Genomic DNA, 216,762 nt, shown 5'->3' with positions numbered 1-216,762 from the left:
AGGAGGGGGGGGGGTGGGGGGGGGAGGAGGGGGGGGGTGGGGGGGGGGGAGGAGGGGGGGGGTGGGGGGGGGGGAGGAGGGGGGGGGGGTGGGGGGGGGAGGAGGGGGGGGGTGGGGGGGGGGAGGAGGGGGGGGGTGGGGGGGGGGGGGGTGGGGTGGGGGGGGGGGGGGTGGGGGGGGGGAGGAGGGGGGGGTGGGGGGGGGGTGGGGGGGGGGGAGGAGGGGGGGGGAGGAGGGGGGGGGAGGAGGGGGGGGGAGGAGGGGGGGGGTGGGGGGGGAGGAGGGGGGGGGGGAGGAGGGGGTGGGGGGGGTGGGGGGGGAGGAGGGGGGTGGGGGTGGGTGGGGGGGAGGAGGGGGGTGGGGGTGGGTGGGGGGGGAGGAGGGGGGTGGGGGTGGGTGGGGGGGGAGGAGGGGGGTGGGGGTGGGTGGGGGGGGAGGAGGGGGGTGGGGGTGGGTGGGGGGGAGGAGGGGGGTGGGGGTGGGTGGGGGGGGAGGAGGGGGGGTGGAGTGGGGGGGGAGGAGGGGGGGTGGAGTGGGGGGGGAGGAGGGGGGGAGGGGGGTGGAGGGTGGGGGGGGGAGGAGGGGGGTGGGGGGGGGTGGGGGGGGGGAGGAGGGGGGTGGGGGGGGGTGGAGGGGTTGGAGGGGGGTGGGGGGGGGTGGAGGGGTTGGAGGGGGGTGGGGGGGGGTGGAGGGGTTGGAGGGGGGGTGGGGGGGAGGAGGGGGGGTGGGTGGGGGGGGTGGAGGGGTTGGAGGGGGGGTGGGGGGGAGGGGAGGGGGGTGGGGGGGAGGGGGGGGGGTGGGTGGGGGGGGAGGAGGGGGGGGGGTGGGGGGGGAGGAGGGGGGGGGGGTGGGGGGGGGGGTGGGTGGGGGGGGAGGAGGGGGGGGGGGGTGGGGGGGGGGGTGGGTGGGGGGGGAGGAGGGGGGGGGTGGGTGGGGGGGGAGGAGGGGGGGGGAGGAGGGGGGGGTGGGTGGGGGGGGAGGAGGGGGGGGTGGGTGGGGGGGGAGGAGGGGGGGGGTGGGTGGGGGGGGAGGAGGGGGGGGGTGGGGGGGGAGGAGGGGGGGGGTGGGGTGGGGGGGGAGGAGGGGGGGGTGGGTGGGGGGGAGGAGGGGGGGGGGAGGGGGGGGTAGGAGGGGGGTAGGTGGGGGCGTGGGGGGGGAGGAGGGGGTGGGGGGGGGGGAGGAGGGGGGTGGGTGGGGGGGAGGGGGGGGGGGGAGGGGGGGGTAGGTGGGGGCGTGGGGGGGGAGGAGGGGGTGGGAGGAGGGGGGGGGGAGGGGGGGGGGGAGGGGGGGGGGTGGGGGGGGTGGAGGGGGGGTGGGGGGGGGTTGGAGGGGGGGTGGGGGGGAGGAGGGGGGGTGGGGGGGGGTTGGAGGGGGGGTGGGGGGGAGGAGGGGGGGGTGGGGGGGGTTGGAGGGGGGGTGGGGGGGAGGAGGGGGGGGTGGGTGAGGGGGTGGTGGGGGGGGTGGGTGAGGGGGGAGGAGGGGGGGTGGGTGGGAGGAGGGGGGGGTGGGGGGGAGGAGGGGGTGGGTGAGGGGGGAGGAGGGGGGTGTGGGGGAGGAGGGGGTGGGTGAGGGGGGAGGGAGGGGGGTGTGGGGGAGGAGGGGGTGGGTGAGGGGGGAGGAGGGGGTGGGTGAGGGGGGAGGAGGGGGGGAGGGGGGGTGGGGGAGGGGGAGGTGGGGGGGGGAAGGAGGGGTGTGGGTGGGGGAGGTGGGGGGGGGAGGAGGGATGGTGGGTGGGTGGGGGGGGAGGTGGGGGGGGAGGAGGGGGGGGTGGGTGGGGGGGGGAGGGTGGGGGGGGAGGAGGGGGGGGGTGGGTGGGGGGGGAGGGGGGGGTAGGAGGGGGGTAGGTGGGGGCGTGGGGGGGGAGGAGGGGGGGGTTGGGGGGGGGGGAGGAGGGGGGGGGGGGGGAGGAGGGGGGGGGGGGGGGAGGAGGGGGGGGTGGGGGGGGGGAGGGGGGGGTAGGAGGGGGGGGTGGGTGGGAGGGGGGGTAGGAGGGGGGGGTGGGTGGAGGGGGGGGGTAGGAGGGGGGGGAGGGGGGGGGTAGGAGGGGGGGGTGGGTGGGGGGTGGGTGGGGGGGGAGTGGAGGGGGGGGTGGGTGGGGGGGGAGGGGGGGAGGAGGGGGGGGTGGGTGGGGGGGGGAGGAGGGGAGGGGGGGGGGATGTGACAGAGGGGGAGTGACGGAAGACTTGCGGCTGGCTGACAAGTTTATTGCTACCCCTGAAAGGTGAAGGCAAACTTATGCTGACATTGTTGGTTTAGGTGAATCAGCCAGAAGTCATTGCTGATGTTGAATACAGTGACATACCCAGCGTCTGGGACCCGCCTGACCATGTTCTCGGAGCTGGCTGCTGTGATCGGGGTGGCTTTGTTCAGCTCCTGGTAATCGACACGGAGCCTCCAGGATCCATCCGGTTTTCTCACTGGCCAAATGGGGGAATGATTGAGGTGACAGGGCAAGACTCTCTGCTGTAATAAACTATTCATTACCTTGGCCACCTCCCCCTAGGTGTGTTTGGGGAAGCCGTACTGTTTTTGGGATTTTGGGTTGGGGCTTTCTATAACTACTTCCCCTGTTATCTGGCCACAGTCATGTTTATAATCTTGTGATGGCTATTGTGTGCTCCGCAATGATTCCCTGTACCCACTGGTCAACAGTCATTCCTGCGGGCTCTATCCATAACTCTGTAACTGTACCTATCCTGTCGGTATAACTCCCTGTGGCTGCCATTGTTGGTGCCTCATGCGTTTGATTTATTATTGTCACACGTATTAGTATATTGGGCGGCACGGTAGCACAGTGGTTAGCACTGCTACTTCACAGCTCTAGGGACCTGGGTTCGATTCCTGGCTTGGGTCACTGTCTGTGTGGAGTTTGCACATTCTCCTCGTGTCTGCGTGGGTTTCCTCCGGGTGCTCCGGTTTCCTCCCACAGTCCAAAGATGTGCGGGTTAGGTTGATTGGCCATGCTTAAATTGCCCCTTAGTGTCCTGAGATGCGTAGATTAGAGGGATTAGCGGGTAAAATATGTAGGGAAATGGGGGTAGGGCCTGGGTGGGATTGTGGTCGGTGCAGACTCGATGGGCCAAATGGCCTCTTTCTGTACTGTAGGATTTCTATGATTTCTATATACAGTGAAAAGTATTGTTTCTTGCGCGCTATACAGACAAAGCATACCGTTCATAGAGAAGGAAAGGAGAGAGTGCAGAATGTGGTGTTACAGTCATAGCTAGGGTGTAGAGAAAGATCAACTTAATGATGGTAGCTGTGTCTGGGCTATCAGCCCAGGAATTCATCAGGTCAAAGGAGAGATTATATCTCCACGTCAAATCAGAGCCCAGGATATGCTCTGCTTCTGGGTGGAGGTTCACTGGGTGATAATACACTCTGTCCCCTATCCTAAACTCAAATGGGTCTGTCTCCAATCCCTCCTGCAAGTAAAGCTGCTCAAAGCAATTGCTTTCCTTCTGTGCCCTGATGCACTGATTTTTCTGGACGTGTTCAGGGATAGGCAGGAGCCCCCCCCCATGTCCTACAGGAATTCAATGAGGTGGTCTCCCACCCTGCCATCCATTAGGGGGTCTTCCCACACTGTCCCACCTGCTGCTACACACCGAAATCAGTGAGGCCTGATGCTGTCCTCGGAGCTGTGTCCAGCTGGCGGTACAGGGAGAACACAGTAAGAGTTTTAACAACACCAGGTTAAAGTCCAACACGTTTATTTGGTAGCAAATGCCATTAGTTTTCGGAGCGCTGCTCCTTCGTCAGATGGAGTGGAAATGTGCTCTCAAACAGGGCACAGAGACACATAATCAAGTTACAGAATACTGATTAGAATGCGAATCTCTACAGCCAACCAGGTCTTAAAGATACAGACAATGTGAGTGGAGGGAGCATTAAGCACAGGTTAAAGAGATGTGTATTGTCTCCAGACAGGACAGCCAGTGAAATTTTGTAAGTCCAGGAGACAAGCTGTGGGGGTTACTGATAGTGTGACATAAACCCAACATCCTGGTTGAGGCTGGCCTCATGTGTGCGGAACTTGGCTATCAGTTTCTGCTCAGCGACTCTGCGCTGTCGTGTGTCGTGAAGGCCGCCTTGGAGAACGCTTACCCGAAGATCAGAGGCCGAATGCCCGTGACTGCTGAAGTGCTCCCCACAGGAAGAGAACAGTCTTGCCTGGTGATTGTCGAGCGGTGTTCATTCATCCGTTGTCGTAGCGTCTGCATGGTTTCCCCAATGTACCATGCCTCGGGACACCCTTTCCTGCAGCGTATCAGGTAGACAACGTTGGCCGAGTTGCAAGAGTATGTACCGTGTACCTGGTGGATGGTGTTCTCATGTGAGATGATGGCATCTGTGTCGATGATCCGGCACGTCTTGCAGAGGTTGCTGTGGCGGGGTTGTGTGGTGTCGTGGTCACTGTTCTCCTGAAGGCTGGGTAGTTTGCTGCGGACAATGGTCTGTTTCAGGTTGTGCGGTTGTTTGAAGACAAGAAGTGGGGGTGTGGGGATGGCCTTGGCGAGATGTTCGTTTTCATCAATGACATGTTGAAGGCTCCGGAGGAGATGTTGTAGCTTCTCCGCTCCGGGGAAGTACTGGACGACGAAGGGTACTCTGTCCACCGTGTCCCGTGTTTGTCTTCTGAGGAGGTCGGTGCGGTTTTTCGCTGTGGCGCGTCGGAACTATCGATCAATGAGTCGAGCGCCATATCCTGTTCTTATGAGGGCATCTTTCAGCGTCTGGAGGTGTCTGTTGCGATCCTCCTCATCCGAGCAGATCCTGTGTATACGGAGGGCTTGTCCGTAGGGGATGGCTTCTTTAACGTGTTTAGGGTGGAAGCTGGAGAAGTGGAGCATCGTGAGGTTATCTGTGGGCTTGCGGTACAGTGAGGTGCTGAGGTGACCGTCCTTAATGGAGATGCGTGTGTCCAAGAATGTAACCGATTCCGGAGAATAGTCCATGGTGAGTCTGACGGTGGGATGGAACTTCTTGATGTCATCATGTAGTTTTTTCAGTGATCGTTCACCATGACTCCAAAGGAAGAAAATGTCATCAATGTATCTAGTGTGTAGCATCGGTTGAAGGTCCTGTGTGGTGAAGAAGTCTTGTTCGAACCTGTGCATGAAGATGTTGGCATATTGAGGTGCGAATTTGGTCCCCATAGCTGTTCCGTGTGTCTGGATGAAGAACCGGTTGTTGAAGGTGAAGACGTTGTGGTCCAGGATGAAGCGGATGAGTTGTAAAATTGCATCTGGAGATTGGCAGTTGTCGGCATTGAGCACTGAGGCAGTTGCAGCAATGCCATCATCGTGGGGGATGCTGGTGTAGAGTGCCGAGACATCCATTGTGACAAGGAGTGCTCTTGGTTCAACTGCTCCATGTGTGCTGAGTTTCTGTAGGATGTCCGTAATGTCGCGACAGAAGCTTCTTTGTACAATGGGTTTCAGGATGCCCTCGACATAGCCAGAGAGGTTCTCGCACAGGGTCTCACTGCCCGATACGATGGGACGGCCGGGTGTGTTTGCTTTGTGTATCTTCGGGAGGCAGTAGGGATCTCCAACGCGGGGAGTACGTGGGATGAGAGCACGGAGGGTGCTCTGAAGGTCCGGATCAAAGGTCTTGATCAGAGTGTTGAGTTGACGGGTGTGTTCTTTGGTCGGATCTGCGGGTAACTGTCTGTAGTGTTACTCGTTGTTCAGTTGTCGGTACACTTCTTTGCAGTAATCCGTTCTGTTCAGTATGACGATGGCCCCTCTGTCTGCTGGTTTGATGACAATGTTGCGGTTGGTCTTGAGAGCGTGGATGGCGTTGCGTTGTGCTTGAGTGATGTTCAGTGCTGTCTTGTGAGTGCAGCTGATGAATTTGGTGTTGACGCACCTCCTGATACTGTCGAGTGCTCTCCCTTCCCCTGTCTGCATTTGTTTAACTCCTCCAGCAGCTCTTCCCTATAATCCACAGCTACCAGGATTGCTGCTTTCATCTCCTGCAGGTTCCCTTCCCAACGTCCTGGGGTTCAGATGAGGCAGAATTTATCCGCGGGGCTCAAACACATTAACATTCATTTTATTTCTTCCACATCATCCAGCCCCTGTTGGACCCTTTGTTACATAGAAACTTAGAAACTAGAAGCAGGAGTAGGCCATTCGGCCCTTCGAGCCTGCTCCGCCATTCATTTTGATCATGGCTGATCATCGAATTCAATATCCTGATTCCCCCACTCCCCCCATATCCCTTCATCCCTTTAGCCTCAAGAGCTATGGCTAATTTCTTCTTGAAATCACACAACTCTTTGGCCTCAACTGCACCCTGTGGTGGAGTTGATGGGTATTCGCAGAGAATACATGGGGGGGTTCGTGGTGGGCTCCAACGTGGGGATCTTTTTCACTATCTCAGCCAATTGTGCTACCATGAACAGGGTTGTATAGGTAATAGGAAACCAAAAGAGAAAATGCTGGAAAATCTCAGCAGGTCTGGCAGCATCTGTAAGGAGAGAAAAGAGCTGACGTTTCGAGTCCAGATAACCCTTTGTTAAAGCTGCTAAAGGGGTAAGACATGACAGGAGAGCTCCAAGCCATGGTTTCCTCCTCTTGTTCCATGTGGCAGGCTGTTCCAGTCCCCTGGGTCAGCATGTGTGCAGGAAGTGTCTCCAGCTACAGCTCCTGGAAGCTCGAGTTTCAGAGCTGGAGCGGCAGCTGGAGACACTGTGGAGCATTCGCGAGTCAGAGAGTATCGTGGATAGCACGCATAGAGAGGTGGTCACACCACAGGCTCAGACTCCGTAGGCAGGAAGGGAGTGGGTGACCATCCGACAGAGCAAGAGAGAGAGGCAGGTAGTGCAGGAATCTCCCGTGGCCATTCCCCTGCAAAACAGATATACCGCTTTGGATACTGTTGAGGGGAATGATCTCTCAGGGGAAAGCAGCAGCAGCCAAACTCGTTGCACCATTGTTGGTTCTGCTGCAGAGGGGAGGGGTAAAAAGTGTGCCAGTGCAATAGTTATAGGGGATTCAATTGTAAGGGGAATAGATAGGGGTTTCTGTGGCCACAAACAAGACTCCAGGATGGTATGTTGCCTGCCTGGTGCTCGGGTCAAGGATGTCTCGGAGCAGCTGTAGGACATTCTGAAGGGGGAGGCTGAACAGCCAGTGGTCGTGGTACATATCGGTACAAATGACATAGGTAAAAAAAGGGATGAGGTCCTAAAAGCAGAATACAGAGAGCTAGGAAGAAAGTTAAGAAATCGGACCTCAAAGGTAGTGATCTCAGGATTACTACCGGTGCCATGTGCTAGTCAGAGTAGAAATGAGAGGATATATCGGATAAATACATGGCTGAAGAGATGGTATCAGGGGGAGGGTTTCAGATTCCTGGGGCATTGGGACCGGGCACTTCAGCGGTCACGGGCATTCAGCCTCTGATATTCGGGTAAGCGTTCTCCAAGGCGGCCTTCGCGACACACGACGGCGCAGAGTCGCTGAGCAGAAACTGATAGCCAAGTTCCGCACACACGAGGACGGCCTCAACCGGGATATTGGGTTCATGTCACACTATCTGTAACCCCCACAGTTGCCTGGACCTGCCGAGTTTCACTGGCTGTCTTGTCTGGAGACAATACACATCTTTTTAGCCTGTCTTGATGCTCTCTCCACTCACATTGTTTTGTTTCTTAAAGACTTGATTAGTTGTAAGTATTCGCATTCCAACCATTATTCATGTAAATTGAGTCTGTGTCTTTATATGCCCTGTTTGTGAACAGAATTCCCACTCACCTGAAGAAGGGGCTTGGAGCTCCGAAAGCTTGTGTGGCTTTTGCTACCAAATAAACCTGTTGGACTTTAACCTGGTGTTGTTAAACTTCTTACTGTGTTTACCCCAGTCCAACGCCAGCATCTCCACATCATTTAAACAAATATGCCAGGGAGATGGGAACCTATGTAAGAAGTCTGAGAAGGAGGGAGCAACGACAAAATGTGGGGAGAATGTTCCAACTACATCAAAAATCAGGAAAAAAGTTAAAAGGAAGGAGAACTCAGGAGATGTTATTAATGAAAGTGTTAGAATTCCAAAAGAAGGTACAAAAACTAGCATAAGGGCACTTTATCTGAATGCTTGTAGCATTCCATAGAACCATAGAAAATTACAGCTCAGAAACAGGCCTTTTGGCCCTTCTTGTCTGTGCCGAACCATTTTTTGCCTAGTCCCACTGACCTGCACTTGGACCATATCCCTCCACACCCCTCTCATCCATGAACCCGTCCAAGTTTTTCTTAAATGTTAAAAGTGACCCCCGCATTTACCACTTTATCCGGCAGCTCATTCCACACTCCCACCACTCTCTGCGTGAAGAAGCCCCCCCTAATATTCCCTTTAAACTTTTCTCCTTTCACCCTTAACCCATGCCCTCTGGTTTTTTTTCTCCCCTAGCCTCAGCGGAAAAAGCCTGCTTGCATTCACTCTATCAATACCCATCAAAATCTTATACACCTCTATCAAATCTCCCCTCAATCTTCTACGCTCCAGGGAATATAGTCCCAACCTATTCAGTGCAGTTAAACACATGGATGCAGGGATGGTATAGGAGGGAGGGTTTCAGCTATGTGGATAATTGGAACACTTTCTGGGGAAGGTGGGACCTGTACCAACAGGATGGGGTGCACCTGAACCAGAGGGGCACCAATATCCTGGGAGGGAAATTTGCTACGGCTCTTCGGGGGGGTTTAAACTAATTTGTCAGGGGGATGGGAAAAGGAGTTGTAGTCCGGAGGTCAGTGAGTGTAGTGAGGTACTGGGAAGGGTATCATGGTGAAAGGTGGGTACCAGCAGACAAGAAGGTGGGTTGAAGTGTGTCTACTTCAATGCAAGGAGCATCCGAAATAAGGTAGGTGAACTTGGGGCGTGGATTGGCACTTGGGACTACGATGTTGTGGCCATTACGGAGACATGGGTAGAACAAGGACAGGAATGGTTGTTGGAAGTTCCGGGGTATAGATGTTTCAGTAAGTGTAGGGTAGCTGGTAAAAGTGGTGGAGGAGTGGCACTGTTAATCAAGGAGAGTGTAACGGCTGCAGAAAGGCATTTCGAAGGGGATCTGCCTACAGAGGTAATATGGGCTGAGGTTAGGAATAGAAAAGGAGCGGTCACATTGTTAGGAGTTTACTATAGGCCCCCAAATAGTAATAGAGATGTGGAGCAAGAAATTGCTAAGCAGATTATGGATAGGTGTGGAGGTCACAGGGTAGTTGTCATGGGGGACTTTAACCTTCCAAATATTAATTGGAACCTTTATAGGTCGAATAGTTCGGATGGGGCAGTTTTTGTGCAGTGTGTGCAGGAGGGGTTCCTGACACAATATGTGGATAAGCCAACAAGAGGTGGGGCCACATTGGATTTGGTAATGGGAAATGAACCGGGCCAAGTGTTGGATTTGGTTGTGGGAGAACACTTTGGAGATAGTGACCACAATTCGGTGTCTTTTGTTATTGCAGTGGAGAGGGAGAGGGCCATGCGGCAGGGCATTGTTTACAAATTGGGGGAGAGGTAATTATGATGCAATCAGGCGGGAATTAGGAATCATTGGATGGGAACAAAAATTGTCAGGCAAAGGCACTAATGATAAGTGGAACTTTTTCAAGGAACAAATGCTGCGTGTCCTTGATAGGTATGTCCCTGCCAGGCAGAGAGGAAATGGCCGAGTGAGGGTACCATGGTTCACAAAAGAGGTGGAATGCCTTGTCAAGAGAAAGAAGGAAGCATATGTAAGGTTGAGAAAACAAGGTTCAGTTGGCTCGATGGAGGGTTACAAGTTAGCAAGAAATGAGCTAAAAAAGGGGCTTAGGAGAGCTAGGAGGGGGCATGAGAAGTCCTTGGCGGGTCGGATCAAGGAAAACCCCAAGGCTTTTTACTCTTATGTGAGGAATAAAAGAATGACCAGGGTGAGGCTGGGGCCGGTCAAGGACAGCAGTGGGAATTTGTGCATGGAGATAGGAGAGGTGATGAATGAATACTTTTCTTCGGTGTTCACCAAGGAGAGGGGCCATGTTTTTGAGGAAGAGAGGGTGTCACAGGCTGATAGGCTGGAGGAAGTAGATGTTCGGAGGGAAGATGTACTAGCAATTTTGAATAAACTGAAAGTTGATAAGTCCCCTGGGCCTGATGAAATATATCCTAGGATTCTTTGGGAGGCAAGGGATGAGATAGCAGAGCCTATGGCATTGATCTTTACGTCCTCACTGTCCACGGGGGTGGTGCCAGAGGACTGGAGAGTGGCGAATGTGGTTCCTCTGTTTAAGAAAGGGAATAGAAATGACCCTGGTAATTATAGACCGGTTAGTCTTTCTTCGGTGGTCGGTAAGGTGATGGAAAAGGTCCTCAGGGATAGGATTTACGACCATTTAGAAAGATGCGGATTAATCCGGGATAGTCAGCACGGATTTGTGAAGGGTAAGTCTTGCCTCACAAATTTGATAGAATTTTTTGAGGAGGTAACTAAGTATGTCGATGAAGGTAGTGCAGTTGATGTCATATACATGGATTTTATTAAGGCGTTTGATAAAGTCCCCCACGGTCGGCTTATGAAGAAAGTAAGGATGTGTGGGATAGAGGGAAGTTTGGCCGATTGGGTAGGTAACTGGCTATCTAACAGAAGACGGAGGGTGGTGGTGGATGGAAAATTTTCGGACTGGAAACCGGTTACCAGCGGAGTGCCACAGGGATCAGTGCTTGGTCCTCTGCTATTTGTCATTTTTATAAATGACTTGGAGGAGGGGGCTGAAGGGTGGATCAGTAAATTTGCTGATGACACCAAGATTGGTGGAGTAGTGGATGAGGTGGAGGGCTGTTGTAGGCTGCAAAGAGATACAGATAGGATGCAGAGCTGGGCTGAAAAATGGCAAATGGAGTTTAACCCTGACAAATGCGAGGTGATTCATTTTGGTAGGACAAATTTAAATGTGGATTACAGGGTCAAAGGTAGGGTTCTGAAGAATGTGGAGGAACAGAGAGATCTTGGGGTTCATATCCATAGATCTCTGAAGGTTGCCACTCAAGTGGATAGAGCCGTGAAGAAGGCCTATAGTGTGTTGGCGTTCATTAACAGGGGGTTTGAGTTTAAGAGCCGTGGGGTTATGCTGCAACTGTACAGGACCTTGGTGAGACCACATTTGGAATATTGTGTGCAGTTCTGGTCACCTCACTATAAGAAGGATGTGGAGACACTGGAAAGAGTGCAAAGGAGATTTACCAGGATGCTGCCTGGTTTGGAGGGTAGGTCTTATGAGGAAAGGTTGAGGGAACTTGGGCTTTTCTCTTTGGAGCGGAGGAGGTTGAGAGGAGACTTGATAGAGGTTTATAAGATGATGAGGGGGATAGATAGAGTGAACGTTCAAAGACTATTTCCTCGGGTGAATGGAGCAGTAACTAGGGAGCATAACTATAGGGTTCATGATGGGGGATATAGGAAGGATGTCCGAGGTAGGTTTTTTACTCAGAGAGTGGTTGGGGTGTGGAATGGACTGCCTGCAGGGATAGTGGAGTCAGAAACTTTAGGAACATTTAAGAAGCTATTGGATAGGCACATGGAGTACTTCGGGATGATAGGGAGGAAATAGCTTGTTCTGGGTTTCAGACAAAGCTCGGCACAACATCGTGGGCCGAAGGGCCTGTTCTGTGCTGTACTGTTCTATGTTCTATGTTCTATTCAATCTCTCTCTGTAACTCAGCTTCTCAAGTCCTGGCAACATCCTTGTGAACCTTCTCAACACAAGGTAAATGAGTTGACGGTGAGGGCAGGAGTAGGATGCTTGGGTGGATGAACACGTGGCTGAGGAACTGGTGCAGGGGGCAGGGTTTCCAATTCTTGGATCATTGGGACCTCTTCTGGGGCAGGTGGGACCTGTACAAGAGAGACGGGTTACCTCTAAACTACAAGGGGACCAATATACTTGCAGGGAAATTTGCTAGTGTTATTGGGGAGCGTTTAAACTAGATTTGCAGGGGGATGGGAACCAGAGTGCCAGAACAGATAGTGGAGCAGGGGTAAAAAGACAGGTTAGTTCAAGCAAAATCACAAATGGAAGGGTTGACTGTGGTGGAAATAATCTTTTGAGGTGTGTCTATTTCAATGCCAGGAGTATTGTGGGGAAGGCAGATGAGCTGAGGGCGTGGATCGACACATGGAATCATTACATTATAGCCATTAGTGAAACTTGGCTACAGGAGGGGCAGGACTGGCAGCTCAATGTTCCAGGGTTCCGATGTTTCAGGCGGGATAGAGGCAGAGGGATAAAAGGTGGGGGGGTGGCATTGTTGGTCAGGGAAAATGTTACAGCGGTACTCAGGCAGGATAGTTAGGGAGCTTGTCTACAGAGGCCCTATGGGTGGAGCTGAGAAACAGGAAAGGTATGACCACATTAATGGGGTTGTATTATAGACCACCCAATAGTCAGCGAGAATTGGAGGAGCAAATCAGCGGAGAGATAGCTGACAACTGCAAGAAACACAAAGTTGTGATAGTAGGGGATTTTAATTTTCCACATATAGATTGGGACTCGCATACTGTTAAAGGTTTAGACGGGGTAGAGTTTGTAAAATGTGTTCAGGAGAATTTTCTACATCAGTATATAGAGGTGCCAACTAGAGAGGGTGTGATATTGGGTCTCCTATTGGGAAATGAGTTAGGGCAGGTGATGGATGTGAGTGTGAGGGAACACTTTGGATCCAGTGATTATAATGCCATTAGTTTCAACCTGATCATGGATAAGGATAGATCTGGTCCTCGGGTTGAAGTTCTGAACTGGAAAAAGACCAAATTTGATGAAATGAGAAGGGATCTGGGAAGTGTGGATTGGCACAGGCTGTTCTCTGGTAAGGATGTAAATGGAAAGTGGGAGGCCTTCAAAGGAGAAATTTTGAGAGTGCAGAGTTTGTATGTTCCTGTCAGGATTAAAGGCAAAATAAATAGGAATAAGGAACCTTGGTTCTCGAGGGAGATTGTAACACTGATTAAGAGGAAGAGAGAGTTGTATGAAATGTACAGGCAGCAAGGAACAGATCAGATGCTCGAGGAGTATAAAAAGTGCAAGAAGCTACTTAAGAGGGAAATCAGGAGGGCTAAAAGATTGCTTTGGCAGACAGAGTGAAGGAAAATCCAAAGAGCTTCTATAGGTATGTTAGGAGCAAAAGGATAGTGAGGGATAAAATTGGTCTTCTTGAAGACCAGAGTGGTAGACTGTGTATGGAACCAAAAGAGATGGGGGAGATACTAAATGGTTTTTTTGCATCCGTATTTACTGAGGAAACGGGCATGGAGTCTACGGAAATAGGGCAAACAGGTAGGGAGGTCATGGAACCTTTACAGATTAAAGGGGAGGAGGTGCTCGCTGTCTTGAGGCAAATCAGAGTGGATAAATCCCCAGGACCAGACAGGGTATTCCCACGGACCTTGAGGGAAGCTAGTGTTGAACTTGCAGGGGCCCTGGCAGACATATTTAAAATGTCAGTATTCACGGGGGAGGTGCCGGATGATTGGAGGGTGGCTCATGTTGTTCCGTTGTTTAAAAAAGGTTCCAAAAGAAATCCGGGAAATTATAGGCCAGTATGTTTGACGTCGGTGGTGGGCAAGTTATTGGAAGGTGTGATAAGGGATAGGATCTACAAATATTTGGATAGACAGGGACTTATTAGGGAGAGTCAACATGGCTTTGTGCGTGGTAGGTCATGTTTGACCAATCTATTAGAGTTTTTCGAGGAGGTTACCAGGAAAGTGGATGAAGGGAAGGCGGTGGATGTTGTCTACCTGGATTTCAGCAAGGCCTTTGACAAGGTCCCTCATGGGAGGTTAGTTAGGAAGGTTCAGTCGCTAGGTATACATGGGGAGGTAGTAAATTGGATTAGACACTGGCTCAATGGAAGAAGCCAGATAGTGGTTGTGGAGGATTGCTTCTCTGAGTGGAGGCCAGTGACTAGTGGTGTGCCGCAGGGATCGGTGTTGGGTCCATTGTTGTTTGTCATCTATGTCAATGATCTGGATGATAATGTGATAAATTGGATCAGCAAGTTTGCTGACGATACAAAGATTGGAGGTGCAGTGGACAGTGAGGAAGGTTTTCAAAGCTTGCAGAGGGATTTGGACCAACTAGAAAAATGGGCTGAAAAATGGCAAATGGAATTTAACGCAGACAAGTGTGAGATATTGAACATTGGAAGGACAAACCAAAGTAGAACGTACAGGGTAAATGGTAGGACTCTGAAGAGTGCAGTTGAACAGAGGGATCTGGGAATACAGGTACAGAATTCCCTAAAGGTGACGTCACAGGTGGATAGGGTCGTAAAGAGTGCCTTTGGTACATTGGCCTTTATAAATCCGAGTATCGAATATAAAAGTTGGAGTGTTATGGTAAGGTTATATAAGGCATTGGTGAGGCTGAATTTGGAGTATTGTGTACAGTTTTGGTCACCTAGTTACAGGAAGGATGTAAATAAGGTTGAAAGAGTGCAGAGAAGGTTCACAAGGATGTTGCCGGGACTTGAGAAGCTGAGTTACAGAGAGAGATTGAATAGGTTGGGACTTTATTCCCTGGAGCGTAGAAGATTGAGGGGAGATTTGGTTTTTTTGCATCCGTATTTACTGAGGAAACGGGCATGGAGTCTACGGAAATAGGGCAAACAGGTAGGGAGGTCATGGAACCTTTACAGATTAAAGGGGAGGAGGTGCTCGCTGTCTTGAGGCAAATCAGAGTGGATAAATCCCCAGGACCAGACAGGGTATTCCCACGGACCTTGAGGGAAGCTAGTGTTGAACTTGCAGGGGCCCTGGCAGACATATTTAAAATGTCAGTATTCACGGGGGAGGTGCCGGATGATTGGAGGGTGGCTCATGTTGTTCCGTTGTTTAAAAAAGGTTCCAAAAGAAATCCGGGAAATTATAGGCCAGTAAGTTTGACCTGTACCTGTATTCCCAAATGGGTATAGATAGAGTGAATGCAAGCAGGCTTTTTCCGCTGAGGCTAGGGGAGAAAAAAAACCAGAGGGCATGGGTTAAGGGTGAAAGGAGAAAAGTTTAAAGGGAATATTAGGGGGGGCTTCTTCACGCAGAGAGTGGTGGGAGTGTGGAATGAGCTGCTGGATAAAGTGGTAAATGCGGGGGTCACTTTTAACATTTAAGAAAAACTTGGACGGGTTCATGGATGAGAGGGGTGTGGAGGGATATGGTCCAAGTGCAGGTCAGTGGGACTAGGCAAAAAATGGTTCGGCACAGACAAGAAGGGCCAAAAGGCCTGTTTCTGAGCTGTAATTTTCTATGGTTCTGTGGCACAAATCATTGCGAACGAGTATGATTTGGTGGCCATTACAGAGACATGGTTGCAGGATGATCACGACTGGGAGTTAAATATCCAGGGGTATCAGACTGTTCTGAGTGACCGACAGTAAGGTAAGGGAGGTGGTGTAGCTCTGATATTTAAGGATGGTATCAGGGCAGTAGTGAAAGATGATATAGGCTCTGTGGAAAAAAAGGTTGAATTCATTTGGGTGGAAATTAGAAATAGTAAGAAGAAAAGGTCACTGATAGGTGTAGTCTATAGGCCACCAAATAATGACATCATGATGGGGTGAGAAATAAACAAAGAAATAACTGATGCATGTAAAAATGGTACAGCAATTATCATGGGGGATTTTAATCTACATATCAATTGGTCAAACCAGATCGGTCAAGGCAGCCGTGAGGAGGAGTTTATAGAATGTACCCGTGATAGCTTCCTTGAACAGTATGTAATGGAACCTACAAGGGAGCAAGCTATCCTAGATCTGGTCCTGTGTAATGAGACGGGAATAATTAATGATCTTATAGTTAGGGATCTTCTTGGAAGAAGCGATCACAGTATGGTTGAATTTAAAATACAGATGGAGCGTGAGAAGGTAAAATCCAATACCAGTGTCTTGTGCTTAAACAAAGGAGACTATAAAGGGATGAGGGAGGAGTTGACTAAGGTAGACTGAGAGGAAAAACTTTATGGTGGGACAATTGAGGAACAGTGGAGGACTTTCAAAGTGATCTTTCACAGTGCTCAGCAAAAGTATATACCAGTGATAAGGAAGAACTGTAGAAAAAGAGATAATCAGCCATGGATCTCTAAGGAAATAAAGGAGGGAATCAAATTGAAAGAAAATGCATACAAAGTGGCAAAGATTGGTGGGAACTAGAGGATTCAGAAATCTTTAATGGTCAGCAGAAAGCCACGGAAAAAGCTATAAAGAAAGGTAAGATGGATTATGAGAGTAAACTAGCTCAGAATATAAAAACAGGTAGCAAAAGTTTCTACAAATATATAAAACGAAAAAGAGTGGCGAAAGTAAACATTGGTCCTTTAGAGGATGAGAAGGGGGATGTAATAACTGGAAATGAGAAAATGGCTGAGGCATTGAACAGATATTTTGTATCGGTCTTCACAGTGGAAGACACAAATAACATGCCAAAAATTGATGACAGGAAGGCTATGGCAGGTGAGGACCTAGAAACTATCATTATTACGAAAGAGGTAGTGTTGGGCAAGTTAATGGGGCTAAAGGTAAACAAGTCTCCTGGTCCTGATGGAGTGTATCCCTGGGTACTAAAAGAGATGGCGGGAGAAATAGCAAACGCACTAGTGGTAATTTACCAAAATTCGCTGGACTCTTGGGTGGTTCCCGCAGATTGAAAAACAGCAAATGTGACCCCACTGTTTAGAAAAGGAGGTAGACAAAAGGCAGATAACTATAGGCCGGTTAGCTTAACTTCTGTTGTAGGGAAAATGCTTGAATCTATCATCAAGGAAGAAATAGCGAGACATCTGGATATAAATTGTCCCATTGGTAAGACACAGCATGGGTTCATGAAGGGAAGGTCATGTTTGACTAATTTGGTAGAATTCTTTGCGAACATTACATGTGCAGTGGACAATGGGGAACCTGTGGATGTGTATCTGGACTTCCGGAAGGCATTTGACAAGGTGCCGCACCAAAGACTGCTACATAAGATAAAGGTGCACGATGTTACAGGTAATGTATTAGCATGGATAAAGGATTGGTTAACGAACAGAAAGCAAAGAGTAGGGGTAAATGGGTGTTTTTCTGGTTGGCGATCAGTGACTAGTGGTGTGCCTCAGAGATCAGTGTTGGGACCGCAATTGTTTATGATTTACATAGATGATTTGGAGTTGGGGAACCAAGTGTTGTGTGTCAAAATTCACAGATGACACTAAGATGAGTGGCAGAGCAAAGTGTGCAGAGGACTCTGAAAGTCTGTGAATGGATATAGATAGTCTAAGTGAGTGGGCGAGGGTCTGGCAGATGGAGTACAATGTTGGTAAATGTGAGGTCATCCATTTTGGTAGGAATAACAGCAAAATGGACTATTATTTAAATGGTAAAAAATTGCAGCATGCTGCTGTGCAGAGGGACCTGGGTGTTCTTGTGCAAGAATCACAAGGAGTTGGTTTGCAGGTGCAGCAGGTAATTAAGAAGACAAATGGAATTTTGCCCTTCATTGCTAGAAGTTTAAAAACAGGGAGGTTATGTTGCAGCTGTAGAAGGTGCTGGTGAGGCCACACCTGGAGCACTGTAGAGTTTTGGTCTCCTTACTTGAGAAAGGATATACTGGCGCTGGAGGGGGTGCAAAAGAGATTCACTAGGTTGATTCTGGAGTTGAGAAGGTTGGCTTATGAGGAGAGACTGAGTAGGCTGGGGCTATACTCATTGGAATTCAGAAGAATGAGATCTTATAGAAACATATAAGTTTATGAAGGGAATAGATAAGATAGAAGCAGGGAAGTTGTTTCCACTAGCGGGTGAAACTAGAACTAGGGGGCATGGCCTCAAAATAAGGGGAAGCAGATTTAAGACTGAGTTGAGGAGGAACTTCTTCACACAAAGGGTTGTGAATCTGTGGAATTCCCTGCCCAGTGAAGCAGTTGAGGCTTCCTCATTGAATGTTTTTAAGGCAAGGATAGATACACTTTTGAACAGTAAAGGAATTAAGCGTGATGGTGAGCGGATAAGGAGCTGAGTCCACAGAAAGATCAGCCATGATCTTATTGAATAGCAGAGCAGGCTCGAGGGGCCAGATGGCCTACTCCTGCTCCTAGTTCTTATGTTCTTATGTTCATCTCCTTACAGATGCTACCAGACCTGCTGAGATTTTCCAGCATTTTCTCTTTTGGTTTCAGATTCCAGCATCCGCAGCAATTTGCTTTTATCCATTGTATAGGTGATAGGATTGGCACTACTGTGGCCTTCCTGATGGCTGGTGGTCAGAGGATTCATCGGTCAGGGGAAGGTTCTGGGGGGTGCTGGGAGTTTGGGTTCCTCTGGAAAGGGAGGTGGGGGTCTCCAGTTATCACCGCGCTTGGCATGGTTACGGGCTTTCTCCTCCAAATGTTCCCAATCTATCCCATACTCTCTGTCTACTTCTGCCTCAAATGTTCATACCATCCCTTTCCATATTGAATTTCTCATTTCTGGGCTTTGTTTGCTTTGCCGGCCTGGGGCAGGACTCTGACCGCAGCTGGTAAATGGTACATTGTTCCATTAGCTCGTCCACACACTCCACTTCCCTGATACTCCTTTCCACACTGACTGACACTGGCCCATGTGCTTGCACATTCGCTTGACTCCTCTGCTCCTGCTCTAGTGTTTTCATTCTTTCTCTTTCCTGCTTTATGTTTTCTAACTCTTTCCTCAACTTTGTATTTTCTTCTTTGAATTTTAAATTCTCCACTTCCTTTCCAGGGAGCTACTCCATACCGCTGGCCATCGCTCGAGCCTCGCTGAGCTTGGCAGGGAAATGCACAAGAGGAATGCGTGTGCCCTCAAGGCTGTCCTCAGTGTTTACCAAACTCGCTGACTGTCCGTAGTTTATTCACCTTGTTTTACAGACACCTGGTTTATGGCCAGTTGCTGGTCGGATACCTCCACTCTCATTCACCCACCTGAATCCTGGCATCAGACGGGGGTGATTGCCCTCTGAATTCAGGCTCAGATGTTGGAGAATACGAGGCCAACTTCAGAGTAATGTTTGGTAATTTCTAATCGAAGCCCATTCAGAGACGCCAAATGATGGATGGAAATTTAGACATTGTGACCAGATCGCACTAAAACTCATTTACCCAGGCACCATTATTAACCAGATGTTCTGATTCAATTAATGTTTTTGAATCTGTTCATGAAAGTGTTAATCTTTGTAAAAGCGTGCTCTGCGTTTAAGGGCTGTGTTTACATGTCCAGGGAAGCGGCAGTGCATTTACAGCCAATGTAACAGGCAGCGTGTATTAGTGAAGTGTCAGCATTTTATCACCAAACTCTGCTGCGAATGTAGTTAATACAAATCAATCTACAAAGCTTCTTCCTCTGAGTAACTGGGCAGTGAGTCCAATAAAACCTGTCCCACAAAGAAACACAGACCATAGAAATCTTATTTTATAAAATAGAATCAGAAAGAACAATTATTTATTGAGTCGGTCCACTCAAATTAGCCATATACACGCACCCTAATGACACACCCTGTGTACACACACCCTCATGTCGCATCCTCTGTACACGCACCCTAATGTCGCACCCTCTGTACACACACCCTAATGTCACACCCTCTGTACACGCACCCTAATGTCACACCCTCTGTACACGCACCCTAATGTCGCACCCCCTGTACACGCACCCTAATGTCGCACCCTCTGTACACACACCCTAATGTCACACCCTCTGTACACGCACCCTAATGTCACACCCTCTGTACACGCACCCTAATGTCACACCCTCTGTACACACACCCTAATGTCACACCCTTTGTACACACACCCTAATGTCACACCCTCTGTACACGCACCCTAATGTCGCACCCTCTGTACACACACCCTAATGTCACACCCTCTGTACACGCACCCTAATGTCGCACCCTCTGTACACACACCCTAATGTCACACCCTTTGTACACACACCCTAATGTCACACCCTCTGTACACGCACCCTAATGTCGCACCCTCTGTACACACACCCTAATGTCACACCCTCTGTACACGCACCCTAATGTCACACCCTCTGTACACACACCCTAATGTCACACCCTCTGTACACGCACCCTAATGTCGCACCCTAATGTCGCACCCTCTGTACACACACCCTAATGTCACACCCCCTGTACACGCACCCTAATGTCACACCCTCTGTACACGCACCCTAATGTCACACCCTCTGTACGCGCACCCTAATGTCACACCCTCTGTACACACACCCTAATGTCACACCCTCTGTACACGCACCCTAATGTCACACCCTCTGTACACGCACCCTAATGTCACACCCTCTGTACACACACCCTAATGTCACACGCTCTGTACACACACCCTAATGTCACACCCTCTGTACACACACCCTAATGTCGCACCCTAATGTTACACCCTCTGTACACACACCCTAATGTCACACCCTCTGTACATACACCCTAATGTCACACCCTCTGTACACGCACCCTAATGTCACACCCTCTGTACACACACCCTAATGTTACACCCTCTGTACACACACCCTAATGTCACACCCTCTGTACACGCACCCTCATGTCACACCCTCTGTACACACACCCTAATGTCATACCCTCTGTACACATCCTAATGTCACACCCTCTGTACACATCCTAATGTCACACCCTCTGTACACGCACCCTCATGTCACACCCTCTGTACACACACCCTAATGTCATACCCTCTGTACACATCCTAATGTCACACCCTCTGTACACACACCCTAATGTCACACCCTCTGTACACACACCCTCATGTCACACCCTCATGTCACACCCCCTGTACTTCACCCTAATGTTGCACCCTCTGTACACGTCCTAATGTCACACTCTCTGTACACGCACCCTCATGTCACACCCTCATGTCACACCCCCTGTACTTCACCCTAATGTTGCACCCTCTGTACACGTCCTAATGTCACACCCTCTGTACACGCACCCTAATGTCACACCCTCTGTACACGCACCCTAATGTCACACCCTCTGTACACGCACCCTAATGTCACACCCTCTGTACACGCACCCTAATGTCACACCCTCTGTACACACACCCTAATGTCACACCCTCTGTACACACACCCTAATGTCACACCCTCTGTACACACACCCTAATGTCACACCCTCTGTACACACACCCTAATGTCACACCCTCTGTACACACACCCTAATGTCGCACCCTAATGTCGCACCCTCTGTACACACACCCTAATGTCATACCCTCTGTACACATCCTAATGTCACACCCTCTGTACACACACCCTAATGTCACACCCTCTGTACACACACCCTCATGTCACACCCTCATGTCACACCCCCTGTACTTCACCCTAATGTTGCACCCTCTGTACACGTCCTAATGTCACACCCTCTGTACACGCACCCTAATGTCACACCCTCTGTACACGCACCCTAATGTCACACCCTCTGTACACGCACCCTAATGTCACACCCTCTGTACACGCACCCTAATGTCACACCCTCTGTACACACACCCTAATGTCACACCCTCTGTACACACACCCTAATGTCACACCCTCTGTACACACACCCTAATGTCACACCCCCTGTACACGCACCCTAATGTCACACCCTCTGTACACGCACCCTAATGTCACACCCTCTGTACACACACCCTAATGTCACACCCTCTGTACACACACCCTAATGTCACACCCTCTGTACACGCACCCTAATGTCACACCCTCTGTACACACACCCTAATGTCACACCCTCTGTACACGCACCCTAATGTCACACCCTCTGTACACACACCCTAATGTCACACCCTCTGTACACGTACCCTAATGTCACACCCTCTGTACACGCACCCTAATGTCACACCCTCTGTACACGCACCCTAATGTTACACCCTCTGTACACACACCCTAATGTCACACCCTCTGTACACACACCCTAATGTTACACCCTCTGTACACACACCCTAATGTCACACCCTCTGTACACACACACTAATGTTACACCCTCTGTACACACACCCTAATGTTACACCCTCTGTACACACACCCTAATGTTACACCCTCTGTACACGCACCCTAATGTCACACCCTCTGTACACACACCCTAATGTCACACCCTCTGTACACGCACCCTAATGTCACACCCTCTGTACACACACCCTAATGTTACACCCTCTGTACACACACCCTAATGTCACACCCTCTGTACACACACCCTAATGTTACACCCTCTGTACACACACCCTAATGTCACACCCTCTGTACACGCACCCTAATGTCACACCCTCTGTACACACACCCTAATGTCACACCCTCTGTACACACACCCTAATGTCACACCCTCTGTACACACACCCTAATGTCACACCCTCTGTACACGCACCCTCATGTCACACCCTCTGTACACACACCCTAATGTCATACCCTCTGTACACATCCTAATGTCACACCCTCTGTACACATCCTAATGTCACACCCTCTGTACACGCACCCTCATGTCACACCCTCATGTCACACCCCCTGTACTTCACCCTAATGTTGCACCCTCTGTACACACACCCTAATGTCACACCCTCTGTACACACACCCTAATGTTACACCCTCTGTACACACACCCTAATGTCACACCCTCTGTACACGCACCCTAATGTTACACCCTCTGTACACACACCCTAATGTTACACCCTCTGTACACACACCCTAATGTCACACCCTCTGTACACACACCCTAATGTCACACCCTCTGTACACGCACCCTAATGTCACACCCTCTGTACACACACCCTCATGTCACACCCTCTGTACACACACCCTAATGTCATACCCTCTGTACACACACCCTAATGTCACACCCTCTGTACACACACCCTAATGTCGCACCCTCTGTACACGCACCCTCATGTCACACCCTCTGTACACACACCCTAATGTCATACCCTCTGTACACATCCTAATGTCACACCCTCTGTACACATCCTAATGTCACACCCTCTGTACACGCACCCTCATGTCACACCCCCTGTACTTCACCCTAATGTTGCACCCTCTGTACACGTCCTAATGTCACACCCTCTGGACACGCACCCTCATGTCACACCCTCATGTCACACCCCCTGTACTTCACCCTAATGTTGCACCCTCTGTACACGTCCTAATGTCACACCCTCTGTACACGTCCTAATGTCACACCCTCTGTACACGTCCTAATGTCACACCCTCTGTACACACACCCTAATGTCACACCCTCTGTACACACCCTAATGTCGCACCCTCTGTACACACACCCTAATGTCACACCCTCTGTACACACATCCTAATGTCACACCCTCTGTACATGCACCCTAATGTCACACCCTCTGTACATGCACCCTAATGTCACACCCTCTGTACACACACCCTAATGTCGCACCCTCTGTACACACACCCTAATGTCGCACCCTCTGTACACACACCCTAAGGTCGCACCCTGTGTACACACACCCTAATGTCACACCCCATGTGCACACACCCTAATGTCACACCCCATGTGCACACACCCTAATGTCGCACCCCCTGTACATGTCCTAATGTCACACCCTCTGTACACAAACACAAATGTCTCACACCCTGTACACACATCCTCATGTCACACCCTCATGTCACACCCTCATGTCACACCCTCATGTCACACCCTCATGTCACACCCTCATGTCACACCCTCATGTCACACCCTCTGTACACACACCCTCATGTCACACCCCCTGTACACACACCCTAATGTTGCACCCTCTGTACACATCCTAATGTCACACCCTCTGTATACGTCCTAATGTCGCACCCTCTGTACACACACCCTAATGTCGCACCCTCTGTACACATCCTAATGTCACACCCTCTGTACACACACCCTAATGTCACATCCTCTGTACACACACCCTAATGTCACACCCTCTGTACACACACCCTAATGTCACACCCTCTGTACACACACCCTAATGTCACACCCTCTGTACACACACCCTAATGTCACACCCTCTGTACACACACCCTAATGTCACACCCTCTGTACACACACCCTAATGTCATACCCTCTGTACACACACCCTAATGTCGCACCCTCTGTACACGCACCCTAATGTCACACCCTGTGTACACACACCCTAATGTCACACCCTGTGTACACACATCCTAATGTCACACCCTCTGTACACAAACACAAATGTCTCACACCCTGTACACACACCCTCGTGCCACACCCTCGTGCCACACCCTCGTGCCACACCCTCGTGCCACACCCTCGTGCCACACCCTCGTGCCACACCCTCATGCCACACCCTCATGCCACACCCTCATGCCACACCCTCATGCCACACCCTCTGTACACGTCCTAATGTCGCACCCTCTGTACACATCCTAATGTCGCACCTTCTGTACACACACCCTCATGCCACACCCTCTGTACACATCCTAATGTCGCACCCTCTGTACACATCCTAATGTCGCACCCTCTGTACACACACCCTAATGTCACACCCTCTGTACACACACCCTAATGTCACACCCTCTGTACACACGCCCTAATGTCACACCCTCTGTACACACACCCTAATGTCACACTCTCTGTACACAAATACTAATGTCACACCCACTGTACACACACCCTAATGTCACACTCTCTGTATACACACACACTAATGTTAATATAATCTAGCTTCCGGAGTTTTGTGATATTCCGGTGCAGTTTTATACTCTGGTGTTTTCTGGATCCCTGGCTGTTGTCCTGTTTGGGAATACCGGCTCTCAGTGCACAGACACCTGAGAATCAAAAGGCCCTCGAATGGAATGGGCCACCCTCTGGTTCAGTGGGATCGGGAAGTTCCCAGCGTCAAAATTCCCAACTTTAATCTCCGGTTTTCCCGAGCTCACTGATTTCTGCCGGGTTATAATAATTGGCCTTGGGAATTTCACCCCAGTGGGGAATAGCAGCTTTGTCAAACCCCAACATCAGCAAAGCTCTGGATTCCCAGCAATGTTGAGTCAACATGAACCATCCAACTCAGCTGACACGCTGCTGCAGCCTGGTCTGGTTCGGGACAGGATTCTTTGTTCCCAGCTCACTCTGTACATTACCCTCAACAACCACAGCAGCCGGGGAAATTTCTCAACTTCATCTTGATAAATAATCTGGATTCTGCACACACAGCTGAGCAGATATTGAAATGTCCATTGGAGGGAACCACACGTAGCAGCACAGAACATGGGCAGGAAAACGACCTCCAACAGATTCCAGCATCTTGGAAAGATCCTGAGCAGATGGCCACGTGTCGTCGTCACTCAATAATGTGGAGAGACTGGGGATTCCTCAGGATTGAATCAGTCGGCATTATATCAGCTGGGAGAGAGGGAGAGGAACGTTAGGATGCACCAACAGATCTCCCGTGGCATTGCTCACATCGTTGCACACTTGTTGGGGTTGGGGGGGTGGGCGGGGGAGGGGAAGATGCCCGTTACCATTGATAACATCTGGACAGGTGTCCATGATGCACAATGAAGTGTTTAGTTGATAGGTTGTTGAAAATTAATTTAAGGGATGGACTTGCATTTCTATAGAGCCTTTCACAAGCTCAGGACATTCAAAAATACTTTACAACCATGGAAGTGACTATGAAGCATAGTCACTGTTGCAATGTCAGGAATAGGGCATCCAATTTGTACACAGCAAGATCCCACAAACAAAAATGTGATGATAACCAGTCAGTGTGATTTTGATTTCGGAATAAATACCGGCCATGACATTGTAGAAATAATCCCGCATTTCTATGAAGCTTCCCCAAAGCAGATAAAGAATCACAGAATATCTAACACACATAAGCAGCCCATTCAGCCAAAATCTACTGAATTCATCCCAGTTCATACAAGGCTGGTTGAAATCCCTCACTATTACTGCCCCTTTGCTTCTATAAATCTCAGCAATTTGCCGACATACTTTTCTAACTCCCTCTCAATCTAACTCCCTCTCAATGTTTAGGGATCAATAATAAACTCCCAGCAATGTGATTGGCCTTTGTTAGCCATAGAGCCAGCCTCTTTGACACTCCTTTGTGAAGATCATCCCTCCTCATAGTTGTGTTTCTTTAACTAATACTGTAATGTGAAGTTATTAATATATTTTATGTTTGAGGAGGACTGCTTTAAGATTTGGTGTTTTATAGCAGTCGGTTTGTCTGGAAGGAATGCAGTGGATACTGAAAAGCAAGATAAATACTCAGTTTAGCCATGTAAGTGTTTATTTAGCAGAAGGCTTAATGGGGTTATTTTTGATTAAAGTAATGGAAGGTGAGTTAGGTATATAGGGGCAGAATCATGTGATATTAGCTTAATGGGAGGAGCTAGGCTTGGAACAGAAAAGCAGTTTCATTTTTAGAATAGCTTGCCGTTGAGTTGCTGACTGCAGCTGGTTGAAGGCAGAAGACTGGAGGCTCTCTCTCTCTCTCTCTCTCCCTCGCTCTTTCTCTGCAGGAGTCTCTGAAAGTTCCAAGACTGTTACCCAAGGCAGAGCAAGTATATCTGTGTTTGGTAACTATTTTTAAAAGTGGGGTTTAAGCCTATAAGTCATCAGGTGGCACAGCGGTTAGCACTGCTGCCTCACAGCACCAGGGACCCGGGTTTGATTCCCCGCTTGGGTCATAGAGTGATAGAGGTTTATAGCATGGAAACAGGCCCTTTGGCCCAACTTGTCCATGCCGCCCTTTTTTTAAAAAACCCATAAACTAATCCCAATTGCCTGCATTTGGCCCATATCCCTCGATACCCATCGTACCCATGTAACTAAGTGTTTTTTAAAAGACAAAATTATACCCGCCTCTACTACTACCTCTGTGTCGCTGTCTGTGTGGAGTTTGCACATTCTCACTGTGTCTGCGTGGGTTTCCTCCGGATGGTCCGATTTCCTCTCTCAGTCCAAAGATGTGTGGGTTAGGTGGATTGGCGATGGGAAACTGCCCTTAGTGTCAGGGTAAGTGTCAGTGCTAGGGTAAATGCATGGGGTGATGGGGATAGGGCCTGGATGGGATTGTGGTCACTGCAGACTTGATGGGCCGAATGTCCTCTTTCTGCATTGTAGGATTCTATGATTCTAACCAATTTCCACATTTTCCCAGCGAATGATGTCAGAGGGGAGTGTGGTGGGGGGGGTGCTCCTGATTGGCTGAACCTTACCTTGTGCTCTGGGAGCTGGGTGCTGATTGGGGGGGGGGGGGGGAGTGTGTGGGGGGTTGGGGGGGGTGTGGGTGGGGGGGGGGGAGTGTGTGGGGGGTGTGGGGGGGGTTGGGGGGGGTGTGGGGGGGGGTTGGGGGGGGTGTGGGTGGGGGGTTGGGGGGTTGTGGGTGGGGGGTTGGGGGGGGTGTGGGTGGGGGGTTGGGGGGGGTGTGGGTGGGGGGTTGGGGGGGGTGTGGGTGGGGGGTTGGGGGGGGTGTGGGTGGGGTGTTGGGGGGGTGTGGGTGGGGGGTTGGGGGGGGAGTGTGTGGGGGGTGGGGGGTTGGGGGGGTGTGGGTGGGGGGTTGGGGGGGGAGTGTGTGGGGGGTGGGGGGTTGGGGGGGTGTGGGTGGGGGGTGGGGGGAGTGTGTGGGGGGTTGGTGGGGGGTGGGGTTGGGGGGGGTGTGGGTGGGGGTTGGGGGGAGTGTGTGGGGGGTGGGGGGTTGGGGGGGAATGTGTGGGGGGTGGGGTTGGGGGGGTGTGGGGTGGTTGGGGGGGAGTGTGTGGGGGGTGGGGGGTTGGGGGGTGTGGGTGGGGGGTTGGGGGGGAGTGTGTGGGGGGTTGGTGGGGGGTGGGGTTGGGGGGGTGTGGGTGGGGGGTTGGGGGGGAGTGTGTGGGGGGTGGGGGGTTGGGGGGGAATGTGTGGGGGGTGGGGTTGGGTGGGTGTGGGGTGGTGGGGGGGAGTGTGTGGGGGGTGGGGTGGGGGGGGGTGTGGGTGGGGGGTTGGGGGGAGTGTGTGGGGGGTGGGGGGTTGGGGGGGTGTGGGTGGTTGGGGGGGAGGTGGTGGGGGGGTGGGGTTGGGGGGGTGTGGGTGGGGGGTTGGGGGGGAGTGTGTGGGGGGTGGGGGGTTGGGGGGGAATGTGTGGGGGGTGGGGTTGGGGGGGTGGGGGTGGTTGGGGGAGTGTGTGGGGGTGGGGTGGGGGTGTGGGGTGGGTGGGGTGGTTGGGGGGGGGGCTCTGTGGGAAAGGGGCAGTGAGGCGGGGGAGGCAGAGAAAGAAGCGGGAATGTGAACGTGCTCCTGATTGGCTGAACCTTACCTTGTGCTCCGGGAGCTGGGTGCTGATTGGCCCAGCAGGCTGGTGTTGGTGACAGGAGATGGTTCCCCGGGTGAAGAGGACGGTGTCTCCGGGCAGCAGGCGGCTCCCACAGGTGGCACAGCTAAAGCACTGGGGCAGACAGACAGCTACAGGTTAGAGCGGGGAGGGGGCTCCATGCCCCCCACACAACACACATCACTCCCGCCACAGTCACTATCACAGCAACTGAGGCGAATAAACTCAAACAAGCTGCATTTATATAGCACCTTTAATACAGGACAATGTGCTCCCTGTGACGACCCCTGGGCCGCGATTGCACCGAACTGGGACTCGGTGCCCATGTCAGCAGGAAATCCAGGTTTCCCGCTGGGTTTGGCAACATCTGCCAGCTGGGATTATCCCACCGGATAATTTATTCATAGTGAGACAACCCGCCGGCCTGCCCCGCTGCTCCGGGACCAGGCTGCCAATTTGAGTGAGTTGTTGCTTATTCACCTGGTGTGACAGATTGGAGATATTCTACCAATAAAGCAATAAAATTCAAGTTGATACTGTTATAACTGCTTTATGTGCATTGCATACCATGTCACATTTTATTACAAATACTTTCTTTTGACCGCAAACTGTTAACAGTGCACTTTGTTCTGCAAATTTGGTAGATATCCAGAAGATTCACATTTAGCACAATGGTTAGCGTTACTGCCTCAGTGTCAGGGACCTGAATTCAATTCTAGCTTGGGTCACTGTCTGTGTAGAGTTTTGCACATTCTCCCATGTCTGCGTGGATTTCCTCTGGATGCTCCGATTTCCTCCCACAATCCAAACAATGTGCTAACTAGGTGCATTGGCCATGCTAAATTCTTCCTCAGTGTATCTGAACAGGTGCTGGGGTGTGGTGACTAGGGGATTTTCATAGTAAACTTCTTCACAGTGTTAATGTCAGCCTACTTGTGACTAACAAATAAACTACTTTATTTACCAGTTGCTAACTTAATATTGAGACTATTTGCAACTTGCTCCATGCAACTCATGTACTTGCAACTCGGGTAGGGCCTGGGTGGGATTGTGGTCGGTGCAGACTCGATGGGCCGAATGGCCTCTTTCTGTACTGTAGGGTTTCTATGATTACTTTCTATGATTTAAGATGGCGACCCCTCACCAAAGAGGGACACCCTCCCCCACCACACCCACAAACAACAGCTAACCCCCATGCACCACGCAAGCATGAGGATGACGTGACACCCCGCCCCCCCCCCCCCACCAGACACCCCCCTTCCTCCTCACTCCCCCACTCAGCCCCCCCCTCCCCCCAAGACCCGCACTCAGGCCCTCTTTCCCCTCAGATCCTCACCCACTTCAGGCCACACGCCATGGCAGTGCCAACTGTGCACTGCCCCCTGGCACTGACACCCTCACCTGGCACCTTGGGCCCTGAGGGGGCTCAAGGGAATAGATCCAGTGGCCATTTGCCCCTCTGCTACTGCCAGGCTGCAGAGGAAGGTTCCCTCAAGGGTTCTCTGGGTTGGTGGGCTGGGGGCAAGGGGTTGACCTTGCCACTCTCCACCAGGCTGGGGGGTGACATGGCTGGATTGCCCCCTCTAGCCCTGGCATGGATCCCAGTCTGCCCAGCTGTGCACTCCGTCCCACTGTATGCACCCAGCTTTGATTTGAAGTTGCTGAGGCTTCCCAGCACAGAATTGAGAGATTGCATAGGCTGAGGTTGTTCTTTATGGAGGAGAGGAGACTGAGGGAAGACCTCATTGAAGGGTGTCTAGACAGAGAGAATCAGAAGACCCTATTCTCCTCGAGTGAGGGGTCCATAAGGAGAGGCCATAGATTTAGGCTAAGAGATGGAAAGTGAGAAAGGGATTTAAGGGGAATTTTATTCACCTGGAGGGTGACGGGGGTCTGGAACGCACTACCTGAAAAGGTGGTAGAGGCAGGAGCCCTCATAACGGTGAAAATACCTGGATAAGTACAGGGCTATGGACTGAGTGCTGGAAAGTGGGCTTAGGCTCGATTGCTACTTGTCGGCTCGCACAGACATGATGGGCTGAATAGTCTCCTTCCATTCTGGAATTTTTATGGTTCCATGAATCTTATTTCTTAAAAAAAGGGTTTTAACTAACTTTCCGGAGTTAGCAGAGACAGGGTTGCTGATGTATTTGACATGGTGAAATGGATTTACCAAAGGGTTTGGATTAGGGCTGCAAAGGTAAAGCTAATGAGATGAGGGTGAGTGAGGGTATGAAGCAATACAGGGGATGCCCCAGGGGTCTGCGCTCTGAGAGAGGCGTAAACGCACTCTCAGTAAGCTTTGCGCACCTGAATGGGAGACAGTCTGAGTGAGGCAGCCAGAGTGGGATTGCAACTTGATCATTTGGAGCAGAGTGGGAGGAGGTGCTTTTTTTCCCTTTTTGTTTTGTTTTCTTTCTTCTGGCTTTGTAACTGTTAATCTGCAGGGAGAGATCCAGAGAGCATCCTGGGAAGGTGAGTGATATAAAGACTTACCTCGGGTATCTGCAGCGATAAGTGAAGGTAAGAGTTTAATAAATTTTCTTCAGTAATTTAATTGGTGATAGCAAAGTCGGTCAGTGGGGTTAAGTGCTGCACTTGTGAGTTGTGGGAGATCCGTGACGCTTCCAGCAACTCGGACGCCTACATCTGCAGGAAGAGCACCCAATTGCAGCTCCTTACACACCACATGGATAGGTTGGAGCAGCAGTTGGATGCACTTAGGAGCATGACGGTGGCGGAAAGTGTCATAGGTGTTTTAGTGATGTGGCGACACCCATGGTGCAGGCAGATAGATGGGTGACTGCTAGAAGGGCCAGACAGTCAGTGAAGGAATCGCCTGTGGTCGTCCCCCTCTCTAACAGGTATACCTTTTTGGATACTGTTGGGGGAGATGACCTATCAGGGGACAATAGCAGCAGCAGCAGCCAGAGCAGTGGCACCATGGCTGGCTCTGCTGTTAAGCAGGGAGGGACAAAGAGGACTAGAGCAATAGTTATAGGGGACTATATAGTTATAGTTATAGGAGTGCAGTTAGGCACTTCTGTAGACGTGAAAGAGACTCCAGGATGGTATGTTGCCTCCCTGGTGCCAGGGTCCAGGATGTCTCTGAACAGGCAGAAAGCATTCTGAAGGGAGAAGGTGAACAACCAGAGGTCATGGTACATATTGGTAGCAATGACATAGGTAGGAAGAGTGATGAGGTCCTGCAGCAGCAGTTAAGCAAGTTAGAAGATTAAAAAGCAGGACCTCTAGGATTGTAATCTCAGGATTACTCCCTGTGCCACATGCCAGTGAGGCTAGAAATAGGAAGATAGTACGCTCAGCACGTGGCTTAACAGCTGGTGTAGGAGGAAGTGTTTCAGGTATCTGGACCATTGGGGTTTCTTCCGGGGCAGGTGGGACCTGTACAAGAAGGACGGGTTGCATCTAAACTGGAAGGGCATAAATAATCCGGCTGGGAGATTTGCTAGTGTCACACGGGAGGATTTAAACTAGTTTGGCAGGGGGATGGGAACCAAAGCAAAGGTAAATTAATTGAAGGGGAACTAGAGAGTAGGACCAGTAAGACTCCGAGAAAGAGCAGGCAGGATGTAGTTGCTAATCAAAGAGGATTTGGTGGACTGAAGTGCATTTGTTTCAATGTGAGAAATGTAACAGATAAGACAGAGGAATTTAGAACTTGGATTAGTACTTGGAACTATGATGTTGTTGCCATTACACGGACTTGGTTAAGGGAAGGACAGGATTGGTTGCTTGACATTCCAGGGTACAGATATTTCAGCCAGGATAGAGGGGGATGTAAAAGGGGTGGGGGAGTTGCATTACTGGTTAAGGAGAATATCACAGCTGTACTGCGGGAGGACACCTCGGAGGGCTCATACAGCGAGGCAATATGGGTAGAGCTCAGTGTAGTCATAATATTGGGGGTTTACTATAGGCCACCCAACTGCCTGCGGGAGATAGAGGAACAGATATGGAGGCAGATTTTGGCGAGGTGTAAAAGTAACAGGGTTGTTGTGGTGGGTGATTTTAACTTCCCCTATATTGACTGGGACTCACTTAATGCTAGGGGTGTGGATGGAGCAGAGTTTGTAAGCAGCACCCAAGAGGGCTTCTTGAAACAGTAGATAGTCCAACTAGAGAAGGGGCCATACTGGACCTGGTATTGGGGAATGAGCCCGGCCAAGTGGCCGATGTTTCAGTCGAGGAGCAGTTCGGGAACAGTGATCACAATTCAGTAAGCTTTAAAGGTACCGATGGATAAAGATAAGTGCAGTCCTCAGGTGAAGGTGCTAAATTGGGGGAAGGCTAATTACAACAATATTAAGCAGGAACTGAAGAATGTAGATTGGGGGGTAGATGTTTGAGAGCAAATCAACATCTGGCATGAGGGAGACATTCAAGTGCAAGTTGATAGGAATTCAGGACTGGCACATTCCTGTAAGAGTGAAGGATAAGTATGGCAAGTTTCGGGAACTTTGGATAATGAGAGATATGGTGAACCTAGTCTCTCACCAACTTTTACAGATGCACCATACAAAGCATTCTTTCTGGTTGTATCACAGCTTGGTATGGCTTCTGCTCTGCCCAAGACCACAAGGAACTACAAATGATCGTGAATGTAGCCCAATCCATCACGCAAACCAGCCTCCCATCCATTGATTCTCTCTACACTTGCCGCTGCCTTGGAAAAGCAGCCAGCATAATTAAGGACCCCACACATCCCGGACAATCTCTCTTCCACCTTCTTCCTTCGGGAAAAAGATAAAAAAGTCTGAGGTCACATACCAACCGACTCAAGAACAGCTTCTTCCCTGCTGCTGTCAGACTTTTGAGTGGACTTACCTTGCATTAAGTTGATCTTTCTCTACACCTCGCTATGACTGTAATACTACATTCTGCACTCTCTCGTTTCCTTCTCTATGAACGGTATGTTTTGTCTGTATAGCGCGCAAGAAACAATACTTTTCACTGTATGTTAATACATGTGACAATAATAAATCAAATCAAATCAAAAAGAAATCAAAAATTAAGCATTTGTCAAAGCTAGGAGGCTGGGAACAAACGAAGCAAGTGCGGAATACAAGGAAAGTAGAAAGAAACTTAAGCAAGGAGTCAGGAGGGCTAAAAGGGGTCACGAACAGTCATTGGCCAGCAGGATTAATCCCAAGGTTTTTATACATATATAAAGAGCAAGAGGGCAGCCAGGGAGAGGGTTGGCCCACTCAGGGAGAGGGTTGGCCCACTCAAGGACAGGGGAGGGAATCTATGTTTGGAGCCAGAGGAAATGGGCGAGGTATTAAATGAGTACTTTGTGTCAGTTTTCACCAAAGAGAAGGACTTGGTGGATGATGAGTCGGGGGAAGGGTGTGTAGATAGTTTGGGTCATGTTGAGATCAAAAAGAAGGAGGTATTGGGGTTCTTGAGAAACATTAAGGTAGACAAGTCCCCAGGGCCTGATGGGATATACCTCAGAATACTGAGGGAGGCAAGGGAGGAAATTGCTGGGGCCTTGAGAGAAATCTTTGTATCCTCACTGGCTACAGGGGAGGTCCCAGAGGATTGGAGAATAGCCAATGTTGCTCCTTTGTTTAAGAAGGGTAGCAAGAATAATCCAGGTAATTACAGGCCGGTGAGCCTTACGTCAGTGGTAGGGAAATTATTGGAGAGGATTCTTCAAGACAGGATTTACTCCCATTTGGAAATAAGTGGACGTATTAGCGAGAGGCAACATGGTTTTGTGAAGGTAGAGGTCGTGTCTCACTAACTTGATCGGGTTTTTCGAGGAAGTGACGAAGATGATTGATGAGGATAGGGCAGTGGATGTTGTCTACATGGACTTCAGTAAGACCTTTGACAAGGTCCCTCATGGCAGACTGGTGCAGAAGGTGATGTGGCACAGGATCAGAGGTGAGCTGGCAAGATGGATACAGAACTGGCTCGGTCAAAGAAGACAGAGGGTAGCAGTGGAAGGATGTGTTTCTGAATGGAGGGCTGTGACTAGTGGCATTCCTCAGGGATCAGTGCTGAGACGTTTGCTGTTGTAATATATATAAATGATTTGGAGGAAAATGTAACTGGTTTGATTTGTAAGTTTGTGGACGGCACAGAGGTTGGTGGAATTGCAGATAGCGATGAAGACGAGGATACAGCAGAATATAGATCGGTTGGAGACTTGGGCGGAGAGATGGCAGATGGAGTTTAATCTGGACAAGTGTGAGGTAATGCATTTTGGAAGGTCTAATACAGATAGGAAATATACAGTAAATGCTATCAATACCCTTAAGAGTACTGATAGGCAGAGGGATCTGGTTGTACAGGTATACAGCTATGAGGGTATACAGGTCATTGAAAATGGTCATGCAGGTGGAGAAGGTAGTCAAGAGGGCATGTGGCATGCTTGCCTTCATCGGCCAGGGCATTGAGTTTAAAAATTGGCAAATCATGTTGCAGCTTTAAAGAACCTTAGTTAGGCCGCACTTGGAATATAGTGTTCAATTCTGGTCCCCACACTACCAGAAGGATATGGAGGCTTTGGAGAGGGTACAGAAAAGATTTACCAGGATGTTGCCTGGTATGGAGGGCATTAGCTATGAGGAGAGGTTGGAGAAACTTGGTTTGTTCTCACTGGAACGACGGAGGTTGAGGGGCAACCTGATAGAAGTCTACAAGATTATGAGAGGCATGGACAGAGTAGATAGCTTTTTCCCAGGGTGGAAGAGTCGATTACTAGGGGATATAGGTTTAAGGTGCGAGGGGTTTAAAGGAGATGTACGAGGCAAGTTTTTGCACAGGGGGTGGTGGGTGCCTGGAACACGCTGCCGGGGGGAGGTAGTGGAAGCAGATATGATAGTGAGTTTTAAGGGGCGTCTGGACAAATACATGAATAGGATGGGAATAGAGGAATGTGGTCCCCGGGAGCGTAGGGGGTTTTAGTTAAGTCAGGCAGCATGGTCGGTGCAGGCTTGGAGGGCCGAAGGGCCTCTTCCTGTGCTGTAGTTTTCTTTGTTCTTTGCTCGGACCCCCACAATCCTCGATCTATAGCACTGACCCCAGAACAATTTCCAAACACCGAGAACTGCAAAGAGAATAAAGATAAACTTCAGAAGAACACAACAGACAGTTAGGAATGAGTGGAAATGGGACGATGAAATGCCGAGGAGAATGAAGGAAGAATGTGGTGAGAATTGGGTAAAGGGGTCAATGTTACAGAGCAGAGAATGTGCCGGAATCACTGGAGATGGCGGGACCAGTGAGGGTGCAGGGTGAGGGAGCTAGAGACATAGCGGAAGATGTACCAGAGTAAACTGTGTGAGGGTCAGTGGGTGTGAGGGTCAGTGGGTGTGAGGGTCAGTGGGTGTGAGGGTCAGTGTGTGGGTGTTGCTGACAGGTATCCGTTTGGACTGGGTGCTGGGCTGAGCTGATTGGTGTCTCTGGATCGGATGGGGTAGGAACGGAAAGAGAGCGGCCTGACCTCCAGGTGATAAACGCTGCTCCGAGCTCTCATCACCAGCTCTGTTGATGCGATGGATCGACCACAGGCCCGACACGTCCCACCGTTACCGAACAACCTGCAACAAAATAGGGAGCATGAGATAGGGAGAGGGGGATGGAGAGAGAGGGAGAAGAGGGACACTGAAGTAGGGGGAAAAGAGAAGGTGGAATAGGGGGTAGGGAGGGAAGAGGGAGGGCGGCATTGTTTCACAGTGGTTAGCACTGCCGCCTCACAGCACCAGGGACCTGGTTCGATTCCCGGCTCAGGTCAATGTCTGTGGAGTTTGCACGTTCTCCCCGTGTTTGCGTGGGTTTCCTCCGAGTGCTCTGGCTTCCTCCCACAGTCCAAAAGATGTGCTGGTTAGGTTGATTGGCCATCCTAAATTGAACCTAGTGTCCCGGGATGCATAGGTTAGAGGGATTAGCGGGGTAAATATGAGGGTTTATGGGGATAGGGGATGGGTGGGATTGTGGTTGCTGCAGACTTAACTATAGGTTAGCTTAACTTTCGTAGTAGGGAAAATGCTTGAATCTATCAAAGAACAAAGAACAATACAGCACAGGAACAGGCCCTTCGGCCCTCCAAGCCCGCGCCGCTCCCCGGTCCAGGATTGAATCCTGAATCCAGGATCCCCGCCCAATTTTCCAGCCTATCTACATACTAATATACTATCCACCGAGCTGTCCCTCACAGCTACGATGCTTTGTTCATCACAGCCTATTAACTCACCCCCACCGCCCCATTCCAGACCATGTGATCTCCAGGGAGAGGCGAAAACCCAGAGTGAAAACCCCAGGGCCAATATGGGGAAAAGAAATCTGGGAAATTCCTCTCCGACCCCCTGAGGCTATCGAAACGAGTCCAGGAGATCACACTGGCCCTGATCGGAAAATGCTTCCCAACCCTATTCATTTCCACTTCCACGAACACCATATGAATTCCCTGCCCCCGAGACAGGTTCCCAAGGGAAGAAATAGCGAGACATCTGGATATAAATTGTTCCATTGGTAAGACGCAGCATGGGTTCATGAAGGGCAGGTCATGTTCGACTAACGTGGTGGAATTCTTTGAGAACATTACATGTGCAGTGGACAATAGGGAACCTGTGGATGTGGTGTATCTGGATTTCCAGAAGGCATTTGACAAGGTGCCGCACCAAAGACTGCTACATAAGATAAAGGTGCATGGTGTTACGGATAATGTATTAGCATGGATAGAGGATTGGTTAACGAACAGAAAGCAAAGAGTGGGGGTAAATGGGTGTTTTTCTGGTTGGCGATCAGTGACTAGTGGTGTGCCTCAGGGATCAGTGTTGGAACCGCAATTGTTTATGATTTACATAGATGATTTGGAGTTGGGGACCAAGTGTAGTGTGTCAAAATTCACAGATGACACTAAGATGAGTGGCAGAGCAAAGTGTGCAGAGGACGCTGAAAGTCTGCAAAGGGATATAGATAGTCTAAGTGAGTGGGCGAGAGTCTGGCAGATGGAGTACAATGTTGGTAAATGCGAGGTCATCCATTTTGGTAGGAATAACAGCAAAATGGACTATTATCTAAATGGTAAAAAATTGCAGCATGCTGCTGTGCAGAGGGACCTGGGTGTTCTTGTGCAGGAATCTCAAGGAGTTGGTTTGCAGGTGCAGCAGGTAATTAAGAAGGCAAATGAATTTTGTCCTTCGTTGCTAGAGGGATGGAGTTTAAAAACAGCAAGGTTATGTTGCAGCTATATAAGGTGCTGGTGATGCTACACCTGGAGTACTGTGTACAGTTTTGGTCTCCTTACTTGAGATAGGATATACTGGCACTGGAGGGGTGCAGAGGAGATTCACTCGGTTGATTCTGGAGTTGAGAGGGTTGGATTATGAGGAGAAACTGAGTAGGCTGGGGCTATACTTATTGGAATTCAGAAGAATGAGGGGGGATCTTATGGAAACATATAAGATGATGAAGGGAATAGATAAGATAGAAGCAGGGAAGTTGTTTCCACTGGCGGGTGAAACTAGAACTAGGGAGCATAGCCTCAAAATAAGGGGAAGCAGATTTCAGACTGAGTTGAGCAATAACTTCTTCACACAAAGGGTTGTGCATCTGTGGAATTCCCTGCCCAGTGAAGCAGTTGAGGCTACCTCACTGAATGTTTTAAGACAAGGATAGATACATTTTTGAACAGTAAAGAAATTAAGGGTTATGGCGAGTGGGCGGGTAAGTGGAGCTGAGTCCACGAAAAGATCAACCATGATATTGAATGGCGGAGCAGGCTCGAGGGGCCAGATGGCCTACTCCTGCTCCTAGTTCTTATGTTCCAGACTTGATGGGCCAAATGGCCTCCTTCTGCACTGTAGGGATTCTAAGGTTTCTAAGAGGGGAGGGGGGAAAGAAATGTAGAGAAAAGGTGAGAGAGAGAAAGTTGGGAGGAGAAGTGACGGTGAGAGAAAGGGAGAGAGAGAAAGGAGATGTGGAAAAATAGATGGAACTAGAGAGAGAAAAGTAAATGAGAGGAACAATGGAGAGAGAGTAGGGAGCTGTGACATCACACATTCATCAGCCAATGGAAAATGGCAATGCTGCTCAGTGAATCAGTGTAAATTGTCCTAGTTGCCTCGTACAGGAAATCAGTACAACTTCAGCAGCAGCAGCAGCAGCAGCAGCAGCAGCAGCCCGCCCCACTGAAACACACTTGGGCTGTCCACCTGTCCTCACCACATTGTGAGCCCCATGACCACGACAAATAAAACTGACACTGATTCTCCATCGGAGTCACAGCTGGGACGTTGGACTTCATAATCATAATGGGGCGGCACGGTAGCACAGTGGTTAGCACTGCTGCTTCACAGCTCCAGGGTCCCGGGTTCGATTCCCGGCTCGGGTCACTGTCTGTGTGGAGTTTGCACATTCTCCTCGAGTCTGCGTGGGTTTCCTCCGGGTGCTCCGGTTTCCTCCCACAGTTCAAAGATGTGCGGGTTAGGTTGATTGGCCATGCTAAAATTGCCCTTAGTGTCCTGAGATGCGTAGGTTAGAGGGATTAGTGGGTAAATATGTAGGGATATGGGGGTAGGGCCTGGGTGGGATTGTGGTCGGTGCAGACTCGATGGGCCGAATGGCCTCTTTCTGCACTGTAGGGTTTCTATGATTTCTATGATTTTATAATCGGCCTGTAAACACACACATCCTACTCAGAACACAGCAAAATATACATTTAACCTAGTTGCTATTGGAGGGTCACTGAGGGAGTGCAGCACTGTCAGAGAGTCAGTACTGAAGGAGTGCTGCACTGTCAGAGGGTCAGTACTGAGGGAGTGCCACGCTGTCAGAGGGTCAGTCAGGGAGTGCCGCACTGTCAGAAGGTCAGAATTGAGGGAATGCCGCACTGTCAGAGGGTTAGTAGTGAGGGAGTGCTGCACTGTCAGAGCGTCAGTACTGAGGGAGTGCTGCACTGTCAGAGCGTCAGTACTGAGGGAGTGCCGCACTGTCAGAGGGTCAGTACTGAGGGAGTGCCGAGTCGTCAGAGGGTCGGTACTGAGGGAGTGCTGCACTGTTGAAGGTGCCATATTTTAGCTAGCAGTTATACCAATGAATAATTAATCTCATTAAATATTCCCAGTTCACAAAGTAATGACCCTGCCGTTGTTCTCATGGTTATTCTGCTATATTCCTCGGCCACTGGGCATGCCTTGCAGATGGCCAAGGGCTTGAGGATGGTGCATCAGAGTTGGAGAATGAAAGCTCCTTTGCCAAGATAAGGACAGAGTGTATGTTATATTATTGCAGAATGGATAGGGAAACAAAGATGACTCCACACTGTCACCAAATCTACACAATGTGCACTTGTGGATTGGAATTGTGGCTCTCTTTCTGTGTCAGAAAGCTGTGGATTCAAGTTGTTGTGATCACCTTAGAGACTGATTGATAACTTTTAGAAAGATATTTGAATTTCCAGTGACAAGATTTTGACTTTGATTGTAACAAACAAACTAAAAGAAATGTTGACTAAACGTTACTTAATAGAAACTTGTACTCTAAACTACAAATATATCTCTGATCAGTGTTTTAATATTATCAATAACACCACAATGCGTTTGCTTTACTCCACAGAGCTGCACTCTTTTCAGGAAAGTCATTCCCAGCTTCCAATTTATTTATTTATTAGTGTCACAAGTAGGCTTACATTAACATTGCAATGAAGTTACTGTGAAAATCCCCTTAGTCGCCACACTCCGGTGCCTGTTTGGGTCCACTGAGGGAGAATTTAGCATGGCCAATGTGCCTAACCAGCATGTCTTTCAGACTGTGGGAGAAAACCGGAGCACCCGGAGGAAACCCACGCAGACACAGGGAGAATGTGCAAACTCCACACAAACAGTGACCCAAGCTGGGATTCGAACCTGGGTCTCTGGCGCCTTGAGGCAGCAGTGCTAACCACTGTGCCAATGTGCCAAGCTTATGGAAACATAAAGGCAAAGTACCGCAGCTGCTGGAAATCTGAAATAAAGCAGCGGTGCTAGAAATACTTGGCAGGTCAGGCAGCACCTGCAGAAAGAGAAACTTGGTTAGAGTCATTTTCAATTCAATGTTATTTCTAACACTTTCCGTTTTCACCCCAGCTTCCAGTGGGTTGACTTCATCCTGTTTCACTAAATCATAACATCTAGTGTCCATCAAAAACCCTTTCGCTCAGTTTTCTGAAAATCACAAACTGACCTCCAGCATGGCTCACCCCGATTATTCTTCCTCCTGGCCACACCACGATAAATCTCTCTGAGTTCTTAAATTCCACATCCTAACCACTGGCTGTCTGAATCTGTCTCCACCACACTCTCAGACAGTACACCCCAGATCCTAACTACTCGCTGTGTGAATCTGTCTCCACCGCACCCTCAGACAGTACATTCCAGATCCTAACCACTCACTGTGTTTTAAGATAGCTATGGAGAATGGTAGGTCTGGCCCGAAAGTTAAAATTCTAAATTGGGACAAGGCCAATTTTGATGGCATCAGACAAGAACTTTCAAAAGTTGATTGGGGGAGCCTGTTGGCAGGCAAAGGGAGGCTTTCAAAATTGTGTTAACCAGGGTTCAGAGTAGGAACATTCCTTTTAGAGTGAAGGACAAGGCTGGTAGAAGTAGGATACCCTGGATGACTCGGGATAGTGAGGCCCTGGTCAAAAAGAAGAAGAGGCCTATGACATGCATAGGCAGCTGGGATCAAGTGGATCCCTTGAAGAGTATAGAGGGTGTAGGAGTAGAGTTAAGAGAGAAATAAGGAGGGCAAAAAGGGGACACAAGATTGCTTTGGCAGATAAGGCAAAAAAGAATCCAAAGAGTTTCTACAAATAAATAAAGGGCAAAAGAGTAACTAGGGATAGAATAGGGCCTCTTAGGGATCAACAAGGTCATCTATGTGCGGATCCACAAGAGATGGTTGAGATCCCAAATGAATATTTCTCATCAGTATTTACTGTTAAGAAAGGCATGGATGTTAGGAAAGTTAGGGAAATAAATAGTGATGTCTTGAGGAGTGTACATATTACAGAGAAGGAGGTGCTGGAAGTCTTAAAGCGCATCAAGGTAGATAAATCCCTGGGACCTGATGAAGTGTATCCCAGGACATTGTGGGAGACTAGGAAGGAAATTATGGGTCCCCTAGCAGAGATATTTGAATCATCAACAGCCATAGGTGAGGTGCCTGAAGACTGGAGGGTGGCACATGTTGTGCCTTTGTTTAAGAAGGGCTGCAGGGAAAAGCCTGGGAACAACAGGCTGGTGAGCCTAATGTCTGTAGTGGGTAAGTTATCAGAAGGTATTCTGAGGGATAGGATCTACAGGCATTTAGAGAGGCAAGGACTGATTAGGGACAGTCAGCATGGCTTTGAGAGTGGAAAATCATGTGTCACAAATTTGATTGAGGTTTTTGAAGGTAACCAAGAAAGTGGATGCGGGAAGTGCAGTCGATGTTGCCTACATGGACTTTAGCAAGGCCTTTGACAAGGTTACTGCATATTAAGTTGTTGCACAAGGTTAAATCTCAGGGAATCCAGAGTGAGGTAGCCAATTAGATACAAAATTGGTTTGACAACGGAAGACAGAGGATGGTTGCAGAGGGTTGTTTTTCAAACTGGAGACCTGTGACCAGCGGTGTGCCTCAGGGATCGGTACTGGGTCCACTGTTATTTGTCATTTATATTAATGATTCGGATCGGAATTTAGGAAGCATAGTTAGTAAGGTTGCAGATGACACCAAGATTGGTGGCATAGAGGACAGTGAAGAAGGTTATCTAGGATTGCAATGGGATCTTGATCAATTGGGCCAGTGGGCTGACAAATGGCAGATGGAGTTTAATTTAGATAAATGTGAGGTGATGCATTTTGGTAGATCGAACCAGAACAGGACTTACTCAGTTAATGGTAGGGCATTGGGGAGAGTTACAGAACGAAGAGATCTCGGGGTACAGGGTTTATTTCTCCTTGAAAGTGGAGTCACAGGTGGACAGGGTGGTGAAGAAGGCATTCAGCATGCTTGGTTCGTTGGTCAGAACATTGAATACAGGAGTTGAAACGTCCTGTTGAAGTTGTACAAGACATTGGTATGGCCACACTTGGAATACTGTGTGCAATTCTGGTCACATTATAGAAAGGATATTATTAAACTAGAAAGAGTGCAGAAAAGATTTACTAGGATGCTACCTGGACCTGACGGTTTGAGTTATGAGGAGAGGCTGGACAGACTGGGACTTTTTCCCTATAGTGTAGGAATCTTAGGGATGATCTTATGTAGAGGTCTCTAGAATAATGAGGGGCATCGATAAGGTAGATAGTAAATATCTTTTCCCAAAGGTAGGGGAGTCTAAAACTAGAGGGCATAGATTTAAGGTGAGAGGCGAGAGCTACAAAAGGCTAAAGAGGGGCAATTTTTTCACAGAGAGGGTAGTGAGTGTCTGGAACAAGCTGCCTGAGATAATAGTAGAGACGGGTACAATTTTGTTTTTTAAAAAGCGTTTACAAAGTTACATGGGTAAGATGGGTATAGAGGGATACGGGCCAAACATGGGCAGTTGGGACTAGCTTAGTGGTAAAAGCTGGGCAGCATGGACAAGTTGAGTCGAAGGGCCTGTTTCCATGCTGTAAAGAGCGATGACTCTATACCTCTAAGTATTATCTAATGTCCTCTTGAATGCCTTGATTGAACCTGCCTCCACCACACTTCCAGGCAGAACATTTCAGAACCGAACCACTCGCTGGACAAAAGAGATTTTTCTCACATCACATTTCCTTCTTTTTCAAATCACCTTAAACCTGTGCCCTTTCGTTCTTGATGCTTTTACAAGGAGGAACAGTTTCTCTCTATCTACTCTGTCCAACTCCCTCATGATTTTGAACATCTCTACCAAATCTCCTCTTAGGCTTCTCTCCAAGGAGAACAGTCCCAACCTCTCCAATCCATCCTCATAACTGAAGCTTCTCATCCCTGGAACCATTCTTGTAAACCTCTTCCATATTCTTTCCAATGTGTTCACACCCTTCCTAAGGTGTGGCGCCCAGAACTATACACAATACTCTAGCTGAGGTCTAACTGGCATCCTGTATAAGTTGAGCTTAACCTCCTTGCTGTTGTATTCTATGCCCCTATTCATAAAGCTCAGAATGCTATATATTATTAATTGCTTTGTCCACCTGTCCTCCCACCTTCAATGATCTATGCACAGGTACACCCAGGTCTATCTGCTCCTACACCCCTTTTAGAATTGTACCTCTTATGTTAGTTATATAAGACCCTCGTCAGACCCCACTTGGAGTACTGTGCTCAGTTCCGGTCGCCTCACTATAGGAAGGATGTGGAAAAGATTGAAAGGGTGCAGAGGAGATTTACAAGGATGTTGCCTGGATTGAGTGGCATGCCTTATGAGGATAAGCTGAGGGAGCTCGGTCTTTTCTCCTTGGAGAGACGAAGGATGAGAGGAGACCTAATAGAGGTGTATAAGATGTTGAGAGGCATAGATAGGGTGGACTCTCAGAGGCTTTTTCCCAGGGTGGAAATGTCTGCTACGAGAGGACACAGGTTTAAGGTGCTGGGGGGTAGGTACAGGGGAGATGTTAGGGGTAAGTTTTTCGCACAGAGGGTGGTAGGCGAGTGGAATCAGCTGCCGTCAGTGGTGGTGGAGGCGAACTCAATAGGGTCTTTTAAGAGACTCCTGGATGAGTACATGGAGCTTAATAGGATGGGGGGTTATAGGTAGGTCTAGAAGGTAGGGATGTGTTCGGCACAACTTGTGGGCCAAAGGGCCTGTTTGTGCTGTAGTTTTTCTATGTTTCTATGTTATATTGTCTCTCATGTTCTTTTTGTCAAAATGCATCAGCACACTTCTCATTGAACTTCATCTTCCACCTATCTGCCCACTGCACCATCTTGTCTATGTCCTTCTAAAGTTCTACACTGGCCTCTTCACAGTTTCAAACTTTGTACTATACACAATCTTTGAAACTGTCCTCTGCACACCAAGTTCTAGATTATTAATATATATCAGGAAAAGCAAGGGTGCTAATACTGACCCCAGGGAACACCACTACAAACCTTCACCGGTCTGACAAACATCCATTGACCATTACTGTCTGCTTTCTATTATTAAGTAAGAAGCCTCACAACACCAGGTTAAAGTCCAACAGGTTTATTTGGTAGCAAAAGCCACTAGCTTTCGGAGCGCTGCCCCTTCGTCAGGTAAGTGGGAGTTCTGTTCAGAAACAGAGCATATAAAGACACAAACTCAATTTACAAAATAATGGTTGGAATGCGAGTCTTTACAGGTAATCAAGTCTTAAAGGTACAGACAATGTGAGTGGAGAAAGGGTTAAGCCCAGGTTAAAGAGATGTGTATTGTCTCCAGCCGGGACAGTTAGTGAGATTTTGCAAGCCCAGGCAAGTCATGGGGGTTACAGATAGTGTGACATGAACCCAAGATCCTGGTTGAGGCCGTCCTCCTGTGTGCGGAACTTGGCTATCAGTTTCTGCTCAGCGATTCTGTGTTGTTGTGTGTTGTGAAGACCGCTTTGGAGAACGCTTACCTGAAGACCAGAGGCTGAATGCCCGTGACTGAACCATAGAACCATAGAAAATTACAGCTCAGAAACAGGCCTTTTGGCCCTTCTTGTCTGTTCCGAACCATTGTTTGCCGAGTCCCACTGACCTGCACTTGGACCATATCCCTCCACACCCCTCTCATCCATGAACCCGTCCAAGTTTTTCTTAAATGTTAAAAGTGACCCCCGCATTTACCACTTTATCCGGCAGCACATTCCACACTCCCACCACTCTCTGCGTGAAGAAGCCCCCCCTAATATTCCCTTTAAACTTTTCTCCTTTCACCCTTAACCCATGCCCTCTGGTTTTTTTCTCCCCTAGCCTCCGCGGAAAATGCCTGCTTGCATTCACTCTATACCCATCAAAATCTTATACACCTCTATCAAATCTCCCCTCAATCTTCTACGCTCCAGGGAATAAAGTCCCAACCTATTCAATCTCTCTCTGTAACTCAGCTTCTCAAGTCCCGGCAACATCCTTGTGAACCTTCTCTGCACTCTTTCAACCTTATTTACATCCTTCCTGTAACTAGGTGACCAAAACTGTACACAATACTCCAAATTCAGCCTCACCAATGCTTTATATCACCTTACCATAACACTCCAACTTTTATACTCGATACTCTGATTTATAAAGGCCAATGTTCCAAAGGCACTCTTTACGACCCTATCTTTACGACTGCTGAAGTGTTCCCCAACAGGCAGAGAACAGTCTTGTCTGGTCATTATCGAGTGGTGTTCATTCATCCGTTGTCGTAGCGTCTGCATGGTCTCCCCAATGTACCATGCCTCGGGACATCCTTTCCTGCAGCGTATCAGGTAGATAGCGTGCACCTGGTGGATGGTGTTCTCACGTGAGATGATGGCATCTGTGTCGATGATCCGGCACGTCTTGCAGAGGTTGCTGTGGCAGGGTTGTGTGGTGTCGTGGTCACTGTTCTCCTGAAGGCTGGGTAGTTTGCTACGGATAATGGTCTGTTTGAGGTTGGGCGGTTGTTTGAAGGCAAGAAGTGGGGGTGTGGGGATGGCCTTGGTGAGATGTTCGTCTTCATCAATGACATGTTGAAGGCTCTGGAGAAGATGTCGTAGCTTCTCCATTCCAGGGAAGTACTGGACGACGAAGGGTACTCTGTCCGCCGTGTCCCGTGTTTGTCTTCTAAGGTGGTTCAATGCGGTTTTTCGCTGTGGTGCATCGGGACTGTCGATCGATGAGTCGAGCGCCATATCCTGTTCTTATGAGGGCATCTTTCAGCGTCTGGAGGTGTCTGTTGCGATCCTCCTCATCTGAGCAGATCCTGTGTATACGGAGGGCTTGTCCGTAGGGGATGGCTTCTTTAATGTGTTTAGGGTGGAAGCTGGAAAAGTGGAGCATCGTGAGGTTATCCGTGGACTTGTGGTACAGTGAAGTGCTGAGGTGACCGTCCTTGATGGAGATGCGTGTGTCCAAGAATGCAACCGATTCCGGAGAGTAATCCATGGTGAGTCTGATGGTGGGATGGAACTTGTTGATGTTATCGTTGTTTCAGTGATTGATCCTATTATTAAGCCAATTTTGTATCCATGTAGTTACTGTTGCTTTTATTCCGTGAACTATTTTTCACAAATCTGTTGTGTGGCACTGTATTGAATGCCTTCTGAAAGTCCAAGTACACCACATCAACAGCATCACCCTTATCGACCATTTCTGTTACCTCCTCAAAAAACTCCAGCAAGTTTGTTAAACATGATTTCCCTTTTAGACATCTATGCTGACTCTTCCTAATCAACTCACATTTGTTCATGTGACCACTAATTCTACCCTGAATAATTGTTTCTAGAAACTTCCCCACCACTGAAGTTCAACTGACTAGTCTGTAATTGCTGGGCCATCCTTACAACCTTTTTGAATAACATTTGCAATGTTATTCAAAAAGTCCTCTGGCACCTCCCCAGACTCTAGAGAAGCTGGACGATTATGGCCAGCGGCCCTGCAATTTCCATTCTCACTTCCTTCAATATCCCTGGATGAATCTCATCCTCTTCCAGTGTCTCGTCAACTTTCAGCACTGACAGTCTATTCAACATTCCCTCCTTATTGATTTGGAACCTTTCAAGTGACAGATGTGTGGTACACAGGTCGGCGACTCCTGGAGGAAGAGCACACCCTGGCCCCTGGATGAAGCATCTGTTGCTATGGTGATGGGCGGGGCTGGGTTGTAATGGGCCAGAATGTCAGTGGAGAGCAGCTTGGATGCGAGTGAAAGTTTACTCTTGGTGTCAATCCCAGCACCAAGCTTGCTCTTGTTTACACAGGTGCCTCAAGAGTTTTGTCATCTGTTCCAAATTCCCAGGAATCGCTGAAGGTCTGGAATTGAGGATGGGGACTGGTTTTTTGGGGGTTTGCCGTGATACCTCGATTGCTGATGATGTAGCCCCAGAATTGAAGTGATGCTTTGGAAACCTCTCAGTTGTCATTCAGCGTCAGCCCTGCTTCCTGCAGGCTCTCTGACTGCTGAGAATCTCTCGTCATCTTCATCCACCACCGCAACGCCAACCAATATATCATCCAGCTGGGGAGTGACCCCCTCAAGGCCCCGGGAAATGGCCAGCATCAATATTTCAGGCCGATGAGATTCTACACGGCAGGCAGAGCGTGCTGAAGGGGTAATGAATGTGGGCAGCAGCCTGGACTCTTGTCTAGAGGAAGTTACCAAAAGCCCCTGTTTGTGTCCAGTTTTGACAATGTCGTGCTCACCGAGAGTTTGGTCAGGATTTTGTCCATTCTGGATGTGGTTTGTATTTTTCTGGCTCCAGCTTGAATGAGCTGTGTCAGTTTGACACAGACGTGGATGGAGCTGGTTGGTTTTCGGACTGGGACCATCCCGCAGCACCGTGCGGTTAGTGTGTGCCGGGGGGAGGGGGGGACCATCCCGCAGCACCGTGCGGTTAGTGTGTGCCGGGGGGAGGGGGGGGGACAGTCCTGCAGCACCGTGCGGTTAGTGTGTGACTGGGGGGAGGGGGGGGGGGACCATCCCGCAGCACCGTGCGGTTAGTGTGTGACTGGGGGGAGGGGGGGGGGGACCATCCCGCAGCACCGTGCGGTTAGTGTGTGACTGGGGGGAGGGGGGACAGTCACGCAGCACCGTGCGGTTAGTGTGTGACTGGGGGGAGGGGGGACAGTCCTGCAGCACCGTGCGGTTAGTGTGTGCCGGGGGGGAGGGGGGACTGTCAGGCAGCACCGTGCGGTTAGTGTGTGACTGGGGGGAGGGGGGACAGTCACGCAGCACCGTGCGGTTAGTGTGTGACTGGGGGGAGGGGGGACAGTCCTGCAGCACCGTGCGGTTAGTGTGTGCCGGGGGGGAGGGGGGACTGTCCTGCAGCACCGTGCGGTTAGTGTGTGCCGGGGGGGAGGGGGGACTGTCAGGCAGCACCGTGCGGTTAGTGTGTGACTGGGGGGGACAGTCACGCAGCACTGTGGGTTAGTGTGTGCCGGGGGGACAGTCACGCAGCACCGTGCGGTTAGTGTGTGACTGGGGGGAGGGGGGACAGTCACGCAGCACCGTGCGGTTAGTGTGTGACTGGGGGGAGGGGGGACAGTCACGCAGCACCGTGCGGTTAGTGTGTGACTGGGAGGGGGGGACTGTCAGGCAGCACCGTGCGGTTAGTGTGTGACTGGGAGGGGGGGACTGTCAGGCAGCACCGTGCGGTTAGTGTGTGACTGGGAGGGGGGGACTGTCAGGCAGCACCGTGCGGTTAGTGTGTGACTGGGAGGGGGGGCGGATGAATCCCATGTTCCTCATCTGGTGTGGCTGCTGCTGCACCTGTGTCTAGAGTGCGTGTGGGATTTTGCTTGGTGTGAATCGACAAACTGGTTTAGCATCCTCTCTCAGTGTGATCCAGTGTGAATAGACAAACTGGTTTAGCATCCTCTCTCAGTGTGATCCAGTGTGAATAGACAAACTGAGCATCCTCTCTCAGTGTGATCCAGTGTGAATAGACAAACTGGTTTAGCATCCTCTCTCAGTGTGATCCAGTGTGAATAGACAAACTGGTTTAGCATCCTCTCTCAGTGTGATCCAGTGTGAATAGACAAACTGAGCATCCTCTCTCAGTGTGATCCAGTGTGAATAGACAAACTGGTTTAGCATCCTCTCTCAGTGTGATCCAGTGTGAATAGACAAACTGAGCATCCTCTCTCAGTGTGATCCAGTGTGAATAGACAAACTGGTTTAGCATCCTCTCTCAGTGTGATCCAGTGTGAATAGACAAACTGAGCATCCTCTCTCAGTGTGATCCAGTGTGAATAGACAAACTGAGCATCCTCTCTCAGTGTGATCCAGAATATCTCTCTCAGTCGCCCCAGTCCAGTGAAGAGTTTTGGGAACTCAGATTTGTACTTGGAGCTAGGCTGTTGCTGATTAATCTGGTCAATATTCTGTAACAGGTTCGGTTCCGCTCAGGCTTTGTGTTTACTGATGGACAATCCTGGCTGAGAGTCACAAAGAGGCTCTTCCGGATTGTTTTATTCTTGTTTCTCAGTGCCAGCTGCAAGGTGCCTTTCACTGGGAGTTTCACCCTCCTGCTCCACTGAGGGGGTGTCAGCCAATGGATCACCAGTCATGGGTCTGTGTCTGACAGGGCGGTTACTCTGGCTCCTGCGTCTAATTTAAAATTTGTTAAATGGCCACATTCCAGATTGAGAAACTAAGATCTTTTCCTCAGCCAAGGAGCATGGCTGTGTGTCGGCCAGGCTTGCAGTCTCCACCTGCTGGATAATCTTTGGGTTTTAATGTGTTTCACAGTCTTGCCCTGCACAGTTAGCCACAGTGCCCAATCCCGTTGCACTGTGACATTGGGCTGAAATTGCAGGACATTGATCTCTCCTGTGCCCCACAGTGCTGGCAGGGTCACCCTGCTCGCCAGTCCGCCTATTGCTTTCCTGGGTGCAGACTCTTCCTGTATCTTTTCTTCTAGAAACTGATAGCCAAGTTCCGCACACATGAGGACGGCCTAAACCGGGATGTTGGATTTATGTCACATTATCAGTAACCCCCACAGCTTGCCTCCTGGGCTTGCAGAATCTCACTAGCTGTTCTGTCTGGAGACAATACACATCTCTTTAACCTGTGTTTAATGCTCCATCCACCCACATTGTCTGTACCTTTAAGACCTGGCTGGCTGTAGGGATTCGCATTCTAATCAGTATTCTGTAACTTGATTTTTGTGTCTCTGTGCACTGTTTGAGAGCAGATTTCCACTCCATCTGACGAAGGAGCAGCACTCCGAAAGCTAATAATATTTGCTACCAAATAAACCTGTTGGACTTTAACCTGGTGTTGTGAGACTTCTTACTGTGTTCACCCCAGTCCAACGCCGGCATCTCCACATCTTTGCTTCTATACAGACTGGGCTGTGTATTGGCCTCTGCTCCACAGTTCATTCTCTCCCCAAAGTGGTTCAGTGCTGCTCTCAGCGTTCCAACTGTCTAACTATCTGCACTGCCTCTCCCAGGGTTAGCTCTTCTTTTGTTTTCAGAAGGTCAGAGAGTGCATTGTCTATTACTCCTCCCACTATTCTGTCTCTGAGTTCCAGTTTTAAATCTCCATACTCGCAACCCCTGCCACCCTAGTATAGATCATTAATGAATCGGCAAGTTCTCCTGGCTGCTGAGCAAGCTCGTTACATTTCGCTCTTCAATTATTTTATTGCTTCTTGGATTTAAATAAATGTCAAATAATTCTAGTACCTCTTAATGATTCATTAGTTCACCTTCATGCAATAATGTCGTCTGCTATTAGACTTACTGAGTAAAGAAACGTGTTCACCTGCTATTCTTCTGACTTCATAGAACCATAGAATCCTATAGTGCAAAAGGAGACCGTTCGGCTCATCGAGTCTGCACCAACCACATCCCACCCAGGCCCTATTCCCATAACCCCATGCAATTACCCTAGCTAGTCCCCCTGAGACTAAGAGGCAATTGAGCATGGCCAATTAACCTAATCCACACATCTTGGAAGTGTGGGAGGAAACCCACGCAGACACAAGGAGAAAGTGCAAACTCCGCACAGATAGTCGCCCAAGGCCAGAATTGAACCCAGATCCCTGGTGTTGTGAGGCAGCAGCGCTAATCACCGTGCCACCCAGTCTGAAATAAAAACAGAAAATGCTGGAAAAGCTCAGTAGCTCTGGCAGCATCTGTGGAGGGAGAAATAGAGTTAATGTTTAAGCTTTGGAGAAGAATCATACAGACTCAAAGTTCCACATTAACCCTGTGTGTGCCAGACTCTCGTACTACAGCTGTTAATCTAACTGCTCAAATATATCACGGAATACTATTTCTTTCAAAGTAATCACATTTTTTAAAAAGGAATTCTGTTCTGAGATGTTGCCCAATCAGTTTTAGTTTATTTATCAGTGTCATAAGTAGGTTTACATTAACACTGCAATGAAGTTACTGTGACAATCCCTGCGGAAATCAGCTGGTTCCAGGAGATTTGTGTTGGCAATATGCAAATGAGTTTGTGTGGAAACTCTCAAAGCAGCGATTTGTGTCAAAGCCCAAACTCTTGCACTGGAATGAGTGGGTTTGTTACTTCAAACTGAACCTCCACCTTCTAAGAGGTTAGACTGAGTCCCTGACCTGAAGGTTTAAACTGAGCTGGAAAGATGAAGAAAGGTCCAGGTTCAATTTGCAGCCTCTGGTGTTTGCTGATCCCAGCAGGGGGTCTGGATAGGGGTCTACAGTTAGCCTCAGTGATCGTTGGTAAACTCTGGGGGAATTAATCCGAGTATCAGATCCCTCCTGCCCCCCTGTCAGAGCTGAGTGTAGTCAGATGTTGAGTGAGAACAGAATCCAAATCCTCCACACACTTGAAGACTGGTACCGTCATAGAATCTTATCTGGATGGGCATGTGAACAGGCGGGGTATAGATGGATACAGGCAGCTGGTCTAGATAGGACAACATGATCGACGCAGCTGTTCTTTGTTCTTTGTAATCCCTACAATATAGCAAGAGACCATTTAGCCCATCAACTCTCCAAAAGAGCATCCCATCCAGGCCCAACCCCCTGCCCTGTAACCCCACGTATCTACCTCCTCCCCTCAATTACACACATCTTGGGACACTAAGGGCCAATTTAGCATGGCTAATCCACCCAACCTTCATGTCTTTGGAGTGTGGGAGGAAACTGGAGCACCCGGAGGAAACCCACGCAGACACGGGGAGAATGTGCAAACTCCACACAGACAGTGACCCAAGCCGGGAATCGAACCCGGGTCCCTGGTGCTGTGAGGCAGCACTTCTAGCCACCGTGCCGCCCCCAATTTGTGCACAGTAAGATCCCACAAATAATGAGATAAATGACCAGATCATCTGCCCTCGTGATGTTTATCTGCTGATTGAGGTATAAATATCAGTCAGGGCATAGGAACTGCCCCACTCTCGTTCAAAATAGTCTATCTTTTACATCACTCCGAGAGATTATACAGGCCTCAATTTAACATCGCATGGGAAAAGACCATGCAGCACTCCCTCAGTACGGCACTGCGAGTGTCAGCCTGGGTTATGGGCTCTGACGTGGGAGTTGAACCCAGAACCTCCTGACTCAGAGGGACAGTGGGAGTGACTGATGAAGGTGGAGGAATGGGGGAGAGAGGCTGCTATACTCGACCCTCTGCAGGGCGCTGACCAACATGGAGACGGGACAGACTGGCGCTGTACCTGATGTAGTCATTTCTGCAAAGGATCATTCCACTTCTGGTGTAGCAGGAGGTGCCAACCTCTGCCAGCTGCACCTGGCAACAGGAACATTTGAGACACGGCGTGTGCCAATAGCGCTCCATTGAGTAGAGCAGGAAACGCTCCAGAATCTTCAGGCCACATCCTGCACAAATCCTGTGGACTGAGCTACTCCCATCCGAGGGAGATCCCACTGATCCAAAACTCCGGCTCTTCACCATGGCCCTCGACGCAGAGTGAGGATTCAGATAGGCTGAGAGAGAGAGAGAGAGAAAGAGTGTGAGGATTTGGATAGAGAGAGACAGTGGGAGAGAGAGAGAGAGATACAGAGTGAGGATTTGGATAGACTGAGTGAGAGAGAGAGACTGGGAGAGAGAGAGAGACTGAGAGAGAGAGAGAAACAGAGTGAGGATTCGGATAGACAGAGAGAGGGAGAGAGAGAGATACAGAGTAAGGATTTGGATAGACTGAGAGTGGGAGAGAGAGAGAGATACAGAGTAAGGATTTGGATAGACTGAGAGTGGGAAAGAGAGATACAGAGTGAGGATTCGGATAGAGAGAGAGAGATACAGAGTGAGGATTCAGATAGACAGATGAGGAGAGAGTGGGAGAGAGAGAGACAGAGTGAGGATTTGGATAGACTGAGGGAGAATGGGGTTGATCTTATCAGCTCCTCACACCAGTCGATCGGGGCAGAGGCAAAAAACTGGGTTCAAGCCCAGGTTTTTGCCGCGGGTGACGTCACCGGCTCTGGTCTGCCAGTGAAATCAATATTTAAAACCTAATTTAAATATTATTAGTGAGTCCCGGACACTATCGCTCGGGCTTAATTACCTCAAACCCTTAGCGGTGGAGGTCCTCACCAGTGGAGGCCTGACGTGATGGCCTTGCCGGGGGGAATGGAAGCCATTGAAGCTCCCTGGTTGGTCAGGAGCAGGGGCGGGCAGTGGCTCTTGGGCAGAGCCAGCCTGGCATCCTGGCAGTGCCAAGGGAGTGAGGCCTGAGGGGGCAGTGCCATGATGGGGGGGAGGCAGGGGGGGGGGGGGGGGGGGGCTCCATAGGAGGGGGAGGGAAAGGGGAATTTTGCATTGGGGTGGGGCCAATTGGCCAGGATGGTGATCGGGGAGGAGGAGGGGTGATTTCCAGGGCGGCGATTGACCAGTGCAGTAATTGGGAGTGGACAGGAGCAAATGGCTGGGGCAGTGATCAGGGGGGCGGTGGAAAGGAGGGTTGGCGATCATCCGGGGTGGAGGGGGGGTTGACGTCCGGGGGGGGGATTTGGAGAGAGTAATGTCCAGGGGGGTGTGGGGGTGGGGGGACAGTGACAGGAGATCTCTATGTACACAATGCACTGGGAGATCAGGGCGCCTGTGCAATGGCGCCACTAGTGCATAACAGCCGGCTTCCTGGCATGAATAGGCTCCGCCTCCTCCCCGCACTGCTGAGAATCACATCAGGGCTCAGTTTTTCAACTAAGTGACATATGACCGTTCAGCATTTGGAATTTTTGGGAAGATTGCCCCCAATAATTCAAAGTCAATAGAATCGTCATATTGATTGGAGGAGAAAAAGTCAGTACAACCAAACTGAACTCATCTTTAATAGACGTAAAACACACATATACACACACACACACTCCCTCACACACACACTCCCTCATACACACGCACACTCCCTCACACACACACTCCCTCATACACACACACACTCCCTCACACACACACTCTCTCATACACACACACACACACTCCCTCACACACACACACACACACTCCCTCACACACACACACACTCCCTCACACACACTCCCTCACACACACACACACTCCCTCACACACACACACACACACACACACACCCACACACACACACACACACACACTCCCTCACACACACTCCCTCACACACACACTCCCTCACACACACACACACACACACCCTCACACACACACACACCCTCACACACACACACTCCCTCACACACACACTCCCTCACACAAACACACACTCCCTCACACACACAAACACACACTCCCTCACACACACACACACTCCCTCATACACACACACACTCCCTCACACACACACACACACACTCCCTCACACACACACACACTCCCTCACACACACTCCCTCACACACACACACACTCCCTCACACACACACACACCCTCACACACACACACACACACTCCCTCACACACACACACACACTCCCTCACACACACACACACACACACCCTCACACACACACACACCCTCACACACACACACTCCCTCACACACACACTCCCTCACACACACAAACACACACTCCCTCACACACACAAACACACACTCCCTCACACACACAAACACACACTCCCTCACACACACACACTCTCCCTCACACAAACACTCTCCCCCTCACACATTCACACTCTCCCTCGCACACACGCACTCCCTCGCACACACGCACACTCCCTCGCACACACGCACACTCCCTCGCACACACGCACACTCCCTCGCACACACGCACACTCCCTCGCACACGCACACTCCCTCGCACACACGCATGCTCCTTCACACACACACTCCCTCATACACACACACACTCCCTCATACACACACACACTCCCTCACACACACACACACACTCCCTCATATACACACACGTGCTCCCTCACGCGCACACACGCGCACACACGCGCCCCCTCGCGCGGCGCTCTCTCCCGCACGCACGCGCCGTGCTCTCTCCCGCACGCACACACACACTCCCTCACGCACACACGCTCCTTCACACGCATACACGTGCCCCTCACGCGCCCCTTCGCGCCGCGCTCTCTCCAGCACGCACGCGCATGAGCTCTCTCCGTCACGCACACACGCTCCCTCGTGCACACACGCGCCCCCTCACGCGCGCTCTCTCACACGCACGCGCCGCGCTCTCTCCCGCACGCACGCGCCGCGCTCTCTCCCTCACGCACACACACGCTCCCTCACGCGCACATGCTCCTTCACGCGCGCACACGCGCCCTCCGCGCGCACACGCCCCCTCGCACGCGCACACACCCCCTCGCACGCGCACACGCCCCCTCGCGTGCGCACACGCCCCCTCGCGCCCGCACATGCCCCCTCGCGTGCGCACACCCCCTCGCGTGCGCACAGACCCCCTTGCGCGTGCACACGCCCCCTCACGCGCACACACCCCCTCGCGCGCACACACCCCCTCACGCGCACACACCCCCTCGCGCACACACACCCCCTCGCGCGCACACACCCCCTCGCGTGCACACACCCCCTCGCGTGCGCACCCCCTCTCCCTCACACACGCGTGTACACTCTCCTCCTTACACACACACTCTCCCCCTCACACACGCACGCACATCTCTCTCCCTCACACACGCACGCAAACACACACGCACACTCCCCCTCACACACACACGCACGCACTCTCCCCCTCACACACACTCCCCCTCACACACACACGCACGCACTCTCCCCCTCACACACACGCACGCACTCTCCCCCTCACACACACGCACTCTCCCCCTCACACACACTCCCCCTCACACACACGCACGCACTCTCCCCCTAACACACGCACGCACACTCCCCCTCACACTCCCTCACACACGCACACTGGCTCACACACACACACTCCCTCACACACACACCCTCACACACACACCCTCACACACACACACTCCCTCACACACACACACACTCCCTCACACACACACACTCCCTCACACACACACACATTCCCTCACACACACACACACACCCTCACACACACACACACCCTCACATACACACACTCCCTCACACACGCACACTGGCTCACACACACACACTCCCTCACACACACACACACTCCCTCACACACACACACACCCTCACACACACACACTCCCTCACACACACACACACTCCCTCACACACACACACTCCCTCACACACACACACACACACTCCCTCACACACACACACTCCCTGACACACACACACCCTCACACACACCCTCACACACACCCTCACACACACACACTCCCTCACACACGCACACTGGCTCACACACACACACTCCCTCACACACACACACACTCCCTCACACACACACACACACCCTCACACACACACACACTCCCTCACACACACACACTCCCTCACACACACACACACTCCCTCACACACACACACACCCTCACACACACACACTCCCTCACACACACACACACTCCCTCACACACACACACTCCCTCACACACACACACACACTCCCTCACACACACACACTCCCTGACACACACACACCCTCACACACACCCTCACACACACCCTCACACACACACACTCCCTCACACACACACACACTCCCTCACACACACACACACACCCTCACACACACACACTCCCTCACACACGCACACTGGCTCACACACACACACTCCCTCACACACACACACTCCCTCACACACACACACACACCCTCACACACACACACTCCCACACACACACACACTCCCACACACACACACACACACTCTCTCTCACACACACACACTCCCTCACACACACACACTCCCTCACACACACACACACTCTCCCTCACACACTCTCCCTCACACACACACACACACACTCCCTCACACACACACACACTCTCCCTCACACACTCTCCCTCACACACACACACACACACTCCCTCACACACACACACACTCCCACACACACACACACTCTCTCACACACACACACTCCCTCACACACACACACTCCCTCACACACACACACTCTCCCTCACACACTCTCCCTCACACACTCTCCCTCACACACACACACACACTCCCTCACACACTCTCCCTCACACACTCTCCCTCACACACACACACACTCTCCCTCACACACTCTCCCTCACACACACACACACACTCCCTCACACACACACACTCACACTCTCCCTCACACGCACACACTCACACACTTTCCCTCACACACACTCTCCCCCTGACACACTCACACTCTCCCTTGCACACACACGCAGGCTCCCTCACACACACACGCACGCACACACACACTCTCCCTCACACACACACGCTCCCTCACACACACAACACACACACTCCCTCACACATACAACACACACTACCTCACACATACAACACACACTACCTCACACATACAACACACACTACCTCACACACACACGCTCCCTCACACACATAACACACACACTCCCTCACATATACAACACACACTACCTCACACACACACACTCCCTCACACATACAACACACACACTACCTCACACACAAACTCTCCGCGCACGCAAGCGTTCCTCTCCACGCACGCGCTCTCCCCCTCACGCACGCACTCTGCCCCGCATGCATGCACGCACGCGGTCTCCCCCGCACGCTCCCGCTGCGCTCTTTCCCGCACGCACGAACCACGCTCTCTCCTGCACGCACGCGCACGAGCTCTCTCCCTCACGTACACACACGCTCCCTCGCGCCACACTCTCCCGCACGCACGCGCCGCGCTCTCTCCCGCACGCACGCGCACGAGCTCTCTCCCTCACGCACACGCGCCCCCTCGCGCCGCGCTCTCTCCCGCACACATGCGCACATGCTCCCTCATGCGCACACACGCGCGCACGTGCACCCCTTCGCACCGCGCTCTGTCCCACACGCACGCGCCCTCTCCCGCACGCGCACGCACGAGCTCTCTCCCTCATGCACACTCACGCTCCCTCACGCGCACGCACACCCCTTCGCACCACGCTCTCTCCCGCACGCACACGCCGCACTCTCTCCCGCATGCGCACGCACAAGCTCTCTCCCTCATGCACACACATGCTCCCTCACGCACACACACGCTCCCTCACGCGCGCGCCCCCTCGCGCCGCGCTCTCTCCCGCACGCACGAGCTCTCTCCCTCACGCACACACGCTCCCTCACGCGCCCCCCCGCGCCGCGCTCTCTCCCGCACGCACGCACCGCGCTCTCTCCCGCACGCACACGCACGCTCCCTCACGCGCACATGCGCCCTCACGCACGCACGCACACTCCCCCTCATGCACGCACACTCCCCCTCACACACGCACGCACACTCCCCCTCACACACGCACGCACACTCCCCCTCACACACGCACGCACACTCCCCCTCACATACGCACGCACACTCCCCCTCACACACTCCCCCTCTCGCACACTCCCCCTCTTGCATACTCCCCCTCTCGCACACTCCCCCTCTCGCACACTCCCCCTCTCGCACACTCCCCCTCTCGCACACTCCCCCTCTCGCACACTCCCCCTCTCGCACACTCCCCCTCACACACTCCCCCTCTCACACACTCCCCCTCTCACACACTCCCCCTCACAAAGTCCCCCCTCACACTCCCCCTCTCACACACGCACACTCCCTCGCCCCGTCCTCTATCCTCCTTCCCCCTCCAATCCCTTCCTCCATCCCTCTCCAATCCCTCCATCCTATCACGTCCCCATCATATTCCTCTCTCATCCTCTCTCTTGCTCCCCTCCTCCATTCCCTCTTCCCCTCCACCTTCTTTCTCTCTCTCTCCCCATTCTCTCCTCTCTCACTCTCCTCCTTTCCTCTCTCATCCCCTCTCCCCTCCTTTTCCCCTCTGCTGTCTCTCACCTCCCTGCCTCTGTCACACTCCTTCTTTCCCCTCTTACTTGCTGCAATTGCTGGTTTAGCTGCTTTGCCTGACTTGCTGCTGGAAGTTGCAGTGTGAGTTCAGAGGCTGTCTCAGGCTCTGTGAGAATCTGTGTCTCGGTCTCTGTATCTCTCAGGCTCAGTGTCTGTGTCTCTGGGTATCGGTGTTTTTGTCTCTGTGTCTCAGGCTGTGTGAGACTCCGGCTCCGTGTCTCTGGGTATCTGAGACTCTGGCTCTGTTTCTCTGTCTCCGTCTCGGTGTCTGTGTCTCTGGGTACCTGTGAGACTCCAGCTCTGTGTCTCTGTATCTCCGGCTCTGTGTCTCTGTATCTCCGGCTCTGTGTCTCTGTATCTCCGGCTCTGTGTCTCTGTATCTCCGGCTCTGTGTCTCTGTATCTCCGGCTCTGTGAGACTCCGGCTCTGTGTCTCTGTATCTCCGGCTCTGTATCTCTGTATCTCAGTCTCTGTGAGACTCCAACTCTGGGTATCTGTGAGACTCCGGCTCTGTGTCTCTGTATCTCAGTCTCTGTGAGATTCCGGCTCTGTGTCTCTGTATCTCTGTATCTCAGTCTCTGTGAGATTCCGGCTCTGTGTCTCTGTGTCTCTGTATCTCAGTCTCTGTGAGATTCCAGCTCTGTGTCTCTGTATCTCTGTATCTCAGTCTCTGTGAGACTCCAACTCTGGGTATCTGTGAGACTCCGGCTCTGTGTCTCTGTATCTCTGTATCTCAGTCTCTGTGAGATTCCGGCTCTGTGTCTCTGTATCTCCGGCTCTGTGTCTCTGTGTCTCCGGCTCTGTGTCTCTGTATCTCTGTATCTCAGTCTCTGTGAGACTCCAACTCTGGGTATCTGTGTCTCTGTATCTCCGGCTCTGTGTCTCTGTATCTCTGTATCTCAGTCTCTGTGAGACTCCGGCTCTGTGTCTCTGTGTCTCTGTATCCCAGTCTCTGTGAGATTCCGGCTCTGTGTCTCTGTGTCTCTGTATCTCAGTCTCTGTGAGATTCCGGCTCTGTGTCTCTGTGTCTCTGTATCTCAGTCTCTGTGAGATTCCGGCTCTGTGTCTCTGTATCTCCGGCTCTGTGTCTCTGTATCTCCGGCTCTGTGTCTCTGTGAGATCCCGCCTCTGTGTCTCTGTGTCTCTGTATCTCAGTCTCTGTGAGATTCCGGCTCTGTGTCTCTGTATCTCTGTCTCTGTGAGATCCCGGCTCTGTGTCTCTGTGTCTCTGTATCCCAGTCTCTGTGAGACTCCGGCTCTGTGTCTCTGTATCTCTGTCTCTGTGAGACTCCGGCTCTGTGTCTCTGTATCTCTGTCTCTGTGAGGCTCCGGCTCTGTGTCTCTGTGAGATCCCGGCTCTGTGTCTCTGTGTCTCTGTATCTCAGTCTCTGTGAGATTCCGGCTCTGTGTCTCTGTGTCTCTGTATCTCTGTCTCTGTGAGATCCCGGCTCTGTGTCTCTGTGTCTCTGTATCCCAGTCTCTGTGAGATTCCGGCTCTGTGTCTCTGTATCCCAGTCTCTGTGAGATTCCGGCTCTGTGTCTCTGTGTCTCTGTGTCTCTGTATCTCAGTCTCTGTGAGATTCCGGCTCTGTGTCTCTGTATCCCAGTCTCTGTGAGATTCCGGCTCTGTGTCTCTGTCTCTGTGAGATCCCGGCTCTGTGTCTCTGTATCCCAATCTCTGTGAGATCCCGGCTCTGTGTCTCTGTATCCCAGTCTCTGTGAGATTCCGGCTCTGTGTCTCTGTGTCTCTGTATCTCAGTCTCTGTGAGATTCCGGCTCTGTGTCTCTGTATCCCAGTCTCTGTGAGATTCCGGCTCTGTGTCTCTGTATCTCAGTCTCTGTGAGATTCCGGCTCTGTGTCTCTGTATCCCAGTCTCTGTGAGATTCCGGCTCTGTGTCTCTGTATCCCAGTCTCTGTGAGATTCCGGCTCTGTGTCTCTGTATCCCAGTCTCTGTGAGATTCCGGCTCTGTGTCTCTGTATCTCAGTCTCTGTGAGATTCCGGCTCTGTGTCTCTGTATCCCAGTCTCTGTGAGATTCCGGCTCTGTGTCTCTGTCTCTGTGAGATTCCGGCTCTGTGTCTCTGTATCCCAGTCTCTGTGAGATTCCGGCTCTGTGTCTCTGTCTCTGTGAGATTCCGGCTCTGTGTCTCTGTATCCCAGTCTCTGTGAGATTCCGGCTCTGTGTCTCTGTGTCTCTGTCTCTGTGAGATTCCGGCTCTGTGTCTCTGTGTCTCTGTATCCCAGTCTCTGTGAGATTCCGGCTCTGTGTCTCTGTATCTCAGTCTCTGTGAGATTCCGGCTCTGTGTCTCTGTATCTCAGTCTCTGTGAGATTCCGGCTCTGTGTCTCTGTATCTCAGTCTCTGTGAGATTCCGGCTCTGTGTCTCTGTATCCCAGTCTCTGTGAGATTCCGGCTCTGTGTCTCTGTATCTCAGTCTCTGTGAGATTCCGGCTCTGTGTCTCTGTATCCCAGTCTCTGTGAGATTCCGGCTCTGTGTCTCTGTATCTCAGTCTCTGTGAGATTCCGGCTCTGTGTCTCTGTATCTCAGTCTCTGTGAGATTCCGGCTCTGTGTCTCTGGATCTCAGTCTCTGTGAGATTCCGGCTCTGTGTCTCTGTATCTCAGTCTCTGTGAGATTCCGGTTCTGTGTCTCTGTATCCCAGTCTCTGTGAGATTCCGGCTCTGTGTCTCTGTATCTCAGTCTCTGTGAGATTCCGGCTCTGTGTCTCTGTATCTCAGTCTCTGTGAGATTCCGGCTCTGTGTTTCTGTATCTCAGTCTCTGTGAGATTCCGGCTCTGTGTCTCTGGATCTCAGTCTCTGTGAGATTCCGGCTCTGTGTCTCTGTATCTCAGTCTCTGTGAGATTCCGGCTCTGTGTCTCTGTATCCCAGTCTCTGTGAGATTCCGGCTCTGTGTCTCTGTGTCTCTGTATCCCAGTCTCTGTGAGATTCCGGCTCTGTGTCTCTGTGTCTCTGTATCTGTGAGATTCCGGCTCTGTGTCTGTGCTCTCAAGATTTTGCAGTTGGCTGGTTTCTTCCAGCAGCCACTCAGAGCTCTCTGAGCCAATCAGCAGAGTCTGGGGGAGGATTGAATTCCCACTGAGCTCCTGAGAACCAGTGAATCCACCGAATAATCACAGGACTGGACCCGGGGCTGGAGCTGCACTCCGTCTGACAGTCTGAGACAGGTTAGTTTGCAGAAACAAAGTCCCACGTTGTCAGTGGGACGCTCCTGTCAGTCAGGGGAAAGGAGGTATCAAGGTTTCTCAGGGAAGGTCAGCACGGTGTGACTCAGCAGATGCAGAGGAGCAGAGAGAGTTACAGTGGCAAGATCAGAGTGAGTCTCAGAGAGTGGAGTGTGTTAGGGAAGAAATAAGACATTGTGATTGGAATAACCCAGCTCCCACACATCACCAAAGCCCTTTCAGACATTCACAATGTCAATGGAACCATTCAGTGACTGGCAGCAACCTCCCTCAAAATAGAAAACAGCCACACCCTCCCACCCTCTCCCCGTATCCCCCAATCCCACCCTCTCCCCGTATCCCTCAATCCCACCCTCTTCCCCCTATCCCTCAATCCCCCCCTCTCCCCCCCTCTCCCCTCTCCCCCCTATCCCCCCCTCTCCCCCCCTCCCCCCCTCTCCCCCCCTCTCCCCCCCTCTCCCCCTATCCCTCAATCCCACCCTCTCCCCGTATCTCTCAATCCCACCCTCTCCCGCAATCCCTCAATCCCACCCTCTCCCCCAATCCCACCCTCTCCCCGTATCTCTCAATCCCACCCTCTCCCGCTATCCCTCAATCCCACTCTCTCCCGCTATCCCTCAATCCCCCCCTCTCCCTCCCTCTCCCTCCCCCTCTATCCCCCCCTCTCCCTCTATCCCCCCCTCTCCCTCTATCCCCCCCTCTCCCGCTATCCCTCTATCCCACCCTCTCCCGCTATCCCTCTATCCCACCCTCTCCCGCTATCCCTCTATCCCACCCTCTCCCGCTATCCCTCTATCCCACCCTCTCCCGCTATCCCTCTATCCCACCCTCTCCCGCTATCCCTCAATCCCACCCTCCCTCAATCCCACCCTCCCTCAATCCCACCCTCTCCCGCTATCCCTCAATCCCAATCTTGATGTCTCTTTTTGATTTTGAAAAAACCCTGACAGTTTCATCCGGGCCCGATGTGTAGGAATGTGGGAACTGAATCCTCTTCATAGAAATCCTACAGTGCAGCAGGCGGCCCCCATTCGGCCCATCAAGGCTGTTGAGGCTAAGATTTGTGGTGGGATTGGTTTGATTGGATAAACAGAGAGGAACTCTGCCCAACTTCTGATTCCCTGCCAGAGGACAGAGTGTTCAAAGTAAGGCTTGGCCATTATAGTGTGTTGTCTTTTTATCATATTGTAAAGGCACCAATCACTCGTAATCAATTCATTTATTAAGACTAAGCACGTGAATAGATAAGCCTGGATATAAAGCTTGAAGATATCAGAGCTACAGCGTTGTACAGGTTGTCTGCTGAAAGCAAAAAGACAACTAAAACTAGTTTGCATGATGCATTTCCTTTCTAGTGCTGCAATCCCTTAAAAGAAAATTCAAACAGTGTAGGATCAGAAAGCAGTTTCTTCATAGCCAGAATAGTGCAAACATAATTCTCTCCTCTAAACATCTGTAACTTATCAGCATTGACATTGTCAAACATGACAATAGCAATCACAGGACATGGAACCAAATAGTTCAAGTGCAAATCAGTCCAGATGAAGATCCTGCTCCTGTTCACCAACCCCACATCACCCAGGATTCATTCAGGTGGAGCCCTGGCCAGAGATTTTTGCACAATAATAAGTCTCACAACACTAGGTTAAAGTCCAACAGGTTTATTTGTTAGCACTAGCTTTCAGAGCGCTGCCCCTTCATCAGGTGAGTGGGAGCCGTGTTCACAAACAGGGCATGTATAGACACAAACTTAATTTACAAGATAATGGTTGGAATGCAGGTAATCAAGTCTTAAAGGTACAGACAATGTGAGTGGAGAGAGGGTTAAGCACAGGTTAAAGAGATGTGTATTGTCTCCAGCCAGGACAGTTAGTGAGATTTTGCAAGCCCAGGCAACCTCTGCTAGACGTGCCAGATCATCGACACAGATGCCATCATCTCACGTGATAACACCATCCACCAGGTACACTGTACATACTCTTGCAACTCAGCCAACATTGTCTACCCAATATGCTGCAGGAAAGGATGTCCCGAGGCATGGTACATTGGGGGAGACCATGCAGACGCTACGACAATGGATGAATGAACACTGCTCGACAATCACCAGCAGGAGTGTTCTCTTCCTGTTGGGGAACATTTCAGCGGTCATGGGCATTCGGCCTCTGATCTTCGGGTAAGTGTTCTCCAAGGCGGCCTTCACAACACACAACAGCGCAGAGTCGCTGAGCAGAAACTGATAGCCAAGTTCCGCACACATGAGGACGGCCTCAACCGGGATCTTGGGTTCATGTCACACTATCTGTAACCCCCACGACTTGCCTGGGCTTGCAAAATCTCACTAACTGTCCTGGCTGGAGACAATACACATCTCTTTAACCTGTGCTTAACCCTCTCTCCACTCACATTGTCTGTATCTGTAAAGATTTGATTACCTGTAAAGACTCGCATTCCAACCATTATCTTGTAAATTGAGTCTGTATCAATGTATGCCCTGTTTGTGAACACAACTCCTCACTCACCTGATGAAGGGGCAGCGCTCCAAAAGCTTGTGCTGCCAAATAAACCTGTTGGACTTCAACCTGGTGTTGAGAGACTTCTTACTGTGCTGACCCCAGCCCAACGCCGGCATCAGAGATTTTTGCCCAGTCCCTGGAGAAACCCGAACACAACACTCAGCTCCACTCGAAAGCACCCTGGTCCCATCACCTAGCACTGACTGCAGGATCTCCCACAAACTCAGTCCTAATTACTGGGTGTTGGACAAGCTCCATGCAGGCTGTGGTTCAATCCATCTCCCTGAACAGCAGAATATTGACTCTGACCTTGCTTAAGTTTGGAGATCAGTGCCAAAGGGTCATTCCCACTTTAATACGGATAGGAAAGCATCCTGTGAACTAGCAGAGACTGCAGTTACCAATCAGATTGCCCTGAATAATTAAACTGATCACTTTAATGAGCTTAATTAAGTTAATTTGACCACAGGACAAGGCCATATGGTGAAGAGAAACTAATTAGAACAAAAATAAAGGAGCTTTTAATTAACTCGGTCCCTAGACATCAGTTTTCCTGAACCTATCTGAGCTGATAATTAAAACTTCCCACAACACAGGCAACAATTTAATTAAATTTGCCAGAGAGTCGGTAACATTGGATTTTACTCATGGCTTCTGACCAAGAAACAAATACCTTGAATGAAATGAGGCCGTCTCTCATTCCCTCTCTCATTCCCTCTCACTCTCTCCTCTCTCATTCCTGTGATCAGATGACCCATGACCTCTAGGATTGTTACAGAAATATTGAGATTTCTTTCGTGAGCATAGATAAAAACCTGAAATGTGGAAGCCAAGTTTAAAGCTAGCCGGGTAGCTTACTGCAGATGTGAAATCTGAAACCAAACAGAAAATGCTGGAAAATCTCAGCAAGGACCTGCTACGATTTTCCAGCATTTTCTGTGTTTAAACATAGCCGGACTCTGCAATTGTTTTCGTTAGGGCAGAGAAGGCTGAGGGGGGACATGATTGTGGTGTATAACATTATGAGGGATATGGACAGGGTGAGTAGGAAGCTGCTGTTCCCCTTGGTTGAGGGATCAATCATGAGCGGGCATAGTTTTAGGCTGAGGGGCAGGAGGTTCAGAGGGGATTTGAGAAATTTGTTCTTCACTCAGAGGGTGGTGGGAATCTGGAATGCACTGCCTGGGAAAGTAGTCATAGCCAGAAACCTTACAACCTTTAAAAAGTATTTGGATGAGCTCTTGAAACATCAGAGCATTCAAGGATATGGGATAAGTGCTAGAAAATGGGATCAGCACGAGATTAGTGGTAGATACTGTCAGTGCAGACTCGATGGGCCGAAGGGCTTTTTCTGCATTATACAACCCTCTCTCAATCCTGCTCACTCTCTCATTCCTATTCCCTCTCTCATTGTCACGAACCATGTTAATGATATAGAAACACAGGAGTTAGGAGCAGAAATCAGCAAATACAGCCCTTCAAGCCTGCTCCGTCATTCAATCAGATCATGGCTGATCTCTCCCTGGTCTCAAATCCACCTCCCCACCTGTTCCCCAAATCCCTCTTTCTCTTTTTTATTAGAAATATATTTATCTCCCTCTTGAAACCATTCAACGATTCAGACCCCACTGCGCTACGGGGCAACGCATTCCACAAATTCACCACCCTCTGCGAGAAGTAGTTCCTCCTCATCTCAGTTTTAAATCTACCGCCTCCCAACCTATACCCGTGACCTCTTGTTCGAGATTGCCCCATAAAAGGAAACATTTGGTCTACATTTACTTTATCAATCCATTTTTAAATTGTACATACCTCGATCTAATCCGCTCTCATCCTTCTAAACTCCAGCGAGTATCAGCCCAAACTCTTTACTCTCTCCTCAGGAATAGAATATAAAGATAAGGAAGTATTGTTGCAGCTATACAAGGCATTGGTGAAGCTGCACCTGGAATATTGTGCACAGTTTTGGTCCCCTTATTTCAGGAAAGATGTAGCGGCATTGGAAGCAATTCAGAGGAACATAGAACATAGAAAGCCACAGCACAAACAGGCCCTTCGGCCCACAAGTTGCGCTGATCATATCCCTACCTCTAGGCCTATCTATAGCCCTCAATCCCATTAAATCCCATGTACTCATCCAGAAGTCTCTTAAAAGACCCCAACGAGTTTGCCTCCACCACCACCGACGTCAGCCGATTCCACTCACCCACCACCCTCTGAGTGAAAAACTTACCCCTGACATCTCCTCTGTACCTACCCCCCAGCACCTTAAACCTGTGTCCTCTCGTAGCAACCATTTCAGCCCTTGGAAATAGCCTCTGAGAGTCTACCCTATCCAGACCTCTCAACATCTTGTAAACCTCTATCAGGTCACCTCTCATCCTTCGTCTCTCCAGGGAGAAGAGACCAAGCTCCCTCAACCTATCCTCATAAGGCATGCCCCCCAATCCAGGCAACATCCTTGTAAATCTCCTCTGCACCCTTTCAATGGCTTCAACATCTTTCCTGTAATGAGGTGACCAGAACTGCGCGCAGTACTCCAAGTGGGGTCTAACCAGGGTCCTATAAAGCTGCAGCATTATCTCCCGACTCCTAAACTCAATCCCTCGATTAATGAAGGCTAGTACGCCGTACGCCTTCTTGACCGCATCCTCCACCTGCGAGGCCGATTTAAGAGTCCTATGGACCCGGACCCCAAGGTCCTTCTGATCCTCTACACTGCTAAGAATGGTACCCTTCATATTATACTGCTGCTTCATCCCATTGGATCTGCCAAAATGGATCACTACACACTTATCCGGGTTGAAGTCCATCTGCCACTTCTCCGCCCAGTCTTGCATTCTATCTATGTCTCGCTGCAACTTCTGACATCCCTCCAAACTATCCACAACACCACCTACCTTGGTGTCGTCAGCAAACTTACCAACCCATCCCTCCACTTCCTCATCCAGGTCATTTATGAAAATGACAAACAGCAAGGGTCCCAGAACAGATCCCTGGGGCACTCCACTGGTCACTGACCTCCATGCAGAGAAAGACCCCTCCACAGCCACTCTCTGCCTTCTGCAGGCAAGCCAGTTCTGGATCCACAAGGCAACAGCCCCTTGGATCCCATGCCCTCTCACTTTCTCAAGAAGTCTTGCATGGGGGACCTTATCGAACGCCTTGCTGAAGTCCATATAGACCACATCCACCGCTCTTCCTTCGTCAATGTGTTTGGTCACATTTTCAAAGAACTCAACCAGGCTTGTAAGGCACGACCTGCCCTTGACAAAGCCGTGCTGACTACTTTTGATCATACTAAACTTCTCTAGATGATCATAAATCCTGTCTCTCAGGATCCTCTCCATCAACTTACCAACCACTGAGGTTAGACTCACCGGTCGGTAATTTCCCGGGCTGTCCCTGTTCCCTTTCTTGAATATAGGGACCACATCTGCAATCCTCCAATCCTCCGGAACCTCTCCCGTCTCCATCGACGATGCAAAGATCATCGCCAAAGGCTCCGCAATCTCCTCCCTCGCCTCCCACAGTAACCTGGGGTACATCCCATCCGGTCCCGGCGACTTACCAACCTTGACGCCATTCAATAGTTCCAACACATCCTCTTTCTTTATGTCCACATGCTCGATCCTTTCTGTCCACCGCAAACCAGCAGTACAACCACCCAGATCCCTTTCCACCGTGAATACCGAGGTAAAGTATTCATTAAGCACCTCCGCCATTTCTAACGGTTCCGCACAAACTTTTCCCCCTTCACCTTTTAAGGGTCCTATGCCTTCACATCTCATCCTTTTACTCTTGACATATTTGTAGAAAGCCTTGGGATTCTCCTTAATCTCACCCGCCAAGGTCTTCTCATGACCCCTTCTCGCTCTCCTAATTTCCTTCTTAAGCTCCTTCCTACATCCCGTATACTCCTCTAAATCCTTAACACCTCCTAGCTCTCTGAACCTTCTGTACGCCTCTCTTTTCTTATTCACCAGGTTCATCACAACCTTCGTGCACCACGGTTCCCGTACCCTACCAACACCCCCCTGTCTCATCGGAACGTTGTCATGCAGAGCTCCAGACAAACATTCCTTGAAAATCCTCCACTTTCCTTCGGTACTTTTCCCCAAGAATGCCTCCTTCCAATTTACCCGTCTAATTTCCTCCCTGATGACACTGCATTTCCCTTTACTCCAGAGAAACACTTTCCTAGCCTGCCTGATCCTATCTCTTTCCAATGCTATCGTGAAGGAGATAGAATTATGATCGCTATCCCCAAGATGCTCACCCACCGAGAGATCCTCCACCTGTCCAGGTTCATTAGCCAGCACCAGATCAAGTACAGCCTCTCCTCTAGTAGGCTTATCCACATACTGTGTCAGGAAACTCTCCTGGACACACCTAACAAACTCCTCTCCATCCAAACCCCTAGCCCTAGGGATATTCCAATCTATGTTTGGGAAATTAAAATCTCCCATCACGACAACTCTGTTATTCCTACATCTCTCCAGAATCTGTTTCCCCATCTGCTCCTCAACATCTCTGTTACTATTGGGCGGCCTATAGAAAACACCCAGCAAAGTTACCGACCCCTTCCTGTTCCTAACCTCCACCCACAGAGACTCCGTAGTCAATCCCTCCACGGCGTCCACCTTCTCTACAGCCGTGACACTATCCCTGATCAACAATGCCACTCCCCCCCCTCTCTTGCCTCCCTCCCTGTCCTTCCTGAAACATCTAAAACCCGGCACCTGAAGCACCCAGTCCTGTCCCTGAGACATCCAAGTCTCCGTAATGGCCACCACATCACAATTCGAAGCAGCAATCCACGCTCTAAGCTCATCCACTTTATTCACTACACTCCTGGCATTAAAATAGACACATCTCAGACCTTCAGCCTGAGCACTTCCCTTCTCCATCACTCGTCTAACCTCCCTCTTACCCTGTCTACATTCCTTATCCTTGTCACTAGATTGATTCCAGAGCTGAGGGGTTTGTCAAATGAAGAGAGATTGAACAGTTTAGTTTAGGTCTATTCTCTGGAATTTAGAAGATTGAGGGGAGATCAAATTGAGATATACAAGATGATAAAAGATATGGATAAAGTAGACGTGGAGCAGATGCTTCCTCTTGTGGGGCATTCAAGGACGAGAGTTCATAGTCTTAGGACAAGGGGTGGCAAATTTGAAACCGAGTTGAGGAGAAACTATTTCTCTCAAAGGGTTGTGAATCTGTGGAATTCACTGCCCCAAAGTGCGGTGGATGCTGGGACAGGGAGTAAATTTAAGGAGGAGTTAGACAGATTTTTAATTGGTTGAAGGATTATGGGGAGAAGGCAGGAAAATGGGGATGAGAAGCATATCAGCCATGATCGGATGGCAGAGCGGACCCGATGGACCGAATGGCCTAATTCTGCTCCTATATCTCATGAACTCATACATCAACCCTTTCATCCCTGGAATCAATCTGGTGAACCTTCTCTGAACTGCCTCCAATGGCGCCACATCCTTCCTCAAATAAAGAGACCCAAACTGGACACACTACTCCAGATGTGATCTCACCAACACCCTATACAATTGCAACAACACTTCTCTACTTTTATACTACAGGCTATTTGCAATAAATGCCAACATCCCATATTTTTTATTACATGCTGTACCTGCAGACCGACTTTGTGAATCAGGAACGTAGACACCCAGGTCCCTCTGCCCAGACCCATTTTGACTCTACTTTCCATTTAGGTAATAATTTGCCTTTCTATTTTTTCTGCCAAAATGTATAACCTCAAACTTACCCACATTAAACTCTATCTGCCAAATTTTGGCCCATACTCCTAGCTTATCTCTATCCATCTGTAAAATCTTTATAGCGTCATAGAGGTTTACAGCATGGAAACAGGCCCTTTGGCCCAACTTGTCCAGGCCGCCCTTTTTTTTAAACCCCTAAGCTAGTCCCAATTGCCCGCATTTGGCCCATACCCATCTATACCCATCTTACCCATGTAACTGTCTAAACGCTTTTTAAAAGACAAAATTGTACCCGCCTCTACTACTACCTCTGGCAGCTTGTTCCAGACACTCAACATCTTCTGTGTGAAAATATTGCCCCTCTGGACACTTTTGTATCTCTCCCCTCTCACCTTAAACCTATGCCCTCTAGTTTTAGACTCCCTTACTAGTTTTAGACTCCCTTGGGGCGGCACGGTAGCACAGTGGTTAGCACTGTTACTTCACAGCTCCAGGGACCTGGGTTCGATTCCCGGCTTGGGTCACTGTCTGTGTGGCGTTTGCACATTTTCCTCGTGTCTGCGTGGGTTTCCTCCGGGTGCTCCGGTTTCCTCCCACAGTCCAAAGATGTGCAGGTTAGGTTGATTGGCCATGCTAAAATTGCCCCTTAGTGTCCTGAGATGCGTAGGTTAGAGGGATTCGTGGGTAAAATATGTAGGGATATGGGGATGGGGCCTGGGTGGGATTGTGGTCGGTGCAGACTCGATAGGCCGAATGGCCTTTTTCTCTACTGTGGGGTTTCTATGATTCTTACCTTTAGAACCATAGAACCATAGAAAATTACAGCTCAGAAACAGGCCTTTTGGCCCTTCTTGTCTGTGCCGAACCATTTTTGCCTAGTCCCACTGACCTGCACTTGGACCATATCCCTCCACACCACTCTCATCCATGAACCCGTCCAAGTTTTTCTTAAATGTTAATTTACCACTTTATCCGGCAGCTCATTCCACACTCCCACCACTCTGCGTGAAGAAGCCCCCCCTAATATTCCCTTTAAACTTTTCTCCTTTCACCCTTAACCCATGCCCTCTGGTTTTTTTCTCCCCTAGCCTCAGCGGAAAAAGCCTTTGGGAAAAGATATTGACTATCTAGCTGATTTATGCCCCTCATTATTTTATAGACCTCTATAAGATCACCCCTAAGCCTCCTAGAGAAAAAAAGTCCCAGTCTATCCAGCCTCCTTATAACTCAAACCATCAAGTCCCGGTGGAATCCCAGTAAATCTCTTCTGCACTCTTTCTAGTTTAATAATATCCTTTCTATAATAGGGTGACCAGAACTGTACACAGTGTGCCAAATGTGGCCTTACCAATGTCTTGTACAACTTCAACAAGACATCCCAACTCCTGTATTCAATGTTCTGACCGATGAAACCAAGCATTGCGAATGCCTTCTTCACCACTCTGTCCACCTGTGATTCCACTTTCAAGAAGCTATGAACCTGTACCTCTAGATCTCTTTGTTCTGTAACTCTCCCCAACGTCCTACCATTAACTGAATAAGTCTTGCCCTGGTTCAATCTACCAAAATGCATCACCTCGCATTTAACTAAATTAAACTCCATCTGCCCACTGGCCCAATTGACCAAGATCCCATTGCAATCCGAGATAACCTTCTTCACTGTCCACTATGCCACCAATCTTGGTGTCATCTGCAAACTTACTAACCATGCCTCCTATATTCTCATCCAAATCATTAATATAAATGACAAATAACAGCAGACCCAGCACCGATCCCTGAGGCACACCACTGGTCACAGGCCTCCAGCTTGAAAAACAACCCTCGACAACCACCCTCTATCTTCTGTCAAGAAGCCAATTTTGTATCCATTTAGCAACCTCACCCTGGATCCCGTGAAATTTAACATTATGCAACAACCTAGCATTCGGTACCTTGTCAAAGGCCTTGCTAAAGTCCATGTAGAGAACATCAACTGCACTGCCCTCATCTACCTTCTTGGTTACCCCTTCAAAAAACTCAATCAAATTTGTGAGATATGATTTTCCACTCACAAAGCCCTGCTGACTGTTCCTAATCAGTCCTTGCGTCTCTAAATGCCTGTAGATCCTGTCTCTCAAAATACTCTCTTCACTTATATCCTCTTCACTGCCTGCTTTCTCATCTATTTTAGTTTCATCTGCAAATTTTGCTGTGTTACACTCTGTCCCTGCTTGCAGATCATTTATATAGTTTGTAAACAGTTGAGGTCTGAGGACTGACCCCTGCGGCACCTCGCTAGTTACATTTCGCCAGCCAGAGAAGGACCCATTTATCCTGACCTTCTGCTTTCTGTCAGTTAGCCAATCCTCAAACCAATCCAGTATTCTACCCCCCAATCCCCTGCGATCTCACTTTCTGGATCAGTCTTTTATGCGGCACCATGTCAAATGCCTTCTGGAAGTCTAGATATACCACATCGACAAGTTCCCCACTATCCACCTTGCTGGTTATGTCCTCAAAGAACTCAAGCATATTTGTCAAGCATGACTTTCCCTTCATAAAACCGTGCTGACAATGGTGAATTGAGCTTTGCTTTTCCAAACACTCATTCATCTCCTCCTGAATAACTGATTCCAGCAACTTCCCCACCGCAGAGGTCAAGCTAACCAGCCTATAGTTTCCTACTTTTTGCTTCTCTCCTTTTTGAATAGGGGCGTCACATTAACGTGTTTCCAATCCACTGGGACCGTACTAGAATCCCAGGAATTTTGAAATATCACAACCAATGCATCCACTATCTCTGCTGCCACTTCCTTTAATATAGCTAGAGTGCAGGTCATCAGGTCCTGGAGACTTATCTGCCTTTAATCGCATTAGTTTATTCAATACCTTCTCCCTCGTGGTGGTTATTGCACCAAGTTCCTCTGCATTAACGACAGTTTTTGGAAAATCTTCACTATTCTCTACCATGAAGACAGAGGCAAAATATTGGTTTAGCGCCTCTGCCATCTCTGTGTTCCTCATTAATACCTCACCAGTATTGTCCTCTAAAGGGTCATCATTTATTTTAGCTGCAAGAGCTTCTTAATGTGACACATCAGTTCACGGTGGTGTTCGTTATTGTTTTTTAAATGGTGTGTGGAGTCACGTGAAACTGCCCATGAGAATAATTAGCCCAGTCACAGTGTACCAATTACTAAAGGCTATTTATTAAATGATACACACAAACAGTACTATAACTTTATAAGACATATAAACAGCACAGTAATACACACAGCTTTATCTCAAAATTATCCCTTGTTCCAAACTATATCCCCGATACCTGAACTCAGTAAGACTTTCCCGTTCCCCAAACAACATCCACATTAAACAAATCTATAAGTTAAATCCGGATTATAGTTAGCACACAATGCCAGGAGGATGATCCAGAATGGGAAACATCTTTGCCTGATTCAGTGAAGATAGGTAAACTGCCTTTACGAAGGTTTCTACATCAACTTAGCTGAAAGACTTTAAAAGGAGCTCTGATATTAGCTGGCTTGCTGTTAGATATTATCCTGGCCTTCCTGTGATATATTCAACTGGTTTCCCTGCTTCTGCGGGAGTTGACAACTATACTTCTGGCTCTCTTTGATTCTGTTCACCGTATATCGGGCCGTCTGTCTCTCCTACATCCCTGACTCTCGAACATCAGCATCTGTGTGCCTCCTCTGATCTCAGTCATCTCGTTAAACTGCTTCCTGATGACAGGGCCATTTCCATTTGATTTTATCTAAATCCTCACTAGATATAGGGGTGGTACCGGAGGACTGGAGAAATGCAAATGCAGTTCCATTGTTTAACAAGGAAATGCCAAACAATTATAGGTCAGTTGGTCTTACATCGTTTGTGTAGAATTAGTAGAATCAATCTTGAGAGATAGGATTAACTGTCACATAGAAAGACATGGCCTAGTCAGCATGGATTTGCTAAAGGAAGGCCTTGCATCACAAACTTGATTGAATTCTTTGAGGAAGTGACAAGGAGGATCGATGAGGGTAGTGCAGTAGATGTTGTGTACATGGATTTTAGCAAGGTGTTTGACAAGGTCCCACTTGGCAAATTGGCCAAAACGTTTGGCCTATGGAATACAGGGTAACGTGGCAAACTGAATAAAAAGTTGACTTGGTAACAGGAAGCAAAGGGTAATGGCTGATGGATGTCCTTGCGAATGGAAAGCTGTTTCAGGTGATGCTCCATAGGGATCAGTGTTGGGACCCTTGCTGTGTGTATTATATATTAATGATTTGGACTTGAATGTAGAGGGCACGATTGGGAATTTTGCAGATGACACAAAGATTGGCCGGGTAGTGGATAGTGTCAAGGATAGCTATCATCTCCAAAAGCATATTGATGGGTTGGTGGAGTGTGCGACAGAGAGGCAGATGAATTTTAACACAGGGAAGTGTGAAGTAATCCATTTGGCGGGGGGGTCAAACAGTTATAGGGAATACACAATAAATGAGAGGGGTGGATGAAGTGAGAGATCTTGGCGTACAACAGAAAGCTACACATGACCAAGCTTTCCAATCAAGTCAAGAAGTACAGCAAGGAGATAGTCATCGACTTCAGGAAGCGTAGTGGAGGACATATGCCTGTCTACATCAATGGGGACAAAGTAGAAATGGTCGAGAGCTTCATGTTTCTAGGTGTGCAGATCACCAACAACCTGTCCTGCTCCCTCCATGCCAACACTATAGTTAAGAAAGCCCACCAGGCTCAAGAGGCTAAGGAAATTCAGCATGTCCGCTATGACTCTCACAGCTTTTATAGATGCACCAGAGAAAGCATTCTTTCTGGTTGTATCACAGCTTGGTATGGCTCCTGCTCTGCCCAAGACCACAAGGAATTACAAAAGGTCGTGAATGTAGCCCAATCCATCACGCAAACCAGCCTCCCGTCCATTGACTCTGTCTGCACTTCCCGCTGCCTCGGCAAAGCAGCCAGCATAATTAAGGACACCACGCACTCTGGACATTCTCTCTTCCACCTTCTTCCATCGGGAAAAAGATATAGAAGTCTGAGGTCACGTACCAACTGACTCAAGAACAGCTTCTTCCCTGCTGCCATCAGACTTTTGAATGGACCTACCTCGCATTAAGTTGATCTTTCTCAACACCCTAGATATGACTGTAACACTATATTCTGCACTCTCCCCTTTCCTTCTCTGGAACGGTATGCTTTGTCTGCATAGCACGCAAGAAAGAATACTTTTCTCTGTATATCAATACACATGACAATAATAAATCAAATCAAATCACTTACTCTTTTTAGATGAAGTTCTCGGAGAATTTCTGGAATGAATGTTGTTTCAGTGTCACTGAGGTTTTGTCAGAGTGTCTCAGAAAGTCTCCTGGTATTTTCATAGGTCCCTCCAGCAATGGTGAGTATCGCTTTAAGTGGTCAGTACTATATCTCCTTAAGTTGTGTGTATCCCTTTAAGTAGCTTTTCAACCTGAAGGCAGTAGCTGCTGGCTGTTTGGATACCGTGTTTAATGAAGCATTAGCCACCACGATGAGATGCAGCCTCTTATATGAGCAGGAGTGGGTATTTGAAGCAGCAATCAGCTGTTTCCCGAGTCTCTGGGTGGCTGCTGCCTCTCTCAGCCCCTTCTCCCAGTCAGCACCGGGTGGCTAAACTGATGTTTCCATTTAGATCCTGCCCTGGTCGCCTCAGATACTCTCAGTGCTTCTCTCCACACCATGCCCACCTCCATCTCAAACTATTCCCACCTCCCCCTTGTGTTTATCCCAGGCTCACATCCCATTTCCGCAACCTTTGTTCAATCCAATCTTGGGATACGGGTGCTGATGACAAGGCCAACATTCCCAGCTATCCTTGAGAAAGTGGAAGGATGTGTCATCTTCTTGTTAGGGAGGGAGTTCCAGGACTTTGACCCGGCGACAGTGAAGGAACGGCGATATATTTCCAAATCAGGATGGTGAGTGGCTTGGAGGGTCACCTCCAGGTAGTGGTGTTCCCAGGTATCTGCTTCTCTTGTCCTTCTAGATGGTAACGATCGTGGGTTTGGAAGGTGCTGCCAAAGGAACCTTGGGTGAGTTGCTGCAGTGCATCTTGTAGATGGTACACATGGCTGCCACTTTGTGTCAGTGAGGAGGGAGTGGATGTTTAAGGCGGTGGATGGGCTGTTGTGTCCTGGATGGTGTCAAGATTCTTGAGTGTTGTTGGAGCTGCACCCATCCAGGCAAGTGGAGAGTATTCCCTTACACACCTAACTTGTGCCTTGTAGATGGTGGATAGGCTTTGGGATATTAGGAGGTGAGTTACTCGCAGGTCTGAGGCAGTATTCCTCACCTCTGACCTGCTCTTGTAGCCAGAGTATTTAGTCCAGTTCAGTTTCTGGTCAATGGTAACCCCCAGTTTGTTGACGGTGGGGGATTTAGTGATGGTAAATTGAGCGTCAGTTGCGGGTTATTGCTGGGTAAGTGCTGCTTGATAGTGCAGTTGATGATACCTTCCATCACTTCACTGATGATCGAGATGAGACTGATGGGACGAGAATTGGCAGGGCTGGATTTGTCCTGTTTCTTGTGTACAGGTCATAGCTAAACATTTTTTAAAAATTGGTTAGATACCATTGTTGTAGCTATATCCAAACATCTTGGCTTGAGACACATCTGTTTCTGAAACACAGTCATTCCAACATTATAGCCTTTGGCCTACCCTGTATTTCCTGCTAACTGTGGAGTGAATGAGATGGTCTGGGTGTGGACCTGCTGATCCTGTAAGGAGCACAGCTGGCTGAGGATGGTGTGTGTGCTTCAGGCTTGGCTTTCCTGTGCAGGGCTCTGTCACGGCTGATGGCATCTTACTGTTCTCATCTCTCACCTCCTTCCCTTCTGGCAATGTCCAGTGTCACCTTTTTGTCTTACGATCCCTGCCTCTCACACCCTCATTTTCTTGCCAGCTCTACTTCTCCACATCATCTTCCAGAAACCTCGCTGTATCCATTGATGAAGAATCCACTTGTGAACACAAATTGCTGACGTGAAGCTTTGTAACAATTTAAACTCGTTTCTCTGAGGATATTTTTTGATGTTGATACTAGTACGAGAGCAAACACATTTCTGTATTTCAAAAGCTTTGGAAATTTGAGAGTAAAGAAATGTTATGGTTCATTGATATTATTATATTTAAATTCTGATTTTGTAATGAAGTTTAACTCGGTCGAGCTACCTGTAATGTTGATTAGGACATTAGCACGGAACCAGAAAAACTCATTAACAGAGTGGTGAATATTTAAAATCTTCCATCAGAGCAACAATTCAATTGGACTGGAACTCACTTCAGATAGTAAATTATAACATCGCCCTGGTTTCAAACAGTAAGCACGCTGGCAGGTTGAGCCAAACAGGCAATGTGATAAAAACACTGGTCACAAAAAGCCCTCTGGCTCTCACAATGAGGGAAGGTTTTCAATCCAAATTGTTCATCTCCATTGGCCACTGTGATGCACTATCAATCGAGCCGAGACTAGTTGTGAGCAAGACAGATAGGCTTTTATTAGCAAGAACTTGGAGCCATCCCTGTCGGTGATCGGGTCTGAACTGAGAGCAAGGGGGAGGAGCCACCGCCTTTATACCCAGACCAGGGGGAGGAGACTTGGGTGGAACCGACAGGGATGTGCCACATATACAGGTACTGAGAAATACTAACTACGGTGGTTAACCACTACAGATAACAGATAACAGTGGTTTACCACACACTGAGTGAGCCAATCTCCAACAAAGAGGTGGGGGTCAGAGGTTTAACAGTTGTGTTTGTGTCATTGTGGTAATGAAGGAGTGTGCGACAGATTATGGAGCAGGGTTAACGAGAGAGGAGCCTGCTGAGATCTGTGATACTGATTGGCAAAATGAGCAGGGCCCACGGCCAGGGCAATGTTTCCACAACTTTCAGATGCACCATAGAAAGCATTCTTTCTGGTTGTATCACAGCTTGGTCTGGCTATTGCTCTGCCCAAGACTGCAAGAAACTACAAAGGGTCGTGAATGTAGCCCAATCCATCAGGCAAACCAGCCTCCCATCCATTGACTTTGTCCACACTTCCCGCTGCCTCAGCAAAGCAGCAGCATAATTAAGGACCCCACGCACCCGGGACATTCTCTCTTCCACTTTCTTCCATCGGGAAAAACGTACAAAAGTCTGAGGTCACATACCAACTGACTCAAGAACAGCTTCTTCCCTGCTGCTGTCAGACGTTTGAATGGACTTACCTTGCATTCAGTTGATCTTTCTCTACACCCTAGTTATGACTGTAACACTACATTCTGCACTCTCTGGTTTCCTTCTCTATGAATGGTAAGCTTTGTCTGTATAGTGCACAGGAAACAATACTTTTCACTAAATGCTAATACATCTGACAATAAATCAAATCAAATTTGGTGAGACCAGCTGGGCCGATATTTATTGTCCATCGGTGATGAGGTTGCAGTATGAAACTGGAGCCAGGTGTTTGCCCAGAGAAGCTGGAATGCAGGCTCTAAACTTCCAGGATTTAAGGAAAAAGCACATGCCAGTGTAATGGTTACTCTTGTCAGGGAAATCTGCAGTGATATTCTTACTGTTAATCCCCAATTCCTAAATAATGCTGTGCTGATCGATACCAATCGATTGTGGCACCGACTGGAATCTCTTTGCGGGTAACATCCCCTCTGGTAAATAGATTTTCTTTGCAGGAAAAACAGGTGAAAACAAACAGGCAGCTCCAGGATATCTCTGCAGGAGTCCCTCAGGGTAGTGTCCTAGACCAACCATCTTCAGCTGCTTCATCAATGACCTTCCCTCCGTCATAAGGTCAGAAGTGGGGATATTCGCCAACGATTGCAAAATGTTCAGCATCATTCGCGACTCCTCAGATACTGAAGCAGTCCATGTTCAAATGCAGCAAGACTTGGGCAATATCCAGGCTTGGGCTGACAAGTAGCAAGTAACATTTGTGCCACACAAGTGCCAGGCAATGACTGCCTCCAACAAGAGAGAATCTAACCATCTCCCCTTGACATTCAATGGCATTACCATTGCTGCATCCCCAACTATCGCCATCCTGGTGGTTACCACAGACCAGACACTGAACTAGACTAGCCATATAAATACAGTGGCTACCAGAGCAGGTCAAGACTGGGAATCCTATGGTGAGTAGCTCACCTCCTGACTCCCCAAAGCCTGTCCACCATCTACAAGGCACAAGTCAGGGGTGTGATGGAAATCTCTCCACTTGCCTGGATGAGCGCAGCTCCAACAACACTCAAGAAGCTCAATACCATCCAGAACAAAGCAGCCCGCTTGATTGGCACCAAGGCCACAAACATTCACTCCTACCACCACCGATGCACAGGAGCAGTAGTGTGTACCATCTACATGATGCACTGCAGCAACTCACCAAGGTTCCTTTGACAGTACCTTCCAAATCCATGACCACTTCCATCTAGAAGGACAAGAGCAATAGATATATGGGAACACGACCAGCTGGAGGTTCCCCTTCAAGTCATACCATCCTGATTTTGAAATATATCGCCGTTCCTTCATTGTCACTGGGTCAAAATCCTGGAGCCCCCTCCCTAACAGCACTGTGGGTGTACCTACACTATATGAACTGCAGCGGTTCAAGAAGGCAGCCCATTAGAATGCAACCGGTGGCAACTTTGTATCGGATGTAATGTGACCAATGGTAACAAGCTGTAAGGGTCAGCTGACCCAGTAAACCATGGAACCAATTACAGAATTATGTGATGGTCCGCTGATCAGCTGACTCACTACAAATAAGAACTTGTTGGGAATTGTGGGATTGGCCCAGAGCAAGGCCCCAAGTTTGGAGTAATGAAGTTTCTTTATTAAACCCTTCCTTTGATTTATAAGTTGGAGTAAGTTTTGTTATATGTTTATTGTCTGCATTTGAAGAGTTCCTTCTGAAGGAAACAACCACCACCTTCCTGAGGGCAACTAGGGATGGAAAATAAACACTGGCCTTGCCAACGACACCCACATCCCATTATCAATTAAAAATACAATTGCAGCTGGTAAGGAGGAATAGGCTGTATTGCAGAGTGGTATGGGGTGGGGGTGGCGGGGGGGGGGGGGGGGAGGGGATGTGCAGGATGTTGCACAGAGGGGTAAAGGAGAGACAGACAGCATCACAAAGTGAACCAGCCAGGATGAGCCGCAGCATCTTACAGTCTGGCTGGAATTTTACCGACTCGCCCGCTCCGATTCTGGGGCGGGCGAGGCTCGCAGAACGGCGTTCTCCATTGGCCCTGGGCGGACAAGGTGGTAAAATTCCAGACAGATTGTCTGCATCGCAGTGTGATTGATGAGGGGGAGGGGGTAATGGCTGCTCCAGAGTGGCACGGAGCAGAGGGCAGAGGGAATCTGTAGTGACTGCCAAGGGGAGAGAGATAAGCTACATTGCAGAGTGGTACAGGAGAAACAGAGTTGTAACATAAAGCGATACAGGCAAGATAAACTGCACTGTGGAGTTGTACAGGAGAGAGGTGATACAGGAGGACTCATAGAATAGATCATAGAAACCCTACAGTGCAGAAGGAGGCCATTCGGCCCATCGAGTCTGCACCGACCACAATCCCACCCAGGCCCTACTCCCACATATTTTACCCGCTAATCCCTCTAACCTACGCATCCCAGGACTCTAAGGGGCAATTTTTTTTTTAACCTGGCCAATCGACCTAACCCGCACATCTTGGACTGTGGGAGGAAACCGGAGCACCCGGAGGAAACCCACGCAGACACGAGGAGAATGTGCAAACTCCACACAGACAGTGAACCGAGCCGGGAATCGAACCCGGGACCCTGGAGCTGTGAAGCAGCAGTGCTAACCACTGTGCTACCGTGCCGCCCACTCGACTGCACTGTTTATGGAGGAGGAGGTGGGATCTGACCAGTGATACAGAGATGTATTATCCACACTTTCCTAAACCTCCTTTAGCACACAACCTCCGAATCCAGTTGCCAGCAGCAATAAGGCCTTCGCAGTTTCAAAAAGATCAACATTAAAAACTCCACTATTTCGCTCCGTTATTCCATTTCTGACAGAAACCCATGGAAAAGTTTGGCCCCAAGCTGTCGCCATGGGAAACGGCCAACCTCTGTCGGAACGCCCGAGTTTGGAGACCTTTTCCCGACCAATCATCAATCACTCAGAGAAACACTTACTGTATAATTATAAAGGGACTCATTAGTCATATGGCTTCAGACTTTGGCTAATGATCCCAGCAGGATTCCCACTGAGAACGACATGTTCTAATGAAGATGCTGAACTCCTGGCTGTACATTCCCACCATGCTCCACACGTCCAATCTGTTCCCCATCATTATCACTGTGTAACACACAGCTCCCACTGGGCAAGCTACCGTCAGGCAGAATACTGACAGAGTTTACACTCAAACACATCACTTTCAACACAAATACCTCGCAAGGAAATAAAACAAACCCCTTTCTAATACCACTCTTAGACAGACTGTAAGAGAATGGACATTGCCCAGATAGTGCTGGGGAACACTCCCAGGTCAGGCAGTATGTGTGGGGGGAGCCAAGGCAACTTTTCAAACCAATAACCCTTTATCACCTCTTCAAAAACCATCAAAAACTGCCTTCTTAACAAGAAGAGAGGGACACCCCACTGAGGGAGTTATCAGAGAGCTGGGAATGGGGGAGGGAGCCGGGAATGGGGGAGGGAGTCGGAAATGAGGGAGGGAGCTGGGAATGGGGGAGGGAGTCGGAAATGAGGGAGGGAGCTGGGAATGGGGGAGGGAGCCGGGAATGGGGGAGGGAGCCGGGAATGGGGGAGGGAGTCGGGAATGGGGGAGGGAGCCGGGAATGGGGGAGGGAGTCGGAAATGAGGGAGGGAGCTGGGAATGGGGGAGGGAGCCGGGAATGGGGAAGGGAGCCGGGAATGGGGGAGGAAGCCGGGAATGGGGGAGGGAGGCGGAAATGAGGAAGGGAGGTGGGAATGGGGGAGGGAGCCGGGAATGGCGAGGGAGCCGGGAATGGCGGAGGGAACTGAGAATGGGGGAGGGAGCTGGGAATGTGGGAGGAGGCCAGGAATGCGGGAAGGAACCGGGAATGTGGGAGGGAACTGGGAATGGGGGAGGGAACTGGGAATGGAGGAGGGAGCCAGGAATGGGGGAGGGGTACTGGGAATGTGGGAGGTAACTGGGAATGGGGGAGGGAGCTGGGAATGCAGGGGGGAACTGGGAATGGGGAGGGAGCTGGGAATGGGGAGAGAGCAGGGAATGTGGGAGAGAGCTGGGGATGGGGAAGGGAGCTGGGAATGCAAGAGGGAACTGGGAATGGGGAGGGAGCCGGGAATGAGGGAAGGAGCCGGGAATGGGGGAGGGAGTCGGGAATGGGGGAGGGAGCTGGGAATGGAGAGAGAGCTGGGAATGAAGAAGGGAGCTGGGAATGGGGAAGGAAGCTAGGAATGGGGGAGGGAGCTGGGAATGAGGGAGGGAGCTGGGAATGAGGGAGGGAGCTGGTGAAAACACCTCACTCTCACTTTTATCCATATCCTATTGAACAGTCTTTCAGTTGGGAGCAGCAAGGTTGTAGGAAAGTGAGGAACATCTCCCATTCCCAGAGATTTCTCTCTCCCAAGACTTGTGTTCTTTTGTCAGATAGCTCCAAGAAAAATAGGGTGGTAATAGTAGGGGATTTTAACTTACCCAACATTGACTTGGACAGCCATAGTATTGGAGGCTTGGATGGAGAGAAATTTGTTGAGTGTATTCAGGAGGAATTTCTCATTCAGTATGTGGATGGCCCGACTAGAGAGGGGACAAAACATGACCTCCTCTTGGGAAATAAGGAAGGAAATAAGAAGTGTTAGTGAGGGATCACTTTGGGACCAGTGACCATAATTCCATTAGTTTTAGGATAGCTATGGAGAATGATAGGTCTGGCCCAAAAGTTAAAATTCTACATTGGGGCAAGGCAGGAACTTTCAACAGTTAACTGGGGGAGTCTGTGGGAAGGCAAAGGGGCGTCTGGTAAGTGGGAGGCTTTCAAAAGTGTGTTAACTAGGGTTCAGGGTAAACACATTCCTCTTAGAGTGAAGGGCAAGGCTGGTAGAAGTAGGGAACCCTGGATGACTCGGATATTGAGGCCCTGGTCAAGAAGAAGAAGAAGGAACATGACATGCATAGGCAGCTGAGATCAAGTGCATCCCTTGAAGAGTATAGGGGGTGTAGGAGTAGAGTTAAGAGAGATATCAGGAGGGCAAAAAGGGGACACGAGATTGTTTTGACAGATAAGGCAAAGAAAAATCCAAAGAGCTTCTACAAATACATAAAGGGCAAAAGAGTAACTAGGGAGAGAGTAGGACCTCTTAAGGATCAACAAGGTCATCTATGTGCGGATCCACAAGAGATGGGTGAGATACTAAATGAATATTTCTCATCAGTATTTACTGTTGAGAAAAGCATGGATGTTAGGGAACTTGGGGAAATAAACAGTGATGGCTTGAGGAGTGTACATATTACAGAGAAGGTGGTGCTGGAAGTCTTAAGTGCATCAAGGTAGATAAATCCCCAAGACCTGATGAAGTGTATCCCAGGACACTGTGGGAAGCTAGGGAGGAAATTGTGGGTCCTCTAGCCGAGATATTTGAATCATTGATAGTCACAGGTGAGGTGCCTGAAGATTGGAGAGTGGCAAATGTTGTGCCTTTGTTTAAGAAGGGCTGCAGGGAAAAGCCTGGGAACTACAGGCCAATGAGCCTCACATCTGTAGTGGGTAAGTTGTTGGAAGGTATTTTGAGAGACAGGATTTACAGGTATTTAGAGACACAGGGACTGATTAGGGACAGTCAGCATGGCTTTGTGAGTGGAAAATCATGTCTCACAAATTTGATTGAGTTTTTTGAAGGGGTAACCAAGATGAGGGCAGTGCAGTTGATATTGTCTACATGGACTTTAGCAAGGCCTTTGACAAGGTACCACATGGTAGGTTGTTGCATAAGACTAAATCTCACGGGATCCAGGGTGAGGTAGCCAAATGGATACAAAATTGGCTTGATGACAGAAGACAGGGTGGTTGTTGAGGGTTTTTCAAACTGAAAGCCTGTGACCAGCGGTGTGCCTCAGGGATTGGTGCTGGGTCCACTGTTATTTGTCATTTACATTAATGATTTGGATGAGAATATAGGAGGCATGGTTAGTAAGTTTGCAGATGACACCAAGATTGGTGGCATAGTGGACATTGAAGAAGGTTATCTAGGATTGCAACGGGATCTTGATCAATTGAGCCAATGGGCTGACGAATGGCAGATGGAGTTTAATTTAGACAGATGCAAGGTGATGTATTTTGGTCGATCGAACCAGGGCAGGATTTATTCAGTTAATGGTAAAGCATTGGGGAGAATTATAGAACAAAGAGATCTGGGGGTACGGTTCATGGCTCCTTGAAAGTGGAGTCACAGATGGACAGAGTGGTGAAGAGGGCATTCAGCATACTTGATTTCATTGGTCAGAACAATGAATACAGGAGTTGGGATATCTTGTTGAAGTTGTACAAGACATTGGTAAGGTCACACTTGGAATACTGTGTACAGTCCTGGTCACCCTATTATAGAAAGGATATTAATAAACTAGAAAGAGTGCAGAAAAGATTTACTAGGATACTACCGGGACTTGATGGTTTGAGTTATAAAGGAGAGGCTGGATAGACTGGGAATTTTTTTCTCTGGAGCGTAGGAGGCCCAGGGGTGATCAGCTAGATAGTCAATATCTTTTCCCAAAGGTAGGGGAGTCTAAAACTAGAGGGCATAGGTTTAAGGTGAGAGGGGAGAGATACAAAAGAGTTCAGAGGGGCAATTTTTTCACACAGAGGGTGGTGAGTGCCTGGAACAAGTGTCTGCCAAAGGTAGTAGTACAGACGGGTACAATTTTGCCTTTTAAAAAACATTTAGACTGTTACATGGGTAAGATGGGTATAGAGGGATATGGGCCAAATGTGGGCAATTGGGACGAGCTTAGTGGTTAAAAAAAAGGGACGGCATGGACAAGTTGGGCCGAAGGGCCTGTTTCCATGCTGTAAACCTCTATGACCTCTCGTGCCCATCTAGACTGGGCACTGGTACCCCAGGCCTGGGTGTGAATGCTTCAAACCTCGCCTCAGTCTCCATTCAAATCGTTGCAAGAAGCATATCAGAAGGTTTTTTTGTAATTTCTGTTAAATGGCTGCTGTGGTTGTTGGTCAAGGTATCATATTCCCAAAAATTCCTGAGCTCCAGGCCTCCCAGCTATGGGTGATCTTCCACGAAAGGCCATTTCCTAGCAAGTCACAGAATCATACAGCACAGAAACAGGCCCTTCGGCCCACCATGTCAATACCGACCATCAAATACCGATCTGTACTAATCCTATATACCTGCACTTGGACCATGGCCTGCTATGCCTCAGTGATTTAAGTGCTTGTTCAAATACATCTTAGATGTTGTGAGAGTAGCTGCCTCCACCATCCTTTCAGGCAGCACATTCCATATTTCCACCACACTCTGGGTGAAAAATGTTTCCTCAGATCCTCTCTAACCACTTACTCCTCATCTTAAACCTATGCCCTCTGGTCTTAGACACCTCTGCCATGGGGAAAGATTCAAACAATTTACCCTATTGTGGTGAACCATCGTTGGTTCCCACTGGATAGTACTGAGCCAGGGTCTGGCCAGTACTACAAGGATGTACATATGTTACTGTTGGGTTGTGCTACTTGTTGCTGTTGGGGTTAGGGTGGGGTTGTTACACCTTTGTACTGTAGTGTTGTGGTACATCCCAGTCGGGCTCCGCCTCCTGGGAGAGGTATAAAAGTCCCTGCTCTGGCTGGGACCCCTCAGTCTGGGATCGTGTATATAATTATTGGCTGCTTCATTACAGTAAATAAAAGCCTTTATTTCCCGAGCATCGAGCCTCGTGTTTGATAACGCGCATCAATTTTATTTACTGTTGTTAAACTCTCGTCGAAAAAAAAAGAGAGTATGGAGCAGATCCTGAAGCCGGAACGCCTTACATTAGATCCACGTGCGGTGGGCGCCTCTAACACCTTCGACCACTGGCTGAAGTGCTTCGAAGACTACCCGGCAGCCTCCGCAGCGGTCACCACAGATGATGACAGACTCCGGGTCCTCCATGCGAGGGTAAGCGACACTGTCTACCTCGCGATCCGTGCGGCCACCGATTATACAAAGGCCCTCGAGCTTCTGAAGAAGCGTTATATCAAACCGCCCAATGAAATACACGCTCGTTACCTCTTAGCCACTCGACGACGGCAGTCTGGCGAAACGATGGAGGAATACGCGAACGAGCTCCTACAGCTAGCTAGGGGCTGTAACTGCAAAGCTGTGTCGGCTGAGCAGAGCATGAATGACCTCGCCCGAGATGCGTTTGTGGCGGGAGTTGGATCGTCGTACATTCGACTTAAACTATTGGAGAAAGGTAACCTTGACCTTACCCAGGCAATCGAGCTAGCAGAGATGCTGGAGACGGCCTCCAAAAGATTAGTATTGTATCTGGAAGACCACGTGGAGACAACGTGGCAGGAGCAGTCGCCTATCCCTCCTCGTCCCTCGGGTTCGAAATGCTGCGTAATGGCGCGCTCACACTCGGGCCAGACGACGGCAGCAGCTCCGGGCGGCCCGCGGTGTTACTTCTGTGGGGGAGCGAAGCATGCTCGGCAACGGTGTCCCGCTAAGGCTGTGTTGTGCTCCGCCTGCGGTAAGAAAGGGCACTATTCGAAAGTGTGCCGATCTAAATCTAGGAACGGCAGTGCGGCCTGCGATTCTTCAGAGCTCGGCTCTTCGTCATCGAAATCATCGAGGGGTTCGTCCACGTGCGAGGCCAGGATGACGCCATTACCGTCGACGGAGTCGGAGGTGTGTGACCACCAGGGGTCGCTGAGTTTGGCGCCATCACCCACGTGCGACTTATGGGAGCGGCCATGTTGGTCGGCACCGACCGCAAACGACCAGCAGGGGTCCTCCTCGTCGATTTCAGCTGCCTGCAGTGGCGCTCAGGAACCAACGGTGGCGTCGATCATCCTGGACCAGGCCAAGCCTCATAGACTTGACAAATCTATGATGAATATCCAGGTAAATGACCACGTGATTTATTGTCTGTTTGACAGCGGGAGCACTGAGAGCTTTATCCACCCAGACACTGTGAAGGGGTGTGGACTCCGGATTCAACCTGCCAAACAGACAATCTCTATGGCATCGAGGTCCCGGTCTGTCACCGTGCTAGGGAGTTGCGTGGTAACTTTGACGGTGCAAGGCACAGTTTATGAGCGTTTCAAGCTCCTAGTGTTGCCGTACCTTTGCGCGCCAATACTTCTCGGACTAAACTTCATGGTCCACTTGAGGAGTGTAACCCTACAGTACGGTGGGCCACTCCCTTCACTGGCAGTGGGAGAACAGCAGCAGCCTCCAAATTGCCCAACGCGCCCCGCCTGTAGCCTCTCGATGCTGAAGATCACCACACCCTCCCTGTTCCAGAATCTTGTGCCAGGCTGCAAGCCCATCGCGACTAAAAGTAGGCGTTACAGCGCTGAGGATCAGATCTTCATTAGATCTGAGGTTCAGCGGCTCCTCAAAGAAAGGATCATACAACCCAGCGCTAGTCCGTGGAGGGCGCAGGTCGTGGTGGTCAAGAGCGGGAACAAACCCCGGATGGTCATTGACTATAGTCAGACCATTAATCGATATACGCAGCTGGATGCGTATCCTCTCCCGCGCATATCTGATATGGTCAATCAGATTGCGCAGTACCGGGTGTTCTCCACCATAGACCTCAAGTCTGCCTACCACCAACTCCCCATTCGCCCAGAAGACCGACAATACACGGCTTTTGAGGCGGATGATCGCTTGTATCACTTTCTCAGGGTTCCCTTTGGTGTCACCAATGGGGTCTCGGTCTTCCAGCGTGCTATGGACTGAATGGTGGACCAGAACGGGCTGCGGGCTACCTTCCCGTACCTGGATAATGTCACCATCTGCGGCCATGACCAGCAGGACCACAACACGAATCTCCTGAATTTCCTACGCACTGCATCTCGCCTGAACTTGACCTACAACAGGGAGAAGTGTGTGTTTCGTACGCGCCGTTTAGCCATCCTAGGATACGTGGTGGAAAACGGGGTCATTGGCCCTGATCCAGACCGTATGCGCCCCCTTTCTGAACTTCCCTTGCCTGCTAGTGCAAAAGCACTGAGAAGATGCTTAGGCTTCTTCTCTTATTATGCACAGTGGGTTCCCAACTACGCGGACAAAGCCCGTCCGCTCATTAAGTCCACGACTTTTCCCCTAACGCCAGAGGCCCGGTTGGCCTTCGATAAATTAAAAGCCGACATCGCGAAAGCCACGATGCACGCTGTTGACGAGTCCATCCCCTTTCAGGTGGAGAGCGATGCATCTGATTTCGCCCTGGCCGCCACACTTAACCAGGCGGGCAGGCCCGTCGCATTTTTTTCCCGCACCCTCCAAGGCCCCGAAATCCGGCATTCAGTGGTGGAAAAGGAGGCCCAGGCCATTGTGGAGGCCGTCAGGCACTGGCGCCATTACTTGGCGGGAAAACGGTTCACCCTGATCACGGACCAGCGGTCCGTGGCGTTCATGTTTAATAACACGCAGAGGGGCAAGATCAAGAATGACAAGATCTTGCGGTGGAGAATTGAACTCTCCACCTGTAACTACGACATCATGTACCGTCCAGGGAAACTCAATGAGCCCTCGGATGCCCTCTCGCGTGGAACATGCGCCAGTATACAGGAGGACCGTTTGCAGGCTCTCCATAATGACCTATGCCATCCTGGGGTCACTCGGCTCTACCACTTTATAAAAGCCCGCAACCTGCCCTACTCGGTGGAGGACGTCAGGTCCGTAACAAGAAGCTGTCGGGTTTGCGCGGAATGCAAACCGCACTTTTACCGACCTGACCGGGCACATTTAGTCAAGGCCACTCGTCCCTTCGAAAGACTGAGTGTCGATTTTAAGGGCCCCCTTCACTCAACAGATCGGAATGTGTACTTCCTCAATATCATTGACGAGTACTCTAGGTTCCCTTTTGTTGTTCCCTGCTCTGATACATCCGCTGCCACGGTTATCAAGGCATTCCGTGATCTCTTTACCCTGTTCGGGTACCCCAGCTACATCCATAGCGACAGGGACTCGTCGTTCATGAGCGATGACTTGAGGCAATTCCTGCTCTCATACGGGATTGCCTCTAGTAGGACCACAAGCTACAACCCTAGGGGTAACGGACAGGTGGAACGTGAGAATGCTACAGTCTGGAAGGCTGTCTTACTGGCGTTGAAGTCAAAAAGTCTTCCAGTCTCCCGTTGGCAAGAGGTGCTCCCTGATGCGCTCCATTCTATTCGCTCCCTTCTGTGTACGGCAATCAATGCTACCCCCCATGAGAGGATGTTCTCATTCCCTCGGAAGTCTTCCTCGGAGACCTCATTACCGTCTTGGTTGACGTACTCAGGACCCGTCCTCCTGCGGCGACATGTAAGGGCCCGCAAGTCCTACCCGTTGGTCGAACAGGTCCATCTCCTCCACGCCAACCCTCAGTATGCCTATGTGGCATACCCTGACGGGCGAGAGGACACGGTCTCGATCTGAGACCTGGCGCCAGCAGGGGACGTAGCAACTCCTGTCGCTCCCATACCCCCTGTTACAAACCCCTTAACTCTTGTTTCTCCCCCGGACACGGCGCGGGCAGCATCGGGACCATTGCTTAACCCTTTTACTCCCGTGTACAGCTTGCCTGAGTCCAGAGGATGGTCGCCACTGCAGGGTGTGTCAGGACCCCATGGACTACCGTCACCTCAGGGTCAACCGGCCTGTGAGTCCGTGGAAGAACAGCTGGACGCCGCCTTGGGGAGAACGCCACCGCAAGTGCCTACTCCGGTGTCACTGCCGGTATTGAGGAGGTCACAACGACAGTGCGGTCCCCCTGACCGTCTGAACTTATAGACTGATGACACTTTATTCTGTTTTTTGTACCCCGCCGGTCTTTGTTCTCAAAGGAGGGGTGAATGTGGTGAACCATCGTTGGTTCCCACTGGATAGTACTGAGCCAGGGTCTGGCCAGTACTACAAGGATGTACATATGTTACTGTTGGGTTGTGCTACTTGTTGCTGTTGGGGTTAGGGTGGGTTTGTTACACCTTTGTACTATAGTGTTGTGGTAGATCCCAGTCGGGCTCCGCCTCCTGGGAGAGGTATAAAAGTCCCTGCTCTGGCTGGGACCCCTCAGTCTGGGATCGTGTATATAATTATTGGCTGCTTCATTACAGTAAATGAAAGCCTTTATTTCCCGAGCATCTAGCCTCGGGTTTGATAACGCGCATCACCTATCTATGCCTGTCATAATTTTGTATACCTCTATTGAATCTCCCCTCAGCCTCCTCTGCTCCAGGGAAAACAAACCCAGCCTCTCTAGTCTCTCCTCGTAGCTGAAACTTTCCATCCCAGGCAACATCCTGGTGAATCTTCTCTGCACCCTCTCCAGTGCAATCACATCCTTCCGATAGTGTGACGACCAGAACTGCACACAATACTCCATCTAACCAATGTTTTGTAAACTTGTACCAAGACTTCCTTGCTCCTTTATCCTATGCCCCGGCTAATGAAGGCAAACATTCCGTGTGCCTTCTTCACACCCCTATCTACCTGTGCTGCCACCTTCAGGGACTTGTACACCAAGGTCCCTTTACTCCTCAATACTCTATAGGGACCTACAATTCATGGTGCATATCCTACCCTCATTAAACCTCCCAAAATGCATCACCTCACACTTATCAGGATAAATCTTATCCATCTGCCATTGCTCTGCCCAATTTACCAGCTGATCAGTGTCAGTCTGCAGCCTCAGTTATCCTCCTCACTATCAACAACACCACCAAGTCTAGTGTTGAGGGAGCTGCTTGGGGGTCAGGGGCTGGAAGCATGCAGGGTGCTGGGGGTGGGGGGGTCTGGGGGTGATTTGGGGAAGATGCTGGATGGGGTTAAACACTCACCCTTGCTGCCCGGATGAGGTTATTTATATTCTTACGGCACTGCTTGCCGGTTCTCCTGGCCAGTGCCGTGGGCACTCACGGATACAGCCACTGCCTCCCAGGCTATTTTTCCGTTTCTTCCCCTGGGATGACGTCCTGCTGGGTGGGGGGAAAGAGGGTGTCCTGCCTTGCCCCCGCCGCCTCCAGCAATCTGGCCAGGTCAGATTCCAGAAATCTGGGAGCTGCCTTTCTTGATTCCCTTTCTTCCTGCACTGCCTGCCTGTCTGTCCATCCTTGGGGTTTTTATGGAGCTGCCCCTTGTTAGGGCAGACCAGCTACAGGAGGTTTTAGAGAGCATTCCAGCAAGTTAAATGCAGTTTGCTTGTTATCATTGAGGGGAAGGCAAGTGAGTCCTTGCAAGTGTTGGGGGGGAGGGGGGTGAATTTGTGCCTCTATGATGTTTGGGGGCAGGGGAGAGGGAGAGAGGGTCGTGTCAGACAACTGTTGGGGCCAGGGGGTGATGGGGGCCATGTGCAAGTGGGTCCAGACTAGGGGGTTTGGGGGGATAAGGGGGTCAGTAATGTTGGGGGGGGGCCCAAGTCCGTCGGGGCCAGGGGGAGCCTGTGTCTGGCCCAGGAGGGATCTGGCAGGGGAACTGCTTTATTTTAGTTTTTTTCTGCACATGCGAATTGTGAGGTTCCGATCGAAGTTGCAGGTTTTTGGGTGCGTTAAGCCCCGCCCACTGTCTTCTGTAGTGAGAAACAGACTCGCCCACAATTTTGGAGACAGAGTGCATAAGATTGGGCCTGAAAACACACTCAAAAAAACATATCTGGAACACTCCCAGTTTCATGCCCACCTGACACTTAGAAAACATCTCATTAAATCCCGCCCTGGTCTGAATCAGAAAGGACACCAGCTTCTGCTGTGTGGTCCAGTGTCTTCCATGATGGTGATTCTAGCATCGGAATCAGATATTGCTTGGACAGGAAGCTGCTCGATCTGAGACCAGTCCAGACAAAGGACCAGGTCTCCAAGTGCCCACTTTGCCATTTCCCTGTTTCCTGATGTCTGTGGCCTATCTCGTTCAGAGCTGGAGCTGCAATGTTGCTGGACTTGTTCTCCAATGCGTGGAGTTCATTTGGCCTCAAATTCAGCACAAAGGAAAGTTCTCCAGGAAAGCCCCATCTTGAGGCTAAAGTTACAGTCCATGGGCAGAACCTGTTCGCAGTGGAAAAGTTCACTCCTCTCTGCGCTCTCTCTCTCTCTCTCACTCTCTCTCGATCTCTGTCTCTCTCTCTCTCTCTCTTGATCTCTGTCTCTCTCTCTCGCTCTTTCTCTCGCTCTCTCTTTCTCTCGCTCTCTCTCTCGCTCTCTCTTTCTCTCGCTCTCTCTCTTGCGCTCTCTCTCGATTTCTGTCACTCTCTCTCTCGCTCTCTCTCACTCTCTCTCTCGATCTCTGTCTCTCTCTCGCTCTCTCTCTCTTTTTTCTCTCTCGTTTGCGCTCTCTCACTCTCGCTCTCTCTTGCTCTCTCTCCCCCTCTCTTGCACTCGCTCTCTCTCTCTCTCGCTCTCGCTCTCTCTTTTTTCTCTCTTGTTTGCGCTCTCTCTTTCTCGCTCTCTCTCTTGCCCTCTCTCTCCCTCTCTCGCTCTCTCTCTCTCTCACTCTCTCTCTCGATCTGTCTCTCTCTCTCACTCTCTCTCTCTCTCTGACTCTCTCTCGCTCTCTCTCTCTCTCAATCTCTCTCTCTCGCTCTCTGTCTCTCGCTGTCTCTCTCTCGATCTCTCTATCTCTCTCTCAATCTCTCTCTCTCTCTCTCGCTCTCTGTCTCTCGCTATCTCTCTCTCGATCTCTCTCTCTCTCACTCTCTGTCTCTCTTACTGTTTCTCTCTCGATCTCTCTCTCTCTCTCTCGAGCTGTCCATGTTGAAGACAGGACACATGCCAGAATTGCCAAAACCCGCGTGGCCTTTGGTTGACTGAGAATGAAGAGGAGTCTGTGTGCCGGATACTTGACCCTGCTGACTGCTGTGTAACATCATGCCAGTATCCGAGCGAAAACACCAGCAGTGGAAATCCAGAGCCACCCATTTGTCTGAAACTCAGTTGTCTGCGATATCCTGCCTTATTTGCAGCAGATTCTTCTGGACGCACGGGCCCTATTTTACCATTTTGATTCTAAGTGCTGGGCGGACTTGAAACTGGGAGTGTTTCAGATCCATCTTTCAGACCTGTTCTGAGGGGCCCCCATACGCACTCTGCCTGAAAAATATCAGCGATTCCAAATCGCACTTCACAAGCCTGTGGGCGGGGCTTAACACGTCCAAAATCCTGCAGTTTCGATTGGAGTCCCCAACTGCACATGCGCAAAAAAAGATAGAAAAACGCTCCACTGCCACATCCCTCCCGGGCCGGATAACGCCTCCCCTTGGCCACCACAGACATTGCCCCACCCCCACAACATTAATAACCCCCTTATCCCCCCATCTCCTGCCACCCAGACCAATCGCGAGCCCCTCCCCCTGTCCCCCCCACCGATCTCAGGCAGAGAGATTCACCCTACAGATATCAGGCAGGGTGATCCCCTCCCCCCCCACTCCGGACCCTCCTGCACTAGGCCCCCATCTCCTCCTGACTCCGATGGCTGTGTGACACCTCCCTCTCTCTCCCCTGTCCCCAATCATTGAGGCACGGATCTACCCCCGTCCCCCTCCACTTCCCATTCAGTACACCGACAAGTGCTCACTTGCCTTCCCCTCAATGCTAACAAGCAAACTGCTTGGAACTTGCTGGAATGCTCTGCCAAACTGCCTGCAGCTGATCTGCCCTAACGAGGGGCAGCTCCATAAAAACCCCAAGCATGGACAGGCAGGCAGGGATTCCTGCACAAAATGTGTGTATGACCAGCCCCCCGATTTTCTGAGGGTGACCTGGGGAGGCTGCTGGGTGTGGAAGAGGCGAGGCGGGACACCCTCTTCCTCCCAGGAGGACGCAGACCCAGGGGGGTTGAGGACAATGTGACCTGGGAGGCAGTTGCCGCCTCAGTCACTGCCAGGGCACTGGGCCCCCGAACTGGGAAGCAGTGCTGCAAGAAAGTCAATGACCTCATCCGGGCAGCAAGGGTGAGTGCTGAACCCCATCTTGCATCTTCCCCCAAATCTCCCCTAGATCCTCCCATCCCCAGCACTCTTCATGTTTCCAGCCCCTGACCCCAAAGCACCTCCTTCCTATCGGCCCCCAAGAGACCCACTGCGCTTGCCCTCTAAGGGCCGCCACCTGATACTCTGCAGGAGTCACGCCATTATTTCTTTCATGGCTCCTTCGAGAACATAGAACATAGAACAGTACAGCACAGAACAGGCCCTTCGGCCCACGTTGTTGTGCCGAGCTTTGTCTGAAACCCAGATCAAGCTATTTCCTCCCTATCATCCCGAAGTGCTCCATGTGCCTATCCAATAGCTTCTTAAATGTTCCTAAAGTTTCTGACTCCACTATCACTGCAGGCAGTCCATTCCACACCCCAACCACTCTCTGAGTAAAAAACCTACCTCGGACATCCTTCCTATATCTCCCACCATGAACCCGATAGTTATTCCCCCTAGTTACCACTCCATTCACCCGAGGAAATAGTCTTTGAACGTTCACTCTATCTATCCCCCTCATCATCTTATAAACCTCTATCAAGTCTCCTCTCAACCTCCTCCGCTCCAAAGAGAAAAGCCCAAGTTCCCTCAACCTTTCCTCATAAGACCTACCCTCCAAATCAGGCAGCATCCTGGTAAATCTCCTTTGCACTCTTTCCAGTGTCTCCACATCCTTCTTATAGTGAGGTGACCAGAACTGCACACAATATTCCAAATGTGATCTCACCAAGGTCCTGTACAGTTGCAGCATAACCCCACGGCTCTTAAACTCAAACCCCCTGTTAATGAACGCCAACACACTATAGGCCTTCTTCACGGCTCTATCCACTTGAGTGGCAACCTTCAGAGATCTATGGATATGAACCCCAAGATCTCTCTGTTCCTCCACATTCTTCAGAACCCTACCTTTGACCCTGTAATCCACATTTAAATTTGTCCTACCAAAATGAATCACCTCGCATTTGTCAGGGTTAAACTCCATTTGCCATTTTTCAGCCCAGCTCTGCATCCTATCTGTATCTCTTTGCAGCCTACAACAGCCCGCCACCTCATCCACTACTCCACCAATCTTGGTGTCATCAGCAAATTTACTGATCCACCCTTCAGCCCCCTCCTCCAAGTCATTTATAAAAATGACAAATAGCAGAGGACCAAGCACTGATCCCTGTGGCACTCCGCTGGTAACCGGTTTCCAGTCCGAAAATTTTCCATCCACCACCACCCTCTGTCTTCTGTTAGATAGCCAGTTACCTATCCAATCGGCCAAACTTCCCTCTATCCCACACATCCTTACTTTCTTCATAAGCCGACCATGGGGGACTTTATCAAACGCCTTAATAAAATCCATGTATATGACATCAACTGCACTACCTTCATCTACATACTTAGTTACCTCCTCAAAAAATTCTATCAAATTTGTGAGGCAAGACTTGCCCTTCACAAATCTGTGCTGACTATCCCGGATTAAGCTGCATCTTTCTAAATGGTCGTAAATCCTATCCCTGAGGACCTTTTCCATCAACTTACCGACCACCGAAGTAAGACTAACCGGCCAATAATTACCAGGGTCATTTCTATTCCCTTTCTTAAACAGAGGAACCACATTCGCCACTCTCCAGTCCTCTGGCACCACCCCTGTGGACAGTGAGGACGCAAAGATCAATGCCAAAGGCTCTGCTATCTCATCCCTTGCCTCCCAAAGACTCCTAGGATATATTTCATCAAGCCCAGGGGACTTATCAACTTTCAGTTTATTCAAAATTGCTAGTACATCTTCCCTCCGGACATCTACTTCCTCCACCCTATCAGCCTGTGACACCCTCTCTTCCTCAAAAACATGGCCCCTCTCCTTGGTGAACACCGAAGAAAAGTATTCATTCATCACCTCTCCTATCTCTTCTGACTCCATGCACAAATTCCCACTGCCGTCCTTGACCGGCCCTAACCTCACCCTGGTCATTCTTTTATTCCTCACATAAGAGTAAAAAGCCTTGGGGTTTTCCTTGATCCGACCCGCCAAGGACTTCTCATGCCCCCTCCTAGCTCTCCTAAGCCCCTTTTTCAGCTCATTTCTTGCTAACTTGTAACCCTCCATCGAGCCAACTGAACCTTGTTTTCTCAACCTAACATACGCTTCCTTCTTCCTCTTGACAAGACATTCTACCTCTTTTGTGAACCATGGTTCCCTCACTCGGCCATTTCCTCTCTGCCTGGCAGGGACATACCTATCAAGGACACGCAGTATTTGTTCCTTGAAAAAGTTCCACTTTTCATTAGTGCCTTTCCCTGACAATTTTTGTTCCCATCCTATGCTTCCTAATTCCCGCCTGATTGCATCATAATTACCTCTCCCCCAATTGTAAACCTTGCCCTGCCGTACGGCCCTCTCCCTCTCCATTGCAATCACAAAAGACACCGAATTGTGGTCACTATCTCCAAAGTGCTCTCCCACAACCAAATCCAACACTTGGCCCGGTTCATTTCCCATTACCAATCCAATGTGGCCCTACCTCTTGTCGGCTTATCCACATATTGTGTCAGGAACCCCTCCTGCACACACTGCACAAAAACTGCCCCATCCGAACTGTTCGACCTATAAAGGCTCCAATCAATATTTGGAAAGTTAAAGTCCCCCATGACAACTACCCTGTGACCCCCACACCTCCACACCTATCCATAATCTGCTTAGCAATTTCTTGCTCCACATCTCTATTACTATTTGGCGGCCTATCGTAAACTCCTAACAACGTGACCGCTCCTTTCCTATTCCTAACCTCAGCCCATATTACCTCTGTAGGCAGATCCCCTTCGAAATGCCTTTCTGCAGCCGTTACACTCTCCTTGATTAACAGTGCCACTCCTCCACCTCTTTTACCAGCTACCCTACACTTACTGAAACATCTATACCCCGGAACTTCCAACAACCATTCCTGTCCTTGTTCTACCCATGTCTCCGTAATGGCCACAACATCGTAGTCCCAAGTGCCAATCCACGCCCCAAGTTCACCTACCTTATTTCGGATGCTCCTTGCATTGAAGTAGACACACCTCAACCCACCTTCTTGTCTGCTGGTACCCACCTTTGACCATGATACCCTTCCCACTACCTCACTACACTCACTGACCTCCGGACTACAACTCCTTTTCCCATCCCCCTGATAAATTAGTTTAAACCCCCCCCGAAGAGCTGTAGCAAATTTCCCTCCCAGGATATTGGTGCCCCTCTGGTTCAGGTGCACCCCGTCCTGTTGGTACAGGTCCCACCTTCCCCAGAAAGTGTTCCAATTATCCACATAGCTGAAACCCTCCCTCCTACACCATCCCTGCATCCATGTGTTTAACTGCACTCTCTCCCTGTTCCTCAACTCGCTATCCCGTGGCACCGGCAACATACCAGAGATGACAACCTGTTTTGTCCTGGCTCTCAGCTTCCACCCTAGCTCCCTGAATTCCTGTTTTAAATCCCCGTCCCCTCTCTTACCTATGTCTTTGGTGCCGACGTGCACCACGACTTGTGACTGTTCCCCCTCCCCCTTTAGAATCCTGAAGACACGGTCGGAGATGTCACGGACCCTGGCATCCGGGCGGCAACATACCATCCGTGAGTCTCTCTTGTTGCCACAGAACCTTCTATCTATCCCTCTAACAAACGAGTCCCCAATAACTATAGCTCTACCGCTCTCCCCCTTTCCCTTCTGAGCCACAGGGACGGACTCAGCGCTGGCGATCTGGTCACTGCGGCTTACCACTGGTAGGTCGCCCCCCTCACCTGTATCCAAAGTGGAATACTTGTTGCTAAGGGGAACGACCACAGGGGATCCCCACACCGACTGCTTCCTCCCAGCCCCTCTCACTGTCACCCATCTATTTTCATTCCCTGGAGCAACTATATCCCTGAAGCTTGTGTCTATGGCCCTCTCTGCCTCCCTGATGACCCTAAGCTCATCCAACTCCAGCTCCAGCTCCCTAACGCGGTCTTGGAGGAGCTGCAGATGGGTGCACCTCCCACAGGTGTAATCAGCAGGGACACTGACGGTGTCCCTCACCTCAAACATTCTGCAGGAGGTACATTGCACTGCCTTCACTTCCATCCCCTCCATATAACTTACTGCTGCAAAGAAAAAGAATTGCTCCAATGGAACACTGAACCCTTTTTCCCCTTCCTCAGAGTGCACTGGGAAAGAAGTTTAAAAAGCAGGAACACAGAGCGGCGACAGATGAAACCCAAAACTTCTGTCTCAGTAAGAAGTCTCACAACACCAGGTTAAAGTCCAACAGGTTTATTTGGTAGCACAAGCAACAAGCTTTTGGAGCGCTGCCCCTTCATCAGGTGAGTGGGAGTTCTGTTCACAAACAGGGCATATAAAGACACAAATTCAATTTACAAAATAATGGTTGGAATGCGGGTCTTTACAGGTAACCAAGTCTTAAAGGTACAGACAATGTGAGTGGAGAGAGGGTTAAGCACAGGTTAGAGAGATGTGTATTGTCTCCAGACAGGACAGTTAGTGAGATTTTGCAAGCCCTAGCAAGTCGTGGGGGTTACAGATAGTGTGACATGAACCCAAGATCTCGGTTGAGGCCGTCCTCATGTGTGCGGAACTTGGCTATCAGTCTCTGCTCAGCGACTCTGCATTGTCGTGTGTCGCGAAGGCCGCCTTGGAGAACACTTACCCGAAGATCAGAGGCCGAATGCCCATGACCACTGAAGTGTTCCCCAACAGGAAGAGAACACTCTTGCCTGGTGATTGTCGAGCGGTGTTCATTCATCCGTTGTCTTAGCGTTTGCATGGTTTCCCCAATGTACCATGCCTCCGGACATCCTTTCCTGCAGCGTATCAGGTAGACAATGTTGGCCGAGTTGCAAGTGTATGTACCGTGTCCCTGGTGGATGATGTTCTCACGTGAGATGTTGGCATCCATCATCACGTGAATCCATCATCATCCATCATCATCCATGATCTCACGTGAGAACACCATCCACCAGGTACACGGTACATACACTTGCAACTCAGCCAATGTTGTCTACCTGATAGGCTGCAGGAAAGGATGTCCCGAGGCATGGTACATTGGGGAGACCATGCAGACGCTACGACAACGGATGAATGAACATCGCTCGACAATCACCAGGCAAGAGTGCTCTCTTCCTGTTGGGGAACACGTCAGCAGTCACGGGCATTCGCCCCCTGATCTTCGGGTAAGCGTTCTCCAAGGCGGCCTTCACGACACATGACAACGCAGAATCGCTGAGCAGAGACTGATAGCCAAGTTCTGCACACATGAGGACGGCCTCAACCGGGATCTTGGGTTCATGTCACACCATCTGTAACCCCCACGACTTGCCTGGGCTTGCAAAATCTCACTAACTGTCCTGTCTGGAGACAATACACATCTCTTTAACCTGTGCTTGGCCCTCTCTCCACTCACATTGTCTGTACCTTTAAGACTTGATTACCTGTAAAGACTCGCATTCCAACCATTATTTTGTAAATTGAGTTTATGTCTTTATATGCCCTGTTTGTGAACAGAACTCCCACTCACCTGATGAGGGGGCAGCGCTCTGAAAGCTTGTGGCTTGTGCTACCAAATAAACCTGTTGGACTTTAACCTGGTGTTGTGAGACTTCTTACTGTGCTTACCCCAGTCCAACGCCGGCATCTCCACATCCTTCTGTCTCCACAGGAGAAGACCAACCATAATACCCGAGAGAGGGCAAAAAGAGGGAGTGGTGAGCCAGACCTTCAGGTCCTCACCCCCTTTGAGGAGCAGGCACTGGAGCTGTCCAGCGAAGGGGAGATGCAGGCTGTCAGCGACAGCATGGTCGGACTGCCGTCCAGACGTGAGCACCTGTCAATCCTCCACTCAATTTGAGGCAACTACCCGGGGGCATGAGTTTTGGGTGCGAGGGGCAAGGTTTAAAGGAGATGTGCGAGGCATGTTTATTTGTACTGGTGGGTGCTTGGAACTCGTTGCCAGGAGAGGTTGCAGAGGCAGATACAAGGGTGACCTTTAAGGGGCATCTTTACAGCTACATGAACGGGATGGGAATTGAGGCATATAAGAACATAAGAAATAGGAGCAGGAGTTGGCCATCTAGCCCCTCAAGCCTGCCCCGCCATTCAATAAGATCATGGCTGATCTGAAGTGGATCAGTTCCACTTACCCGCCTGATCCCTATAACCCCCAATTCCCCTACCGATCAGGAATCCATCTAACCGTGATTTAAGCATATTCAACGAGGTAGCCTCCACCACTTCAGTGGGCAGAGAATTCCAGAGATTCACCACCCTCTGAGAGAAGTTCCTCCTCAACTCTGTCCTAAACTGATCCCCCTTTATTTTGAGGCTGTGCCCTCTAGTTCTAGCTTCCTTTCTAAGTGGAAAGAATCTCTCCACCTCTACCCTATCCAGCCCCTTCATTATCTTATAGCTCTCTATAAGATCCCCCCCTCAGCCTTGTAAATTCCAACGAGTACAAACCCAATCTGCTCAGTCTCTCCTCATAATCAACACCCCTCATCTCTGGTATCAACCTGGTGAACCTTCTCAGCACTCTCTCCAAGGCCAATATATCCTTCCGCAAATAAGGGGACCAATACTGAACACAGTATTCCAGCTGCGGCCTCACCAATGCCCTGTACAGATGCAGCAAGACATCTCTGCTTTTATATTCTATCCCCCTTGCGATATAGGCCAACATCCCATTTGCCTTCTTGATCACCTGTTGCACCTGCAGACTGGGTTTTTGCGTCTCATGCACAAGGACCCCCAGGTCCCTTTGCACAGTAGCATGTTGTAATTTTTTTCCATTTAGATAATAATCCAATTTGCTATTATTTCCTCCAAAGTGAATAACCTCGCATTTGTCAACGTTATACTCCATCTGCCAGATCCTCGCCCACTCACTCAGCCTGTCCAAATCTCTCTGCAGACCTTCTACGCCCTCCACATGATTCACTCTTCCACTTATCTTTGTGTCGTCTGCAAACTTTGTTACCCTACACTCAGTCCCCTCCTCCAGATTGTCTATATAAATGGTAAATAGTTGAGGCCCCAGTACCGATCCCTGCGGCACGCCACTAGTTACCATCCACCAACCAGAAAAGCACCCATTTATTCCGACTCTCTGCTTCCTGTCAGATAGCCAATCCCCAATCCACGCTAACACCCTACCCCCAACTCCGTGTGACCCAATCTTTTTCAGCAACCTTTTTTGAGGCACCTTATCAAACGCCTTTTGGAAATCCAAAAACACCGCATCCACCGGTTCCCCTCCGTCAACCGCACTAGTCACATCTTCATAAAAATCCAACAAATCCGTCAAGCACGACTTTCCCCTCATGAATCCATGCTGCGTCTGCTTAATCGAACCATTCTTATCCAGATGGCCTGCTATTTCTTCTTTAATGATGGATTCCAGCATTTTCCCAACTACAGACGTTAAGCTAACCGGCCTGTAGTTACCCGCCTTTTGTCTATTTCCTTTTTTAAACAGAGGCGTAACATTAGCTGTTTTCCGATCCGCCGGCACAACCCCAGAATCCAACGAATTTTGATAAATAACCACTAACGCATCCGCTATTACCTCTGACATTTCTTTCAGTACCCTGGGATGCATTCCATCCGGGCCCGGGGACTTGTCCACCTTCAGTCCCGTTAGTCTACCAAGCACTGCCTCCCTGGTAACATTAATTGTATTGAGTACCTCTCGTCCTACCAACCCTCTATCGTTAATATTCGGTAAACGATTTGTGTCTTCCACCGTGAAGACCGACACAAAAAACTTATTTAAAGTTTCAGCCATTTCCTCATTTCCCACTATTAAATCCCCCCTCTCGTCCTCCAACGGTCCAACATTCACTCTAGCCACTCTATTCCTTTTTATATATTTGTAAAAGCTTTTACTATCATTTTTTATGTTTAGAGCTAGCCTAGCTTCATAACCTATCTTTCCTTTATTGCTTTCTTAGTCGTTCTTTGTTGTTTCTTAAAGTTTTCCCAATCTTCCGATTCTCCACTATTTTTGGCCACTTTGTACACATCGGTCTTTAATTTAATACTCTCCTTAATTTCCTTCGTTATCCACGGCTGGTTATCCCTTTTCTTACAGTCCTTCTTTATCACCGGAATATATTGTTGCTGAGTACTGAAAAGGATCTCCTTAAAAATCCTCCACTGTTCCTCAGCTGTCTTACCTACCAGTCTGCTCTCCCAGTCCACCTTAGCCAATTCAGCCCTCATCCTATCGTACTTCCCTCTGTTCAAACAGAGGACACTGGTATGGGACCCTACTTTCTCCTCTTCCATTTGTACCAGAAATTCGACCATATTGTGATCACTTGAACCAAGAGGGTCCTTCACAAGAACATCCTTAATTCTACCTACCTCGTTACACATTATCAGATCTAAGATAACTCGTTCCCTCGTCGGTTCTGTAACATACTGTTCAAGGTAACTATCCCGACAGCATTCTAAGAACTCTTCCGCCATCCCACCCCTTCCAACTTGAGTCAGCCAATCAATATGCAGGTTGAAGTCCCCCATGATTATTGCCGTTCCGTTTTTGCACGTATCCATTATTTGCTTGTTTATAGCCCTCCCCACCTCAACATTATTATTTGGGGGCCTATAGACCACGCCTACTAGTGTCTTTCTCCCCCTACTATTCCTTATCTCTACCCATAACGATTCCACGTTTTGTTCCTTAGAGCCTATGTCATCCCTCACTACTACCCTGATATTATCTTTTATTAACAGAGCTACCGCACCACCTTTCCCTTCCTGTCTATTCTTCCTAAATGCCTGATACCCCTGGATATTCATCTCCCAGTCCTGGTCTCCCTGCAGCCACGTTTCTGTAATGGCCACTAGATCATACATACCCATTTGTGCTGATTTGAACCATCAACTCATTAACTTTGTTCCGAATGCTTCGTGCATATGGTCCCTGTAAGGGTAGGAGGTTACAAATCAGATGTGTAGCCTGGTCGCTGCAGGCTTGGAGGGCCGAAGGGCCTGTCCTGTGATGTAATCTTCTTTGTGCTTTGTTCTGTGTTCAATGGAAAAATGTGAATCACATGTTTTGCATCCTGGATTCCTCTCCCTTCCCTGCACTTAACCTTGTGTCCTGTGTCACAGGGACAGATCCGGACGCCCCGGGATCCCCTGGACACGAGGGCCCCACTGCAGCTCCCGTCCATACTGGTCCAGACAGCTCAGACGAGTCCTCGGAGGATATGAGTGAAGGGACATCCGAGGTTCGCACCGTTTTGGCGTCAGTTTCCACCTCGCAGTTCACCATCCCAGATACTGACATGTCGATGGGTCCAGTTAGTGGTGAGGCTTCTGGGTCACTCTTGGTGAGCACAACACATCTGATAATGTACATCGGGTGAAGGAGGGAACGTCCGAGGCCTCTGGCATGCGGGGGCCTGCCGGAGGCGAGGACTCAGCTGGCCCCAGACCACATGCTGGGCCTCTGAGATCACTTTTCCCTCAGCTGCTGGAAATGCAGCAACAGAGCCAGAGAATGCAGGAGGGGCTGACGGCCACACTGGACCAACTGTGAGGCTGTTGGGAGGAATCCCAAAGCTTTCAGGCAGACCAGCTAAAGCCCGTCTTGCGTGGTTCCCAGGCCAACACTGCAAGGGTGGCGTCTGCAGTGGAAAGCCAGGGGCAGGAAATCCTCACCATGAGTGGCAGGCTCCAAGTGATGGCCGAGTCACAGCAGGCCACAGCGGAGTCCCACAGGGCCATGGTCGAGTCACAGCAGGCCACAGCGGAGTCCCACAGGGCCATGGCCGAGTCACAGCAGGTCACAGCTGAGTCCCACAGGGCCATGGCTGAGTCACAGCAGGCCACAGCTGAGTCCCACAGGGCCATGGCTGAGTCACAGCAGGCCACAGCTGAGTCCCACAGGGCCATGGTCGAGTCACAGCAGGCCACAGCGGAGTCCCACAGGGCCATGGTCGAGTCACAGCGGGTCACAGCTGAGGGACTGAATAGGCTTCTCAAGAATCTGTGACCCATGGCTGAGAGGCTCGAGAAATTGCAGGAGACCCAGCGGGACAGCGCTGAGACACAGCGGGCTATGGCAGCAGCCCTTGAGAACGTGGCCCAGTCGCAGAGGGTCATGGCTGAGGGGCTGCAGAGTGTGGCCCAGTCTCAGAGGACACTTGCTGCGGCAATTGACAGGTGGCCCCCGACTCAAGTGACCAGCCCAGGGGACTTGGCCACCATGGGTAGGACGCAGGTGGTCCTCCAGGACTGGCAGAGCCAGGTGGCGCCAGAGCTTCTGGAACTCAATGCAGAAGCATCGCCATCCCATGGAGTGACCCAGGGGCCCACAGGAATCCCAAGGGAGGAGGAAGGGCTCAATCCCATGCCGGGGCCTTCCAGCCAGGAAACTGTGGCTGTGGCTACATCTTCTGACTCCCCCCTTCCTGACACCGGGGCACCTCAGGGGCAGCGAGATGAAGAGGGTGTCATGGAAATGTCCCAGACATCTGGAAGCCGCCCAGGACCCTCAAGATCCAGGCCCTTCAGAGGACGATTGCCAAGCGCATCACAGGCAACGGGGCGAGGTAGGCAGCTGGTCCCCTCCACCTCCGATGTACATTCTGGGAGACACTGAGACGTAGTGCTGGGCCACGTAAGGTTAGGAAGCTGTAGTTGCACTAACATGGCACGAGTGAAGGGCTGCACTAGTTAGAAAGAATATCTAAGCATCTTAACGTTTTCTGTTCACATGTTCTTATGTTAGAACTTATTATTTAAACACCTTTATTGTCATCATTAATAGTTTTTTCACCACCTGCCTGTGACTAATCTATCTCAGATTTGTCTGGAACAGGAATCTTCATAGCGAGTCGTCATCACCCTTCTGCCTGCCACAGAAACTCGCTAACGCAGTGTACCCAGGTTCACCGCTCTGGTGTGCCAATGTTGCAGGACATAGAAGGAATTTGGGGGAGGGGGGTTAATGGAACCCACAGACACAAATCCCCAGTGACTGAGCCGCCTGGTGATCAGGGCCTCCCCAGCCACCCTCTAATGCCTCATTCAAGCTACCAGCCCTCCAGCGCCTGGGTGGTGTTCCTCGGCGTGCTCTTCCTCTTCTTCCTCCTCATCCTCCTTGTTGTGCTGGCCAACCTCCTCCCCAGTGACGCCCGGCTGGTCGGCCTCCATGTCCTCCTCCTCCTCCAATATGTCACCTCTCTGCTGTGCCAGGTTGTGCGAGGCACAGCACACCATCCCAATGCGGAAGAGATCAGGGGACTGGATTGTAGGGCCAGAGCAGTCCAGACACCGGAATCTCATTTTGAGGAGCCCAATGCACCTTTCCACTATCGTACAAGTGGCTACATGGGCCTCATTATAACGGGTCTCTACCTCTGTCACAGGTCTCAGCACAGGCATCATCAGCCATGTCCGAAGCGGGTAACACATATCACCCACGAGCCACCCCCGCAGCCTGGGCTCCTCCTCAAATGCCTCCGGGATATCCGAGCTCCTGACGATGAAGCTGTCGTGCCGCTGCCCCTGGGTGTCTCACGCAGACGTGTATAATGTTCATATTGTGGTCCCACACCAGTTGGACATTCAGGGAGTGGAACCTGTTTCTGTTGATGAATCTTCGTGGATTCTGCAGCAGGGCTTTGAGGGCGACATGGGTGCAGTCGATGGCCCCCTGTACATTAGGCATCCCCGTAATGGCCGCGAACCCTGCAGCCCGGGCTTTCTGATGGGCCTGGTCCAGGTTAAATTTGATGTACTGCCCAGCCCGGGCATACAGGACTTCCGTGACCTGCTTGACACAGGTGTGACACCTGACTGGGAAATGATACATACATCACCGCTCGGGGTCTGGAAGGAGCCAGTCGCATAAAAGTTCAGAGCAGCCGTCAATTTGACAGCCACCGAGAGTGCGTGCCTCCCCCGCTCCCCCCGCCCCCCCTCCGCCCCCTCCCCCCGCCCCAAGGTTCCAGGTCCTGCAACTGGTGGCACAGGTGTTGCACTGTCTCCTTTCGGAGGGGGAACCGTCGGCGGCACACGGTGTCCCACATCTGTTCAAATGACACTCGTGTACAGGACTGCTGGGGTCTCTGCTCCCCGGGAGGAATGGAGAGGAACATATGTAGAGGTTATGGAACGCTGCTTGCTCCTAGCACATCAACATTCACAGCCATCACCGCCACCCCCCCTCACCCCCACTGCCCCACCAGTTCCCCCAGCCACTTACTCCGTACATTCACATCCACCCCAATTCCCCCAGCCACATACTCCCCACAATCACAGCCCCCCCAATTCCCCCAGCCACATGCTGCCCATAATCACAGCCTCCCAATTCCCCGCCACATGCTCCCCACAATCACAGCCCCCCCAATTCCCCCAGCCACATGCTCCCCACAATCACAGCCCCCCAATTCCCCAGCCACATGCTCCCCACAATCACAGCCCCCCCAATTCCCCCAGCCACATGCTCCCCACAATCACAACCCCCCAATTCCCCAGCCACATGCTCCCCACAATCACAGCCTCCCCAATTTCTCCAGCCACATGCTCCCCACAATCACAGCCCCCCCAATTCCCCCAGCCACATGCTCCCCACAATCACAGCCCCCCAATTCCCCAGCCACATGTTCCACACAATCACAGCCCCCCCCCAATTTCCCCAGCCACATACTCCCCATAATCACAACCTCCCAATTTTCCCTGCCACGTGCTCCCCACAATCACAGCCCCCCCAGTTCCCCCAGCCACATGCTCCTCATAATCACAGCCTCCTCAATTTCTCCAACCACATGCTCCCCACAATCACAGCCCCCCCATTCTGCCAGCCACATGCTCCTCACAATCACAGCCCCCCAATTCCCCCAGCCACATGCTCCCCACAATCACAGCCCCCCCAATTCCCCCAGCCACATGCTCCCCACAATCACAGCCCCCCAATTCCCCCAGCCACATGCTCCCCACAATCACAGCCCCCCAATTCCCCAGCTACATGTTCCCCACAATCACAGCCCCCCCAATTCCCCCAGCCACATGCTCCCCACAATCACAGCCCCCAATTCCCCCAGCCACATGCTCCCCACAATCACAGCCCCCCCGATTCCCCCAGCCACATGCTCCCCATAATCACAGCCTCCCAATTCCCCGCCACATGCTCCCCACAATCACAGCCCCCCCAATTCCCCCAGCCACATGCTCCCCACAATCACAGCCCCCCAATTCCCCCAGCCACATGCTCCCCACAATCACAGCCCCCCAATTCCCCAGCCACATGTTCCCCACAATCACAGCCCCCCCAATTTCCCCAGCCACATGCTCCCCACAATCACAGCCTCCCCAATTTCTCCAGCCACATGCTCCCCACAATCACAGCCCCCCCAATTCCCCCAGCCACATGCTCCCCACAATCACAGCCCCCCAACTCCCCCAGCCACATGCTCTCCAGAATCACAGCTCCTTGAAAAGTTCTGAAGCTGCAGCAGTGCAATTTGCAAGAGCTTTGTGCAAATCCTTCAGCTGTAGGGTGCTGGGTGCACGAGGACCCATCAGCTTCCACAAGACCCGAGGTCAGTGCTGAGACCCCTGTCCCTGCTGCAAATCGGACATCGGACACCCTGCTGAGCAACAGGCCCCCACCCCCACTAACACACTCGTAGAGCCCCCACCGACCCGAGAAAGAAAATGGCCACAGCGAAAGGACCCCCGTAAGCAGCAGAGAGCCGTCGGACACTAGGCACCTACCTCCTCACTAATCCTCACTGATGGAGCCCCCGAATCAGACTTATATGGAGCATGTCTGTTTTGCGCCGATTCTGGATTGGTGAACGTGGAGGTAAAGGGGGAAGTGCCAGTAAGGTTAGACGTGCAGCCCATAAATTCAATTTAAATGCATGCAAATGTCACGCCCGTTTCGGGTGCGGTCCTGATCACGTCCATTTTTGGGCCTTAGGAAAGGGGGAACCGACGCGGATCGCGCTACTCGCCTCGCGCTCAACTTTAGTAAGTTTTCGCACCTGAAAGCGGGCACACCTCAATGGTCAAATCGGGCCCAGAGTGGCCTCAACACTCACCTAGATATCCACGGAATTCCTGCCAAACTGCCCAGCTGTGGAACATGATCACCTCCATCTCTGAGGTCAAACAAGAAGACTTTCCAATCAAATTAACAAATGTGTGCTGTAGCATTTCAAATTTAGTACCAAACATTTCCCAACCAGCTGACTTCTGCCGATAGCCTTTCAAATGAAATTAGATGGAATTGCAACGGGCCATTCGGCCCTCCAGCTCAGTACTATTTCTGTTTCACAGGAAGCTTCTCTCACCCACTTTATCTCACCAATCAGCAACCTTCTCACATCCATGCCTGAAATACATGGAGACAATTCACCTCCCCCACTCGCTGTGGGAGTGAGTCCCACATTCTCCACACTCCCTGTGGGAGCGAGTCCCACATTCACCCCACTCCCTGCGGGAGCGAGTCCCACATTCTCCACACTCCCTGTGGGAGCGAGTCCCACATTCTCCCCACTCCCTGCGGGAGCGAGTCCCACATTCTCCCCACTCGCTGTGGGAGTGAGTCCCACATTCTCCACACTCCCTGTGGGAGCGAGTCCCACATTCTCCCCACTCCCTGCGGGAGCGAGTCCCACATTCTCCCCACTCCCTGTGGGAGTGAGTCCCACATTCTCCCCACTCCCTGTGGGAGTGAGTCCACGTTCTCCCCACTCCTTGTGGGACCGAGTCCCACATTCTCCCTACTCCCTGTGGGAGTGAGTCCCACATTCTCCCCACTCCCTGTGGGAGTGAGTCCACGTTCTCCCCACTCCTTGTGGGAGCGAGTCCCACATTCTCCCCACTCCCTGTGGGACCGAGTCCCACATTCTCCCCACTCCCTGTGGGAGTGAGTCCCACGTTCTCCCCATTTCCTGTGGAAGTGAATTCCACATTCTCCCCACTCCCTGTGGGAGCGAGTCCCACATTCTCCCCACTCCCTGTGGGAGTGAGTCCCACATTCTCCCCACTCGCTGTGGGAGTGAGTCCCACATTCTCCCCACTCCCTGTGGGAGCGAGTCCCACATTCTCCCCACTCGCTGTGGGAGTGAGTCCCACATTCTCCCCACACCCTGTGGGAGTGAGTCCCACATTCTCCCCACACCCTGTGGGAGTGAGTCCCACATTCTCCCCACTCCCTGTGGGAGCGAGTCCCACATTCTCCCCACTCGCTGTGGGAGTGAGTCCCACATTCTCCCCACTCCCTGTGGGAGCGAGTCCCACATTCTCCCCACTCCCTGTGGGAGCGAGTCCCACATTCTCCCCACTCCCAGTGGGAGCGAGTCCCACATTCTCCCCACTCCCTGTGGGAGCGAGTCCCACATTCTCCCCACTCCCTGTGGGAGCGAGTCCCACATTCTCCCCACTCCCAGTGGGAGCGAGTCCCACATTCTTCCCACTCTCTGTGGGAGCGAGTCCCACATTCTCCCCACTCCCTGTGGGAGTGAGTCCCACATTCTCCCCACTCCCAGTGGGAGCGAGTCCCACATTCTCCCCACTCCTTGTGGGAGTGAGTCCCACATTCTCCCCACTCCCTGTGGGAGCGAGTCCCACATTCTTCCCACTCCCTGTGGGAGCGAGTCCAACATTCTTCCCACTCTCTGTGGGAGTGAGTCCCACGTTCTCCCCATTTCCTGTGGGAGCGAGCTCCACATTCTCCCCGGTCCCAGTGGGAGGGAGTCCCACATTCTCCCCACTCCCTGTGGGAGCAAGTCCCACATTGGGAGCGGGTTCCACATTCTCCCCACTCCTATTCTCTCCACTCCATATGGGAGCGAGTTCCACATTTTCCCCACTCCCTGTGGGAGTGAGTCCCACATTCTCCCCACTCCCTGTGGGAGCGAGTCCCACATTCTCCCCATTCCCTGTAGGAGCGAGTCCCACATTCTCCCCACTCCCTGTGGGAGTGAGTCCCACATTGTCCCTACTCTCTGTGGGAGCGAGTCCCACATTCTCCCCACTCCCAATGGGGGTGAGTCCTGCATTCTTCCCACTCCCTGTGGGAGCTAGTCCCACATTCTCCCCACTCCCTGTGGGAATGAGTCCACGGGTGGGGAGCGGGTGGGGGGGCGGGTGGGGGGCGGACCATGGAAAGGTCCATTGACCTCGGGCAGGATTTCCCGGTTTGGGGCGAGCCAGGCCGGAAATCCCACCACGATGTTTGGGCTCAACTGCTTTCTGTGGCATCAAATTCCACAGGCTAACCACTCTCCGGGTGAAGGAATGTCTCCTCATCTCAATCCTATGACTCACTTCTGAAATCAGCCTGATTCTCTTGCTTGCCCTTCTCCCAGTTTGGCGTTTCTCTGTTTGCAATGAGGGGCAGGGGCACCTCTGTCAATACAGCTGTGGTCGGATTGGAGGACACTGTGGATCTTTCCACCTCTGCAAACTTCCTGGCCCGAAGCCTCTTATTATCTGCACTCATGTCTCTCCATTAAGGAGGGCCATAAAGTAATGATTCGACTGCCAGGGAGACATTTGGTTCATCAATCAAGCCCCACATTTAATGATATCCTGCTGACAGTTTAATGTGTTTTGGCACAGATTTCCGGGAGCTGTCAAGGAATTCACAGGAGCCAGTGCCAGTGAGCATATGGCTGTCTGTCTCTGCCTGAGAGGTGGCCTCCATGCTGAGTACACTGGGCCTTGTCGTGGCCCTAGTCTCTCTCTGCTCCTCTGAGCCCTGCCAGCACTGAATGGAGATCTCCCCTCAGTGAACAGAGACTGGTTCAAGGGGAATGGAAAGACACACAATGAGATTCAGTTCATCACTCTAGTTCCAATCATCGCAAATCAATCCTTTTTGTTTCATTCCAGAAATAGGGAAGAATGAATGTAAGGAGAATGGCCCAATTATCCTAAAATGGAATAATATTGGAGAATAATGAGAACGATTGTGTAAAGGGCAGAGAGGAAAAGGAATTCCTGAGAGGACTTTCCTGACCAGTGTGTTTCCTGCCCAATGGGAAAGCATTGCTGGATCTCGTTCTGGGGAATGAAACGGAGCGGGTTTCAGAGAGGGAGCATTTAGGAAACAGTGATCACAAAATCATCAGAATTGTTACAGAAAAGGATAAGGAAAAATCTAACCTGAAAATACTTCACTCGAGGAGGGGCTGGGTGGATTGGAACCAAAGGTTCGCAGGTAAAACAATAAATCAACAATGAGAGATCTTCAAATAACAATCACATTCTGAAAAGGGGAAAAAGATCCAAAGCTGGAGCTCCCTGGATGACTAAAGATACAGACAGTAAAATGGGAGAGATAATAGTTTACGCTCATTGTCAGCCTCACAGTCTGGGAACCAAGCTGAATACAACAAGTGCAGAGGAGAATGGAGATCAGGAATAAGAGGTGCAACAAGACCGCAGAACAATACGTCAGCGGGTAACACAAGGAATAGGAGCAGAGTAGACCATTCGGCCCATTGAGCCTACTCTGCCATTCAATACAATCCTGGCTGATTTTAGGGTTCAATTCCACTTTCCTGCCCAATCCTCATATTCCTTCATTCCCAGAGAGACCAAAACTCTGTCCATCCCGAGAAACAAGATGGCACCAGAGTGAGGCGACTTTTTGCAAGCTGTGCCCAGCATACCTTCTAATTCTATCTTTTACTCTCATTCTAAAACTTCACTCTAACTCTCTTAAACTTTCTAGCACTGCTCTAATTCAACCCTTACTGATCTGGCGATCCTTAGTACCCTGGAGCCCCCCGACCTGACAGACCTGAAATTGACCCGGACTAGCTGCTCACATATGACCTGCAGCTGCTGCAGTCCCAGAGCCGGAGATTTCACTACACCGACCCACAGAGACCAGGAAAATGCCCTAGAAGCCTGGGCCTACACTCGGAAGACTCCGAGAGACCAGGAAAATGCGATGGGAGCCGGGGCCTTCACTGTGCTGGTCTCCAATGACCAGACCTGCAACCCTGGGGCTGGAGCCCCCTCTCCCCCCAGCCTCTATCTCCTCTGAGCCAGAGAGCTGCAACCTCCTGCAGGTCCCAAGCACCCCCTCCACTCCTCCCTTCCACAGTCGCGTCACACTCCTAAAAACCAACTCCCACAGCCTCACAATCACTAACACTACTTTTTAAAATTTACTCACAGGTCTAGCGGTCCTCTGATCTCTGAAGGAAGACCCCAATCTGGCAGTGACCCAGCGGACCCCGACATACGGACCCGACCACTGGCTCATCCGCGACCGTAACCACAGGGACGTCATCCACTTATCGGACTTCGACCCGTCCACGCCGGAGCATGGTCTGGATATCCACCGACCGGCGAAGCCAAACCACAGCCTGACAGTGACCTGGAACACCCGACCGCACAGACCCATCTACCGACGCAGGAACTGCAAGCAAGGCAACAAATCCTCCGTCCCACACACTGAGAGTGAAGAGCTTCATTGAACACAACTATACCCGCAACACCGCAAACCACTCTCACCGTCTCCCAGGCTCAAAAAGAAGCAGACACTCCAGGCGGCATGGAAAACATGCAGGCCTGCAGGTGAGAGTGAGACAACGCAGTCCCAAGGCTCCCCAGTTTACTCCTTGCAAATGTCCAGTCTCTGGAAAACAAACTAGACGAACTTAGAGCCAGACTCACTTTTCAAAGAGAACTGAGGTACTGCTGTGTTCTCTGTTTCACGGAGACATGGCTCACTCCTGCTTCACTGGACAGTGCCCTACAACCAGACAGCTTCTCAATCCATTGAATGGACCGTACAGCGGCCTCAGGCAAGGCTAGGGGAGGTGGCGTCTGCCTCCTAATCAACACCTCGTGCTGCCTAGACGCAGTAACACTGGCGAGTTTCTGCTCCCCAGACCTAGAATACCTGTGACTGTGACAGGCATTGACCTTTTGGGTTGCCGGAGCCGGGGAACACAAGTAATCCGGTGTCCCCAGCACATGGACGCCGAGGCTAGGCCTCAGTGTGGGTTCAGGACTGTTGGGGCAGAGCCTATAAACTGCACCATGGAGGCGATGGCCGCAGGCCACATCCCTCCAACACCTCGTGCTCCCTAGACGCAGTAACACTGGCGAGTTTCTGCTCCCCAGACCTAGAATACCTGGCGCTAAAATGCTGTCCCTACGACCTTCCGCGGGAGTTCACCTCCATTATCCTGATGGAAGGTTACATCCCATCCCATGCAGATGTGAAGATCGCGCTGGACGAAATATGCACCACTACGAATAGCCTTCAGATGAAACATCCCGAGGCTTGTTCATCGTGGCCGGGGACTTCAATCAGGCCAAGCTCAAAAGCGAACTACCAAGTTACCACCAACACGTCTCCTGCTCCACCAGAGGCCCAAACATCCTAGACTACTGCTACACAAATATCAAACATGCCTACTGCTCGATCGCCCGCCCACACTTTGGCAAATCAGACCACAAGGCTGTGCTCCTGCTCCTGGCTTACAAGCAAAAACTGAAGCGGGAGAATCCGTCAGAGAGTAGTGCAATGTTGGTCTGGGGAATCGTATGACCTGCTACTGGGCTGGTCGGTATTTAAAAACTCTGCGACCAGCCTGAACGAGTACGACATTACAGTAACTGACTTCATTAGTAAGTGTGTAGATGACTGTGTGCCAAAGAAGCAAATCCGTGTGTTTCCCAACCAGAAACCATGGATGAACAGGGATATCCACTGCTTGCTGAAGTCCAGGTCTGAAGCGTTCAAGTCAGGCGACTCTGACCTATACAAGAAATGATGTGGAGATGCCGGCGTTGGACTGCGGTAAACACAGTAAGAAGTTTAACAACACCAGGTTAAAGTCCAACCGGAATCGGTTGCATTCTTGGACACACGCATCTCCACTAAGGACGGTCACCTCAGCACCTCACTGTACCGCAAGCCCACGGATAACCTCACGATGCTCCACTTCTCCAGCTTCCACCCTAAACACGTTAAAGAAGCCATCCCCTACGGACAAGCCCTCCGTATACACAGGATCTGCTCAGATGAGGAGGATCGCAACAGACACCTCCAGACGCTGAAAGATGCCCTCATAAGAACAGGATATGGCGCTCGACTCATCGATCGACAGTTCCAACGCGCCACAGCGAAAAACCGCACCGACCTCCTCAGAAGACAAACACGGGACACAGTGGACAGAGTACCCTTCGTTGTCCAGTACTTCCCCGGAGCGGAGAAGCTACGGCATCTCCTCCGGAGCCTTCAACATGTCATTGATGAAGATGAACATCTCGCCAAGGCCATCCCCACACCCCCACTTCTTGCCTTCAAACAACCGCACAACCTCAAACAGACCATTGTCCACAGCAAACTACCCAGCCTTCAGGAGAACAGTGACCATGACACCACACAACCCTGCCACAGCAACCTCTGCAAGACGTGCTGGATCATCGACACAGATGCCATCATCTCACGTGAGAACACCATCCACCAGGTACACGGTACATACTCTTGCAATTCAGCCAACGTTGCCTACCTGATACGCTGCAAGAAAGGATGTCCCGAGGCATGGTACATTGGGGAAACTATGCAGACGCTACGATAACGGATGAATGAACACCGCTCGACAATCACCAGGCAAGACTGTTCTCTTCCTGTTGGGGAGCACTTCAGCGGTCACGGGCATTCGGCCTCTGATATTCGGGTAAGCGTTCTCCAAGGCGGCCTTCGCGACACACGACGGCGCAGAGTCGCTGAGCAGAAACTGATAGCCAAGTTCCGCACACACGAGGACAGCCTCAACCGGGATATTGGGTTCATGTCACACTATTTGTAACTCCCACAGTTGCGTGGACCTGTAGAGTTTCACTGGCTGTCTTGTCTGGAGACAATACACATCTTTTTAGCCTGTCTTGATGCTCTCTCCACTCACATTGTTTCGTCTCTTAAAGACTGGATTAGTTGTAAGTATTTGCATTCCAACCATTATTCATGTAAATTGAGTCTGTGTCTTTATAAACTCTGTTTGTGAACAGAATTCCCACTCACCTGAAGAAGGGGCTAAGAGCTCCGAAAGCTTGTGTGGCTTTTGCTACCAAATAAACCTGTTGGACTTTAACCTGGTGTTGTTAAACTTCTTACTCTATTCAAGAAAGCCAGATACGATCTAAGGAGATCCATCAAAGATGTCAAAAGACAATACCGGACCAAGCTAGAGTCCCAGGCTAGCCACACAGACCCCCGCCAACTATGACAAGGTCTGCAAGACATCACAGGCTACAAGATGAAGGCATGTAAAATCACCGGCTCCAACGCACCCCTCCCTGATGAGCTCAATGCATTCTACGCCTATTTTGAGCAAGAGGTCAGCGAGAATATGCCCTCCACCCTGGAAGCCTCGGATGAACCTGCACCATTGCAGATGTCAGAGCAGATTTCTTGAAGGTCAACCCACAGAAAGCAACTGGCCCGGATGGGGTACCTGGATGAGCACTCAGATCCTGCATGGATCAGCTGGCAGACGTAGTCTCAGTCATTTTCAACCTCTCTTTACAACAATCTGAGGTAATAGAGTCAGAGTCATAGAGGTTTACATCATGGAAACAGGCCCTTCGGCCAAACTTGCCCATGCTGCCCCCTTTATTTAAACCCCTAAGCTAATCCCAATTGCCCGTATTTGGCCCATATCCCTCTATACCCATCTTACCCATGTAATTATCTAAATGCTTTTTAAAGGGCAAAATTGTACCCACCTCTACTACTACCTCTGGCAGCTTGTTCCAGACACTCACCACCTCTGTGTGAAAAAATTGCCCCTCTGGACCCTTTTGTATCTCTCCCCTCTCACCTTAAACCTATACCCTCTCGTTTTAGACTTCCCTATGTAACCCCCTGCTGACCACTATATGGGGGCTACTATTTAAATATTCAATCAACAGGATCCCGAATTCCTAGCGGTTGATGTTGATTTGGCTAATTCCGTGTTTACCCATAAATGTCAGTACTGTAATCGGAATATCAAAAATAAATGTAATAACAATTATAATTAACAGACATAAAACAGTGAGCTCTGATCTTCAACCGTTGGTGCACATAGGGGTAAACTCATCCTCCGTAACACATTCGTAGATACTGATCCAGTTGGACTATATAGTCCCCACCAGTTACTCACGACACCCACTCACAGTCCAGGAGAGACACACGTGTGGAAGATGATGCCGCAGGAGGCAGAGGTGCCGCGAGCTATCCGTGCAGCAACATAGGTCGAGTGCGCTGAATGCTGTCCTCCTCCGCAGGAATGAAAAGAACAGGCAGGGGAACGCCTGGCTGCCTCTCACTCCAAACTGAATTCTCCCTGCCTGGAAAAAGCTCTCTCTCTGCCTCTCCAGCTCTGCCTCCCTCTCTGCCTCTTCACTTCCTGGCGCCCTTTTTTTTTCCTCCCGCCCCCAGAGCAATCCCATTGGCCCAGCCCACATCACTCAACCAACAGCATCCTGTTCACAGCACCCACCCAGCAAACAGGACACTGAAGCCCACCAGGGACAAAGAACACTGGTAACTGTCTTCCCCACAAATATTCCTCAGTCCCTTACATTCTCCCCCCACCAAAAATACAGCATGCCCCCATGCTGAAGTACATGACATAGGACCCAGTTAACCAATTACACCATGTACCTTATAGTGTGATGACTGGTATAATAGTGGGTGAAAAGAGTGGTACCTTATTTATACATGACGAGCACTGAGCAAAGGAGTTACACCACCATGTATGACAACTATTGCAGTGTTCAGGAAAATGCATAGTGGGTGGCGTAGCTGAGTGAACACTTGTATGTCCTACTACTACAGACTTTGCACACGGCTCTCCCGGCTTTGTATAATGGAAACGGTCTGCTGGCTTTCTCTCTCTCTGTGATCTCCTTATCTCTGGTTCTGGATTGGCTATGTTAGATGTGTCTGTAGTGTAAGTGCCCTCAACAGAACTGTCTGATTCTACTTCCCTTTACTCAGTTACTACCTCTTCTATCACAACAGGTAGCCCTTCTGAAGATTCTGAGCTCGCTGCGACTTCTGTCACTTCTGTAGCATTTGTGGGGGGATTGGACTCTGTAGGCATGACATCCTGTTCCGGTTGTTCACAGATTCCCTCCGGATTGTCAATGATCAAGCCCTCTGGGTAATGTCCATACTCTGACTCTGAGTCTGAAGAGTTTTGATCTCCCAGGGGCACATCAGCTGCGGAGTCATCTTTGTGAACCTCAGGAGTTTGATTCCTTTCTTTTGCTTTTCTGCGCCTGAGGGCTCTTGGAGAGGGAGTAGGCTTTGAGTCAACCTCAGTGCTCAATTGGACCTCTTGTCCCAGGGGCAAAATATGATTTCGGTGCATGACCTTAATGGGTCCTGAACCATCTGCAGGCTTTAGACGATAAACAGGAAGATCAGACATTTGACTCTCAACCACATAAGGATTTGCACTCCACCGATCAGCAAGCTTCTGTTTCCCTTTCAGGCCAAGGTTTCGAATGAGGACTCTATCCCCAGGCTTCAAGCAATGGTAGCGCACTCTCTGGTCATACCTCTCCTTGTTACTTTGGTTCATTTTAGCGGAAGTGGCTTGGGCCAACTGATAGGCTGCTTGCAGCTCTTTCTTCATCTTAGACACATACTGCAAGTGGGAAGTTGTTGAGGTCCCATCCGCTGACACGCCAAAGCAAACGTCCACAGGAAGTCTGGCTTCCCTCCCGAACATTAAAAAGTAGGGTGAATACCCGGTAGCTTCATTTGGGGTACAGTTGTACGTGTGGACCAGATGTGCAATGTGCTGACTCCATTTGGACTTTTGACTGGGCTCAAGAGTTCCTAGCATGTTCAACAGGGTTCTATTGAACCTCTCTGGTTGAGGGTCACCTTGTGGATGGTATGGTGAAGTTCTTGATTTCCTCACACCCAACATGGTCAACATCTCTCTCACCAACTGGCTTTCAAAATCCCGACCCTGGTCTGAATGTATGCGAGTTGGTAGGCCATAGTGAATGAAGTATTTCTCCCATAGAGTTCTGGCAACCGTTATGGCTCTCTGATCCTTGGTTGGGAATGCTTGTGCATACCGAGTGAAGCGGTCAGTGACTACCAACACATTGCACACATTGCGGGAATCAGGTTCTATGGAGAGAAAGTCAATGCATACAAGATCCATAGGGCCTGAACTTTGGATGTGGGAAAGTGGTGCTGCTCTCTGTGGCAGAGCCTTTCTCTTAATGCAGCGTTCACATGTCTTGCAGTATGTCTCTACGTCTAGCTTCATGCGGGGCCAGAAGAATCTGTCACAGATGAGTGCATAGGTCTTGTCAAATCCCAGATGTCCATTGTTGTCATGCAGTGACTTCAGAATCATACGGTGGAACTGCTTGGGGAGCACAAGCTGTCGCCGTAAGCGTAGGTCAGACTGTTTGACTGTCCTGTAAAGCAGACCCTGCTCGATTGGCCACTTCCCCCACTCTCGTTTCAGGAGTGTAAGATCAGGATGGTTTGTCTGTATTTGACTTGCCGGTGCCTTCTGATTGACAACTAGCCATATTTCTCCTATACACGGGTCGCTTTTCTGAGCAGCTTGAAGCTCTGCTGGACTGAAAGTGGGCAGCTGATCAGCTACTACTGCAACGGTATGACAGAAAGCCTTGGGAACTGCAGACACATGAGCTCCTATTTTTTCGATCACGCATGGATAGGAGTGTCCTGCTCGTGTGCTACTCGACAGAGTCTGACAGAGAGCCCGCACTCCTGGAACTGGGATTTCTTGCCATTCATCATCTGGTGTCATGCTGTCATGTGGACGTTGAGACAACGAGTCTGCGTCAAGGTTATGCCGGCCTGGTCTATACTTAAGGCTAAAGTTGTAGGTGGACAGTGCTGAGAGCCAACGATGACCAGTGGCATCCAGTTTAGCTGACGTTGTGACGTAGGTCAGGGGATTGTTGTCCGTTCTGACTTGTACAGTAGCTCCGTAAAGATAGTCATGTAGCTTATCCACAATAGCCCACTTGAGAGCTAAAAACTCCAGTTTGTGTGCTGGATAGTTTTTCTCAGATGGCGAGAGACTTCTGCTGATGAATGCAACTGGGCGTAGACCATCATCATGCTCTTGGTATAAGACACCTCCTAGTCCATCCAGGCTAGCATCCACGTGCAGAATGTAAGGCTTCTGTGGATCTGCGAACGCCAATACAGGTGCTTTGGTGAGCCGGGTCTTGAGTCCTTGGAAAGCATATTCGCATTGCTCACTCCACCCGAGAGCCAAAGGGTTCAGAAGGCTTGAAGTAAGTCTTGTCAGGTGAGTTTGCAGTCTGACTCCCCTTGGAGCAGGGACGGGGAGGATATCCTTGAAGAAGTCCGTTGAGGGGACGGCAGAGTTTGGAGAAGTCCTTGACAAAGCGGCGATAGTAGCCACAAAATCCAAGGAAGGATCTGAGCTCTGTCACCGTTTGGGGTCTTGGCCAGGAGACAACAGCCCTACCTTGGATGGGTCCGTCGCTATTCCGTCCTGTGACACTACATGTCCAACGTAGGTGACAGAAGTCCTGCCAAACTGGCACTTGTCAAGCGACAGCTTCAGACCTTCTTCTTGGAGCCGGTCAAGCACTTTGAGCAACCGCTCCTCGTGTTCTTCGAGGGTTCGTCCAAACACAATGAGATCATCCAGGTACACCAACACCTCCAGAAAGTTCATGTTGCTGACAGTATATTCCATGACTCTCTGAAAAGTGGCCGGTGCTCCTGAAATTCCCTGAGGCATGCGTTCGAACTGATAAAATCCCAACGGGCAGATAAAAGCAATCTTCTCCTTGTCAGCCTCACTCATGGGTATTTGATAGTACCCGCTCCTCAGGTCGAGGACTGTGAACCATTTACTCCCAGACAAGCAGTGAAGAGTGTCTTCTATCCTTGGGACAGTGTACTGGTCTGGTATTGTTCGAAGGTTAAGGGTTCGGTAGTCCACGCACATTCGTACCTTCCCTGACTTCTTGCGTTCGACTACTATTGGCGATGCGTAGGGACTACGCGATTCAGAGATGATGCCATGGCTTTGTAGTTCCCGTAGGTGCTGGCGCACATCCTCAAAGTCAGCAGGCGACAAGCGACGTGACCTCTCTCGGAAGGGCCTTGCATCCTTCAGTCTTATTTCATGTCTGGTGCTTTTAGAACAACCTACATCCCACTCGTGCTGAGAGAAAACCTCTTTCCTCTCCATCATTCTCTCACAGAGACACCTCCTTGCCTCCTCTGGCATAGGAGAGGCTCCAAAATCAAAAGAGGAAGGGGTCAGTTCGATTGCAGCTTTATCCGCACACTGTGCCCTCGGCAGAGGAACAGGGGCTACTGGAAAAATATGGGCTACTGGAGTTCCACGTTTCAAGGAGATTTCTCTGGATGACAGGTTCTTCACAGTCACAGTAATGCGTCTGCTGGAAACAACTGATGCAGGATGAACCTCAGGCCTCACCCACAACTCTTCAGGGGAAAAAGTGTCAATACGCTGATCTATCAGTGCTAGCTGGTCTGTGAAATCACCAGGAAACTTTGGGAGGCCAGTGACTTTAAACACTTGTCCTGGTTGCAAGGTGATTGGCTTGTGCTGGGTAAACCACACAGTACCATGCTTGTCTACCCCTTCTGTTGTTTCAGACTGGGTGAGTGTCTCATAAGCTTCTCGGAGGACGGGGTGTATGGTCAAAGTACCCAAGAAGCGTTCTCCCGCCTGTTCTTTACAGGACTCCACCAACTCTCTCACCAGCCGGGTATTTGTCCTCACCAGCACGGCAATGTTGTTATCTTTCACAGGGTCAGGACATACTAAGGCCAAAGTGTCAACTGTCTGCGGCACTCCGGTTACAGTGGCAGTGAACTCGAGTTGTATGGACAGGTAGCCATCATATGGGTATTGGTGAGAGCTTAAACCCCATATTTCCAGGTCTTCAAGTGGCTGGAGAGGTAAGTGTTTCAGGTAGGTGTCGTAGAAGTTGCGATACAAAATGGTTACTTGGGAGCCACTGTCAAGCAAAGCTCTTGCATAAACTCCTTCTATTTGCACAGGTACACCAGAGATGGGCCCCACTAATCCTGCAGGTAACTGTTTTGAGCCTTGCTTCGCTGGGTGTGGACAGTGGGTGGAACGTATTTCACACGGAACCAAGCACCGTTCCTTCACATGGCTCCTGAAGTTTCCCTGCTGTCTGCTTGCTTTGATCAGCTTCTGATTCACTCTCCTCAGATCCTCGAGTTCTTTGCACTCTCTCCTTGTATGCCCATCTTGCCCACACCTGTAGCAAAAGATTCCTGCTGGCAGTGGTTTGGACATTTTCACTCGGGGCGACGCGTCCCGAACAGCAGCTTCTGGCGCCTGCTGTACGGACCCAGTCCTTGCTGTCGTACTTTCAGATGTAGGGGTAACTGGAACGGCGCTCAACAGTCTGGCCACCTGAGAAGTCAGTTCCCTGACCTCATTTTGTAGGCTGTTCAACTCAGACGTAACGGAGGACAGCAGTACACTGGCGGTGGCTGCGGTGGCAGTAGCTTTCACCCCTTCTCTGGCGCTAATCCAATTTTCTTCCTCTCTTACCTCCTGCATCAGCTGGAAGAAGGAAGGGGGTTTGTCCAGGGTGTGACTCATCCTTACACGCAGAGCAACCATGTCTCGAGTGAGTGCACCCTTGACTAGCTGTTCCATCCGAGCTCGATTCATGTCTGCAGCCGTAATTCCTCCCTTAAGGAGAGCACGATGGAGAAGTTTGTCAAGGCGATATAGAAAAGCAGAGAGGTTTTCTCCTTCATCCTGGTATGTGTATCTGAACTTGGCCAAGATGTCGGCTTCACTCTCTGTGGTGCCATAAGCTGTGTCCAGAGCAGATAAATAATTGGTGGCCGTAGCAGTGGGAGTGCTAACTTTCAAAAATCGAACGATGTCAGCAGCAGGCCCTTTTAAACTCTCCACTATACGCTGTCTCTTGGCGGCGTCAGTGCATTGCCACTCATTGATCATCTGGGTAGCCTGCTCCATCCAGGCATCGTATTCTTCCTCACCTGGGGGTACAGGTTTCAGTCCTGAAAACAGTCCCAGCTTTCTGTAGCTAGGCCCATCGGTAGACACTTGGTTGCACTTGTCCACCAGTTTGCCAATAGCAGTCACTAAATCCATGTTCACATCCACTTTGGGAGCTTGATTTTCTGATACTATGGCCTGAAAATCCTCCATCGACTTGCCTTCCCGTTGTAGTAGTAACAACAGCTTTGTATGGAAAGCGTCCTCTTCAGGAACAGCATCCTGTGTGACAAGGCTTTCTAGCGTATGCACAGCCCATGGCCCAGCTTCTCCTTCAATACCTACATCTGGAGGTACAGTGTCAGGGGTTAAATCAATGCTAGTCTCCACTAGTATGAACAACTGTGTGCCAGTAGAATCCCCACGGCGACCACAAATCTTGGTGCGACCAAAGACTTTCACTGTGTTTAAGACCCCAGCAATGGTCTCCTCACTAGTATCTATTGGCACATTGCTCAGTAATATGCCACGAGAAAGACTGATATTCTTTTGGCGGCTCCAGTCAGCAGCCTGAGAAAAATCCATTGTCTTAAGTGAGCTACTAATACTGTAAAACTTTTCCTGTTGTAATTACTGGGTTAACTGTTACTGACTGACAGAAAAAAAATTATATTTGACCTTATGGGTAAACAGGAATGATCCCAGCGGTGCCTCCAAAATTGTAACCCCCTGCTGACCACTATATGGGGGCTACTATTTAAATATTCAATCAACAGGATCCCGAATTCCTAGCGGTTGATGTTGATTTGGCTAATTCCCTGTTTACCCATAAATGTCAGTACTGTAAGTCAGAATATCAAAAATAAATTTAATAACACATATCATTAACAGACTTAAAACAGTGAGCTCTGATCTTCAACCGTTGGTGCACATATGGGGAAACTCATCCTCCGTAACACATTCGTAGATACTGATCCAGTTGGACTGTATAGTCCCCACCAGTTACGCACGACACCCACACACAGTCCAGGAGAGACACACGTGTGGAAGATGGTGCCACAGGAGGCAGAGGTGCCGCGAGCTATCCGTGCAGCAACGTAGGTCGAGTGCGCTGAATGCTGTCCTCCTCGGCAGTAATGAAAAGAACAGCAGGGGAACGCCTGGCTGCCTCTCACTCCAAACCGAATTCTCCCTGCCTGGAAAAAGCTCTCTCTGCCTCTCCAGCTCTGCCTCTTCACTTCCTGGCGCCCTTTTTTTTCCTCCCGCCCCCAGAGCAATCCCATTGGCCCAGCCCACATCACTCAACCAACAGCATCCTGTTTACAGCACCCACCCAGCAAACAGGACACTGAAGCCCACCAGGGACAAAGAACACTGGTAACTGTCTTCCCCACAAATTTTCCTCAGTCCCTTACACCTACCTTTGGGAAAAGATATTGACTATGTAGCTGATGTGTGCCCCTCATTATTTTATAGACCTCTATAAGAGGTCCAAAGATGTGCGGGTTAGGTTGATTGGCCAAGCTAAATGGACCCTTAGTGTCCCGGGATGCGTGGATTAGTGGGTAAATATGAGGGTTAGAGGGATTAGCAGGTAAATATGTAGGGTTACGGGGATAGGGCCCGGGTGGGATTGTTGTCGGTGCAGACTCGATGGGCCGATTGGCCTCTTTCTGCACTGTAGGGTTTCTATGGATTTCTAAGATCACCCCTCAGCCTTCTACGCTCCAGAGAAAAAAGTCCCAGTCTATCCGCCCTCTCCTTATAACTCAAACCATCAAGTCCCGGTAGCATCCTAGTAAATCTTTTCTCCACCCTTTCTAGTTTAATAATATCCTTTCTATAATAGGGTGACCAGAATTGCACACAGTATTCCAAGTGTGGCCTTACCAATGTCTTGTAGAACTTCAACAAGGCGTCCCAACTCCTGTATTCAATGTTCTGACCAATGAAACCAAGCATGCTGAATGCCTTCTTCACCACTCTGTCCACCTGTGACTCCACTTTCAAGGAGCTATGAACCTGTACCCCTAGATCTCTTTGTTCGGTCCCTATCTGCTTCAAGAAGATGACCATCATACCGGTACCTAAGAAAAGCCAAGCAGCATGCCTTAATGACTATATTCCGGTGGCTCTGACATCCAACATTAGTCATGGCACTAATCAATCCCAGCCTCCCGGACTGTCTGGATCCACTACAATTCACCTACTGTAGATGAGATGACAAAGACACCTATGTTAGACTCCTATTTATTGACTACAGCTCAGCCTTCAACACCATTATCCCCACGAAACTCATCTCCAAACTCCATGGCCTGGGCCTCGGCTCCTCCCTCTGCGACTGGATCCTGAACTTCCTAACCCACAGACCACAATCAGTAAGGTTAGGCAACAACACCTCCTCCACCATCATCCCCAACACCAGTGCCCCACAAGGCTGTCCTCAGCCCCCTGCTATACTCCTTATACACCTATGACTGTGTGGTCAAATTCCCCTCCAACTCGATTTTCAGGTTTGCTGATGACACCACCGTAGTGGGTCAGATCTCAAACAATGACGAGGCGGAGTACAGTTAGTGGGTGTTGTACATAGACCCCCAAACTGTGGTGATGATGTTGGGAATGGCACTGAACAGAAAATTAGAGATACATACGATAAAGGAACAGTTGTAATTATTGGTGACTTTAATCTGCACATTGACTGGGCAAATCAAATTAGCAACAATACCATAGGGGAGGAATTCCTGGACTGTGCACGGGATGGGTTTTCTGGACCAATACATTGAGGAACCAACTAGAGAACAGGCCATCCTAGACTGGGTATTGTGTAATGAGAAAGGAACAATGGGCAATCTAGTTGTGCGAGAACCTTGAGGATGAGCGACCGTAACATGATAGAATTTTTTATCAAGATGGAGAGTGAATTGCTGATTGTGAGACTAGTGTCCTGAATCTAAATGAAGGAAACTATGATGGCGTGAGGCACGAGTTGGCTGTGATGGATTGGGGAATGTTACTTAAAGGGATGATGGGCAATAGCAAACATTCAAAGAGCGCATGGGTGAACTGCAACCATTATTCATTCCTGTCTGACGCAAAAATATAACAGGAAAGGTGACCAAACCATGGCTTACAAGGGAAATTAGTGATAGTATTAGATCCAAGGGAGAGGCATATGGATTGGCCATAAAGAACAGACCTCAGGATTGGGAGCAGTTTAGAATTCAGCATAGGAGGACAAAGGGATTGATTAAGGAATGGAAAGTAGCATATGAGAGTAAGCTTGTGGAAAACATAAAAACTGACTGTAAAAGCTTCTATAGGTACGCGAAGAGTAAAAGATTGGTGAAGACAAATGTAGGTCCCTTATAGTCAGAAACAGAGGAACTTATAACGGGGAACAAAGAAATGGCTGACCAACCAAATACATACTTTTGTTCTGTCTTCACAAAGGAGGACATAAATAATGCACCAGAAATGTTGGAGACACAGGGTTTAGTGAGAGGGAGGAACTGAAGGAAGTGAGTATTAGTAGGGAAATGTTGTTGAGGAAATTGATGGGATTGAAGGCTGATAAATTCCCAAGGCCTGATAATCTATTTCCAGAGTACTTAAGGAAGTGGCCCAAGAAATAGTGAATGCATTGGTGGTCATCCCCCAAGATGGCCTCTGAGTGCAGACAGACCTATCACTCAGTCTCTGCTGCTCTTAGCAAACCTGCATCTGAAAGCAGGCCTCCCCCCTCAAGCCTCGCAGGGGCCGTGGCCTATTGCAACCCCCCCACCTGGACCAATTGACCCCGTGACCCCCCAACCGGATATTTCCCCCTCTGTCCTCCTGCCGATTACATTGCAGAGTGTGCAGTGGTCCCCCCACAACCAATCAACCCGCCCCTGGTCTGGCCCTGCCCCTCAGGCCCCGGTGGGCAGTGCTAGGGTGCCCGGTGGGAAGTGCCAGGCTGGTACTGCCAGTGTGCCAGGTTGGCAGTGTCCAAGGAGCACCAACCCTTGCCCCTGACCTCCCAGAGGGGTTTCAATAGCCTCCAGGGACTAGCTGTGATTCTCGCTGGAGTGAACCTCTCCTGGAAGTGTCACGGAGGCAGGTGAGCCTGGACAATAACATCCCCAGCTGACCAATTAGATACCAATTTAGATACTCCATTCAGCCTTGCATCGGAAATGGGCACGAGGCTGATCTCGCCGGATATCTGATGCCGGTAAGATTGCAAGAGGTGAGGAATTAGGCACGAAGCTGATTTCTTGGCTCTCATGCGATCTTACCGGCTCACCGTGCCCATCGGCCAGCGGGGTGCGATGGTAAGATCAGCCCAGGGTATTACCAAGTTCATATCGTGTGATTTTTACACCCTGTCCCATTGAAACATATCTTCCTGAAGGTGGTACACAACGCTTGGAGATCGTTTACCATTACATATTCAATAATGTTACAGAGCAGAATTCCGGTTTTGATGGGTCAAGGGTAATGTTAATAGCTCCCATTAACCATAAACGTAAGAGATGAGATTGGCTAAATATTAATGTACATCCATTGTCAAGTTCCAGACAATTTGCAGCCCTGTAACTATAACCCCTCCCAACACTCCGAGTGTCCAGACAGTGCTGATTGTTCAAATACACAGATGCTTACTTCGCTTCTCTTGGTGCGTACCTGTTTGTAATTTAAATCAGCCCAACCCTTAGTCTTTGATTTAACATCTCCAAGTTAAATCTCGCTCTGCAAGAGGTTCTGGGTTTCTGCACCAAGATATGAATTGCTATTCATTCTGCTATCTCGCAATGTTAGTGAATTCCCTGTCCAGTCAGGCAGCATGGCTCTCTTCCTGAAATCCACCACAACAGGCCCATTGAGTCTGCACCAACTCTCCGAAAGAGCATCCCACCCAAGCCCTTCCCTCCTCCTTATCCCCATACCCCCACACATTTTATAGTTAGTCCCCCTAACCTACACATCTTCGGACACTGAGGAGCAAATCAGCATGGCCAATCCACCTAACCTGCACATCTGTGGACTGTGGGAGGAAACCGGAGCACCCGGAGGAAACCCATGCAGACACGGGGAGAACTTGCAAACTCCACACTGTAAGTGTCAGGGCAATCCTCCATATTTTAAAAGGACTCAGGAGAAACCTGACAGTTTAAAAGTGGCCAACTCTGGCTGCTGGCTGATAAAATCTCCCAGAAGGCTCGGCAGGACAAACATAACCCGCCTGTGGACTGTGCTAAGAAAAAGGTGTGAGCTCCCTGAATATGCAAGTGGCCAGAAAGGCAGACACGCCAGTGATCTAATCATCAGAAGGACAAAGGGAGGTGGAGGCCAACAGACGAACAGTAAACAGACCAGCAGGGAGTCAATGGCCACAGAAATCGGCCCATCCACAGAAGAGAAGAAGCCCCATCCCACTGATGGGACACCGTTCAGGAAGCTCCGGAGGAACATTAAGAAGACATTCAAATAACGACCCACGGGGGGTCAAGGCAGTTCCAGCCTTTTGTGTTTGGACTTGACTCAATTAAAACCGAGACTGCCGGTGATCGGAAGCCTATTGTCCTTGAAAATCACCTACGGGGGCAGGCAAGTTGTTTGTTAAATTGGGCTGAAGTTAAGATCAAGGGAGGCAGACAAGCAAGAGGGAGTCAGACAAGCAGGATAGAGCTCTCTTCCAGAATCACAAGCTGATGTGCAGAGGTGAAGACCAACAGCAGCCCAGTTTCGATCCTGCACCTGAGACATTTGAGCCCACCACAAAGGAACCCCTTTTAGAATTGTGAGTATCCCAGCCAACCTTGTGAAGCTCCCGAGGATAGGACAGAGGTTGAGGCAAGGGGAGGGGTGGTGTATTGTAATTTTAAAGTTCAGTAATCTTGTTTTGAACTGTGTAAAGTAAGATTTTACGTTGTACCCGTTAGCATTTCTCCCATAGTGATAGTATAAAGTATAAGTTTTATTCATGTGTGGTGGGGTATTGGAGAAGTTGATTTTATTGTTAAATAAGAACATAAGAACATAAGAAATAGGAGCAGGAGTAGGCCATCTAGCCCCTCGAGCCTGCCCCGCCATTCAATAAGATCATGGCTGATCTGATAGTGGTTTAGTTCCACTTACCCGCCCGCTCACCATAACCCTTAATTCTCTTATTGATCAGAAATCTATCTACCTGTGACTTAAACATATTTAACGAGGAAGCCTCCACTGCTTCAATGGGCAGAGAATTCCAGAGATTCACTACCCTCTGAGAGAAGAAGTTCCTCCTCAAGTTCGGGTTTAATCTCAGTTGTTTGGGTTTAATCTCAGTTGTTTGGGTTTAATCGCAGTTGTTTGGATTTAATATCAGTTCGGGTTTAATCTCAGTTGTTTGGATTTAATATCAGTTCGGGTTTAATCTCAGTTGTTTGGGTTTAATCTCAGTTGTTTGGGTTTAATCGCAGTTGTTTGGATTTAATATCAGTTCGGGTTTAATCTCAGTTGTTTGGATTTAATATCAGTTCGGGTTTAATCTCAGTTGTTTGGGTTTAATCTCAGTTGTTTGGGTTTAATCGCAGTTGTTTGGATTTAATATCAGTTGTTTGGGTTTAATATCAGTTGTTTGGGTTTAATATCAGTTTGGATTTAATATCAATTGTTTGGATTTAATATCAGTTTGGATTTAATATCAGTTGTTTGGGTTTAACATCAGTTGTTTGGACTTAATATCAGTTTGGGTTTCATATCAGTTGTTTGGGTTTAATATCAGTTGTTTGGATTTAATATCAATTGTTTGGATTTAATATCAGTTTGGATTTAATATCAGTTGTTTGGGTTTAATATCAGTTGTTTGGACTTAATATCAGTTTGGGTTTAATATCAGTTGTTTGGATTTAATATCAGTTGTTTGGATTTAATATCAATTGTTTGGATTTAATAGGGCCCCTAGCCCTATAAATTGGTGCAGAGGAGATACCCGATCCTCTACACTGGTAGAGGATCCCACCCTTCCATCCTCCTCTAACCTAATTATAAGTGTGGGGAAGTTTTTTTTTTTTGTTTTCTTTTTTTCTTGCTGGTAATGGCTTCAGGGATGGCAGTTCAGGCAGTATGCTGCATCTCCTGTGGGATGTATGTGGTGAGGAAATCCAGTAGTGTTTCAGGAGATTTTAGTTGTAAGAAGTGCATTAGATTGCAGCTTCTGGAGGAGCGTGTAAAGGAGCTGGAGGGGGAGGTAGAGGAACTCCGCATAATTCGGGAGGCGGAGGTGGAAGTTGATAGGAGTTATAGAGAAATAGTAACTCCTAGAAATGAGGCTTGGGTCAATGCCAGGAGGAGGGGTAAGAAGCAATCGGGAAGACAATCCCCTGGGGCGGTTCCCCTCCATAATAGGTTTTCGGTGCTGGAGGCTACAGTTGAGGAGGAATCAACTGAGCATAGAGAGCAGATCTCTGGGGGTGAGCCGAGTGAGAAAGCTCAGGTGGTTAGGGGCTGTAAAAGACTGGGCCTTGTGATTGGGGACTCCACAATTAAGGGGACAGATAGGAGGGTCGGAACTAAAGGTAGGGACTCAGGGTTGGTGTGTTGCCTACCAGGGGCTGGGGTCCGGGATGTGTCTGACAGGGTATTCAGGACTCTTAGGGGGGAGGGAGATAAACCACAAGTTATTGTACATGTGGGGACACACGACATAGGGAGGATAGGGGAAGGGGATATTAGGCAGGGATTTATGGAGTTGGGGTGGAAACTAAAGGCCAAGACTGACAGAGTGGTTATCTCTGGACTCTTGCCTGTACCACGGGATAGTTTAGAGAGGAATAGGGAGAGGGAAGGTTTGAATTCATGGCTGAGGGGATGGTGCAGGAGGGAGGGGTTCAGGTACTTAAGCAATTGGGGCTCGTACTGGGGAAGGTGTGACCTCTATGAGAAGGATGGTCTACACCTTAATCAGAAGGGGACCAATATCCTGGGGGGTAAATTTGCTAAGGCAATGCAGGGAGGTTTAAACTGATTCGGGGGGGGGAGGGATCCTGAGTAGTGGGGCTGAAAGTGAGGGATGCATGGATGGGGACTGCAATGCACGGCATTGCAGAGGTGGGGTGGAGCAGGGTTTGAAATGTGTATACTTCAATGCCAGGAGTATTCGCAATAAAGTGGGTGAACTTGCAGCGTGGATCAGTACCTGGGACTTCGATGTTGTGGCTATTTCAGAGACATGGATAGAGCAGGGGCAGGAATGGATGCTGCAGGTCCCGGGGTTCAAATGTTTTAGTCGAAGTAGGGAAGGAGGTAGAAGAGGGGGAGGGGTAGCATTATTGGTCAGAGATTGTATCACAGTGTCAGAGAGGAGGTTTGATGAGGACTTATCTGTTGAGGTAGTATGGGCGGAGATTAGAAATAGGAGAGGAGAGGTCACCCTGTTGGGAGTCTTTTATAGACCTCCTAAAAGTTCTAGAGAGGTTGAGGAAAGGATTGCGGAGTCAATCCTGCTTAGGAGTGAAAGTAATCGGGCAATTGTTATGGGGGATTTTAACTTGACTAATATTGACTGGAATTGTTATAGCTCTAGCTCGTTAGAGGGGTCAGTTTTTGTTCAAAGCGTGCAGGAAGGTTTTTTGACTCAGTATGTAGACAGGCCAACTAGAGGTGAGGCTATATTGGATCTGGTGCTGGGAAATGAGCCAGACCAGGTGCTAGACTTGGAAGTTGGTGTGCATTTTGGTGATAGTGACCACAATTCGGTTACGTTCACCTTAGTGATGGAAAGGGATAGGCATGAAACTCGGGCCAGTGGTTTTAGCTGGGGGAAGGGTAATTATGAGGCTATTAGGAGAGAATTAGGAAACATAGGTTGGACTAGGAGATTACAGGGACTGGGAACGTCCGACATGTGGAGTTTTTTCAAGGAGCAGCTACTGCGAGTCTGTGATAGGTATGTCCCTGTCAGGCAAGGAGGAATTGGTAGGGCTAGGGAACCGTGGTGCACCAAAAAAGTTTCGTTGTTGGTTAAAAAGAAAAAGGAGGCTTATGTTCGGATGAGACGTGAGCACTCGGGTAGTGCACTAGAAAGCTTTAGATTGGCTAAGAGGGAGTTGAAGAGCGAGCTTAGAAGGGCTAAAAGGGGACATGAGAAGACTTTGGTGGATAGGGTTAAAGAGAATCCTAAGGCGTTCTATAGGTATGTCAAGAACAGAAGGTTGGTTAGGGCAAGTTTAGGGCCAGTTATAGATGGCAGAGGGAAGTTATGTGTGGAACCGGAGGAGATTGGTGAAGCATTGAACCAATATTTCTCTTCGGTGTTCACGCAAGGGGACATGAATATAGCTGAGGAGGACACTGGGTTGCAAGGGAGTAGAATAGACAGTATTACAGTTGATAAGGAGGATGTGCAGGATATTCTGGAGGGTCTGAAAATAGATAAATCCCCTGGTCCGGATGGGATTTATCCAAGGATTCTCTGGGAGGCAAGAGAAGTGATTGCAGAGCCTCTGGCTCTGATCTTCAGGTCGTCGTTGGCCTCTGGTATAGTACCAGAAGATTGGATGTTAGCGAATGTTGTCCCATTGTTTAAGAAGGGGAACAGAGACTTCCCCGGGAATTATAGACCGGTGAGTCTCACTTCTGTTGTCGGCAAGATGTTGGAAAAAATTATAAGGGATAGGATTTATAGTTATTTGGAGAGTAATGAATTGATAGGTGATAGTCAGCATGGTTTTGTGGCAGGTAGGTCGTGCCTTACTAACCTTATTGAGTTTTTTGAGAAAGTGACCAAGGAGGTGGATGGGGGCAAGGCAGTGGACGTGGTATATATGGATTTTAGTAAGGCGTTTGATAAGGTTCACCATGGTAGGCTTCTGCAGAAAATGCAGATGTATGGGATTGGGGGTGATCTAGGAAATTGGATCAGGAATTGGCTAGCGGATAGGAAACAGAGGGTGGTGGTTGATAGTAAATATTCATCATGGAGTGCGGTTACAAGTGGTGTACCTCAGGGATCTGTTTTGGGGCCACTGCTGTTTGTAATATTTATTAATGATCTGGATGAGGGTATAGTTGGGTGGATTAGCAAATTTGCTGATGACACCAAAGTCGGTGGTGTGGTAGACAGTGAGGAAGGGTGTCGTAGTTTGCAGGAAGACTTAGACAGGTTGCAAAGTTGGGCCGAGAGGTGGCGGATGGAGTTTAATGCGGAGAAGTGTGAGGTAATTCACTTTGGTAGGAATAACAGATGTGTTGAGTATAGGGCTAACGGGAGGACTTTGAATAGTGTGGAGGAGCAGAGGGATCTAGGTGTATGTGTGCATAGATCCCTGAAAGTTGGGAATCAAGTAGATAAGGTTGTTAAGAAGGCATATGGTGTCTTGGCGTTTATTGGTAGGGGGATTGAATTTAGGAGTCGTAGCGTTATGTTGCAACTGTACACAACTCTGGTGCGGCCGCACTTGGAGTACTGTGTGCAGTTCTGGTCCCCACATTACAGGAAGGATGTGGAGGCTTTGGAGAGGGTGCAGAGGAGGTTTACCAGGATGTTGCCTGGTATGGAGGGGAGATCCTATGAGGAGAGGCTGAGGGATTTGGGATTGTTTTCGCTGGAAAGGCGGCGGCTAAGAGGGGATCTTATTGAAACATATAAGATGATTAGAGGTTTAGATAGGGTGGATAGTGATAGCCTTTTTCCTCTGATGGAGAAATCCAGCACGAGGGGGCATGGCTTTAAATTGAGGGGGGGTAGTTATAGAACCGATGTCAGGGGTAGGTTCTTTACCCAGAGGGTGGTGAGGGATTGGAATGCCCTGCCAGCATCAGTAGTAAATGCGCCTAGTTTGGGGGCGTTTAAGAGATCCGTAGATAGGTTCATGGACGAAAAGAAATTGGTTTAGGTTGGAGGGTCACATTTTTTTTTTTTTTAACTGGTCGGTGCAACATCGTGGGCCGAAGGGCCTGTTCTGCGCTGTAATGTTCTATGTTCTATGTTCTATGTTCAACTCTGTCCTAAACTGACTCCCCCTTATTTTGAGGCTGTATCCTCTAGTTCTTGTTTCCTTTCTAAGTGGAAAGAATCTCTCTGCCTCTACCCTGTCTAGCCCCTTCATTATCTTATATGTCTCTATCAGATCTCCCCTCAGCCTTCTAAGCTCCAACGAGTACAGGCCCAATCTACTCAATCTCTCCTCATAAGCCAACCCCCTCATCTCTGGTATCAACCTGTTGAACCTTCTCTGTACTCCCTCCAAGGCCAATACATCCTTCCGCAAATGAGGGGACCAGAATTGCACACAGTACTCCAGTTGCGGCCTCACCAGTACCTTGTACAATTGCAGCAAGACCCCCCCTGCTTTTATACTCCATCCCCTTCGTGATAAAGGCCAACATTCCATTTGCCTTCTTGATCACCTGCTGCACCTGCAAACTGAGATTTTGCGATTCATGCACAAGGACCCCCAGGTCCCTCTGCACAGTAGCATGTTGTAATTTTTCACCATTTAAATAATAGTCCATTTTACTATTATTCCTTCCAAAGTGGATAACCTCACGCTTGTTAACGTTATACTCCATCTGCCAGATCCTCGCCCACTCACTTAGCCTATCCAAATCTCTCTGCAGACTTTCCGCATCCTCCACGCAATTCGCTTTCCCACTCATCTTTGTATCATCCACAAACTTTGTTACCCTACACTTGGTCCCCTCCTCCAGATCGTCTATGTATATGGTAAATACATCACTGTAAGTTTTGAAACTCGTTTGGAGTCCGTCTTGCCTCTTGTTCTCTCATCGATGCACTCTGGCGAGGTCACAGTTTCAATATCCCTCACCATAAATCCGGAGTCCAGAACCGAGGGTGATCTGAGCGATTCGAACCCGCTCACTCAAGGGAGACTGCGGGTCAGGAGATAAAGAACAGAGTCTCTCTGTTCTCTCTCTTGGAGACCTACTCAAGTGGAGTGGGTGCAGGGTGGCCGTTGTCCCACCGACAAGGGAGAGAATCACTCAGGCCTTGGTGGCGGTTCTGGGATGGCTGTGTGCTGTAAGTATCAGGTTACCGGTCAGGTATAAACAGTGAGCCTGGTTCAGCGCTCTCTCCTGCGGAGTTGCCCCAGTGCAGCATTCCCCGGCCTTTGAAATTTCAAGGCCTGTAAGAGAGAGACACTCACAGCTATCGGCAGACCCCCAAATACCGGCCTGTAAGTGGAGTAGAGAAAGATCCCGCTACAACACATTCAGTGATCCAAGCCAGGAATCGAATCCGGGTCCCTGGTGCTGTGAGACAGCAACGCTAACTGAGTCACCCTAATCATGATTGTAATGTATGGTGGAGCCGGCTTGAAGGGCCGAATGGTCTGCTCCTGCTCCTATTTTCTGTGTTTCACACTGAAAGGGCGGTGGTCAGTGTTGGTACAACTGCTCGTTTGATATTTATTAATGACCTAAACTTGGGCAGACAAAGTTTGCAAATGATACAAAAGTTGGCAATGTAGTAAACTACGAGGTGGACTGTGAGAGAGTTCTGGAAGGCTGGAGAAATGGGCAGACACAGGACAGATGACATTTAAACAGAAATGTGAAGCAATTAATTTTGTTTGGAAGAGTGAAGAGGGACAATATAAAAGAAAGGGAGCCGGAGCAGAGAGGCCTGAGTGTGTGTGTACTCAAATCACAGGTGTCAGGGCAAGCTGAGAAGATTATTTCAAAAGTATGTGAAACTCAGCTTTATTCACAGAGGAATAGATTATAAAAACAAGGGTGTTTTGTGAAAGCTTTATAAAATTTGCACTCAGCTGGAGTATTCTGCACAGCAGACTTTAGGAAGGATGTTGAAAAAGAGATTGAGAGGAATGTGGGGCTTCAGTTACCGGAGAGACTGCGGCAGCTGAGATTGTTCAGTACAGTAAGAGTTTAATTCACATGTTCCAATTGCTTAGATTGTGTCAAAAAGGAGAGACGGATTCCACTTCTTTCCCCATACAGATTCCACGCTCATTGCACAGTCCCTGTCCCTGTGTCAGCTGCCGATAACAGCCCATCCTCTGGTTAGGGGGTGACAGCTCCAAGTCCCACTCCAGAGCCTGAGCACTTGGATCAAAGTTTACACTCCAGTGCCACACCGGGGGAGGGGGGAGGGTGGGGGGCACTGCTCGTTGGGAGTTGCTGCCCTTCAAATGAGACATTAAAGCAAATCCTGTCAACTGTGAAAAAATAAAAGATCCATTGGCATGTTCTGAAGAGCAGGAATTATACTCTACACTGCCACTGCACCGGCCGAGAGGGACACCCCTGCTACTCCCAGTGTCGATCCCTTTGTATTCCCAATGTCGATGCCACTGTATTCCCAGTGTCGATCTCTCTGTACTACCAGGGTCGATCCCTCTGTATTCACAGTTTCGATCTCTCTGTACTCCCAGAGTCATAGAAATCATAGAAACCCTACAGTACAGAAAGAGGCCATTCGGCTCATCGAGTCTGCACCGATCACAAGCCCACCCAGGCCCTATCCCAATATCCCTACATATTTTACCCGCTAATCCCTCTAATCTACGCATCCCAAGACACTAAGGGGCAATTTTAGCATGGCCAATCAATCTAATCCGCACATCTTTGGACTGTGGGAGGAAACCGGAGCACCCGGAGGAAACCCACACAGACATGAGGAGAATGTGCAAATTCCACACAGACAGTGACCCAAGCCGGGAATCGAACGCAGGCCCCTGGAGCTGTGAAGCAGCAGTGCTAACCACTGTGCTACCGTGCCATCCCAGTGTCGGTCTCCCTGCACTCCCAGTGTTGATCTCTCTGGACTCACAGTGTCGATCTCCCTCTACTCCCAGTGTCGGTCTCACTGTAATCCCAGTGTTGATCTCCCAGTAATTCTAGTGTGTATCTCTCTGCACCGCCTGTGTCGGTCTCACTGTACCCAAAGTGTTGATCTCACTGTACTCCCAGTGTCGATCTCTCTGTGCTCTCAGAGTCGGTCTCACTGTACTCCCAGTGTCGATCTCTTTGTACTCCCAGTGTCAATCTTTCTATACGCCCAGTGCCGATCACTCTGTTCTCCCCCAGTGTCGATCCCTCTGTGCTCCCAGTGTTGCTCTCTCTGTACTCCCAGTGTCGCTCTCTCTGTACTCCCAGTGTCGCGCTCTCTGTACTCCCAGTGTCAATATCTCTGTACTCCCAGTGTTGATCTCACTGTACTCCCAATGTTGGTCTCTCTGCACTCCCAGTGTGGATCTCTCTGTACTCCCAATGTTGGTCTCTCTGCACTCCCAGCGTTAATCTCTCTGTACACCCAGTGTCGGTCTCCCTGTACACCAGTGTCGATCTCACGGTACTCCCAGTGTCGATCTCACTGTATTCCCAGTGTCGATCTCACTGAACTTCCAGTGTCGATCTCACGGTACTCCCAGTGTCGATCTCACTGATCATCCAGAGTTGATGCCTGTACTCCCAGTGTAAGCTTCACTGTACTCCCAGTGTCGATCTCACTGTACTCCCAATGTCGACCTCACTGTACTACCAGTGTCGGTCTCACTGTACTCTCAGTGTCGGTTTCTCTGTGCTCCCAGTGTCGGTCTCACTGTACTCCCAGTGTCGATCTCTCTGTAATCCCAGTGTTGCTCTCACTGTACTCCCAGTGTCGTTCTCTCTGTAGTCCCAGTGTCGCTCTCTCTGTGCTCCCAGTGTCGATCTCTCTGTAATCCCAGTGTTGATTTCCCTGTAATTCCAGTGTGGATCTTTCTGCACCACCAGTGTTGGTCTCAATGTACTTCCAGTGTCGATCTCTCTGTTCGCCCAGTGTCGATCTCTCTGTACTCCCAGTGTCCATCTCTCTGTACTCCCAGTGTCGATCTCTCTGTACTCCCAGTGTCCATCTCTCTGTACTCCCAGTGTCGGTTTCACTGTACTCCCAGTGTCGGTCTCTCTGTATTCCCAGTGTCGATCTCACTGTATTCCCAGTGTCGATCTCACTGTATTCCCAGTGTTGATCTCCCTGTAATTCCAGTGTCGATCTTTCTGCACCACCAGTGTTGGTCTCAATGTACTTCCAGTGTCAATCTCTCTGTTCACCCAGTGTCGCTGCCGTACGCCCAGGGTCGATCTCTTTGCTTTCCCAGGGTGGATCTCACTGTACTCCCAGTGTCGATCTCTCTGTACTCCCAGTGTCCATCTCTCTGTACTCCCAGTGTCGATCTCTCTGTACTCCCAGTGTTGATGTCATTGTACTCCCAGTGCCGGTTTCACTGTACTCCCTGTGTCGGTTTCACTGTACTCCCAGTGTCGATCTCTCTGTACTCCCAGTATCCATCTCTCTGTACTCCCAGTGACTATCTCTCTGTACACCCAGGGCCGATCTCTCTGTACTCCCAGGGCCGATCTCACTGTATTCCCAGTGTCGATCTCTCTGTATTCCCAGTGTCGATCTCACTGTATTCCCAGTGTCGATCTCACTGTATTCCCAGTATCGATCTCCCTGTACTCCCAGTGTCGATCTCTCAGTACTCCCAGTGTCGATCTCTCTGTACTCCCAGTGTTGATGTCATTGTACTCCCAGTGTCGGTTTTTCCATACTCCCAGTGTTGGTTTCACTGTACTCTCAGTGTCATCTCACTGTACTGCCAGTGTCGATCTCACAGTACTCCCAGTGTTGATCTCTCTGTACTCCCAGTGTCGATCTCTCTGTACTCCCAGTGTCCATCTCTCTGTACTCCCAGTATCCATCTCTCTGTACTCCCAGTGTCCATCTCTCTGTACTCCCAGTGTCGATCTCTCTGTACTCCCAGTGTCGATCTCTCTGTACTCCCAGTGTCGATCTCACTGTACTCCCAGTGTCGATCTCTCTGTACTCCCAGTGTCGATCTCTCTGTACTCCCAGTGTTGATGTCATTGTACTCCCAGTGTCGTTCTCACTGTACTCCCAGTGTTGATCTCTCTGTACTCCCAGTGTCGATCTCTCTGTACTCCCAGTGTCCATCTCTCTGTACTCCCAGTGTCGATCTCTCTGTACTCTCAGTGTCAATCTCACTGTGCTGCCAGTGTCGATCTCACTGTACTCCCAGTGTTGATCTCTCTGTACTCCCAGTGTTGTTCTCTCTGTAATCCCAGTGTTGATCTCCCAGTAATTCTAGTGTGGATCTCTCTGCACTGCCTGTGTCGGTCTCACTGTGCCCCAATTGTCGATCTCACTGTATTCCCAGTGTCGATCTCACTGTATTCCCAGTGTCGATCTCTCTGTACTCCCAGTGTCGATCTCTCTGTACTCGCAGTGTCAATGTCATTGTACTCCCAGTGTCGGTCCCTCCATACTCCCAGTGTCGGTCTCTCTGTACCCACAGTGTCGGTGTCACTGTACCCCCAGTGTCGATCTCTCTGTACTCCCAGGGCCGATCTCTCTGTATTCCCAGTGTCGATCTCACTGTATTCCCAGTGTCGATCTCACTGTATTCCCAGTGTCAGTCTCACTGTACTCCCATTGCTGATCTCACTGTATTCCGAGCGTCGATCTCTCCGTAATCCCACTATTGATCTCCCAGTAATTCTAGTGTGTATCTCTCTGCACTGCCTGTGTCGGTCTGACTGTACCCCAAGTGTTGATCTCACTCTACTCCCAGTGTCGATGTCTCTGTGCTCCCAGAGTCGGTCTCACTGTACTCCAAGTGTCGATCTCACTGTACTCCCAGTGTCGATCTCTCTGTACTCCCAGAGTCGGTCTCACCGTACTCCCAGTGTCGATCTCTCTGTACTCCCAGTGTCGATCTCTCTGTACTCCCAGTGGCAATCTTTCTATATGCCCAGTGTCGCTCACTCTGTTCTCCCCCAGTGTCGATCCCTCTGTGCTCCCAGTGTTGCTCTCACTGAACTCCCTGTATCGTTCTCTCTGTAGTTCCAGTGTCGCTCTCTCTGTAATCCCAGTTTTGATTTCCCTGTAATTCCAGTGTGGATCTCTCTGTACTCCCAGTGTTGGTCTCAATGTACTTCCAGTGTCGATTTCTCTGTTCGCCCAATGTCATTGCCATACTCCGAGTGTCGATCTCACTGTACTCCCAGTGTCGATCTCTCTTTTCTCCCAGTTTTGGTCTCACTGTACTCCCAATGTCGATCTCACTGAACTCCCAGTGTCGGTCCTACTGAACTCCCAGTGTCGGTCTCACAGTACTCCCAGTGTCGATCTCTCTGTACTCCCAGTGTCGGTCTCTCTGTACTCCCAGTGTCAATGTCATTGTACTCCCAGTGTCGATCTCTCTGTACTCCCAGTGTCAGTTTCACTGTACTCCCAGTGTCGATCTCTCTGTACTCTCAGTGTCGATCTTTCTGTACTCCCAGTGTCGATCTCACTGTACTCCCAGTGTTGATCTCTCTGTCCTCCCAGTGTTGGTCTCTCTGTAATCCCAGTGTTGATCTCCCAGTAATTCTAGTGTGGATCTCTCTGCACTGCCTGTGTCGGTCTCACTGTACCCCAAGTGTCGATCTCTCTGTACTCCCAGTGTTGATGTCATTGTACTCCCAGTGTCGGTTTCACTGTACTCCCAGTGTCGGTTTCACTGTACTCCCAGTGACGATCTCTCTGTACTCCCAGGGCCAATCTCTCTGTATTCCCAGTGTCGATCTCACCGTATTCCCAGTGTCGATCTCACTGAATTCCCAGTTTCGATGTCATTGTACTCCCAGTGTCGATCTCACTGTATTCCCAGTGTTGATCTCTCTGTACTCCCAGTGTCGATCTCCTTGCTTGCCCAGGGTGGATCTCACTGTACTCCCAGTGTCGATCTCTCTGTACTCCCAGTGTCCATCTCTCTGTACTCCCAGTGTCGGTTTCACTGTACTCCCAGTGTCGGTTTCACTGTACTCCCAGTGTCGGTCTCTCTGTACCCACAGAGTCGGTTTCACTGTACTCCCAGTGACGATCTCTCTGTATTCCCAGTGTCGATCTCACTGTATTCCCAGTGTCGATCTCACTGTATTCCCAGTGTTGATCTCCCTGTAATTCCAGTGTCGATCTTTCTGCACCACCAGTGTTGGTCTCAATGTACTTCCAGTGTCAATCTCTCTGTTCACCCAGTGTCGCTGCCATACGCCCAGGGTCGATCTCTTTGCTTTCCCAGGGTGGATCTCACTGTACTCACAGTGTCGATCTCTCTGTACTCCCAGTGTCCATCTCTCTGTACTCCCAGTGTCGATCTCTCTGTACTCCCAGTGTCGATCTCTCTGTACTCCCAGTGTTGATGTCATTGTACTCCCTGTGTCGGTTTCACTGTACTCCCAGTGTCGATCTCTGTGTACTCCCAGTGTCGATCTCTGTGTACTCCCAGTGTCCATCTCTCTGTACTCCCAGGGCCGATCTCTCTGTACTCCCAGGGCCGATCTCACTGTATTCCCAGTGTCGATCTCTTTGTATTCCCAGTGTCGATCTCACTGTATTCCCAGTGTCAATCTTACTGTATTCCCAGTATCGATCTCCCTGTACTCCCAGTGTCGATCTCTCTGTACTCCCAGTGTCGATCTCTCTGTACTCCCAGTGTTGATGTCATTGTACTCCCAGTGTCGATGTCATTGTACTCCCAGTGTCGGTTTTTCCATACTCCCAGTGTTGGTTTCACTGTACTCTCAGTGTCCATCTCACTGTACTGCCAGTGTCGATCTCACTGTACTCCCAGTGTTGATCTCTCTGTACTCCCAGTGTCCATCTCTCTGTACTCCCAGTGTCCATCTCTCTGTACTCCCAGTGTCGATCTCTCTGTACTCCCAGTGTCGATCTCTCTGTACTCCCAGTGTCGATCTCACTGTACTCCCAGTGTCGATCTCTCTGTACTCCCAGTGTCGATCTCTCTGTACTCCCAGTGTTGATGTCATTGTACTCCCAGTGTCGTTCTCACTGTACTCCCAGTGTTGATCTCTCTGTACTCCCAGTGTCGATCTCTCTGTACTCCCAGTGTCCATCTCTCTGTACTCCCAGTGTCGATCTCTCTGTACTCTCAGTGTCAATCTCACTGTGCTGCCAGTGTCGATCTCACTGTACTCCCAGTGTTGATCTCTCTGTACTCCCAGTGTTGTTCTCTCTGTAATCCCAGTGTTGATCTCCCAGTAATTCTAGTGTGGATCTCTCTGCACTGCCTGTGTCGGTCTCACTGTGCCCCAATTGTCGATCTCACTGTATTCCCAGTGTCGATCTCACTGTATTCCCAGTGTCGATCTCTCTGTACTCCCAGTGTCGATCTCTCTGTACTCGCAGTGTCAATGTCATTGTACTCCCAGTGTCGGTCCCTCCATACTCCCAGTGTCGGTCTCTCTGTACCCACAGTGTCGGTGTCACTGTACCCCCAGTGTCGATCTCTCTGTACTCCCAGGGCCGATCTCTCTGTATTCCCAGTGTCGATCTCACTGTATTCCCAGTGTCGATCTCACTGTATTCCCAGTGTCAGTCTCACTGTACTCCCATTGCTGATCTCACTGTATTCCGAGCGTCGATCTCTCCGTAATCCCACTATTGATCTCCCAGTAATTCTAGTGTGTATCTCTCTGCACTGCCTGTGTCGGTCTGACTGTACCCCAAGTGTTGATCTCACTCTACTCCCAGTGTCGATGTCTCTGTGCTCCCAGAGTCGGTCTCACTGTACTCCAAGTGTCGATCTCACTGTACTCCCAGTGTCGATCTCTCTGTACTCCCAGAGTCGGTCTCACCGTACTCCCAGTGTCGATCTCTCTGTACTCCCAGTGTCGATCTCTCTGTACTCTCAGTGGCAATCTTTCTATATGCCCAGTGTCGCTCACTCTGTTCTCCCCCAGTGTCGATCCCTCTGTGCTCCCAGTGTTGCTCTCACTGAACTCCCTGTATCGTTCTCTCTGTAGTTCCAGTGTCGCTCTCTCTGTAATCCCAGTTTTGATTTCCCTGTAATTCCAGTGTGGATCTCTCTGTACTCCCAGTGTTGGTCTCAATGTACTTCCAGTGTCGATTTCTCTGTTCGCCCAATGTCATTGCCATACTCCGAGTGTCGATCTCACTGTACTCCCAGTGTCGATCTCTCTTTTCTCCCAGTTTTGGTCTCACTGTACTCCCAATGTCGATCTCACTGAACTCCCAGTGTCGGTCCTACTGAACTCCCAGTGTCGGTCTCACAGTACTCCCAGTGTCGATCTCTCTGTACTCCCAGTGTCGGTCTCTCTGTACTCCCAGTGTCAATGTCATTGTACTCCCAGTGTCGATCTCTCTGTACTCCCAGTGTCAGTTTCACTGTACTCCCAGTGTCGATCTCTCTGTACTCTCAGTGTCGATCTTTCTGTACTCCCAGTGTCGATCTCACTGTACTCCCAGTGTTGATCTCTCTGTCCTCCCAGTGTTGGTCTCTCTGTAATCCCAGTGTTGATCTCCCAGTAATTCTAGTGTGGATCTCTCTGCACTGCCTGTGTCGGTCTCACTGTACCCCAAGTGTCGATCTCTCTGTACTCCCAGTGTTGATGTCATTGTACTCCCAGTGTCGGTTTCACTGTACTCCCAGTGTCGGTTTCACTGTACTCCCAGTGACGATCTCTCTGTACTCCCAGGGCCGATCTCTCTGTATTCCCAGTGTCGATCTCACCGTATTCCCAGTGTCGATCTCACTGAATTCCCAGTTTCGATGTCATTGTACTCCCAGTGTCGATCTCACTGTATTCCCAGTGTTGATCTCTCTGTACTCCCAGTGTCGATCTCCTTGCTTTCCCAGGGTGGATCTCACTGTACTCCCAGTGTCGATCTCTCTGTACTCCCAGTGTCCATCTCTCTGTACTCCCAGTGTCGGTTTCACTGTACTCCCAGTGTCGGTTTCACTGTACTCCCAGTGTCGGTCTCTCTGTACCCACAGAGTCGGTTTCACTGTACTCCCAGTGACGATCTCTCTGTATTCCCAGTGTCGATCTCACTGTATTCCCAGTGTCGATCTCACTGTATTCCCAGTGTTGATCTCCCTGTAATTCCAGTGTCGATCTTTCTGCACCACCAGTGTTGGTCTCAATGTACTTCCAGTGTCAATCTCTCTGTTCACCCAGTGTCGCTGCCATACGCCCAGGGTCGATCTCTTTGCTTTCCCAGGGTGGATCTCACTGTACTCACAGTGTCGATCTCTCTGTACTCCCAGTGTCCATCTCTCTGTACTCCCAGTGTCCATCTCTCTGTACTCCCAGTGTCGATCTCACTGTACTCCCAGTGTTGATCTCTCTGTACTCCCAGTGTCCATCTCTCTGTACTCCCAGTGTCCATCTCTCTGTACTCCCAGTGTCGATCTCTCTGTACTCCCAGTGTCGATCTCTCTGTACTCCCAGTGTCGATCTCACTGTACTCCCAGTGTCGATCTCTCTGTACTCCCAGTGTCGATCTCTCTGTACTCCCAGTGTTGATGTCATTGTACTCCCAGTGTCGTTCTCACTGTACTCCCAGTGTCCATCTCTCTGTACTCCCAGTGTCGGTTTCACTGTACTCCCAGTGTCGGTTTCACTGTACTCCCAGTGTCGGTCTCTCTGTACCCACAGAGTCGGTTTCACTGTACTCCCAGTGACGATCTCTCTGTATTCCCAGTGTCGATCTCACTGTATTCCCAGTGTCGATCTCACTGTATTCCCAGTGTTGATCTCCCTGTAATTCCAGTGTCGATCTTTCTGCACCACCAGTGTTGGTCTCAATGTACTTCCAGTATCAATCTCTCTGTTCACCCAGTGTCGCTGCCATACGCCCAGGGTCGATCTCTTTGCTTTCCCAGGGTGGATCTCACTGTATTCCCAGTGTCGATCTCACTGTACTCCCAGTGTCGATCTCTCTGTACTCGCAGTGTCAATGTCATTGTACTCCCAGTGTCGGTCTCACTGTATTCCCAGTGTCGATCTCACTGTATTCCCAGTGTCGATCTCTCTGTACTCGCAGTGTCAATGTCATTGTACTCCCAGTGTCGGTCCCTCCATACTCCCAGTGTCGGTCTCTCTGTACCCACAGTGTCGGTGTCACTGTACCCCCAGTGTCGATCTCTCTGTACTCCCAGGGCCGATCTCTCTGTATTCCCAGTGTCGATCTCACTGTATTCCCAGTGTCGATCTCACTGTATTCCCAGTGTCAGTCTCACTGTACTCCCATTGCTGATCTCACTGTATTCCGAGCGTTGATCTCTCCGTAATCCCACTGTTGATCTCCCAGTAATTCTAGTGTGTATCTCTCTGCACTGCCTGTGTCGGTCTGACTGTACCCCAAGTGTTGATCTCACTCTACTCCCAGTGTCGATGTCTCTGTGCTCCCAGAATCGGTCTCACCGTACTCCCAGTGTCGATCTCTCTGTACTCTCAGTGTCGATCTTTCTGTACTCCCAGTGTCGATCTCACTGTACTCCCAGTGTTGATCTCTCTGTCCTCCCAGTGTTGGTCTCTCTGTAATCCCAGTGTTGATCTCCCAGTAATTCTAGTGTGGATCTCTCTGCACTGCCTGTGTCGGTCTCACTGTACCCCAAGTGTCGATCTCTCTGTACTCCCAGTGTTGATGTCATTGTACTCCCAGTGTCGGTTTCACTGTACTCCCAGTGTCGGTTTCACTGTACTCCCAGTGACGATCTCTCTGTACTCCCAGGGCCGATCTCTCTGTATTCCCAGTGTCGATCTCACCGTATTCCCAGTGTCGATCTCACTGAATTCCCAGTTTCGATGTCATTGTACTCCCAGTGTCGATCTCACTGTATTCCCAGTGTTGATCTCTCTATACTCCCAGTGTCGATCTCTTTGCTTTCCCAGGGTGGATCTCACTGTACTCCCAGTGTCCATCTCTCTGTACTCCCAGTGTCGATCTCACCGTATTCCCAGTGTCGATCTCACTGAATTCCCAGTTTCGATGTCATTGTACTCCCAGTGTCAATCTCACTGTATTCCCAGTGTTGATCTCTCTGTACTCCCAGTGTCGATCTCTTTGCTTTCCCAGGGTGGATCTCACTGTACTCCCAGTGTCCATCTCTCTGTACTCCCAGTGTCGATCTCTCTGTACTCCCAGTGTCCATCTCTCTGTACTCTCAGTGTCGGTTTCACTGTACTCCCAGTGTCGGTTTCACTGTACTCCCAGTGTCGGTCTCTCTGTACCCACAGAGTCGGTTTCACTGTACTCCCAGTGACGATCTCTCTGTATTCCCAGTGTCAATCTCACTGTATTCCCAGTGTCGATCTCACTGTATTCCCAGTGTTGATCTCCCTGTAATTCCAGTGTCGATCTTTCTGCACCACCAGTGTTGGTCTCAATGTACTTCCAGTATCAATCTCTCTGTTCACCCAGTGTCGCTGCCATACGCCCAGGGTCGATCTCTTTGCTTTCCCAGGGTGGATCTCACTGTACTCCCAGTGTCGATCTCTCTGTACTCCCAGTGTCGATCTCTCTGTACCCCCAGTGTTGATGTCATTGTACTCCCAGTGTCGGTTTCACTGTACTCCCTGTGTCGGTTTCACTGTACTCCCAGTGTCGATCTCTCTGTACTCCCAGTGTCCATCTCTCTGTACTCCCAGTGACTATCTCTCTGTACTCCCAGGGCCGATCTCTCTGTACTCCCAGGGCCGATCTCACTGTATTCCCAGTGTCGATCTCTTTGTATTCCCAGTGTCGATCTCACTGTATTCCCAGTGTCAATCTTACTGTATTCCCAGTATCGATCTCCCTGTACTCCCAGTGTCGATCTCTCTGTACTCCCAGTGTCGATCTCTCTGTACTCCCAGTGTCGATGTCTTTGTACTCCCAGTGTCGATCTCTCTGTACTCCCAGTGTCCATCTCTCTGTACTCCCAGTGACTATCTCTCTGTACTCCCAGGGCCGATCTCTCTGTACTCCCAGGGCCGATCTCACTGTATTCCCAGTGTCGATCTCTTTGTATTCCCAGTGTCGATCTCACTGTATTCCCAGTGTCAATCTTACTGTATTCCCAGTATCGATCTCCCTGTACTCCCAGTGTCGATCTCTCTGTACTCCCAGTGTCGATCTCTCTGTACTCCCAGTGTCGATGTCTTTGTACTCCCAGTGTCGATCTCACTGTATTCCCAATTTTGATCTTACTGTATTCCCAGTGTCGGTTTCACTGTACTCCCAGTGTCGGTTTCACTGTACTCTCAGTGTCGATCTCTCTGTACTCTCAGTGTCAATCTCACTGTGCTGCCAGTGTCGATCTCACTGTACTCCCAGTGTTGTTCTCTCTGTAATCCCAGTGTTGATCTCCCAGTAATTCTAGTGTGGATCTCTCTGCACTGCCTGTGTCGGTCTCACTGTACCCCAATTGTCGATCTCACTGTACTCCCAGTGTCGATCTCGCTGTATTCCCAGTGTCGATCTCACTGTATTCCCAGTGTCGATCTCACTGTACTCCCAGTGTCGATCTCTCTGTACTCGCAGTGTCAATGTCATTGTACTCCCAGTGTCGGTCTCACTGTATTCCCAGTGTCGATCCCACTGTATTCCCAGTGTCGATCTCTCTGTACTCGCAGTGTCAATGTCATTGTACTCCCAGTGTCGGTCCCTCCATACTCCCAGTGTCGGTCTCTCTGTACCCACAGTGTCGGTGTCACTGTACCCCCAGTGTCGATCTCTCTGTACTCACAGTTTTGATTTCCCTGTAATTCCAGTGTGGATCTCTCTGTCCTCAGAAGACAAACACGGGACACAGTGGACAGAGTACCCTTCGTTGTCCAGTACTTCCCCGGAGCGGAGAAGCTACGGCATCTCCTCCGGAGCCTTCAACATGTCATTGATGAAGACGAACATCTCGCCAAGGCCATCCCCACACCCCCACTTCTTGCCTTCAAACAACCGCACAACCTCAAACAGACCATTGTCCGCAGCAAACTACCCAGCCTTCAGGAGAACAGTGACCAAGACACCACACAACCCTGCCACAGCAACCTCTGCAAGACGTGCCGGATCATCGACACAGATGCCATCATCTCACGTGAGAACACCATCCACCAGGTACACGGTACATACTCTTGCAACTCGGCCAACGTCGTCTACCTGATACGCTGCAAGAAAGGATGTCCCGAGGCATGGTACATTGGGGAAACTATGCAGACGCTGCGACAATGGATGAATGAACACCGCTCGACAATCACCAGGCAAGACTGTTCTCTTCCTGTTGGGGAGCACTTCAGCGGTCACGGGCATTCGGCCTCTGATATTCGGGTAAGCGTTCTCCAAGGCGGCCTTCGCGACACACGACAGCGCAGAGTCGCGGAGCAGAAACTGATAGCCAGGTTCCGCACACACAAGGACGGCCTCAACCGGGATATTGGGTTTATGTCACACTATTTCACATAAATATTTCTGCTTTTTTCCTCCTGAGTCTTTATCATGCGATCCTAGAATCAGAATTTATGTCACACTATTTGTAACTCCCACAGTTGCGTGGACCTGCAGAGTTTCACTGGCTGTCTTGTCTGGAGACAATACACATCTTTTTAGCCTGTCTTGATGCTCTCTCCACTCCCATTGTTTTGTTTCTTAAAGACTGGATTAGTTGTAAGTATTCGCATTCCAACCATTATTCATGTAAATTGAGTCTGTGTCTTATAAGTTCTGTTTGTGAACAGAATTCCCACTCACCTGAAGAAGGGGCTCAGAGCCTCGAAAGCTTGTGTGGCTTTTGCTACCAAATAAACCTGTTGGACTTTAACCTGGTGTTGTTAAACTTCTTACTGTGTTTACCCCAGTCCAACGCCGGCATCTCCACATCATCTCTCTGTACTCCCAGTGTTGGTCTCAATGTACTTCCAGTGTCGATCTCTCTGTTCGCCCAGTGTCATTGCCATACTCCCAGTGTCGGTCTCACTGTACTCCCAGTGTCGATCTCTCTTTTCTCCCAGTTTTGGTCTCTCTGTACTCCCAATGTCGATCTCACTGAACTCCCAGTGTCGGTCCTACTGAACTCCCAGTGTCGGTCTCACAGTACTCCCAGTGTTGACCTCTCTGTACTCCCAGTGTCGATCTCTCTGTACTCCCAGTGTCGATGTCATTGTACTCCCAGTGTCGGTCTCTCTGTACTCCCAGTGTCAATGTCATTGTACTCCCAGTGTCGATCTCTCTGTACTCCCAGTGTCGGTTTCACTGTACTCCCAGTGTCGATCTCTCTGTACTCTTAGTGTCGATCTTTCTGTACTCCCAGTGTCGATCTCACTGTACTCCCAGTGTCGATCTCTCTGTACTCCCAGTGTCCATCTCTCTGTACTCCCAGTGTCGATCTCTCTGTACTCTCAGTGTCAATCTCACTGTGCTGCCAGTGTCGATCTCACTGTACTCCCAGTGTTGATCTCTCTGTACTCCCAGTGTTGTTCTCTCTGTAATCCCAGTGTTGATCTCCCAGTAATTCTAGTGTGGATCTCTCTGCACTGCCTGTGTCGGTCTCACTGTATCCCAAGTGTCGATCTCACTGTACTGCCAGTGTCGATCTCACTGTGCTCCCAGTGTCGATCTCACTGCATTCCCAGTGTTGATCTCACTGTATTCCCAGTGTCGATCTCACTGTATCCCCAGTGTCGATCTCTCTGTACTCCCAGTGTCGATCTCTCTGTACTCCCAGTGTCGATCTCTTTGCTTTCCCAGGGTGGATCTCACTGTACTCCCAGTGTCCATCTCTCTGTACTCCCAGTATCGATCTCTCTGTACTCCCAGTGTCCATCTCTCTGTACTCCCAGTGTCGGTTTCACTGTACTACCAGTGTTTGTTTCACTGTACTCCCAGTGTCGGTCTCTCTGTACCCACAGTGTCGGTTTCACTGTACTCCCAGTGACAATCTCTCTGTATTCCCAGTGTCGATCTCACTGTATTCCCAGTGTCGATCTCACTGTATTCCCAGTGTTGATCTCCCTGTAATTCCAGTGTCGATCTTTCTGCACCACCAGTGTTGGTCTCAATGTACTTCCAGTGTCAATCTCTCTGTTCACCCAGTGTCGCTGCCGTACGCCCAGGGTCGATCTCTCTGCTTTCCCAGGGTTGATCTCACTGTACTCCCAGTGTCGATCTCTCTGTATTCCCAGTGTCCATTTCACAGTACTCCCAGTGTTGATCTCTCTGTACTCCCAGTGTTGTTCTATCTGTAATCCCAGTGTTGATCTCCCGGTAATTCTAGTGTCGATCTCTCTGCACTGCCTGTGTCGGTCTCACTGTACCCCAAGTGTCGATCTCACTGTACTGCCAGTGTTGATCTCACTGTGCTCCCAGTGTCGATCTCACTGCATTCCCAGTGTTGATCTCACTGTATTCCCAGTGTCGATCTCACTGTATTCCCAGTGTTGATCTCTCTGTAGTCCCAGTGTCGATCTCTTTGCTTTCCCAGGGTGGATCTCACTGTACTCCCAGTGTCCATCTCTCTGTACTCCCAGTATCGATCTCTCTGTACTCCCAGTGTCCATCTCTCTGTACTCCCAGTGTCGGTTTCACTGTACTACCAGTGTTTGTTTCACTGTACTCCCAGTGTCGGTCTCTCTGTACCCACAGTGTCGGTTTCACTGTACTCCCAGTGACAATCTCTCTGTATTCCCAGTGTCGATCTCACTGTATTCCCAGTGTCGATCTCACTGTATTCCCAGTGTTGATCTCCCTGTAATTCCAGTGTCGATCTTTCTGCACCACCAGTGTTGGTCTCAATGTACTTCCAGTGTCAATCTCTCTGTTCACCCAGTGTCGCTGCCGTACGCCCAGGGTCGATCTCTCTGCTTTCCCATGGTGGATTTCACTGTACTCCCAGTGTCGATCTCTCTGTACTCCCAGTGTCCATCTCTCTGTACTCCCAGTGTCGATCTCTCTGTACTCCCAGTGTCGATCTCTCTGTACTCCCAGTGTTGATGTCATTGTACTCCCAGTGTCGGTTTCACTGTACTCCCAGTGACGATCTCTCTGTACTACCAGGGCCGATCTCTCTGTACTCCCAGGGCCGATCTCTCTGTATTCCCCGTGTCGATCTCACCCTATCCCCAGTGTCGATCTCACTGTATTCCCAGTGTCGATGTCATTTTACTCCCAGTGTCGATCTCACTGTATTCCCAATTTTGATCTTACTGTATTCCCAGTGTCGATTTCCCTGTACACCCAGTGTCGATCTCTCTGTACTCCCAGTGTCGATCTCTCTGTACTCCCAGTGTCGATGTCATTGTACTCCCAGTGTCGGTTTCACTGTACTCCCAGTGTCGATCCCTCTCTACTCTCAGTGTCAATCTCACTGTGCTGCCAGTGTCGATCTCACTGTACTCCCAGTGTTGCTCTCTCTGTACTCCCAGTGTTGGTCTCTCTGTAATCCCAGTGTTGATCTCCCAGTAATTCTAGTGTGGATCTCTCTGCACTGCCTGTGTCGGTCTCACTGTACCCCAATTGTCGATCTCACTGTATTCCCAGTGTCGATCTCACTGTATTCCCAGTGTCGATCTCACTCTATTCCCAGTGTCGATCTCACTGTGCTCCCAATGTCGATCTCTCTGTACTCCCAGTGTCGGTCTCTCTGTACCCACAGTGTCGGTTTCACTGTACTCCCAGTGACGATCTCTCTGTACTACCAGGGCCGATCTCTCTGTACTCCCAGGGCCGATCTCTCTGTATTCCCCGTGTCGATCTCACCCTATCCCCAGTGTCGATCTCACTGTATTCCCAGTGTCGATGTCATTGTATTCCCAGTGTCGATCTCACTGTATTCCCAATTTTGATCTTACTGTATTCCCAGTGTCGATTTCCCTGTACTCCCAGTGTCGATCTCTCTGTACTCCCAGTGTCGATCTCTCTGTACTCCCAGTGTCGATGTCATTGTACTCCCAGTGTCGGTTTCACTGTACTCCCAGTGTCGGTTTCACTGTACTCTCAGTGTCGATCTCTCTCTACTCTCAGTGTCAATCTCACTGTGCTGCCAGTGTCGATCTCACTGTACTCCCAGTGTTGATCTCTCTGTACTCCCAGTGTTGGTCTCTCTGTATTCCCAGTGTTGATCTCCCAGTAATTCTAGTGTGGATCTCTCTGCACTGCCTGTGTCGGTCTCACTGTACCCCAATTGTCGATCTCACTGTATTCCCAGTGTCGATCTCACTGTATTCCCAGTGTCGATCTCACTGTATTCCCAGTGTCGATCTCACTGTACTCCCAATGTCGATCTCTCTGTACTCGCAGTGTCAATGTCATTGTACTCCCAGTGTCGGTCTCACTGTATTCCCAGTGTCGATCTCTCTGTACTCCCAGTGTCCATCTCTCTGTACTCCCAGTGTCGGTTTCACTGTACTCCCAGTGTCGGTTTCACTGTACTCCCAGTGTCGGTCTCTCTGTACCCACAGAGTCGGTTTCACTGTACTCCCAGTGACGATCTCTCTGTATTCCCAGTGTCGATCTCACTGTATTCCCAGTGTCGATCTCACTGTATTCCCAGTGTTGATCTCCCTGTAATTCCAGTGTCGATCTTTCTGCACCACCAGTGTTGGTCTCAATGTACTTCCAGTGTCAATCTCTCTGTTCACCCAGTGTCGCTGCCATACGCCCAGGGTCGATCTCTTTGCTTTCCCAGGGTCGATCTCTTTGCTTTCCCAGGGTGGATCTCACTGTATTCCCAGTGTCGATCTCACTGTACTCCCAGTGTCGATCTCTCTGTACTCGCAGTGTCAATGTCATTGTACTCCCAGTGTCGGTCTCACTGTATTCCCAGTGTCGATCTCACTGTATTCCCAGTGTCGATCTCTCTGTACTCGCAGTGTCAATGTCATTGTACTCCCAGTGTCGGTCCCTCCATACTCCCAGTGTCGGTCTCTCTGTACCCACAGTGTCGGTGTCACTGTACCCCCAGTGTCGATCTCTCTGTACTCCCAGGGCCGATCTCTCTGTATTCCCAGTGTCGATCTCACTGTATTCCCAGTGTCGATCTCACTGTATTCCCAGTGTCAGTCTCACTGTACTCCCATTGCTGATCTCACTGTATTCCGAGCGTTGATCTCTCCGTAATCCCACTGTTGATCTCCCAGTAATTCTAGTGTGTATCTCTCTGCACTGCCTGTGTCGGTCTGACTGTACCCCAAGTGTTGATCTCACTCTACTCCCAGTGTCGATGTCTCTGTGCTCCCAGAATCGGTCTCACCGTACTCCCAGTGTCGATCTCTCTGTACTCTCAGTGTCGATCTTTCTGTACTCCCAGTGTCGATCTCACTGTACTCCCAGTGTTGATCTCTCTGTCCTCCCAGTGTTGGTCTCTCTGTAATCCCAGTGTTGATCTCCCAGTAATTCTAGTGTGGATCTCTCTGCACTGCCTGTGTCGGTCTCACTGTACCCCAAGTGTCGATCTCTCTGTACTCCCAGTGTTGATGTCATTGTACTCCCAGTGTCGGTTTCACTGTACTCCCAGTGTCGGTTTCACTGTACTCCCAGTGACGATCTCTCTGTACTCCCAGGGCCGATCTCTCTGTATTCCCAGTGTCGATCTCACCGTATTCCCAGTGTCGATCTCACTGAATTCCCAGTTTCGATGTCATTGTACTCCCAGTGTCGATCTCACTGTATTCCCAGTGTTGATCTCTCTATACTCCCAGTGTCGATCTCTTTGCTTTCCCAGGGTGGATCTCACTGTACTCCCAGTGTCCATCTCTCTGTACTCCCAGTGTCGATCTCACCGTATTCCCAGTGTCGATCTCACTGAATTCCCAGTTTCGATGTCATTGTACTCCCAGTGTCAATCTCACTGTATTCCCAGTGTTGATCTCTCTGTACTCCCAGTGTCGATCTCTTTGCTTTCCCAGGGTGGATCTCACTGTACTCCCAGTGTCCATCTCTCTGTACTCCCAGTGTCGATCTCTCTGTACTCCCAGTGTCCATCTCTCTGTACTCTCAGTGTCGGTTTCACTGTACTCCCAGTGTCGGTTTCACTGTACTCCCAGTGTCGGTCTCTCTGTACCCACAGAGTCGGTTTCACTGTACTCCCAGTGACGATCTCTCTGTATTCCCAGTGTCGATCTCACTGTATTCCCAGTGTCGATCTCACTGTATTCCCAGTGTTGATCTCCCTGTAATTCCAGTGTCGATCTTTCTGCACCACCAGTGTTGGTCTCAATGTACTTCCAGTATCAATCTCTCTGTTCACCCAGTGTCGCTGCCGTACGCCCAGGGTCGATCTCTTTGCTTTCCCAGGGTGGATCTCACTGTACTCCCAGTGTCGATCTCTCTGTACTCCCAGTGTCCATCTCTCTGTACTCCCAGTGTCGATCTCTCTGTACTCCCAGTGTTGATGTCATTGTACTCCCAGTGTCGGTTTCACTGTACTCCCTGTGTCGGTTTCACTGTACTCCCAGTGTCGATCTCTCTGTACTCCCAGTGTCCATCTCTCTGTACTCCCAGTGACTATCTCTCTGTACTCCCAGGGCCGATCTCTCTGTACTCCCAGGGCCGATCTCACTGTATTCCCAGTGTCGATCTCTTTGTATTCCCAGTGTCGATCTCACTGTATTCCCAGTGTCAATCTTACTGTATTCCCAGTATCGATCTCCCTGTACTCCCAGTGTCGATCTCTCTGTACTCCCAGTGTCGATCTCTCTGTACTCCCAGTGTCGATGTCTTTGTACTCCCAGTGTCGATCTCACTGTATTCCCAATTTTGATCTTACTGTATTCCCAGTGTCGGTTTCACTGTACTCCCAGTGTCGGTTTCACTGTACTCTCAGTGTCAATCTCACTGTGCTGCCAGTGTCGATCTCACTGTACTCCCAGTGTTGTTCTCTCTGTAATCCCAGTGTTGATCTCCCAGTAATTCTAGTGTGGATCTCTCTGCACTGCCTGTGTCGGTCTCACTGTACCCCAATTGTCGATCTCACTGTACTCCCAGTGTCGATCTCACTGTATTCCCAGTGTCGATCTCACTGTATTCCCAGTGTCGATCTCACTGTACTCCCAGTGTCGATCTCTCTGTACTCGCAGTGTCAATGTCATTGTACTCCCAGTGTCGGTCTCACTGTATTCCCAGTGTCGATCCCACTGTATTCCCAGTGTCGATCTCTCTGTACTCGCAGTGTCAATGTCATTGTACTCCCAGTGTCGGTCCCTCCATACTCCCAGTGTCGGTCTCTCTGTACCCACAGTGTCGGTGTCACTGTACCCCCAGTGTCGATCTCTCTGTACTCACAGTTTTGATTTCCCTGTAATTCCAGTGTGGATCTCTCTGTACTCCCAGTGTTGGTCTCAATGTACTTCCAGTGTCGATCTCTCTGTTCGCCCAGTGTCATTGCCATACTCCCAGTGTCGGTCTCACTGTACTCCCAGTGTCGATCTCTCTTTTCTCCCAGTTTTGGTCTCTCTGTACTCCCAATGTCGATCTCACTGAACTCCCAGTGTCGGTCCTACTGAACTCCCAGTGTCGGTCTCACAGTACTCCCAGTGTTGATCTCTCTGTACTCCCAGTGTCGATCTCTCTGTACTCCCAGTGTCGATGTCATTGTACTCCCAGTGTCGGTCTCTCTGTACTCCCAGTGTCAATGTCATTGTACTCCCAGTGTCGATCTCTCTGTACTCCCAGTGTCGGTTTCACTGTACTCCCAGTGTCGATCTCTCTGTACTCTTAGTGTCGATCTCTCTGTACTCCCAGTGTCCATCTCTCTGTACTCCCAGTGTCGATCTCTCTGTACTCTCAGTGTCAATCTCACTGTGCTGCCAGTGTCGATCTCACTGTACTCCCAGTGTTGATCTCTCTGTACTCCCAGTGTAGTTCTCTCTGTAATCCCAGTGTTGATCTCCCAGTAATTCTAGTGTGGATCTCTCTGCACTGCCTGTGTCGGTCTCACTGTATCCCAAGTGTCGATCTCACTGTACTGCCAGTGTCGATCTCACTGTGCTCCCAGTGTCGATCTCACTGCATTCCCAGTGTTGATCTCACTGTATTCCCAGTGTCGATCTCACTGTATCCCCAGTGTCGATCTCTCTGTACTCCCAGTGTCGATCTCTCTGTACTCCCAGTGTCGATCTCTTTGCTTTCCCAGGGTGGATCTCACTGTACTCCCAGTGTCCATCTCTCTGTACTCCCAGTATCGATCTCTCTGTACTCCCAGTGTCCATCTCTCTGTACTCCCAGTGTCGGTTTCACTGTACTACCAGTGTTTGTTTCACTGTACTCCCAGTGTCGGTCTCTCTGTACCCACAGTGTCGGTTTCACTGTACTCCCAGTGACAATCTCTCTGTATTCCCAGTGTCGATCTCACTGTATTCCCAGTGTCGATCTCACTGTATTCCCAGTGTTGATCTCCCTGTAATTCCAGTGTCGATCTTTCTGCACCACCAGTGTTGGTCTCAATGTACTTCCAGTGTCAATCTCTCTGTTCACCCAGTGTCGCTGCCGTACGCCCAGGGTCGATCTCTCCGCTTTCCCAGGGTTGATCTCACTGTACTCCCAGTGTCGATCTCTCTGTATTCCCAGTGTCCATTTCACAGTACTCCCAGTGTTGATCTCTCTGTACTCCCAGTGTTGTTCTCTCTGTAATCCCAGTGTTGATCTCCCGGTAATTCTAGTGTCGATCTCTCTGCACTGCCTGTGTCGGTCTCACTGTACCCCAAGTGTCGATCTCACTGTACTGCCAGTGTTGATCTCACTGTGCTCCCAGTGTCGATCTCACTGCATTCCCAGTGTTGATCTCACTGTATTCCCAGTGTCGATCTCACTGTATTCCCAGTGTTGATCTCTCTGTAGTCCCAGTGTCGATCTCTTTGCTTTCCCAGGGTGGATCTCACTGTACTCCCAGTGTCCATCTCTCTGTACTCCCAGTATCGATCTCTCTGTACTCCCAGTGTCCATCTCTCTGTACTCCCAGTGTCGGTTTCACTGTACTACCAGTGTTTGTTTCACTGTACTCCCAGTGTCGGTCTCTCTGTACCCACAGTGTCGGTTTCACTGTACTCCCAGTGACAATCTCTCTGTATTCCCAGTGTCGATCTCACTGTATTCCCAGTGTCGATCTCACTGTATTCCCAGTGTTGATCTCCCTGTAATTCCAGTGTCGATCTTTCTGCACCACCAGTGTTGGTCTCAATGTACTTCCAGTGTCAATCTCTCTGTTCACCCAGTGTCGCTGCCGTACGCCCAGGGTCGATCTCTCTGCTTTCCCATGGTGGATTTCACTGTACTCCCAGTGTCGATCTCTCTGTACTCCCAGTGTCCATCTCTCTGTACTCCCAGTGTCGATCTCTCTGTACTCCCAGTGTCGATCTCTCTGTACTCCCAGTGTTGATGTCATTGTACTCCCAGTGTCGGTTTCACTGTACTCCCAGTGACGATCTCTCTGTACTACCAGGGCCGATCTCTCTGTACTCCCAGGGCCGATCTCTCTGTATTCCCCGTGTCGATCTCACCCTATCCCCAGTGTCGATCTCACTGTATTCCCAGTGTCGATGTCATTTTACTCCCAGTGTCGATCTCACTGTATTCCCAATTTTGATCTTACTGTATTCCCAGTGTCGATTTCCCTGTACACCCAGTGTCGATCTCTCTGTACTCCCAGTGTCGATCTCTCTGTACTCCCAGTGTCGATGTCATTGTACTCCCAGTGTCGGTTTCACTGTACTCCCAGTGTCGATCCCTCTCTACTCTCAGTGTCAATCTCACTGTGCTGCCAGTGTCGATCTCACTGTACTCCCAGTGTTGCTCTCTCTGTACTCCCAGTGTTGGTCTCTCTGTAATCCCAGTGTTGATCTCCCAGTAATTCTAGTGTGGATCTCTCTGCACTGCCTGTGTCGGTCTCACTGTACCCCAATTGTCGATCTCACTGTATTCCCAGTGTCGATCTCACTGTATTCCCAGTGTCGATCTCACTCTATTCCCAGTGTCGATCTCACTGTGCTCCCAATGTTGATCTCTCTGTACTCCCAGTGTCGGTCTCTCTGTACCCACAGTGTCGGTTTCACTGTACTCCCAGAGACGATCTCTCTGTACTACCAGGGCCGATCTCTCTGTACTCCCAGGGCCGATCTCTCTGTATTCCCCGTGTCGATCTCACCCTATCCCCAGTGTCGATCTCACTGTATTCCCAGTGTCGATGTCATTGTATTCCCAGTGTCGATCTCACTGTATTCCCAATTCTGATCTTACTGTATTCCCAGTGTCGATTTCCCTGTACTCCCAGTGTCGATCTCTCTGTACTCCCAGTGTCGATCTCTCTGTACTCCCAGTGTCGATGTCATTGTACTCCCAGTGTCGGTTTCACTGTACTCCCAGTGTCGATGTCATTGTACTCCCAGTGTCGGTTTCACTGTACTCCCAGTGTCGATGTCATTGTACTCCCAGTGTCGGTTTCACTGTACTCCCAGTGTCGGTTTCACTGTACTCTCAGTGTCGATCTCTCTCTACTCTCAGTGTCAATCTCACTGTGCTGCCAGTGTCGATCTCACTGTACTCCCAGTGTTGATCTCTCTGTACTCCCAGTGTTGGTCTCTCTGTATTCCCAGTGTTGATCTCCCAGTAATTCTAGTGTGGATCTCTCTGCACTGCCTGTGTCGGTCTCACTGTACCCCAATTGTCGATCTCACTGTATTCCCAGTGTCGATCTCACTGTATTCCCAGTGTCGATCTCACTGTATTCCCAGTGTCGATCTCACTGTACTCCCAATGTCGATCTCTCTGTACTCGCAGTGTCAATGTCATTGTACTCCCAGTGTCGGTCTCACTGTATTCCCAGTGTCGATCTCACTGTATTCCCAGTGTCGATCTCTCTGTACTCGCAGTGTCAATGTCATTGTACTCCCAGTGTCGGTCCCTCCATACTCCCAGTGTCGGTCTCTCTGTACCCACAGTGTCGGTGTCACTGTACCCCCAGTGTCGATCTCTCTGTACTCCCAGGGCCGATCTCTCTGTATTCCCAGTGTCGATCTCACTGTATTCCCAGTGTCGATCTCACTGTATTCCCAGTGTCAGTCTCACTGTACTCCCATTGCCGATCTCACTGTATTCCGAGCGTCGATCTCTCCGTAATCCCACTGTTGATCTCCCAGTAATTCTAGTGTGTATCTCTCTGCACTGCCTGTGTCGGTCTGACTGTACCCCAAGTGTTGATCTCACTCTACTCCCAGTGTCGATGTCTCTGTGCTCCCAGAATCGGTCTCACTGTACTCCAAGTGTCGATCTCACTGTACTCCCAGTGTCGATCTCTCTGTACTCCCAGAGTCGGTCTCACCGTACTCCCAGTGTCGATCTCTCTGTACTCCCAGCGCCGATCTCTCTGTACTCCCAGTGGCAATCTTTCTATATGCCCAGTGTCGCTCACTCTGTTCTCCCCCAGTGTCGATCCCTCTGTGCTCCCAGTGTTGCTCTCACTGAACTCCCTGTATCGTTCTCTCTGTAGTCCCAGTGTCGCTCTCTCTGTGCTCCCAGTGTCGATCTCTCTGTAATCCCAGTTTTGATTTCCCTGTAATTCCAGTGTGGATCTCTCTGTACTCCCAGTGTTGGTCTCAATGTACTTCCAGTGTCGATCTCTCTGTTCGCCCAGTGTCATTGCCATACTCCCAGTGTCGGTCTCACTGTACTCCCAGTGTCGATCTCTCTTTTGTCCCAGTTTTGGTCTCACTGTACTCCCAATGTCGATCTCACTGAACTCCCAGTGTCGGTCCTACTGAACTCCCAGTGTCGGTCTCACAGTACTCCCAGTGTCGATCTCTCTGTACTCCCAGTGTCGATCTCTCTGTACTCACAGTGTCGATGTCATTGTACTCCCAGTGTCGATCTCTCTTTACTCCCAGTGTCGGTCTCTCCGTACTCCTAGTGTCGGTTTCACTGTACTCTCAGCGTCGATCTCTCTGCACTCCCAGTGTCGATCTCACTGTACTCCCAGTGTTGATCTCTCTGTACTCCCAGTGTTGGTCTCTCTGTAATCCCAGTGTTGATCTCCCAGTAATTCTAGTGTGGATCTCTCTGCACTGCCTGTGTCGGTCTCACTGTACCCCAAGTGTCGATCTCACTGTACTGCCAGTGTCGATCTCACTGTATTCCCAGTGTCGATCTCACTGTATTCCCAGTGTCGATCTCTCTGTAATCCCAGTGTCGATCTCTCTGTAATCCCACTGTTGGACTCTCTACGCCCAAGGTTGATCTCTCTGTACTCCCAGTGTCGACTTCTCTGTACTGCCAGTGTCGATCTCTCTGTCCTCCCAGTGTCGATCACTCTGCACTCTCAGTGTCCATCTCTCTGTACTCCCAGTGTCGCTCTCTCTGTACTCCCACTGTTGGACTCTCTATGCCCAGGGTTGATCTCTCTGTACTCCCAGTGTCGACCTCTCTCTACTGTCAGTGTCGATCTCTCTGTACTGCCAGTGTCGATCTCTCTGTCCTCCCAGTGTCGATCACTCTGTGCTCTCAGTGTCCATCTCTCTGTACTCCCAGTGTCGATCTCACTGTACTCCCAGTGCTGTTTTCCCTGTACTCACAGTGTTGATCTCTCTGTACTCCTAGTGCTGATCTCACTGTACTCCCAGTGTCGGTCTCTGTACTCCCACTGTCGATATCTCTGTACTCCCAGTGGCGGTCTCTCGGTACTCCCAGTGTTGGTCACTCTGTATTCCCAGCGTCGATCTCTCTGTACTCCCAGGGTTGATCTCTCTGTACTCCCTGTGTCGATCTCTCTGTACTCCCAGTGTTGGTCTCTCTGTACTCCCAGTGTTGGTCTCTCTGTTCTCCCAGTGTTGGTCTCTCTGTACTCCCAGTGCTGTTCTCTCTGTACTCCCAGTGTCGATCTCTCTGTAATCCCAGTGTCGATCTCTCTGTAATCCCACTGTTGGACTCTCTACGCCCAAGGTTGATCTCTCTGTACTCCCAGTGTCGACTTCTCTGTACTGCCAGTGTCGATCTCTCTGTCCTCCCAGTGTCGATCACTCTGTACTCTCAGTGTCCATCTCTCTGTACTCCCAGTGTCGCTCTCTCTGTACTCCCACTGTTGGCCTCTCTATGCCCAGGGTTGATCTCTCTGTACTCCCAGTGTCGACCTCTCTCTACTGTCAGTGTCGATCTCTCTGTACTGCCAGTGTCGATCTCTCTGTCCTCCCAGTGTCGATCACTCTGTGCTCTCAGTGTCCATCTCTCTGTACTCCCAGTGTCGATCTCACTGTACTCCCAGTGCTGTTTTCCCTGTACTCACAGTGTTGATCTCTCTGTACTCCTAGTGCTGATCTCACTGTACTCCCAGTGTCGGTCTCTGTACTCCCACTGTCGATATCTCTGTACTCCCAGTGGCGGTCTCTCGGTACTCCCAGTGTTGGTCACTCTGTATTCCCAGCGTCGATCTCTCTGTACTCCCAGGGTTGATCTCTCTGTACTCCCTGTGTCGATCTCTCTGTACTCCCAGTGCTGTTTCCCCTGTGCTCACAGTGTCGATCTCTCTGTCCTCCTAGTGCTGATGTCACTGTACTCCCAGTGTTGATCTCTCTGTACACCCAGTGTCGATCTCTCTGTACTCCCAGTGTTGGTCTCTCTGTTCTCCCAGTGTTGGTCTCTCTGTACTCCCAGTGCTGTTCTCTCTGTACTCCCAGTGTTGATCTCTCTGTACTCCCAGTGTTGGTCTCTCTGTACTCCCAGTGTTGGTCTCTCTGTTCTCCCACTGTTGGTCTCTCTGTACTCCCAGTGCTGTTCTCTCTGTACTCCCAGTGTTGGTCTCTCTGTACTCCCAGTGCTGTTCTCTCTGTACTCACAGTATCGATCTCTCTGTACTCCTAGTGCTGATCTCTCTGTACACCCAATGTCGATCTCACTGAACTCCCAGTGTTGATCACTCTGTCCTCCCAGTGTTGGTCTCTCTGTACTCCCAGTGTCGATCTCACTGTACTCCCAGTGTTGATCTTTCTGTACTCCCAGTGTCGATCTCACTGTACTCCCAGTGTCGATTTCTCTGTACTCCCAGTGCTGATCTCTCTGTACTCCCAGTGCTGATCTCTCTGTACTCCCAGTATCGGTCTCTCTGTACTCCCAGTGTCCACCTCTCTGTACTGCCAGTGTTGGTCTCTCTGTACTGCCAGTGTCGATCTCTCTGTACTGCCAGTGTCGATCTCTCTGTACTCCCAGTGTCGATCTCTCTTTACTCCCAGTGTTGGTCTCTCTGTACTCCCAGTGCTGTTCTCTCTGTACTCACAGTATCGATCTCTCTGTACTCCTAGTGCTGATCTCTCTGTACTCCCAATGTCGATCTCTCTGTACTCCCAATGTCGATCTCTCTGTACTCCCAGTGTTGGTCTCTCTGTACTCCCAATGTCGATCTCACTGTACTCCCAGTGCTGTTTTCCCTGTACTCACAGTGTTGATCACTCTGTACTCCTAGTGCTGATCTCACTGTACTCCCAGTGTTGGTCTCTGTACTCCCACTGTCGATATCTCTGTACTCCCAGTGTCGATCATTCTGTACTCTCAGTGTCCATCTCTCTGTACTCCCAGGGTTGATCTCTCTGTACTCCCTGTGTCGATCTCTCTGTACTCCCAGTGCTGTTTTCCCTGTGCTCACAGTGTCGATCTCTCTGTCCTCCTAGTGCTGATGTCACTGTACACCCAGTGTCGATCTCTCTGTACTCCCAGTGTTGGTCTCTCTGTACTCCCAGTGTTGGTCTCTCTGTTCTCCCAGTGTTGGTCTCTCTGTACTCCCAGTGCTGTTCTCTCTGTACTCACAGTATCGATCTCTCTGTACTCCTAGTGCTGATCTCTCTGTACTCCTAGTGCTGATCTCTCTGTACTCCCAGTGTCGATCTCTCTGTACTCCCAGTGTCGATGTCATTGTACTCCCAGTGTCGGTTTCACTGTACTCCCAGTGTCGGTTTCACTGTACTCCCAGTGTCGATCTCTCTGTACTCCCAGTGTCCATCTCTCTGTACTCTCAGTGTCGATCTCTCTCTACTCTCAGTGTCAATCTCACTGTGCTGCCAGTGTCGATCTCACTGTACTCCCAGTGTTGATCTCTCTGTACTCCCAGTGTTGGTCTCTCTGTAATCCCAGTGTTGCTCTCCCAGTAATTCTAGTGTGGATCTCTCTGCACTGCCTGTGTCGGTCTCACTGTACCCCAATTGTCAATCTCACTGTATTCCCAGTGTCGATCTCACTGTATTCCCAGTGTCGATCTCACTGTATTCCCAGTGTCGATCTCACTGTACTCCCAATGTCGATCTCTCTGTACTCGCAGTGTCAATGTCATTGTACTCCCAGTGTCGGTCTCACTGTATTCCCAGTGTCGATCTCACTGTATTCCCAGTGTCGATCTCTCTGTACTCGCAGTGTCAATGTCATTGTACTCCCAGTGTCGGTCCCTCCATACTCCCAGTGTCGGTCTCTCTGTACCCACAGTGTCGGTGTCACTGTACCCCCAGTGTCGATCTCTCTGTACTCCCAGGGCCGATCTCTCTGTATTCCCAGTGTCGATCTCACTGTATTCCCAGTGTCGATCTCACTGTATTCCCAGTGTCAGTCTCACTGTACTCCCATTGCTGATCTCACTGTATTCCGAGCGTCGATCTCTCCGTAATCCCACTGTTGATCTCCCAGTAATTCTAGTGTGTATCTCTCTGCACTGCCTGTGTCGGTCTGACTGTACCCCAAGTGTTGATCTCACTCTACTCCCAGTGTCGATGTCTCTGTGCTCCCAGAATCGGTCTCACCGTACTCCCAGTGTCGATCTCTCTGTACTCCCAGTGTCGATCTCTCCGTACTCCCAGAGTCGGTCTCACCGTACTCCCAGTGTCGATCTCTCTGTACTCCCAGCGCCGATCTCTCTGTACTCCCAGTGGCAATCTTTCTATATGCCCAGTGTCGCTCACTCTGTTCTCCCCCAGTGTCGATCCCTCTGTGCTCCCAGTGTTGCTCTCACTGAACTCCCTGTATCGTTCTCTCTGTAGTCCCAGTGTCGCTCTCTCTGTGCTCCCAGTGTCGATCTCTCTGTAATCCCATTTTTTATTTCCCTGTAATTCCAGTGTGGATCTCTCTGTACTCCCAGTGTTGGTCTCAATGTACTTCCAGTGTCGATCTCTCTGTTCGCCCAGTGTCATTGCCATACTCCCAGTGTCGGTCTCACTGTACTCCCAGTGTCGATCTCTCTTTTGTCCCAGTTTTGGTCTCACTGTACTCCCAATGTCGATCTCACTGAACTCCCAGTGTCGGTCCTACTGAACTCCCAGTGTCGGTCTCACAGTACTCCCAGTGTCGATCTCTCTGTACTCCCAGTGTCGATCTCTCTGTACTCACAGTGTCGATGTCATTGTACTCCCAGTGTCGATCTCTCTTTACTCCCAGTGTCGGTCTCTCCGTACTCCTAGTGTCGGTTTCACTGTACTCTCAGCGTCGATCTCTCTGCACTCCCAGTGTCGATCTCACTGTACTCCCAGTGTTGATCTCTCTGTACTCCCAGTGTTGGTCTCTCTGTAATCCCAGTGTTGATCTCCCAGTAATTCTAGTGTGGATCTCTCTGCACTGCCTGTGTCGGTCTCACTGTACCCCAAGTGTCGATCTCACTGTACTGCCAGTGTCGATCTCACTGTATTCCCAGTGTCGATCTCACTGTATTCCCAGTGTCGATCTCTCTGTAATCCCAGTGTCGATCTCTCTGTAATCCCACTGTTGGACTCTCTACGCCCAAGGTTGATCTCTCTGTACTCCCAGTGTCGACTTCTCTGTACTGCCAGTGTCGATCTCTCTGTCCTCCCAGTGTCGATCACTCTGTACTCTCAGTGTCCATCTCTCTGTACTCCCAGTGTCGCTCTCTCTGTACTCCCACTGTTGGCCTCTCTATGCCCAGGGTTGATCTCTCTGTACTCCCAGTGTCGACCTCTCTCTACTGTCAGTGTCGATCTCTCTGTACTGCCAGTGTCGATCTCTCTGTCCTCCCAGTGTCGATCACTCTGTGCTCTCAGTGTCCATCTCTCTGTACTCCCAGTGTCGATCTCACTGTACTCCCAGTGCTGTTTTCCCTGTACTCACAGTGTTGATCTCTCTGTACTCCTAGTGCTGATCTCACTGTACTCCCAGTGTCGGTCTCTGTACTCCCACTGTCGATATCTCTGTACTCCCAGTGGCGGTCTCTCGGTACTCCCAGTGTTGGTCACTCTGTATTCCCAGCGTCGATCTCTCTGTACTCCCAGGGTTGATCTCTCTGTACTCCCTGTGTCGATCTCTCTGTACTCCCAGTGCTGTTTTCCCTGTGCTCACAGTGTCGATCTCTCTGTCCTCCTAGTGCTGATGTCACTGTACTCCCAGTGTTGATCTCTCTGTACACCCAGTGTCGATCTCTCTGTACTCCCAGTGTTGGTCTCTCTGTTCTCCCAGTGTTGGTCTCTCTGTACTCCCAGTGCTGTTCTCTCTGTACTCCCAGTGTTGATCTCTCTGTACTCCCAGTGTTGGTCTCTCTGTACTCCCAGTGTTGGTCTCTCTGTTCTCCCACTGTTGGTCTCTCTGTACTCCCAGTGCTGTTCTCTCTGTACTCACAGTATCGATCTCTCTGTACTCCTAGTGCTGATCTCTCTGTACACCCAATGTCGATCTCACTGAACTCCCAGTGTTGATCACTCTGTCCTCCCAGTGTCGGTCTCACAGTACTCCCAGTGTCGATCTCTCTGTACTCCCAGTGTCGATCTCTCTGTACTCACAGTGTCGATGTCATTGTACTCCCAGTGTCGATCTCTCTTTACTCCCAGTGTCGGTCTCTCCGTACTCCTAGTGTCGGTTTCACTGTACTCTCAGCGTCGATCTCTCTGTACTCCCAGTGTCGATCTCACTGTACTCCCAGTGTTGATCTCTCTGTACTCCCAGTGTTGGTCTCTCTGTAATCCCAGTGTTGATCTCCCAGTAATTCTAGTGTGGATCTCTCTGCACTGCCTGTGTCGGTCTCACTGTACCCCAAGTGTCGATCTCACTGTACTGCCAGTGTCGATCTCACTGTATTCCCAGGGTCGATCTCACTGTATTCCCAGTGTCGATCTCTCTGTAATCCCAGTGTCGATCTCTCTGTAATCCCACTGTTGGACTCTCTACGTCCAAGGTTGATCTCTCTGTACTCCCAGTGTCGACTTCTCTGTACTGCCAGTGTCGATCTCTCTGTCCTCCCAGTGTCGATCACTCTGTACTCTCAGTGTCCATCTCTCTGTACTCCCAGTGTCGCTCTCTCTGTACTCCCACTGTTGGACTCTCTATGCCCAGGGTTGATCTCTCTGTACTCCCAGTGTCGACCTCTCTCTACTGTCAGTGTCGATCTCTCTGTACTGCCAGTGTCGATCTCTCTGTCCTCCCAGTGTCGATCACTCTGTGCTCTCAGTGTCCATCTCTCTGTACTCCCAGTGTCGATCTCACTGTACTCCCAGTGCTGTGTTCCCTGTACTCACAGTGTTGATCTCTCTGTACTCCTAGTGCTGATCTCACTGTACTCCCAGTGTCGGTCTCTGTACTCCCACTGTCGATATCTCTGTACTCCCAGTGGCGGTCTCTCGGTACTCCCAGTGTTGGTCACTCTGTATTCCCAGCGTCGATCTCTCTGTACTCCCAGTGTCGATCATTCTGTACTCTCAGTGTCCATCTCTCTGTACTCCCAGGGTTGATCTCTCTGTACTCCCTGTGTCGATCTCTCTGTACTCCCAGTGCTGTTTTCCCTGTGCTCACAGTGTCGATCTCTCTGTCCTCCTAGTGCTGATCTCACTGTACTCCCAGTGTTGATCTCTCTGTACACCCAGTGTCGATCTCTCTGTACTCCCAGTGTTGGTCTCTCTGTACTCCCAGTGTTGGTCTCTCTGTACTCCCAGTGTTGGTCTCTCTGTTCTCCCAGTGTTGGTCTCTCTGTACTCCCAGTGTTGGTCTCTCTGTACTCCCAGTGTTGGTCTCTCTGTACTCCACGGCTGTTCTCTCTGTACTCACAGTATCGATCTCTCTGTACTCCTAGTGCTGATCTCTCTGTACTCCCAATGTCGATCTCACTGAACTCCCAGTGTTGATCACTCTGTCCTCCCAGTGTTGGTCTCTCTGTACTCCCAGTGTCGATCTCACTGTACTCCCAGTGTTGATCTTTCTGTACTCCCAGTGTCGATCTCACTGTACTCCCAGTGTCGATTTCTCTGTACTCCCAGTGCTGATCTCTCTGTACTCCCAGTGCTGATCTCTCTGTACTCCCAGTATCGGTCTCTCTGTACTCCCAGTGTCCACCTCTCTGTACTGCCAGTGTCGGTCTCTCTGTACTCCCAGTGTCGATCTCTCTGTCCTCCCAGTGTCGATCACTCTGTATTCTCAGTGTCCATCTCTCTGTACTCCCAGTGTCGCTCTCTCTGTACGCCCACTGTTGGACTCTCTATGTCCAGGGTTGATCTCTCTGTACTCCCAGTGTCGACCTCTCTCTACTGTCAGTGTCGATCTCTCTGTACTGCCAGTGTCGATCTCTCTGTCCTCCCAGTGTCGATCACTCTGTGCTCTCAGTGTCCATCTCTCTGTACTCCCAGTGTCGATCTCACTGTACTCCCAGTGCTGTTTTCCCTGTACTCACAGTGTTGATCTCTCTGTACTCCTAGTGCTGATCTCACTGTACTCCCAGTGTCGGTCTCTGTACTCCCACTGTCGATATCTCTGTACTCCCAGTGGCGGTCTCTCGGTACTCCCAGTGTTGGTCACTCTGTATTCCCAGCGTCGATCTCTCTGTACTCCCAGTGTCGATCATTCTGTACTCTCAGTGTCCATCTCTCTGTACTCCCAGGGTTGATCTCTCTGTACTCCCTGTGTCGATCTCTCTGTACTCCCAGTGCTGTTTTCCCTGTGCTCACAGTGTCGATCTCTCTGTCCTCCTAGTGCTGATCTCACTGTACTCCCAGTGTTGATCTCTCTGTACACCCAGTGTCGATCTCTCTGTACTCCCAGTGTTGGTCTCTCTGTACTCCCAGTGTTGGTCTCTCTGTTCTCCCAGTGTTGGTCTCTCTGTACTCCCAGTGTTGATCTCTCTGTACACCCAGTGTCGATCTCTCTGTACTCCCAGTGTTGGTCTCTCTGTACTCCCAGTGTTGGTCTCTCTGTTCTCCCAGTGTTGGTCTCTCTGTACTCCCAGTGTTGGTCTCTCTGTACTCCCAGTGTTGGTCTCTCTGTACTCCACGGCTGTTCTCTCTGTACTCACAGTATCGATCTCTCTGTACTCCTAGTGCTGATCTCTCTGTACTCCCAATGTCGATCTCACTGAACTCCCAGTGTTGATCACTCTGTCCTCCCAGTGTTGGTCTCTCTGTACTCCCAGTGTCGATCTCACTGTACTCCCAGTGTTGATCTTTCTGTACTCCCAGTGTCGATCTCACTGTACTCCCAGTGTCGATTTCTCTGTACTCCCAGTGCTGATCTCTCTGTACTCCCAGTGCTGATCTCTCTGTACTCCCAGTATCGGTCTCTCTGTACTCCCAGTGTCCACCTCTCTGTCCTCCCAGTGTTGGTCTCTCTGTACTCCCAGTGTCGATCTCACTGTACTCCCAGTGTTGATCTTTCTGTACTCCCAGTGTCGATCTCACTGTACTCCCAGTGTCGATTTCTCTGTACTCCCAGTGCTGATCTCTCTGTACTCCCAGTGCTGTTCTCTCTGTACTCACAGTATCGATCTCTCTGTACTCCTAGTGCTGATCTCTCTGTACTCCTAGTGCTGATCTCTCTGTACTCCCAGTGTCGATCTCTCTGTACTCCCAGTGTTGGTCTCTCTGTACTCCCAGTGTTGGTCTCTCTGTTCTCCCAGTGTTGGTCTCTCTGTACTCCCAGTGTTGATCTCTCTGTACACCCAGTGTCGATCTCTCTGTACTCCCAGTGTTGGTCTCTCTGTACTCCCAGTGTTGGTCTCTCTGTTCTCCCAGTGTTGGTCTCTCTGTACTCCCAGTGTTGGTCTCTCTGTACTCCCAGTGTTGGTCTCTCTGTACTCCACGGCTGTTCTCTCTGTACTCACAGTATCGATCTCTCTGTACTCCTAGTGCTGATCTCTCTGTACTCCCAATGTCGATCTCACTGAACTCCCAGTGTTGATCACTCTGTCCTCCCAGTGTTGGTCTCTCTGTACTCCCAGTGTCGATCTCACTGTACTCCCAGTGTTGATCTTTCTGTACTCCCAGTGTCGATCTCACTGTACTCCCAGTGTCGATTTCTCTGTACTCCCAGTGCTGATCTCTCTGTACTCCCAGTGCTGATCTCTCTGTACTCCCAGTATCGGTCTCTCTGTACTCCCAGTGTCCACCTCTCTGTACTGCCAGTGTTGGTCTCTCTGTACTGCCAGTGTCGATCTCTCTGTACTGCCAGTGTCGATCTCTCTGTACTCCCAGTGTCGATCTCTCTTTACTCCCAGTGTCCATCTCTCTGTCTTCCCAGGGTCGATCTCTCTGTACTCCCAGTGTTGGTCTCTCTGTACTCCCAGTGCTGTTCTCTCTGTACTCACAGTATCGATCTCTCTGTACTCCTAGTGCTGATCTCTCTGTACTCCCAATGTCGATCTCTCTGTACTCCCAATGTCGATCTCTCTGTACTCCCAGTGTTGGTCTCTCTGTACTCCCAATGTCGATCTCTCTGTACTCCCAGTGTTGTTCTCTCTGTACTCCCAATGTCGATCTCTCTGTACTCCTAGTGCTGATCTCTCTGTACTCCCAATGTCGATCTCTCTGTACTCCCAATGTCGATCTCTCTGTACTCCCAGTGTCGACATCTCTGTACTGCCAGTGCCGATTTCTCTGTACTGCCAGTGCCGATTTCTCTGTACTCCCAATGCTGATCGCTCTGTGCTCCCGGTGACGAGCTGCATTATGAATTATTTCCAGATTGTCCCAGAGGTAATTTCCTTTTTCCGGGGATTTCCCAGTTGGTTTATGAAGAGCCTGTCAGTCCATCACTCTGGGAATGTCGCTCTGTTTGCTTTGTTCGGTCAATAATTAGTCGCTGAAACTCTGGAATTTCTCTCAGCATTCCTCCAGCACCATTTATTGTGAGTTTTTCACTGCAAGCTGACTGAATGGGAGAGTTCTGTAATCATTCTGCTTTGTGTCTAATATTCTCTGCTGCTGTGTGTGTGAATGGATAATGGATGTATAATCAATAAGTAATTAACATGCAATAACCCAGCAGAAAACAATCAGGACATCAAACCTTTATCGTGTTGTGTCCATCCAGTTATCAGGAGAGCCGGGTAAATATTAATTGGGAAGCTGATAGAGTTTGATTGCGGGTTACAAGTGCACAGCCAACACAATACTTTGACCAGTGAGAATCTTTATAAGCATTGACAGCCTGTTGGGGTATTTGCAGCACACACCTCACTGCCCGCACTGAGGTAAGAGCCACATTTAGTGTCTCTAGGTTTTGGTGGGTGCCACGGTGGCACAGTGGTTAGCACTGCTGCCTCACAGCACTAGGGACCCAGGTTCGATTCCCAGCTTGGGTCAGTGTCTGTGTGGAGTTTGCATGTTCTTCCCGTTCTGCATGGGTTTCCTCTGGGTGCTCCGGTTTCCTCCCACAGTCCAAAGATGTGTGGGTTAGATGGATTAGCCATGGTGAATGTGTCAGGTTATGGAGATAGGGTGGAGCGGAGGGCCTGAGGAGATGCCCTTTCGGAGAGTTGGTGCAGACTTGATGGGCTGAATGGCCTCTTCTGTACTGTAGGGATTCTAACTGGAGCCTCATTCTGTTAACGTGTTTCATGTGTGTTAGTTGGATGAGTTAGTGTGTGATTTAGTTGGATTAGTTAGTGTGTGGTTTAATTAGATTAGTTAGTGTGAGGGTAAATTGGATTAGTTAATGTGTGGGTGAATTGGATTAGTTGGTGTGTGGCTTAGTTAGATTAGTTAATGTGTGGGTGAATTGGATTAGTTAGTGTGTGGCTTAGTTAGATTAGGTAGTGTGTGGTTTAGTTAGATTAGTTAATGTGTGGGTGAATTGGATTAGTTAGTGTGTGGCTTAGTTAGACTAGTTAGTGTGTGGTTTAGTTAGATTAGTTAATGTGTGGGTGAATTGGATTAGTTAGTGTTGGTTTCATTGGATTAGTTAGTGAGTGGTTTAGTTGGATTAGTTAGTGTATAGTTTAGTTAGATTAGTTAGTGTGAGGGGTGAGTTGGATTAGTTATTGAGTGGTTTATTTGGATTAGTTACTGAGTGGTTTAGTTGGATGGTTCGTGTGAGGGTGTGCTGGATAGTTTATTTTTGGGAGGATGTCTGTGGAGAGACAATACAGAATGAAGTGGGTCATTGTAGAGAAGGTGCGGGAGTTCCTCGGGACAACAGTACATACATCATTAAAGTGACAGAACAAGTCGAGGGAATGGATAGTTAAGCATACGGTATTCTGGGCTTTATCTGCTGTGGTTCTGAGTTTCAAAGTGAGGAGATAATGTTCAATTTGTATAAAACACTGGTTCAGCCTGAACTCCAGTTCAGGCTGTGGGAAGCAGGAGGAGGTATCGGAGAGAGTGTAGAAAAGATTCACAAGAATGATTCCAGGATTGAGGAACTGCAGTTAAAAACTCAACTGGAGAAGTTGGGATTGTTTTTCTTGAGCAAGATCAGGTGGAAAGGAGATTTGATCAATGTGTTCAAAATCATGAAGGGGCTGGACAGAAAACACTGCCTGAGAGTGTGGTGGAGACAGATTCACACAGCGAGTGGTTAGGATCTGGAATGTACTGTCTGAGAGTGTGGTGGAGACAGAGTCACACAGCGAGTGGTCAGGATCTGGAATGTACTGTCTGAGGGTGTGGTGGAGACAGATTCACACAGCGAGTGGTCAGGATCTGGAATGTACTGTCTGAGGGTGTGGTGGAGACAGATTCACACAGCGAGTGGTCAGGATCTGGAATGAACTTTCTGAGAGTTTGGTGGAGACAGATTCACACAGCGAGTGGTTAGGATCTGGAATGTACTGTCTGAGAGTGTGGTGGAGACAGATTCACACAGCAAGTGGTTAGGATCTGGAATGTACTGTCTGAGAGTGTGGTGGAGACAGATTCACACAGCGAGTGGTCAGAATCTGGAATGTACTGTCTGAGGGTGTGGTGGAGACAGATTCACACAGTGAGTGGTTAGGATCTGGAATGAACTGTCTGAGAGTTTGGTGGAGACAGATTCACACAGCAAGTGGCTCGGGTCTGGAATGTACTGTCTGAGAGTGTGGTGGAGACAGATTCACACAGCAAGTGGTTAGAACAAAGAACAAAGAACAAAGAACAATACAGCACAGGAACAGGCCCTTCGGCCCTCCAAGCCCGCGCCGCTCCCCGGTCCAGGATTGAATCCTGAATCCAGGATCCCCGCCCAATTTTCCAGCCTATCTACATACCAATATCCTATCCACCGAGCTGTCCCTCACAGCTTCGATGCTTTGTTCATTACAACCTATTAACTCACCCCCACCCCCCCATTCCAGACCATGTGATCTCCAGGGAGAGGCGAAAACCCAGAGTGAAAAACCCCAGGGCCAATATGGGGAAAAAAAATCTGGGAAATTCCTCTCCGACCCCCTGAGGCGATCGAAACGAGTCCAGGAGATCACACTGGCCCTGATCGGAAAATGCTTCCCAACCCTAGTCATTTCCACTTCCACGAACACCATATGAATTCCCTGCCCCCGAGACAGGTTCCCAACTATCCGCAGTCTCGCTCTGTACTGGCACCAGCAAGATGATCATAGAATGAAGCCTTGAAACGAGAAACAAGGAACAATTAGCCCGCGCCGCTCCCTAGTCCAAACTAGACCACTCTTTTGTATCCCTCCATTCCCACTCCGTTCATATAGCTGTCTAGATAAGTCTTAAACGTTCCCAGTGTGTCCGCCTCCGGATGGATTGTTCCCTTGGATGTTGAAGGAGGTCAGGGAGGAAATAGCAGACGCTCTGCGGATTATTTTCCAATCTTCAGTCGACACAGGGGAGGTGTCGGAGGAATGAGGAATGCCAATGTGGTTCTGTTGTTTAAAAGGGTGTGAAGAAAATGCCAAACAATTATATGCCAGTTAGTCTTACATCAGTGCTGGGTAAATTGTTAGGGTCTGGAATGTACTGTCTGACAGTGATGGGGGCAGATTCAATCAAGGATTTCATGAGGGAATTGGATTATTATCAGAAAAGAAAGAATGTGGAGGGTTATGGGGCTGAGGCGATGGGCGTGGCACTCGATGAATTGCTCCTTCAGGGAACCAGTACAGATAAGAGAAGCAAATGGCCTCCTCCTGCATTGTAACCATTCTTTGCTTCTATGAAAAAATATTAGCAAGCAAGTTTATGAAGAGCGAACACTAGGTCAGGAGAAAGGTGGACCTATCAGAGATGAAGAAAGGAACTTGTGTAGAGATGCAAAGGATCTGGGAAGAGTTTTTAAAGAATTATTTGTCACTGTATTCACATCAGAAAGGGATGATGTGGATACAGGAATCCAAGGGGAACAGTGTGAAATATTGGATAAAATAATCTTCACCAGAGAGGAAGTGTTAGAGGACCTGGAATCCTTGAAAGTGGATAGGTTGCTTGGGCCGGATGGATTGTTCCCTTGGATGTTGAAGGAGGTCAGGGAGGAAATAGCAGACGCTCTGCGGATTATTTTCCAATCTTCAGTTGACACAGGGGAGGTGTCGGAGGAATGAGGAATGCCAATGTGGTTCTGTTGTTTAAAAGGGTGTGAAGAAAATGCCAAACAATTATATGCCAGTTAGTCTTACATCAGTGCTGGGTAAATTGTTAGAATCAATCCTGAGAGGTAAGATAAACTGTAGCGTAGAAGGACATGGAATAATCAGGAATGGTCAGCATGGCTTTGTTAAGGAAAGGAAGTGACCAAGAGGATCGATGAGGGTAGTGCAGTAGATGTTGTCTACATGGATTTTAGCAAGATGTTTAACAAGGTCCCACAGGCAGATTGGTCAAAAAGTAAAAGCCTATGGGATACAGGGTAATGTGGCAAATTGGATAAAAAGTTGGCTTGGTAACAGGAAACAAGGGTAATGGCCAATGGCTGCCCTTGCGAATGGAAAGCTGTTACAGGTGATGCTCCACAGGGCTCAGTGTTGGGACCCTTGCAGTATGCACTTGGACTTGAATATGGGGGCCACGATTGGGAAATTTGCAGATGACACAAAGATTGGCTGAGCAGTGGATAATGTCGAGGCTAGCTATCATCTCCAAAACCATATTGATGAGTTGGTGGAGTGGGCAGGAAAGTGGCAGATGAAGTTCAACTCCGATAAGTGTGAGGTAATGCATTTATGGAAGTCAAATGGTTATAGAGAATACAAAATAAATGGGAATATACTGAAAGGGGTCGATGAGGTGAGAGATCTTGGTGTACAAGTGCACAGGTCCCTAACGGCAGCAGTACAGGTAGATAAGGTTGTAAAGAGGAATATGGAATGCTCTCCTTCACTGGCAGGTGTATGGAATACAAAAGTGGGGATATAATGATGAAACTGTATAAGACACTGGTGAGGCCACAACTGGAGTATTGTGTGCAGTTCTGGTTACCACATTGTGGAAGGACATAATTGCTCTGGAGAGAGTGCAGAGATTAACTAGAATGTTGCCCGGGCTGGAGAATTGTAGCAAAAGGAGAGATTGTAGAGGTTGGGGTTGTTTTCCTTGGAATAGAGAAGGCTGAGGGGTGACATGAGGTTTACAAAATTGTAAGTGGGTAGAGAGGGAGAGAGAGAGAAAGAGAGTAGACAGAATGAAATTGTTTCCCTTGGCAGAGTTTCAAAAACCAGGTGACACAGATTCAAGATAAGTGGCAGGAGATGTAGAGGGGACATGAGGAAAAATTATTTCTATCGGTAAATTATTCTATCGTGCCTTACAAATTTGGTGGAGTTTTTTGAGGAAGTGACAAAAACGGTTGATGAAGGAAGGGCCGTGGATGTCGTCTATATGGATTTCAGTAAGGCATTTGACAAAGTCCCACATGGCAGGTTGGTTAAGAAGGTTAAGGCTCATGGGATACAAGGAGAAGTGGCTCGATGGGTGGAGAACTGGCTTGGCCATAGGAGACAGAGGGTAGTGGTCGAAGGGTCTTTTTCCGGCTGGAGGTCTGTGACCAGTGGTGTTCCGCAGGGCTCTGTACTGGGACCTCTGCTATTTGTGATATATATAAATGATTTGGAAGAAGGTGTAACTGGTGTAATCAGCAAGTTTGCGGATGACACGAAGATGGCTGGACTTGCGGATAGCGAAGAGCATTGTCGGGCAATACAGCAGGATATAGATAGGCTGGAAAATTGGGCGGAGAGGTGGCAGATGGAATTTAGTCCGGATAAATGCGAAGTGATGCATTTTGGAAGAAATAATGTAGGGAGGAGTTATACAATAAATGGCAGAGTCATCAGGAGTATAGAAACACAGAGGGACCTAGGTGTGCAAGTCCACAAATCCTTGAAGGTGGCAACACAGGTGGAGAAGGTGGTGAAGAAGGCATATGGTATGCTTGCCTTTATAGGACGGGGTATAGAGTATAAAAGCTGGAGTCTGATGATGCAGCTGTATAGAACACTGGTTAGGCCACATTTGGAGTACTGCGTCCAGTTCTGGTCGCCGCACTACCAGAAGGACGTGGAGGCATTGGAGAGAGTGCAGAGAAGGTTTACCAGGATGTTGCCTGGTATGGAGGGTCTTAGCTATGAGGAGAGATTGGGTAGACTGGGGTTGTTCTCCTTGGAAAGACGGAGAATGAGGGGAGATCTAATAGAGGTATACAAGATTATGAAGGGTATAGATAGGGTGAACAGTGGGAAGCTTTTTCCCAGGTCGGAGGTGACGATCACGAGGGGTCACGGGCTCAAGCTGAGAGGGGCGAAGTATAACTCAGACATCAGAGGGACGTTTTTTACACAGAGGGTGGTGGGGGCCTGGAATGCGCTGCCAAGTAGGGTGGTGGAGGCAGGCACGCTGACATCGTTTAAGACTTACCTGGATAGTCACATGAGCAGCCTGGGAATGGAGGGATACAAACGATTGGTCTAGTTGGACCAAGGAGCGGCACAGGCTTGGAGGGCCGAAGGGCCTGTTTCCTGTGCTGTACTGTTCTTTGTTCTTTGTTATGCAGAGGGTGATGGGTGTCTGGGATTTGTTGCCCGAGTTAATGGTGTAGGCAGAGACCCTAAGCTTGTTTAAAAAGTACCTGGACCTGCACCTTAAGTGCTGTCAGCTATAGGGCTATGGGCCGGATGCAGGAAGGTGGGATTAGAAAGGGCACCTGGGTGTTTTAGGGTCGGCCTAGACAAGGTGGGCCAAATGGCCTCCTTCTGTGCTGCACCATGTTGCTGTACCAGCTCCTCCAATCACAGGTCCCCTCTTTGCGACTCTTCTTTTTGAATCTGGTGTGTATACGTTGCCAGGGTGCCCGGTTTCCCTCAGCAGTAACAGGCCTGAATGTTGGGAGGACTCTCCCTCGGTTATGGAGAGCTCTGCTAGCAGTTTGCTGAGTTCCTCCTCACTGCAGGGGGGGAGCTGAGGGTGGTGGCGGTGATGGGGTCTCCCTGTCCTGGCGAGCCAGCTCCAGAATCTTGATGAGAGTCAGACAGATGGGCCTTCGGCCTCGACACAGATTCTTGTGCACTGCGCATAGAGCCAGTGGTCATGGCTGGCTGGGAACTGGAGACTGGCTCTGGAGGAGCAGGCCTGGGGTTTAACCTGAGCAGATGCCAGCCACTGGGACCACTGGCTGTGAGAGAGGGGCAGCTAGAATCATAGAATCATAGAATCCCTACAGTGCAGAAGGAGGCCATTCAGCCCATCGAGTCTGCACCGACCACAATCCCACCCAGGCCCTACCCCACATATTTACCCGCTAATCCCTCTAACCTACACATCTCAGGACACGAAGGGGCAATTTTTAACCTGGCCAATCAACCTAACCCGCACATCTTTGGACTGTGGGAGGAAACCGGAGCACCCGGAGGAAACCCACGCAGACACGAGGAGAATGTGCAAACTCCACACAGACAGTGACCCGAGCCGGGAATCGAACCCGGGACCCTGGAGCTGTGAAGCAGCAGTGCTAACCACTGTGCTACCGTGCCGCCCCGCTGTGGTCTCGGTGCTTGCTCTGTCCTCCATTGTGCCCCTGTCAATGGAAGCTCACTAGGTCCAGGCTCTGGGTCCCACAGGGGTCCATCTGGAATCGGGTGTAGACCCTTCTTGAACTGAGGCAAATGTGCACCTTGCTTGTGTGTCTCCCTCACACCCCAGTGACGGGGAAGAGCATTATCTTCCAGTTCTGTTTTATCTATTTCAGTTCTGGTACTTTGAACTAATATTGTAAACAAGGTGTCATAAAGCTTGTTACTTATCATGAGAATGATGAAATAATGGGCTAAATTGTCAGTGAGGCTGAACTGGGTGACAGCAGAAATTCCTGATTGGATTACAATGCTGAATCTGAATGGAATGGTGCTTTTTGGTAGATTTCTCCCCTCGCTCTTTCTCTGTGCTTCCTGTTTAATTACATCAAATATTTGGAACCTGAGATTAATTTGATCTTAGTTATAAAATGGAAATTGCATTTAGAATCCAAATCTGAGGGAAAATACCAAGAAATTAGGAAGAATCCCAAACTCATGTGGAAATGGGAAAGTCTATGTGAAAACTCAAAGGGAGAAAATCTCAGGAAGAATCTTTGGGAAAAGAAGATTTAGATTGGTGCTAGATCCAGGGAGACCACGCGGATGGAGCACAAGTTCCAGGTGCCGATGCTGACCCCTTCTCTTTGTCTTTGCAGTCCGTTCACTGTTAGAATGTCTCCATTTAACATCAATCCCATCCCTTCTGCTGATTTCACTATTGAGGAGACGGAGAAAACTGATTCACCTCCGGCAGCTGTTCCAGGTACGTAGCAATCTTCACCTGTTAGAAAAAGCAATGACACTTTATCCTACCTGGCTCAGGCTCCTTTATTTACCCAGAAGACCCTACCTACATGCCTCTATTTGCTCAGGGATATGGGCGTCACTGGCTGGACCAGCATTTATTGCCCATCCCTAACTGCCCACCATTTCAGAGGGCATTTGACAATCAACCACATTGCTGTGGCTCTGAAGTCACATGTAGGCCAGACCAGGTAAGGACGGCAGATTTCCTTCTCTAGAGGACATTAGTGAACCAGGTGGGTTTTTCCAACTAACGACAGTGGTTTCATGGTCATCATTAGACTTTCACCATCTGCCATGGTGGGATTGAACCCATGTCCCCAGATCTTGTTCTGGGTCTCTGGATTACTAGTCCAGTGACAATACCACTATGCCACTGCCTCCCTGTGTCTGAACACCAAGTCTCGGACACCTCCAATCCCCTCCTGCACCATGATCCCACCACCATACATCCAGCTATTATGTCCAAGTCTATTATAGAACCATAGAAAAGTTACAGCACAGAAGGAAGCCATTCAGCCCACCTTGACCATGTCAGCCCATGGACTGGGCTGGCACAGGCAATGCACATGGGTGGTGAGGACACCCAAGTGCCCTTTCTAATCCCACCTTCCTGTACCTGGCCCATAGCCCTATAGCTTACAGCACTTACGGTGCAGATCCAGGTACGTTTTAAATGAGTTTAGAATCTCTGCCTCCACCATCAACTCGGGCAGCAAATTCCAGACACTCACCACCCCCTGGGTAAAAAAGTTCTTCCTCATGTCCCCTCTACATCATCTGCCACTTATCTTGAATCTATGTCTCCTGGTTCAAGAATTCTCCATCAAGGGAAACAATTTTATCCTGCCCACTCTATCTCTTCCTCTCATAATTTTGTACTCCTCTATCACATCACCCCTCAGTCTCTGTTCCAAGGAAAATAACCCCAAGCTCTCTCCTCATAGCTTCACTTTTCTAGTCCTGGCAACATTCTTGTAAACCTCCTCTGCACCAGATTGATGGGCGCAGCTCCAACAACACTCAAGAAGCTCGACACCATCTGGACAAAGCAGCCCAATTGATTGCTAACCCTCCCACAAACATTCCCGCCCTTCACCACTGATGCTCAATAGCACCTGGAGGTTCCCCTCCAAGTCACTCACCATCCTGACTTGTATCATTGTTCCTTCACTGTCGCTTGGACAAAATCCTGGAACTCCCTCCCTAACAGCACCGTGCGTGTATCTACACCTCAGGGACTGCAGCGGTTCAAGAAGGCAGCGCATCGTCACTTTCTCAAGGGCAATTAGGGATGGGCGATAAATGCTGGCTTAGCCAGCAATGCTCATCCCAGAAATCACAGCATTGTTCCAGCATTGAAGGAGGCCATTCAGCCCATCGTGTCTGCACTAGCTCCAAATGAGCATTACAGCAGAGCGCCAGTCTCCTGTCTTTTCCCCATCCCCCTGAACATTGTTTCTACTCAAATAATCATCTAGTGCCCTCTTGAATATGTTATGACCACCTCAAGCTGTGGTCCCCGGATTTTATTGATCTGGATATGGACCCTCAACTTGTCACCGTCCGTCTGGGATACCCACTCAAACCAAGCTGAGGAAGGATGACCTGCTCGCTCTGTGTCTGTTTAAAACACCCCCGCCTCCCACCCTCCCCCTCTGCTGGGGGCAGCAAAGGTTTACTCTCAACAGATTCCCTTTCCCTTCCCTTTTCCAGACCCAATAGTTCTGTTTAAAATGAGGCTCGATAGACATTAAGGGATATCTCTGCGGGTCGGGGAATCTGTAATAGGGAGGCACAGTTTCAGGGTAAGGGGCCGGTGATTTGAGGCTGAGAGGAGGAGAAATTAGTTCACTTGGAGGTTTGTGAATCTTTGGAATTCTCCGTTCCAGAGGATTGCGGATGCTTCATTGTTGGATATATTCAGGACTGGGAATTTAGATCTCTCCGGGATTGAAGTGAAATGGGGAGTGGAGAGGAAAGTGACATTGAAGACATGATCATATTGAGTGACAGAGAAGATTCATTGGGAAAATGGTCATTCCTGCTTCTATTGTTTTCTGTTCTTTAAGTATGGCAAGATGGTGGAATCAGACTATGGGCCAGCACAGACATGATGGGGTGAATGGCCTCTTTCAGCGCTGTTTCTATGATGTCGAATCAACTTTCCCTCAGACCTGACTTTTTACAATTGCACTTTTTCTACCCAATTCTTTACATCTTTACAAGCGCCTGGTCTGTGTCTCGGCACACCCCCTGTTTATTCCAGAATAAACACCACTTCTATCTGTGCTTTATAACAGTAACCAACACACTTCAATCAGAGAAGGATGGTGTGAAGGAAGAGGACAAAGAGGATCCCTGGGCTCTCCCACAGCTTCAGAGTTCTGGACCCAACTGGAGCGGTAAATAAATAAAGGCATTGTAGTAGCTGGCCCCTTTCATAGAATCATAGAAACCCTACAGTACAGAAAGAGGCCACCTGGCCCATCGAGTCTGCACCGACCACATTCCCACCCAGGCCCTACCCCCATATCCCTACACATTTACCCACTAATCCCTCTAACCTACACATCTCAGGACACTAAGGGGCAATTTTTAGCATGGCCAATCAACCTAACCCGCACATCTTTGGACTGTGGGAGGAAACCGGAGCACCCGGAGGAAACCCACGCAGACACGAGGAGAATGTGCAAACTCCACACAGACAGTGACCCAAGCCGGGAATCGAACCCGGGACCCTGGAGCTGTGAAGCAGCAGTGCTAACCACTGTGCTACCGTGCCGCCCTTTAACGGGAGGGTCATGTGACCTGATCACCCAATGGGGAATGTGCATTGGGATTCTCGGTGCGGAGTGTGGGCTTTTGCAGCCAGAGAAGATTCCAGAGTTGGAAGTGAAGATTGTGAAAGCACTCTGGATGTTTATCTGTAAACAAACCATTATAGTTCTTTATACTAACTGGTGGCCATCAATTCCTGCAATTACTACAGACATTTACAAGCTTAAGGAGCAACTGTCACCCTTTGACTCTGGATTGTTTTTCTTACAGAGTTGGATGCAGTTGGGAAGCTGAAGCAGGTTTTCAAAGGGATTCTGATGACCAGCCTCCTCATTGCTTTCCTCTACCTCTTTGTCTGTTCACTTGATGTCCTCAGTTCTGCTTTTCAACTGGTTGGAGGTAAGAGGTTTTGAGCATTGTGTCGAGGAAAGAGCTCGAATGAGAGGTTCCTCGAAACCGCACTCACATTATCAAACTGAAAGATGATTTATTTCAGGCAGCTTCAATGTTGAGCGACGTGCGATTGGAGAGGTGCAGCTTTTGGTTTCCATTCACCTGTCTCACATTGATATAATCTGCCATCTGTATCAGTGACATTACACTCTGTTACTTTACACATCAGTTATAATCTATTTAGTGGTGTGAAACTTTGTTTGATCCAGTGGCACCTTTGAAATATCTTTGGGTGTTTTCCCATTTTAAGAAGCTATTTAAATGCAGGTCTGTATATTTTGTTTATATAAATTGTCACCATTTCTCTTTAGGGAAAATGGCCGGTGACATATTTGGTGATAACACAATTCTGGCCAATCCCATCGCGGGGCTGATGCTGGGGGTCCTGGTGACAATCCTTGTGCAGAGTTCCAGCACATCTTCATCCATCGTGGTCAGCATGGTATCCTCCGGCTGTGAGTACACCCACCTACAAACAACCAGGGAACTGGCAGCTAAGCCCAGCTCCTATTGTGTGAGATACAGGACTGGGCTCAACTCCCACACTGTGCTTCTCACTGTCCCTGACCAAATGGGAGTGCGACAAGACAGAGATAATGCCGTGAATTTGGACAATATTTACCTATCCTGCTCTGACTGACCAGATTGTAGAAGCAGGAAACATGACAAGTCATTCGGCCTCAAAGCCAATCGTACCCACAGTAGAAGCAGCAGCACCACACCACCCCCCCCCCAACCCCCACCCAACCAGCTCATCTGTGCTGCTTTCCTACCTCGGTCTGTGCCATCGGGATAACTGTTAACAGTTTTGGTCTGGAATATAAATGTTACAATCAGGTGAGGAGGGGCCGAATGGCTCCCCTATTTCCTCACTAGATGGCAACAGTTGTTTTGAAAGGATGTGGGCCAATTCACTGAGTGTTTAATTGTTTATATGCTGTGACTGTGAAAGTGATTGGATCCAGTGGGAGTTCCTGTAAACACTGGGCAGTGTGAGAGCTGGATTGCACTGGATTCAGTGGGAGTTGGGGAGTGTTGTGGGGGGATGGGGAGAATGTAGATCACAGTGTTTCTAATGAATGTCTTTTTTTCCCAGTGCTAAATGTCAAAGCATCGATTCCAATTGTGATGGGGGTCAATGTGGGAACGTCAGTGACCAGCACCCTGGTGTCCCTGGCCCAGTCTGGAGAACGTCATGTGTTTCGGAGGTAGGTCCCACTGATCTGCATTCCAACACTGGCTTGGGACCTACTTTCTATCTGCTCTTTTGTTGGAGGATTGGTGTTTGGTGGGATTTTGGTGAAGGATTGGTGTTTGGTGGGATTTTGTTGAAGGATTGGTGTTTGGTGGGATTTTGGTGAAGGATTGGTGTTTGGTGGGATTTTGTTGAAGGATTGGTGTTTGGTGGGATTTTGGTGAAGGATTGGTGTTTGGTGGGATTTTGGTGAAGGATTGGTGTTTGGTGGGATTTTGTTGAAGGATTGGTGTTTGGTGGGATCTCTCTGCACTCATTGGCTTGTTTGGATTGTTGCATTCCTGCCACATGATCACATTCCTCTCAGTGACCAGGCCTGAGAGCGGGAGTGTTCTGATTTGATTTGATTTATTATTGTCACATGTATTAACATACGGTGAAAGGTATTGTTTCCTGTGCGCTATACAGACTAAACATACCGTTCATAGAGAAGGAAACGAGAGAGTGCAGATTGTAGTGTTACAGTCATAGCTAGGGTGTAGAGAAAGATCAACTTAATGCGAGGTAGGTCCATTCAAAAATCTGACAGCAGCAGAGAAGAAGCTGTTCTTGAGTTGGTTGGTACGTGATCTCAGACTTTTGTATCTTATTCCTGACAGAAGGTGGAGGAGAGAATGTCCGGGGTGCGTGGGGTCCTTAATTACATTGGCTGCTTTGCCAAGGTGGTGGGAAGTGTAGACAGAATCAATGGATGGGAGGCTGGTTTGCGTGATGGATTGGACTACATTCACAACTTTTTGTAGTTCTTGGGCAGAGCAGGAGCCATACCAAGCTATGATACAACCAGAAAGAATGCTTTCTATGATGCAGCTGTAAAAATTGGTGAGAGTCATAGCTGACATGCCAAATTTTCTTAGTCTTCTGAGAAAGTAGAGGCGTTGGTGGGCTTTCTTAACTATAGTGTCGGCATGGGGGGACCAGGAGAGGTTGTTGGTGATCTGGACACCTAAAAACCTGAAGCTCTCGACCCTTTCTACTTTGTCCCCGTTGATGTAGACAGAGGCATGTTCTCCTTTACGCTTCCTGAAGTCGATGAGTGTAGGAGCAATCTGTTTGTTAGTCTCAGCTCAGGGCATTCAGAAATTTCTTTGTATGGTTATTCAGCCCCGTTCTCAGTCTCTGTGTATAGAGTACGGCAGCTGGTAATGTACTCCTGATCACTGCTGTCAGTGATGGGGCAGTAAGATTGGACCTCTAACCACGGGACAGCAATTGGATACCGGTTCTGCTGATTTATCTGTTGCCTATTCCCAGATATTGAGCCTGATATTTACACAGAGGCAGATGAGGTTTTCACAGCAGCCGGTGAATGCAGAGACCGTGTAAATGTTTCAGAAATGGACTGTCTCCTGGCCAGAGGTTGCCCAGATGGAGAGAGAGTTAGCTGTAGAGAAGGTCTGCGCCGTTCGGCTGTGAACTGGAGATGAGGCAACTTGGCGAGCTGGGCAGGATGGGGGTCAGTGGACAGGGTGGGGTATCGGTGGGCAGGATGGGGGTCAGTGGACAGGGTGGGGGGGTTGGTGCGCAGAGTGGGGACCAGTGGACAGGGTGGGGGGGTCAGTGGGCAGGGTGGGGGGTCAGTGGGCAGGGTGGGGTATCGGTGGGCAGGATGGGGGTCAGTGGGCAGGGTGGGGGGTCAGTGGGCAGGGTGGGGTATCGGTGGGCAGGATGGGGGTCAGTGGGCAGGGTGGGGTATCGGTGGGCAGGAAGGGGGTCAGTGGGCAAGGTGGGGGGTCAGTGGCAGGATGGGGGTCAGTGGACAAGGTGGGGGGTCAGTGGGCAGGGTGGGGGGTCAGTGGGCAGGATGGGGTCAGTGGGCAGGGTGGGGTATCGGTGGGCAGGATGGGGGTCAGTGGACAGGGTGGGGGGGTTGGTGCGCAGAGTGGGGACCAGTGGACAGGGTGGGGGGGTCAGTGGGCAGGGTGGGGGGTCAGTGGGCAGGGTGGGGTATCGGTGGGCAGGATGGGGGTCAGTGGGCAGGGTGGGGGGTCAGTGGGCAGGGTGGGGTATCGGTGGGCAGGATGGGGGTCAGTGGGCAGGGTGGGGTATCGGTGGGCAGGAAGGGGGTCAGTGGGCAAGGTGGGGGGTCAGTGGCAGGATGGGGGTCAGTGGACAAGGTGGGGGGTCAGTGGGCAGGGTGGGGGGTCAGTGGGCAGGATGGGGTCAGTGGGCAGGGTGGGGTATCGGTGGGCAGGATGGGGGTCAGTGGGCAGGGTGGGGGGTCGGTGGGCAGGATGGGGGTCAGTGGGCAGGGTGGGGGGGTCAGTGGGCAGGGTGGGGGGGTCAGTGGGCAGGGTGGGGTATCGGTGGGCAGGATGGGGGTCAGTGGGCAGGGTGGGGGGTCGGTGGAGATCACAGGATCCGGGTCAGTGTTTGGATGGGGTGGGGGGGAAATGGCCAGTAGGGCCTGGGGGAATCTCCCCTGCTCCCCCTGACCCACTAGTAGTGCTAGAGAGGCTCTTACCCACTGGTTCCAGCCCTACACACCTCCCTCTATCAGCTGGGTATCTCAAACCCAATCATAGAATCCCTACAGTGCAGACGAAGGCCATTCGGCCCATTGCGTCTGCACCAACTCACTGAATGAGCATCTTACTCAGGTCCTATCCCCATAACTCCACATATTTCCCTGCTAATTCCCCTAACCTACACATCTTTGGACAATAAGGGGCAATTTAGCATGGCCAATCCACCTAACCCACGCATCTTTGGACTGTGGAAGAAAACTGGAGCACCCAGAGGAAACCCACGCAGACACGGGGAGAATGTGCAAACTTCACACAGACAGTCACCCAAGGCCAGAATCGAACCCGGATCCCTGGCGCTGTGAGGCAGCAGTGCTACCCACTGTGCCACCGTACCGCTCTGATATCAGCCCACAGGTGATAAACTCAAGTAGCTGTTAAAATCTGAGACATGTAGCCTCAATGAACATAGTGAAATGATTTCTAGAGACGGCTAGATGTCCATCGCCAATCTGGCTCCGTGGAAACAGGCAAGTGGATCCACTGCAGGATGAGGGGTCAGGTTCCCGAAGTGTGAAATTTTAAGCCCCTCCTGCTCCTTTTCTCTCCCTCACAGGCTGGCCTGGGAGGATAGTGTGTGTCCTGCACTTTCTCACAGTATGGCCCTAACTGGCCAGGCCAGTATCTATCATCCAGTCTCAGAGAGACTGACTGAAGCCCATTCACACAGGGCTGAGAATTAACTATATGGGTTTGCACAGGGAGCACATATCTGTTCAGACCAGGTCACGGTGGCAGGTTTCTTTCCCTAAAGCACAACTGGTGAATCAGTTGGATTTTTACAACACTTCATTGTCATTTTTACTGATACCAGTTTTATAATTAATCAAATGAGTTGGAATTCTCGCGTTGCTATCCTGGGATTTGAACTCACATTCTCTGGAATACAAGCATTGTCCAATCATAATCATTTCAATGGATGATGACTTTAGCCGTTGGATTTACTGAGGGAACTGCTGGGTCCAATCTGCCTGAATTGATGCTAACTCTGTCCAATGCTGTCTACTCCAATCCTGCTTCACTTCTGCTTTTATTCTGAGTGATGCCTGGGAAGGATTTCCTTCAGAGGAAGTGATCTCCCTGGTGGATTGTGTTCCTCTGCCCTCAGGGCCTTTGCGGGTTCAGCTGTACATGGGATATTTAACTGGATGACAGTTCTCGTTTCACTCCCCATTGAGATTGGCACAGGGTTTCTGTACCACGCCAGCAAGGCCTGTATCCAGAGCTTCAACATCCAATCAGGAGAGACCTCCCCGGACATCCTGAAAGTCATCACTGAGCCTTTCACCCAGCTGATCATCAAGGTAAGCCTTCAAATGAACTCTGAGCCTGAGATATCTGCACCCGAGACACAGCCCACACATGGCTGGGACTCCAGACACAGCCCATAATGGGAGAGGTGAGGTGCCAGATGCTGGCAGTGGACTGGGGTGGACACAGTAAGAAGTCTCACAACACCAGGTTAAAGTCCAACAGGTTTATCACGAGATTTCAGAGTGCTGCTCCCTCATCAGGTAATGATGTTCCTGTGCCCACAGTGGGAGAGGTGAGGTGCCAGGGGCTGGGCCACATTAACCATTGCATATCTTCCCTTTCATCTCGCTACTTTGCTGAATGTCTTTCTGGAAAAGGATGAAGCTGCAGCCCATTTTCAACATGGGTTTATTCAGGATAAGAGCAGATACCTTTTCCCTTTCACACAGCTTCCTCCCCACAGGGTGAAGCTCGTTCTGATATCTGTGTCTTTTTTCAGGATTTCTTTGCGCTCACACACTCTTTTCCTCTTTGGGGAATGTGGGGAAGTGGGTGAAAGATTCCTGAGTCGATTATCAAACCCGCTGCACCACGCTATGAACTCTCCTTCCGTGACCAACAAGTCCTGATGTTGGACTTGAACCCGGAGCTTCTGGTCCAGAGGTAGGGACACTTCCCACTGCGCCACAAACCTCCCACTACTGTGTCCTCACCTTCCCTCAGTGAGTATCAGTTACCCTGATTAGAGCATTCACTCAGCTGTCACAGTGTTTACAACATGGACACGGCCTGCCCTCATTATTATTATTCAGCCAAAGACATCCTGGTGTGAAGTGAAATTGGGTAAGTATCCAACAAGCTCAGTGTTTGCATTGTCCCTGGAATCTGCACAATTCAGTAAGAGACGGGAATGTGAGCAGTTACAGATCACTGCTCCATCCCATTCCTTACAATATTTACTAATCTATATGGGTGATTAGAAAAACAAATCTGCCTCAAGTTCAATGGGAACCTCCTGATCAGTGCCTTTCGTTAAAAGTAACTTGTTCCTGAATTTTCCATTTGCTCCATGAGGTGGAGCTGTTGTACATTGTTGCAGTTCACTCATTTGGGGTAAGCAGATTGCTTACAGCTTTGCTGTATTTGGGTCGGGTATTGTCTGAGAAACTGATCTTTGCCCAGCTCCTGCCCACTCACAAAGCATTTCTCAACTATTTACACAGGGCAGATTCAAAACTGAGCATTTAACAGCCTCATACTCCAAACTTCACACCAAGCATCTGCTACACCCTTGACAAAGCTGTGATAATCCCTAACCTCTTCCCCCCCCCCCATTGTACCCCACACCCAGCGCAACAAAACATCCGCTCCCCCTTCCAATGCCCTGAAACTGAGGTGTGATGAGAAGGTGGGAAGTTTATGTTTTGTGTCCAGAGGCTTACCTAAACAATCCTTGTGAGATTATTAAACTTTTCCTTGCATTCTGGCCATGCTCTGTCTTCATATTTCTGGCAACACCACTTCTGCCTACTAATCCTGGGGGTGCTTGCAACCCCTGTTTCTATCATTGTCCATGGTCTTGAAGTTTAGTTGCCTGAAGTCAAAGTGCACCCCACCCCCACCCTTTCAGAAGATCAGGCTGCCTTTAAATGGTTTCTCCCGTTAAGCAAGTCTCCAGTTGATATTACCGCTGGACTGGTCAGTTTCCAGGGTGGAACGTGGTTTGATAAAACCTAACTAGTATTTTTGTTCAGAAATATGGGGAGCAGCGACTGAACAGAATCACAGGAGTCTGCTGCTGTACTTTTAACAAAAGAATAAAACATTTAAAAAACAAGAAAAGATGAATTACATTACATGACTCCTTCACCCCAACTACACTATTACACTTTTGTTCAGATAAGTTACAAAATCTATCTTATACTCTAATGTTCACAGTAAGTACACAGTTCATGTAAATCAATAGGTGAAGTGTGGTCAGACACATTCTGAAACCAAGTGATAGATGCCACCCAAAGCAACTTCTACGGATTTCTCATCACCTCTGCCCAGATGCTTGTCACACTGTGAGCCAACTGGACTTACTGGAGCTCTGACTTTCACATGAGGATTTCCAATCTCCATTTTTGATGATCACACCTTGGTATCTTCTTCCAAATTATGCTTTCTCTCAGATGTTTTCACCAAAGATCCACCTCCAGGGTTTCAACCTCTCCTTCCAATGTTCCTACCCCCGGATCATCACGTGCATTAGAGATTTACCTTCCACACACTCATTCAGATACCCAGCCATGCCAACAGAACACACTGCATCAAAGGCACATAGTAAGGAGTCACCTACCTTTGAGTCTCCTTGGATCTCTGGCTTCTCCTAAGCTCACATTATTGTAGACCTGCCTTTTAACTTGGGGCCTCTGCTCCTCACTCTTAACTTCACTGAACAGGATCTGTTTATCACGACAAGACCCACAACATGCAACTGGCTGGCAGAACCCGCCAAAGGAGCACAGTTGAGTACAGCATCAGGGTGGAGACAGTAATGCCTCGGCAGTAACCTGGCACTGGCTGGGCACTAGTGCCAGGGGACAGTGCCAGGCAACTCCATTTGGGGGGGTGGTGTTCGATGGGAGAGATGCCGGGGGTTTTGTGGGGGAGGAAGTTCAAAGGGTGGGGAGTGAGGAAGTTCTGCCGAGGAGTAGCATCCCATGGTGGTTGGGGGAGGGGGGGGTGTGCGGGTGGTGTTTCTATTCTTATTTTTTAAAATTAGGACAGCCATGTGTACCATTTACAAGATGTACTGCAGGAAATCACTTAAGGCTCCTTTAACAGCACCTTCCAAACCCATGATCACTACCATATAGAAGGGCAAGAGCAGCAGATACCTGAGAACACCGCCACCTGGAGGTTCCCTGCAAGTCACTCACCATCCTGACTTGGAAATATATCACCGCTCCTTCACTGTCGCTGGGTCAAAATCCTGGAACTTCCTCCCTAACAGCACTGTAGGTGTACCTACGCTACAGGGACTGTAGCGTTTCAAGAAGGCAGCTCACCACCACCTTCCCAAGGGCACTTAGGGATGGGCAATAAGTTTAGACCAAGCCAGTGACACCCACATTGTTCAAATTCATTTTCAAAAGAGTAAATTAATAGGTGGTGTCAGACTAAGGGAAAAAGTAATAAAGTCTAAATCCTAATTTCAGTCTTTCTTGGACTTGGGGATGGAGCTGGAGAACTGGAGAGTTGCAGATATTACTCCCTTACTCAAAGAAGAGTGTAAAGATTAGTCCAACAACTACAGGCCAGTCAGTTTAACCACAGTCCTGGGGAAACTTCTGGAAACAATAACTTGGAATAAAATTAATCATCACACAAACAAATATAGGTTAATTAAGAAAAGTCAGCATAGGAAAATCATATTTAATCAACTTGCTGGGATCTCTTGTAGAGATAACAGGGAGGGTTGATGAGGGGAATGTTGTTGATGTGGTGTACTTGGAGTCTCAAAAGGTGTTTAATCCAGTGCCACACAACAGACTGGTGAGAAAGAGGAATAAAAGGGGCAGATTTAATGCTTTGAGTCCAATGTGATTCTCTTTCAGAACTGAAGCTCCTGTTTGATTTTGTATAAAAAGCTATAACGCCTACCCCTTCTGCACTGAGTTCCCAAGTTAGCATTCATTCCTCATCACACTCCGGCCTCGTCTTCACTCTGTGCTTCCACACTGTGTAGTTAAAAAACCTGTCTGCTTTTATAGAGGGCTGGTGATGCGCACCCAAGTTGCAACTGGGTGGCCAGTGATGTCGTGTCACTGGACTAGTAACCCAGAGGCCCGTGTTAGTGCTCTGGGACATGGGCCCAAATCGCATCCCAACAACTGGTGGAATTTAAATTCAATTAATTAAATCTAGAATTAAAAAGCTTGTGACCGTGAAACCATTGTCGATTGTCGAAAAAACCCATCTGGTCCTTTAGGGAAGGAAATCTATCATCCTTACCCGGGCTGGCCGACATGTGACTCTAGAGCCACAGCAATGTGGTTGACTCTGAAGTGCCAGAGCAAGCCGCTCAGTTTAATATCAATTAAGAATGAGTAATAAATGTGGGACTTGCCAGCAACATGCACATCCCATGGAAAAACTAATGAAAAGAACCTGCTATATCAGCTTCCTGCCACAGTACTGAACATCTCTTCAGCTAACTACTTTCAATTGATAACTGCCAGGGAGTTTCTGTTAAACTGGGCTTTTGAACTAACTTGCAGTTTTAAAGTTCTATGTTAGAGTCTGACTATAATCAAAATCATAGCTTGAGTAAAGCTTACGAGAATTCCTTCTTCACACCAAGTTCCCGGGTTAGGACTCATTCCCCGCTGCACCCAATCTCCTTGTCTGCACGCCGTGCCCCACTCATTGTTCCACTGATATTAATATTTGGTAATTGGTGATTCAATATTGGTTTCTTCGAGATGCCTGGAATGCTGATTTCTTCCTCAGTTACTGTCACTGACAAGGTCACTGTTAATAGGTTTGAAGAGGCCACATGGATCCAGACCGTCCTTGTTTCCCCAAAGTAATATTAAGTGCTTTGTGATGACTTTGACGGCACGGTAGCACAGTGGTTAGCACTGCTGCTTCACAGCATCAGGGACCCGGGTTCGATTCCCGGCTCGGGTCACTGTCTGTGTGGAGTTTGCACGTTCTCCCCGTGCCTGCGTGGGTTTCCTCCGAGTGCTCCGGTTTCCTCCCACAGTCCGAAAGACGTGCTGGTTAGGTGCATTGGCCGTGCTAAATTCTCCCTCAGTGTACCCGAACAGGCGCCGGAGTGCGGCGACTCGGGGATTTTCACAGTAACTTCACTGCAGTGTTAATGTAAGTCTACTTGTGACACTGATAAAACTAAACTAAATGTGCGGGGTGTGTGGTGAAGGATGTTAAAGCTAACAGCTGGTTTCTTTCTCTGCAGCTGGATCAGTCTGCCATTTCAGCTATTGCAACCGGAGAGGCAAGAGCCAGGAACAGGAGCCTCATCCAGAAATGGTGCAAATTCAATCACATAACGGTGAGCCGGAATTATCTACAGCCCCTCATTAACCTGTAAATGAATATTCAAATGAGGAAGAGCGTGCATACTCTGTCAGAACCACCCATCGACACTGCTGCACTCCCTCAGTACTGACCCTCTGACAGTGCAGCATTCCCTCAGTACTGACTCTCTAACAGTGTGGCACTCCCTCAGTACTGACTCTCTAACAGTGCGGCACTCCCTCAGTACTGACTTTCTGACAGTGCTGCACTCCCTCAGTACTGACCCTCTGACAGTGCGGCACTCCCTCAGTACTGACTTTCTGACAGTGTGGCACTCCCTCAGTACTGACCCTCTGACAGTGCGGCACTCCCTCAGTACTGACCCTCTGACAGTGCAGCATTCCCTCAGTACTGACTCTCTGACAGTGCGGCACTCCCTCAGTACTGACCCTCTGACAGTGGAGCATTCCCTCAGTACTGACCCTCTGACAGTGCAGCACACCCTCAGTACTGACCCTCTGACAGTGCGGCACTCCCTCAGTACAGACCCTCTGACAGTTTGGCACTCCCTCAGTACAGACCCTCTGACAGTGTGGCACTCCCTCAGTACTGACCCTCTGACAGTGCGGCACTCCCTCAGTACTGACCCTCTGACAGTGCAGCATTTCCTCAGTACTGACTCTCTGACAGTGCGGCACTCCCTCAGTACTGACCCTCTGACAGTGGAGCACTCCCTCAGTACTGACCCTCTGACAGTGCAGCACACCCTCAGTACTGACCCTCTGACAGTGTGGCACGCCCTCAGTACAGACCCTCTGACAGTGTGGCACTCCCTCAGTACTGACTCTTTGGAGATGTTACACCAGTGACCTGGTTTGAGTCCATTACTCTCTAAAACACAGTGAAAGTGATACCTCTGGCACTGGGCTGAGAGATAACCATTAAACCTCACCGTTTTGCCCACTTGTGTTCAACTCATATCTTTCTGTTCATCGATAGGCTCTGAAAAATGTGTCAGTGACAAATGAGACTGATTGTGAGATTTCACACTGCTTCCAATCGCAGAACGAAACAATGGCACTGAAAAACGTATCCGAGACCGAGAACCTTCACTTGTGTAAGTGGCAGACAGATCCTAGAGGCAGCTCTTTGCCAATTAACTGTTGCTTTTTCTTTATGGAAATAGAAACCATTATTCTAAGCTCAATTTTTTTATTCCAAGAAAGGAACAGTGAGGGAATCCAGCTCCAAACTGTGCAGAGAAACTAACTGGAAACCCTCACCAAATGGGTAACAGTCCAGAGAGCTTGAGAATGGCAGTCATGATCTCCAGCAATGACAAAGGTGTCAAGCTCGGAGCAAATTGGAGCGATCCATCAGCAGGTGGTAGCTGGACAGAGTAACAATGAAGGAATCGGTCAGATCTCTTGATAGAATGTAGAAAATGGAACAGAAGATTAAATGTTGCTGAAACTTTTCATCTCTGACCTGACAGGACAAACACAAGAATACCAAATTTCAAACAATCAGCACAGTTTAAATTACAGGAGAAGGGCTGCCGATTAATTGGCAGGTTGATCAGTCACAGGCACAGGTCATTATTTTTATAAAGAAATGGACTCGAAATTGAAATTTCCCTTCCTGGGGATCTTGTGAAGTGGTTCATCTTGGTTGGAAACGAATGGAGAGACAATAAAGGACACAGGGGTAAAGGGGGTACAGGAGCAGAGGGACCATGGTATATATGTGAATAAGTCATTGAAGGTGGCAACACAGATATCCTGGGCTTTATTAATAGGGGTGAGGAGTACAAGAACAAGGAGGCTATGTTGAACCTGCATTAATCTTTAGTTTGGCCTTAGCTGGAGTAATGGGACCAGTTTTAGGAGCCACACTTCAGGAAGGCATTGGAGAGAGTGTGGAAAAGCTTCACAAGCACTCTTCCAGGAATGAGGAACTTCAATTATGAAGATAGATTGGAAAGATTGGGACCATTTTCCTTGGGGGAGAGAAGGCTGAAAGGAGATTTGACAGAAGGATTCAAAATCATGAAGGGTCTGGGCAGAGTAGATGGGGAGAAACTGTTCTCGCTCATAAATCAGAGAATACAGATTTAAAATAATGGACAAAATAAAAGTGAAATGAAAAAAGCCTTTTTCACACAGCGAGTGGTTAGGATCTGGAATGTACTTGTAACCCCCTGCTGATCACTATATGGGGCTACTATTTAACTGTTTGATTTACAGGATCCTGAATTCCTAGCAGTTGATGGTGAGCTGGCTAAATTTCCTGTTTACCCATAAATGCCAGTACAGGCTTGCATGGAAAGGATTTGAGTATGTTTAGCGCGGTGCCTCCAAAAATGTTATTGAGATAAACCTTATAATGAGAAAAGGTTTGGAACAACAAGGTAAACGGAATAACAAAAAAATTTAATAACAAATATAATTAGCAGATATAAACAAGTAAAGAATCCCAACTGAAGATTTTCCAATTAACAGTTTCAACCTGAGAAATGTTCAGAATATCACCAAGCATTTTGAATTTTAAACGTTGGGGCCCATCCGTTGGTGCACATCTGAAGAAAACCACATTCTGTTACCGTTCCTGTCTGATAGTACTCACTTAACCCTGACACACACACAGTCCAGACGGGTCTACGAGAGGGAAGATGATGGAGCAAGCACACGAGGCAGAGGTGCCGCGAGCTATCTGTGTAGTAACGCAGGTCCAGTGCGCTGAAGGCTGTCCTCCTCGGCAGTCATGAAAAACCAAGCAGTTCTACCTGAGAAAGATTCACTTCGAACTGACTTTTTTCTGCCTCTGAAAAGCTTCTCTTCAAAAAACGTGGCTGTCCCTCTTCTGCACACTCCCTCCTCAGCTCTGCAGCTGCTTCACTTCCTGGCGCCTTTTTTTCCTCCCGCCCTCAGAGCAATCCCATTGGCCCAGCCCACATCACTCAACCAACAGCATCCTGTTCACAGCACCCACCCGGCAAACAGGACACTGAAACCCACAAGGGACAAAGAACACTGGTAAACGTCTTCCCCACAAATTTTCCTCAGTCCCTTACATACTGTCTGAGTGTGTGGTGGAGACAGATTCACACAGTGAGTGGTTAGGATCCAGAATGTACTGTCTGAGTGTGTGGTGGAGACAGATTCACACAGCGAGTGGTTAGGATCTGGAATGTACTGTCTGAGTGTGTGGTGGAGACAGATTCACAAGCGAGTGGTTAGGATCTGGAATGTACTGTCTGAGAGTGTGGTGGGGGCAGATTCACACAGCGAGTGGTTAGGATCTAGAATGTACTGTCTGAGTGTGTGGTGGAGACAGATTCACAAGCGAGTGGTTAGGATCTGGAATGTACTGTCTGAGAGTGTGGTGGAGACAGATTCACACAGCGAGCGGTTAGGATCCAGAATGTACTGTCTGAGTGTGTGGTGGAGACAGATTCACACAGCAAGTGGTTAGGATCAGGAATGTACTGTCTGACTTGGTGAGACAGATTCACACAGCGAGTGGTCAGAATCTGGAATGTACTGTCTGAGAGTGTGGTGGAGACAGATTCACACAGCGAGTGGTCAGAATCTGGAATGTACTGTCTGAGAGTGTGGTGGAGACAGATTCACACAGCGAGTGATTAGGATCTGGGATGCATGGCTAGAGAGTACGGTGGAAACAGATTCAAGCAAAGATAATTGCTGTTGTTTGCAGTGAATGGGTCCATGCGTTAGAGTGTCATTTTAGATGTCAGCCAAGTGGTCGGTCCGTCCCCTGGTCATTTGCAAGTTATGGATTAAATTCATGAGGCTCATCCAGGAGCCTCTAGGATGAAAAGTTTAGCCGGGTTGTATGGATCTGGGCTTGGAGAACAAGCCCAGAACTGTTCAGAATGTCAGATAAACCAGAAGATGGAGCCAGCAGCACCACTTCCTCCTTGGGAGTAGCCTGATAGGCCGTGGACCAGACTGCATGTTGACCTTGCAGGACCTTTCATCAACCAGCTATTTTTGGTTGTGTGAATGTAAATTGGAAATGATTGGAAGCTGATCTGAGTAATATTACCACTCCTGTTACAATTCAGAAGCTACGTCAAATGTGTGCAACTCCTGGTCTACCAGATTCACTTGTTACAGGTAACTGCACTAGGTTTACAAAGTGAATTAGTTCAAGAATTCATGCAAAAGAATGATGTACACCATGTGAGTACAGCGCCATTTCGTGTTACCATCATTTTACAACAGACATTAAGGCATCCAACAATTAGACAACAGACAATTACAATTGAAATGAGTGTGACACACATGTAATTAGTAGGACCCCCAGGATCCCCCGACTAGCCATTCCAGACAGTTACTTCCTTTCTTAGGTCCCTGTCTGAAGTTATCAAGTTGTTCTCTGATGTTGTTGATGACTTGTGTAATGTTATAGGATTCATCTGTGACATGGGTTATGCATTTGTTTCCTATAATTGTACACACTCCCCCTTGTTGTGCTAACTGGTAGTCCACTGCGTATCGTGTCTGTTGTGCATATAATCTCAGTTCAGCCATTTCTTGGTTAACAGCCTCCAGTGCTTTCAAGAACAAACAAAGAACAATACAGCACAGGAACAGACCCTTCGGCCCTCCAAGCCCGCGCCGCTCCCCGGTCCAGGATTGAATCCTGAATCCAGGATCCCCGCCCAATTTTCCAGCCTATCTACATCCTAATATCCTATCCACCGAGCTGTCCCTCACAGCTACGATGCTTTGTTCATCACAACCTATTAACTCACCCCCACCCCCCCATTCCAGACCATGTGATCTCCAGGGAGAGGCGAAAACCCAGAGTGAAAAACCCCAGGGCCAATATGGGGAAAAAAAAAATCTGGGAAATTCCTCTCCGACCCCCTGTGGCGATCGAAACGAGTCCAGGAGATCACACTGGCCCTGATCAGAAAATGCTTCCCAACCCTATTCATTTCCACTTCTGCTTTACGAACACCATCTGAATTCCCTGCCCCCGAGACAGGTTCCCAACTATCCGCAGTCTCGCTCTGTACTGGCACCAGCAAGATTTCGAAGTGCTGTTTCCCAGGACTGTTCGTCCACAAACAATATGATTCCTATTCTTTGCACTAATCACTCCTGCTGCCCCTCCCAGAGATAAGACTCCAAGAACCCATATCCTAGTGATGATCCCATTGTACCCGGGGCTTCCCAATCAGCGCAGAATTCTTTGCTGATAACCCGGGTTACTATTCTCCTCCGAATATGCCCTTCTGAGGGCATGGAACAGTGAGTGGTCTGATTGTTCCTACTGCAAAACGGTTCGGGAGGTTTGGTGTTTCTGTCGTGTAAGTACCATTGAAGAGGAACACATATCCCTTCTTAGCCCAGTAACATTTAGTGTCCCGATTATCTGTTTGTTTATATTGCCAATTGTTCGGTTTACTTGACTCCCCGTTTGATCCCACCACCTGGTAAGTATCAAATGGGTATGTCCATTTGGCTGAGCTTACGTGAGTTCCATTGCATTGTCCACAAATGAGCTGTCTTCCCGCGGTTATATTTAGAGATTTTTGTTCATCACAAGCGCAAGTAAACTGTCCTTTATTAACCCGACAATGTTGACGGACGCACTGCGTCTACACACAGGAATCATCCTTGGGGACCAAGGCATAGGCACATCCCCATCCCTGCCCGTAAAACAAAGCGGATAGCTTGCAGTATCTGAACAAGCTTTTCCTCCCACCTGTTGGAACCCCCCACACACAGGATCTGTGGGATTTACAAGTTCCACACATCTTCCCTGTATACCTCTTTTATATTTGCCAATTTGTCCCTTACAGGGTGCATCTGATATATCTACTGTATATAAGTCATGAGGGGTCCACCCAGGGGTGGCTACAAATAGGGCTTCTACCGATTGTGCTAACTGGTAACATACAGTTCGATTCCCGTGTAAATGTATGTGAGCTTTGTAAAACAAGTTATCCTCCAATCCAGTTAAATTTACAGTCACGACAACGCAAAGTAATACAGTTACATACGTGATTACATACATATCCGCAACGAGCAAATGTCAATTCTAATACTGTGATTTATACACTTTACAAAAGTTATATTATCAACCCGCACGCGCCAGTTGTTCTTGCTTGCAGTCTTTGCCTGCGTTGAGGAAAGCAATTCGGTTAATTCATTAATTCAGTCACTCATTTCCTTGTGTAATTTTAGCTGTGTCCAATGCTTCCAGACACCTTTCCCTCTTATGCCTGTACAGGCACAGGTGTCTCCACTAATTATAACTTCATATGGCCCATTCCATTTTGGTGCAAACCCTGGTTTGTCAGGCAATGTTTTCACTAGGACGCGACTTCCTGCTGTTGGGACATCAGGGAGCGTTTCAAGCTCTCTCTCTGCGTCTTTTATTTCCTGATTGTCTTTTACCAATTTGCGCATCCCTTTGAGTTGGGTGCTCAGTTCCAGAACATATCATAGAAATCATAGAAACCCTACAGTGCAGAAGGAGGCCATTCGGCCCATCGAGTCTGCACCGACCACAATCCCACCCAGGCCCTACCCCCACATATTTACCCACTAATCCCTCTAACCTACGCATCTCAGGACTCTAAGGGGCAATTTTTAACCTGGCCAATCAACCTAACCCGCACATCTTTGGACTGTGGGAGGAAACCGGAGCACCCGGAGGAAACCCACGCAGACACGAGGAGAATGTGCAAAGTCCACACAGACAGTGACCCGAGCTGGGAATCGAACCCAGGACCCTGGAGCTGTGAAGCAGCAGTGCTAACCACTGTGCTACCGTGCCGCCATATCTCCTGATTTTATCTTTTAATGGACCTACATCGGTCCCACCTGTTATGATGCTTTCTGGTAATTGCATCGCCCGTCCTGTCATTAGCTCATAAGGGGTTAATCCGGTTGTCCGGTTTGTGGTAGCTCTTAATCTCATTAGTATAGTGGGCAATACCTCTGTCCACATTTTTCCCGATGTTTGTATGGCTTTAGCTAGTGCATTCTTAAGTGTTCTATTCATATTGCTCCCTGTGCTTCCCACTTTTCCTTTTCCTCTTTCGAGGTATCCTCATGTAAGTCCCGAATATCTATTTCATTTCCTGTCTGTTCTATTGCTGCAATTGGCAGCTCGCCAATTGTCTCCTGTCCTAATGCTATCTGTGCCGCTTTATCTGCGGCTTAGTTCCCATTGAAATTTAACCAGTCCGGGTTATCTCTTCCTGATTCTTTCTGCTGCGCTTTAATTTTGATTACTGCGGCTTCCGAGGTTTCTCGCTAGCTCTCAACAATGCCTCAATTCTTTGTTGGTGTTTGATAGGAGTTCTTCCCATGATTATGAACCCTCTTCTACCCCATGCTGTCATATAGTCATGTATGACTCCGAACGCGTAGCAACTGTCTGTATAAATGTTCACCATTTTGCCTTCAGATAACTCTAGTGCCTGTGTGAGTGCCACTAGTTCTGCCACTTGCACGGATAGACCTCCATCAATCCTTCCTGACCTTACTGTCTCTAATTTGTCATTTAATACTGCCCACCCTGTCCGGGGTGATCCTTCCACATATTTGCGTGACCCATCTACAAAGAGGGTCTCCTCAGCGGTTGTTAAAGGTATATCCTTTATCCTACCCTCTTCTACGTCCATATCTATATCCCCACAATTGTGTGGCTCTCCTTTGTCTAAAATCCCTTCTGCTGGGTTATCCCCTGTATCCCTTATTATTATCACGGACTTGCTTGGAGGTGGGAGGACAGCTTCCCACTTAGCCCTTCTCATGTTTGAGACTGATCTTAGTTTTCCCGTGTTCAACATTTCCACCAAGATGTGTTTGGTGTGAAGGATTATATTCCCTGTCATGATTACTGGCTCGCTAACCTTTACAGCCCAGGCAGCGCAATCCAAGGCAGCTATGCACCTTGGCAGTCCGGTGACTACCGGCCCTTCTGCGGTGGAATAATACCCTATGGGTCTCTCTCTGTCACCATGGTCCTGTGTTACCATGGCGGAATAGAACCCTCCCTCATTGCTACAATGGATATGAAAGTCCTTATTAGAATCTGGTAATCCTAGTCCAGGGACTGATATCAGTTCTGTTTTTAGTTTATTGGAAGCCTCTTCCTGCTCGGGTCCCCATTCTACTGGATCTAAAGCTGGTTTTCCCCCTTTGACTAGTCTTTGTATGGGTTCTGCCAATTTTGCGAACTCTGGGATGAAACTCCGGCTATAGTTGAATAGTCCTAGCACCTTTCTGACCCCTCTTACGGTGACGGGTCGCGGCATTTGTTGTACCGCCTTCTTTCGGTCTGTTGGCATTTCTTTAAGTCCTTGGGATATAAGGTGTCCTAGGTATAGGACCTGTGTTTTCCCGATTTGTGCCTTTTTGGGGCTCACCTTTAACCCTGCGGTTTTGAGTTCGTTCAATACTAAATATAGTGCTTCTTGATGGCCCGACTTGGACTCCGAAGCTATTAAGATATCGTCTACATATTGTAGGACCGTGTTACCCTCTGGCAGTTCTACCCTGTTCAGGGTGTCACTCATTATTCGATGGAAGATAGCGGGGCTGTTGTGGAATCCCTGTGGTAAACGAGTCCAAGTGTACTGTCTGTCTCCCACTGTAAAGGCAAATTTGTCTTGGGATTCGTGATCCAAGGGTAGGGACCTCCTGTCTCTAATTCCTAATTTTTGGTGGTGACTGTGGCCACCTTAATGGTTTCGAGGTGACTTGTGAGTTTCCCTATTCTAGTTTTCCGACCGTCCTGTCTTGGCCAGATTAATTCTCCCTTTCCACAGTCTATCAAAATCTCATATTCTCTCATCAAATCATTTCCCATTATTGTACCCTCGTTATTCTTGCACACATAAAACCTCATTGGTATATACAGATTATTTATCTCCACGAACGTGGTCTCGCTCAGGTAGGCGGGTGTTTTGTTCCCTCCTCTCCCGGTTAGGTAAATCATTTTATTTGTAGTGGGTAAGGGAAGGTCGGTGACAGATATGGATGCTCCTGTGTCCACCAGCATCTCACATTGCCTGCCCCCTACTAGTGCTGACACATAAATCCTTCCCTCCTTCTTACCCTTGTGAATGGGGGAATTGGGGGAAGGCTAACTATAGCCGGATTAAGCAGGAATTGGTGGATGTTGATTGGGAGAGGATGTTCGAGGGTAAGTCCGCGTCTGGCATGTGGGAGTCTTTTAAGGAACTATTGATAAGGCTGCAGGATAGGCATGTGCCTGTAAAAAGGAAAGATAGGAAAGGTAGGATTCGAGAGCCGTGGATAACCAGGGAAATTGAGGATCTGATTAAAATGAAAAGGGAGGCGTACGTTAAGTCCAGGCAACAGAAAACAGATGGAGCTCTGGAGGAATACAGAGAGAGTAGGAAAGAACTCAAACGGGGAGTTAGAAGGGCAAAAAGAGGTCACGAGATGTTCTTGGCAGGCAGGATTAAGGAGAATCCTAAGACATTCTATTCATACGTTAGGAACAAAAGAGTTGTCAGGGAGAAAATCGGACCTCTCAGGGACAAAGGAGGGGAATTATGCTGATGAACCCAAGGGAATAGGGGAGATCCTAAATGAATACTTTGCATCGGTATTCACGAAGGAGAGGAGCGTGTTAACCAGGAGTGTCTCGGAGGGAGGTGTTGACCCGTTAGAGAAAATCTCCATTACAAGAGAGGAAGTGTTAGGTTTTTTAGGGAACATTAAAACTGACAAAGCCCCAGGGCCTGATGGCATCTATCCTCGACTGCTCAGGGAGACGAGAGATGAAATTGCTGGGCCTCTGACGGAAATCTTTGTCACTTCTTTGGACACGGGTGAGGTCCCTGAGGATTGGAGGATAGCGAATGTGGTCCCGTTGTTTAAGAAGGGTAGCAGGGATAACCCAGGAAATTATAGGCCGGTGAGCTTGGTGTCCGTGGTAGGGAAGTTGTTGGAGAGGATTCTTAGAGACAGGATGTATGTGCATTTAGAACGGAACAATCTCATTAGTGACAGACAGCATGGTTTTGTAAGAGGGAGGTCATGCCTTACAAATTTGGTGGAGTTTTTTGAGGAAGTGACAAAAACGGTTGATGAAGGAAGGGCCGTGGATATCGTCTATATGGATTTCAGTAAGGCATTTGACAAAGTCCCACATGGCAGGTTGGTTAAGAAGGTTAAGGCTCATGGGATACAAGGATAAGTGGCTAGATGGGTGGAGAACTGGCTTGGCCATAGGAGACAGAGGGTAGTGGTCGAAGGGTCTTTTTCTGGCTGGAGGTCTGTGACCAGTGGTGTTCCGCAGGGCTCTGTACTGGGACCTCTGCTATTTGTGATATATATAAATGATTTGGAAGAAGGTGTAACTGGTGTAATCAGCAAGTTTGCGGATGACACGAAGATGGCTGGACTTGCGGATAGCGAAGAGCATTGTCGGGCAATACAGCAGGATATAGATAGGCTGGAAAATTGGGCGGAGAGGTGGCAGATGGAGTTTAATCCGGATAAATGCGAAGTGATGCATTTTGGAAGAAATAATGTAGGGAGGAGTTATACAATAAATGGCAGAGTCATCAGGAGTATAGAAACACAGAGGGACCTAGGTGTGCAAGTCCACAAATCCTTGAAGGTGGCAACACAGGTGGAGAAGGTGGTGAAGAAGGCGTATGGTATGCTTGCCTTTATAGGATGGGTATAGAGTATAAAAGCTGGAGTCTGATGATGCAGCTGTATAGAACGCTGGTTAGGCCACATTTGGAGTACTGCGTCCAGTTCTGGTCGCCGCACTACCAGAAGGACGTGGAGGCATTAGAGAGAGTGCAGAGAAGGTTTACCAGGATGTTGCCTGGTATGTGGGGTCTTAGCTATGAGGAGAGATTGGGTAAACTGGGGTTGTTCTCCCTGGAAAGACGGAGAATGAGGGGAGATCTAATAGAGGTGTACAAGATTATGAAGGGGATAGATAGGGTGAACGGTGGGAAGCTTTTTCCCAGATCAGAAGTGACGTTCACGAGGGGTCACGGGCTCAAGGTGAGAGGGGCGAAGTATGACTCAGATATTAGAGGGATGTTTTTTACACAGAGGGTGGTGGGGGCCTGGAATGCGCTGCCAAGTAGGGTGGTGGAGGCAGGCACGCTGACATCGTTTAAGACTTACCTGGATAGTCACATGAGCAGCCTGGGAATGGAGGGATACAAACAATTGGTCTAGTTGGACCAAGGAGCGGCACAGGCTTGGAGGGCCGAAGGGCCTGTTTCCTGTGCTGTACTGTTCTTTGTTCTTTGCAGACCGTCAATCTTGCTGACCCCAGAGGTTCCGTGGTTCTCCAGTTCTGCTGTGGTCATGGATCGGGTCGGGGGTCTCCCATGTTTATCCCAACACATTGCTTCTGTGTGTCCGTGTTTGTTACACTGGCTACAATGTTTCCCACTGCTCCCAAATCTGTTCCCTTTCCGTGGGGCCCCGCAATCCCTTGCAAAGTGTCCTTGCCGGCCACAATTGTGGCAAGTCCATTTAGACTTAGTCCTGTTCCCGTTATTATAAGCTGCTACTCTTTCTAGCCTTGTTCTTGTCTGGGATTTCTCTTCTCCCGGTACGCCGCTAGCCCACTCTACCAACTCATCAAAATCTTGGGACATAATCACTCCCATTTTTAGGATGACCTGGTGAGCACTAGATAGTCCATCCTTAAAAGCCTGGATGAACGCTCGATCCCCACGACCTGCGTTTCCTTGTCCTGAGCACTCTTGATATACTTGGAACAACCGTTCCCCGTATTCAGAAGCTCCTTCCCCCTTTTAACTGTTTGGTTGTGGTGCTTCTGCTCCAGTTAATAGGAGCATTCCCTAATACTCTCTGAATTTCTGCCTTAAACTGGGTGAAAGGTGCCTGTTGGGCATCTATTTCTGATGTTAGGGCGACTACATGTGTCCACCGACCCCACTATAATCCTGTGCTGGAGGAGCGGCGGGTCCACCTGCTACCTGCCTCCACTTATCCGCTGGACAAGCTGCCCTGACCAGCTGGTGTACGTCTCTCAGGTGTAATTGGTGTCCTACCCAGATTGTGTCTAATTCTTCCCAGAATTTAGTGTTTGCGCTTCTACGTTGTAATTTACTCAGGGAAGCCATTATCTGCTATCTCTCACCTGGGGTGAAGGGTTTATAATTCGCTTTTGGCTGCGCATCTGTTCCCCCTTGGGTTACTGGCGCTAAGTTGTGTTCTAGCGCTTCCCACTCCTCTGGAGGAGCGGTTGGTCCCTGTTGTGTGGACTCATAAGGAGGTCGAGGAACAGTTTCCCCTCTCCATTGCTTCTCTTCGAACACTTGGTTTCATTTCTCCAGTTCCCTTACTCTGGATTCTAACTCTCTAATCTTTTCTTTATCTTCACTCCACTTTTTAGTAGAGGGACTACTTGCTCAATTAGTCCAGCTAACCGATGTACTAATAATACCCCTATTTTCTTTGTCTTATTTCTCTTTTCTTTATCTATCCACTTTCTCGGCTGCTCTAAGGTCTGAGAAGTATCCCAGCCATCCTTTTGCATCCTCTTTATTAATGCTTTTCTGTCTGTCATGTACACTTCAATGAGAGAACCTGCAGATCCCCTCTTTACTTCATTATCTGCCATTTTGCAGACTTCACTACCCTCGGTCTCTATTGTCACCTTGGCAACGTGTTTTAGGCACTGTACGGCCACGATTACTTCCGAGTAAAGTGTGCTCTCTACCATAGGGACTTCACTACCCCCGGCCACTATTACTACTCTAGCACCGTGTTTCACTACCGTTACAGGGTTTCAAGTTATACTCACGGCTCCCACTATTGCCACTTCGGCAATGTGCTTCTCCACCGGAGTCTGGTTTAGGTCAGAGTTGATCAGCTCCTTTTCCACCCCGCTTTTACAACATTGACAGTCCAGTTCCCAACTTTACAAACTTTCATGCAATCAGATGGCAACTCTGCGTTTGTTCGCCACTGCAGAGTTTGATGTTGACCGATCTCTGCCACTTGTGCTTCACAATCCTAAGTGCCCTTGGTGTCTCTTTACCCACTTCAGTTTCCTGACCTTCGGGTGGAGGATTTCCTCTCTTAACAATCGGTCTAAGGCAGGGTTTTGAGACAGGCACTACCTTGTCCTCTTGTCGGTCAGCACAAGCAACAGTTACTTATCACTATCAGCAGTTAGTACTTATCACTATACCATATACAACAATATTTATTACTACGAATACCCCTTAAGTTTAACCCCTTTCAAACTGTATTCTTGACCTTGTCTGACTCCCACAGATTCAGTGATGCTTTCCGATCGTGGCCAATTGATCGAAACTTACCAGTAATAGGATCCTAGCCGACTACACCAATTGTTGTGGGAAAATTACCACCGGAGTCAGACTGGAGGTTCAATAATACAGCTTTATTTCGGATACGAAGCTTCGAGGGAGAAAGCACTGGTACTCTGCAGTACTTGGCAGCTACCTTCTCAATAATACAATAGCAGTCGATCATTTTTATACTTTTCAGACAATGGATAGTACGGACATTAGCAGTTTAACACATCATTATAGTTGAGTAGACAGATCATGGTGATCGACAGTTAACACATCGTTACAATCAGATAGGTACAGACATGAGCATTTAACATCGCATTGTTTCATAGAATGGATACATTTCCTCTATCAATGACTATCAATGACTGGTTTCGGTCTATTCATACAGTGATTGGTTTTGCTGCATTTATGTATTTCTGTTCCCATCTATGGCTGATCTTGTTATCAGACCTTATTGTCCTGGGTCTGTCCTTATCTTAAAAGTGCCTCAAGCTCTTACTGGCTTCCTGCAGGATTTGATTCCTGCATGTTTAACTTTAAATAACTGTCTGTGCTGCATGTTTGAACTTTAAGTAGCTGTCTGTGCTAAAAGTCAGTGCCTGCTTAATGTCTCTTTCTCAGGTAACCATTTTGTGTGTCAAGCAACCATTTTGTGTGTCAGGTACCCATTTTATAGTTTTTCCCCATTTCACTTTGAATAGAAAACTCTCCAGATTTCTAATCTAGCATCGTATCACACCACTATCCACAACCAGGCTCCTCCAGCCAAATTATTGTTGGGCATCATCAAGATCTCAGAGCAAGAGTGAGCTGGAGACAAGAGAAGCAGAATGAGGAACACGATTACCACACCAAAGAGAGGCAGCTCAAACTGGGTGATCAGGCCTACATCAGGACCTCTGCTAGTAACCAGCAGTGGTTACCAGCAGTAATTTTAAACCAAAATGGTCCAGTCATGCTGCTGTAACTGTTCCAGATAACATGGCAGAGAGTCATGCTACGTTCACCAGGAAGTGGTTCCTGTGTTTCCAGCTTTGCTAGTTGACTCTGCTGAGGGAGAGGAAGAGGCATGTTCATAGAATCATAGAATCCCGACAGTGTAGAAGGAGCAATTTGACCCATCGAGATTGCACTGACTCTTTGACAGAGTATCTTACCCAGGCTCTCTCCCTCACCCTATCCCTTTAAACCCACACATTTACCATGGCCAATCCACCGAACCTGCACATTGTGGGACTGATTCATGTATTGATTCTCAAACTCCCTCTTCACCTACGATTCCAGAGCAACCGTTACCAGATTCACCAGTGATGTTGTGTAGATCACAACACAACTGCAAAGCCCCTGACAGACGTTTGTTTAGTTAAGACATTACTTTCGATATATTTCCTGTCCTGATGGGGGATTGAAGTTTAAGAGGGGAAGAAGTGTTACAGAGTGTCATTCTGAGTACAGAGTGTTCTTATAAACCTTTCCCCAATGTAATTGTTTTACTGGCATCTGATTGTGAGTTTGTGCGGGCTTGGATGAGCTTTTCCGTCTGTGAGAGGATGATCTGTAAGCAAGAACTGTTTTACTAGTGCTCCTATTTTCATAGTTATTACTGTTCTGCTATTACTGTAATTGTTAAACTTTATTATTTATTTATATAAAGAGGTTCCTTCTCTTAAACAATGTATCTGACTACCTTATTTGAGGTCTCAGGTTCCGACATAAAAGGATGTCACATTGAGCAAGGGTAAAGGAGCTAGATAACATGCTCCACTAATTATCGTAAATTGGTTATTAGTGTAGCTATTAGCACACTCAAGGTTGTTCAACAAGTGCTGTCCAATTGCAGGAACATATATGACAGTGGACAATTTGTTTTGGGTTTTGAAACTTTAGGGCTGGTTGAATATAGTGTGTAGAATATCACTTCAGGAGTCCCTCAGGATAGTGTCCTAGGCCCAACCATCTTCAGCTGCTTTATCAATGACCTTCGCTCCATCATAAGATCAGAAGTGGGGATGTTTGCTGATGATTGCACAATGTTCAGCACCATTTGCGACTCTTCAGATACTGAAGCAGTCCATATCCAAATGCAGCAAAACCTAGACAATATCTAGGTTCGGGCTGACAAGTAGCAAGTAACATTCGCGCCACAAAACTGCCAGGCACTGACCATCTCCAACAAGAGAGAATCTAACCATCGTCCCTTGGCATTACCGTCACTGAATCCCCCACTAACAACATTCTGGGGGTTACCATTTACCAAAAACTAAACTGGACTAGCCATATAAATATTATGGCTACCAGAGCAGGTCAAAGGCTAGGAATCCTGCAGCGAGTAACTCACCTCCTGACTCCCCAAAGCTTGTCCACCATCTACAAGGCACAAGTCAGGAGTGTGATGGAATACTCCCCACTTGCCTGGTGGAGTGCAGCTCCACCAACACACTCACCATCCTGACTTGGAAAGATATCGCCGTTCCTTCACTGTCGCCGGGTCAAATTCCTGGAACTCCCTCCTTAACAGCACTGTGGGCGTACCTACACACCAGGAGCTGTAGTGGTTCAAGAAGGCAGCTCACCACCACCTTCTCAAAGACAATTCGGGATGGACAATAAATGCTGGATTCAGAACTAGCTTGGCCATAGAAGACAGAGGGTAGCGGTGGAAGGGTGTTTGTCTGAATGGAGGTCTGTAACTAGTGGTGTTCCACAGGGATCAGTGCTGGGACCTCTGCGAAATGTAATACATATAAATGACTTTGGAAGAAAACATAGCTGGTTTGATTAGCAAGTTTGCAGTTGATACTAAGATTGGCGGAGTTGCGGATAGTGATGAACATTGTCAGAGAATACAGCAGGATACAGATAGGCTGGAAATTTGGGCAGAGAAATGGCAGATGGAATTTAATCCGGACAAATGCGAGGTGATGCATTTTGGTAGATCCATTTCAGGTGGGAGCTATAAAATAAATGGCAGGACTATCAGGAGCATAGACACACAGAGAGATCTGGGCGTGCAGGTCCATAGATCCTTAAACGTGGCAGCACAGGTGGAAAAGATGGTGAAGAAAGCATATGGCATGCTTGCCTTCATTGGCCGGGGCATCGAGTTAAAAAGTTGACAGATTATGTCACAGTGATATAAAACATTGGTTAGGCCACATTTGGAAAACTGTGTCCAATTCTGGTCAGAAGGATGTGGAGGCTTTGGAGAGACTACAGGAAAGGTTTACCAGGATGTTGCCTGGTATTAGCTATGAGGAGAAATTGAATAAACTGGGATTGTTCTCCCTGGAAAGATGGAGGCTGAGGGGCAACCTGATAGAAGTTTATAAAATGATGAGAGGTATAGATAGAGTGAACAGTTGGACAATTACAAGGGGGCACAAGTTCAAAGTAAGGGTGGAAAGGTTCAGTGGAGATGTGCAGGGGATGTTTTTTATGCAGAGGGTGGTGGGGGCCTGGAATGCATTGCCAAGTGAGATGTTTGAGGCAGACACGTTAGTGACATTTAAGATTTATCTGGATAGACACAAGAACAGATGGGGAATAGAGGGATACAGGCGGTTGGTCTAGATAGGACAACCTAATTGGCGCAGGCTTGGGGTCCAAAGGGCTTGTTCCTGTGCTGTACTGTTCTTTGTTCGTCGAGCCAGAGACGCCCACATCCTGTAAATGAATAAAATAATTTAAATAAACCAAAAAGAACCTAATGGTTGATTCAAGCAACCAGTGTCTGGGCTGTATGACCTAGACACCTGGCGTCACACAGAACATTGCTCACCTGTGTTCAAATAGATTACAGAGAGGGAGAACATTTTTATCTTTTAGACTTTTTATCAGAAAGTGTCTGATGTCTTTGCAATCTCTTTATATTTCTGACAGGTCGCCATATCTTTGTGAACACAGGGCTCTCCGACACTGTAGTTGGGTTCATCCTGCTTACCGCATCTTTACTTGTTCTGTGTATCTGCCTGGTCCTCATTGTGAAGATATTGAATTCGGTTCTGAAAGGGAAGATGGCACAAATTATGAAAAAAGTGATCAATACAGGTATGGAGCGACATCCAGCGTGAGTTTCAGAGCAACATTGAATTTCACCCCTTTAGAGCAGGAACTCAAAATCGAGTCAATGTAACATACACAATGCCAGTGTAACAGTCACAATGTCAGCGTTAATCACATTGCTGTGGCTCTGGAGTCACATGTAGGCCAGACCAGGTAAGGACGGCAAATTTCCTTCTCTAAAGGACATTGGTGAACCAATTTATGACAGTCAACCATTGTTGGACTTTTAATTCCATCACCATCTGCTGTGGTGGGATTTGAACCTTGGTCCCAGAGTGTTGCTCTGGGTCACTGATTACTAGCCCATGACAATACCACTGTGCCATCGCCTGCCCTTTGTTGTGTATTTTTGATGATTCAGGGTCACGAGTACAAAGAACAAAGAAAATTACAACACAGGAACAGGCCCTTCGGCCCTCCAAACCTGCACCGACCATTCTGTCCAACTTAACTAAAACCCCCTACCCTTCCAGGGACCATATCCCTCTATTCCCATCCTATTCATGTATTTGTCAAGACGCCCCTATAAGTCACTGCCGTATCCGCTTCCACTACCACCCCCCGGCAGCGAGTTCCAGGCACCCACTACTCTCTGTGTAAAAATTCTGCCTCGTACATCTCCTTTAAACCTTGCCCCTCGCACCTTAAACCTGTGCCCCCTAGTAATTGACTCTTCCACCCTGGGAAAAAGCTTCTGACTATCCACTCTGTCCATGCCTCTCATAATCTTGTAGACTTCTATCAGGTCTCCCCTCAACCTCCGTTGTTCCAGTGAGAACAAACCAAGTTTCTCCAACCTCTCCTCTCCTAGATTGGTGTGGTTTGCATCCTGTCATTGCATCCACCTTGTACCTCTACCCAGTGCATGGTTCCCACTTTGATTCTTTTTGTGTTTTATTACAGACTTCCCCTATCCGTTTGGCTGGGTGAATGGCTATTTGGCGATTGTGGTTGGTGCTGTAATGACTTTCATTGTCCAGAGCAGCTCGGTCTTCACATCAGCAATCATTCCTCTCATAGGTAAGAATTTTTTTTATCAGTGTGTACAAGTAGGCTTACAATAACACTGCAATGAACACTGCAATGGGGTGGCATGGTGGCACAGTGGTTGGCACTGCTGCCTCACAACTCCAGGGACCCAGGTTCAATTCCCGGCTTGGGTCACTGTCTGTGTGGAGTTTGTAAGTTCTCCCCGTGTCTGCATGGGATTCCTCCGGGTGCTCCAGTTTCCTCCCACAGTCTGAAAGACAGTGCTGGTTAGGTACATTGACCCAAATAGGTGCTGGAGTGTGGCGACTCAGGGAATTTCACAGTAACTTCATTGCAGTGTTAATGTAAGCCTTACTTGTGATTAGAACCATAGAACCATAGAAAATTACAGCTCAGAAACAGGCCTTTTGGCCCTTCTTGTCTGTGCCGAACCATTTTTTGCCTAGTCCCACTGACCTGCACTTGGACCATATCCCTCCACACCCCTCTCATTCATGAACCCGTCCAAGTTTTTCTTAAATGTTAAAAGTGACCCCGCATTTACCACTTTATCCGGCAGCTCATTCCACACTCCCACCACTCTCTGCGTGAAGAAGCCCCCCCTAATATTCCCTTTAAACTTTTCTCCTTTCACCCTTAACCCATGCCCTCTGGTTTTTTTCTCCCCTAGCCTCAGCGGAAAAAGCCTGCTTGCATTCACTCTATCTATACCCATCAAAATCTTATACACCTCTATCAAATCTCCCCTCAATCTTCTACGCTCCAGGGAATAAAGTCCCAACCTATTCAATCTCTCTCTGTAACTCAGCTTCTCAAGTCCCGGCAACATCCTTGTGAACCTTCTCTGCACTCTTTCAACCTTATTTACATCCTTCCTGTAACTAGGTGACCAAAACTGTACACAATTAATAAATAAATTAATAAATAAATAAACTTTACTTTGAAGTTACTGTGAAAATCCTCTAGTCGCCACACTCAGGCGTTTGTTCGGGTACACTGAGGGAGAATTTAACATGGTAAATGCACCTAACCAGCACATCTTTCAGACTATTCTCCTGTCTCCACCCAATGGCCACACTGTGGACTCCGTGTTGTGATTGTGATTTCACTCTAATCTCAGAGCACTGGGGGCTGTGATTTCTTCGTGTCCTGTGGCCTTCACCCAGTTACCTCAATACAACTCTCCATGGAAGAGAGATACAGGCCCTCTTATACAGGCACCTCCCCAGCCCAGGCCCTACTCAGCTCAGGCCCCTCCCCAGTTCAGGCCCTCCTCAGCTCAGGCCCCTCCCGAGCCCAGGCCCTCCCCAGCTCAGGCCCTTCCCCAGTCCAGGCCCTCCTCAGCTCAGGCCCCTCCCCAGTTCAGGCCCTCCTCAGCTCAGGCCCCTCCCGAGCCCAGGCCCTCCCCAGCTCAGGCCCTTCCCCAGTCCAGGCCCTCCTCAGCTCAGGTCCCTCCCCAGCCCAGGCCCTCCTCAGCTCAGGCCCCTCCTCACCTCAGGCCCCTCCTCAGCTCAGGCCCCTCCCCAGCCCAGGCCTCTACTCGGCCCAGGCCCTCCTCAGCTCAGGCCCCTCCCCAGCCCAGGTCTCTACCCGGCCCAGGCCCTCCTCAGCTCAGGCCGCTCCCCAGCCCAGGCCCTACTCAGCTCAGGCCCCCCCCCAGCCCAGACTCTCCTCAGCTCAGGCCCCTCCCCAGTCCAGACCCTCCTCAGCTCAGGCCCCTCCCCAGCCCAGACCCTCCCCAGCTCAGGCCTCTCCCCAGCCCAGGCCCTCCTCAGCTCAGACCCCTCCTCAGCTCAGGCCCCTCCTCAGCTCAGGCCCTTCCCCAACCCAAGCCCTCCTCAGCTCAGGCCCTTCCCCAGCTCAGGCCTCTTCCCGGCCCAGGCCCTCCTCAGCTCAGGCCCCTACCCAGCCCAGGCCCTCCTCAGCTCAGGCCCCTCCCCAGCCCAGACCCTCCTCAGCTCAGGCCCCTCCCCAGCCCAGACCCTCCTCAGCTCAGGCCTCTCCCCAGCCCAGGCTCCTCAGCTCAGGCCCCTCCCCAGCCCAGGCTCCTCAGCTCAGGTCTCTTTCCAGCCCAGAGTCTTTGCCTTCATGGGATTAATCCTCCCTTGATTTTTTCCTTTCCCAGTTGATGCTCCCACTACCCCAACCCATCCCGCCCCCTCCCGCTGCCCCCACAACACAGACTCCTTCCCAGTGCAGTATCCTCACCCCAAACATGTCCACCAAGAACTGACTGTTCCTGCCCATCCCTCTCACCCAGCCTTTACCCCTGAGTAGTCTGGGCCCCTCCCATACCCAAACGGGCTCCTCCATCTTCCCTGGCCCCTCCACCCGTTCTTGCTCCTTCCACAACCCATGGCAACCAGAATTCCTGGAGTCTCCCAGAAATTATGATGTAAACTCAAAGGAAGAAAACCACAGGCCCATAAACCCAATTGGCAGGACAGTTGGCCTAGCACCTTGTTGTACCAGAAGAGGGAGTCATTTTAAAAGCCACAGAAACTCAAACCCTCCCCATGGGATGGAGTGGTGTCTACAACACAGCAGGCTCTGTACTGAGAGAAATTCCCACCCAATGACTGGGACATCTCTGCTTTTCTTGTGATTGACTGCTCAGTCTGAGACTGACCTAACTGCTCTTTACCCTTTGACCTGTGCAGGGATTGGTGTGATCAGCTTAAAGAGAGTTTATCCCTTGTGCTTGGGGTCAAATATTGGAACAACAACCACAGCAATCCTGGCAGCCCTGGCCAGCCCTGCCGAGCAACTGGGTAACGCTGTGCAGGTAACACACTGACTCTCACATCCGTGCACACACACCCGTCCCCACGCACACACACACCTGCACACACACACCCACACACACACTCACTCTCACACCCACACACACGCTCACTCTCATTCACACTCACACTCACCCGCATACACAAACCCACACGCATACACACACTCACTCTCACTCACATTCACCCGCACAGCCACATACAGACACAAACTCACACGCACACACACATGCACGAACACACATATACACTCACACACACTCACACACATATGCACATACATGCACGCACACACTTGCACACACTCACACCCCCCCCACACTCACACTCACTCACTTATGTCCATACGCTCACTCTCACACTCACTCTCACACTCACTCACACACTCATTCTCACACTCACTCTCACACTCACTCTCACACTCATTCTCCCACCCACTTACATTTTCACACTCACAGGAAGATTCTGCTAAAACTGTGTAAAAATCTAGTTAAGCCACAACTAGAGTATTGTGTACAGTTCTGGTCACCACATTACACGATTACATTAGAGAGGGTACAGAAGAGATGTATAAGGATGTTATCTGGACTGGAGAATGTTGGTCATGGGGAAAGATTGGACAGGCTGAGCTTGTTTTCTTCACAACAGGGAGGAGGCTGAGAGGAGGTTTAATTGGGTTTATGGGCCTGTGGTTTTCTTCCTTTGAGTTTACATCATAATTTCTGGGAGACTCCAGGAATTCTGGTTGCCATGGGTTGTGGAAGGAGCAATGATGGGAGGTGGAGGGAGAGGGAATAGGAAGGAGCTCCATCTGAGCAGAGAGGAAGGACAGAGATTTAAAATCAGTGACTAAAGGGATAGAGGGGAGTGGAGAAGAATTCTCTTCACCCAGAGGATGCTGGCGATCTGGAACTCACTGTCCGAAAAAGTGGTAAAGGCAGGAACCCACATCAATATTTTAAACACACTTAGATCAGCAGAATTGGGAAATGAATGATAGGGAAAGCTGGACATGAACATTTACCCCAGATCTACTGCATGTCCAAACTGTAATCCCTGGCCCTGGAAAATCCAATCCTCCGATCCCAGGGTAGGAACTCCAGCTGGGATTCCTCACTCAGCGGTTGCCTCTGTTTGAATTTGTGTTTTCCTGGAGGGTTGAAAAGGGCAAGTTCATACAGAGTTGCTGAATCCCTTGGGATAAATCCAAAAGCCAGCCCTTCAGCAGTTTGAGATATCTGCACAGATCAATGCAAACATATATTGGAACCTGATATCTGGCTCCTAACGTATCATAGTAACCACCTAAACAGCCGGTGAGACACCAGATTGGAAGCCCCTGGTCTAGAATGTGGAATCTCAATTTGGTTTCACTTTTGGGGAGTAGGGAAAATGTGTGCAGAGCTTTTCCTTGGTGTGGCAAATATTCGACATACAGTTTAGAGCAGATACTTGTCAGAGAGTGAGTGCAGCAAAGATCCACCAGATTGATCCCTGGGATGGCAGGACTGCCCAAGAGGAGAGAATGGGGACACAGGGCCTGTATTCTCCAGACTTTAGGAGAATGAGAGGTGATCTCGTTGAAACTTACACCATTCTTACGGGACTAGGCAGGCTGATATAGAAAGGATATTTCCCTTGGCTGGGGGGTTGTATAGAAACAGTCACACAATAGGAAGTAGTCCATTTACAGCAGAGATGAGGAGGAATTTCTTCACTCAGAGGGTGGTAAATATTTGGAATTCTTCTCATTGAGTATGTTCAAGACTGAAATTTCTAGATATTAAAGACATTGAGGGATTTGTGGGTAATGTGGGAAAATTGTGGAGGTGGAAGATGTGATCTAGTTAATGGAGGAGCAGCCTCGAGGCACTGAGTTTTTAAAGTCCATGTATGGGACATGGGTGTCACTGGCTGGCCAGAATTTATTGATGTGGAGATGTTGGCGTTGGACTGGGGTAAACACAGTAAGAGTTTTAACAACACCAGGTTAAAGTCCAACAGGTTTATTTGGTAGCAAATGCCATTAGCTTTTGGAGCGGCGAAAGGAGCAGCTTTCTGAAGAGCAGCGCTCCGAAAACTAATGGCATTTGCTACCAAATAAACCTGTTGGACTTTAACCTGGTGTTGTTAAAACTCTTTCAGAATTTATTGCCCAGCTCTAGTTACCCTCCATTCCAGAATCAACCACATTGCTGTGGCTCTGGAGTCACATGTAGGCCAGACTGGGTAAGGACGGCAGATTTCCTTCCCTAAAGGACATTACTCCAGAAGCGTTTTGACAACAACAGGGTTTCATGGTCATCAGCAGAACCTTAATTCCAGATATTTTTTATTGAATTCAATTTTTACGATCTGCCATGGTGGGATTCAAACCCGGGTCCCCAGATTTACCCTGGGGCTCTGTGGATTACAAGTGCAATGACAATACCACGCCACCACTACCTGAGTGGCCTATTCGAGCTCCTATATTTCTATGATTCCCATTTTCCAGACGTACATGGGCTTTGACTATTACTTATCATTGTAATCAGCTTGGTAATGAGTGGTGAAAATCCCTGCTCTTCTCTTTTGCCAGGTTGCCCTGATCCATCTGTTCTTTAATTTATCTGGAATTCTCATCTGGTATTGCATTCCATGCATGCGGTTCCCGATCTCAGTGGCCAAGGTGTTTGGAAATGTTACCGCCCAGTATCGATGGTTTCCAATCTTATATTTGCTGCTCAGCTTCATCCTAATCCCTGGCGCTCTCTTTGGGTTGTCCATGGCAGGTTGGGTTGTGCTGGGAGCCATTGCTGGACCCATCTTCATTATCGTCATCCTCATTGTCATCATCAACATCTTCCAGAAGAAATGGCCCCAATGTCTCCCCCCAAAGCTGCGTTCCTGGGACTTTCTGCCGCTCTGGATGCACTCATTCCGCCCAGTGGATAGACTTCTGACATCCAGCTGTGCCCGTTGCTGCTGTCGCTGCTGTAGGCCGGTTACAGACAATGCCCAGAAACCCAGAGCTGGCCAACTCCAAACACATGCTCTGTCAAAGGAGAGTCACTGCTACCATAATGCAGTGAGCATGGAGAATGTGCATCTCTGAGGGATTATTGCCATTCCACAGTCGGACTTGTCTTTAAATTGTTTCAATAAAGACTTGAGCTTATTCAGCTGGAACCACTACTGGAGCTGCTCTCACTCTCTGCAGATACTCTGTAAAATCAACTCAACTGATGCATAGAACATAGAACAGTGCAGCACAGAACAGGCCCTTCGGCCCACGATGTTGTGCCGAGCTTTATCTGAAACCAAGATCAAGCTATCCCACTCCCTATCATCCTGGTGTGCTCCATGTGCCTATCCAATAACCGCTTAAATGTTCCTAAAGTGTCTGACTCCACTATCACTGCAGGCAGTCCATTCCACACCCCAACCACTCTCTGCGTAAAGAACCTACCTCTGATATCCTTCCTATATCTCCCACCATGAACCCTATAGTTATGCCCCCTTGTAGTAGCTCCATCCACCCGAGGAAATAGTCTCTGAACGTTCACTCTATCTATCCCCTTCATCATTTTATAAACCTGTATTAAGTCTCCCCTCAGCCTCCTCCGCTCCAGAGAGAACAGCCCTAGCTCCCTCAACCTTTCCTCATAAGACCTACCCTCTAAACCAGGCAGCATCCTGGTAAATCTCCTCTGCACTCTTTCCAGCGCTTCCACATCTTTCTTATAGTGAGGTGACCAGAACTGCACACAATATTCCAAATGTGGTCTCACCAAGGTCCTGTACAGTTGCAGCATAACCCCACGGCTCTTAAACTCCAACTCCCTGTTAATAAAAGCTAACACACTATGGGCCTTCTTCACAGCTCTATCCACTTGAGTGGCAACCTTTAGAGATCTGTGGATATGGACCCCAAGATCTCTCTGTTCCTCCACAGTCTTCAGAACCCTACCTTTGACCCTGTAATCCACATTTAAATTAGTCCTACCAAAATGAATCACCTCACATTTATCAGGGTTAAACTCCATTTGCCATTTTTCAGCCCAGCTTTGCATCCTATCTATGTCTCTTTGCAGCCTACAACAGCCCTCCACCTCATCCACTACTCCACCAATCTTGGTGTCATCAGCAAATTTACTGATCCACCCTTCAGCCCCCTCCTCTAAGTCATTAATGAAAATCACAAAGAGCAGAGGACCAAGCACTGATCCCTGTGGCACCCCGCTAGCAACCTGCCTCCAGTCTGAAAATTTTCCATCCACCACCACCCTCTGTCTTCGATCAGACAGCCAGTTACCTATCCAATCGGCCAACTTTCCCTCTATCCCACACCTCCTCACTTTCATCATAAGCCGACCATGGGGGACCTTATCAAACGCCTTACTAAAATCCATGTATATGACAGCGATACACAGCAAGGATCAATGAAAACACTGCAAAAAATCAAATAAATCAAACCAGAGTCACTGGACAAGCAACAGGGTATATGGTGTATGTGTCTGCATTAATAATGTGTGTATGTGTGTGTGCTGGGTGACTGTGTGGAGTTTGCACGTTCTCCCCGTGTCTGTGTGAGTTTCCTCCGGGTGCTCCGGTTTCCTCCCACAGTCCAAAGATGTG

The 216,762-nt window shown here is 49.5% G+C and overlaps 1 protein-coding gene across 1 annotated transcript; it reads left to right on the top strand.

Annotated features, from left to right (window-relative positions):
• The first annotated feature begins 52,548 nt into the window (after positions 1–52,548).
• LOC144502255 (sodium-dependent phosphate transport protein 2C-like) lies at positions 52,549–215,239 on the top strand. Its single transcript, XM_078226082.1, has 14 exons — positions 52,549–52,678; positions 104,022–104,157; positions 177,522–177,628; positions 179,973–180,074; positions 180,721–180,849; positions 181,215–181,358; positions 182,000–182,111; positions 185,792–185,987; positions 190,904–190,999; positions 191,965–192,082; positions 208,190–208,357; positions 209,276–209,392; positions 212,023–212,147; positions 214,724–215,239. The coding sequence occupies exons 1-14, from the start codon at positions 52,549–52,551 to the stop codon at positions 215,237–215,239; spliced, it is 2,196 nt and encodes a 731-aa protein (XP_078082208.1).
• The last annotated feature ends 1,523 nt before the right edge of the window (positions 215,240–216,762 follow it).

The sequence above is a fragment of the Mustelus asterias genome, chromosome 13, assembly GCF_964213995.1.
Source record: "Mustelus asterias chromosome 13, sMusAst1.hap1.1, whole genome shotgun sequence".
Lineage (NCBI taxonomy): Eukaryota > Metazoa > Chordata > Chondrichthyes > Carcharhiniformes > Triakidae > Mustelus > Mustelus asterias.
This window is presented reverse-complemented; position numbering and strand designations above follow the sequence as displayed.

Excerpts from the sequence above, each read along its gene's own strand:
- LOC144502255 (XM_078226082.1), top strand. The coding sequence starts at position 52,549 with ATGGAGACGGGACAGACTGGCGCTGTACCTGATGTAGTCATTTCTGCA. Across the intron at positions 52,679-104,021 it reads AGGAACATTTGAGACACGGC|GGACAGATCCGGACGCCCCG; the intron begins GTGTGCCAATAG and ends CCTGTGTCACAG. Across the intron at positions 181,359-181,999 it reads CAGCATGGTATCCTCCGGCT|TGCTAAATGTCAAAGCATCG; the intron begins GTGAGTACACCC and ends TTTTTTTCCCAG.